At 47.0% G+C, this 243,288-nt stretch overlaps 3 protein-coding genes, 1 non-coding gene and 1 pseudogene across 8 annotated transcripts; 4 read left to right on the top strand and 1 right to left on the bottom strand.

The window, feature by feature from the left end:
- The first annotated feature begins 28,455 nt into the window (after positions 1-28,455).
- Positions 28,456-44,529, top strand: LOC123934260 (small integral membrane protein 10-like protein 2A). Of its 2 annotated transcripts, none has more exons than XM_045994342.1 (2): positions 28,456-28,873; positions 42,227-42,381. In XM_045994342.1, exons 1-2 carry the CDS (start codon positions 28,688-28,690, stop codon positions 42,245-42,247), a joined length of 207 nt encoding a protein of 68 aa, XP_045850298.1. In that variant the 5' UTR covers positions 28,456-28,687; the 3' UTR covers positions 42,248-42,381. The 2 variants fall into 2 exon arrangements, with proteins under 2 accessions (XP_045850298.1, XP_045850297.1); XM_045994341.1 differs by having other exon boundaries at positions 28,737-28,873; positions 42,227-44,529.
- An 18,862-nt stretch (positions 44,530-63,391) lies between these two features.
- Positions 63,392-64,013, top strand: LOC123934163 (annotated as a pseudogene).
- Positions 64,014-97,906: 33,893 nt separating this feature from the next.
- CYTH3 (cytohesin 3) lies at positions 97,907-186,757 on the top strand. Of its 4 annotated transcripts, XM_045993023.1 has the most exons (15): positions 97,907-98,053; positions 105,482-105,484; positions 161,030-161,112; positions 162,702-162,766; positions 163,289-163,355; positions 172,482-172,600; positions 177,383-177,463; positions 177,808-177,920; positions 178,008-178,156; positions 178,278-178,389; positions 183,199-183,275; positions 183,374-183,445; positions 183,525-183,679; positions 183,946-184,038; positions 184,951-186,757. In XM_045993023.1, exons 1-14 carry the CDS (start codon positions 98,011-98,013, stop codon positions 184,016-184,018), a joined length of 1,212 nt encoding a protein of 403 aa, XP_045848979.1. In that variant the 5' UTR covers positions 97,907-98,010; the 3' UTR covers positions 184,019-184,038; positions 184,951-186,757. The 4 variants fall into 4 exon arrangements, with proteins under 4 accessions (XP_045848979.1, XP_045848978.1, XP_045848980.1 ...); XM_045993022.1 differs by having other exon boundaries at positions 183,946-186,757; XM_045993024.1 differs by lacking the exon at positions 105,482-105,484 and having other exon boundaries at positions 183,946-186,757.
- Positions 104,596-104,759, top strand: LOC123934285. Its single transcript, XR_006816768.1, has one exon. It is a non-coding gene; the product is annotated as a U1 spliceosomal RNA (small nuclear RNA).
- Positions 186,758-186,983: 226 nt separating the features above from the next.
- USP42 (ubiquitin specific peptidase 42) lies at positions 186,984-239,881 on the bottom strand. The gene is made up of 18 exons (XM_045993838.1): positions 239,752-239,881; positions 234,950-235,199; positions 231,733-231,933; positions 207,875-207,985; positions 205,391-205,493; positions 204,443-204,510; positions 203,714-203,784; positions 202,763-202,845; positions 201,785-201,896; positions 200,916-201,056; positions 200,640-200,740; positions 199,402-199,555; positions 196,463-197,176; positions 196,229-196,323; positions 192,743-194,239; positions 191,433-191,734; positions 189,181-189,224; positions 186,984-187,987 (listed from the first exon to the last, which is right to left on the bottom strand). The coding sequence occupies exons 2-17, from the start codon at positions 235,188-235,190 to the stop codon at positions 189,217-189,219; spliced, it is 4,002 nt and encodes a 1,333-aa protein (XP_045849794.1). The 5' UTR covers positions 235,191-235,199; positions 239,752-239,881; the 3' UTR covers positions 186,984-187,987; positions 189,181-189,216.
- Positions 239,882-243,288: the final 3,407 nt, after the last annotated feature.

The following is a 243,288-nucleotide window of genomic DNA, read 5'->3' as shown; positions in this document are numbered from 1 at the left end:
TCTGTTCTTTAAGCCAAGAATGTGTTGAGATTTCTTCTCTTTCGTATGCATTTTGTTTCCAGCGCGTTGAACATTTACTAGTCCTACGCTTTGTACCAAATTCTGCAGATGATGTTCTGTTAGCAGACCATTAAGGAGCCAATATTTTGGTATACTTCCTATCTGGTTGGGTTTTTTTGTTTGTTTGTTTGTTTTTAAGTTGGCTCCATGCTCACCCTGCGGCTTGAACTCACAACCCTGAGATGGGGAGTCACATGCTCCGGGGTGGGAGCCAGCCAGATGCCCCTCTTGGTTATATATGTATGTAACGACATAGTTGGAAAAAAAAAAGAAAAAAAAAAGGAGAAATACATGAGTAGAACATTTTTTTGTTTTTTTGTTTTTCTCCCTTAAGATTTTATTTAACAGAGAGATCACAAGTAGGCAGAGAGGCAGGCAGAGAGGGGGGAAGCAGGCTCCCCGCTGAGCAGAGAGCCGGATGTGGGGCTTGATCCCAGGACCCTGGGATCTTGACCCCAGCGGAAGGCAGAGGCTTAACCCACTGAGCCACCCAGGCATCCCGTGTAGAACGTTTTTAATGGTCATTTACTATTCACTCCCCTTATGCCTGTGGCCCTTAACCAAAATTTTGTTATTGGACAGTTGAGTTGTCCCTATTTGAGAAGCAATGTTGGGCTGAGCATCTTTGTCCCAGAATCTTTACAGCTTGATTTCTTTAGACTACACGCCCCAAAATGGAGTTATGGAGGTAGCAGGGCGAGCACTTTTAAAGCTGCGGCACCTGTTGTGGCATTGCCCTCCTCCAAGGTAATAACTGATTCACATGCCCATCAGCTCCTGGAGTAGACCCACCAGAGGAATTGATTTCCAATGACATTTTCATCCTATGAGGGTTCTGTTCCTGGAATTCGCTCCGCTGCTCAGTTTGGTAACAGTGTTCTGAAATCAGACGTTCTCTACACAGGTTTGGGGTTTTTTGTTTGTTTGTTTTGTTTCTGTTTTTTTAAAAGATTTTATTTATTTATCTGACAGAGATCACAAGTGGGGGGGGGGCAGGCTCTCTGCTGAGCAGAGAGCTGGATGTGGGGCTCGATTCCAGCACCCTGGGATCATGACCTGAGCCCAAAGTAGAGGCTTTAACCCATTGAGCCGCCAGGTGCCTCTGATTTTGTTTTTAAAGCATCTTTGTCTTCCAGTTATTTTAAAATAAACATGTTCCCAGGGCAAAGGACATCTCCTTTTTGCTCTGTTCATAAAGATAAGAGGAACTGAATTTTCAAGGGTGTAGAGCAACAATGTCCTCTTGGCTGATAAAAATCATTTCCAGTGAATCAGGGCACCTGGGTGGAGAGGTGGGTTGAGTGTCAGCCTTTGGCTCAGGTCATAATCTCAAGGTTCTGGGATCTAGCCCCACATTGGGCTCTCTGCTCAGCATAGAGTCTCCTTCTCCCTCCTCCTCTCACTCTGCCCTTCACCCCCACTCGAGCTCTCTCTCAAATAAATAATAAACTCTTTCCTAAAAAGTTCCAGTGATTCTATGACAAACATAAAAGCCTCGGTATAGGGCTGCCTGGGTGGCTCAGTGGGTTAAGCCGCTGCCTTCGGCTCAGGTCATGATCTCAGGGTTCTGGGATCGAGTCCCGCGTCGGGCTCTCTGCTCGGCAGGGAGCCTGCTTCCCTCTCTCTCTCTCTGCCTGCCTCTCTGTCTACTTGTGATCTCTCTCTGTCAAATAAATAAAATCTTAAAAAAAGAAAAATCAAAAAGCAATTAAAAAAAAAAAGCCTCGGTATAATTACCTCCATGTTTCTAGACTGGGAGCAAATAAACAGGTCAGGTCAATAATTCAATTAAACAAATATTTGAGTACCGCTGTTGCATAATGGACTGATCGCCAATGAACCAGATAGGGACATAGTTGCCAGGATACTACGCCCACTGTTTTCAGTGCTGTAAGTGGGGTACAAATATAGCGCTAATCAGGGGGCTAGAACTCTACTCACACTAATTAAAAAAATCTTTTATCAAGAAGATGAGAATGGAAACATGGCTTTGGGTTAGATATTTGGGATATTTGGTGGGTCTTGACAGAATGAGAAGCAAAGAGTTTTCCACAGGGAGAACAAAGTTCTGGGAGTTAGAGGCTTGGGGCCACCCTGAGATGTGACTTGGAGGGAGTTATGTCTTAGAGCTGCTCCAGGTCTAGAATCCAGAGAAGTGATGTCAGGCTGCCTTGGGTATGGACTTTGCTCTGATAGGACATGTGTTTTTGAGCCAGCACATGACACAACCCACATTGGGATCATTATTTCTCTAGATTGGTAAGGTGAAAGTCCACTGTCCAAGAGATTTGACCAGGACTATACAGCAATAAAACATACAACTCACATACGAAAATAAACTTTGAGGGCTCCTGGGTGGCTCAGTTGCTTGGGCAATTGCTTTTAGCTCAGGTCATGATCCTGGGGTCCCAGAATCAAGTCCCGCATCAGGCTCCCTGCTCAGTGGAGAGTCTGCTTCTCCCTTTGACCTCTCCCCTCTCATATTCTCTCTTTCTCTCATTCTCTCTCTTAAATGAATAAATAAAATACTTTAAAAAAGAAAGAAAGAAAAGGAAAGAAAAGAAAAGAAACTTTGATTTGAAACTGAATTGGGGGCACCTGGCTGGCTCAGTTGGTATAGCAGGTAACTGTAGATCTCAGGGTCATGAATTCAAACCCCATGTTGGGCAAGAAGCCTATTTGAAATAAATAAATACTGAGTTAAAACTGAGTTTGTTTAACACTCAATTTAAAACTTCTCCAAGTTTGACCTGAGTGTCTATTTATAATGCACTCCACGGCAACAAATGGGCCAGAAAAGCTAAAATTAATAAGCAGATATCAACCATGTGTGTTTCTGCATGGGCTACATGGTTATTTCTCAAATGGCCAGTATGTATGCAATTATGAAAATTTATAAGGGAAATTTGACTAAAGTGGCCTCGAGATGGTAGGGGGAGCCCTATCCCTCAACATCAATAACAGGAAAAATTGGCAATTACAGACAACGAAGAATTGCAACAGAAAAGAATCAGTCATTAAGGGCCCCAACAAGGAAAGGTGTATATTGCATCTCCTACAAGAAATCAACCAGAGCTGCAACTCAGTCAATGGAAAGCCATCACCGCCCTGAACTCTGGCTTCTCTCTAATGGACTTTTATTCAAAACAACCCCTTCCAACTTCCTCCTTCTTCTCGATAAAATAGTGTTCCTCTCCTTCATTTATTGGACTTTCCTGTGGTTTTGCTGTACCCTAGGTGTCCTCAATTGCAATTCACTGCTATTCCCAAATAAATCAATTTTTACTAGTAAAATAACTGGCAGTTTTATTGTGTGTGTGTTCTAAAGATTTCGTTTTTAAGTAATCTCTGCACCCAACGTGGGGCTCGAACTCACAACCCAGAGTTCAAGAATCATATATTCTAACAGCTGAGCCAGCCAGGTACCCCCTAGCCATTTCATTTTTAAGGTTAACACAATCATATCTCCTACCGAGGTCCTTCTTTCAAGGTCAATCAGTTATTCTGTTATGAAATGAGCAAAACAGATCCCTGCCATGAGGAAACTTACCTCCTCGTTGGGGAGATGCTTATATAAGCAAATGAACATATCGTATTCATTTCCTGATTAACAGGATAGATTAATTACAAGTACCTAATTTAATTTTGACCCAAAACCCCACTAGAACTTCAGAAGAGAGATTTAAAAAAAAAAAAAAAAAGACATAATCCTAGAACAGACAGTATGGAAAAGAAAGGAGATGTGGGAAGTGCGGATGAGGGGACAGACTGGTTGTAACAGATTTGACTGGTTGAAACTGATTTAATCATTTAGACTAGCAGTGGGAAAATCGATGGACCCCAGATTAACACCAGAGGATCATCAAAGTGCTAGGAACTGGGGTGGAGGGAGAGTAGGAATGCCTGAAAGCTGAGAAGAAGCCGGGGACAGTCTCCATCAATTTTCATCTTGCATTAGGCAAGATGGCCACCTCCTCTTCCCCTATAAAAGACAGGAGGCTCCTCTCCAGAGAGTACAAACAAAGGGTTTGGTAGTCTGGGCAGAATCTTGAAACTCTGACGCCCTCCTTCATGGCTGCTGCAGGCAGTTTACTTCAGAGTCGGGGGGGGGGGGGGGGGGGGGGCGGTGGGTTGGGGGGGTGTGAGGTGGGGAGTGGAGGGCTCTTCTCTGGGCAACCTGTCCTGCTCAGGAGGATTAAAAGGTATTTGAGGAGGAGTGCCTGGGTGGCTCAGTCCCTTAAGTGTTTGCCTTCCGCTCCAGTCGTGATCCTGGGGTCCTAGGATGGAGCCCTGCTTTGGAGTTCCCTGCTGAGCGGGGAGCCTGCTTCTCCCTCTCCCTCTGCTGCACCTCCCTGCATGTGTACTCTCCCTCTGTCAAATAAATAAATAAAATATATGTTTTTTAAAAAGATATTTGTGGGGCCGCCTGGGTGGCTCAGTGGGTTAAAGCCTCTGCCTTCGGCTCAGGTCATGATCCCAGAGTCCTGGGGTTGAGCCCTGCATCGGGCTCTCTGCTTGGCGGGGATCCTGCTTCCCTTCCTCTCTCTCTGCCTGCCTCTCTGCCTACTTGTGATCTCTGTCTGTCAGATGAATAAATAAAATCTTAAAAAAAAAGATATTTGAGGAAAATTTGCAGAGTGGAAGCTAGAAATCAAAATAAACTAAATAAATGTGGGGAAAACAAAAACAGGACAGGAAAAAAGAAACTATCAGTATCTTCAGATTAAAAAAAAAAAGCCAATTCACCCATGAGTAAGAAGGAAGTGCTGTTTTAAAAAAAAAGGAACATTCAGATGACTTAAAAAAAAACCCAACTCCCCCCTACCCCCCAACCCCCCCCCCAAAAAAACAACCTAAAACTAAACTAAAAAACAAACAAGCAGGAGAAACTCAACAGAAAGTTTGGAACACCAAGTTGAGAATACCTCTCAAAGGACCCAAAAGACACAGAGAGTTAGAAAGCAGGAAACTGTGGGGACATTTGGGAACAAGCTCAAGAGGTCCAATCATCCTAATAATACCTTGCCATAGAAAACAAAGAACAAAGACAAAGCAAAGGAGGAAAATATCCATGAAAATTTTCAGGGAAATTTCCAAGACCTGAAGGACTCGAGTTTAGAAACAGAAAGTGCCAGCTCAATGAATGAAAATAGATTCACCCTTGAGTTCATCACCACGAAAACTTGAGAACAATGGGAGCAGATAAGATTCTACAAACTTCCAAAGAGAAAACACAAGTCATGAGGAAACAGGAAATAGAATGGGTCAGATTTCCCAACAGTTGCAGTGGTGAGCCATATGCCTTCCAGATGCTCAAGGAAGATGATTTTCCACTCACAGCCAAACTATTGATCAAGTGGGTGGGTGAAATGAGAACATTTTCAGACAAGTCAGTGCTCAAAAAAAATTTTATCTCCCACACACCATATCCCAGGAAGCTTCTGGAACATGTATTCCTCCACTAGGAGGAAATAAAGCAAAAGTAACTGAAAGGCAGAAACCAGAGATCAGACACAGCAGAGTGGAGAAGGGTCCTCTAACCCCCCCCACCCCCCCCCACCCCCGGGGGATGGTGACTGTTTTATGACCAGCCCACCTCAGAGCAGGGAAACTTTGCAGCCAATAAACCACACACTGTCTGTTTCCCTGCCCACTTCTCCCTACTTCCCTCCAGTGTGGACAGCCAGGGATAGTGAAAGACAAACCAGCACTGTTTTTGAGCGGCTCAGCTCTGGTAACAGAGCAAGGATGTAATAAATAGGAATCATTACACTCCTCCCTATGCTTCTCTTTTTCTCTTTGCTTTCCTCCCACATTTTATGATAAAAATTTTGGCACAGAGAAGTTGAAAGGAATATACCGTGAACATTCATATATCCATCTAAATGCTACAATTAGCATTTTCCTAGACTTGCTTCATCATGTATCTACTTATCCATTTAGCCATCAAATTTCTGGCTGCCTTTCAAAAGAGGTTGCAGAAATCAGAATAGTTACCCCCCTGAACACTTCAGCATGCATAAAACGAATTATCCTTTCTTTTTCCCTTAGGTAAAACTGCAGACAATAACATGTACGAATCTTAAGTTTACCATTTCTTGAGTTTTGACAAATATATACAGTGATGCAAAATGCCATCAAGATATAAAATCTTACACTGAAAAGAAATTTAAAAAAAAATTAAAAAATAAAAAAACTAAAGGAAGGCAAAAAAAAAAAAAAAAAGATATAAAAATCTTACATCCCCCAAAGGAATTCCTCGTGCTCCTTCCTGGTCTCCACCGTCACCCCCAAAGGCATCTCTGCTGTGATCTTTCTCACAAGTTCCTGTTGCCTCTTCTAGAACTTCATGCAAAAGGAATCATACAGTCTTGGGGCAGCTGACTGGCTCAGTCAATAGAGCATGTCACTCTCGACCTCAGGGTTGTGAGTTCAAGGCCCATGTTGGGCACAGAGCTTACTTTATTTTTTTTTTTTAAAGATTTTTATTTATTTATTTGACAGAGAGAGAGATCACAAGTAGGCAGAGAGGGAGGCAGAGAGAGATGGAGAAGCAGTCTCCCTGCTGAGCAGAGAGCCTGATGCGGGGCTCGATCCCCCTAGACCCTGGGATCATGACCTGAGCCGAAGGAAGAGGCTTTAACCCACTGAGCCACCCACGCGCCCCACAGAGCTTACTTTAAATAAACAGATAGATTGGGGTGCCTGGGTGACTCTGTGGGTTGAGCCTCTGTCTTTGGCTCAGGTCATGATCTCAGGGTCCTGGGATGGAGCCCTGCATCAGGCTCTCTGCTCAGCAGGGAGCCTGCTTCTCTCTCTCTGCCTGTCTCTCTGCCTACCTGTGATGTCTATCTGTCAAATAAATAAATAAAATCTTTTTAAAAAAATAGATAGGTAGAGCTAAGAACATTCTTATCCAGATCTTCTTTTTATTATTTATTTATTTATTACTATTCTAACTAGTCTTCTCACTGTGGGGCCCAAACTCACGACCCTGAGATTGAGACCTCAGCTGAGATCAACAATTTGACCCTTAACTGATTTGGCAACCTAGGTGCGCGCCCCCCCCCCAAATCTTCTCTTTAGACATGCATTTTCACTTACTTCAGTGTAAGTACCCAGAAGTACAATTGCTGGGTCATAGATAGGTGAGTTTCATTTTATTAGAAACTGAGACTTTGGGGCGCCTGGGTGGCTCAGTGGGTTAAGCCGCTGCCTTCGGCTCAGGTCATGATCTCAGGGTCCTGGGATCAAGTCCCGCATCGGGCTCTCTGCTCAGCAGGGAGCCTGCTTCCCTCTCTCTCTCTCTGCCTGCCTCTCTATCTACTTGTGATCTCTCTCTGTCAAATAAATAAATAAAATCTTAAAAAAATAAAAAGAAACTGAGACTTTTTTCCAAACTCATTGTCTCATTTCATGTTCCCATCACACTGTATCCCTGCGAATACTTGGCGTTGCCAGTTTTTATTTCTTTTTTTAAAAAGATTTTATTTATTTATTTGACAGAGAGAGATCACAAGTAGGCAGAGAGGCATAGAGAGAGGGGGAATCAGGCTCCCAGCTGAGCAGAAAGCCCGATGCAGGGCTTGATTCCAGGACCCTGAGATCATGACCTGATCTGAAGGGAGAGGCTTAACCCACTGAGTCACCAGGAGCTCCTCAGTTTTTATTTCTAATCAGTCTTTTTAGGGCTCCTGGGGGGCTCAGTCGGTTAGGTGTGTGCCTTCAGCTCTCGGGTCATGGTCCCAGGGTCCCAGGATCAAGCCCTGCATCGGGCTCCCGGCTCAGCAGAGAGCCTGTTTCTTCCTTTCCCTCTGCTGTTCTTCCTTCTCTCTCTTTTTTTTTTAAGATTTTATTTATTTATTTGACAGACAGAGATCACAAGTAGGCAGAGAGGCAGGCAGAGAGCCCGATGCAGGGCTCGATCCCAGGACCCTGAGATCATGACCTGAGCTGAAGGCAGAGGCTTTAACCCACTGAGCCACTCAGGAGACCCTCTGCTTCTCCTCCTTCTTGTGCTCTCTCTCTCTCTCTGTCAAAATCCTAAAAAAAAAAAAAAAAAAAAAAAAAATCAGGCTTTTAGATTTTAGTCATTCTGGTGGGTTTCTAGTGCTTTCTCTAATTTGCATTTCTCTGGTGGCTAACATGTGCGTACTTCCCCACGTGCCCTCTTTTAACTAACAATGTGGCAAGAGTCTGCTGACATTTGTGGCCTATGATGCAGAAAAAACCCACAAATATGTCCAAATAAGATGTTTATACATAAATGATTTTTATATATACATGTTTATCGAGGCATAAACTCTCTCTCTGCAAGGAGACATAAGCAGTTGGTAATGGTGCCGGCTTTGGAGAGGGCCCTGACTATGTGGGGAAAGGGGTTGGAGAGAGAGTTTTCCCTGCTCTGTAGGAAAGGAAAAATTCTCCCTCTACCCCTTGGGATCTTCCAGCTGGACTAAGACTTAAATTTACATGAGATGGGTAAACAGGAGGGGAAAAAAAACCCCCACATTTTGTTATCCATGCACAGAGGCCCAATATTGAAATGGAGACCTACAGAAATGACCAGGGAAGGCAGTTTTTGTACATTTTAGACAGAGAGACAATAAATTGTCAAGGGAGTGACAGCATGATGAAAATGGGGGTTTGGAAGCTTTAATTGGTAGGGAGTTTTTTTTAAAAGATTTTATTTATTTATGTATTTTTAAAAGATTTTATTTATTTATTTGACAGAGATCACAAGTAGGCAGAGAGGCAGGCAGAGAGAGAGAAGGAAGCAGGCTCCCTGCTGAGCAGAGAGCCGAATGCGGGGCTCGATCCCTGGACCGTAGGATCATGACCTGAGCTGAAAGCAGAGGCTTTAACCCACTGAGCCACCCAGGCGCCCCTTTATTTATTTATTTGAGAGAGAGAGAGAGAGACTGTGTGAGTTGGGGAGGGAGGAGACAAGCAGACTCCAAGCTGACCACAGAGATGTCCTGGGGGCCCCATCTCAGCACTACAAGATCACAACCCAAGCGGAAACCAAGTCAGTCGCCCAACTGACTGAGCTACCCAGGCGCCCATTAATAGGGAATTCTAAACGGAATTCTAAGCTGACGTAGTAGATTAGAAGAAAAGTAACAAGGTTTGTTTCTACAGCTCCCTCTGCTTCGAAGTCCCTCTCTCTGGTCATAGAGGACATCTTCTTACTTCTTAGTACAGGGAAGGGATTTTTCTTTTTTTCTTTTAAAGATTTTATTTATTTTTGTGATCGACAGAGATCACAAGTAGGCAGAGAGGCAGGCAGAGAGAGTGAGAAGGAAGCAGGCTCCCTGCCAAGCAGAGAGCCCGATGCGGGACTCGATCCCAGGACCCCGAGATCATGACCCGAGCTTAAACCACTGAGCCACCCAGGCGCCCCGGGAAGGGATTTTTCATACAGGAGATTTGTTTCATGATGTCGGGGTGACAGAGGAGGATCCGAGTGTCTTTGCGTCAGCTGTTTCTTGTCAAAAATATTTTATTTATTTGAGAGAGAGAGAGCACGAGTAGTGGGGAGGGACTCAGAGAGAGGGAGAAGAAGGCTCTGCATTGAGCAGAGAGCCCGATATGGGACTCAATCCCAGAACGCTGGGATCATGACCTGAGCCGAAGGCAGATGCTTAACAAACTGAGCCACCTGGGCACCCCCAGCTCTTTCTTTTTTTTTCTTTCTTTCCTTATTTTTTTGGTAAAGATTCTAATTATTTATTTGACAGAGAGAGAGCAAGTGAGGAAACAGCAGCTTCCCGCTGAGCAGGGAGCCTGACACAGGGCTCGATCCCAGGACCCTGGGACCACAACCCAAGGTGAAGGCAGAAGCTTCATGACCGAGCCACTCAGCATCCCCACCACTGAAACTTTGAATAAAATACTGTCCCTCTCTTCTCTGGTCTACCTACTACCTCTGGATCCTCCTAGGTAAGATGAAGATAACTCCAGAGGTTCAGCAGGGCCGGTAGGGGCTGGGCCTGGGCAGTCAGAGAGTGATGGGGGCTGCCCATGGCCTGTGCCTCTGACCCAGGGCAGATGTTGGCCAGGGGCTTGTACTTCATGTGGATTCACCCACTTGGTCCCTGAAGTCAGGACAGGTGGAGTCCTGAAAGTGACCATCCTGTCCAGACCTTGGATGGGAAAGATGTGAACATTATCTCACATCCCTTTAGAATCCAAGCCAGCTGGGTCTTGTTTCTTTGTCCGCTAAGTTTCCTGGGAGTGGTGCGTCATACCAGTTGATTTGCCTAGAAATGACCAACAGAAACCTAACGCAAACCACAAAAGAATGTTTTGGGGGGTGGGGAGGGGAGGGGAGACGCCTAGGTGGTTCCGTGGGTTGGGCATCTGTCTTCGGCTGAGGTCCTGAAGGTGTTGATGAAGTCTGTCCAGGCAAGACCTGCACTTTTGTGTACAAAGCAAAGAACAGCACAGTGACTCCTGGTGGCCGGCAATGCAAAACCATGGCGTGGTTTGTGCCAAATTCCAAATTCCAAAGCAACCTTCCTGCTAAAGCCATTGGCCACAGAATTGGTGCAAGGCCGTGCCCCTCAAGGATTTAAACTTACTGACCAGTAGGGGCGCCTAGGTGGCTCAGAGGGTTGAATATCTGCTTTCGGCTCCGGTCATGATCCCAGAGTCCTGGGATGGAGCCCCCACATTCGGCTCCCTGCTCGGCGGGAAATCTACTTCTCCCTCTCTCTCTCCACTGTCCCCCTGGTTTGTGCTTTCTTGCTCTTTCTGTCAAATAAATAAAATCTTAAACAACAACCACAACACACCTTGCTGAAAAGTAAATAAATAAAGGTGTAGATTTGTTCCCTTGTTTTTAAAAAAAAAGCAAAAGGAAACAAAGGTAACTCATTTTTTTTTTTTAAGATTTTATTTATTTATTCGACAGAGAGAGATCACAAGTAGGCAGAGAGGCAGGCAGAGAGAGTGAGAGGGAAGCAGGCTCCCTGCGGAGCAGAGAGCCCGATGCGGGACTCGATCCCAGGACCCTGAGATCATGACCTGAGCCGAAGGCAGCGGCTTAACCCACTGAGCCACCCAGGCGCCCCAACTCATTTTTTTTTTTAAGATTTTATTTATTTATTTGACAGAGAGAGAGACCACAAGTAGGCAGAGAGGCAGGCAGAGAGAGAGGAGGAAGCAGGCTCCCCGCGGAGCAGAGAGCCTGATACGGGCCTCGATCCCAGGACCCTGAGATCGTGACCTGAGCCGAAGGCAGCGGCTTAATCCACTGAGCCACCCAGGCGCCCCGGTAACTCATTTTTTAAACCATTTTCTGGAGGTATGATTGACATATGAAAAGCTACATATGTAATGTGTATGACTTGATAAATTTGGAATAAGGCAATTAATTTTATTTTATTTATTTTTTTAAAGATTTTATTTATTTCACAGAGACCACAAATAGGCAGAGAGGCAGGCGGAGAGAGACGGAGGGGGAAGCAGGCTCCCTGCTGAGCAGAGAGCCCGACGCGGGGCTCGATCCCAGGACCCTGAGATCATGACCTGAGCTGAAGGCAGAGGCTTCAACCCACTGAGCCACCCACGTGCCCCAAGGCAATTAATTTTAATTGCATGCTTTATTTGACTCAGTAGAGCTAAAAAATTATTTCAGCATATAATTAATATAAAAAGTACTGAGATATTTTCCATTCTTTTTTGGTACTCATTTTTGAAATCTGGTGCGTTTTACAATTATGTCACATTTAGATTTGGATGCTTAGTGTTCATCAGAAATATTTGAGGGCGCCTGGGTGGCTCAGTCGGTTAAGCGTTTGCCTTCAGCTCAGGTCATGATCCTGGGGTCCTGGGATTGAGCCCCATGTCAGGCTCCCTGCTCCCTCTGCCTGCTGCTACCCCTGCTTGTACTCTCTCTCTCTTTACGTGTCAAATGAATAAATAAAATATTTTTAAAAAAGAAATATTTGATGTGTTTAGAATCTAAAATTTACTGTTCAAAAGGTAGATTCCCACACTCAGATTGTTGAAAAGATACTTAAAAGTTTTCCAGTAGCTGAATCAGTTTTTATTTTTTTTAAGATTTATTTATTTATTTGACAGAGAGAGAGATCACAAGTGGGCATAGAGGCAGGCAGAGAGAGAGGAGGAAGCAGGCTCCCTGCCAAGCAGAGAGCCCGATGTGGGGCTCGATCCCAGGACCCTGGGATCATGACCTGAGCCGAAGGCAGAGGCTTTAACCCACTGAGCCACCCAAGCGTCCCTTTATTTTTATTTTTATTCATTTATTTTTTAAGATTTTATTTATTTATTTGACAGACAGAGATCACACGTAGGCAGAGAGAGAGGAGGGGAAGCAGGCTTCCCGCTGAGCAGAGAGCCCGACTTGGGGCTCCACGCGGGGCTCGATCCCAGGACCCTGGGATCATGACCCGAGTGGAAAGCAGAGGCTTTAACCCACTGAGCCACCCAGGCGCCCCTATTTTTATTCTTAATTAATTTATTTTATTACATATATATGTATACATATTATTTATATATTTGAGAGAGCATAGGGGGTGAGGGAGAGGGAGAAGCAAACTCCCCACTGAGCAGAAAGCCAGGCATGGGGCTTGTTCCTGGGATCCTGAGATCAGGACGGGAGCCGAAGGCAGACAATTAACTGACTTAGTCCCCCAGGCGCCCCTCCCTCTCTTTTTTTGTTAAGGCTGAATAGTATCCCACTGTATCCTATTAGGCTCATCATCTGGTAGTTCATTTGTATCCTTTATAGTAGATTGGTAACGGTAAGTATAGTGGTTTCCTGAGTTCTGTCAGTCATTTTAGTAAATGATCTAACCTCAACAGGGATTGGGAACCCCTGAATGTAGAGGCTGTCAAAATTGTGAACGGTCCCCAGGGGCTGGCGTCCAGAGAAGGGGCCATGTTGTGGGACCGAGACCTTAAACCTGTGGAGTCTGAAGTAGTTTGTGTCGGAATTGAGTGGAGTTGTTTTACGTCCAATTAGCATCCAGGAACGGCTATGTTGGAAAACCCAGGAGACCTTTAAGATGACAGCCGGCAAGCACATGCGAAACCCCAGATGAGAATCACTTAGCGGTGCCCACTCAACCCCCTTGACGACGAGAGATGATAACATAATGATTGTTGTTGTTTAAAGCAACTAAGTGTCGGGATGACTTGTTAGGGGACAATGGTGACTACGGGGTATCAGGATGGAGATACTGGCATGACCAGAGGTGGAAAAATGGGAACCAGGACCACTCCAGGGATCTTCTTTCTGGGATGCTGACATCATAATAACAGACTCACCTGCCTGCAGGTGCCACTCACTAAGGCTTCCATTCCTGGCGGGGGTGGGGGCAGGGAGTGTGGACTGTTGGGGAAAAGGGAGTCCACCCAGTGACTCACAGCCCACCACGACCACAAGGAATGGAGTAGAGGAAGTCCCCTTAAAAGAACGGGAAGTTGTGGCTGGTCAGGGAAAACGAAAAGATATGCGCTGTGCTCATTAGGTTTTGTTTCAGGGCGAATGACAGAGACCTAAAGTGACAACAGCTTCAAGGAGATCAAAGTTTATTTCACTGGTTGCAAAACTCCCGAGGTGAGTAATTCAGGCTGGTAAGTTCCCCATCTGTGACGCCTGAGGGTCCAGCTCTTTCTTCTTATACCCAGATGGAGCCCTAGCGAGTATATTACGTTCCAAGCACAGGATGGAGAAACAGGGAGGAAAGGGAGTGGAGGGCGCACACAGGGTCTCTTCAGGACGATCCTGGGGCTCTGACTTACTTCTTACACCTCTTCCCAGAATTTAATCATGTGACCACACCAAGCTGTCTTGCAGGCTGGCAGATACAGGTCCTGCTAAAAAGACCTCTAGGAGTGGATCCTAGAGGACAATAATCAGGTCGTGCCACACCCACCGCATGCCATCTGACTGCCTGACACTCACTCGCAGACAGCTTTCCATGCAAAATATTTTCAGATGCTCCCACCCACCGTCATGTAACCATCACAATCTTACACTCACCTGTCTCGGGGAGAGAACCAGAGAATAAGGTCCAGTTACTGCAAAGTCTCTGAGTCCAGGACCTCTGCAGTCCGCGGGTCAAACAGAATTATAACCAGCACCAAGTCATCTTCTATGAAGTCATGAGGAATGGGAGGAAGAAAGATGGCAAAGATTTAAAATAACAATAACTCGGTACAGCAAGCAAGAACAGGCAGGTTGACATCATCCTCAGCCCCCCATTTCCACAGCCACAAGCCCGTAGCTGACATACATCACTTCCCCTTTCACTACCCTTTCTAACATCCCCCTTGCCTTTGGCCAGCATCGAAATTAGAGTCTTTGCACAAAGCTTTGTTCCTGAAAAATCTGAGCCATTTTAGTCCAGTCCACGAAGGGATTTTTTTTTTTTAGATTTTATTTATTTATTTATTTATTTGACAGAGTAAGAGAGAGAGAGAGGTCCCAAGTAGGCAGAGAGGCAGGTGGGTGGGGGGGAAGCAGGCTCCCCACTGAGCAGAGAGCCTGATGTGGGGCTCAATCCCAGGATCCTGAGATCATGACCTGAGCTGAAGGCAGAGGCTTAACCCACTGAGCCACCCAGGCGCCCTCTAGCATCTTTTAAAACCCTGATCCTTAGCGGATCTTATCTGTTGCTAGGTATTAAATCACTCCCAAGCTTCAAGGCTTCAAACAAGAGACAGTGAGCAGGGTCACAGGGTATAACAACAGCCACTTCCACATTACCCTGCGGAGCTGGGGGAGCCCCGCAGACATATACTCCCAGGGCTACGGTGGGACAGTACTAAGCACGTGGAGAGAAACACTAATAGGCTAGTCATTGTTCACTTTTTTGTCTTCAAGCAACACTCATAAAAAAGGTATGACAGGGACACTCGTTTTCGTAAAAAATAAAAATTTGAAATGAGAATATAGAGAACTACCGTATCGATTAAAAAGTAACTTGTGGGGTGCCTGGGTGGCTCAGTGGGTTAAAGCCTCTGCCTTCAGCTCAGGTCATGATCCTAGGGTCCTGGGATCAAGCCCCGTATCGGGCTCTCTGCTCAGAGGGGAGCCTGCTTCCCCCTCTCTCACTGCCTGCCTCTCTGCCACCTTGTGATCTCTGTCTGTCAAATAAATAAATAAAATCTTTTAAAAAAATCTTTAAAAAAGTAATTTGCAATATGCATTATGCTTAGCTTTTTGTTACACTGTATACAGCTTGAAGCATTTCACAGACACTAAATACATTTGGGATTTCACTATAGTTAACATCAAGAAGAATAATCTGTTTACCTAGAGGACCCATGACTTTCTGAATGTTGCATATTTGGTCGTGAGGCATCCTTGGAGTGATTATTCACTCAAAAAATGTTTCTTATCCATTGGCTATGTGTCGTAAACATTAGTAACCTTAACAGATATTGACAACAATGAAAGCTATTGAAAACTTTTGACGTTTTGCAGCTTAACAGAAAGATTATATTTATTATCCTTAGATTTTATTTTTTTATTTTTAAATATTTTATTTATTTATTTGACAGACAGAGATCACAAGTAGGCAGAGAGGCAGGCAGAGAGAGAAGAAGGGAAGCAGGCTCCCTGCTGAGCAGAGAGCCTGATTTCGGGGCTCGATCCCAGGACCCTGGGATCATGACCTGAGCCGAAGGCAGAGGCTTTAACCCACTGAGCCACCCAGGTGCCCTTAGATTTTATTTTTAACTCTTTTTTTTAAAAGATTTTATTTACTTATTTATTTGTCAGAGAGAGAGAGAGAGAAAGCACACAAGCAGGCAGAGAGGCAGGCAGAGGCGGAGAGAGAGGCAGGCTCCCCGCTGAGCAAGTAGCCCGATGCGGGACTGGATCCCAGGACCCTGAGATCATGACTTAGGTTGAAGGCAGACATTCAACTCACTGAGCCACCCAGACAGCCCTATTTTAACTCTTTAGTGTAAAGATAACTTCAAATACACAGAAAAATAGTTGGGGCATTTGGCTGGCTCAGTTGGTGGTACATGGGACTCTTGATCTTGAGGTTGTAAGTTTGAGCCTCACATTGGGAATAGAGATTACTTGAAAATAAAAATCTAAAAAAAAAAAATAGAAGAGCATAACAAACTCTTAGGTACCCATCACCCAACGTCAACCATCAATATGTCATCCATATCCCTACTCCCCACACTGGAGTTCTTTCTTCTTCCTTCCTTCCTCCTTCCCTTCTTCCTTCCTTCCTCCTTCCCTTCTTCCTTCCTTCCTTTCTTCTCTCCTTCCTTCCCTTCTTTTCTTCTTCTTTTTTAAAAAATTTTATTTATTTATTCGACAGGGAGAGATCACAAGTAGGCAGAGAGGCAGGCAGAGAGAGAGAGAGAGGGAAGCAGGCTCCCTGCTGAGCAGAGAGCCCGATGCGGGACTTGATCCCAGGACCCTGAGATCATGACCTGAGCTGAAGGCAGCGGCTTAAACCACTGAGCCACCCAGGTGCCCCCTTCTTTTCTTCTTACTTTCATTCTTTCTTCGTGAGTGTGAGAAGGCAAGTAGTGGGGAGGGGCAGAGGGAGGAGAGAGAGAATTTCCTGCAGACTTTCCAGCAAGCACAGAATCAGAGAGAAGGCTGGATCCCATGACCCTGAGATCATGACCTGAGCTGAAACCAAGAGTTGGACACTCAACCACGTGAGCCGCCCAGATGCCCCCCACACTGGAGTACTTTATTTATTTATTTTTATTTTATTTGGGGCACCTGGGTGGCTTAGTCGTTAAGCATCTGCCTTTGGCTCTCTCACTGTGTCTCCCTCTCTGTCAAATACATAAAGAAAATCTTTAAAAAATATATTCTTTCTTTATTTGTCAGAGAGAGAGAGTACACAAGCGAGGGTAGCAGAGGGAAAGCAGGCTCCCCGCTGAGCAAGGATCCTGATGCGGACTCGATCCCAGGACCCTGAGATCACGACCTGAGCCAAAAGCAGACACTCAACCAACTGAGCCACCCAGGTGCCCCCACACTGGAGTACTTTGAAGTGAATTCCCCTCATCGTAAGATTTTGTTCATAATTACTTCAGGTTGCATCTCTGAGAGAAAGACTTAATAAAATGCCTACAAAGGCGCTTAGGATACATAACATAATCATCTTTTAATATTGGAAATACCTAATTCACAGCCAAATTTCTCTGATTGTTTCCAAAATGATTTTAAGCTTCTTTCAATGGAAAATTTCAAATGTATCCAAAAGCAGATAGAATAGTAGAGCACATCTCCTTATGTACAACATCTGATTTGGCAATGATCAATTTTGGGGTCATTTTGGGTCATCCACATCCACCCTCCCCCACCCTCATTATTCGGAAGCAAATTCCGTACATTACACGTGACATCTGTAAATATTTCAGTATGTATTTATAAAAAATAAACTTCTTATAAGTTTAACCATAATTTCATTATCAACCTTAAAAAACGATGATTTCAGGGTGCCTGGGTGGCTTAGTGGTTTAAGTCTCTGCCTTTGGCTCAGGTCATGATCTCAGGGTCCTGGGATCGAGCCCTGCATCGGGCTCTCTGCTCAGCGGGGAGCCTGCTTTCCCCCCACCTCTACCTGCCTCTCTGCCTACTTGTGATCTCTCTCTCTCTCTCTCTTTGTCAAATAAGTAAATAAAAATAAAAATCTTTAAAAAAAACTGATGATTCCTTCAGATTATCAAATTTTCCCAACGCCCTCCTCCCCCACCCTTTTTTTACAGTTGCTTTTTGGAAATAAAGACCTTACATTAGATTTGGGAGATAAATCTCTCAAGTCTTTTGAGATTTGAAAGGTTCCCTTTAATTCGTTTTAAAATACCGTTTTTTAAATGTCACAATCCTGATTTTGTTGCCTGCCTCACTGTAGACGTTTAATACGTTCCTCGGGTAATTAGATCTCCAGGATTGACAGACTCAGATTCAATTTTCTTTTCCAATGTATTTCCTTGGGAGTTACATGTTAGCTGGACCCATCTATAAAAAGAAACATACCTTTAACTATGGACCCTGAAGTACAGTTTATACAGGTGAAGTCAGATAAATGGATAAATGCTCCATTCTTTCCCTTTATTTACTAGTTTACCAAAATGAGTTTGTCTCCAAGCATTTTCCAGAGGTAACCAGCCAAATGGGTTTTCTGCTTTGTCTTGTTTCGTTATGAAGGAATGAGTTGGGTTGACTAGCATCCCAAAAGAATTCCTACCCACCGGGAACCTCAGAATGTGACCTTGTTTGGAAATAGGGTCTTTGTCTCTGTAGTTAGTTAAGATGAAGTAGGTTGGGGTAGAGTGGTCCCCGAACCAATGACTGGTGTCCTTACATGCAGAGGGCTCCCAGATGCACACACACAGAAGGTAGCCATGTGAACAAAGGGGCAGAGATTGGAGCGATACAGCCATAAATCAAGGAATGCCAAGCCTGACTGGCAATCATTGGAAGCTGGAGAAGGCAAGGAAGAATTCTTCCCCAGCACCTTCAGAAGGGACATGGCCATAGCAGCATCTTGATTTTGTCTTTTAATTATTATTATTATTTTATGATTTAACTGAACTCTTTGCCACACACGGGGCTCGAACTCACTACCCCAAGATCGAGAGTTACAAGCTCTACCCACTGAGCCAGCCAGGTGCCCTAACACCTTGACTTTGGACTTGTAGCCTCCAGAACTGTGAGAGAAGACGTCAGTTGTTTGAAACTGGTTTGTGTTAATTTCTGAGGGTAGCTCGAGGAACGAATGCGAGTACTGTGACGAACTCGGGGGCTGTCCTACTTAGTACGTTTCATAGCATTGTGGTTACTACCCTTGTTGGTGCTCCGATTGTTTCATTTTTGGCCAGGGGGAACCTCTTTAAGTTGGCTCCTGACTCTTTCCGACAGAACCCTAGTGGTCTGCCCCAGATTGGGTACCTGCCTTTCAATAGGAAAACATATTTGGAGACTCCTACCTGGGGACCAGAGGTGCTCATTGCTGCAAGGTTGGTCACTCACTATTCCTTGGCTTTTTCAGCAAGCAGAGCTAGGAAACACGCACTCACGCACTCATATTTTTTAAAAGATTTATTTTTTTCATTTTAGAGAAGGAGAGGTGGGGGAGGGGCAGAGGGACAGAGAGCCCATTGTGGGGCTCCATCTCAAGACCCTGAGATCACAACCTGAGCTGACACCAAGAGCCGGATGCTCAAACAACTGTGCCACCCAGACACCCCACGCTCATATTTTTAAGAAAAAGACATCTGAGTTCATGCCATGCCTCCAATTCAAATTCAGGGCTATAGTGTTTTAATTTAAACTCATCAAACTTATAGGGGCATCTCCTTTCTTCCATGCAAAAACTCCTCGTTTTCAATTAACACCAACATAATTACTCATTATAATACAAACACACAGCGGTCTCATATTGATTTTCTAAAAGATTTTATTTATTTATTTATTTATTTATTTGACAGAGATCACAAGCAGGCAGAGAGGCAGCCAGGGGATGGGGGTGCGGGGAGCAGGCTCCCCGCTGAGCAGAGAGCTTGATGCAGGGCTTGATCCCAGGACCCTGAGATCATGACCTGAGCCGAAGGCAGAGGCTTAACCCACTGAGCCACCCAGGCGCCCCCATATTGATTTTTTTTTATTAGATTCAAAGGTAGTATTTGGTAATTTATCAGTTGCATATAACACCCTGTACTCATTACATCTCCCTGATGTCCATCACCCAATTATCCTTTCCCCCCACCTGCCCTCCAACAATCCTGTTTGTTTCCTAGAGTTCAGTGTCTCTTATGGTCTGCCTCCCTCTCAATTTCATCTTATTTTTCCTTCCCTTCCCCTATGTTCATCTGTTTTATTTCTTAAATTACACATATCCATGAAATCATAGGGTATTTTTCTTGTTCTGATTTATTTCACTTAGCATAATACCCTCTAGTTCCATCCACATCACTGCAAATGGCAAGATTTCATTCTTTTTGATAGCCGAGTAATATTCCGTTGTATATACATGCCACATCTTCTTTACCTATTCATCTGTTGATGGGCATCTGGGCTCTGTCCATATTTTGGCTATGGTGGACATTGCTGCCAAAGACATTGAGGTGCAGGGGCTCCTGGGTGGCTCAGTGGGTTAAACCCTCTGCCTTTGGCTCAGGTCATGATCTCAGGGTCCTGGGATCAAGCCCCACATCGGGCTCTCTGCTCAGTAGGGAGCCTGCTTCCCTCCCACCCCCGCCTGCCTCTCTGCCTGCTTGTGATGTCTGTCTGTCAAATAAATAAAAATTTAAAAAATTTTTAAAGGGGCACCTGGGTGGCTCAGTGGGTTAAAGCCTCTGCGTTCGGCTCAGGTCATGATCCCAGGGTCCTGGGATCGAGCCCCACATCGGGCTCTCTGCTCCTCGGAGATCCTTCTTCCTCCTCTCTCTGCCTCCCTGCCTACCTGTGATCTGTCTCTCTCTCTGTCAAATAAATAAGTAAAATTTAAAACAAACAAACAAACAAAAAAAAATTTTTAAAAATAAAAAAAAAAGACATTGAGGTGCAGATGACTCTTTTGAATCACTGTTTGTATCCTTTGGATAAATACTGAGTAGTGCAATTGCTGGGTCCTAGGGTAACTCTTTTTAACTTTTTAAAAAAGTTTTAAATTTTTTTTATTTTTTAAGATTTTATTTATTTGACAGACAGAGATGACAAGTAGGCAGAGAGGCAGGCAGAGAAAGAGGGGGAAGCAGGCTCCCTGCTGAGCAGAGAGCCAGATGCAGGGCTCGATCCCAGGATCCTGGGGTCATAACCTGAGACAAAGGCAGAGGCTTAACCCACTGAGCCACCCAGGTACCCCACTTTTTTTTTAAAGGCTCCATATTGTTTGAATCTATTTCTTTTTTTTTTTAAAGATTTTATTTATTTATTTGACAGAGAGAGATCACAAGTAGGCAGAGAGGCAGGCAGAGAGAGAGGAGGAAACAGGCTCCCCGCTGACAGAGAGCCCGATGTGGGGCTTGATCCCAGGACCCTGAGATCATGACCTGAGCCGAAGGCAGAGGCTTAACACACTGAGCCATCCAGGAGCCCCTATTTTTAACTTTTTGACGAACCTCCATACCATTTTCCAAAGTGGCTGCACCAGTTTGCATTCCCACCAACAGCGGAAGAGGAGTGGTTTTTCTTTCTCTGAATCCTCGCCAACGTCTTGTTTTCTGAGTTGTTAATTTCAGCCACTCTGGTAACACAAAGCAGTTTCATTTTTTTTTTTTGGAAAGACTTTGTTTCTTTATTTATTTGACAGAGAGAGAGAGCTCAAGCGGTGGGGAGCAGCAGGCAGAAGGAGAGGGAGAAGCAGACTCTCCACTGAGCAGGGAGCCCGATGAGGGACTCGAACCCAGGACCCGAGGATCATGACCAGAGCTGAAGGCAGCTGATTAATCTACTGAGCCACCCAAGTGCCCTCACAAAGCAGTTTCCTAATAACAATATCAATGGCACCATCAACAATATGATAATTGAAAATGATTAAGAGTTTATAGCAGTTTCTATTTTTTTTTTTTTTTTTTTTTGTACAGCCAAATTGTAGCTGTAATGTTTCTTGGATTGGTTCCTCTCTGTGTTATGCCACCAACTGGATATATGGTTTCATCCGTTTCATTTTGCTATCAAGTTTCAGGGATTAAAAAAAATTTTTTTTAAGTTTTTATTTATTGAGAGAAACAGTATGAGCAGGGGGTAGGGTGGAGAGGGAGAGAGAGAGAGAATCTCAAGCAGACTCTGTGCTGAGCTCAACGTGGGGCTTGATCCCACAACCCTGAGACCATGACCTGAGCCAAAATCAATAGTCGAACCCTTAACCGACTGAGCCACCCAGGAACCCAAATTTTTTAAAAGCACTTTAAAACAAATAGATGGGTCCCCTGGGTGGCTCAGTGATTAGGTGTATGCCTTCGGCTCAGGTCATGATCCCAGGGTCCTGGGATCCAGCCCCATGTTTGGGCTCTTTGCTCCACGGGAAGGCTGCTTCTCCCTCCGCCCCTCCCCCTGCTTGTGTTCCTGCTCTCATTGTCTGTCTCTCTGTCAAATAAACAAGTAAAATCTTAAAAAAAAAAACAAAAAAAAACAGGGACGCCTGGGTGGCTCAGTGGGTTATAGCCTCTGCCTTCAGCTCAGGTCGTGATCCCAGGGTCCTGGGATCGAGCCCCGCATCGGGCTCTCTGCTCAGCAGGGAGCCTGCTTCCCCTTCTCTCTTTGCCTGCCTCTCTGCCTACTTGTGATCTCTGTCTGTCAAATAAATAAATAAAATCTTTTTAAAAAAACCCCCAATATATGGTTTATCCATTTATTTAGGGAACAAACAAAAGACCCCCAACCCCTCCACATACATGTATATATATGTATAAACATGTATACACACCCATATACGTATTTATATGTGTATATGCACGCAAATATGGACGTGTATGTTTATTTATATATATATGCACGCACACACACATATATCCATGCATACCTTTTTTTTTAAAGATTTTATTTATTTATTTGACAGAGAGTGAGATCACAAGTAGGCAGAGAGACAGGCAGAGAAAGGGGGAAGCAGGCTCCCTGCTGAGCAGAGAGCCCGATGTGGGACTCGATCCCAGGACCCTGAAATCATAACCTGAGCCGAAGGCAGAGGCTTAACCCATTGAGCCACCCAGGCGCCCTCTCCGTGCATACTTTTGTCCTTTTTTTTTTTTCACATGACTCTGTACTAGCCAGCACTGTGTCATTGATTCACATTCACCTTAACCTGTTGAAATAATGTGAGTGCCTGAAAAGGACCCTTCAGTGCAAGACCAGAAAGTTGAATTTTCTCACAATGGCAACTGAGCTCTCATAGTTAAATCCTCCCCACCCTTCCAAGTCTCCATGGGAAGGAACAAAGGAATAGCAAGGATTTCTGACCAACACTTTGGATCATTTGCGTCCGTCCTCTCTTCCAGCAACATAATCAAGGTGTCTCACTCTTCAGGTCGCTTGTGATCCAGAGAAAAATATTATTAATTATAATGATTTTTTTCTTGGTAACTATAGGTATATGTTTTTGGCAATCTCCTCTTTTTTTCATTTCTTTACTTTTTATTATGTTGAGAGCCTCAAAATCGGAATCTCTTTTTTTCTTTTTAAGGAAGCTCTACCCCCAAGATGGGCTTGAATGCAGGAACCCAAGGTCAAGAGTCACACGTTCTACTGATTTTAACAGCCAGGTGCCTCTAATTAAAATTATTATTAATGGAGCCACCAAACTTGCATTCTAAGGACTCCGGGGCCCTGAGCATGGAAATAACTATGATTTTCTGGGTGCCCTCTATCCGCCTAGGACAGCGTCTGAAGCTGGGCATGCTTGCTCTCATTTATTTCTCACAAATACCCTGTAGGATGGGTGTCCTTATCCTCATTTTACAGAACCAGATCATGGAGCTAAAAGTAGATGCCAAATGTGGAACTTTGTATCCCTGTGCTTTTCTCATCAGGTGAAGCGGGAAAGAAAAAAAGACAACATTTCTTTCACTTGAGTCATTGTTCTAACTGCCGGAAGGAAGATTGTAGGCAAATGACTTGGGTCCTTTTGATCGAGCCTTCAAAAAATCATTTTCCTATTTGCCTTGGCGTCTTTTCTCCTGCCTTCTCCTATAACCCTAATGGACCTCCACGAAAATACGTTCCACACTGACTTATAGTTAATTCTGCCTGGTTCTCAAATTATAATTAGCAGAATGTCTTCCCGGAGATACCAGAAAATTGGGGTTGAGTTAAATGTTAATTTACCAGTCTGCTCTAAGCCTCGGAACCAGTTAACCTTGATATATTGTAAAACTCAAATCTTGTTAGCGTTCCTTCGTGTTCTCTTTGACCTCCCATGATTGCTTATAACATGATGGCTTATAACAGAAGGCTTTTTACCTTGCTCAGTGCAGTTTTGTGGTGATGTTTGCCATTATTTATGGCAACTGAGTAGCTTGTTAGAAATGAGTCTTTGGGGGGTGCCTGGGTGGCTCAGTGGTTTAAGCCTCTGCCTTCGGCTCAGGTCATGATCTCAGGGTTCTGGGATCGAGCCCCACATCAGGCTCTCTGCTTCGTGGGGAGCCTGTTTCTCCCTCTCTCTCTGCCTGCCTCTCTGCCTACTTGTGACCTTTCTCTCTGTCAAATAAATAAAAAAAAAAAAAAAAAAAAAAGAAATGAGTCTTTGGGGGGCGCCTGGGTGGCTCAGTGGGTTAAGACTCTGCCTTTGGCTCTAGTCATGATCTCAGGATTCTGGGATTGAGCCCTGCATCAGGCTCTCTGCTCAGTGGGGAGCCTGCTTCCCTTCCTCTCTCTCTGCCTGCCTCTCTGCCTACTTGTGATCTCTGTCAAATAAATGAATAAAATCTTAAAAAAAAAAAAGGGAAATGCCTCTTTGTGGGGCGCCTGGGTGGCTCAGTCGTTAGTGACTTCAGCAGGTCATGATCTCAGAGTCTTGGGATCAAGATCCAAGTCAGACTATCTCCTCAGTGGGGAGTCTGCTTCTCTCTCTCTGCTTTTGTTCACTCTTTTCTCTCTCTCAAATAAATAAATACGATCTTTTTTAAAAAAGATTTTTTAAAATCTTTTTTTAAAAAAGATCGTATTTATTTATTTATTTGACAGAGAGAGACACAGCGAGAGAGGGAACCCAAGCAGGGGGAGCGGGAAAGGGAGAAGCAGGCTTCCTGCCGAGCAGGGAGCCGGATGCAGGGCTCGATCCCAGGACTCTGCGACCATGACCCTAGCTGAAGGCAGGCGCCTAACGACTGAGCCTTCCAGGTGCCCCAATAAATAAAATCTTACAAACAAAAATGCCCCATTGCCTCAATGGCATTTAGAGAAAAAGAAATGAGAAACCAGGAAGGACACACACACACACACACACACACACACACACACACACACATCTCACATCCTTGCGGGCCATCTGGTCTTTCAACACACTTCTAATAAACAGCATTGCCAAATCTCCACCAGTGAAAATCTTTACAGCCTAAGAATAAATTCGGCTGATCTTGAAACCTGTTCACACATTGTGTCTTTGGCAAATTTTCCACTGAAGACTCCAGCCTTTAAAAATCTTTAGGTTATTTTTCTAAATACTGTATGAAGGAGCGTTCATTTTGCTTTTGGGGAAGATAGCTTGAATGATGATGCTAATTCAGGAGCATGTGTTCTGGATCCTCAAAGATAGAATCCACTGAGCGTTGAGAGAATAAAATAGCTTACAAAAAAGGGAAGTGAGCTTTTTACAGAGGCAGTAAATGTGGCAATGTCTAATGCTGCAAAAATTAGGGGAACTAAAGATTAGTGCACATACTTTGAAAAATATTATTTTAATAACAACAAAATGAGCCAAAAGGTAAAAACCCTGAAATATTTAAAATGGCCTTGGCCTGAAAGACAATGGATAGTAAATACAGTATTATGAGCATTAAAAGGTACAATTCGGGGCGCCTGGGTGGCTCAGTGGGTTAAAGCCTCTGCCTTCGGCTCAGGTCATGATCCCAGCGTCCTGGGATCGAGCTCCACATCAGGCTCTCTGCTCAGCAGGGAGCCTGCTTCCTCCTCTCTCTCTGCCTGCCTCTCTGCCTACTTGTGATCTCTCTCTGTCAAATAAATAAATAAAATCTTAAAAAAAAATAAAAGGTACAATTCTTCCTTTTTTTTTTTTAGGACTTAAGAAAAAAAAATTTTTTTTTAATATTTAATTTATTTGACAGAGAGAAATCACAACTAGGCAGAGAAGCAGGCAGAGAGAGAGGAGGAAGCAGTCTCCCTGCAGAGCAGAGAGCCCGATGCGGGGCTCGATCCTGGGATCGTGACCCGAGCTGAAGGCAGAGGCTTTAACCCATTGAGCCACCCAGGCGCCCCAAGAAAAAAATTTTTTTAAGACTTTATTTATTTGAGAAAGGGAGAGAAAGCACAAGTAAGCAGAGTGGCAGGGAGAGGGAGAGAGAGAAGCAGGCTCTCCACTGAGCAGGGAACCCAATGTGGGGCTTGATTCCAGGACTCTGGGATCACCACCTGAGCCGAAGGCAGTCAGTTAACCAACTGAGCCACCCAGGCGCCCTTAAAAATTTTTTTTTAAAGATTTTTATTTATTTGACAGATCACGAGTAGGCAGAGAGGCAGACAGAGAGAGGGGGGGAAAGCAGGCTCCCTGCTGAGCAGAGAGCCCGATGCGGGGCTCGATCCCATGACCCTGAGATCATGACCTGAACCAAAGGCAGAGGCTTAACCCACTGAGCCACCCAGGCACCCCTAAAATTTTTTTTAAAGTAATCTTCATATCCAAGGTGAGCTTGAGCTCACAACCCTGAGATCAAGAGTCCCATATTCCACCAACTGAGCCAACCAATCGCCTCCTGCCAAAAAGTACAATTCTTATGCAGTAGATATTCAAAGAAAAATGATAATGCTAAATAATAGTCATAATGATGGGCGCCTCGGTGGCTCAGTGGGTTAAAGCCTCTGCTTTCGGCTCAGGTCATGATCCCAGGGTCCTGGGATTGAGCCCCGCATGGGGCTCTCTGCTCAGCAGGGAGCCTGCTTCCTCCTCTCTCTCTGCCTGCCTCTCTGCCTGCCTCTCTGCCTACTTGAGATCTCTGTCTGTCAAAAAAAAAAAGTCATAATGGCAATACTGGTAGTGTCCTCTGTGATTTATAATCTTTGGATTATAGATGAGTAAAGTGAAAAAAAAATTTTAATGATTTTTTAATGTGAATTTCTTTCAGGGTAGACCTTTTACTTTATTTTATTTATGTATTTTTAATTTTTTTAAATAAAGATTTTATTTTTTAATAAAGATATTCTTTATTTGTCAGAGAGAGAGCACAAGGAGGGGGAGTAGCAGTCAGAGGTATAGCAGCTCCCCACTAAGCAAGGAGCACAAGGTGGGACTCCATACCAGGACCCCAGGACCATGACCTGAGCAGAAGGCAGATGCTTAGCTGACTGAGCTACTTAGGTGCTCTTTTTTTTTCTCCCTAAAGATTTTACTTATTTATTTGACAGGATGAGAGAGATCACAAGCAGGCAGAGAGGCGCAGGCAGAGAGAGGGGGGTAAGCATGCTCTCCGCTGAGCAGAGAGCCAGATGCGGGACTTGATCCCAGGACCCTGAGATCATGACCTGAGCTGAAAGCAGAGGCTTTAACCCACTGAGCCACCCAGGCTCCCTAAATGTTTTTTTTTTTTTTTAAGTTAAAGTTCTATTTATTTATTTTAGAGAGAGAGAAAGCACGAGAGGGAGGGGAAGAGGGAGCGGTAGTGAAACCCCAGAAGACTCCTCACTCCTGGCAGTGCGCAGGACTGGATCTCACAACCTAGAGACCACAACTGGATACCAGGACTGAGGGGAACCAAGAGTCAGATGCCCAACCAACTGCACCTCGAGGCGCCCCTTAAATGACTTCTAAAAGTTATTTAATGCAATAATAATTGATTTGCAAACCCATTTTAGAGCAGAGAATTTTTACATTTAAATCAATTTTCACACTATTGTTTTCTTAAAAGACTTAAGATTTGCTTTTAATTTCATCAATGAAACTCTTTTTTTCTCACCTGTACCAAATTCCCAGACTTTCAGTGATGGGCAAAAGTAAGGACATTAAATGCTTTGTTGGAGACTAGATATAAGGTATAGACATAATGTATCTACCTTCACAAGGCAAATCTTTAATAGAAACCTATACGCTTAAGTAGGGATATAAATACTGATTGTCAAAAAGAAAAAAAAACCCAAACACAGAATATTCGAAGTTTTGGAAGTGTCAATATTTTTGCCTTTTTTTTATTAGCAACGCAATTAATACTGTAATTATTAAAGATTAAATTTTATATAAGTCAACACAGAACAACAATGGCAGGGGTCCTGAAACCATCTACATGGGGAGCATGTTTTGCCCCTCCGCCCCAGGAAGCCTCCCTTTGTTTGCTTTTTATAATTCTGGTTAGATATATATATAACATCAAACTTGCTATTTTAACTTTTTATTTTGATTGATTTTTTTTTAGGTGCAAAAAGGTAGTTTGATTAGAGCACGGGAAAGGACCCGTGGGCCAAGAAAGCTACCTATTTTAACAATTTTTAAGTGTATAGTTCCCCGTTATTAAGGACATTGACATTGTACAACATAATTCAAATTCACTGTTCGCCTTCTCATTTGTTTAATATTCCGCCTGACCATTAGGGGGCAGACCGAGACAACGCATCCGCGGCTGGCCGAAGCATCCCACCCGCGCTTCGCCCACGCATGCGCGTCTCACCTGCGGAAGGTGACAGGGGGCGGGGTAGGGGGCGGGGTAGGGGGCGGGACAGAGGTGCGCAGGCGCGGCGCGGGCATTGTGACGTCAGGCCCAGCGGCCCGGCTTGGACCAGGCTCGCGGAGGCGCTTCCCGGAGTGTGACGCGCGGACTACCCTCCCCGCCGCCCGCCCGCCCCCGACCTCGCCGCAGCCTCCCTCGCTCCCTCAGCGCGCCCAGCGCGGCCCAGCGGCCGGGGCGGAGGCCCGGGGGCGACGCGGCGCCAAGAGGGCGGGCGGGCTTCGGAGCTCCGGGCGGTCCGGGTCCGTGGCCGGTCGGTGAGCGGCGGGCGCCGGTCTATATGGCGGCGGCTCTGTCGGGCCTGGCTGTCCGCCTCTCGCGCTCGGCCGCCGCCCGCTCCTATGGGGTCTTCTGCAAGGGGCTGACCCGCACCCTGCTCATCTTTTTCGACCTGGCCTGGCGGCTGCGCATCAACTTCCCCTACCTCTACATCGTGGCTTCCATGATGCTCAACGTCCGCCTGCAGGTGAGTGAGCCGCGCCCGCCTGGCCGCTCTCCCCCGACCCTCCCCGAACGCCGGTCCGCCCCCCGCGGCCCGGCCCAGCCCGCCCGGGACGGCGAGGATGCTGACAGGAGCTGCCAAGTTGGATGCTGAGCGTATGCCAGGCACCGTGCCTTTCTCCTGCAACCCCACGGGAGGAAAACCCGCTGAGGTTATTGTTGTTCCCAGTTCTGCAAATGAGGCTGGGGGCGGGGTGGAGCGGCTTCCCGCGGCGGAGGCCCTACAGCTGGGGCGTCGGGTCCGCGGGGATGGTGGAAACTGGCACCGGTGGAAAAGTCCTGAAGAGGAAATTTTGCCCAGAAAATTATATATGGTTGGGTTTGCGAGATGGGTTTGTGGTTGACTTTGCTACTTGCCAAACTTTACGAAGCTCTTCAACAAATTATTTTTGATCCCTAAGATGAGTTAGTGTTTTGATAGCTGTATCTGATTAATCCTGGTCGGGATGGAAGTGGGGTGAGGCCGGAGATGAGGCAAAATGAGGTGGAAGGGGCAGAGACTGCGAAAGGTTTCAGAGTCCCGAAAGGTTTCAGAGTCCCGAAACTCTTCAGATGTGAGAAAGTAGACACACGCTCAGCACCTTGGAGATCGCCTTTGTTGTAAATGACGTTCCTTCATCCCGTGGTAATTACAGATGTCTTTTTCTAGTGGGATGAAAAGTCGTCGGATTGAGAATTTTCCTTTATAAGTGTGTCATAGATGGCCAGATGCCCAGCGCCTGTAGGAGTGCCTGGCACAGGGTTGGATGGAGGTGGGACAGGTTCTTGCCCTCCCCGAGCTTCCTGTCTGACAGTACTTGTGTGGCTCCCTCATGTGCAGAATGAGGAAGCCTGAGTGCTGGGACAGGGCTGTCGAGACCATGCAGGTGTTGTCCTTTTTGTCCCCTCTGGTTTGGTTGTATCAGGATGGAATTGTCTCTGTGCCTGGATGCTTGGGTTTTCGTGCTAATCACTGGTGATGGCAGGCTACTTAAAACCAGTTGTTTTTTTTTTTTTTTTTAGATTTTATTTATTTATTTGACAGAGATCACAAGTAGGCAGAGAGGCAGGCAGAGGAAGAGGAGGAAGCAGGCTCCCTGCTGAGCAGAGAGTCCGATGCAGGGCTTGATCCCAGGACCCTGAGATCATGACCTGAGCCGAAGGCAGAGACTTTAACCCACTGAGCCACCCAGGCGCCCCATATTTTTATTTATTTATTTGACTGACAGAGTTCACAAGTAGGCAGAGAGGCAGGCAGAGAGAGAAGGGAAGCAGGCTCCCCGCTGAGCAGAGAGCCTGATGCAGGGGCAGGATCCCCAAGGGGGAAAAAAAAGAAGGCCCCAAAAAGGTTAGAGAAAAGACATGGTGAAGGTGGATGATAGTTGTCACACTGAGCAACGTTCTTGTCTTCCATGATATGGGCCGCACTGCCCTGGAGTGATCTGCGCTAATCAGGCCAGTGAAGCTTCCTTTGGTTCCTCCGTGTGTGCGGGCTCTCTCCTCTGCTTCTGACCGCTCTGTCATAGTCTCCTTTCTGATAGACTTTGTAAATCCACAACTCCCTGTCTTTCCGTGTTCACCTGTCACTTAAAAATCTGTATTCCTTCATTCCAATCAAATAAAAGAGTTCAGGGGTGTAGGTGGGCTGGAAGAACTGGTTGCCTTGCTAAATAAAGCTGGTGGGCTTCATTGATTAGGTGGCATTTGAACAAAAGCTTTTTTTTTAAGATTTTAGTCATTTATTTGACACAGCAAGAGAGGGAACAGAAGCAGGGGGAGTGGGAGAAGGAGAAGCAGGCTCCCCATTGAGCAGGGACCCTGGGATCATGACCTGAGGACCATGGGATCATGACCTGAGCTGAAGGCAAAGGCTTAACGCCTGAGCCATCCAGGTGCCCCTGAACGAAAGTTTTTGAAGTCAGTGATGAGGGCTTTAAGCCTTGGGGATGGGGAGATGTCTGGGTTAGAAGTGTATCGTGTTTTGTGGAGAGTAGGCCCTACAGCGGGTGCAAGCCTGGCTTGTTCTAGAACAGGAGGAGGCTGGTCCGTGAAGAAGGAGCTTCACACTGAGAGGTGAAGGAGCATTGAAAGGACTTTGGCATTGACTCAGATTGCATGATCTTATGTCTGAACAGTTTCAAGAAGTAGTAACTATCCTGAGATCCTAGTTGTAGGCTGAAGTGCAGCTTAAAATGAGTTTTATTCTGTTGCTCGATTGGGGAAAATTAGAGATTATTAAGAAAATGTTTAAAAGCATATAAGCTTTGTGAAATCTTAATGAGTCAAGTCAAAAGCATCAGCTCAGTTAGGAATTTGTTCCAGCTTCTGAGCTGAGGAACGACTGCATACTTTGAGATGATAAGTACCGAACATGCAGAAAACAAACACACTAGGGAATCTTTCCATTCACGTGAATGCCTTCATTATGGTTTGTTTTTCATAAACTTTTGAAAAATTTTCAACCTATATAAAATTTGAAAGAATAGTACAGTGAATATCTGTATCCTTGAGTCAGGTTTTTTTGGTTTTGTTTTGTTTGGTTTTGTTTTTAAGTCTTACACAAAGTCCTATAAATGGGTCAAGCAGATACTAAAGTGTGTTAGATCTATATGTTCTGATGTTAGGAGATACCAACCAGGGACGTCTGGGTGGCTCAGTCAGTTAAGCCTCTGCCTTTGACTCAGGTCATGATCCTGGGGACCTGGGACTGAACCCCATGGTAGGCTCCTTGCTCAGCGGGGAGTCTGCTTCTCCCCCTCCCTCTGCCTACCTCTTTCTCTAAAATAAATAAAATCTAAAAAAAAAAAAAAGATACCAACCATATATAAAGTGAAGAAAAGTGGGGTTGCCTGGGTGGCTCAGGCCATTAGACATCTGCTTTCAGCTCAGGTCATGATCCTGTGTCTTGGGATCCAGCCCCATATCAGGCTCCCTGCTCGGTGGGGGTGGGGGGTCTGCTTCTCCCTCACCCTTTGCTGCTCCTCCCCTGCTTGTGCTATCTCATTCTTGTGCTCTCTCAAATAAATAAATAGAATCTTTAAAGAAAAAATGTGTTTGCCTATACCTGGGGAGAGCAGCCCTAACTCAGGGGAGAGTCTAGGCATTGCTTCTCAAATGATCTGTAGAAAAGAACCAGTGGTTCTTTACCTGCACAGACAGGGGTGGCTTATACACAACAAACATATTTCTCACAGCCTGGAATCTGGCAAGTCCAAGATCAAGGCACCCTCATGGCCAGGCCCTTGCGAGAGTCCTTTTTCCTAGCAGGTGCCTTCTTGCTTGTCGTCTCATAGTCAGAGGGGCTGGGGATCTCTGTGGGGTGGTTTTGTAAGCACGCCAATCCCGTTCGTGAAGGCTCTACTCTCGTGACCTGCACACTCCCCAGAGGCTTCCCCTCCTTAATACGATCATCTTCAGGTCGGAGTTTCAGCATATGAATTTGGGGGGACAGACATTCAGACCATAGCACCTTCTGATAGTTTTGCCAGGGCCGATAAAAATGAATTGCTTTTACATGGAAAAGGGCAGCGTCTGCTTGAGATTCTCCTCCCCTCCCCCCATTCATGGGCACATACACATTTTTTCTCTCTACAGCCTCCTTCTTCCCTCTCCCTAATAAATAAATCCTTCATTTAAAAAAAGTTACATGCTCTTCCCACTCAGCCACCTCTGAGTGTTCTTAATTCTGTTCTTACATGATCACAATAACAAACTGGGGGACGGGGGGGAGGGACATGGGATGGTGCCTCTTACCTTCGTAAGGACTTTGGCTTGTACTCTGAGTGAAGTGGGAGATGTTTCACTGAGATGGGACTTAAGGTGATTTACTTTTTAAAAGGATTATTATTTTTTTAAAGATTTTATTTATTTATTTGACAGAGAGAGACACAGTGAGAGAACACAAGCTTGGGGGTGGGAGAGGGAGAAGCAGGCCTCCTGCCGAGCAGGGAGCCCGATGCGGGGCTCGATCCCAGGACCCTGGAATTACGACCTGAGCTGAAGGCAGACACCTAACGACCGAGCCACCCAGGCGCCCCTAAAGGATTCTTTTTTTTTAAAAGATTTTATTTATTTATTTGACAGAGAGAGAGTGCGCACATGAGCAGGGCGAGAGGCAGAGGGAAAGGGAAAGGGAGAAGCAGGCTCTCTGCAGAGCTTGGGAAGCCCGATATGGGACTTGATTCCAGGACTCTGGGATCATGACCCAAGCCGAAGGCAGTGGTGAAATGTGTGTGGTAGGGGCACACACTTACCTATTTATTTATATCTCTGTCACCCCTTTTCAGTAAGGATAAACTCTTTGCTAATCTTGTTTTATCTATTTCCTGAAGCCTACACCATCTTCATCTCCTCACCCTACACTGGGGTATTTAAAAAAAAAAAAAAAATCCAAACCAGAATGAGGTTTTGGGGTTTTTTTGTTTGTTTTTTTTGTGTTTCACTTTTTTACTTTGAAATGATTTGACTTAGAGAAAAGTTGCAAAAATAGTGCAGAGAGCTCCCTTAGATGCTTTACCCATTTTCTACTGTTGGAGGCTAACTGTACCATAGCACAGTTAAAAACTCAGAGATGAGGGGTGCCTGGGTGTCTCAGTGGGTTAAGCTGCTGCCTTCGGCTCATGTCATGATCTCAGGGTCCTGGGATCGAGCCCCGCATTGGGCTCTCTGCTCAGCAGGGAGCCTGTTTCTCTCTCTCTCTCTCTCTGCCTGGCTCTCTGCCTACTTGTGATCTCTGTTAAATAAATAAATAAAATCTTTAAAAAAAAAATAAAAAGATGAACATCAGTCTGATGCACTGGGGTTTCACCAGTTTTTCCCACTGTGTCCTTTTCCTGTTCCAGGACCCCACACTGCATTTAGTTGCCATGTCTCCAATCTGTGACACTTCCGTAGCCGCCTCTTGTCTTTTATATCCATCAGTTGGACATTCAGGCTGTTGTTGGGTTTGGCTATCGTGAGTGAGTAAGGCTGCTGGGAACATTCACGAATAGGGTTAGTGTGGATGTGATTTCATTTCTCTTGGATATAGGAGTAGAGAGTCACTGGGTCATATGGTAATCCTGTGTTTAAGCATTTCAGGAGGCTCACTGTTACTGCACTTCAGAGTTGAGGGTGGAAGCAGGGAGACTCTGGGGGGAGGGATGGGAGGGACACCGTAGTGGCTTCTGATGGGGGGGCAGTAGGGGAGCTATTGGGAGTGGCTGTGTTGTGTTTGTTGTTTGAGGCAACATGCCTTTCTTACATACTTCCTTACATGGTATGTCAGCGAAAGACTCATTTACTTTTTTGGGGGGGAGTGAACTACCCATGTTTTTTGCCCATTTTCCTGTTGGTTGTTGGTGATCTTAATTTCTCAGAGCCTTGTATCTGTTAGGTAAGAGTTGAAAAGTGTTTTTTTTTTTTTTTTTTTTTTTTTAGTTACGTTTTGACTTTGCTTATGATGTATATTTGACATACCAAACTTTACTTACTTATTTTTGAAAAAGCTTCTTTGTTTCTCTCTTTTAAGTAATCTCTGCACCCAGTGTGGGTCTTGAACACTCAATCCTGAAATTAAGAGTAGCATGTTCTACTGACTGAGCCAGCCAGGCACCCCTGAGGTTTATTTTTATGTAGTCAAATTTAACAATCTTTTTTGACTTTGGGTTCGCCCTAGTTAGAAGGCCTTCCCAGGGGCACCTGAGTGGCTCATTGGTGAAGCGTCTGCCTTTGGCTCAAGGCATGATCCCAGGGTTCTGGATCAGTCTTGCATTGGGCTTCCTCCTCAATGGGGAATCTGCTTCTCCCTCTTCTTCTGCAGTTCCCCCTGCTTGTGCACGCTCTCTCTCTCAAATACAATAAATAAAATCTTAAAAAAAAAAAAAAAAAAAGACCTTCCCAACTCTTAGGCTATGAGGAATTCAACCCTCTTTTATTCTGGTTATAAAACACATATACATACATAAAATCTCCTGTGATAAGTATCCAGATTGCACTGCCGTGAAAACTGTGTGAATGACATTTTTGTCCTTGAGTGTATGTTACCTAGAAAGTGAGCTTCAAGAAGAAGAGCCCTGTTTGTCCTAACACCAGTGCCTAGAACAGTGCCTGGCCCAGGATAGGAGCTCAGTGAACACTTCCTGATTGAATTTGTAGCAGGAAATTGTAGGAGTTGAATCCTGAAGGAAAGGTTATTTGCATTTGTAAATAATTTTAAAAGTTAAAATGCTCCCTGTTGACTTGTCGGCCACTGCAGGCTGGGCCTCCGCTTCCACCCTTCCCCGGAAACACACAGTCTGTGTTGAGGCCACTTCCATGTTGCCATCCGGTGGTCACTCCTGCGTCTTCTGCTTCACAGAACCCTCCCCCACCACCACCACCCCATTTTGTTGTTCATTCCCTAAAACACTCTTGATGATGATGATAGCATGCCAGTCAGAGAAGTCGCTAGGCGCTTTCACACAGTGAGTCCTCACAGCACGCTGAGGTCAGAGGATTGCCCGAGGTCCTGGAGCTGGGACACAGCCCACGTCTGAGCATACCTTTGGCAGGCAGGTGAAAGGGGGAGGAAACAGGGTGGTGGCTTAGCGAGAGCTGCACATCTGGCTTTTTAAGGGCAGGTTTGATTTAGATGTGCTGAATGATTGGTAACAGGAACTCAGCACTCTTAGTATTTCCTGTGGTTATGATTCAGCTTAATGGGGAGACGACTGAGTTGTTCCTGCTTCTCATCCTCTGAACTGGGTAACACCTTTTTTCTTTTTTTTTTTTAAGTCTTACTATTTTTTAAATTTTATTTTGTATTGCCTTAAGTAATCTCTACACCCAACTTGGGGCTTGAACTCAAGACCCCAAGATCAGGATCTTGGCATGCTCTATGGACTGTGCCAGCCAGGGGCCCATGCTGGGTAGCAATTTCAAGAATGTTTTGGCCACCTCCTCAGTGTGATTGTTTCAGTCGTGAGCACAGTGATGTTAAGATATACTGACGTTCACATCTGGAAGCTCCGGAAGCAGGCGAGGCCAGGATGAGCCTGGAGTGTGTTTGCGAGCCATTGTGAGGCACGACCCCACTCTAAGCCCATTGTTGTCCCAACCCTGCTTGTTGAGCTGTGTCTTCTTCCCAGGCCCCTTTGGGAATAGCCTTGCCAGCTGGCTTTCAGAAGCATAGAGGCCAGGTTATTTTTAGTTCACAGAGCAGTGGTATCCAGACTGTCAGGTCCCGGAGGCCATTAATAGCTCAGGTTAGAGAAGGTAAGGTGACAGCAGTCCAAGAGGGCAGCAGCTGCCTAAGTGGGTCAGGCCTATTGTCGTGCAGCAGGTCAGCTGCCTCCAGCCAACAGGGATTTTGGTAGAGGATGATTTCTCCTGTCTGCACTGGAGATTGTGGACACACCCAGTTAATCTTGTTTCCCTGTGCACATCACCCCTCTGGTTTTGTGGCTCCATTTTAAACCTTTGTTACCTTTTTGGGGACGTGTGGAGTGAGGAAATACGTTCAGGAACTTACTGCCAGTACCACACTTCATTTTTTCTGAATCATACTGTTTTGAACTTCAAAATAGACTCCTTCCTTTACCCTGTTGGTCTCCGTGTTGGTGGATAAGTTTGTTTGCCAGGGTTTATGCTGCTTATTATTTTGTAGATTTAACATGGGGTGGGGGGAGGATGTGGAGATGAGATTTCTAGGGCTAAGGACAGTTAATTATATAATTATGTATATTGGGTACAATGTGATATATTTATATATGTAGTAGGGTGAAAATAAGTTATAAAAATATTTCACAAACACAAATACATTTTATGATTTCACTTACATGTGGAATCTAAAAAACAAAACAAATGAACAAACCAAAAAAAGAAACAGACCCATAAATACAGAGAACACACTGATGATGGGTGCCAGATGGATTGGTGGGAGGATGGGGAAAATGGGTGAAGGGCAGTGGAAGGTACAGGCTTTCAGATATGGAATGAATAAGTCCCAGGCATGGAAGGTACAGCATAGAGAATACAGTCCGTGGTACTGTAGTGGTGGTGTGTGGGGACAGATGGTAGTTGTGCTTGTGGGGAGCAGAGCACGATGTCGAAGCTTGTTGAATCACTTTATGCACGTGAAACTAATCTAGAGTGTGTGAAATACTTCACTTGTTTAGAAATTATTTGAAAATTATTTCTGGCTCTCAAAATATAAGTAACGTGTGTGTCTAGTGTCAAGTTTTTGCTGACCAAAAAAAAAAAATAATAAAGGTAGTTTTTGTTGATTAATTGAGGGATCAGAGCCAAAATGTTTTCACTGACCTGAAGTATTTTTTTTTTAAGATTTTATTTATTTATGTCACAGACAGAGATCACAAGTAGACAGAGAGACAGGCAGAGAGAGAGGGGGAAGCAGGCTCCCTGCGGAGCAGAGAGCCCGATGTAGGCTCCATCCCAGGACCCCGAGATCATGACCTGAGCCAAAGGCAGAGGCTTAACCCACTGAACCAGCCACCCAGGCGCCCCGACCTGAAGTATTTTTGTCAAGATTAAATATGTAGTTTATTACTAAATTTACTAAAGAACTAGATCTTCAGTAAACAACATATTCTAACATTACTAAATATGTGATTATATTAGTGGTACCTTAGCTGGAGTATTTTAACGCAAGTCTGGAAATACTTCATCTTTCTGAACAGTGCTAAGTCCTTATACAAGGACATGCTAAAAGCAGTTAGATAATTTTCCTGAGAGTTGGCCCCTATTAAGTGACATGTTTTTCTTAAGATTTTTAATTTTATTTTATTATTTTAAAAAATATTTTTAAAAATTTGTGTGTGAGAGGGTGTGAGCAGGGGGAGGAACAGAGGGAGAGGGAAAGCAGACTGCCTGCTGAGTCAGGTGCTTGCCTGCAGGGCTCCATCCCAGGACCCTGAGACCGTGACCTGAGCCAAAGACAGATGCTTAATGAACTGAGCCAGCCTGGTGCTTCTCAAATATATTTTTAATACATATTAAAATAAGGTATTTATAAACATTCTTTTTTTTTAAGATTTTATTCATTTATTTGACAGAGATCACAAGTAGGCAGAGAGGCAGGCAGAGAGGAGGAAGCAGGCTCCTTGCTGAGCAGAGAGCCTGATGCGGGGCTTGATTCCAGAACTCTGGGATCATGACCTGAGCCGAAGGCAGAGGCTTTAACCCACTGAGCCACCCAGGCGCCCCATTTATAAACATTCTTAAGGAGTGCCTGGATAGCTCAGTTCGTTAAATGTCTGCCTTTGGCTCAGGTCACGATCTCAGGGTCCTGGGATCGAGCTGGACTTTGGTTCCCTCTCTGCTCCTCCCCCTGCTCGTGTTTGCACGTGCTCTGTCTCTCTCATATAAATTAAATAAAATCTACTATATATATATATATATATACACACACATACATACATATAAATATGTATTTTTTTCTTAAGATTTTATTTATTTATTTGACACCGAGAGAGAGAGCACAAGTAAGGCAGAGAGGCAGGCAGAGAGAGTGGGGAAGCAGGCTCCCCACCAAGCAGGGAGCCCAATGTGGGGCTTGATCCCAGGACCCTGGGATCTTGACCTGAGCCAACCGGCAGAGGCACAACCCACTGAGCCACCTAGGCGCCCCATGGATATATATATTTGAGAGTTCTTTCATTTCAGGAAATGTTCTTAGTACATTTGAAATCAGTAATATAAATGGAGAGTTTGAACAAATACGCTTTGGAAACTTAACTTGAAAGAACTGTCCAGAGAAGTTGACTAGTTTTTGATGGGGTAAACTTTGAAAGTATGTATGACTCTGAACAATGGTGGGAGTTAGGACCCCGTGCAATTGAAAATCCATGTGTAAATTTTTACTCCCAAAAATCTAACTTAGCAATGACAGTTAACATATATTTTGTGCCATATGCTGTATTCTTAGGAAAAAGCCATCTAGAGAAAAGAAAGTGTTAACATAAGGAAGAGAAAATATTTTACAGGTACTGTATTTGGGGAAAAAGACCTGCAGAAAAGTGGACCTGTGCAGTTGAAACCTGCGTTTTTGAGGGTCAGCTGTATTGAATTATAGCCAGAATCCACACTTAGAAGATTGTACCTCTTAAAAGTTCTCATCGCAAGAAAAAATGGTAATGGGTGGTGACGGATGTCAACTCCTAGTGACCATTGTGTAATATATACGAACACCGAGCCCTCGTGTTTGACACCTGAGACTAATGTAACGTTGTGTCGCAGTTTTTTAAAAAATGGCATCTTGCATTTGTGTATTGCTTGACCCTGTTCTTATACATTTTTATCAGTTTTGTAGAGAAGTGGTCACATTTCTGTTGGTAAAAATTTTGAGCGTGTCCTCCAGATAGGTGTATTTATAAATTATATATTGTGCTCCACCAAAATATGGTATATCTTGTAAAACTTAGAAAAAGTTAAAAGGGGAATGAGATAAAATGAGCTAGGCAGAGATTTGATATTTTCTCTACTCCTTGAGGTGGGGTCACCCCATTTAGTGACCGCTAGACTAGAAGATCGTATGAAGTTTAGAGTTTATTTGGAGCCAATGAAGTTGTACAAGAAACACATCTAACTGCCTTCTTTTTTGAAGCGCTTGACACTCTTGGTGTCTATGACACAAGTTTCTCGAGATGCTTCGAATCTTCCCCCTTGGTGGCTTTGGGGTGCCTTCGCTAGATCTTGGAGAGCCTGGCCTTCTGTACCCTACCGTCTTCTCTTTTTTACCCACCTCCCCAAAGCTGGGGACTTCAGAATCTGGGTCTGAGCTCTGACATCACCCTTGAACTAACCACTTTATTAATAATTCAGATGCTTGCCCAGTTCCCACAGTCAGACTCCATGTGTCCCCACCTGAGCTGTTAGGCGTTCCTCCAGACCTGCTCCATTCGTGGTGCCTTCATTACCCAGAAGCGAAACGAGAGAAACCGGTGGGGGTCTCCCTTTCTACATCCGTCAGCCACCAAGTGGAAAAATATTTTCTCTTTCCTCTTCACCCACAGCCTCAACTCTTCCCCTGTGGAATTGGAATCGCCTTCTCATTGGTCTACTGTGATTCCTCTCCACCCGCCACAACCATCACCCTGCAGCCAAGGAGTTAGTCAGAAATGCAGATCCCGCCACCGTCTCCTGGCCGAATGTCGCTCAGTCGCTGTGCTGGTGGAGGCCACGCTCCCGCACCGCGACCGTTAGCCCTGATTGGCTTCACGCCCTCTCCCTTTGCCCTTTTTGCTTTTGCTTCAGCCTCCAACAGTTCTTGTTTATTTTCTTCCTAGTGTACTCTCTTTACATTTTTTTAAAAAGATTTTATTTATTTATTTGACAGACAGAGATCACAAGTAGGTAGAGAGGCAGGCAGAGAGAGAGGGGGAAGCAGGCTCCCTGCCCAGCAGAGAACTCCATCCCAGGACCCTGAGACCATGACCTGAGCCAGAGACAGAGGCTTAACCCACTGAGCCACCCAGGCACCCCTCTCTTTACATTTTTAAAAAATGTAACACACTTACACACTCACATAGCTTGTTCCCCTGGTTGTAGAAACTGCAGCTTCCTGCCCCCCATTTCTCTGTCCCCACAGCCAAGCCTCTCAGCTCCAGCGGGCTCTCCTTGTCCGAATTTCTCTCACTCTGAATTGCATGCTTGTTGTTTCCTGACTCTTCGCTCTCAGGCTTCATCTTTCCATGGGAAACGAGCTGCGCGCTCTCAGGCTTCTGCCTCATGTCCCACGTTTCCATCCCTCCTTTCTCCCAGCAGAGCTGTGTGTCTTCTTTACATTGTTCTTCCTTAGGCTGGCCTTCTAGAAAAATAGTAAATACAGTCGATGTATTTCTTTATTTTCCATGTATTAATGCTCTGGGGTTATGGTTTTTTAAAGGAACATGGGTCAACATTTTTTTTAACTCATCAATTAATGAGGGAACTCATTAATTAGATGCTAACTCATTAATTAGATTAATTAGATGTTCTAACCGGTTTATAGGAGAATTTAGACAGAACACGCACACACGTAATCAGGAATGCCAAAGTGCAGTACAAATGATCAGTACAAATGGTCAGTATCCACAGGGTAATAATCAATTGTATTCCTCTGAACAGGATTTTTAATTATTTGGATAAGAAATCTTTTGCCTTCCTCTCACAGTTTTTACAGCTCAGAGTCAGACAGGGGCAGGGCCCCCTAAACTCCGGTAACGCAGGGACTCAGTGGACAGTGTGCCCAGTCAGCTTGTTCTTTGCTTGTCTCAAGGCCCTTTCACAGCCTTTCCTGACACATCTTCCCCGTTGGGGGCATAATGATGTGAAAGAAAGATGATTTTTGGTCACAGAAAAAGGCTAGCCCCATTAGCGTTGCAGGTACAGCAAGAATGTTAACCTACAGGCCACCTTGAGTTTGCTCTTGAACCACTGCTAAGGTCACAAATCAATTTCTGTCCTGAAGTTTTCACGAAGAATCTTGGACTAGGCGAGTTTGAGAGTGGGGAGGTAAGCCCAAGGCACTTTCTCCACCATGTTTTTACTTGTAGTACCTATAAATTCGGGTGAATTCTTCTCTTAACAAGGCTCCAGAATTTGCTGAGGTTCCTGCCTTGACAGCCTGTGATCTTCCTTACCACCTTGAGGCTGCAACATTGTATGCCAGGACTCCTCCACGCCGGTTTTTCCTGGGAGGGCTTTGTGGACATCAGATCTGTAAATAATGTTGACCTTGATTCCTTAAAAGTGGCTTGTCATGCTTGAGTCACTGAGACTCAGTCTCAAGTAGGACATGTCAGGTAGGGCCTTGGTTTGCATAATCAAGTCATCCAGTTACATCCTGATTAAATAGAGGACAGATTTTTATAGAACCCACAGAAATAACTAAATAGCTGTGAAAACTACAAAGCCTAAGAATTTTTTTTTAAATTTTAAGTATTTTTAGGAAGCCCTGCAGTAATAAAGTACTTTTTTTTTTTTTTAAAGTATGTTCTTTTTGTTGTGATCTCTAATTGGTAGGTTGTCATCCTGTTTTCTGTCAAAATGTAGGAGTCCTTGGTACTAGAGACTGTTAAAGAGATGTTCCTGGGGCACCTGGGTGGCTCACTGGGTTGAGCCTATGCCTTTGGCTCAGGTCATGATCTCAGGGTCCTGGGATCGAGCCCCGCGTCGGGCTCTCTGCTCAGCGGGGAGCCTGTTTCCCCTCTCTCTCTGCCTGCCTCTCTACCTACGTGTGATCGCTCTCTCTGTGTCAAATAAATAAATAGAATCTTTAAAAAAAAAAAAAAAAGATCTTCCTGTTTGCTAGAAGTACCTGGTATGTGTAGGCTCTGTCAAGGCTCTGTCTTCATAATAATGCTCCGATGATCTCTTCCAGGTTCATATTGAGATCCACTGAAAGCCTTCCACTGGCTGACAGAGGCGTGTCGTCAGGCTCACCACATCAGAGAACACACAGCATGAGGGACCCCTGCCTCGGGAAGGTGCAGGGGGCGGGAGAGGACGCAGACCGGCTGCTGTATGGACTTGAAGGAGCACAGGGGGAGAGCCCTTGCCCGACCGATACGCCTTCCCCCTCCTGGATGCCTAGGCCTGCGGTTGACGGGGATGGAAATTCACAAAATGAGGAGTTATCAGTGGAAATGAAAAATGCTTCGAGTGAGGCCAGCCTCTTCCTTCACAATGGCAACAAAGCGCTTCCGTGTTTGAGAGAATCATTACGAAGAAATTCAGCTTCCACAGCGGGTCGGAGCAAGACTGTGCATGTGTTCTGTGCTCCCGCAGAAGAGTGTTCTGCTGGGGTGTCCTGCGGAGTGAGGAAAGCTCTGCCGAGGGACTGGCTGGAAGGAGGGCCCGGGGCCACCCACAGCGACGGAGGATGGGGCCGCACAGCGGAGTCCCCGGCGTCAGGACTACCGCGCCCTCAGAAGTGGTCAGAATCGGGGATTTCTGAGGAGAAACCGCCAAGTGCTCTTCTAGAGGGGCTAGGCTTTGAGTTGGAACTGTCTGGCCTGCATTTCGTCCTCTCTCCACTGCTGCACGCACACCCCGAAGTTTTCCTGAATGAGACACAAAGTGTTTTCTTTGGCCACTCAGAGCCCCTGTTTTCAGAGCCAACAGTAGCATCCAAGAAAATGCTTTCAAGCGTAAGAAGTAACTCAGACGATCTGCACATAATACCGGGGTTACTGGCTCTACCAGCTTCTGAAATAGCAAATGCGTTGCGCCATAGTTAAGGTACAAGCCGAACAATAAAAATAGTGAGATTAATTTTAAAACTTGTCTTAGAATGATTTCTTTCACATTGAGTCAGGATGCGCACGGGGCAGCCATGAAGTTCCTGCTTCAGTTTGTATGATCAGACAAACTCTGTGAGTGGAATTTCAACTCACGGGAAGTTGGTTGATGTGGCGGGAGACTTTTGAACATGTTTTAACTTGTGCCTGAGAGACATTCAGTATTGGGATGCCATTTCCAGGAGAACATTCATAGATCCTATATACATGTCAGGTTAGAACGGAAAGATGTAACATTTTTTATGTATCTTCAACGCTCATTCCAAAGGGCTACCATCCCAGATAGTCTCTCCTCTCTCTGATCCTTGGGTGGAAGTGGCCGTTTGTTCAAGTCAGCCCCTCCCTACTTGCTCTCGGCCTTATGTAGGATAATTTCGGTCTGCAGCAAAATTTGACTTCTTTTCTTACTCCCTTTCCTTCCCTTTGAAATGCAGTTTAAATGGAGGCCTACAGTGAAAGTTGCAACATTCGAAGTCCTTCTAGTATAATCCTTTCTCAAACTAGGAGCCTTAGCTGTGTCGCCTGAAATAAAAGTGACCTCGAGACCATCTGTGGTGGCTCAGTTAAGGGGAGACAGACCTCATATTGCCCCTGTAGAAAGTTGCCAGGAGCCGGGAGTATCTCTGACCCCAACATTTTCTCTGACGTAATCCCTCCGCTGTTCGGGAACTCCGGGAAAGGTCCCTTTAGAGCATGGGTCCCAAAGTAAGACTTACCCATTTTCGGGGTTGCTGGTTGCTTCTCTCTGTCTGTGTGCTAACTTACTATGCCGCCTGCTATTTTAGTGTTTGGGGGAAATGGAAAAGAAAATCTGTTATTTAGCATAATAAATGTCTTCTTTTACACGTGTGGTCTCGGGTCACCTTGTCTTTATCAGTGGCGTCTTCCTTGTACTGAGAAGTTCTTTCAGCAGCGGTCCAAGTAGGCTGCGGACTTAGAAGACCAGAAGGAGAGCTTGAAAGACAACCTAGGAAGCCAGGTCGGCATTCTGCTCTCACTTTCCTTCCAGGACATAGAACGTGTTGTGATCGCAGCCAGTGTGAAGGACGCTGTCCTGGTTGGGCAGTGAGAGCGCTGCTTAGTGGACCCTCTGGGGTCACCAAGGGATAGTGAGTCACCAAGGGATGGTCAAGTGAGAACACAGAATTGTTTTAAAATGGGAGCTGTGTTCTTGTCAAACCCCTACCCCCCTGCCTTTTGTTTTGTTTTGTTTTAAATCAAGTCTATTCCTTTGGGGTAGAGCTTTCCATGACCCATCGAATGTTCTATTTCCTTTGTCTTGTAAATTGCAAGAATAAAAATTTTCAGCCAGTTGCAAAGAACAAATAATGGAATCCTCTATTGAATATCCGTTGTTAAATAAATTTCGAATGTCTTCATGTGATTATATTAGAATAAGTTGTGTTTTTTTCTGAAAGCCACTTTGGGGAAATGTTCACAATAACAGCTTTTTTCTTTAAATTTTTAATACATGGGGCGCCTTCGTGGCTCAGTCACTTAAGCTTCTGCCTTCTGCTCAGCTCATGAACCCAGGGTGCTGGGATTGAGTCCTGCATCAGGCTCCTTGCTCAGCGGGGAGTCTGCTTCCTCTCCTCCCTCTGCTTGTGTTCTCTCTGTCAAATAAAATCTTAAGGGGCGCCTGGGTGGCTCAGTGGGTTAAAGCCTCTGCCTTCGGCTCAGGTCATGATCCTAGGGTCCTGGGATCGAGCCCCGCGTCGGGTTCTCTGCTCGGCGGGGAGCCTGCTTCCTCCTCTCTCTGCCTGCTTCTCTGCCTACTTGAAGTCTCCGTCTGTCAAATAAATAAATAAAAAATCTTTGGGGTGCCTGGGTGGCTCAGTGGGTTAAAGCCTCTGCCTTTATCTCAGGTCATGACCCCAGGGCCCTGGGATCGAGTTCCGCATCGGGCTCTCTGCTCAGCAAGGAGCCTGCTTCCTCCTCTCTCTCTGACTGCTTCTCTGCCTACTTGTGATCTCTGTCAAATAAATAAATCTTTAAAAAAAAATAATAAAATAAAATCTTAAAAAAAACATAAATTGTTTTCATGATTGAGTTATAAAAGGGATGTCTTTAAAGTTTTTTTTTTTTTAAGATTTTATTTATTTGACAGAGAGTGAGATCACAGTAGGCAGAGGCAGGGAGAGAGAGGGGGAAGCAGGCTCCCTGCTGAGCAGAGAGCCCGATGCGGGGCTCCATCCCAGGACCCTGAGATCATGACCTGAGCCAAAGGCAGAGGCTTTAACCCACTGAGCCACCCAGGCACCCCTAAAGTTTTCTTTTTAATTCCAGTTAACATACAGTGTAATAATATCAGGTGTACAATCTAGCGATTCAGCACTCCGTGGGTCACCTGGTGCAGGCCTTCATCCCCATCCCCATCACCTATTTAACCCCCAACCACCTCACTACTGGTAACCATCAGTTCTCTATAATTAAGAACCATTTCTTAATTTGTCTTTTTCCCCCTTTGCTTGTTTCTTAAATTCCACAAACTAGTGAAATCATGTCGTCTTTCTCTGACTTAAATTTCGCTTAGCATAATACTCTAGCTCCATCCATGTCATTGCAAATGGTAAGATTTCATTCTTTTTTATGACTAGTATTCCATCACACACATGTACACATACCACATCTTTATCCATCCGTCAATCGATGGACACTTGGACTTCTTCCCTCTCTTGGCTATTGTAAATAATACTGCTATAATCGTAGGGGTGCCTGTATCCTAAAAGGGAGAAGTATTTGAAATTGTTTAGGTTGTATCATTTTGTCAGTGAAAACAGGGAAGTTTGCTTTAGAAGTAAAGTTTATATAATTTTGTTTTTTTGCCTTTATGGATGGATTCTGCTTTTAAGGATTGAACACATCATTATAAATTTACAAGCACTTCTCATAGAACAAAATCTTGGACTTGGTTAGTCACATTTGGAAATCATAATTTTTAACATTGGAATGAACAGTGAGGTGTTGAAAATGGTTATGAAAATGCAAACCAATGATGAATAAGAAATTAAGAAACTTGCATTTAAATGGATCCTTACTGTAAGACTACTGGTTTTGTAAATAAGAAGCCTTGTTTATTTGGAGCTTGCTGAAATTCACTGTGGATTCAAACATAGGACTATTTACTATAGTTTTCCAAGGGAAAAAAAATGTACTATAGAATTCTCCCTATAGGGGCACCTCGGTGGCTCAGAGGGTTAAGCATCTGCCTTCGGCTCAGGTCATGATCCCAGGGCCCTGGGATCGAGCCCCGCATCAGGCTCTCTGCTCAGCAGGGAGCCTCCTTCCCCCTCTCTCTCTACCTGCCTCTCTGCCTACTAGTGATCTCTGTCAAATAAATAAATAAATAAATAATCTTAAAAAAAATTCTCCCATAGATAATTTTTTTTTTAAAGATTTTATTTATTTATTTGACAGACAGAGATCACAAGTAGGCAGAGAGGCAGGCAGAGAGAGAGAGGAGGAAGCAGGCTGTCCGCAGAGCAGAGAGCCCGATGCGGGGCTCGATCCCAGAACCCTGGGATCATGACCTGAGCCGAAGGCAGAGGCTTTAACCCACTGAGCCACCCAGGCGCCCCTCCCATAGATAATTTTAAAAATTCTCCCTTTTAAGCCTTCCAAAGAGGGGCGCCTGGTGGGCTCAGTCGGTTAAGCATCTGATCCCAGGGTTCTGGGATCGAGACCCACATCCGGCTCCCTGTTCATCAGGGAGCCTGCTTCTCGCTCTCCCTCTGCTGCTCCCCCTGCTTGTGTGCGGCCTCTCTCTCTGTGAGAGAGGATTTAATAGGATGGTTGTTTCTATTTGTCTCCTCTTTGCTTCTAAAATGTTAGCTCTTTTTTCTTATTTTTATCAAAACTTAACCAGGTCAATGAAAAAGACATTTGTTCTTCCAACTCTGCAGACTTCCTTGAGCTCTACATCGGACTGACCGAAATTTGCCTAGAAAAGACTGTAAAGGGGCTTGCTGCTTGGGAATAGGTCATCTTCACAGGATACACGTTCCCTCTTCTTGGAACAAATGATCTTGCTTTATTGTGGCATATGTTTTAAAGGGAGTGTCTGGGTTGCGTTGGGAGGGCGCGTGCTGGCCCCGCTGCTTCCCACGCCCACGTTGCCATCTTTACAGCAGGCGCCTGTTGGGTCCGAGGAGTCCCTGAGCACTGGGTGTTCTGCTGGTAAGCAGATGCGATATTTACAGGAGCAGCAGCAGGCTGAGCTGCAGTTTACCTCTGCGGGTGTCTTGAGTAGCTCTCTACCAGCAATTTTTCAAAGTGTTTCTTTACATAACAATATAAGGAGTTTTTCTAGGGCAGCTGTGCCTTACCACGGTATTGATGGGAATTCTCCAGTTAACCGATTCACGCTTACAGGTGTTTTTGTTTGTTTGTTTGTTTTTAAAGATTTTATTTATTTATTTGACAGAGATCACAAGTAGGCAAAGAGGCAGGCAGAGAGAGAGGGGGAAGCAGGCTCCCCGCTGAGCAGAGAGCCCGATATGGGGCTCGATCCCAGGACCCTGGGATCATGACCTGAGCCGAAAGCAGAGGCCTTAATCCACTGAGCCACCCAGGCACCCCTGTTTGTTTGTTTTTAAAGGCAGTGGTTTTATTCTGTTTTCCCATCTCCTATCTATTATTTCTGCTCTCAGAAAGTGAGTGATTTGTTTGAAGATTGGGGAATAGGTTCTGATTTCTTTCTTTCCTTTTTTCTTTTTTCTTAAAGATTCACTGATTTATTTTAGAGAGAGTTGGGGAGGAGGAGAGGGAGAAGTAGACTCCCTGCTGGGCACAGAGCTGGATGCGGAGCCCTGATCCCAGGACCCTAAGGTCATGCATGACCAGAGCAAAAATCAAGCGGACGCTTAACCAACTGTGCCAGCCAGGCGCCCTTAGGCTCTCTTTTCTTTTTCTTTTCTTTAAGATTTTGTTAGAGAGAGAGTGAGACAGAGATCACAAACGGGGAGCAGCAGGCAGAAGGAGAAGGAGGCTCCCCTCTGTAAGGAGCAAGCAAGGAGCCCGAGGCGGGACTCGATCCTAGGACCTTGGGATCATGACCTGAACCTAAGGCAGATGCTTAACGGCCTGAGCTGCCCAGGCGTCCTGCTGCCCACCACCCACCTCTGCCGGCTTTTTTTTTTTTTTTTAAGATTTTTATTAGGCTCTGTTTTCTAACTCCGGAGGCTTATCTCCTGCTATACTGAAATCTGCCAGCCCTCTACCGCTGCTGATTAGTAAGAAGACTTGGCGGAAGCATGTTTCTGCTCCTTTGACATGAGCTGTTGTTAGAGACGCTGGATCAATAGCACGTAGAGATACAGACGGACAAGGATGGTCCTTAGGGGAGTTGGCTCCCGCGATAGTGGAGGCCGAGAGGTCCCACCAGCGCTGTCTGCACGCTGGAGAACCCGCAAAGTCAGCGGGAAGGTCCTGACAACTCGGGAGCTGACAGGGCTCCTGGTTCGAATCTAAAGGCCCAAGAACCAGGAGTCCAGTATCTGAGGGCAGAAGGTGGAGGTCTGCGCTCAAACTGCCCCTTCTCTGCCTCCTTCCATTCTGGCCCCACGCCAGTTGGTGAAGCCCACCCGGGTTTGCAAGGGCACTGTTCACTCCACCCATTCGCTTCTGGAAACGTTCCTAGAGAGACACCCAGAGGGAACACCTTCCCAGCAGCGAGGCGTCCCTCAGCCCCGTCAAGTAGATGTAAAATGAACCATCACAGTCGTGCCGCTGCCTCTTGTCGGCTGAGTCCTCAGATGCCCTGAAAAGGCTGCTTTTTGTGGGAGTGGAAGGGTGCTGTCTTATCTCCACTACAGGTAGTTTGTTCTGTATGGGGCAAGGGCCCCCAGACACGTGTCTGGATTCATCCAGAAACTGAGAACGCAGCAGCGAGAGGCACACCCCCCTTCCCCAGCCTTGTTCCCTGGTGCCTGGGGGTGCCTGAGCGGGTGGGCTCCGTGTCCCTGCACCCAGCTGGGGGTCTGCTGGGGCTCACTGGTAGATCTGTGTTCACATTGTCCACTCCACCGTGTAAAGCCAAGGTTTGGCAGATACGTGATTTACTTCTGGAATTTCTGTTAAAATCCAGGTCTCCTCTCTTTCCTGTGTGAGGGATTCTCTAACAGGAGCATTGTGAACCAAACGCTGCCTTTGAGTTCCAGGTGACCGTGGTGTACGGGGCTTAAACATGCTGTGTACTCTGGGAATCCGTTCCCTGAATTTTTCACACCGTCTCTAAAAAGAGTCCTGGGAAACTGGAACCAACATTTTTATTTTAACACATCATTTAATATGGTAAATATTATGGCAAAAAAAGCAATTTTGTTTTTCCATCGGCTTCTTGTAGGTTCGCTATGAGTTTGTGCTTTCAGAACGGAAGTGGCAAAATACTAGCCCTTCCCTCTCAGATTTGACCTTGACCGTTTTACTACTCCGATTTGTAACAGATGGCGCCTTGGGGTTCGGTGTGTTGGGCGGAGGAAGGGTGATCTAGAAAAAGGGATGAGAATGCCCAGGGGGTGCCTGAGTGGCTCAGTGGGTTAAAGCCTCTGCCTTAGGCTCATGATCTCGGGGTCATGATCTCGGGGTCCTGGGATCGAGCTCCACATCGGGCTCTCTGCTGGGCGAGAAGCCTGCTTTACCCTCTCTCTCAGCCTGACTCTCTGCCTACTTGTGATCTCTGTCTGTGTCAAATAATTGAATAAAATATTAAAAAAAAAAAAGAAAGAAAATGCCCAGTTCATTCCAGATGAGACTCGTTCAGGCTGAGGAACCTTCCCCCGGGAAGTAAGACACCCCAGGGCTTAAATACTGTGGAGGCCTCTTCCTTTCTCAGTGGGAAAAATGGGTCATTTTTTTCACAGTTTAAGTATTTTTGTTATGGCTATTAGCATGATCAAAAAGTCCTGGAATTTCTTTTAAAACCCATTCATTGGGACAGGGATGTTTTTTGAAGGTATGCCTTATTTCTGAAGCTGTGGGGGAGGAGTGTGTGTTGCACTTGGAGTTGGCCAATGAGGTCAAATGTGGGAAGAGATCAAGCTGTTCCTTTATTTATTTTAAAATATTTTATTATTATCATTTTTAAAATTATTTATTTATTTGAAAGAGAGAGAGAGGGAGAAGCAGACTCCCCACTGAGCAGGGAGCCCAATGCGGGACTCAATCCCAAGACACCAGGATCATGACCTGAGCCAAAGGCAGACACTTAACTGACTGAGCCACCCAGGCATCCCAGGTGGTTCCTTTACTAAGTGGCCTTTATGAATCTGGGCACATTTCAGTGGCACATTCTCACCTCCCTCTGACGGTGAATGAGTGAAGTGAGCCCCAGTGGATGGGATGTTCCTGCCCTAACAGTGTGTACTTAGTGACCCTCAGGGTCATTTTAATGGAGTTGCCTAATCTGGGGGGAATGAAGGGGGTGTGAAGCAAAGTCCCCCTGGTGGTCTGTCATGTGAGGCTCGCTTTTGCCACAAGATGGAGCCACATGTCCATTTAGGGAGTGTTCCTTTGGGGAAGACCTTGGTTTTCTTTCTGTTTATTTTGTTTTTCCAAATTCAAACTCAAAAACTAACATAAAAATGCTGGACTTAATCCAGTTCGGTGTGGTTTGTTAAGCTCAGCGAGCAGGATTTATCAACCTTTACAACAAGATTTAATTCTTGAACTCAACACCTGTAGGTGATGCTTTAAAGCAAGATAAACGTGTTGGAAAATTAATTTGGTGGGCTTATTTATTTTTTTTATTTTGGAAAGTGACTTTTAGTATGAAACCACATTTTCTCTTCTTTCTTTCTTTCTTTTTAAATTTTTTTTTAAAGATTTTATTTATTTATTTGACAGAGACAGAGGGATCACAAGTAGGCAGAGAAGCAGGCAGAGAGAGAGGAGGAAGCAGGCTCCCTGCTGAGCAGAGAGCCCGACGCGGGGCTCCATCCCAGGACCCTGAGATCATGACCTGAGCTGAAGGCAGAGGCTTTAACCCACTGAGCCACCCGGGTGCCCCTCTTTTTTTTTTTTTTTTTTAAATGGAGCCAAATGCCGGGCTTGAGCTATTGACCCTGAGGTCAAGACCTGAGCTGAGACCAAGAGTCAGACACTTAACCCGCCAAGCCACCCATGTATCCCTGACACCACATTTTCGCACAGTATCGGTAAGAGCAGTGGTTTTGTTCTGAGAGGGCTTGTCAGAGAATTAAATTATGCCTAGGGATGCAAGCAGCTTCCTGGGGCTGCTCAGCCCCAGTGGGTCCCTTTGGATCGGTCGGGTCATAGGACTGTGGTGACTCTTCTTGGACCACAGTGGGTTCGTCCTGAGCCTGACCCATGTGTGAGAGCCTCTTGGAGACCCTGACGGGGAAATTTGCCACAGGAACGAGCCAAGTTTTCACTATAGAACTCGCAACTTTAGATTTCTTTCTGTAGCTCGTAGTGAAATGCTTTTAAAATGTCGGCATTCGTTAAAATATTGGGACATACTGTTGTTCTGCATCCTCAGTGAATTACTGCTCCTTGCAGTGCCTTTTTGTAAAAGATCTGTCAGGGAATTTTCTTAAATGATAAATTGTGATAATAGAGCGCATATAAATAGCAGATAAGCTATTTAATTTCTTGGAAATGTTCTGAGTACCACTTAGGACTTATTAAAATAAAGCAGCTTGTTTGAATAAACTCCAGGCTTCCTTTGTTAGATGTTTCCGTTTTATTCTCTTGGGGAAGAATTGCTAGGATGTTGCTCCCTTTCTCCGGCTTGATTCGAAATACAGTTACTCAGAGCTGCTCACATAAATTTTGCAAGGTCACAAAACCTGGCATGACTTTCTTTATAATAAAACTCATCTTCAGGGATGCCTGGGTGGCTCAGTGGGTTAAGCCGCTGTCTTTGGCTCAGGTCATGATCCCCGGGTCCTTGGATTGAGTCCTGTATCAGGCTCCTTGCTCGGCGGGGAGCCTGCTTCTCTCTCTCTCTGCCTGTCATTCTGCCTGCTTGTGCTCTCTCTCTCCTTCTCTCTCTCTGACAAATAAATAAAAAATCTTAAAAAAAAAAAAAAAACAAAAAACTCATCTTCATGTTACCAGGCTCCTATTTTTATGCATGTAGTTCGCCAGATTGGCTGTTCTTTTAAGATGCTTCAGAATGAGATGTTTTATTAAAAGAGAAACTAACAGTTCTGTCCTCTAACTCCAAAGAACTTTTCAGCTGCCATCTGACTATTTCGATAGCAAATAGCCATTTCGTTGAGCTCCTACCCCTGCCCAGCGGTGAGGCAGGGACTGCCAGTGGACCGCTCTCTACAATCCTCAGAACGATCCTGAAACACGGGGGTTCTCATTTATGGCTGAAGACACGAAGCTGAGTTCGCAGAGCTCATAAGTGGCAGAATTACGATTTAAACCATTTGCTGGGCGCTTTTTTTTTTTTCCTGGTCACTTCCTTTCAAGATAGTCATTCAACATCCAGGAAATAGTCATTGGGCACCTACTGTGTAAGTCATCCTTTTAGGTGTTGGAGACAGAGCAGAAAGTAAAACCCAGCCCTGGGGGGCAGCTGGCTGACTCAGTGGTAGAGCACGGGACGCTTGATCTCGGAGTCATGAGTTCCAGCTCCATGTTGGGTGTAGAGATTACTTTACTTAAAACAAATAGGGGCACCTGGGTGGCTCAGTGGGTTAAAGCCTCTGCCTTTGGCTTGGGTCGTGATCCCAGGGTCCTGGGATGGAGCCCCGCATCGGGCTCTCTGCTTGGCAGGGAGCCTGCTTCCCTTCCTCTCTCTCTGCCTACTTGTGATGTCTGTCTTGCAAGTAAATAAATAAAATCTTAAAAAATAAAATCAAATAAAACCAAGCCTGCTGTCCTCTCAGAGCCAAGCAGCTCATATTTGTTCCTCATTAAATAATGAGTGAAAGAAACAAGGTCTAAGCAGTTGTTAATGGAGGAGTAAGAAGGTCTTTGCTGTTATAAAGCTACTGACATTTGCTATTTGATTTTCTTTTTTTTTTAAGACTTTATTTATTTATTTGACACACACACAGAGCATGAGCAGGGAGAGAGGGGGAGAGGTGGGCAGAGGGAGGAGGAAGAAGCAGGCTCCCGGCTGAGCAGGGAGCTCGATCCCAAGACCATGGCATCATGATCTGAGCCAAAGGCAGATGCTAAATGACTGAGCCACCCAGGCGCCCCTGCTATTTAATTATCTGATTGTGAACATGAGAAAGGTCACATCAATGAACCCAGATTCTGTCTAGAGAGGGCAACACTGTTTCGTATTGGCAAGGTCTCCAAGGATGAAAGCCAGATCCCCCCCCTTTGTCTTGAATCTTTTCCTTTTTTTTTTTTTTTAAGATTTTATTTATTTATTTGACAGAGAGAGATCACAAGTAGATAGAGAGGCAGGCAGAGAGAGAGGGAAGCAGGCTCCCCGCTGAGCAGAGAGCCCGATGCGGGGCTCGATCCCAGGACCCTGAGATCATGACCTGAGCCGAAGGCAGCGGCTTAACCCACTGAGCCACCCAGGCGCCCTTGTCTTGAATCTTTTCTAACCTCAGGCTCTATCAGCCATGTTAGCCTCAGACTTTCTCCTGGCTGTCCAAGATTTACAAACGAGAACAACACAAAACAACTTGAATGAACCTAAAGTCATGAAAATTACTGATACTACCCAAAACAGTAGCTCCTACTGCATATTTAAATTAAAATAAACTTTAAAAATATCCAGTTCCTCAGTCATACCAGCCACCTTTCTAATGCTTCGTATCTCTACATGCAGCTAACGGCCACAGCCGTGAAAATGCAGAGAAAGAACATTTCTATCGTGGGAAGTTCGATTGGGCAGAAGGCATGCCACAGACATACATGTGACAATTTTGCTTCTTTGGGTTATGAAGATCTTGACTATATTAGAGGGTGTGACTTTAATTTTAACCTCCCCTGCCCATCCTCCCCCACCATCAAACTAAGACAAAAGCACTATTCTCTCGAAGTGGGAGGAAAGGGTATCACAAGTTTGCACATGATTTTCTGTAAGCTTTTGCTCTTCAAGCACGGATTGTCTTAGCCTCTCGCTTTGTATTGTATTCATGAGTGTATTAGGGTTCTGGAGAGAAACGGAATTGATAGTGTACAGAAGGCATAAAAGAGGAGATTGACGACAGGCATTGGCTTCCGCCATTTTGGAGGCTGAGATGGGCCTCGATAGGCTCTCTGCAAGCTAGAGAACTGGAAAAGCCGGGGACAGAACACCCCAAGACCAGAACAAGAACTCTGGGGTCTGAAGACGAGAGAAGATGCCCGTCCCTGCTCCAGAAGAGAGAATCTGCCCTTCTTCTGCCTTTTTGTTCTATTTAGGCCCATGCTGCCTGCCCCCATGGGTATGGGCAGATCTCTGTGGGTCCACCGATTCAAACGCTAATCTGTCAGGAAACAGCCTCGCTGGACACACCAGATACAACGTCCTACCAGGTCTCTGGTCCTGGTCCCAGAAGAGTCGACCCGTAAAATTAACCATCCCGGGAAAACCCTTCACGACCCCGGGATCAAGAGTTGCATGCTCTACTGACTGAGCCAGCCAGGTGTCCTTCTCTCTCTGGAAGGAGGATGTGGAAGTTGAGCACAGGGCCAGGTACACGGAAGGTCTGCAAGAGTGGCGTCCTCTCTTTGTCTTTACAGGATTCTGTAGACTTAAAAAATATATTTTAGGGGCACCTGGGTGGCTCAGTGGGTTAAGCCTCTGCCTTTCGCTCGCGTCATGATCTCAGGGTCCTGGGATCAAGCCTCACATCGGATTCTGCTCAGTGGGGAGCTGTTTCCCGCCTCTCTCTCTGCCTGCCTCTCTGCCTACTTGTGATCTCTCTCTTTGTCAAATAAATAAATAAAATCTTAAATATATATATGTGTGTGTGTGTGTGTATATATATACATATATATATTTCTTTTTTTTTTTTTTAGTTTTATTTATTTATTTGACAGAGAGAGGTCACAAGTAGGCAGAGAGGCAGGCAGAGAGAGTGAGAGGGAAGCAGGCTCCCTACAGAGCAGAGAGCCCGACGTGGGACTTGATCCCAGGACCCTGAGATCATGACCTGAGCCGAAGGCAGTGGCTTAAACCACTGAGCCACCCAGGCGCCCCTATATTTCTTTTTTTAATGTAGAACTGCTGGGCCTTCTCAGCTCTAAGCATTTTATTGTCCAGCGGCAATTGGTTTTAAAGTTTCTTTCAACCCTGCCCCTTTTGAAAACTCTCAGCTTCCCTGAGACTTGTCGTCGCAGCCGGTGGTGTAGGGAGAGGAGGGCGCACCCTGGTTTAGCACATTCCAAAGGAAAAACACGCGCAGGTTGAAAGTCTGACCTTGGCTCTGGCGATGGGACTTGAAGGTTCATGAGAACATCCTGTAATGCCGCCCTCTAGAGCCACTTGGGGACTCAAACTGTGAGAGAGGACAGCCTGAAGAATCCAGGCAGGTCTTGGGAGCTGTTGTCCCCCTAGACCTGTGGGTTTTACCAAGCAATCCTTGAGCTCCTTCCGGCTTCCAGCTTGGCCTCCCGCTTGTCGCCTCCAAAAATAGGATTTGGAACTTATTCCTCATGTGACCTAATGCGTGTCACATTCATGGGCAGGAAGTGAATGCTTTCCTGCCTGGCCTGAGCCGTCTCCGGGAGATGGTCTGGGAAGGAATGCCTTCTCTATCCTACCTCATGACAGAGTGTCAGCATGCTTAGGATAAGGCAACTTTTTCAGTCTGAAAACACAGCACGCTCTTCAAAACGGCAGCAGAAAAGGTTAGGTTGGCTAGGTTTGGATGATCCTGGATGTTTATGTCTCATAAAGTACGGTCAGCTATTAGTAATCGTGCCCTCCATCCCCTTGACCCCTGTTCTGGGCTCTGTGGGGCTCATAAAAGTGGTGAGGTCGGCTCATTAGGGAAACACTCACATCCTTGAAACAATTAGAGCAGATGACAGAATTTGGCTCGTTGACCCAACGTACGACAGACTAAAAGCAGACGGGCCATGGCTCAAAATGTTTGGCAGTAGTAATCTGAGGTTTCCGGGATTTGCAGTAAGAATCAGACGTCCTCATTTCATCACTTCATTGTGACCGTCTAGGGATACATGGCGAGCAGGGCCCGAGATTGTCTGGGGCATCCACGGCTCCGGGGGGAAATTGACACCCAAGCCCACCCTTAACTGCCTTTGCGTGTTGAGGTCTCTTTCAATGTCATGGACTTAATGTTCCTGATGTGAGGTGTATTTTAATGCATAACAAACAAACAAAACTTAAAAAAAAGGGGGGGCAACTTTTAAGGAGAAATGACCACGGCTGTGGAGTCAAGAGACCCAGCTAGATGAAGTGCCCCATGGCCCCAGACTGTCTTTCTTCCTTGGTTACGGAAAGACCTCCCCACCCTCTCTGTCTCTGGCTCTCTTATTCCTGAGGGTGGAGTGCCTACCCTGTCTCCCCAGCTACAGAACTTAACCCTCTGTACGGACTGAATTGCGTGCCCCGCTGCCCTCCCCCCATTCATAGGTTGAAGCCCGAACTTCCATTGTGAAGCTGTTTGGAGATAGGGCCTTTAGGAGGTGGTTATTTTTAAGTGAGGTCATGAGGCGTGGGGCCACCAGGATGGGATTAGTGTCTTTTATTTATTTGTTTAAATTTAATTAATTAACATATAGCGTATTATTGGTCTCAGAGGTAGAGCTCAGTGATTCATCAGTCTTATATAACACCCAGTGCTCATGACATCAAGTGTCCTCCTTAATGCCCATCACCCCCGCTTACCCCGTCCTCCCCCCCACTTCCCCTCCAGCAGCCTTCAGTGTGTCTCCTATGATTAAGAGTCTCTTAGAATTTGTTTCCCTCTCTGATTTTGTCTTATTTTATTTTTCCCTCCTTTCCCCTGTGATCCTCTGTTCTGTTTCTAAGATTCCACATATGAGTGAGATTATATGATAATTGTCTTTCTTTGACTGACTTCTTTAATAATACCCTCTAATTCTATCCATGTCATTGCAAATGGCAAGATTTAATTCTTTTTGATAGCTGAGTAATATTCCATTGTATATACATGCCACATCTTCTTTATCCATTCATCTGTTGATGGATATCTGGGCTCTTTCCATAGTTTGGCTATTGTGGCATTGCTGCTATAAACATTGGGGTGCAGGTGCCCCTTTGGATCAGTACATTTGTATCTTTGGGGTAAATACCCAGCAGTGCAATTACAGGGTGGTAGGGTAGGTCTATTTTCAACTTTTTTAAGAACCTGTTTTCCAGAGTGACTGCACCAGCTTGCATTCCCACCAACAGTAAAGAGGGTTCCTTTTTCTCTGCATCCTCACCAGCGTCTCTCATTTCCTGACTTGTTACTTTTAACAGTTCTGACTGGTGTGAGGTGTTATCTCCTTGTGGTTTTGATTTGTATTTCCCCGATGCTAAGTGATGTTGAACATTTTTTCATGTGTCTGTTGGCTATTTGTAAGTCTTCTTTGGAGAAATGTCTGTTCATGTCTTCTGCCCATTTCTTGATTGGATTGTTTATTTTTTGGGTATTGCGTTGGAGAAGTTCTTTATAAATTTTTGGGTGCTAGCTCTTTATCTGATAAGACATTTGTAAATATCTCCTCCCATTCTGTCAGTTGTCCTTTGGTCTTGTGGACTGTTTCCTTTGCTGTACAGAGGTTTTGTGTCTTGGTGAAGTCCCAAATAGTTCATTTTGGCCTTTGTTTCTCTTGCCTTCGGAGACGTGCCTAGCAAGAAATTGTGCAACCGAGGTCAAAGGGCTTGCTGCCTGTGCTCTCCTCAAGGATTTTGATGGATTCCTATCTCACATTTAGGTCTTTCATCCATTTTGAGTCCATTTTTTGTGTATGGTGTAAGGAAACAGCCCAGTTTCATTCCTCTGCATGTGGCTGTGCAATTTTCCCAATACGCTTTTTTGAAGAGACTGTCTTTTTTCTCACTGGATATTCTTTCCTGCTTTGTCAAAGATCAGTTGACCATAGAGTTGAGACCCAGCTTCTGGGCTCTCTATTCCATTCCATTGATCTATGGGTTTGTTTTTGTGCCAGCACCATACTGCCTTGTTGATTACAACTTTGTAATAGAGCTTGAAGTCTGGAATTGTGATGCCACCAGCTTTGGTTTTCTTTTTCAACATTCCTTTGGCTATTTGGGGTCTTTTCTTGTTCCATACAAATTTTAGGACTATTTGTTCCAGCTCTGTGAAAAAAGTTGATGGTATTTTGATAGGGATTGCATTAAATATATAGATTGTTCTAGGTAGCATAGACATTTTAACAATATTTGTTCTTCCAGTCCATGAGCATGGAACATTTTTCCATTTCTTTGTGTCTTCCTCAGTTTCTTTCATGAGTGTTCTGTAGTTTTCTGAGTATAGATCCTTTGTCTCTTTGGTTAGGTTTATTCCTAGGTATTTTATGGGTATTGGTACAATTGTAAATGGGACCGACTCCTTAATTTCTCTTTCTCTGTCTCATTGTTTGTGTATAGAAATGCAACTGATTTCTGTGCATTGATTTTATATCCTGGCACTTTGCTGAATTCCTGTATGAGTTCTAGAAATTTGGGGGTGGAGTCTTTTGGGTTTGCCACATAGAGTATCATGTCATCTGTGAAGAATAAGAATTTGACTTCTTTTTTACCAATTTGGATGCCCTTTATTTCTTTTTGTTGTCAACAAGAAAGGTCTCAAATATAGAACTTAACTTTACACCTAAAGGAGCTGCAGAAAGAACAGTAAATAAGGCCTAAACCCAGTGGCAGAAGAGAATGAATAAAGATTAGAGTAGAAATCAATGAAATAGAAGCCAAAAGAACAATAGAACAGATGAACTGAACTAGGAGCTGATTCTTTGAAAGAATTGATAAGATAGACCCCTGGCCAGACTTATCCAAAAGAAAAGAGAAAGAACTAAATAAATAAAAACATGAATGAAAGAAGAGAGATCACAACCAACACTGAAGATAAACAAACACTCATAAGTTATGAGGAACTATATGCCAACAAATTAGGCAATCTGGGAGAAATGGATGCATTCCTAGAGAAGTATAAACTGCGAAAACTGAAACAGGAGAAATAGGAAACCTGAACAGACCCATAATCAGCAAGGAAATTGAAGCAGTGTTAAAAAAATCTCCCCAAACACAGGAGTCCAGGCCTGGATGGCTTCCCAGGGGGAATTCTATCACACATTTAAAGAAGAATTAATACCTATCCTTCTAAAGCTGTTTCAAAAAATAGAAATGGAAGGAAAACTTCCAAACTTGTTCTATGAAGCCAACATAATCTTGATCCCAAAACCAGACAAAGAACCCACCAAAAAGGAGAATTACAGACCAATATCCCCGATAAACATGGTTGCCAAAATTCTCACCAAGAGGCTAGCCAGTGGGATCCAACAGTACATTAATACTATTCCTTACCACGACCAAGTGGGATTTATTCTTGGCTGCAAGGGTGGTTCAACATCCACAAATCAATCAATGTGATATACTACATTAATAAAATAAAGAACAAGAACCATATGATCCTCTTAATAGATGTGGAAAAAGCCTTTGAGAAAGTATGGCATCCTTTCTTGATTAAAGCTCTTTACAGTGTAGGGATAGAGAGAACATACCTCAATATCGTAGAAGCCATCTACAAAAAGCCCACAGCGAATATCATTCTCAATGGGGAAAACTGAGTGCTTTTCCCCCAAGGTCAGGAACACAGCAGGGATGTCCACTCTTACCACTGTTGTGCACCATAGTCCTAGAAGTCCTAGCCTCAGCAATCAGACAAGAAAAAGGGATTGTTGTCTTTATAAGAAGAGGAAGAGACCAAAGTGCACTCTGTTTCTCTGCCATGTGAGGACACAGCAAGTAGGTGGCCATCTACAAGCCAGCAAGATGGCCCTCACGAAGGACGGAACCTCCCAGCACCTTGATCTTGGATTTGGAGCCTCTAGAATAGTGAAAAAGAAATGTCTGTTGTTCAAGCTGCCTGGTCTGTGGTGTTTCATTATAACAGCCCAGGATGACACACCCTTAGTGTACAATGGGTGTTTTGCTGGTAGGGATGTCTGCAGACCTGGGGCCCCCATTTCTGACCCACTGCTTCTCAGAGGGAAGCATGCCTGGAGCACAGGTTGGTACTTCCTAGAGAGTATGTCCCCAAAGTGCCAAGATAATCACCTCCTACCTTGCTGCTACAGAGGCCCATTGTGGGGATCAGAGAGCAAACATAACCACACACACAGACCTGACTACCTTTTCTCTCCGATGAACTTTACCATGTTGTGTTGGCCCGCAAGCTTAGAGAAGGGAAGCAGACTAACTTGGCGTGGTGTCCATATGTGGATGTTGCTCTCTTTTTGGAGTAATGAAAATGCTCTAAATTTGATTATGGTGATGGTTGCACAACTCTGAATATACCAAAGCCATTGAATTGTACACTTTATTTTAGATTTTATTAAATTTTTTTTAGTAATCACTATGCTCATTGTGGGGCTTGAACTCACAACGTTGAGATCAAGAGTGATGTGCTCTTCCAACGGAGCCAGCCAGGGGCCCCGAATTGTATACTTTAAATGGATGGATATTATGGTATATAAGTTGTATCTCAATAAAGTGCTTAATGAAGCCATTTAATTCTATGCTAGAGCCAGTTAAAGGGGAGAAATGGAGTAACAGGATGGGAGCTAGGGAAGCCTAAGTTACGGACAGACATGCCACACTCAGTGGTTCTTAGCACAGGGTAGTGGGTAGCTGGACTCACCCTTAGGGGTCATTTGGAAATGTAGGTGTTTGTTGGTTGATTCTGTGACTTGGGAAGTGCCTTTGACATTGAGAGGGAAAGAGCCAGAGAAGCTAAACATCCTACAATGCCTACATCAGTCCTGCACACTAAGAATTGTCCCACCTACTAGCACCCCATTTCCTAACCCCTCCCACCAACCAAAAAACTCTGCTCAAGGGAGATTTCTTGACGTTAACATTTATGTATTTTGGTACCTTTCTGCACAAGGCTTTGAAAAGCTCTGTTGCATTTTTGCAACCACAGGAATAAATTTCACATCAGTTTCCATGCCTGCAGCTTTGTGAGGTATAACTGACAAATAAAGTTGTAAGATATTTAAAGTATAGGGACAAAAAAATAAAAATAAAAAAATAAAGTATAGGGGCATCTGCCTTTGGCTCAGGTCATGATCTCTGAGTCCTGGGATCAAGCCCTGAGTCGGGCTTCCTACTCAGTAGGAAGTTTGTTTCTCCCTCTCCCCACTGCTCGTGCTTTCTGTGTCTCTATCTCTCTCTCAAATGAATAAAATCTTAAAAAATAAAGTATACATCATGATAAAGGATTTCCTCCCATCTAGTTCATTAGGACATCCATCACCGTGTGTGTGTGTGTGTGTGTGTGTGTGTGTGTGTGTGTGTGTGTATTTGGTGAGAACACTGAAGTTCTACTTTCTTAGCAGATTTCAATTATACAATACAGTGCTTTCAACTACAGTCACTATGTATACATTAGAATCCCAGACCTTATTTATCTTAGGGCTGAAAGTTTGTACCCTTTTACAAACATCTCAGTATTCCCAGCCCCGACCACTTTTCTGCTTTTCCGTTTCTATGAGTTCGACTTTTTTTTTTTTTTTAAGATTCCACATATAAGTGATGTCACGTAGTATTTGTCTTCTGTCTTTCTCTGTCTGACTTATTTCACTCCACGTAACGCCTTCAAGTGCCATCCGTGTTGCCACAAATGACAGGATTTCCTTCTTTCTCCTGGCTGAATACCCTTCCATTGCATGGATGTGTATGTACTTCTCATCTTCTTTATTCACGCGACCGCTGATGGACATTTAGGGTGCTTTCACATCTCGGCAATTGTGGATAATGCTGCAGTGAGCACGGGAGTGTAGATGTATCTTCAATATCCTGTTTTCATTTCCTTTGGATGTAGACCCAGTAGTGGGAGTGCTGGATCATATGGTGGTTCTATTTTAGTCTTTTGAGGAATTTCCATACTGTTTTTCTTAGTGGCTGCAGCAATTTACATTCCCACAAATGGAGCAGGAAGGTTCCCTTTTACCCGCTTCCTTGCTAAGGTTTCTTGTTGTTATCTCTTGTCTTTTGGATGACAGCCATTCTAATAAATGTGAGGTGAGATCTCATTGTGGTTGTGCTTTGCATTTCCTTTTTTTTTTTTTAACTTTATTTTATTTGTCATCGCTACACCCCACATGGGGCTTGAACTCATGACCTTGAGATCAAGAGTCGGATGGTTTGCATTTCCCTGATGATGAGCGATGTTGAGCACCTTTTCACATCTATGTTGACCACCTACTGGTCTGTCTGCTTTGGAAAAATGTCTCTGTGGTTTCTTCTGCCCAGGTCTAAACTGGATTTGTTTGTTTGCCCATGGAGTTGTGTGAGTTCTTTGTAGCTTTTGGACTTGAACCGCTTCTTATCAGAGGGATGCAAATAGTTTTTCCCCCATATTCCATAGGTGGCCTTTTCATTTTGCTGGTCGTTTTCTTTGCTGTATGGAACATTTTTAGTGTGATGTAGTCTATTTTTGCTTTCGTTGCTTAGCTTTTGGTATCCTGCCTCTGCTTTTGATTCTTGAACCAGATCAAACTAAGCCAAGAGCTGGTCTGTCCTTCAGCCCAGAGGTCCTCACTTCTGCGGGATCTGCTGGCTCTGGTTTCTTCTGTGGGGTCTCGCCCAGGTTTTGTTATTTGTTTAGAGGTTATTTTTAGCTGGCCGGACCAGTTTTGTGGTAAATCTTTTGGGTACTTGCATGGCATTATTTTTTTTTAACTGATCATGACTATTTTAAACGGAGTGAGTATAAGTTCTAGGGCAGAAACATTTCCTTTTTAAGGCGCCGTTCCTCTGGCAGTTAGAAAAACTAATCCAAAAGATTAGCAAAAATAGCCTCTCGTTAAATAGCTTGAATCTGGTGAAATGCAGGCATTTCTTCTGTTCAAAGAACCTCTCCCGGGTGAGAGGAAGAAAGAAGAAAAGCTGAGGGTTGCTGTAGAAGTCTGCGGATAGTGAAATCCTTAGGAACCAAAATTTCTTTTGTCTAAAACCAGGAAGCTTACCTTCGTCAGTGATAAACACTGTATACCTGGCCCAAAAACACATCACCAAAAATTTAAGTCAAAGCAGGGGTTCTGCTGGGAAGAAAAGCTCTTTCCTTTGAATCTGGGGGCAGCCATCAGCGAAAAGTTAAGCCAAGATGGGTGGTTCCAAGTAGGTCCAGGAGCTACGGAGGAAGACGCAGTTGGTGTAATGTACTTTCTTCTTGGGGTACAATGCTGGGAGGACCACCAGCTCTCTGCCCTTCACAGCACCTCCCCTCAACCCCGCACACAACCCAGCCTGATCAAGCATGCAGACTGGGATACAAGGGCAAGCAATGTTATATCCTACATAAGACCTCTGCGAGACATGGTGGCCACCCAGTGCCCAAGGGCGAGAGCTGCAGCAAGCCTGTCCATCCTGGTGTTAACCAGCTCAAATGCCTGAAGCCTTCAGTCTGTTGCAGAGGAGCAAGCTGGACACCACAATGGGGCTCAGACAGTCTTCAGATCTTACTGGGTTGGCAAAGAGTTCACATACAAATTCTTTGAGGTTATCCTCATCGATGCATTCCATAAAGCTATTGGGAGGAATTCTGACACCCAGGGGATCACCAAACCAGTCCACGAGCACAGGGAGATGCGGGGGCTGACATCTGCAGGCCCAGAGAACGTGACCTTGGGAAGGGTCCCAAGTTCAAGCAGACCACTAGTGGTTCTCGGGGTGGGGTGGGGGGGGCATACAGAAGAGGCAGTTCTCTCCAGCTCTCCCAAAAGTAATGTTTGTGAAAACATTAAAAAAAGTAATGTTTGTGAAATTCTTACCTAAGAAAGGACTTGGGACAGTCGTGTCTGCTTCGAAGTGTTCTTTAATTTATCCATTAAAATGAATTGTCTGGAGGCGCCTCGGGGGACTCAGTGGGTTGAGTGTCTGCCTCCGGCTCAGGTCATGATCTCAGGGTCCTGGGATCGAGTCCCATGTTGGGCTCCCAGTTCAGTGGGGAGCCTGTTTCTGTTGCTCCCCCACGTTCAAGTGCTCTCTCTCTCTCTGTCTTAAATAAATAAAATCTTTTAAAAAAGAAAAATAAATGACAGAATTTAAACTGCTATAATGTTTGAAAACTGTATCTTGTTTGTAATGACGAATGCATTTGTCTTTGCTTTATCTTATTAGAGAGTTTATACATTCATGTTAAATATGTTGTTTGCAGGGTGTGCGGGTGAGTACCTAGCTGGCTCAGTCGATAGAGCATGGGACTCTTTTTTTTTTTTTAAGTTTTTATTTATTTATTTGACAGAGAGAGAGAAAGAGAGAGAGAGAGATCATAAGTAGGCAGAGAGGCAGGCAGAGAGAGAGGGGGAAGCAGGCCCCCCGCCGAGCAGAGAGCCCGATGTGGGACTCGATCCCAGGACCCTGAGACCATGACCTGGGCCGAAGACAGAGGCTTAACCCACTGAGCCACCCAGGTGCCCCAAGCATGGGACTCTTGATCTTGGGGTTGTAAGTTTGAGCCCCATGTTAGGAGTAAAGATTACTTAAAAAAAAAAAATCTTAAAAAAAAAAAAAAACCAACAGGGACGCCTGGGTGGCTCAGTGGGTTAAAGCCTCTGCCTTCAGCTCAGGTCGAGATCTCAGGGTCCTGGGTTCGAGCCCTGCATCTGTCTCTCTGCTCGGCGGGAAGCCTGCTTCCCCTCCCCCACACCTCTCTGCCTGACTCTCTGCCTACTTGTGATCGCTCTCTCTGTCATAAATAAATAAAATATTTTTTTTCCTTCTTTTAAAGATTTTATTTATTTATTGACAGACAGAGACCACAAGTAGGCAGAGAGGCAGGCAGAGAGAGAGGAGGAAGCAGGCTCCCTGTAGAGCAGAGAGCCCGATGCGGGGCTCGATCCCAGGACCCTGAGATCATGACCTGAGCTGAAGGCAGAGGCTTTAACCCACTGAGCCACCCAAACGCCCCAATAAAATCTTTTTTTTAAAGATTTCTATTCATTTGTTTGACAGAGAGATCACAAGTAGACAGAGAGGCAGGCAGAGAGAGGGGGAGAGAGAGGGGGAAGCAGGCTCCCTGCTAAACAGAGAGCTCGATGTGGGGCTCGATCTCAGGACCCCGAGATCACGACCTGAGCCGAAGGCAGAGGCTTAATCCACTGAGCCACCCAGGCATCCCAATAAATAAAATCTTAAAAAAAACCAAAATGCTGTTTGGCTCATTAGGTGTGAAATAAATTCTGTAAAAGTGGAATGCAGAGGTTGGCCATGTAGAATTGTTGGTGCGTGTGTTGAAACTTACAGCTTCATTGGGGTGAGGTCACGCTCTGCTGGTTTACTGTCCGATGGGTGCTTTTAGGGGTTTGGTAAGAACAAGCATATTGCACTGGCTTTTGCTTGGAAATGTGAAGAATAAGCTCATCTTTCTCATGGTCGTATGCAGAATAATAAAGTTAACGAGGTAGGGCCCACATTTTTAGGTTGAATCCAATATTCCATTTATGAAACTGCTATTTCTAAAAGAATAGTTTAGGGGCGCCTGGGTGGCTCAGTGGGTTAAGCCTCTGCCTTCGGCTCAGGTCATGATCCCAGGGTCCTGGGATCGAGCCCTGCATGGCGCTCTCTGCTCAGCAGAGAGCCTGCTTCCTCCTCTCTGCCTGCCTCTCTGCCTACTTGTGATCTCTCTCTCTGTCAAATAAATAAATAAATAATCTTAAAAAAAAAAAAAGGAATAGTTTAAAAGAACGCTACCATTTTTAGGAGAATTGAATAAACCTGTTGAGAGAGGGTTCTCATACGAATGAAAATAAATCCTGTTTAGCCTAAGCAGAAGGAAAGAAAGGAAGGAAGGGAGGAAGGAAGGAAGGAAGCAAGCAAGAAAAAGAAAGAAGGAAAGAAAGAGTGTGCTAACTTCATTCGGGTCAGCCCTGGGCATCCCTGGTTTATCTCAGTGCATTTAACTGGTTTCTGAGTGTTTGGAAATCAGTAGGTTCTGAAGCTTTCTTTACAGCTGTGTGTGTGTGGTGGGGGGTGTACAAGTCTCAGCCCCCCTCAACCCTGGCAGCCACAGGCCCAGAAGCAGGCTTTGCCTTCCAAAGTTGTAGGTACACAGAATATTTCCATTTGGGAAGTTTTTGAGGTTGCTTTTAAACTTAAAACAGCTTTGGGGGAAGAAAAATGCTATGTGAAATAAGCCAGGCACAAAAGGACCAATATCGTATGATTCTATTTTGGTAAGAGACCTAGAGTAGTCAAAGTCCTAGAGACTAAGTAGAAGGTGGGCGCCAGGCGTTGGGGGAAGGGATGGGAGTGAGTGTTTAATGGGGACAGAGTTGCAGTTCAAGAAGATGAGAAAGTTCTAGGGTGCCTGGGTGGCTCAGTGGGTTAAGCCTCTGCCTTCAGCTCAGGTCATGATCTCAGGGTCCTGGAATCGAGTCCCGCATCGGGCTCTCTGCTGGGCAGGGAGCCTGCTTCCTCCTCTCTTTCTCTCTCTGCCTGCCTCTCTGCCTACTTGTGATCTCTGTCAAATAAATAAATAAAATTAAAAAAAAAAAAAGATGAGAAAGTTTTGGAAAAGGGGGGTGGTGATGGTTGCCGACCTGTGTGAATGTGCTTAAAGTCCCTGAACTGGAAACTTAAAACTCGTTAAAATGATAAATTGTATGTTTTGTGTTTTTTTACACCCCCGCCCCCGCCCCACAACCACCACCATTAGCTGCCAGTGAGCTCCCTAGCTCCGTAGTAAGAGTTGGGGGTCAGACATTCGGACCAGGTTTGAATCCCACTTCTACCACCTCGCCGTGTGACCTCGGCGAGGCATGAAACCTCGGACCCTCAGTTCCCTTCTTCCTCTTCCTCTTCTTTTTTTTTTTTCTTTTAAGATTTTATTTATTTATTTTAGGCACAGAAAGGGGGAGAGAGCGTGCTTGAGTGGGGAGAAGGGCAGAGGGAGAGGGAGAGAATCCCAAGCAGACTCTGGGCTGAGCATGGAGCCTGACGTGGGTCTCAGATCTCATGACCCCGAGATCGTGACCTGAGCCAAAAAACCTAGAGTTGGATGCTCCAGCAACTGAGCCCCCAGGAGCCCCACCTTCTTTATAAAAGGTGTTAATGTCTACGTTGTGAGGGGTGTTAGGGAGAATCTTGTGCATAAAGCATGCCAAGTGCTTTGTCCTGTGTTTGCACAAGGTAGACACCCAACAAATGGCAGATGGAATTGGGAGTAGAGTCATTGTCTCCTTGAGGGCTTAAATTCATTTATATACTACTTAATAATAGTTTAAAAGAATAGCTAGGTCTAATCATGTTAAGATTACTTTTTTAAAAAAACTTTCTAGCTAATAATATGGTTTAAATTAAAATTAAAAACTGGGGCACCTGGCCGGCTCAGTCAGTGGAGCATGTATGTGACTCTTGGTCTTCAGGTCTTGGGTTCAAGCCGCAGGTTGGGTATGGAGCTTACTCTAAAAACAACAACAACAACAGCAACAACAACAACAACTAATTTTTGGCTTTGTAGTTGCTAATTTTAAGTGCAGACGTGTCCTAAATATTGTATATGTGCAATGGGGGCACCGGGAGGGATTGTTATGGCCAAAGTTCAGGTCTGGTTATTGGTATGGTCACCAGCGTTGGTGGTGAAAGAGAAAAGTCCACGGGAGGAAGTATATGCAATATGTATGTTCTGTCTAGAAAGATTTAAAAGCTGAAAATAAAAAGCTTATGTAGCTGGTCGACTAAGAACATCTGAGTGCCTACTGGCCTCAGTGTGTGGGTTCTCCCACCAGGCAGCCTGGGTGGGTGGCCCAGCCTCATCCCTTCTGAACCATGGCCAACAGTGGTGTTGAAGATTAGAGACAACTCGCAAATGGGTTTAAGGAAGGTCTACTGAATTCATTGGAACAGTAACTTGGAGGTGTGCTGGGAGACCTGAAAACTACTTCACATGGCACTTGTGTTCCCCCACCCCCCCCCTTTTTTTTAAAGATTTTATTTATTTATTTGACAGACAGAGATCACAGGTAGGCAGAGAGGCAGGCAGAGAGAGGAAGGGAAGCAGGCTCCCTGCTGACCAGGACCCTGAGATCACGACCTGAGCCCAAGGCAGAGGCTTTAACCCACTGAGCCACCCAGGTGCCCCTCCCCCCCTTTTAAAAGATCTTTTATTTATTCATTTGAGAGAGAGCATGAGAGTGCACAAATGGGGGAAGGGGTGGGGTAAAGGGAAAGGAGAAGCAGACTCCCTGCTGAGCTGGGAGCCCAGCCTGGGGCTTCATCTCAGGACCCTAAGATCATGGCCTGAGCTGAAGTTAGACGCTTGACCCACCGAGCCACCCAGGCGTCCCCTTTGGCCAAGTTACAAATATCCATGCTTCCCACTTGCGAGAGTTTGGGTCCCTCCGCTTTCCTGATTTGACCAGCCACCTTAGCAAACAGACTCAACTTTTAATAACCTATTAGTTCGATCAATTTGTTACTGTGTCCGTTTTGCACGTCAAATAAAACTAGAAGTTGGAAGACATTAATTTAAACTGAGCCTTGGTGTCTGATGGAATTGTTTAGGGCTAAAGGCATGTGTTTAATGTCAGTAGAAGAGGATCAAGACACAAGCATATGCCTTCCTTAAACAAATTTTTTTTTCCTCCTGCTCACAAAGCATCTTTTCAACTGATCACGACACTCAGATTAATTTGCTTACCAAATTATATTTCCATATGTTGTTAGTAAAAATTTCTTATCGAGGTGAAATTTGCACAACACAAATTAACTATTTTATTTATTTATTTGACGGAGAGATTGAGATCACAAGTAGGCAGAGAGAGAGAGGGGGAAGCAGGCTCCCCACCAAGCAGAGAGCCCGATGCAGGACTTGATCCCAGGACCCTGAGATCGTGACCTGAGCCAAAGGCAAGGCTTAACCCACTGAGCCACCCAGGCGCCCCAAATTGACTATTTTAAAGTGAACAATTCAGTTGTAATTTAGAACATCCACTGTGTTGTGCAAACACGACCTCTATTTCCAAAACATTTTCATCACCCCAGAAGGAAATTTGGACCCATTAAGCAGTTGCCTTCCATTCCTTACTCCCCATGAGGTTGCTTATTCTGGATATTTTGTATACACAGAATCATAGACCATGTGACCTTTTATGATTGGCATCTTTCATTTGTCATGTTTTCAAGGTCCATCTACATTGTAATATGTATCGATACTCCATTCTTTTTTATTACTGAATAATATTCCTTGGACATATTAGTGGACACATGGCAATTTGTTTTACCCATTTAGTCGATGGACATGTGGCCTCTTTCCGGCCAGCCTGATGGGCCCACGTGGCTCTTGGGACCATCCTGTGATGGCAGACACCAGCCAGAATCCACAGTTTTACAATGTGGTCTTATTTATGGGGCAGAACGGTTGTCAGACATGACATTCAATGAATGCACATGAATTTCACCGAAGTTCCTAGATCTGGAGTTAATCAACTAATATCCTTCAGGGATTTTTATTCCCCTAGGATTCATTTTTAAATCTGACATTTGGAAAACATTGTTCTCTCTCTCTTTTTTTTTTTTTAAAGATTATTTATTTATTTATTTGACACAGAGAGAGATCACAAGTAGGCGGAGAAGCAGGCAGAGAGAGAGAGGGGGAAGCAGGCTCCCTGCTGAGCAGAAAGCCTGATTCGAGGCTCCATCCCAGGACCCTGAGACCATGACCTGAGCCGAAGGCAGAGGCTTAATCCACTGAGCCACCCAGGTGCCCCGTTGTGCTCTTTTTTAATATCAGAGAATAAGATCATTGTTACTCAATCAACTCCCTAGTATTTTATTCTCAGCCATGCAGAATATTTGTTTTTTTGGAACTTTCTCTGATTTCTGTTGCATAAACTGTGTGTACAAGTGGTTCTCGAGCGAGACTGGTCATAAGAGTCCCTGGAAATATGTAATAGCCACACAGATGGCCAAGATAGCCCGATTTAGAAAGGCTGGGTAGAATCTGCATCTTTTCGTGCCCTAAGGTGGTTTGTAGATAAAACTTTGTGAAATAGTGGTATATACAGATATCCTGAGTTAGCCAGTAAAAATCTATCAGATTGGATGATGGAACTTTTTTCAATACACCAAGTTGAAAGATATGTTTAAAATAAACCATTAGGGGGTTGCCTGGGTGGCTCAGTGGGTTAAAGCCTCTGCCTTCGGCTCAGGTCATGATCCCAGGGTCGTGGGATCAAGCCCCACATCTGTTTCTCTGCTCAGCAGGGAGCCTGCTTCCTCCTCTCTCTCCCTGCCTGCCTCTCTGACTAGTTGCAATCTCTGTCTATCAAATAAATAAATAAAATCTTTTAAAAAAGTAAAAAATAGGGCGCCTGGGTGGCTCAGTGGGTTAAGCCACTGCCTTCGGCTCAGGTCATGATCTCGGGGTCCTGGGATCGAGTCCCGCATAGGGCTCTCTGCTCAGCAGGGAGTCTGCTTCCCTCTCTCTCTCTCTGCCTGCCTCTCTATCTACTTGTGATCTCTCTCTGTCAAATAAATAAATAAATAATAAAAAAATAAAATAAAAAATAAACCATTAGGGGTGCCTGGGTGGCTCAGTCAGAGAAGCATCTGCCTTCAGCTCGGGTCATGATCCCAGGGTCCTGGGATCGAACTCCATGTTGGCCTCCCTGCTCAGTGGAGAGCCTGCTTCTGCCTCTCCCTCTGCCTGACACTCTGCCTACTTGTGCTCTTTCTTTATCTCTCTGCCAAATAAATAAATAAAATTTAAAAAAAATTAAAAAATAAAATAATTCATTAAAGTCCCAAAGAACCCATCACCACAAAATATATGTTAAATGAAAATGGAAGAATTATTTTAAAAATTTTTAATGAGGGTGCTTTGGTGGCTCAGTGCGTTAAGCCTCTGCCTTGGGCTCAGGTCATGATCTCAGGGTCCTGGGATCGAGATCGAGCCCCATGTCAGGCTCTCTACTCGGCGGGGAGCCTGCTTCCCCCCTCTCTGTCTAGACCTCTGCCTACTTGTGATCTCTCTCTCTCTCTCTGTCAAATAAATAAATAAAATCTTAAAATTTTTTTGTTGTTGAAAGGAAGTTTTGTTAATCAAGACAGACTTTATAGCTGCTCCTATGTGATTTTTTTTTTGAACTGAAAAAAGTAATTATAGATTATAACAGGAAGTTATAACAAAATGTATAGGGAGGTCCCCTATGCCCTTCATTCAGCTGGGGCCAAGGGAAGCATCTTGCATTATTGTTGGTACCTTATATATTATTATATATAATATATATTACATGTGTATCTATAATATATAATGTATATTACATGTATGTATATTATTATTAGGATAATTGGAATTATTCTCGAAATAATTGGAATCGACATTGACATAATTTAGAGCTGATCTAGATTTCACCAGTTTTACTCATTCGTGTGTGTGTGTGCATGTATGTGTGTAGGTCAATGTAGTTTTATCACACATGTAGATTTATGTACACACCATTACAATTAAGACATAGAATTGTTCCCTCACTGCAAGGGTCCCTCGTGTTGTCTTTTTCTTTTCTTTCCTTTTTTTTTTTTTTTAAGATTTTTATTTATTATTTGGGAGAGAGAGCAAGAGAGAGTGAGAGAAAGAGAGGGGACAAGCAGAGTGAAGGGCAGAGGGAGAAGCAGGCTTCCCGCTTAGCAGGGACCCCCCCCCCCCCACCGGCCATGTAAGGCTCAATCCTGGGACCCTGAGATCATGACCTGAGCCAAAGGCAGAGGCTTAGCTGACTGAGCCATCCAGGTGCCCCTAGATTGCTCTTTTACTGTTGAATTTGGAGAGATAGTTATGTGTTCTAGATATTCCACTAAAATTATCTTTATTGCTTTTTCTGATGACAAAGGTAATACATGCTCATTATTTTAAAATCCCAGCATCTCGGAAATATATAATACAGAGCATGAAAGTTCTCTCTCATCCTAGTACAGGTCTCATTGTATTAACTGATCATCAGAGGGTTTTTTTCTTATGCATACACTATAGACATACTTGTATCGATACTTTTTATTTTAGCCAAAGGGGATGGCATGTGAACTGTTTAAAACTTGCTTTTGTTTCTTTTTTTTAAAAAAATATTTTGTTTATTTATTTGCAAGAGAAAGAGACAGCAAGAGAGCACAAGCAGAGGGAGCAGCAGGCAGTGGGAGAGGGAGAAGCAGGCTCCCTGCTGAGCAGGGAGCCTGATGCGGGGCTCGATCCCAGGACCCTGGAATCATGACCTGAGCCAAAGGCAGATGTTTAGCCAACTGAGCTCCCCAAGTGCCCCTAAAACTTGCTTTGGCTTCATTTCACGGTAAATGGTGGACATCTTTACCCATCACCTGGTGGAGACCTGCTTTGGGCTTTCAAACATCTGCACAATTGTCCAATTATACACACAGGACTTTAGAACCACAAAGAAAAGGGCACCTGGGTGGCTCAGTGGGTTGGGGCCTCTGTCTTCGGCTCGGGTCATGATCCCGGGGTCCTGGGATCGAGCCCTGCATCGGGCTCTCTGCTCGGCGGGGAGCCTGCTTCCTCCTCTCTCTCTCTCTGCCTGCCTCTCTGCCTACTTGTAATCTCTGTCTGTCAAATAAATAAATAAAATCTTTAAAAAAATAAAAATAAAAAATAGAACCACAAAGAAAGCACTCACTCAAAGGGCAGGAAAGTTCCCATTGTATTCTACATTTCATTTATGTTTGGCATTTATCATCCTGAAGCATGTGGTTTTTCAGAATCTTGAGGCCAAGGCAGCTGTCAATTTTAACTAAGTTCCTGCTTTTGAGTGAGACATCAGTAATGTGGACATTGGCCTCTTAAGTTTTTACGTACGAAGTTTCCTTAGCCTCTCCCCCAGATTTTGCCTTCAGTACCTCCTACCCTGGTGTAAATTAAGCTTTGGATAAAAAAACAACTCCAGGTATCAAACTACAATCAGCCCTGGGAACAGAACTTTGAGACCTTTGCTCTGCTGCTTTGTGGCTTTGTGGAAATGGATCTGACGATTTGAACAAAAGTTCCTGCCTCTTCTTGGGACCGGATTAAAAGTCCAAGTCCCAGCAGTGCCTCCCAGGTGCTATGTCAACTGTACTGTGTTCTTTGCTGACCTCCTCTCCTGTCCCTGGCTTGCTGACTGCCATCCCACTAGCTTTCATGTCCTTCTAGAAGTGGGCACTTCCACGTCCTTCTAGAAGTGAGCACATAGCGACCTAAGAGCCTTTGCCCTGGGCTCCTTCTTTGAGAACTCCTCTCCCATGCCCCAGCCCAGCCCACACGGCTCACTCCTTCCCTCCCTCTTTGCTCCTAGTCACCTTCTTTAATTAAAAACAAATTAGAAAAATAGGGGCACCCGGGTGGCTCAGTGGGTTAAGCCTCTGCCTTCGGCTCAAGTAATGATCTCAGGGTCCTGGGATCGAACCCTACCTACATCGGGCTCTCTGCTCAGCAGGGAGACTGCTTCCCCCTCTCTCTACCTGCCTCTATGCCTACGTGTGATCTCTCTCTCTCTGTCAAATAAATAAATTAATTAATAAAAAAAAAACAAATTAGAAAAATAAAAAAGAAAAAATTTTGAGAAAGATTAGGTACTTTAAGTATAGCATATTTGTCAAGGTAGGTCAATGGTATAATTTCTCAGTTTACACAATTTTTTTAAAAAAATTATTTATTTATTTATTTGAGAGAGAGAAAGAGGGCAGGGGGGAGGGGCAGAGGGAGAGGGAGAAAGGGTCTTTTTTTGGTGGGGGGGGGAGAAAGGGTCTTAAGCAGGCTCTGTGCTGAGTGTGGAGCCTAATGTGGGGTTTGATCTCACTATCCTGAGATCAGACCTGAGCCGAAATGAAGAGGCCAAGGCTTAACCAACTGAGCCACCCAGGTGCCCCAGTTAGTACATATTTCATTTATTTATTTATTTATCTATCCAAGAGAGAGAAAGAGAGAGAGAGAGAGAGTGAGTACGAGCAGGGGGAGCAGCAGGCTCCCGTCTGAGCCGGGAGCTCAACGTGGGACTCAGTCCTGGGATCCTGGCATCATGACCTGAGCCGAAGGCAGACGCTTCACTGACTGAGCCACCCAGGCGTACCTACACACATTTCTAATAGGAAAATCGGGGAAAATGTATCAGCAATGTAAGGCCTAGCTCTTGAATATCTAGAATACTCATCTTCCTTTATTCTGGGTAACAAAAGGATATAAACTTAAAAACTTAAAATAACTTGATAAAAACGTGACTTAAAAATATTTTCTTTCACAGCTTCCATCCCCCGGCAGTAATACCATTTCATTTCCAAAGAGGAGTTAAAAATCCTCTTATCAATCCTCTTATCAATGGAGAACAAGAGAAGTATGAACAGGGGGCCCTGGCTGTCCCCATTAAATGGTCATCTTGCTCCCAAGATTCCTTTTCCCACAGCCTTTGTTGATTTTATTTTATAAAAAGATTTTATTTATTTATTTGACAGACAGAGATCACAAGTAGGCAGAGAGGCAGGCAGAGAGAGAGAGAGGGGAGGAAGCAGGCTCCCTGCTGAGCAGAGAGCCTGATGCTGGGCTCGATCCCAAGACCCTGAGATCATGACCTGAGCCGAAGGCAGGGGCTTAACCCACTGAGGCACCCAGGCACCCCTGTTGGTTTTGTTTTAAACTGTGGTGAAATATCCCTAACATAAAAATGACCATTTTAGCCATTTTGAAAAGTAGCATTCAGGGGTCATGTACACACAACTATGCTATGCAACCATCACCACTATCCGTCTCCAGAACTTTCCATCCTGTAAACAAAACGGAGACTCTGTCCCCTTCAGAAACCCACTTCCCCTCCCCCTGCCCCATCCCCAGGCACCCCCCCCCCTCCTTCCTGTCTCTTCCTGTCTCTGCCACTCCAGAGACCTCCTAGAGGTGGAATGGCCAATGTATTTGTCTTTTTGTGACTGGCTTATTTTGCTCAGCATCATGTCCTCAAGGTTCACCCATGTTGTAGCGGAGGCCAGAATTGCCTTTAGCTTTTAAGCGTGAATAATATTCTATTATGGGGATGGACCACCTTTTGGTCTATCCGTTCTTCCATGATGGCCGTGTGGGTTTCTTCCAGTATTGGGGTTCCTGTGAATAATGCCGACTGCCTTCACATCGTGCAACCTGTTCCTTGAAGACAGGGATGGTTGCCTGCTTTTCTAGGCTCTACTCTGGGACACACAAAAACATCGGGTAACCACGCAGACTTCTTGCAAAAGATCCACAGACAGGCTTGTTTCCTCTACTCTCTCCCACTGGAAGGAAGTGACCGGCTGGGGTTTCACTGTTGCGTTTTTCCAACTTCGTGCTCTAGATAGGAGTCCTCTGTTGGCTCTGGGACTGGCAAATGACTTCTCTGTCGGCGATTTGTCTTTTCATCCTGTTATCAGGGTCTTCTGCAGAGCAGATGTTTTAAATTTTAATTAGGTCCAATTTGTCAATTTCCCCTTTTATGGATATAGGACGATAGGGGTTTTCTCGGTAGTAAAATACACACGATATAAAATTTACCATCCGTGGCATCTGGCACATTCCCAGTGCTCGGCAACCATCAGTGTGTCTAGTTCCAGAATATTTTTATCACCCGAAAAGGAACCCCTGTACCCATTCCTTCCCCACCCTCTCCCAACAGACCCTGCTTTTTATCTCTATGGGTTTGCCAACTCTGCACATTTCGAAGATAAGCGGAATCCTACACTATGTGGCCTTTTGTGTCTGGCTTCTTTCGCTTAGCATGAGGCTTTCAGATGACATGTTTTGGTCAGACTCGTGGCTCTGCAGGGAAGGTCTGCACTTCCCAGCTCAGCCTCTCCTCCCCCTCGTCCCGCACACCCTCTCCCCTGCCGCCAGCTCCCATTCTGGCTCTCAGGACCCAGCCGCTCCAGACACGTGACTCTGTCCTGGCAGCTTCCCAGGGTTCCAGCCCTAGCCTGTCGCCACCACCAAAGCCTGCTCTTCCCCCATTCCCCCCTAACCCTCCAACGTGAGAGCCTCCACTTGTCCTGGCCCAAAGCCCACCCCCAGAAATCACTTACAGACAGAGAAAATGGGCTTCAGAATCAGACCACCTGATGCACCTGGGCAAGAAACGCAACCTCACTAAGTCCTAGTCTCCTCCTCTGTCAAATGAGAAGAAGACACCGGTCCCACGGTCACCGTGAGGAGGAAATGAGGCAGGTAGGGGCGCTTAGCCCATGAGGCACTCGGCACAGAAGGAAATGGCTGATGTTTGTGGCCAATTGTATTTGGCGAAGATGGTCACAATGGTATCTCCTGTCCTACATGCTTTTCTAGAACCTCGTCACGCCATCAGGAGATGAACTGTAAACCCATCCCCTTGGACCTGGATGTGAGCAAACTTGACCATTTGCTACTCATGTGACATAAATGATACTCCATGACTTGCAAGTCTGGGTCATAAAAGGCTATCCAGCTCCTGCCTTGTCGGCCAAACGGAGGTGCCTGGAGCCTGGCGTGGTTGTCCCAGAGACCATACAGGAGGCCGACATGCTGTAGGGAAGCCCAGACCACATAGGGAGGCCACACATGGGTGTTCCGGCTGACCACCCCAGCTGAGGTCCCAGCTGGAAAGCGGCATCAGTTGCCAAACATGTGAGTGAAGGTGCCTCTCCATGATTCTAGCCTCCAGCATCCAGTTCCCACACCCCTCCCAGCCTTTGGGTCTTCCCAGCTAAAGTGTCAGACCTCATGGGTCTGGGTCAAGTCAAGGGTCAAGTCATCCCGCAAATGCTCAATGGTCATGCCTCACCCACAGAATCCATCAACATAATAAAATGGTGGTTTTAGGGGCACCTGGGTGGCTCAGTCATTAGGCACCTGCCTTCAGCTCGGGTCATGGTCCCAGAGTCGTGGGATCAAGCCCCGCATCCAGCTCCCTGCTCGGCAGGGCGCCTGCTTCTCCCTCTCCCACTCCCCCTGCTTGTGTTCCCTCTCTCACTGTGTCTCTCTCTGTCAAATAAATAAATAAAACCTTTTAAAAAATAAAATAAATAAATTAATTAATAAAATGGTGGTTTTATACCTGTAGGCTTGGGCTGTTTGTTACGCAGCCGTAGTAACTAGAACAATGCTAACGACGCTGTCTTGCCAGTTTGACCTGCTTAGTGTATCTGAATCTGGCTGCTTCTCCCTGCCTGTCTCCACTTCTCCCGCCTTAGCTGCTGGGACCCTTATGTTTTACCTGCATCAGATTCCAAGCATGTCTTTCTGCCTCCCATCTTGACCCTCCAAGCCTTCCTTCCCCCACACCGATCTTTCTAAACATAACCGCAGCCCAATAGCCTCACCCAGTCCTTACCCAAGTAATGACTCCTCGTCATCTATAATGAAAGTCTGCGGAGATTAATCACAACACTGGAAGACCCATAATTAAGGGAAACACGACTCACTAAGAAGGAGGTATTTTACCTCACTTTATTCTAGTCTGCTCCAACACTGCCTGGAGGGAAAAAAAAAAAAAGATAAAGAATGTGATAATGCTCACAAGAGTTTGATATTTTTGGAAACAGAAAGTAGGTTCTCGACTTGGGAAACATGCAAGTACTGAGTCTAGCCAGCCACAAAAAGTTTACCTTAAAACCCTTTCAGGCCCTGAGGATTCCAGATATAAAGGTAAAAAGTGATATATTCTTGAGTTAGGAACTTAATCACCTACAGGAGAATTAAATGTCATTTAGTCCTGCGTGCTTTTCAAGCACATGGCTGTTCTTAGCTGTTCCACAACCCAGAACAAGGCCTTGGCCTGGGATGCTGGGTGAGTGAGGTCTGGGTAAACAGACCCAGGAATTCAAGGTCCTTATGGAGAAATGTTGGCAACCCAACATTTCCTCGAAATTCACCCTTCCCCCTTTAAGCGTCAGCAATGGGGTGCTTGCCTTTTGGCAGATTCATTTCCTTCCTTCCCTCCTTCCTACCTTTCTTTCTCTTTAGGCTCTCTGCCCCCAATGGGGGGCTCGAACTTATGACCCTGAGATCAAGAGTTGCATGCACTTCTGACTGAGCCCGCCAGAAACCACCATCTTATTATTATTTTTTAAATTTCATTTATTTATTTATTTATTTTTTAAAGATTTTATTTATTTATTGGACAGACAGAGATCACAAGTACGCAGAGAGGCAGGCAGAGAGGCAGGCAGAGAAAGAGGAGGAAGCAGGCTCCCTGCTGAGCAGAAAGCCCGACTCGGGGCTCGATCCCAGGACCCTGGGATCATGACCCGAGCCGAAGGCAGAGGCTTTAACCCACTGAGCCACCCAGGTGCCCCCAAATTTTATTTATTTATTTGACAGAGAGAGTGCACAAGCAGGTGGAGTAGCAGGCAGAGGAAGAGAGAGAAGCAGGCTCCCTGCTGAGTAAGGAGCCGGACATGTGGCTCTATCCCAGGACCCCGGGACCATGACCCGAGCCGAAGGCAGTTGCCCAACCAACTGAGCCACCCAGGTGCCCTCCCCATCTTATTTTTAAATTTTCTTTTTCTTTCTTTTCTTTTTTTTAAGATTTTATTTATTTATTTGACAGACAGAGATCACAAGTAGGCAGAGAGGCAGGCAGAGAGAGAGGAGGAAGCAGGCTCCCTGCTGAGCGGAGAGCCTGATGCGGGGCTCGATCCCAGGACCCTGGGACCATGACCCGAGCCAAAGGCAGAGGCTTTAATCCACTGAGCCACCCAGGCGCCCTGGCAAATACATTTTAGAGGGTGTTACTCATCAGAGGTCGTTTTAACTGATCCTTGAAAACGAGACTCCATTCGGGGCCACCTCTAGTAGTAGCTGTTTTTGGGACTTTAGATCAGGAAGACTTTGTTCTGCGTTACTTACTCAGTATGTAGCCAAGATTACTTTGGAACATGTAGTAAAATTTTGAAGTAAACTGCAATGAAAAGGCCTTTTCAAAGTGGGGAAAATGGAAATAACTTTTAAAAATGTCTTTTGTCTTTGAACCCTGAAGCCGTGCTTTGAATGTGGCTCCTTGCCACTGTCATTTTTTAAAGCTAAGGTCTCTTGTATAAAGCCTAAAATTCTTATGTTGAAAGGCACTTCCTTCTGTTATTTTATCACCTTCCTGGTTTTGTCTAATCTCGCTCAGATTACAGTCGTATTTCTTGGTCTTTTTAATGTGCATATTAAAATTTCAAACACAGAGTCTTTGTTCTGCTGTCTTGACTTTTCATGCACTCTTAGACATATTTTGGGACATGTACAAAGAAGAATGTTTGGCTCTAAATATTCTCATGTTTTTAAACCCACTTTGTCAAGTTTGACTTCTAAAATTTTCATGAGTTCTGGTGAGGTATTCTATTTAGAGAGTATTTTGTTTTAATTAAGCCTGTCTTAAGAGGCATTTGGTTTTTGCCAAGAATGTGCTTTCTCCCTTAAAAATCGGTTATATTTATAACATTCATAAACTAAGTCATTAGCAAAGGCAAAATTTTAGCTGCACCGTGTCTGTGTCTTCTCATTTCATGAGAATAAAAAGAGAGTAGGAACAAGCTAAAGCCAAAACATAATCATGACAAATCAAGGTACTACGAACACACATGGACTTTATTTTCAATAATTTGTCTCTTAAATGTTGGATTTTAAAATTGTTTTGTACAATAATTTTTCATCTCTGAAAAGAATGCAGTGGTAGGCTGCGATATTTGAGTGCTGGGTGTGTTTTATTTGTTACCGTGTTTCTGCTCAAACTACAGAGAAAAGCAGGGCACCTGGGTGGCTCAGTCGGTTAAGCACCTGCCTTTGGCTTGAATCATGATCCTGGTGTCCTGGGATCGAGCCCTGCATCGGGCTCCCTGCCTGCTTCTCCCTCTCCCTCTGCTGTTCCCTCTGCTTCTGCTCTATCAAATAAAATTTTTTAAAAATCTTAAAAAAAAAATAACTGTAGAGAAAAACTAGAGTGGAAACTTCAATTTTTCCTTAATTCGATTAAGCTACATTTAAAAATTGAATGATTTTTTTTCCTGGATATTATAATACATGTCCATATAATAGGATATATAGAAAATACAGAAAAACAGGTCCAGGAAAATTAAAGTCATCCACGGACCTCTTAGCAAAGGACAACTAATGTGAGTATTTTGGTGTTTTGTCAGTAATACTTTATATATGAGTTTTTTCTTCTGATGTGGTTAGAATCGTATCGTATCATGTACATGTATATGTACATATACATAAAAATATATACATATGTACATATACATTAAAATATGTATATATATTTTTAAACCCTGCCCTTTTACTGTGTTAAAATCCACATAACATAAGGTTTATCATTTTAGCCATTTTTTAAAAGATTTTATTTATTTATTTGACAGACAGAGATCACAAGTAGGCAGAGAGGCAGGGAGAGAGAGGGGGAAGCAGGCTCCCCGCTGAGCAGAGAGCCCGATGCGGGGCTCGATCCCAGGACCCTGGGATCATGACCTGAGCCGAAGGCAGAGGTGCCAGAACTTTTTCATCTTCCCAAACTGAATCTCTGTCCCCATTAAACAATGACTCCCCAGTCCCTGGCAACCCCTATCCTACTTTCTATCTGTATGAATTTGTTATCCTGCTTTTATTATTATTTTTTTGAGGTATAATTGACCTATAACCTTATATCAGTTTTGGGGAGCCTGGCTGGCTTCATTGGTTAAGTGTCCAACTCTTGATTTTGGCTCAAATCATGATCTCAGGGTCGTGAGATTGAGCCCCTCCCCCGTCAGGTCCTGCGCTGAGTGTGGAACCTGCTTAAAATTCTCTCCCTCTGCCGCACCCCACCCAACCCCCCACTCACGCATGTGTGCTCTCTCTCTCTCTCAGAAAAAGCAATACAACCCCCCCTAAAATTGTATCAATTTCAAGGATACAACAAACAATTCAATTTCTTTTTTTTTTTTTAAAGATTTTATTTATTTATTTAACAGAGAGAGATCACAAGTAGGCAGAGAGGCAGGCGGAGAGAAAGGGGGGAAGCAGGCTCCCTGCTGAGCAGAGAGCCTGATGTAGGGCTCGATCCCAGGTCCCTGAGATCATGACATGAGCTGAAGGCAGAGGCTCAACCCCTGAGCCACCCAGGCACCCCAACAATTCAATTTCTATATACACTGTGAAGTGATCGTCTCAAGTGTACTTAATATCCTTCACCATAAGTAGTTACAAAATCTTTGTCTTGTGATAAGAACTTTTAAGATGTACTCTCTTGTTAATATTTATTTATTTAAAAGATTTTATTTATTTATTTGACAGAGAGAGAGATCACAAGCAGGCAGAGAGGCAGACAGAGACAGAGAGGGAAGCAGGCTCCCTGCTGAACAGAGAGCCCGATGCGGGGCTCGATCCCAGGACCCTGAGATCATGACCTGAGCCGAAGGCAGAGGCTTAACCCACTGTGCCACCCAGGCACGCCTCTTGTTAATTTTTAAACATGCAATGCTGTTAACTAGTTACCATGCTCTACGTTCCATTCCCATAACTTATTTATTTTAGTGCTGAACATCTGTACCTTTTAACCCCCTTCATCTGTTTGCGGCCCCCCCCCAACTCCACCTCTGGTAACGACCAGTCTTTTCTCTGAATCTATGAGCTCATTTGTTTTGCTTTGTTTATTTGTGTTTTCCGGATTCCACGTGTAAGTGAGATCAAAACCATTTTTGTCTTTGTCGACTTATACTTCACTTAGCACAATGCCCTCAAAGTCCACACATTTTGTGGCAAATGGCAAGATTTCATTCTTTTTTATGGCTGAATAATTAACACTCCATTGTGTGTGTGTTATTTATATATATATATGTATAATTTTGCTTATCCATTCATTCAATGAACAGGGGTTGCAGATATCTTTTCAAATTAGTGTTTTTGGGGCAGCTGGGTGGCTCATTCAGCTCGGCATCTGATTCTGGATTTTGACCTAGGTTGTGATCTCAGGGTCATTAGATGGAGCCCCAAGTTGCACTTAGCACGGAATCTGCCTGTCCCGTTCCCTCTGTACCTCCCCCTCCTTCCTCTCTCTCAAATAAATAAATACAAAATCTTTTTAAAAAATTAGTGCCTTAGTTGTCTTTGAATAAATACGTAGAAGTGGGATTGCTGAATCATAGTTTTAATATTTTGCAGAAACTCCATAGCGGTTTGCACCAATTTGTGTGATCCCACACAGAGCACGAGGGCTCCCTTTTCCTTTTATCTTCATCAACACTTGCTATTGCTTGTTTTTTTGTTTTTTTTTTTTTGATGCCTCAAAACTTAAATTTTGAGATTCAAAGTTCTAGTTCCCAAACAATTTCATTCCCCCAAAAGAAAACCCTGTCCACTCTAGTGGCCACTCCCCATCCCTCCAGAATCTGTCAACCAGCAAGCCATGCCTGTCTCTGGGGACTTGCCTATTCTAGCTGTTTCGTATAAATGGATAACCATACAGCATGTGATCCTTTGTGTCTGGCTTTTTTCATTCATATTTTTTTATTCATATTTTCATTTTCATTCATATTTTCAAGGCTTATCCATGTAACACATATCAGTGCTTCATTCCTTTTTATGGCTGAGAAATGTTCCATTATATGTTACTATGTAGTAACACATATAATAGAAATATTATACAATATGTTGCCAATATTATGACATATCAATACATATATAATAACATATAATATGTTACATATAATTGTGTATATGATAATATATAACAAGTTAACATACATATATTTTACATATATCATAATTTATTTATCCATTGATAGGCATTTGGGCAGTTTCCATCATTTTGCAGTTATGAATAATGCTATTATGAATATGTATGTACAAGTATTTGTTTCAATACCTGTTTTCAATTCTTTTTTTTTTAAAAGATTTTATTTATCTATTTGAGAGAGAGAGAGAGTGAGAGAGAGAGCATGAGAGGGGAGAGGGTCAGAGGGAGAAGCAGACTTCCTGCTGAGCAGGGAGCCCAATGTGGGATTTGATTCTGGGACTCCAGGATCATGACCTGAGCCGAAGGCAGTTGCTTAACTGACTGAGCCACCTAGGCGCCCCCCGCCGCCCCACCATTTTCTGTTCTTTTGGGCAGACCATATACCTAGGCATGGAATTGGATCATAGGGCAATTTTGAGGAACTATCAGACTCTTTTCCATGATGGCTACACCATTTTACATTCCCAGCAGCAAGGCATGAGGGTATCGGTTTCCCCCATCTTCACGTGGAGACCATATCTTGAAGTTGGGTGGGGGGCTCTCTGATCCTTGGTCACAGCCGTTCGTCCATGATTAGTTTTGATAACCTTCAGCACCATTTCCCTGCACAATTCCCAGAATGGAATGTTGGCCGAAGAGCAGCCATTGTGATCTGGTAATGACCTTCAATTCTGTTAGCTTGAAAGTTCACACAAAAGCTGGAAGGGGCTTTGGGAGAAACATAGTTCAGACATATCTTCCCTTGTTTCTGCTTGAATGGTTCCTGGATGGGTGCTCATGGCACCACAGGCTGGACAATCCCATTGTTGGACAACGACCTCCTTTCCCTGGGCAGATATCCATTTCTTTAGAGGTGGGGGTTCAGAGAAGGCTCCCTGGGGGAGGGGAGGTCAGAACTGCACTTTGAGGGTGTTGAGTTGACCAGGGAAGGAAATGGGGGCGGTATGTTCCCAGCAGAGGAAAAGCTGTGTATCACAGCGGTCACCACACCAGGCGCCTTGCTGGGCAGGTTCTTCGGTGAATAATTCTGAGAGAGTTTCACTCACCCCACACAGCCCCTCCCTGCTTCATCATCTGTCCATCTCTCCAACATCCGGGGGCTTGGCTGCCCGAGCCCCGTCATTACTCCTTGTCTTGGGTTTCCGAGGAGAAATTTTGTTTTCAATCCTCCCGGACAGGTGAATGCAACATCTATAATTAAAAGTGTCTGTTATTAAACTCTATACCTTAATAAATAACTCTGGCTGAGGCGCATGGATTGTGAGTAAGGAAGTAAAACCCTCCAGAATTCACAAGAGCTCAGAGCCACCAGAAGGGTGGCGGGGGGTTGGAAGTGACCAAACCCTCCCATAACTGAGCTACAGATTGTCCTCATCAACAAACTCTCCATTGCGTGTGTTTTTTTTTTTAAATATTTTATTTACTTATTTCACATAGAGATCACAAGTAGGCAGAGAGGCAGGCAGAGAGAGAGGAGGAAACAGGCTCCCTGCTGAACAGAGAGCCTGATGCGGGGCTTGATCCCAGGACCCTGAGATCATGACCTGAGCTGAGGGCAGAGGCTTTAACCCACTGAGCCACCCAGACGCCCCTCTTCATTGGGTTCTAATAAGCTGCTTCTTGTCTCTAAGGAAGAATCCCTGGGAGTTAAGCAGATAAAGAAGTCAGCTCATAGCTGCCATCAATGGCCGGGGACAAGGGTGATAGATAAATAAACAGGTAAAATATAAATTGTATTGTAGCGAATATGACTGTAACTCCTTTCCCTACGAAATCTCCTGTAAAGAGCGGAACAGGATTACTTGAAAGCTGGTTCCTTTTTCCTTTCTATGTATTTTTTCTTCCATCTTGACCTTGTGGGGTGCGAAGGATCCAAGGGCTGGGTATTTGTTGCCCAAGGAAGAATCAACTGTGAGAACATCGAAAGATGTGCTTCTAGGAGAAAAAGGGACTCGGAAAATAGAACGTGGCCTATGTACCATCTTCCAGGGAGCCAAACTTCTACTGGATCTCATGGCCAAGCCCCCGCTACCCTAGAACCCTTCTCTGGTTCTAGGCTTCCCTCCCAGAAGGCAGCTCACGCTGTTTTCATCTTCAGATCCAACAAGGCACCTCGGCGTCTAGTGGAGGACTCAGTGGGCAGCTGCCCTTGACTTCTGGTTGTGGGAGATTCAGGGGAGGGCCGGGCATCGGCAGGACTCTCAAGGGAGACCATCTTTCCTCTGTCTTTTCCCCCTTTCCATATTCTGGTTATTAAGAATTTATTTTTCCCTTTTCATTCTCCGCGCTGCACTGGCTGTTCTGTTGGGCCTGGCCAATGCACGCCTCACTTTCTTAGATTTCCTCTCATCTTCATCACAAAATCCCTCCAGGCTGGAGCTCCTTCTCAGAAACCTGGCAATTAGGAGAGGAAGTCAGTCTCTTGCTAACACTTCATTTGGAGCCCCGTCATAAATAATTAACCTGAAGTTACACTCAGAAAACAAATGTATGGGGTGCAATTAGCAAGGCTGTGTGGGAGCTTTCTCTCCCGGGGTTTTACCCCCATTCACAAAATCCAGGAAGCAGATACTGGCCTCTCCATTAGCAGGAATGAGCTGTCCGCTTTCCAGCGCTTAGGGAGGAAACCACAGTGAGCCACTTTTCTCAGGCGCTTGAAGTTGAGATTTGTTTGCGAAGCCGGCGTCTGAGACCCAGGACAGCATTTCCTCCCACCAGCACCTCACGGTCCCTGAAGGCTGCAGCTGTGCCCGCTACTCGCCCCCCCTGCCCCTCCCCCGCCTCCCGCCAAATGATGGGGGTTCTGGAGGATGGTGGTGATGTTTGCACGACACTGTGAATGGTTAAGATAGTCATTATCATAATATGCATATTTTAGCGTGCACACACACACACACACACACACACACACACACACACAAATACATATATGGGGCGACTGGGTGGCTCTGTTGGTTAAGTGGCCGACTCTTGATTTTGGCTCAGGTCATGATCTCAGGGTCCTGGGAGGGAGCCCCATGTTGGGCTGCCCACTCTGGGGCGTGTGCTTGAGGATTCTCTCCCTCCCTCTGCTCACATGCTCTCTCTTTCTCTCTCTAAAATAAATAAATAGGAGTGCTGGGTGGGCTCAGTGGTTAAGCATCTGCCTTCAGCTCAGGTCATGATCCTGGGGTCCTGGATCAAGCCCCATGTCGAGCTCCCTGCTCAGTGGAGAGTCTGCTTCTCCCATTCTCTCTCCCTCTACCACTCCCCCGGTCGTCCTCTCTTTCTCTCTCTCTCAAACAAATAAAGAAAATCTTAAAAAAATAAATCTTTAAAAATATATATAATTTTTCAATTAACCATTTTGAAGCATTTAGCACATTTGCAATGTTGTAAACCCATCTCCTCTAACTAGTTCCAGAACATTTTCATCACCCTCAGGCGAACCCCATACCCATTAAGCAGTCATGCCTTGTTCCCTCACACCCCTCTTCCCCATCCGTGGCAACCACCAATGTGCTTTCTCTCTCTACGAATTTACCTATTCTAGATAGTTCTCTAGTAGGAATCATGCAGTATGGGGTCTTTTGTGTCAGGCTTCTTTAACAGGGCGTAATTTTGGGGGGGGGGTCACCCATGTCATAGCAGTGATCAACGTTTCATTAATTTTCGTGGCTGAGTAATATTTCACGGTATGGACTGCCACTGTTTATCCACTCATCTGTCTGTGGATGGCCACTGGGGACGTGTCTACTTCTGGTTATCGTGTGCTGCTATGAATGTTTGTGTTCAAGGATTTGTCTGGGCACCTCTGCTCGAAACGTTCAGCAGCTTTTTGCTCCTGGTTTCTTTCTCTCCTTATTAAGAAGGTTCACAGCTGAGTCAAGAAATGAAAGAGGAAATAAGAAAATACATAGAGACAAATGGAGATCAAAACACCATGGTCCAAAGTCTTTGGGATGCAGTATGAGCTGTTCTAAGAGAGAAGACTGTAGAAATACAGGCTTCCTGCAAGAAGGAAGAAAAATCTTAAATAAACCACTTGACTTTATACCTAAAGGACTTAGAAAGAGAAGAACAAAGCCCAAAGCCAGTAGAAGAAAGGAACTAATAAGGATTAGAACAGAAATAAATGAAATAGAGACTATAAAAAAAAACCCAGTCAAACAGATCAATGGATCCAGGAGCTGGGTTCATTGAAGGAAAAAAAGAAAAAAAAAGAAAAGGTTCGCAGTTGCTCCTTCTCATCTGGCTGGGCTGGTCTTGCTGTGGCCTCTTGCAGCTTGTGGGACACGCAGCACCTCTTAGAGAACCTACCAGGTGACATGTCTCAGAGGGTCACAGATTTCAGAGGCCACCCAGCAATTAGGAGGCTGCCTCATTGTGCTCGCTGGGGAGGGTTCTCCTCCAGGATGTGGGCGAGCTGTTCTGTCATTGGTTTTCTAGAAGTGTCACAAGAAGTCATAGCCTCAGAGGGGCAGGTGCACTGAGAATCCATTTCACTGAGTCACCCTTCTGTGAGCCTTACCTACAAGTCTCTGGGTATCCTGTCTTGCCTCACCTTTAGTACGAACAGGATGTACAACCACGAGGACGCTGAGATGGGAGGGAGGACGGTGTGAGCGAAACTGTCCCAGCGTGGTTCACTGAATGACCCGCTGACACACATAAGGGTCTCAGGGACTTGTTTCCTGCTGCCCAAAACATCTGATGAAGGGTTGCTTCCAGCAAGGAAGGAGGCATGATATACTTTCAGGCTGCACCAGTATTAAGCATAATCAGCTATAGAGTTTCTTTGTTGGGCACTTCCCAGACCTTTTTAATTTTTTTAAAGATTTATTTTAGAGAGAGAGAGAGAGAGAGAGAGATCACGGTGGAGAGGGGCAGAGGGAGGGAGAGAGACTGTCCAGCAGGTTCCTTGCTGAACATGGAGCCTGACCTGGGGCTTGATCTCATAACCCTGAGATCATGCCCTGAGCCCAAATCAAGAGTTACACGTTTAACCAACTGAGCCCCCCAGGCGCCCCGGAAACCTTTTCAATTTATTGAGGTAGAATTCACATCCTGTAAAACGACTCGTTTCAAAGTGAACAGTTTGATGGCATTCGGCCCATTCCCAGTGTGGGAAAGTGCGTCCCCCCACCTCAGAAGGAATCCTGGACCCATTCAACGGCCACCCCCCACCCAGATCCTTGCAGCGGAGTCTTTGGAAAATGCCATCCTTAGTGTGAAGTCAGGTGTCTCAGTGGACACCTGTGCCACATGATAGGGGCTGAACAAAGATGTAGCAGCAGACAGGGAAAGAAGGAGTCGTGGGGGTGGGGGCAGGTGGCTAGGTAGGGACATCGGGTCATGTGTGGGTAACAGGCTGCGGACTCCCTGTGTGTGCGAGTCTAGGAGTAACTGGAATTGTTCCCTTTTCTTTTGCATCCCAGAGGCCCTATGGTGTCTCGAGGGAACAGGGGAAGCAGAAGTAGGACCACTTCTGGCTCCTCCGTGCTCTTCTTGTGTGGTCTCGGACACATACTCTGTGCTTCTGAGACTCAGCTCCCTTGTCTCCAAGGAGGGTCGGCCGTATCCACCTGGTCAGGCCCCTGGGAGGGCTGCAGGGCAGCTAGGAGGGCCCTTGGTGCTGAGGTCGCCCCCAGCAGGTGTCTACCAGTAGTCCCCCTTACACTGTTGTCCTTGTTCAGGGATGCAGATGGGGGCGATGATGGTGGTCAGGAGGAGGCTGGTGCTGTCGATGGAGGCTCCGGAGAGAAAAGGATGTGGAGAAGTAAAGGATGAGGGAGACGATGGGGTGGGGGCGGCTTGTTTCTTTTGAACTTGGAGGCAGTGGCAGAGGGTTGGGGAGGCTGTGACTCAGCTCTCAGCCAGCTGTCCCGCAGCTTTCTGCTGAGCAAGCCGGCGCCAGAGGAAAGGCGCCTGGGGCAGTGCATTCTGCAGCAGGACAGGAATGTGATTCTTGTGTGCTGGCTTTCCAGACCCTCTTCCACACACACGCACTGCACGCCTGAGGGTGTGTCCCTCTTTCCTTGGGTAGAAGATGAGGTTCTTCAGTTCCTAAATGGATTCTGGAATTCATTCGGAGGCACGCGGACTGCCTGAGATCAGGGGAGCCTGCCCTTCTCTGGGTGTCCGGGGAAGACTCCACCTTCTTAGGACCCTGAAAAGGCAAATCCAGACGGTACGAGTTTCCTGGGGTTGCAATCCCAAATTATCGCAAACTGGGTGGCTTCTGGGGCCAGAAGTCTGAGATCAAGGGGTTGGTTGGCAGGGCCACACGGTGCCTCTGTCCTAGCTTTTGGTGGCTCCCAGCAGCCTTTGGGCTTCCTTAGCTGGTTGCTGCCCCCTACCCCATCTCTGCCTCCGTGGCCGCCATGGGTCATCTTCCCCGTGTGCATGCCCTCACTTTCTTATAAGGACACCAGTCCCTGGATTGAGGGCCTGCCCACTCTAGTATGACCTCATCTGAACAAATTACATCTGCAAAGGCCCTACTTTCAGCTTCGCTCACATTCTGAGATTCTACATGGACATGACTTTTGCGGGGTCGGGGGGATGCTGTTCACCTCAGTACACAAACAGAAACTCCAGACGGCGGCAATGATCCAAAATTCCAAACACACGAACCTGATACGGAGAAACACAGATTCAAAGCCAGACCACCTCCAACCGCTCCCCTCTTGCTCCTCTTCCAAGCTGCTTTTTGTAGGAATTTTTAAGGTTAAAACTTCCACGGCTCCCTTGTGCCCCTTCCCAGGCAACACCACCCTGCCCCCAGGTAACCACTGTTCATTTGGGGTCCTCCGGGGAGCAGTGACAGGTGCAGGGATCATTGTGGGCACTGTAGTGAGGGCGCTTCGATGCGTTCATTGCCAGTTTATAGAAATAGAGTTGGTTTTTACATTGATTCTGTGACCTTGCTGAATTCACTCATAAGTTCTAGGAGATTTTTTTTTTTTTATATAAATTTCTTGGAATTTTCTATTTGGACAATCTGTCACCTTTACACAGAAACACTTTAATGTTTTTTCCCTTTGTCATCTCGAAGTCTTTTATTTCTTTTCTTGCTTTATTGTGTGGGCTAGAACTCCCGGTGTTCCCGGGATATCCTGGCTTGGCTCCCAATCTTCGGGGAAAAGCACCAGTCTTTCAAATCTCAGTGTGCTGTCAGCTGTAGCTTTCTGTAGGGTTTTATTTTTTAAGATTTTTATTTATTTGAGAAGGAGAGAGAGAGCGAGAGAGAGCACACAGGAGCAGAGCACAGAAGGGAGAAGCAGACTCCCCGCTGAGCAGGGAGCCCGATGCGGGGCTGGATCCCAGCACCCTGGGATCATGACCTGAGCTGAAGGAAGATGCTCAACTGACTGAGCCACCCAGGCGCCCCAGTACACTTAAAAAAAAAAAAAATCAAGTCAAAGGATTCCCTTTATGTGCTTGGTGTCTGGAACATTTTTGATCATGAATGGGTGTTTAATTTTGTCAAATACTTTTTCTGCATCCATTGATGTGATCATGTGATTTTTCTTCTTAGCCTGTAGATTACACTGAATGATTTGGGACTGTTGAGCCAGCCTTGCATCCCCAGATTAGATCCCACTCAATCCTCACATAAAATTCTTCCATTCTACTGCAAGCCCACCGACTTAAAAACTCTTATTGGATGGGGTGCCTGGGTGGCTCAGTGGGTTAAAGCCTCTGCCTTCGGCTCAGGTCATGATCTCAGGGTCCTGGGAGCCTGCTCCCTCCTCTCTCTCTCTGCCTGCCTCTCCACCTACTTGTGATCTTGTGTCAAAATAAATAAATAAAATCTTTTAAAAAAAACCCTTTTATTGGTTATTTCTTTTCGATCCTAAAATTTCCGTTTGTTTGGTTCTTCTTTGTACCTTGTATTCCTTTGTATATTCTCTTCTGTTTTTGCATTTGTTTCAAGTGTGTTCATAATTGCTCGTTGAACATCTTTCACTGGCTGCTTCAGAATCTTACTCGGGTAACTCTAACATCGCTGCCGTCTTGGTATGGTCATCCATCAGATGTCTTTTTTCATGCCGCCTGGGGTGTTCTGGTTCTTGGTGTGATGAGTGATTTCCGAGTATATCCTGGACTTTTTGGTATTCCTCTACTGTCTTAGATAAACATTCTACTTGTGCCTGCTTCTTCTGATACCTCCGGCAAAGGGAGTAGGGGAATGCCTCCTCTTTACTACCAGGTGGGGGTGAAAATCCAGGTTCTCCACTTGGTTTCTGTGGATATTCTGCATTGGGGGAAACACCTTATTCCTGCTGTGGGGAGATGGAATTTCAGGCTCCCCCAGGCCTCCACTGATACCACCTTGGCTGGGGGGGAGGGGCTGGGTGCTTCATTACCGCTCCCCACATGGCCTCCCCTGATACTCAAGGACCGGGTGGCCTTGTCACTGCTGATGGTCAAAGTTCTGACTCTTCCCTCGACTTTCTCAGACATCATCCTAGTGGGGAGAGGTGGGGGCCTCATTTCTGTCCAGCTGGAATGAAAGTACAGGTTTCCTACTTGGCCTTCTCTGATGCCATTCTGGGAGAGGGCATTGTCTTGGGACACCTCCTTTCAGGGGGAGGAGGGTGGAGGTCTAGGCTCCCTGCTCAGCCTTTTGCTGACATTGGTGGGGGTGGGGCTGGCTGGAGTGCAGCCTTAGTGTCTAAGTTTTCTGCCTTGCTAGGCTGTACTTCTCCTGATCATTCGGCTAGAGAGAGCAGGCTTTTATTATGATCTTCCTCCGTTCCTTCCTTCCTTCTTTCCTTTCTCTTCCTTTTTTCCTTTCCCTCTCTCTCTCTCTCTCTGTCTTTCTTTTCTTTTCCTTCCTTCCTTCTTCTCTTTCTCTCTTTCTTACTTTCTGTCTGTCTGTCTGTCTTTCTGTCTTACAGCAGTTAGGGTTTCTGGCTTCTCCAACACCAAGTCTGGGATCTCTGAGGCAAAAAGAAAACCCAAGGAACTCACCATCATGTCGTTCCTTAGGTCTCAAGGTGCCGGATAGTCCCTCTGTCTACTTCTCCTTTCACTGTCTTCTTTGCATTTAGTTCATATACAGTGGCCATGGACTTGAACTTAGCAGGAGGAACAGGGAAAGGGAGTTCTATTCCACTTTTCTGAAATCAGAAGTCTGTCTAAACTACTTTATTTTTAACAAGGAGAATCTGCCCCTTATGTTGTTAAAGGAGGAGAGAGAGATTGAACTTTGTACCGTTGGGTGACACGATGGGAAGATGTACAACCATTTCATGGTTTTATTCCAATGAATTAGGGGCCCTCAAGAGTGTGTTTGCATATATGAAACCTTAATAACACTTAATAAATGCTAAAGCTGTATTGATCAAGGAACAGATCTCTAAAAATTAAACTTATATAAGTTTTAAAAAAGATTTTATGTATTTATTTGACAGACAGAGATCACAAGTAGGCAGAGAGGTAGGCAGAGAGGCAGGCAGAGAGAGAGGAAAGGAACCAGGCTCCCCACTGAGCAGAGAGCCCGATGCGGGGCTTGATCCCAGGACCCCGGGATCATGACCCAAGCTGAAGGCAGAGGCTTTAACTCGCTGAGCCGCCCAGGCGCCCCTAAACTTTTGTGATTTTTTAAAAAGATTTATTTGAGAGAAGGAGACAGCGAGAGAGGGAACATAAGCAGGGGGAGTGGGAGAAGGAGAGGAGAAGGAGAAGGAGAAGCAGGCTTTCCGTTGAGCAGGGAGCCCAATGCAGGACTCCATCCCAGGACCCTGGGAGCATGACCTGAGCCGAAGGCAAACACTTAATGACTGAGCCATCCAGGCACCCTAAACTTATATGATTAATTTGTTACTGAGGGAGAATATTTGAATGGGGTGTGCACACCAGACCCACACCCTGCCCTGCCTTTTTTCCTGAGAGATGGAGCCTTGCCAGCTGCCAGGGGGTATAGCGAAGGTTTCAGAGGCTGTTATAGTCACCCCGGCTGTTGGAGTCTGACATGTCCATCATCAAAAGTGGTTGACTGCTGGCTCCTGTCTCATCCCCAGGGCCTGCTTGGTGGGGGTGCCAAGAAACAGGCTGTTCAATGAATGAAGTGACATCAGAAGGGGCCACAGGGTCCCCAGATTCCTCTGTGCAACTGCACATATGGGACTGTGGCCATAAGAACCGAGTCCTTTAGAGGACTGATTAGGTATGAAGCATGGGACAGTTTACAAGCAGAGGGCATCGAGTGTGGCAAGGAACATTCCAGAAGGCAGATGTGGAGGAAAGGGCAAGAGGCTAGAAGGTCGCAGTGACAGTGGGAGTCCTTTCTGAGATTCAGATTGGCCTCCCCTCCTGTCACATGGATTCTGCCTGGCTTGTGCAGGAGTGAGTGGGGGAAACTCAATCAATCTGCCATTTCAGATGCAGAAACTAGGGCACAGAGAGGTGAAGCAACTTGTTCAAGGTCACACAGACAAGAGATGGAGGTGCCTGGGCTGTCTGACTGTAGAGATGGCATTACCAGACTTACCAGAGGTGGTGTGCTGGGATGCATCATGGCTGGGACCTAATGACCTTACTGGGTTTATGTGGCTTCTTTTTTTTTTAAAGATTTTATTTATTTATTTGACAGAGAGAGATCATAAGTAGGCAGAGAGGAAGGCAGAGAGAGGAGGAAGCAGGCTCCCTGCTGAGCAGAGAGCCTGATGTGGGGCTCGATCCCAGGACCCTGGGATCATGATCTGAGCTGAAGGCAGAGGCTTTAACCCACTGAGCCACCCAGGCACCCTATGTGGCTTCTTCACAAAGACCACAGATGACCCGTTTTCATGGCCCTATAAGTCAAGGTGCAGAATCCCATTTGCTCGGTCACAGTTATGCCCTCTGGGTCACACAGCACTCAGCGATGTCACTTGGCTGCAGGATAAGAGCTCACTTTCTATTCAGAGCACCATGTTCAAGGACAGCTGTTCTCTGTCCTTACGTTTGTCATTTTTACCCTTTTCCTTTTAATTGCTTGTCCGTTACTACACTCTGCACCCCAGGATGGATTTCCCTGATGAGTTTAGCTGCACACTACAGTCCAACTTCTGAAGGGGGCCTTTTTCAATAACAACAACAAAAAAGTTTTTGTTTTTGATTTTGTTTTCTGTAGGTCAGGGATGCACTATAAAAATGATGAGCTAGATAAAAATAATCCAGTTTTTTTTATTACTATTGAAGACACCTTGTGTGTATAATAACTCTTCATCTTGATGTCACCTTGAATGGGTAGAATGCCTTTCTTCCCAAAGACAAATAGCTTGAAGCAATGGCCAAATCATTTTTTTTCTCAGTTTACCACGAACACAAAACCCGACTGCCTTTGCAAGCAGAAGTACAAGTTGCTAATCAGTCTGAAAGGAATGAAGCTGCCTTCGGTATGGTGAGGCCAAAAAGCTCTGTCCATTGTGTGGATTCCAGGGGAGAGGACAAGACCAGGGTCGACCGCTTTAAAACCCGGGAAGAGAGGCGGAGGCTGTGGAGGCCGCCGCGATGTCTGGGCTTTTGAAAATTTAATGAGGATGTGACTTGACATTCAGACCCCTGTTGTTTGCCTGCGCAGAATGCAGAATGCGAATCTGCACGAGATTATCTCTATTCCAACGAGATGTTTTCTTTTCGAGATGAAATTAGATTTCGGAAGACATTATTTTCCTTTCGTGACCATGAGCTGACAGGGAGCTGGCCTCTGTGTGCACCGTGCCTTCCCCAGACTGGACCAGACCCCTGAGCAGATGTCAAGGATGAGTGAGGTTCCCATCTGCTGACGGTCACTGCCGTCTCTGCTTTTTTTTTTTTTTTTTTAAAGATTTTATTTATTTATTTGACAGACAGAGATCACAAGTAGGCAGAGAGGCAGGCAGAGAGAGAGGAGGAAGCAGGCCCCCCACAGAGCAGAGAGCCCGATGTGGGGCTTTAACCCACTGAGTCACCCAGGTGCTCCTGTCTCTGCTTTTGTTGCCTGCTATCAGAGGAGATGGGAAAGGCTTGGGAAGCCGCAGCCATAGCTCAGGCGGCTTGGGAGGACACAGGCCTTGGCAGGGTTTTGGCTCCTGCGATCTTAGTGCCAGGAGAGGACATTTCTTTCTTTCTTTCTTTTTTTTTTTTTGGTAAAGATTATTTATTTATTTATTTGACAGAGAGAGAGAGATAGAGAGAGAGAGAGATCACAAGAAGGCAGAGAGGCAGGCAGAGGGAGAGGGGGAAGCAGGCTCCCCACTGAGCAGAGAGGCCAATGCGGGGCTCAATCCCAGAACCCTGAGATCATGACCTGAGCTGAAGGCAAAGGCTTAACCCACTGAGCCACCGAGGTGCCCCCAGAAGAGGACATTTCTGTCCAGTTTCACAGACTTCCACTTGGAGGGTGGAGATGAATGTACAAAGGAGAAGTCCTCTGACCTTTCCGGAATGTGCACATTCTTGATTTCTTAAAGTATTTCTGCAATTGTCTGAGGGCTGATAAATGGGTTTCAACATGTTTTCAAGATGTCTCCTGCTTTTGATGGTCCTGTTCATTCAGCAGCAGTAACAAATGCTGTTGCTTTCTATCTTTCTCTGACACGGCCAGGCCCTACAGTGGATCGTGGAGACAGAATAAATACAGACTACAGTCTCAGACCGAGGGAGTTTCAAGGCTCCAAAGCCCATCCACAGGAAATAGCAAACGCCGTGAGAAAGTCTGGAAATAGGGTAGGACATCAAAATCCAATTACAAAATTACTTGTGCAATTTTTTGCTTAATGGCTATAATCCTTTTAGGCTTTAAGTCCCCTGAGGACAGGGACTGACTTGATCTTTTTCATCATCATATTTCCAGCACCTGGGGCAGTGCCTGGAATACAGCAGGTACCTAAATATTTATTGTCTGAGTGATTGCAATGGGGTTTTGGGTTTAACACTTGTTATCTTGGAGCGATGTCTGCTGCATGAATGGTCTCTGTTACGAATTCATTTATAAAGCTTTCAACTTCTGAGTAAACCACACACATGCTGGACCTAAAGTGAATGCCTATCGTAATGGGTAACTAGGATACTGAATGTTCCTATATGTAGGGGCAACCTGCATGTGAGCAGATTCGATAAATGCTATCGTGGTGGGATTAAAACATACTGGAGAACAGCTCCGCCCACCCATCAAATTTTCCCATTAGATAGTAATTTCTTTGAGTAGTGAAGTTTGCTATTTTTTTTTTTTTTTATTTGACAGAGATCAAAAGTAGGCAGAGAGGCAGGCAGAGAGAGGGGGGGAAAGCAGGCTCCCTGCTGAGCAGATAGCCCGAGCAGAGTTCGATCCCAGGACCCTGAGATCATGACCTGAGCTAAAGGCAGAGGCTTTAACCCACTGAGCCACCCAGGCGCCCCCCCCCTTTTATTAAAAAAAGATTTTATTTATTTAGGGTAGTGAAGGTTTTGAAGTCTTCTAAGTTCTCCCTTCAAGAACAAAATGACACCGTAAGCCTGTATTCCCCCAAAGTTTTTGCAGGCTTTGTCAAAGTGGAGGTCCAGGCTCAGGTGTGGGGATAATATAACATTCTGCTTACAGATAACTGGGTCATGCTTTATTCTGATGGGCATCAGAGAGCAATTTTCAGATTCAAACTTTGAGAGAAGCCCCTTGGATCCCACGTTGAGAAACCTAAAGAATGAGGAATTTGACATTTAAAGGCCTTTTATAATTGATAGTATCTCTGAGTTCAAAGCTCCACATATCAAATCATCAAGTTCAACATGTGCTGTCATTTTTTCTCAATAGCCATGCAGTTATCTTCAAGATAACCAAGCCGACAGGGACAAGATCAGGAAGCCACATCTGTGGGTAGGGACTCAAACCTCTATCGCCTGACACCCAGACCCCTTTTCTGTTGCCTATTTGTTCCATAAGCTGCCAAATACCTTCTCTGCTCCCAGAAGTGTGCCTTGTTAATTGAGAAGCGCGGGAATTCTGGGTGTTTTAATTCTTGAGGTTATCAGGAGACTGAAGCCTGAAGTCATCCTACAACCTTGGACGATAAGGTGAAAACTGTCCGCTTGGATAAATGACAGCGGAAGGATCCTTCCACTAAACAGGCCCTTTGTAAATATAAAACAGTTGCTGGAAAATTATATTAGACATGAATTATCTCCTCCATTACAGTGTTTCCTTTTCTTTAATGCAATTTAGTTCAAGCTAGAGGAACAGAAAGTCTGGGGAGCTGCATGTCAGGGCTTCGGGGGAGTTACTGGAAGCGAAGATGCCCAGCGAGGAAGGAGATTCAGAGATCTGGAGCAGGACGAGCCGAGGCCTTGTGCCCACGAGGCCTGCGCTTAGGACCCTGGCTGTGCCCACGGGAAATTGAATTCTGAGCTCCTTCTGCATCATAAATCCAGGGCAGCTGGCAGCTCTCCAAAGGAGGCTGGAGAGACACTGCGAGAGCATCTGAGGCCAGCCGGCCCAGCCAGCCCCTGCAGAGCCCGCTGAGGGTGGGCCCCAGGTGTGCGGGTTTGGGGTTCGGGTCCAGCCTGTCACTTTGTTAATTGTAAAGTGCGCTCATCGCCAGCAAAGGAGCGCCTCCATTATCCACCAGAAAGCTGAAAGGCTGGAATTGCTCGGAAATGCCTTGGGGCCGACCGGGGACGGGCCGACTTTTGAAGGCGTGCGTCTCCTGAGCACGTGCGAGGAGGACCCTCGGCGCCGGGGGTCTGTAGAAGTGGCATCCGGCGCCCGGGACCCCGCCAGCGTCTCCAGGCCCCGCGAGGGCGGGGGGGCCGAGCAGGGGTCGCCTCGCCGCGGGACCCCAAGGGTCGCATCTCAGTCGCACCGGGCCCGCCCAGCGCGGTCCGGGTGGGGCCGGGCGCGTTCCCGCGGGCGGGGCCGCGCGATGCCAGGCCCCGCCCACCGCACCTAAGGGCGGGGCCTGTGCGTCACGTGACGGCGCGCCGAGCGCCGAGCGCCCCGCCCGGCCGGAGGAGGCCCGGGCCGCGACCCGGCGCGCGCGCTGCTGGAGCCGCCCGGCCGCCCGCGCGCTCCGCACCCGCGGCGCCCACCGCCCGCGGCCCCGGGCTCGCCGGCAGCGGGAGCGGCCTCAACATGGACGAGGACGGCGGCGGCGGTGGCAGCGAGGGCGGCGGCGGTGAGTGTCGGAGGTGTGGCCGGCCGGGCTGGCGGCCTGGGGCGGGGGTCGCGGGCGCGCCGGACTGGAGCGGGGCGGCCGGACCGGGGCCGGGGCTCGGAGGTCCGGGCGGCGCCGATGCCTGCTGGCGGCTGAGGCCGGCGGCGCGCCGGTCCGGGGCCCCGGGGAGGGGGCCGACGGGGTTGCCGCTGAACCGGAGCGGGGGTCGGGGGCGAGGCCGGGGTCGCCTGCGGCCGGGGCGGCTTGGGGACTCGGAGCAGGGCTCGGGGGTCGTCCTGGCGGGGCTTGGGGGCGACCTTCCCCGTCTCTCCTCGCCAAGGGCGTTCACGCCCTCCGGAGCCCGACCGCAGGAGGCTGACCCCCTTGGCGTCTTAGGTGGTCGCAAGGGGGGTATCCCCGGGAAATGGGGTGAGGAAAGTTTCCAATTGGGGATTCTGCGGGTCCAAGAGGGGATAGTGGGGGCGACAGGGTGGAAAACCGTACCAGTGTTTCGGTCTTTAGGTCAGAAGTGGTCAGTCAGTGGGGCGGCTTCAACGAGGAGGGGGCAGCCAGAGAACACGCATTTTATGAAATAGGGAACGTTACAGGGTAAGCCAAAAACGTAAGTCAGAGCAGCCCAGGGTCGGAGTCGGGAGGGGCAGCCGGCACGGAGGTGAGACCAGAAAACCCGGCTGCCTGCCTGACGTTTAGTTACCCCTGGCAGGAAGATTTGCATTTATTGTGGATTACTTAGTGGCATGCAAATTACTGTTGTGTCATGCTGCGAATTGTGTCCGTATGGCAGCATTACGCGTGCGGATGCAGGGGGTCGTTGCTTTGGAAAGCAGAGGGTTAATACCCCTATCTCACAAGGACACCCGAAGTTGAGGATTTCTCTACTTTTGCTGCGGATCTCCTTTATGCTGACAGACCGAATCTTCAGAACCCTTGGTATAATGAGGGAGTGTTTTGGAAAAAAAAAAAAAATCTTAATTACAGGCTGTTGGAGCAGCTGCCTGTAAGAATCAGCAGTATCCAGTGCTTTCAGGTTGAAGTGGTTAATCAAGGTACCTTCTATCTAGACTGTTAAGTGCTGCCCAGGGGGAAATGTTTGTGCCCCAAGAAGCGATGCGGCTTCGATGGTGGGAAGTTGGCATGCACAGTGGAATTTGGCAAATTCAGTTCTCACAGTTAAAGCTAGGGGTAGCACTGTGGCACCGAGTGGGTGTGTTGTTTATGAAAGAAAGTGCTGTGGAGAGAAGGAGCCCAGTTGCAAGCCCTCCTACAGCCAGGCTGGCTGTCTGAAGATTCTAATCAGTGGGTTCTCCGTAGATACCCTGCTCCCTGCCTGTCACGACTAGGGTAACAACAGGCACGTAGCAGTTTTCCCTTCTTAGAAAATAAACAACCATAATATTTAAACATTTGACATTGCTGGGCTGGCGATTTTGTCTGGACAGTGTGTCCGACTCTGAATACAGAAATGTGGCGGGCTTGAAGGTAAAAGCAGATGTAAAGATTAGAAAAGGAAGTCAGTGTGGCCCAGCAGTTTATAGATCTTGGTACTGTAACAAAGGATGTTATTAAGTATCAAAAGTCTTCAAACGTTCTTTGGGCTCTTAATTTCAAGATTGCATTCCCATGAGAGATATTTAGAAAAAAAAAAAATCTCATGCCCAGAGATGTCGATTACGCTCTTTGTAATAGTAGAAAATTGGAAATAGCAATGCCTAATAGGAGAAAGGTGAGCTGGATAGTGGGAAGTTTATTGATAAAAAGTTACAACCATTGAAAGCAAGCAGTTGCTTTATATATCGTGGCCGAAACAATGTAAGAACTGGTGATATCATGGATATTTTGTTTTCTTTGTATATTTTCCAAGTTTCTGGAATGATGTGTGTTACTTTCAAATTTGAATTAAAAAAAAAACTTACATAAAAAAAGGTACCCTGCATTGGGAAACGGGTGTGATTGTTTTTAATCTCCCTGACTAGAACAATCAACAATGAGCAGTTATTTGTCTACTAAAATGCCCAGCAGCATGGTAGGTGCTGGAAAACAACTTTTAACATCCATCGATAAGGTTTATTATCTTCCTTGTATTGTAGAACACTTCAAAATAAATTCGGCGATCTTAGAATAAGTGTATTTTTGGATAAGTGAGAGCCTTAGAGCTTTGGAATTAGAGTCATTATACATTTGATGTGCTTATAGTTAACTGTTTTGGGGAGGTTTTGAAGTTAACATACCCCTTTAAAGTTCTTTATAGTTATTACTGCCATTTAGATTTTAAAAACTTTGCGTTAAAGTTCAAACTTTAAAAATGTTCAGCCCTTGAAACAGAATAACTTCAGTTGCCAGTTATTTGCCGGCCAACAGTAAAAAACTTCTTTGTGTAGATTTTTAGAGTATAGAACTTTGAACTGTACATTGGGAAGTCAGCCACAGCTTGTTTACAAGGTAGGGTAAATAATCAAGTCAGAGGAGAGACAGGCACGGGAGATCACTTAAGAGCTCTTTTTTGCTCATGTGTGAGTGGGGTTAAAAGACTTCAAAAATGATTCTGACTTGCTATTTTTATAATTTGAATTTTTGTCCAGGGTATTATTTGTTGTTTCAGTGCAAGATAAGGGGAGAGGATGGTGATGTGAATGGTAGGAAGGCAGTTCTAAGGAGGAACAAGGTGGGGGAGGGGGTGGTACAAGATTACAAGAACACATTGTTACTTATAATGTGTGCAGAGTGTAGTTAAGGTATTTTTAATTCCTTCAGGGCTTTGTTGCTGCTCAGTTTTTCTAGAACAGTTCTTGAGATTTGTCTCTACTTGGCAGGTGACTGGCTAGTTTGGCTCATTGCCACCATCTTAATGCTCAGTTTGGGAATCTGCCTGCTTGATGTTCCCGAATGGACCATCTGTGGCCGATGAAGTGAATAACTGTACTGGTTTCCCCCTCCCCAATCGGTGTAGATGAGGATCAAGTGTGTGCTTCGCAGGAAAAGGTGCTCCGCTTCACTCCTAATGAAATGATACAAATTAAGACCCGGTTGAGAGCCCACCTCTCACCTGCGGGGCAAGCAGGGACCACCCCCTCCCGCGTTTGAAACCATCTGTTGGCAGTAGGAGGGTAAATTACTTACAGCGCCAGCCTGTATCCTGTTGGCTCAGCTCCACGGCTTGCCCTCCCCTGGCCTGCCGGCCAAGGGACTCACCCCTGCAGGCAACATTTTCCAGACCTTTGGGTCAGCTGGCCTGGGGCTAGGTTTGACCGATGGTAGTCGCCGGTGGGGGTGGGGGAGATTGGTGACTGCAGGAAGGGGGCAGTGGGGTTCTCTCTCCTCTTGTTCTGCCTCAGACCATCTCTGGCCACAACCGCTCTTTCTCCTTGCGGCTCCAGCTCCTGCCCCCTGACTGAGGCCCCGGAGCCTTGGGAATACGGCCTCTGTTTGGGCCTGCAGCTTGGAGCCGGTAGCAGCGTCTCGCTCTTGCGGGGCTCCGGGTTGTCTTACCATTTCCTGTGTGACTTCTCAGCTTTTCCATCAGGCGTGCAACCAACTCCTTGTATGAAATTTCCTCCCTTTCAGCTTCTTAGGGGGCTTTCCGTTTCTCTGGGTGGGTCCCGATGGATACAGCGGTGCTGGGCAGCTGGCGCTTCGTAAACAGCTGCGAGCGTGTAAACCGTTTGAGCGATCAGAGCTCTAGGGGTCTGATCTGCTGGTGTACTTGTGCGTGTTGGAGGTACTGTAGGTCCACGATCATTCACTGCATTGCTTGTGACAGTAAAGAATGAGAAATAACCCAGATGTCCACCCGCAGGAGCCTCATCAGATGAATCTTAGACCCAGATGGTGAAGGAATTTGTAGAAAGGAAGGAACAAGCACTTTATGATTTTTTAAAAAAGATTTCATTTATTTGACAGACAGAGATCACAGTAGGCAGAGAGGCAGGCGGGGGTGGGGGGTGGGGGGGAAGCAGGCTCCCCGCCGAGTAGAGAGCCCGACGCGGGGCTCGATCCCAGGACCCTGAGATTATGACTTGAGCCGAAGGCAGAGGCTTTAACTGACTGAGCCACCCAGGCGCCCCACACTTTATGATTAAAAAAAAAAAAATTTAGAGAGATGGGGATGGGGAGAGAGTGTGTGTATGTATGCGCGCGCACACGGGCACTAGAGAGAGCCTGCAGGGGGAGGGGTGGGACGGCAGAGGGAGTGAGAGAATCTTCAGCAGGCTCCATGCCCAGTGCAGAGCTTGATCTCAGGGCCCTCAAGAGTCAGGCGCTTACCTGACTGAGCCACCCAGGCACCCCTGCACTTTATGAATTGATGTGGAAAGAGCTCCAAAATATCTTACTAAGTTACAGAGGCAAAGTGTAGGAAAATGTGCATTGTATGCTACCATGTTTCTTCTCTTTTCTCTTCTTTGCTTTCTTTCAAGTGCCTCTATGTGTGAAAGTTCTCGGGAAGGCTAAATAAGGAACCAAGAATTATGTTCGCCCGTTTGCAGAGGGCAGTGGGAACTGAGCAGGTGGGGGATGTAAGTGCAAAGAAGCTGTGGCTCTGTACCTTTTTATTTTTGCGATTCGAAAGGTTTATTTCCACTTCTTCCCGAACTGGAAAATAGTTTGATAGTTTGACAGGAAAATAGTATGCTGGTAAGAAAACACCTTTTTTGAGAGTTGCTTGTGTTGTTGTTGTTGGTGGTGTTTTTTTTGGAGGGGGGGGTGTGGGGGAGAGGGAGAAAGAATCTTAAGCAGGCTCCACGCCCAGCACAGCGCCAGACTGGGAGTTGATCTCACAAACCTGAGGTCATGACCTGAGCCGAAATCAAGAATCAGATGCCTTTTTTTTTTTTTTTAAAGATTTTATTTATTTATTTGACACAGAGAGAGCACAGGTAGGCAGAGAGGCAGGCAGAGAGAGAAGAAGCAGGCTCCTTGCTGAGCAGACAGCCCGATGCGGGACTCAATCCCAGGACCCTGAGATCATGACCTGAGCCAGTAGCAGAGGCTTAATCCGCTGTGCCACCCAGACGCCCCAAGAGTCAGATGCTTAACCAGCTGAGCTACCCAGGCATCCTGAGAATGTTTTTAAATATTAAAAAATGACATTTTCAGTGTAGAAACCTATAAAATAGGTTACCTATATTTTCAGTCCGTGCACAGGAAATTACCGTTCCTTTGACTGTTCAGGGACATCTGCGTGGCTTGGTCATTTGGTCGGCCGTCTCTGGATTTCTGCTCTGGTCATGATCTTAGGGTCCTGGGATCCAGCCCCACCTGGGGCTCTGGAGGGAGTCTGCTTCAGGATTCCCTCTGCCTCCCCCGCCCCACCCCCACCATTCTCATAGATAAATCAATCTTTTTAAAAAAGTGACATGGTAGGTGTTTTCAGAGTATTAGTAGAGCGTTCTCTTCTGGAACATTGATGCAGCAGGTATGGATAAGGCCCTGACCAATGCCAGGTCCTGTACTTAGTGCAAGGGTGAGTAGGAGTGAGTAAGGCCAGTGAATTGCCTGAATTCCCAGGACTTTTGTTTAAATGGGAGACAGACAGGAAAGGTAAACAGACACAGAAAATGATTGCAGATTATGCTGCGTTAAAGGAAATCATCAGGGGTTGAGGGGGAGTGGGAGCGAGGCAGGGAAAGCCTACAGCCCGCGGAAGCCTTTGGGGAGGAAGTGCTGTCAGGTGCAACCTGAAGGGAGAGTGGGACAGGCAGCGGCCCGGAAGGAGCAGCTTCAGTAGGTAGGGAGTTCACATTTTGTTCCAAGCACGTGCAGCCAGTGAAGGATTTGATTTGATTTGATCATTTTTTAAAAAGATTTTATTTATTTGACAGAGACACAGTGAGAGAGGGAACACAAGCAGGGCGAGCAGGAGAGGGAGAAGCAGGCTTCCTGCTGAGCAGGGAGCCCAATGCCGGGCTTGATCCCAGGACTCTGGGATCACGACCTGAGCTGAAGGCAGACACTTAACCATCTGAGCCACCCAGGTGCCCCACTGAAGGATTTTAAACAGGGCTATGACGTTTGATTTCTGTTTCAATAATTTTAGGTAGTTACCTAGTGCCATCTGTGTTCGGGGTCCTGGCCTGTGTACTTTATGTATCTTACTGTTGGCAGTTACCTGGTCAGACGTGTAACGTTGTCACCATTTGCAGATGGAACTGGAAATTGGAGGCGCACTAAGTGACTTGTGTCACATGTCACAGCTGGTGAGTGGCAGGGCAGGGATCCAGTCCAGGTGTTCTGGCTCCAGGGGCCACCTTCTCCAGCACTGCCCCCTCTGCCCTTCTAAGAAGAGCATCCCTGGCCACTGAGTGGAGGATGGACCACAGGAGGGGAGGGAGGACCTGGGGGTAACATGGCAGCTGTTCGGGTGAGAGTCACATGGGCATGGGGGATTGGGCAGCAGTGACGGCAAAGAGACGTAGATGACAGATCTGTTTCAGGGCACAGAAAAGTACAGAAAACAGTCATTTTCCCATTACTCAGATTTAATAGAATAGCTGCTCATGTTTTGTGACATTGTTTTAGGTCTTTCATTAAAAAACAGCAACGACAACATACTTACCTGGCAGGGGAGATACCACAATCACGAAGGTGGTTTTCCCAGGGCGAGGCTTATCCATTGCACTCCGGATGTGCTGACCCCTGCGATTTCCCCAAATGTGGGAAACTCGACTGCATAATTTGTGGTAGTGGGGGACTGCGTTCGCGCTTTCCCCTTAAAAAAAAAAAAAAACCCCAACAACAAACCCTTCAAGCATTACAGGTGCGTCTCCGTCTCTGTACGGCAGTGTTGCTGCTCTGGAGAAAATTTTGGTGCTGCCTTTTGCTTCCTTTGCCTTAGCCTTCTGGTGTTTTCCCCGCTGTCATCCTTGGCTGCATAGCAGCCAGGGTGATCCCTTTAGACCAGATCATGTCTCCCCTGTCTGAGTCTGCACTGTTCTCCACCTGGAACCCTCTCTGCAGACTGTACCATGGCCCCAGGAGCTGTCAGCGCAGGTTCCGTGCGCTCTAGGCCGGGGGGCTGTGAGCTTTCTCTGCAAGCCGGCAGGGTAGGAAGTAGTTTTGGCTTTGTATGCCACATCCCATTACAATTTTTTTTTTTTTAAATAACCCTTTAAAAACATAAAAATCATTCTCCCCTTGGGACTGTCCTTGGCCCCTGTTCTCATCCCTTGCTGTCTCTGTGACGTTTCCTTCCACCTTCGCTACCACGCTGGTCTCCTTGCTCTTCTGTGAACGTGCCCGGCACACACCCCCCGCCTTGGTGCCTTTGGGGTGCTGTTCCCCAGCGGCCCTGGAGTATTTGCTGTGCTCTTGCTGGTCGCGTGTCTGCTTCCCTCACCAGCCGGGCTAACACAGCCCCCTAGTGTCACCCTGTTCCCGCTCCCTAACACCGCCGCGTACGTATTGCGTACCTGTACGTTGTCTCTTCTCTCTGAGGCGGTCGGTTCCATGAAAGCAGGAACGTTGTCTGCCTTTACCCATGACCGTGCTCCAAGACCTGGAACACGGCTCCTGGCGGACCTCCAGGGAATATTTGTGAACAGACGTCAAAGTTGAGGTGACTTGTTGAGTGATTCCTGGTCCTACTCCCCTCTCCCTTGTGTATTTCCTAAGGGCACACATGAATTTGCTTGGGTCCGTTGTATGGTTTTTATACTTCAATATCGATGTATGCACCTACAGACAAGGTGGAGAGCTCTTCTTGGTTTGTTTAAAATTATAAAAATGGCACCACAGTGTCCGGCATTTTCTGCAAGCTGCCGGGAGCTTATCTGTGTTACCATGTAGATCCTATTTATTTCACAGAACGGTCACATTTTATGATTTCTTTTGTCCGGGGTTGGACTGTGAAGTAGACTTCCTGTTGTTCCATACCCAGGTGACCTCCCTGGGCTTGTCAGCTTTTGCAGACGTGGGGAAGTAGTTCTGGAGGGTAACCCTGGGATTGCACGTGCGGGTGTGGGCAGGCTTTCGGTTTCCTTACCTGCTGCCCGATGGCTTTCTCACTGGGGACGTGCTCCTCATCTCTGGGTGGTCATCAGACTCCCAAATGTTGGCCTGTCTCCCGAGTAAGAGATGACGCGTTGCTTCGCTGGTGATGAGGTGTATTCTGGAGAGTCAGATGGACGTGTCGACAGCTGGGAGGCCAGAGGTGCAGGAAGTGCGGGAATCAGGACTTCCAGGTTCGGCTCGGGTGACAAGACGCTGATGCTGGTGCGGCTGCCTGAGAATGGGAAGTCTGGGGAGGTGGGGCTGGCAGAAAGCCATTTGGAGGAAACTTTTTTTGGGGGGGTTAAAAATGTCATTATTTTCCAGTTACTTTTGAAGGATAGTTTCACCGGGTCTGCAGTTGCAGGTTATTAAGTCATTTCATTGTCGTTTCATTGCCTCTGGCTTCCATTGATGCCGTTGAGAAGTCTGCTGTTTGTCTTCTGCGTTGGAAGGTGACGTCGTCTCCCCCACCTTCCCCACCTTTGGCTGCTTTTAGGATTCTTCTCTTTGCCTTTCATTTTCAGCTGTTCCTGTGGTGTGTCCAGATGTGGTTTTCGGGATTGGCGGCGGTGGTTCTGCCTTTTTGGCGGTGCTGTGACAAGACTTAATCTTACGTTGGGTTTGGAGAATTGTTGCTCATTATCTCTTGATCGGCTCCTTTGGCTGCACTCCCTGGCTGTCCTTCTGGGACTCCACCTTGTCATCGTGTCCTGTGTATCTCTCAGACTCTTCCCTGCATTCTCCCTCCTTGTTATCTGTCCACACTTCCCTCTGAATATTTCCTTCTGACCCGTGTTGCAGCGAACTCCTCCTTCCTTCGTCTCTGGCCTGCGACGAGAGCCATGTTCTGAGTTCTGAATGTCAGTTACTGCCACCTGCAGCTTTGATTTTTTTTAGATTCCAAAATCTAAAAAGTTTCTGCTGAAACTTTGAATCTTGTAAATTAATTTCCTTGTTCTATTAATCATGGTTATTCTAAAGTCCGTGCCTGATCATGTCGATATTCGGAGAGCTTGTGAGTGGATTCTGCTGTCTGTCCTACCCTTGGTTTTCAGTCGTGGGGGCCTGACTCTGGACAGACCTGTTAATTAGCCTGTAGACAACGAGTATGGAAAATTGTAGAGATAAGTTGAGGCTCGGGTGATTCTCCCCAGGGGAGACTTCTGGCAGGCAGCAAAGCTGGGGGAGACCCTACTTCAGAGTTGTGAGCAGCGGTCTGCTTTTGGTCTGACCCCTCCTGGAGTAGCTCTCTGGGGGTCCCAGCTGAAAGCCTGGGGTGTCTGCTAGGCTCCTTCTATCTGGTAGCCCACAAGCTTACCCCAGTCCCTGAAGACTGCTGGAGGCTCTGCCGGTCTGCTCAGATTCAACACCACTTGCATCTGCTTCGCTTTTTGGCCTCTCGGCCTCTGCAGTGAGTTGGCAAACGTCTCAAGGAGAAAAGTGGCTTTGCTTGTGGGCTCACCTCTCTGCACTTGCGTCTGGGATCCCAGCCTCCCAAGTCTGCCCTGCATCGGTAGCTCCCCAATACCTTCACACAGTTGTTTCTTGTAATTTGTTCAGCTCTTTTCGTTGTTCTTGGCAGATGGGTCGGTCGGTCACAAACTAGTCAGCTTTTACTGGAAGCAGCGTCTAAGGAGTTCAGTTTTGATATTTAACTTTGGACTGGTTAGTGAGACATCGGGGTGGGGATGGTAGGAAGGCAGGCGGCTGTGGGAGTCGGCAGCTTAGAAGGCCTGACCGGGTGAGCAGATGAGCATTGGGAAGTTCATGGGGCTGGGTGAATGAGATCAATTAGGGGAGAGAGTCGAGAGAAAGGGGAAAGCCCCAGGCCTGGGGACAGCCCAGTAAAGGAGACCGGGAAAGGGTAGCCCATGATGTCCGGGGCCCCTCAGAGGTTGTGGTTGGTGCAGAAATTAAGGGAGGAGCTGTGTTTCCAGAAGAGAGCATGGTTAGCAGTCCTGGGTTCTCTGGAGAGGTGCGCTGACGCGAGGCTAGAGAAGGGTCTTCTGGATCAGGGGAAAGGTTGGGAGCGGGCTGAGGAGGAACCTGGAAAGATGTTTGCTTGCTTTAGGAAGAGCCTGGCCCACGCCCGCGAGTGGACGTTTGCCTCCATGATGAGAATGGCAGGAAGGCCACAGGGGCGGGACTCTGAGAGGCAAAGTCTTGTATGTTTTGCCTTGAAATGTTTCTTCAGTAGATCATTTTGATGGAGGACCAAAAGTAATTCATATCAGGTGAGTTAGCACGGTGTTGCTGTTGGCACGGTCACGCTCTTAGAGTGAACAACTTTGGGAGAGACTGATTAGGTTTAAAAAGTTACTGGCAGATAGATCCTCTAGGAAGCAGGTGTATCAGTTTGCGGCGAGGTGGGACCATTGAAGCGTGTCACGTGGAAAGATCGGTTTTGCCAAAGTAGCCCAAAAGCAGCTTAAAATAGAATCACTTTTGGAGCTGTGGGAGAAGAGTAAATCATTTAAATGAGAATAGAAGATACATGGGCCCCCATCCTTATTTTTGAAGTTAATCGAACTTACCAACATCTTGTAGTCAGCCCCCCCCCCCCCCCATTGACATGATAGATCAGACACCGGATTCTGCAGGGTTCTATAATGTGGCTGGGGACAATTCTGCAAGCATTTATGGATAAATAGACTATTAAGTAAATATTAGACTCACCTAAGTCAGTTTAGTTGTCGAAGAAGATTTGGTAATTTGCTTTCACAGAGCAAATTTACTCTTTGAGCTGACTTAGTTTTCAGTAAGTCAGTGGGAGCACCGTTCAAATAGTAGAAAATCAGTTCCGTCTCAAACTCTCAACAGGGTTATTTTTAATTACTGTACTCTCCTTTTTGAAAACTTATTTCTGTAATTAATATGTAAAAGGAGCGATTGGCTATAAAACTAGACCGTTTGGATGATGATTGAGAAACATTTCCCAATATCTAGGTAATTAGTGATTTTTTTTTTTTTTTTCAGTTTTCATCCAGATGTTTGGCAGCATGTAAACCCAGCCTTACTGCAGTTTTCTAATTCACTTTCATGGGAACATATAATATTCTCCGTTTATTTTGGACAGCAGAGTTTCCTTTTTCTGTGGACAGATACATATGAAACACATGGTCTTTGAGTGGAGTTTGTGGTCCTCTGAGAATTCTCTGAAGGAGGAAATGGGTTGACCTACTGGTTGCTATGAAGTAAAAACAATCTTGTTTTCATTTTTCAGTGAACATCTGGGTTGCATTTATTATTTTACATTCTCGAGGTTCCTTGAAACCGCAATTTGATAATAGGGGGGTTCATTAAAACAGTAACTATTTAGCTATTTTTATCATTGATTTAAGTGTTAGGATGGTTGATAGATTTAAAAAAAATTAATAAGTATTTCTTTCCTTTTCATAAAATGTAACTTTTAAAGTAACAGCCCTTGATTTTAAACCATAAAATAGGGTCTAGACATTTTTGAGGAGCAGGGGAAGGAACAGTCAAGCGGCTCATTTCTCTGTTGCTTATTGCTATTCAGCTGGTGTTGGTGGGCACGGGCATACTTGGCCCTGGGGCACTGCTGGTCCCCTACCTCCGATCCATCCTCCCTTTCCTCCTCGTAAAGGACCCTGATTTGTTCAGCGATCTACTCCTAGGGAATGGAGTAGAGCTTACCACCACTACAAAACCACACCACTAGAAAACGAATCTTAAAAGGTACAAAGCAGGGAAGGAAATCCCTTTTCCTTTATCACTGATTGATTGGAGAAGGGGAGCGTCACCCTAGTCTGGCCAAGGAGCTGTGAAGGGTGGTTTGCAGGGCGATCTTCTTGGGAAGGTTTCTTCGTTCTTAGAAAAATAAGAAACCGTTCCCTGTCTTTGGATGGACTTTGTTGGCTTGCTCGGGTGGCCAGCTTACTTATATTCGTGACGTCCCTCACGGCGATCCGGACGCGCAAGACAACCAGCTGGATCCCCGAGGACATGGTTGAGTTGCTGAATGTCACCCACCCGGAGCCTCCCTGTGTCCACACTTCCTGTCACGCGGGACGATAAATGCCCTTCTTGTTTACATGGTCGAGAGGCGTTCTGTAGGGAACGCAGGCATCTCGCCAGACCCTGGCTGTCACAGAGGCAGGCCCGGCGTGTCCTCCACTCAGCCGGGACCTTGTCCCCTCTTTTCTAACATGTGTACTCATCAATCAGATGTATTTACCACTTTAAGGACCGAGCAAGGTTATATTTTCTCTTTGAGATGAATGCTTTTAATAAAACAAAATATATTTTCATACGCTTACCCACCGGTTCATAGTTTCATTTGGCAATTCCTTACGATTCCATTTATTTTAACATGAACATTTTGAAACATGCAGCAGTCAAAAGTGGCAGGCGTTGGCCGTTGACTGTTCCATCAGAAGACAGGACTTCCTTTTAGTTCTTAGCAGAGAGGAAATCAAATGATCGAGAATGTCCTTTTCCAAGTTTCAGTAATTAAATTAAATTTTTTTTCAATTGAGACAGACAAATGAATTCATTTCTGTTTGTGTTAGAGTATGGGAAAATTGGAGGATTTCAGGGACTTTGAAGCATTTGGCCTGTTCACATGGTGAGGCTGTATTTCCCAAGTGTGGGAGGGACAAGTGGTTGCAGACTTTCTCAGTCTATGACCGCACTTCTGAGAGCGCAGAGTGTCCTGAGAATAAAATGGTGTCTTTCATTGCCCACGCAGAAGGAATCTTCACATTGGATAAGTGTTCTTCCAAAATGTGACATGTTCTCGGGACTCGCAGAGCTTCTGTTGTGGATCCCCAAAGTAACATGTTTCTAAATTCACTTTCTCATTTAAAATAGTGGCCAAGCTGTATACTGGTTGAATGGTTACCGTGGCATTTTAATTTTTCCAAAAGAAAGTCTGATGCCTCCTGCTGTCCTTCCTGTGGTCGCCTTGGTCTCCAAGTGCCAACCCCCGGGGGCTTGTGGACAGAGGCAGCGTGGACGGGTGTCTCCCACGCTTGCTCTGCACCCCCATGGCGGTTCTGCCTCCCAGATGCCCAGTAATTTGGCTGGACATTCAGAACATGACTAACTTTTTTTTTTTTTTTTTAATCTGGAAAGAACATAAGCTGAGATACTCCCCTGGGTTCTGCTGCTCGTCGTGCTTAGACATGAGGTTTCAGGATTCAAGTGTTTCCTGCCTCCCACCCTGCCTCCATCCTTTTTGTGCCACGGAAGAGGAGCCTGGGGCCTTCCCTTTTTGTCTTTCCTATCAAGTATTAAGATCCTGGCGAAGAACGGACTATCTTGCGTGTCAAGATAATGAAGGCTGTCTATTTCGGAGGCATCCAGGCCGCTTCTGTGTTAGAAACTATCTCCCTCTTCCATTTTATCTGTGAAGGTTTGGGGTAGGGTGAAAACCAGTTTCACTCTTGACATTGAAGCCTGTTATGCTAGTCCTTCCAGCCTGCCGGGGAGTTCCGAGTCCTGGAGCCGTGGCCGAGCCCGTGGACCAGTGTGTCCCCTTGGGGAGACCATCTTAGGAGTTCCCTAATCACAGTAGCTTGGCCTCCGTGTTTTTATCTTCACAGTCCCAGCAGTCAAGGAACACCAATTGTTGACTAGGAATTTGAGGGACAGATGTGACAGGAGAGCCATTTTCCTTAAAGAGTTGTTAAGTTAGGGGCGCCTGGGTGGCTCAGTGTGTTAAAGCCTCTGCCTTCGGCTCGGGTCATGATCCCAGGATCCTGGGATTGAGCCCCGCATCGGGCTCTCTGCTCAGTGGAGAGCCTGCTTTCCCCTGTCTCTCTCTCTGCCTGCCTCTCTGCCTACTTGTGATTTCTGTCTGTCAAATAAATAAATAAAATCTTTAAAAAAAAAAAAAAAAGATTAATGGCCCAGCCTGGGCAGTAATACTAACCTGAACCTCTTCCCCAAATGCTTGAGAGGGGAGCCTGGCTTTTAGCATAAACCCTTAATTTTATAAGACTGTTTCTGCATGTTTTACCGAAGCTTTTTTCTTTTCTTTTCTTCCTTTTTTTTTTTTTTTTTTTTTTTTTTTTTTGCTAATATCCGTCCCTCTCTCCCTCCATCCAGACACGATTACTTTCCGTTTATCAGAATCTGGAACCGTAGGATCTTGGCTGTGCTGGGCAGCTCCCCTGTTCTCGGCTGTACTTCTCTGTGGCTGACTCCGTTGGGATGAATCATGGAGCCATCCCTTCCCGGATAATCTCAGTCCTGTGGGACTGGAGGGCCCCCTTCCCCCTGTGGTCTCATTAATTAAGGGAATTAAGCTTGCAGAATTTCTGTCCCTTTGCTCTGTCAGCTCTGCCGCTGGAGGATATTTCAGGGCAGAAAACAGGCAGCTGTGATGTTAATGCTTGATTCTGAGAATTTGTGTCTCTGCTCTGTGTACGCTTGCAGAAGTTTGTTTAACTGGTAGAACTGATTGTTGTTGACATTTTTCTTAAGTAAATATACGCAGCTCCAGTACTTCCAGCTTGGGCCTGTGTGGATAATCTCCTTAGGTTCAGTCTTCCGGTATGTGACACGGCCAGGGAAGAAGAATCCCCGAGCGAAGAATCTGTCAGAAATCCCAGACCGTGTGTAGGCATTTACAATGCCCACCTTTACGTGCCGAGCAGGCGGAACTGGAGGGGCTGCTCTATTCGGATTTAGGGATAACTGATCATTGCCAGTACGGTGATGCTGTCTTTCCTCCCCCAGCTTTGTCTTTTGAAAATTTTCAAATCTACAGTAAAGTTGGAAGAATACCTGTCTGTTTGTCCCCTTAGTTCACCAGGTGCTAAAATGTTGCCATATTTGCTTTATCTCTACATGTATATAAACTGTAGTTTGTTTGGGCGGGTGGGGTGTGGATCATTTGAAAGTAAGTTACAGACGCCATAACGACTTTATCCTTAAACCCTTCAGCATTGGTCGGCTAAAGACAATCGGCTCCTGACCCCGGCCCTGCCAGACTGAAGACGGCGGCCTAGTTCTGTACTCTCCTTCCCCGTGCAGTCCCAATTCTGCTTTCCCCCAAATGCCTTTTCTATTTTTCTCACCTAGGCTCAAATCAGGTTTACACCTCGTATTCAGTTACGTCTCTCCTTTAAAACAGTTGTCTGCTGGGGGCTGATGGTGACTTTTTCCAAGTGTCCAGGCCGGTTGCCTCCTATCATTTATTTGCACCCTGTAATCTAGGTTACATGTGTAAACAGAAGAGAGGAGTGCTTTGGTTTCTTTAATGTCATTTCTTGAAATTATGGATATGTGAAAGTCGTCTCCTCGATTCAAGGTCAAAGTCACATTCATTTTTCTTGTTCCTTGGTAAGTGCGGATTAGACCCGTAACAAAAAGGAGTTACTCAGTGGTTCAGATATCAATGGAATATATGCGTGGGTGAACTTGGAATAAACATACACAGTGGTTTGTTAGACCTACCCTCATATGGAGGTGATTAAGAATTTTATTTTAATATGTGGCCACGGCTTTATAAAGAAACGAGCTTCAGAATTGGAAAATTTAGTAAGTCAGACTTTCTTTACATAATACAAAAGAGCAGCTTCTGCTGCCAGGTCCTTGGATGAAGAGCAAACCTGAAATCTCTTAGGAATGAGTCTCCCCTCCTTCCTCCCCTCCCTCCACACCCCCCACTTTTCTTCCCTCCCCCTTCATCCTCCTTTCCCCTCTCCCCTCCTCTTCCCCCTCCCTCCCCCCTTTCCTATAGGCCTTCCTTAAACATTTTTAACTTTAGCTGCAGCCGAGACCAATACAGGAACCAGCTGTAACTTTTTTGGTTGTTGTTAGTATATCCGGTGATGGCCACAGCAAACTCATTGTATGAAAATTCAGTAAAGGAAAAGGGCAGGGTGGGAAAGAAAGTGACACTCTATAGAAGTATTCAAGAAGCAGCGACAGGATCTGGGAGTCTCCTTTTCAGACGGCTGGTTTGGATTCCACCCGAAGTACTCATTTGTTTGTGACTTGCCCAGTAGGCATTTTAATTCTTCCCTCTTCATCGTGTTACGCATACAGCCGTGGAACCAGAGCACATACATGCGAGGCCGAGTCCTGTTTTCAGTGGGAGGCAGAAAGCAGGAGCTGTGAGAACCCTCAGGCCGAAACCCCCTCGTGTCACATGGGGCAGGGACTCGTCACAACACCGTTCTGACTGGTGGAGAGGTAGCAGCAGTCCCGAGAAGGGAGCCCAGCTCTCCTTCCTCACGTCCCTTCCACAGTCGCCTGCGTGGGCATTCACCAGAGAGCAGAGAGGTGTGAATCAGCAGTTTGGTCAAATTAAATTTCAAACTTGCAGGCCCGCTTCGATGCCTTTACTCTAAAAGCTCTGCAGTTTTGACCAGCTCTGTCCTGTGAGGACCAAGTAGGGATCGTCACCCTGTTGCTGAAGGTGGATGGTATGCTTCAGAACAGCTTTCGCGATCAATATAATTATCATAAGACCAGTGATTTTCACATACTTGTGCGTCTCCCAACATTTTGTTTTCCTTTTTTTTATGCGAAGGAGGTCAGATTTCTCAGATTGCTTCTAATTGTAGCCAGACATCCTGTTTGGGGGCTATTTGAGACCAGGGCTGCCTGTGAAGAAATTGGGCAGCCCTGTGGCAGTCTTCCCGACTTGGTCTTTGGAGATTCGGTTTTGTGAACAGGTTTCCTTGAAATGCCATGCTCTATTTTTAGACTGTTTCTTTGCATTTCTGTGGTTCTGGGCATCCACAATAAAACTGATTTATTATTCAGCACAAAAATATTGTTCGGGGTCCTAAGGCTGCTGAAACTTTGTAGGAAAAAAAATAAGCCAATGCCACTTGAGTGGAGGGAATCAGGGAGGACTAGTGTTCTCTCTCTCAGGTCGTTACTGTGTCAGTACCAGCATGAGCCACATTTGGAGGAATCCTCGCCCGTTTTATACTAGGTGGGCTCAGTCTCCTGGGTTCTCACAAATTACTCTTCTCTGCCTCCCACTGAAAGACACATTTTTGTAACCATTCAAGAAGCTTTCTGTACTGCTCTTTCTCTCCTGCCTCATTTTTACTCGAAGCCTTTTTTTTTTTTTTAAACTTGAGAATAGCCTGGTTTCTTAGATTTAGAAATGTTTTCGCTTGCTGCTCTATATAGTATCAGAGGCCCTTACGTTCTCGAAGTAATGTTTGATCCAACAAAGGTATTACAAGAGTCAGGGATCATGACCCGTGGGACTGATTTGGTGATAAAGTACTTAATCTTTGGTTAAAAATTGGACTGTAATTCACATAATCTAGTAGTCACCCTTTTAAAGTGGTGGGGTTTAGTACATTCACAACGCCGCATAGCCATCACCACTACCTAATTTTAGAACTTTTTAGACAAGATTTTATTGACTGGAGAGAGCATGTGCACACCCACCCACCCACCCACCCAAGGAAGGGGGGAGGAGCAGAGGGGGAGGGAGAGGGGCAAACTGACTCTGCGTCAACGTGGGACTTGATCCCAGGACCCTGAGATTGTGACCTGAGCTGAAACCAAGAGTCGGATGCTTAACCATCTGAGCCGCCCACGCGCCCCAGAATTCTTTTAAGATTTTACCTTTTTTTAAAAAAGAAAATAAGTCAATTTCTTTTTGTTTTAAGATTTAATTAATTAATTATTTGACAGAGAGCTCACAAGTAGGCAGAGAGGCAGGCAGAGAGAGAGAGAGAGAAGAGAAAGCAGGCTCCCCACTGAGCAGAGAGCCCAATGCAGGGCTCGCCTCGATCCCAGGACACTGAGATCATGACCTGAGCTGAAGGCAGAGGCTTTAACCGACTGAGCCACCCAGGCGCCCCTTAAGATTTTACTTTTAAGTAATCTCCAATCCAACATGGGGCCCGAACTAAAAGCCCCAAGATCAAGAGTCACGTGCTCTACTGACTGAGTCAGCCAGGCATCCCAGAACATTTTTATTACCTCGGAAGGAAACCCTGTCCCCGACTTGCAGTCATTCTCCCTGGCCCCTGGCCACCACGAATCCATTGTGTGTGTGCGCGCGTGTGTGTGCATGTGTGTGGGTGTGCCTGCTCTGACAGTCCCATGTAAATGGAATCGTACAGTATGTGACCTTTTGTGTCTGGCTTCTTTTGCTTAGTAGGCTCATCCCTGTTGTAGCCTGATTCCGTTTTCCAGGTTTGCCCGTGTTTTAACACGTTGCAGGATAAAGTGCCTGTAACTGTCTTGGGAGTGGCCCTGAGACGTGGGTCCGTTTTCCTGTTGGCCGTGGTCAGAGATACGGCGCTTCCCTGTCACGTGGTCAAATCTGTGGCTTGAATGCCACCGTGAGGGTTTTCAGGTGTGCACGTGTTCTCTTCCCACTGAGAAAGTCCAAGTGGATTTTCAGCCGTATTACTTGCAGAAGGGCCGAGCTGCGTCTTGGTGTGCTGAGCACTGAGTTTATCGTCGTGTGTGGTTGCTTCCAAAGCAGAACCATGTTGTCTGCAGTTTCTACCCTCGGAAGACCCGTCTTGTAGGTTCAAGAAACTGAGTTTCACAGGGAGCTGTGCCAAAATCTGTTAACGAAGCCTGAAGGATCTACTTCTCGGGTTTGGTGAGGCTTTGCCAGGAGTGACCCCAGGAGTGGGTGTAGGAGAGCACGCTCTCCTCGGTCCCCCAGGCCTCCCGAAAGCCCAGCAGATGATAGGACAGGAAGTCATGGGACATGCCAGAGCACCCTGGTTGGTGAATGTCGGTAGAGCAGAGTTGTGTAGACGTGGAGAAGAAACAAGGCATTGGAAGCCTGTCGGCAGAGAGCAGAATGTGGTGTGGAGTCAGCGGGGTGGGCTCTGCTCAGGGCGGTGGCTCCGAGGGTGGGCAAGTATGGACGGTGCTGCAGACACGGAGAATTTGCACTCATGGGGCCCCCGCTGTGCCCCAGGGTTCTCTCCATGTGGCCTCCTCTCCCTTTTTTGGATGCAAGCAGTTGATAGCATTCTACCCTCAGGGGAATATTTCTCTCCAGAGATCGTGTTTTCTGCCTGGGGAGAATTGGGGCTCCCTGGGCGAGTGCCTTCACCCCAAGTAAAGCTTTTTCCCTTTGTGTCTCCTGGAGGCTTTTCAGCCTGCAGGCAATTTTGCTGACTTTTCATTCTGGAGTGAAGCCTGCCAGTGGCCAGGCTTCGTTCGCTCTTGGGGCAGAGAACTTAGTGTCCCTTCCGGTTCAGGACGGAGTTGCATGAGAGAAGGAACCTTCTGTGGCAGTGGAGGAAGCCACGTGACCCGCTGCGTCTCATTTTTAAACATGCACAGACCACAAGAAGCTCCAGACAGAAGGGAAGAAACTCAGCAACATGAGGGAGAAAACTGAACGCAACACTTTTTATAGAAGGAACGGCTGATCCCCGAAGAGTGGGGCTTCTGAAATAGAACAGTAAAATGTGCTGGTCGGGACCTGCAGGGCGGGTGCGGTGGAGCCTGGGGGCTCCTCCCTCTACTCCTCCCTCCAGCTGGGGGTCCCCACGCAGGTGAAAGAAATCCAGGAACACTGAATGGGGCTGAGTCATCACCATCTCCTGAGGGCAGCGTTGCGAGCAGTGTGAAGGAGGGGTACCTGCTGTGGGCTCTACAGATCTGGGGGAACAGAGGGTGGGTGCGGCCTGCTGGGGCCACAGGCTGCCGTTGCAGCAACAGTGTCTGGACACAGCTGGACCAGCAGCCGGAGGACACGTGTGGCCTCCACGTGCTCGGGCTCGGCAGGGCTTCTCCCTGGCTCTGCAGCCGTCCTCCCTGGCACAGTGGGCAGCACCCCATCTGTCTGGAGCAGAAGTCTTGCCAGACGGAGAATCTCACACAGACACGAGATCCCAGAACCAACCCAGTTGCCTCACGGAGAAGCAGACTTGCAGGGACAAAGTTCCCACCGCAAATGGGGATGCCTTTGTAATGTCTCAGCCCTCTCCTCGCAGGCTTAGAATGGGACAAACCACCAGACCCAACGGCATCCTACAGAGAACCAGCTGTCCTGTTCTGGAGGGCGGTTGGGCCTGGGTATCGTTGTTTAAATTAAAAAAACCCAGAACGGGAGCGCCTGGGTGGCTCAGTGGGTTAAAGCCTCTGCCTTTCGCTCAGGTCATGATCCCAGGGTCCTGGGATCGAGCCCTGCATCGGGCTCTCTGCTTGGCGGGGAGCCTGCTTCCTCCTCTCTCTCTCTGCCTGCCTCTCTGCCTACGTGTGATCTCTGCCTGTCAAATAAATAAATAAAATCTTTAAAAAAAAAAAACAAAAAACCCAGAACGACCCAAACAACCTGTCGCCAAAATAAAATGAGTGGTGTGGTATTGGGGGGAGGGGAGCGGCAGGAATATATTTTTTGAGGTAGAGGAAAATATAATTTTGAGAAAGGTTAATTACAGAAACTAGAATTAAATTTCAGGTCGAATCTGCTTTGTGCTGTTTTTGATAAAACTCAAGGCAGACTCTAATATGAGTGAGTGACACAGGAGATGAGGCAGTCGGCCAAACCGAAAACTAGCTGGTTGGGGAGGCAGATGAAGCAAGATCCTTGAGCGGAGAGGAAGAAACTCTGATGGTACTAAATGCTGCACCCACAAGAGGTTCCCTTTCCTTTATTTTACTGTATTTTAAGTGTAGGGAAAGGGCTTTATTTTAATTTTTCAAACAAACTTTATAAGGGATAGACTGTTGGGCAAGGGAGAGACAGAATCTCAACCAGACTCCACACTCTGGGTGGAACCTGATGCGGGGCTCCATCCCATGATCCTGAGATCAGGACGTGAGCTGCTATCAGGAGTCAGATGCTTAACTCACTGAGCCACGCAGGTACCCCCATCTGCAGAATCATAAGACTCCCGTTAGCATCCACAAAGAGCAACGTTTACAACATAGAAGGTTAAATGAGTGCTGTGATCTCAGGAAGCATTGCTTTTGAAGAAAACACAGAAAACAAATTGCGGAAAAACATCTCTCTGAGCTGGGGGAGGACACCATCTGCAACCACAGGGCGGAAAGGCTCATCATTTTGTATTAGGTGGAAAGAGGGGTAAAGGGCAAGGGTTTGCTGGCGCCATTTTTAACGTCGAGAATATAGTGACCTGTAAACAGAAGGGGGTTGGGGGGAAGCATACTGCAAAGAAGGAAACTTCAGGATGGTTTCAGGCTCTCCTGTAACATTGCTGGAAGACAGTGGAGCGAAGACGCAGAGTTCAGGGGTAAATGGTTGTAACCAGAAATGAAACCATCACGCTTCATGGTGTTACAGTGTGAAGGTAACAGAAAGAGCTTCTCTGACGGTACAGAGTTGGATCCGCACGTTGCCTTCGAAGGGAGCTCACTCTGCCTTTGGACTTCGTTGAGCCATGACGTTTCTTTACTGCTGGAGGCCATTTGAGCCCCCCCCCCCCCGCCCCCGCTACCTGTAAGTTGAAATCTTCCTGATAGAACATCAGTGAATTTTTCTTGAATTAAACTTTTTCAAAGATATATTCTGAGCCACTGAAAGATTACTGGGAATAACTCAGGAAGGGAAAGGTTTGATACAAAATAACCAGTGCCGCCCTGAAATCATTCAAATAAAAGTCTAAATAGTTATAAATTTGGTTGCAGATAAAAACTCCAATATTTCTCAAAAGGGAACATCTGTAGTGAAAATTAAAAAAAAAACACCCAGTTATTCAGTAACACTGCCACGAATAATAAGTCTGAGCTCAGGTTCTGCAGATGAAGCTGAGAAGTGGGTGGTGGGAGAGGCGGCGGTGGGGGGGGAGAGTAAAAGCCGTACCTTTCCTTCTTACAATGCAGGGCTATCATATCCTGTTTTATTGTTGACATTGGCAATAAGAATAATGCAGGTAGCAGTGTGTTTTTGGAAAAAAAATAGGAGGAGGGGTGGGTGGCTGGGTGGCTCAGTCAGTTATGCGTCTACCTTCAGCTCAGGTCATGATCCTAGGGTTTCTGGGATCGAGCCCCATGTCAGGCTCCCCACTTGGCAGGAGTCTGCTTCTCCCTCCCCCTCTTTGTGCACACTTACTCTCTCTGTCTCTCTCAATAAAATTTTAAAATAAATAAAAATAAAGGTAACTGCTAAAAAACTTTAAAGTAGAATGTTGACATTCCACATCATGAGAAGGAGAAAAACCTATAAATTTGATCATGGGATAAGGTCATGTCAGATAAAAGTACCTCAGCCTGGTTATGTGTTCTTTATTTTTAAAAAATCTTTATTTATTTATTTGACAGATGGAAAGAGAGAGAGAGAGAGAGAGCACAAGTAGGCAGAGTGGCCTGCAAAAGGAGAAGGAGAAGCAGGTTTCCTGCTGACAGGGAGCCCGATGGGGGCTTCATCCCAGGACCCTGGGATCCTGACCTGAGCCAAAAGGCAGCTGCTTAACCGACTGAGCCACCCAGGCGCCCCTTCATTGGGTTTTAAACTTTGTTTAGAGTACAGTCAGCTACTTAAAATCTTGGATCCACATTTTGGAAAATCTTTAAGAAACAAGTGCCTTTTGGGGGGATGCGCGCGTGGGAAAGGGTCCATTTTGCAAAGTGTATTTGTTCAGAAATTTGGGTTCTCTGTGACTCATCCCCGTATTGAAGTATTTTTGGGGAGACCTTCAGGAAGGTCTTTGAGGTAGAAAGGCTTGGGATGGGTGGCGGTGTGTCAGGAGATAAGGTAAGGGGGACTCTGGCATGGCGGCCACTCCCCCTGTCCCATTTCTCCCATCCAAGTACTAACCAGGCCCGACCCTGCTTAGCTTCCGAGATCAGACGAGATCGGGCGCGTTCAGGGTGGTATGGCCGTAGACTCCCTGTCCCATTTCTCAAAGGTGAACCTTCCAAGGGGAAGGCAGGCTGAAGAGAAGGAGGTGGAGAAAGCCCTTGACTGCCCGGTGGGACACCTCTGGTCAACCCGGTGGAGTCTGCTTTCCTGGACCCTGAAACTCTTAAACTTTGGAACGTTCTCTTTAAGAAAAATAATACGAAATTGGCTATCGAAGTGAAAATTTACTTAGGAAGGAAAAGTCCCAATAGCTTATAAGTTTTAAAAACCTCATAAAAAAAAAAACCTCATAAAACCACAAAGAAGTCAAAACCCAGAAAAATCCTACAATCCCTTTCTATTCTTGGCACAACTTTATAGTTCTTTCCCCCTATGTTTAGGGTTGTCCACTCTGGCTAATTGATCGTCTCTTCCCATAACAGTACTCTTGGAACATACTTTGTTGTAAAGGGAATAGAAAGATCATCCTGTCTTTCCTCTAGGATGATTGAATGAAAAAAATTTTTTTTAAATTATTGGTAATTTAGGAAGGTTTCTTTAAGATTTCAGTCATCAAGGGCACCTGGGTGGCTCAGTGGGTTAAGGCCGGCTCTTGGTTTCAGCTCAGGTCTTGACCTCAGGGTCCTGGCATTGAGCCCGAGTTGGGATCTGCACTCAGCTGAGGAGCCTGGTTCAGGATTCTCTCTCCGCCTGCCTTTCCCTCCCCCGCACCCTCACACGGGTGCTCTCTCTCTCAAATGAATAGATCTTTAAAAAAATTTGTCATCAGTTTTTAAGTTTCCATTGTAATAAAAACTTTTTTTTTTAATATTTTGAAGATTTCCACTGTCTTTCTTTTTCTTGTTTTGGATTTTACCAGTTTTCTGACTTCCTGGACCCAATTATAACATGGGATGGGCATCCCTCACACACCAAGCAATTTTCAGACACCAGTGGGGTGTTTGGGAATTCAGCTCAGTTCTGACACTGTCCACCAGGAGACAGCATGGCATCCCACAGGTTAAGGGTTTGCTCCTCACCCTCCCCTTCAGAGACCACTGGAAGGCGCTGGGCTGTCACCTGTGCTTCTCACCTGCCCACTACAGCTTGGAGTTTCCCACCACCCCCTCCTTAGGTCCCACTGATTTGCTAGTGGCTCACAGAACTCAGGAGACGCTTACTTCAGGTTCACCAGCTTGTTAAAGGACGTGTAAATGATAGGACTCAACAGCCAGACGAAGGGTGATGGCCCCAGCCACGGAGCTTCTGTGCTTGTGGAGGGTGGGTGTGGCTTGGACACGCGTGGAAGCGTTCTGAGTCCCCAAGCATGGAAGCTCTCCGAAGAGGACCAAGTAGCTGTCCTCTTGGTTTTTATGGAGGCTCCATTACATGATCATCATTGACTAAGTCATTGGCCATTGGCTGTGTCAACCTTCACCCCTCTCCCTGGAGGTAATAAGGAGTGGGGACCGGAAAATTCCATCCCTCTGATCACACGGTCTCCTGGCAACCAGCCTGTGGGCTTGGTGAGGTCTAAGAGTCACCTTCGTTAATAACAAGACACTCATTTCACCTTACGGCTCTGATGCGTTTTTAGGAACCATGGATGAAGACCAGGACTATCAGAGAGCGAGATTTTAGTCAGCTAAGTGACCAAATAATGCATTACTTATAAATCATGATATTTTAGCTTGGATTCTTCCTTCGCATCACGTTTGAATTTTTTTTTTTAGGTTTTATTTACTTATTTTACAGAGAAATCACAAGTAAGCAGAGAGGCAGGCAGAGAAAAAGGGGGGGAAGCAGGCTCCCTGCTGAGCAGAGAGCCCGATGCGGGGCTCGATCCCAGGATCCTGAGATCATGACCTGAGCCGAAGGCAGAGGCTTAACCCACTGAGCCACCCAGGTGCCCCCATGTTTGAATTTTTGAATGATAAAACATTCTGAAAAATAGAATTACCCGGAAATTATACAGATAAAAATTGTCATTGGCATGCATTTAAAAATTGCCTCTATGTTGCATTTGGGTTACACATTTAAAAACTTTTAAAGATTTTACTTATTTGAGAAAGCACGAGCTGAGGGAGAGGCAGAAGCAGACTCCCCACCAAGCAGGGAGCCTGATGCGGGGCTTGACCCCAGGACCCCGGGATCAGGACCCGCGCCAGAGGCAGACGCTTAAGTGACCGAGCCACCCCAGGTACCCCTGGGTTACACATTTTCAATCACGACTTGTAGATGAGTCAGTTTGGGAATTCTGTCACCTGAAAATGGGTTTTTTCAGGCTGTCCTGTTGCTCTGATGGCAGTTTTGTGTGTCCTTTCATCTGTAGAGTCTGGGACTGCCAGATGTCGTCAGGATGAGATGCTCTGATTTATTGGGCCGATTGAGTGTGCAGCTGCAGACAGGCTTGCTAGTTTGGGACTGAGGCTTTAAAACCTACAAGTGCGGGAATTCTCCTAAATCTGTCACAATTAACGTTGAAGGAGAAAAAAATACGGTGTGTTCCGTTACTTGTTACATCATCAGGTAGTAGGTTTCTGACCGAGAATTTGCATTTTGAGAAGACTTTGGTAAGAATCCCATATTCTGGGGGCGCCTGGGTGGCTCAGTGGATTAAGCCGCTGCCTTCGGCTCGGGTCATGATCTCAGGGTCCTGGGATCGAGCCCCGCATCGGGCTCTCTGCTCTGCAGGGAGCCTGCTTCCTCCTCTCTCTCTGCCTGCCTCTCTGCCTACTTGTGATCTCTCTCTCTGTCAAATAAATAAATAAAATCTTTAAAAAAAAAAAAAAGAATCCCATATTCTGTTTCGAAAATTTACCTGATGATGGGAAAAATTTGCCATGACCTTGTGACTCTGTCTGGTTCAAACCTGATTTGTCCTCCAGCACCTTCCTTTCTGGTGCTGGGGGCTGGAAGACCCGGTCATATGGGACCACGGCCCCTGACCACCTCCTGCTGCCTCACATCGTCAGGTAAGTAGGTACTGGGGGCCGAGGGAGATTTCCCGGAGGTCATCCGTCTCTGTGGGTTGGCTGCCTGTAATTGTACTCAGAAGTGGCTGGAAAACACATAAATATATCCCGAGGATCCTAAACTAAATGTATTCCCAGATCGGCCTCCCCCTGGATCTTGAGAATGCCCTCCCCTGCCAGGGGGAGAGGAGAAGGCAGAGTGGGAAGAGTGGTCCTAACCCAGTCTGGCTTGCTGGAGGTTCAAGTGCACAGACTGGGGAGGAGGGGACGCGCCTCTGGGGCCTGGCCAGTGCGCGGGATGCTGGAGCCTGTTCCTCCCTCAGCTCCGTGGTCACTGATGGCTGCGGGTGGCCAGACCGCAGAGCCAGCCCAGGCTCGGCCAGGTGCTGCCCTCTCAGAGCTGGCTCCTCGCAGCGACGCGGGTCCAGTCCCACCTCAAGACCAGCTTGCGTTCTCCCGTCCGGAGGTGTTAACCCTATTCTCTGCCCTAGTTCCATTAGCTTCTCCGTCCAGACCAGTGGCAGAGAGGGGGGTGGGCGAGGCTTGCATCTCTGCAGACTGTCTGCCTTGGGAGGGCTCCGGGATGGGAGGAGTGGAGCCTGCGTGAGCGCAGGTCTCCCTCACAGGAACCCAGTGGTCTCGGCAGCTTGGAGGCTGGGTTGGCGCCCGGGGTCCCGTCTGGAATCACAGCGTGGTAGCCGGAATCAGAGCCTCTTGGAGCAGTGGAGTCGGGAAGGAGTTGGGAGGCAGTGGGCACTGTGGCGATGTGGCATGACCGAGAGTTTCTGTTAATCAGAGCTCCTTGCCCTGTTCTTGAGCTCACCCACTCTGGGCTACGTTTATTGGACGCCCACAAACGTGGGCTCTGGGTGCTTTATGCATGTGTAGGAAAATGGTCGTGCTGCGTTCCTTCCTTCCTTTGAAGAAGGCTCGTTTATTGCACTTGAGTGAACAAACACGACCCTGTTTTCTCCCCCATCCTGCTTCTTAGAGGTTCGTTCGTTTGTCCATCCAACCTTTATTTATGCAATTTTTTTTTAAAGATTATATTTATTTATTTGTCAGAGAGAGAGAACACAAGCAGGCAGAGAGGCAGGCAGAGGCAGAGAGAGAAGCAGGCTCCCCACCGAGCAAGTAGCCCGATGTGGGACTTGATCCCAGGACTCCGGGATCACGACCCGAGCTGAAGGCAGCGGCTTAACCGACTGAGCTACCCAGGCATCCCTATTTATGCAATTTAATAAAAATCATAGGGGCTCCTGGCTGGCTCTCTTGGTAGAGCGCGTGAGTCTGGGCCTCAGGGTCATGAGTTCAAGCCCACGTTACTTAAAATATATGTAAGTTCTTACTGATGCTTTCTCTTTACCTTGCGTTTTTCATTTAATTTCCTGAAAGTCCTTCATTACTGTTACCTGGAGATCTCTCTCATTTCTTAAATTTTTTTTTTTTCTTTTTCCCTGTCCCTTGTAATCATGGCCTTAATCCCAATTTTTTTTTCCTTTTTCCTCTCACTTTTGAAAAAAAACAGCTACAGAATATTCTGTTGTGCGGATGGGCCAGTTTGTCTAACCAGCACCTTATTGATGGATGGACATTTGGTTTGTTCTAAAGATTTTTTTTTTTTTTTTTGACAGAGACCACAAGTAGGCAGAGAGGCAGGTAGAGAGAGAGGGGAGGGAGCAGGCTCCCAGCTGAGCAGAGAGCCTGATGTGGGGCTCGATCCCAGGACCCTGGGATCATGACCTGAGCTGAAGGCAGAGGCTTTAACCCACTGAGCCACCCAGGCGCCCCTGGTTTGTTCTGATCTTTGGATATTAAATTTTAGTGAATAGCCTTGTGGATATGCCACTTTTTTTTGCAAATTTATCTGAGAGAGGAGTTTCCAGTGGTGGGATTCCTAAGCCAAAAGGAAAATGGATTTGCAGTGTTGGTAGACACTACCAGACTTGGCTCCACACCCCTTTATTACTATTTTTACCTCACACCGCAAATCCGGGAGACTACTGGTCGCCCACAGCCTTATGGCCACGGGATGCGGGCCAGCTTCTGGACTTACAACTCGATGGCTTAGAACTAGCCTCTCAGGCTCTCGTTGGCTTTTCTCATCATCTGACCATTTATCTAGCGGGCTACTGGTCTTTCTAGCTTCTAGAAAGTCTGTGTTAGAGTAATTAGTTCCCTTGGTTTGCAAATGTTATTTCCTGATGTGCCATTTCTCTTGTGACTTTGCTTAATGCCTTTTCCTTGGCTTCATTGTTTTTGTTTTGTTTTGCCATGAAGACCACCTTGCTTTTCTATGCAGTCAAATATACTCAGTTTTTTCTTTGGTGGTGTCTGCATCTGGAGTCATACTTAGGAAGGACTGCTCCACTCCAAGATGATAAAGGAATTTGCCCATGTTGTCTGTTTGATTTTATAGTTAATCTCTGGAGATTTGGAGTTTATCCTGGCGTGGGGTGTAAAGTATAGATACAACTTCATCTTTTTTCCTCAACACCACTTATGAAAAAGTCTGTCTTTACTTCACTGCCTTTATCATATACTGAATTTCCAGCCGCTTTGAGCCTTTCTGGACTTACTCTTCTGCTCCCTTCGTCTGTCCTTTGACCAGTGACTGTCTCTTTTCCTTATGAGGGAGATGATATTTTTATTTTTAAAAAATATTTAAAAACTTTTTGGTGGGCAGGGGAAGGGGCAGAGGGAGCAGGGGAGAGAGAATCTTAAGCAGGCCCCATGCCCGGTGGAGGATATCAGGGCTCGATCTCAGGACCCTGAGATCATGAGCTGAGCCGAAACCCAGAGTAGGACACTTAACCGTTTGAGCCACCCAGGTGCCCTGGCAGATGGTATTTTGATAACCCTTAGGATTAGTCTTTTACCCCTCGTTTTTCTTCCTTTTCAGAATTTTCCTGGCTATTCTTATGTGCTTGTTTTACTTTATGACCCTTAGAGTCTGCTAGTCTACCAACAGAATTTAAAACAGGTGCTGCGCTGAGATTGCATTAAATTTATAGATGACCTTGGGGAGAAGGACCTCTTTCTGATAGTGCATCATTTTATCCAAGAACATGGTATGCCTTTTCATTTGTTCAAACCTGTTATGTCCTTCAAGAGCACGTTTGCATCTTCTTTCCACTTCCATACATTTTGTGCACTTACTTTAAATCTGTTTCTGGGGGTGTCTGGGGTCTCAGTTAAGCATCTGCCTTCAGCTCAGGTCATGTCCTGGGATCGAGCTCTGCATCAGGGGGCCTACTTCTCCCCTTGCTGTTCCTTCTGCTTGTGCACGCACTCTCTCCCTCTCTCTCTGTCAAATAAATAAATAAAATAGTAAAAAAAAAAATCTTTCTGGATATCTGATGCCTTATTGCTGTTGTCGTGAAGGTACTCTTTCCTGTTGATTAACTGGTTATTTGAATTTATGAAAGGTTTTGGTTTTTGTACATTAATTGTATATCTCACTAGCTTATCGAATTGTTTTGTTGTTCGTAGGAACATAGATTTTCAGTTGGTTCTCTTGGATTTTCCACCGATATGGTCATTTCCTTGGCAAGTGATAACTTTATCTCCTCCTTTCCAGGTTTTGTTTTCACGATTTTAGTCTCTTGTCTCAATTGCGCTGGCCGGTGAGTTCTGTTTTGAAAATGTTCATTTTGCGATTTTAGTGAGCCCTTCATACGGAGATGTAGGCTGGGCTCTTGGGAGAGAGATAATAGGGCAAAATCAGATTTGGAAGCCATTGACTATAAAGATGGTGCTTAAACTGGGAGCATACATGTTTATTAAAGGAGAAAGGGCAGCAGGGAAAGGGGACGGAGCTGAAGAGGGCACCATGGTGATGTGTGGTTGACGACAGGCAGAGCCCCAGAGGAGAATGGAAGAAGGGCTGCCCCACCCCGCCTTTAAAACAGACCTTCTGTCTTAGCTTCACAGCAAGATTGAGCAGAAAGTGCACAGATCTTCCCGTCTACCCACTTCCTCCTCTTGTCCCCGCGCTGTGGGCCTCCCTCGTGGGAGTGGTACCCTTGTAGATTCCTTCCATGAGCTTCCAGTGATGTGTCCCGATGACCCAAAGCCCACAGGTTACATTTAGGCTTCGCTCTTGGTGTCGTACATTCAGTGGCTTTGGACAGATGTAAGGTAACGCATGTCCATCGTTAGAGTGTCCGACAGGATAGTTTCTCCGGGAGGCTTTCTTCTTGAAGCCCTCCTGCCAGCTCAGCCTGCTTACCCGCGGTCAGTGTTTCCGTCTCCTCGCTCCTGTTTCCTTGCTGAGCGCGCCACTTTGCTTAGTCTTTACTGAACCTCATCTTGTTGGTCAGCAGTCATTTCCTTAATCTTTCCATGTTCCCCTCCTCGGTCCTCCGTTCTTTTTGAAAGAGAAGAATTTCTTCAGTGGAAATCGTTGGAACAATCTCCTCCAGGGAGAAGACACGTTTGAATGGGAGTCTGAGGGTGGTTCTTTTGGTTACAAATGAAGCAGTTAAACAGATAGGAAGATTCATAACGTTTTTCCGGATTTTTACGGACCTGAACTTAAAAAGCAGTTCATTTAAAAAGGATACAACCAAGTCTTAAAATATGAATAGCTCATTCTTACTCCATTAGAGTGTTGGAATGAGTGAAAAACCGGTGTCTTTGCCTCCCAGGGGACCCTGTACTCATGGCCTAGCAGTGCAGGTAAACTGATTTGCAGGCTCATGTTTTAGCAACGTGACACACGCTCTCCAGAGTGGAGGTCAGTCTCCGCTTCTCTCTCGGGTTCGCTGTTCTTGCCATCCCTGGCAGTCGGCAGAGTTAGGAGACTACAGGAAGAAAGTAACTAGTCCAGTCATTGCACCAGCGTGTAAGTGGACCTTTCTAATCAGCAGGAGCTCTTGTGAGAATAAAATCTGTGTTTTTGGTGGAAACCAGAGAACAAGATGGACGAGAGGTGGGTGCTGCTTCTCAGTAGTGAATTGCATCAGCGAGGCCATTGGTTTGCAGAGCCTCGTTAGTGGGGCCATGAGCTGTCTGAGCACGGGCTAGAGCTCAGACGGCACCAGGAAGCCATGCCCTGCAGAGTCTGGCTGCGCCCGTGTCTCCAGTCCCTAGTGGGCCGCACAGTTCCAGCCTCCGCTCCTGTGGGCCATGGAGGCAGCCCTCTCCGTACTGCGCCCGCGGGTGCTGGCGGTTCGGCTCCTGCACGACATGTGGCTCCTGGGATCAGGACTTTGCTGAGCTGCTTCTCACCCGGCCTTCGTCTGCTTGGACACAAGCCTTCTCCGAGCTGTTGAGTGAAGAAACATGCCATTCCCGCTGCCCCCACCCAGCTAGAAGCTGGTCTAGGCTTATTGACGGCTGACCTTGAGGCGACTGTTCTGACGAAGTTGGCTTTCATAGGAAGCTTTATTTGTTTGTGTTAAAGAGAAGAAAGACTTCTTTTTTAGGACAGTAGTTGGGAAATTCAGAAGTTTCAATAATCTCTTTGAAATCGTGCCCAGCGGCAGGTGGATGTAAGTAAGCTCTCAGAAGAATGGGGGCTGCCAAGTTAATCATACGAAATGGTTATTTGCGATTCATATAATCTCCAGAATTTCTAAATCCCTGTCTGTGTCTGCATGGCATGGTTGGTTAAGATTTCAAAGCTTAGGATTCATGCTTGGGATGTAATCCTAGAGTAGTAAGTTGAAAAAAGACCGTTAAAGTGGCCTGCTGGTCTATACCCTCCTCCCCCGCCGCCCCCCAAAGTACCAGGAAGTCAGGTTTGTTGAAGCTCTTAGTCGCTGGAGGGATATTCGCTTGTGAGGTCCTCAGCTGGCTGGGCAGGTTTGATTTCTAAGCAACAGCTAATCCCATCTATACAAACGCTTGAGAATTCCTTTAAACAGTGGTATATTTGTAAATCCCGACCTCGACTGGCTTCCGTAACGGGAGGCTTTATCATTGGTGGTATAGAGTGGTAAAGAGAACACACAGGAAACTTTGTGCCTGAATGGGGCTGTTCTCCCAGACTGCTCTGCCGGATTTCCAGAGAAGCAGCAGCTACGAAAGTTAGCTCTCAGCTGTGGGGTTACTTGACTGTCTCGTGGCATTTTGTTTTGCGTCTGGGAGTGCTCTGCAGCGGCCACCACAGATGAGAAGGCTCCTGGGGTAGGTGTCTGAGAACCACGGACGACACCGATGTGAGGCTCTCCAGCGGCTCCTTGCGGGGGGTGCACGGAGACGACTAGCGAGATGCAAGCGCAGGGCAGCAGGTGCCGAGCGGACGGTATGCAGATGTGCGGGCGACACTGGATGTGGAGCCCCGAAGGGTGAAGGTTGCTCACAGGGCAGGGACATGAGCGGCAGAGAAGCAAGACGTACTCAGGGAGCGAGCACTCGGTGTGGCTGCTGTTTGGTGGGAGCAGAGACTGGAAACCTCTGGGCCTGGATGAGAGATGCTAGAATGAAGCACCCGAGGCTCTCGATCTTTCACTGAGTCAGTGAAAGATCACCACTGACGACAGGGTGATCTTCCTCATCAGCTTGGGCCATGTTCCTTATTTATTTATATTTTATTTTTTCAACAATCACAGAAGCTCTCTCATTACTGATAATTAGGAAGTCCACTGCCTGTTTCAGGATGACTCTTCTCGACCTAGGAATTGTCCCGTAGAGCTCCATGGATCCCTTAAATCACAAGTGTCAGTTCAGCCACGTGCGGTGAGAGCGGAGGACCCTAGAGTTACAGCTTCGTTAGTCAGTGCTCACGTTCTCCGCTCTCTTTCCCAAGCACAGCTGCCTGGCAGGCTCCCTGGGTCCCCAGGGGCTTCTGGTTGTGGGCACGAGTTGTACTGAAACCTGGCCCTTGGTGTGAGCATTGAGGCCTCGACACTGAGCCCGAGTTCCCTGTGGTGACATCCTCTTGAGGGTTCTGGTGTCCTTGCTTGCTAGCAGACCTCAGTTGGGGACATACATTGTGTCAGGTTTCCTTTGAACTTGTATGGGGAAAGAATGGGGGGTCTCTCTCCTTTTCGTCCTAGGGATTCCTCAGCCCGGAGGCACATTTGACAGATAGGTTTTGAGTTATTGGGAGGGCAGCCCTTGGCCAGAACCTGGCACGTACTTGAGCTCTTTTTCCAGAGCTGTGGGTTCCTACTGGCCCGATAGTTGCTGGCTAGTAGAGGGCCGACTTGCAGGGCCTCCTTGTTAACAGGGATCTCTGGCGACTTCTAGAACATGGCAGCACTGTCTCACCGGGCTCCTGCTCCGGCTGGCAGAGGTCGCTGCCTGGGACTCTGTGCACTGGGAGGTTGGGAGGTGGCTCTATCAGCCCTGTGCGGAGAAAGCTGGCTGTATCCTAACGGCTGGGTTAGTGGTAAGGTCTTGACCGAGGATAGAAGCCAGGACTACAAATGAAGACACAGATACACTGTGTCAGACAAAACAGACTTCTTATTGAGGCAGAATGGGGAGATTTGGTCACCTCTTGGATGTAGGACCGAGCAGACCTGACGCTTGTCCAGTGTGGTTTCTAGTAAAGGCTTGGGTCAAGGCGTGCAATAGAACAAACAATGTGTGGGGGATAAGCTGATGGGTTAGTTTGGGGCACGTTGATGCATGCGTGGGATCACCTGGGCGAGGAGTCCGGCAGGCAGAACACGCTGGAGGGATCAGCGGCTCGGTGATGAGGCCATCACAGCATGGAGATAACCCCTCGCAGTGTGGGGGGGAGGGGGGACGACCGAGCAGTGGGTTTCAGGGAGCAGCAGTATTTACGGTAGTTGGGAAGCAGGCGGACTCCTGGGTACCAGGAGACTGAGACAGAATGGGTTAGGGAAGTGAGGAACATGGGGCAGCGGTTTCACAGAACCAGAGAAGTGGAGTGTGGCAGGGAGGTGGGCAGAGTGTAGGGAATGCCAGGCACGACCGTAAACGCGCGCCGCCCAAAAGTGGACGTAGCACCTGCGGGTTTTGATTGCAAATCACAGAAAGTGACTCGCTTATTTCAGTATATAAGGAAATCATGGGAAGTATACAGGGGAAGTTACAGAACCTATGGGAAGTCTGGGGAGCCAGGAAACTGACCACAGCCAAAGGAAGCTGGGCAGTGGGAACCACAGGCACAGCCGGGCCACGTGAATGGTGTGGTCTAGGTTGCCCACGGCTGCTGCTTAGCTGCCGTCTGTGCAGATGGGGGATCAGGCCAGGGTCCTGATGCCCTTAAACTGTCGTTCGAGCTCTTCCCTCTGGGTTTAATTCCACGGCAATTTTCCAGTTATAAATGGCCTTCCCGCTTGGGAGCTAGTGAGAGGGTCATGTGAATTTCTAGTCTTCTGTTACCCATGACAGGTTTATATTTATCTCTGTGAACTGGTCCGTTAGCACTGAGAGAATGTGGTGAGCGGATGCTCCGGGACTTGCGTTTGCTTCGCAGTTGTGTTTCTTACTGTAAATTGATAAACGAGCATGCTGATCTGCAACAGAAATTTCTCGAGCGTGATTAATGTGTATGAGGACCTGAGAGATGGATCTGCTCCGGGCATGTGAGCGTCTAAGTCCAGCTTCTGGGCTTGCAGAAGCCCGCAGGCAGCGAGGCTCCTCGGGAGACTGTTGGTCATGTTGGCACATGGGGTGCGAGTGGGTTTCTGACCTCCTGCAGACCCCCATGTCTTTGCACTCACGCGGTTCCCCTTGCCCGGGATCCCCTTCATTCGCTCTGATCCTGCTCGTGGTCTGCTCACTCCCTCTCAGCCTCGGGTCTCCATGTGAATGCGGTCTCCTTAGCCTTCCCAGACCCCCAATCAGAGTTTTCTGTTATCCTCTCTTTCCCCTCTAGAACTTCTGGGCATTTTGTAAGAATGTATGCATGCATGTATGTGGGAATGTGGCCTTTCCATTTCACTGGACAGAAAGCCTCCTGGTTTTGCTCCCCCTGCATCGCAGGGTACAGAGCCTGTCACTGAGCAGGGGTTCAGCAGTGTTTGGTAAATGAAAGAAAGTCCAGGGTGTGGTTGGCCCTGGAGGGAGGGGGAAAGGACGAGAGGACCCCAGGGTGGCCCTGGTCACCTGAAGGGAAATGTGGAGACCCTCACAGGAAGCTTGCAAGAGAAGCTGTTGGCCGTGTGCTCACTTCCTTGGCCACACGGTGCTTAGTTCCGGATGGAAATAGCATTATTGATTTTTTTTTTTTTTTTTTGGTCTGATTGTTAAGAGCACAAGCTTCTAAAATTTTTCAGAAAATAGCAAATAGTAAAAATCACCTATAATGCTACTGTTTCCACATTTTGGTTCGTGAAACTCCTCTTTTCTGCAAGTGAATGAGTATATTTTTCGAAACACAGACAGGATCCCGTGTGCTTATGACCTGGTCCCCGGCCCTCTTCGCTCGTGTCGGTGGGCGCTGAGTGGCTGTGCGGTGCTGCGTGGCCCGATCTCGCGCCCCGTGTCCTGAGAAGACTTGGGCTTGGACCCGCCTCGTGCTGAGCGGGTAGTGTGGCGAGGAGCCGACTTCTGTCCTAACATCTGTCCTCCAAGACACGGGGCTTTCCTTCAGTCTGGCGCCTCCTAGAGGAGGCTGGGAATTGTGGTTCCAAGCTTTTGTGACCAGTTCTGTCACTCTGGGGGTTTGCATTTGTTGTTGGATGTTCTCCACGGAGCCAAAAAGACCCCCCAAAAGTTCCTTCTTCTGCCCCCCGCCTCAGTGAGGAGGATGGGTATTTTTAGCTTTTAGGGCCTGAAGCTCCACCTTAAGAAGGAGAAACTGCTTTTAAGCTTCTGGGTGAGGATGTTGGGAGTGATAACTTACCCTGACGGCAACGGCAGTCCAGGACCCGTGGTTACACTTACTCAGCCTCTGCCAGGTGCCGGGGCCGCGCGGGGCGCTTCGCGTCTGGAGCATTAGCTCACTCGTCCTTCTTGCGGGAGTCCTTGAGGTGGCTGTCCCGAGCCCCGCCGCACAGATGAGAAACTGAGGCTTACCGAGATAAAATAACTTGCTCGAGGTTTGCAAGGGTGGGGTTCCCTTGGCAACATTATATTTTAAAAGGAGAAGCAGAAATGTTTTATCCTTTTTTAGAATGTGTTTAAAACGAAGATGTAACGGATTTTATTTATTTGGCTGTTGGCGGCAGTGCCTGGAAGAAGTGAGCCCGGCAGGGTAGGCTGGGGCCCTGGCTCACTGGCATGCCTGTGTGTTCTCTCCCTGGGTTTCCCTCCCCGTGCCCTGGCGGATCCCGGCTTCACCTTCTGTTCCTCTGTCCCGCCCTGTTGCTGGGCAGCATCTATTCCCGTCCGCTCTGAGGACGTGCGGTTGCTGTGGGCGCGGACGGCGGCCCTCCGTATCCTGCTTGTGTGTGCTCAGGAGCCTTCAGAACCGAGGGGCTCCCTCGGCACTGCCCTGTGGTCTCCTGACACCGTGTCCCCAGCAAGTCACCCGCTACCAAGGGAGACGTCTAACAAGATCAGGTACTTTGCCCCCCACAGGAATGAAGGCAAAGACGAGAAGACAGAGCACAAGGAGGACATCGATAGAGAAACGGGTGGGTTTGACGTTCTCAGAAAGTGTGTTCTCAAGTATGAGGGAACCTTGTTGTGATCTGGATGGCGGGAGGGCACTTCTCAAAGGGGAGCAGCCCGGATTTCCAGAAGCTAAATGTTAAAGTTGAGCATGGTTTGGATGCAGATAAGAACTTCTCCCGCCTCCTCTACTGGCCTTAAAACTCCCCCTTTTTTTTTTTTTAAGGTCATCTCGGGGGAGCCTCTTTGCTACCAGCTTTGCTCTTTGAGTGTGGCCTGACCCCTGAATCTTACCCTCCCACACGAACTGGAGAACTTGATTCTTTTCTTACAAAGACTTCTTTCCAACCCCTGCCCTCCCTCCAAAATACTCCATATTTGGGACTAAGTATTTTGAGCAGAGCCTGGCTCGAGAACTTAAGAATGTTCCTCTGCCCCATGGATATGGCAAAGTACAACTTAAAGCAAATGTATATAAAACAGGAAATGTCCCTCTACGCCGGGGACACGCTCTTTCCCCTTACGAATGTGCTGCACGGTGGGGTCTGTCCTCTTCGACATGCCTGTGTGCCGCTGGAGAGAAGGTGATCAGCCGTGGCTGCGATCACGAGAAGGACTAGAGAGCGGAGAAAATCCGGTTTCTTAGACCGTTCTTCTTGTGAGCCTCGGGTTAGCAGAGTGAAGCACTTTACATTGGGATATCAAGTGAGGGAAAGCTTCACACTCTCACGTTCCTTATTACCAAAGTTTTCCTGTAGGAGAACCTGACTCAGAACGCTCCTGAGCAGTTGTGGCCTGCTGGTGGTGGGAATCTCGTCCACCTACCACACGCTCGTGATGAAAGAAACAGACCCAGACGGAAGATCAGGGGCTGTTAATGCATTCTCCAGAAAGTTAGGGTTTGTGCTTTGTCTGAGGTCCGGTACGGTTGTTCGTTTTCATTCACAGTAGAATATTCTGCTGGAGAGAGAAGTCGTCAGGACATTTTCTGAGTATTTTCAATGGAGTTTCCTGAGGTCTTATTGATTTGGAAGATAGACGAAGAACTTGACAGCCCATTTGGGCTGAGAAATGCAGATATGCAAATTATTACCAGTCTAGCTGATGTAAATGCTTCCCTTTGGTTTCCTAACCAGAGCCCCGACCCAGATTTGGAGCACGTGCCAAGCCGCCTGCACAGAACAGCGCCCGGGATAGGGGCATCTGCCTTTCGGTCCCATCTTGAGTGGGAATGCTTCCAAGTCTGAAGCTTGTTGGCGGTTTCTGCAAGAGATCCTTCACTGAGGTTAAGAAAGCTTCCATTCTTAGTTTACTGGGGTTTTTTTTTTTAATCAGGAAAGGCTGCTGAATTTTATCAAATGCTATCTTCCCATCTATTGAGATGGTCATACGTTTTTCATTATGAGCCTTTATGTCCCATTTGACTTTTTATTTTTAAACCATTTGCACACAGCATGCCCACCTACTCCAGGCTTTAGGACCCTTTCGAGTCACCAACTTTGCAGTAGTAATTCTGCATGTGTTTTTCCCTGATTTGATTTCTCCTTCACTCTGTTCCTTTCTGCTCTCTTTTTGGTAACGATTTCCGCTTTTCTAGGCAGTTAATGATTTATTGATTGACTGATGTGAAAGCCTCTCCTGCCAGTCCCAGGGTTATGGGGCGAGTGAGAGCACACCCACGTGCCGGATCGGCCAGGCTCAGGGACGCTCCAACGCCCAGCCTCCCTTGTGCAGCTTCTGCCCAGGAACTGACATGATCTTGTGACCTTCTAGGTATCCTTTTGCTTTACCTGGAGATCCTGACTGCGATTCCGAGCTTGGAGTTGGATTACAGAGCCTGACCACTCCGCCTGAAATTTCAGGAGAAAACTAGAAGTTTCCTAGGACCTCAGCCATGGAGTAACTACAGGCCTCCCCGGTGGGGTTTCCAGCCCCAACCGCTGACCGCACCGTCCTTCCTGGACTGTGAGATAGAAACCACATGGATTCCACCCTGCTTTGCCCTAAAATAGCATTCCCCACTTCCACACCCCCATTCACCGTGAAATTCCTCAAGCATTCCACCTTCCAGATGTTTGTGAATGGGAAGCCAAATGCCAGCTGCTGTACCACTGTATCCAGTCTGCTCAAGACCGAGCTGTGGTTCACACTTCCTGCAAGGAGTCAGGACGTTTCTGCCTTGCTTTGCAAGCGAAGGCATTGGGGAATGTTGTCTGTGGGTGTGGGTGTATGGTAGGTGCGGGAGGAGCTCTGGGTCTTTAGACGGAGACCTGTCCCATTCTTCCAGCTTGAAGCAGAAGCCAAGCACAGATGCATCGCCTTATTTCTTTTTTTTAAAGATTTTTATTTATTTGACCGAAAGACACAGCAAGAGAGGGAACACAAGCAGGAGGAGTAGGAGAGGGAGAAGCAGGCTTCCCGCTGAGCAGGGAGCCCAATGTAGGACTCAGTCCCCGTACCCTGGGGACATGACCTGAGCTGAAGGCAGGTGCTTAACTGACTGAGCCCCCCAGGCACCCCGATACATCGCCTGTTGAAAGTATGCCCTCTTTGCCTGGGGTGGGGTTTTCCAGGCTAGTGACGCAGGTTGATGTTTTTCTGGGCCACCCGTAATGAACATTTCAAATTGGGTTTTCTTTGTTTAGAGTCAAAATGACCTTCCTTCTCCCCCTGATTTATTTTACAAAGATTTATTTGGGAAAGAGAGCGAGTGAGCGATTGTGTGCATGAGCGGGAAGGGCAGAGGGAGAGGGAGGGAGAATCAGAAATAGACTCTGCGTTGTGTGTGAAGCCTGTCTCGGGGTTTGACCTCACCATCCTGAGATCACGACCCGAGCTGGAACCAAGAGTCAGATGCTTCACCAACTGAGCCACCCAAGTGCCCACCCCCCCCCTTCTTCAAAAAAAAAAAAAATTTTTTTTTTTCCAGCATAAACTTTCTCCACCTTTAATTTTTGCAAGCTTCATGGTAACATAGGCCGTATTTGGACAATGTTTATCCCATAGCTTGACCTTTGTACCTAGAGCAATCTCTGTGAACACCTCATTGGATATGTGCCAGAGAATATATACACATCTCGCTGGACAGTATGACCTAAGTAATACCATATTGTCTGGATTTAGCTTATAATTCAGGCTTTACTAACATTAGGCATTTAATTCAACATACAACAGGCTAACCATTGGTTTAGAATTTGTTTTGAGGCCCGCCATTGTGGGCCGCGTGTTCTAGACTTTCTCCTTCCATTGGGCTGCATCAAAAGTGCGGATGACGAACAGGCAGAGTAGGGAACCAAGGAGCCCGGATCCCGACAGGATCCCACCACAGGAAGACTCACCAAAAACATTGTGTTTTCCCTAATAGCTTTATTGAGACACGGTTTATATCCCTATAAAATTCATGGATTTATAATTTTTTAACTTTAAGTAATCTCTACCCTCCATATGGGGCTCCAACTCACAACCCTGAGATCAAGAATCGCATGTTCCTCCAACTGAGCCAGCCAGGCACCCAAAAGCTCACCCATTTAAAATGTATAGTTCAGGGGCGCCTGAGTGGCTCAGTGGGTTAAGCCTCTGCCTTCGGCTCAGGTCATGGTCTCAGGGTCCTGGGATGGAGCCCCGCATCGGGCTCTCTGCTTCTCGGGGAGCCTGCTTCCCTTCCTCTCTCTCTCCTGCCTCTCTGTCTACTTGTAATCTCTGTCTATCAAATAAATAAATAAAATCTTTTTTTGAACTATGCTTTTTTAAAAAAAAGAATAAAGTGTATAGTTCAGTGACTTCGGTTAAATTTACAGAGTTGTGCAATCATCACCCAATTTTAGAATCTTTCCACCACATCAGGGAGATCCCCTGTTACTGGTGGTAGTCCGTCCTTGCACCAGCCCCAACCAACACTACTCTGCTTTCTGCCTAGACATTTGCCTTTTCTGGACATTTAGCATCCGTGGGAACATATAATACGTGGTCTTTTCCATCTGGCTTCTTTGACTTAGCATCATATTTTCAAGGTTTGCATATGTGGTAGTAGGTATTAGTAGTTTTTTTTTTTTCCCTAAATAATACTCCATTTTGGGCACACACCACACCCTGCTCATCCATTGATGGAATCTGTAGTCCACCCCGTCTGTTGTAAATCAGTGCTCCTGCGAACATTTGTGGACAAGTATTTGTTTGAATACCTGTTTTCAGTTCTTTGGGCTACATACCTATGAGACTTCCTGGGTCCTTTGGTAATTCTGTGTTTAACTTTTTGAGATTGCTAAACCGTTTTCCAGGCCAGCGGAACCATTTCACTTTCCTACCCGCAGTGAATGAAGCTTCTAGTTTCTCCACACCCTCACCAACGCTTGTCAATATCTTTCATTAAGAAATTACTGTAGCCAGCCTGGTTGGTATGAAGTACAATCTCATTGTGGTTTTGATTGGCATTTCCTAATGACTAATGATGTTGAGATCTATTCATGTGTTGTTGGGGGTTTGCGTATCTTTGGGAAGATGTTGAGGTGCTTTAAATTTTTTAATTGGGTTGTCTGCTATTGAGTTGTAAGAGTTCTTTCTGTATTCTGGATACTAGACCCTTATCAGATCCATGATTTGCAAGCATTTTCTCTCCTTCTGTAGATCATCTTTTCACTTTCTTGATAATGTTGTTTTTTGCAAAAGTTTTTAATTTTGATGAAGTCCAGTTTACTTTTTTCTTTTGTTGTTTGTGCTTTGGGTGTCCTATTTTGGAATGCATTGCCAAATCCAAGGTCATAGAGATGAACCCCTGTGTTTTCTTCTAGACTTTTATAGCTTTAGCTCTCACATTTTAGCTCATTGATCCATTTGGAGTTAATTTTTTAAAAAAGGTTTATTTACTTATTAGAGCACGTGCAAGAACTCATGCAGGAGCAGGGAGGCAGAGGGAGATGAAGAGAGAATCCTAAGCAGACTCCACGCTGAGCTCAGAGCCCAATGCAGGGCTCAGTCTCATGACCTTGAGATCACGACCTAAGCTGGAACCAGGAGTTGGATGCTCAACTGACTGTGCCACCCAGCACCCCAGGGTTAATTTTTCTATATGGTGTGAGGTAGGAGTTCAACTTCATTCTTCTGTGTGAGGATATCCAGTTGTCCAGCACTCTTTGTTGAAGAGGCTGTTCTTTTAAATATTTCTTTGTATGTGGTTCTGTTTTTAGGCTCTATATTCTTTTTTTTTTTTTTTAAAGATTTTATTTATTTATTTGACAGAGATCACAAGTAGACAGAGAGGCAGGCAGAGAGAGGGGGGGAGGCAGGCTCCCTGCTGAGCAGAGTAGGCTCTATATTCTATTCCACTGATCTTTTAACCTATTTTTGTACCAGTACATACCACACTTTTGTTTTTAGCGCTTTAATACACTTTAGTCTATACTTGAGTAAGTATAGACTTAAGCTTATTAATGTGTCCGGAACATCTCTATATTTAAGAAACAGAGTACAAGTACAGACTACTCTTTCTAGTAATTTATATGGAAAAAAAAAAGAGACTGCACCCATATTCCTTCCAAATGGTCACACAGAGTAGATGGGAAGGGACAGATTTGAACATGTTTACAGATTGCTGGAAAGAAGCTGGTGGGAAAGAGAAAAGTTGAGATCACAGAGAGAGGCTGTGGCTTGGGGGCAAGGTTTTGGAAGAGGAATGAAAGGTAAGGACGCAGGCTTGTATGTGGTGAAAGTTGCCCACCTTTACCTGACGCCGTACAGACGGTCACTCACAGTTAAGGCTAAAACTACAGTTCTGCAAAACAACATGAACACACTTTGGTCTTTGTAAACCAAGTATGGCTTGGAAATTGGCATTTAAAATAAGTAGATGCATGAAAGCTTGTCATTCTTTCTCTGTTCGATCTTGCTGTTGAGGTTAATTTTTGCTTTAATGAGTGCATTCTTTTCCCTTTGGAAGGGAGTTTTGATTTGAAATAAACTAAGAAGGACTGAGATTAAATTTTGACCTACCGGACTGAGTTTTGAAATAAAAGCCATGTCTCGGTCCTGTGATATTTGAGACTTATATTTTGTTTTTATTCATTACATATCTCTACAGAGTTGTGTGGGGTTTCTTTCTTTCTTTTTTTTTTTTTTTTTTAAGGGTAGAATGGTGTTTTATGAAGTCCTAGTTTGTGTGGTCAAGAGAAGAGTGAGCTGCTAATGATAAGAAAACAAGGGGCACTAAATGGGACCCCGGCACACCGGTACAACCCGGCCCCCCCTTGCCTGAGGCATCAGAAGCCATCAGCCATCCACCCCATCCAACACATGTTCTGCGCTCTTTCTCTTTCTCGTCTGATTTTGCGCATGTGAACTTCACTGACCGAGCCACCCAGATGTACCCTGGGGAACTTTTAAAAAATGTTCTTTTGTCGTATTAGCTGTGTTGTCCGGTCAAAAAGAACCATTACTGGAAATGTGGAACATTCCCTTACTATAATGAGCAGTGTAACCTATAACGAATTGGCTCGGGTAGGCCGTTCATTTAAAAAAAGGAGGGGTGCACCTGGGTGGCTCAGTCGTTAAGCATCTGCCTTTGGCTCAGGTCATGATCCCAGGGTCCTGGGTTTGAGCCCCGCATCTGGCTTCCTGCCTGGCGGGAAATCTGCTTCTCCCTCTCCCACTCCCCCTGCTTGTGTTCCTTCTTTCAGGATCTTCTCTCTCTCTCAAATAAAATCTAAAAAAAAAAAAAAAGAAAGAAAGAAAGAAAAAGTAGGTACTTCATAATACTGTTGCCCGGGCTGCTGTCTCCCTAGATGTTAAAACGTCACGTGAATCCTCCAGGTCTGTGGATGACAGGGATGTCGCTGAGGAGAGTGAGGCACTTGGCGTGTTCAGCACAGAGACAGTGGTTGGGTATTGTCTCCCTGTTCCCCTTTGGTGCTACGTCTCTAGAATGAGTCAGCCCTGTTATTCACTGGTGTAGATGGACCTTGACATTTCTCGACCCTGAAAGTCTAGGTGGTGTTTCATTCACCCACTCTGTCTGGTCCCATCCCCTGCCTCCCGCCCCCAGGCTGTGATGTGCCCCCTGGCAGGAGGGACCACAGCTCTCTGCTCCTGAGTGACAACTTCTCCCTCCCCCCATGCCCCCATGCTCCCTCTCCTTGGGGTGGCTCCCAGGGCCTGTGTAACTGCAGATCTGAGCATCCCAGTTCATTCTTTCTGGTCATCACAGTGTAGAAGACACCTAGTTTTTTCCTTAGGTGATATGACTGCTTTTCAGAAATGGCGAATTGTGAATGACAGGTTCACAGAAGGTTGTTGCAAAGAACGTTGTGCAGAAAGGCCTTACTTGCCCCTCAGTCACCCATCTCCTCTCGTTGGTTGCGTCTTGTGTAATTGTAATACAGTATCAAAATCGGGACATTGACGATGCCATGTGTGTGTGTGTAGTTGAGTAGTTGTGTAGCATCTTACCATTCCCGTAGACTCATGTAACCAGGACCGCCGTCAAGACCCGGCACTGTTTCGTCACCACGAAGATCTCCATCTCTGTCCTGCTAACCCACTTACCGTCGCCCCTGCCGTCCTTCCTCCCAGACCGTCCTGAAAGCCAGGCAGCGACTAATCTGTCTGCCGTCTCTGTCGTGCTGTCATTTCAGGAGTGCCATGTCAGTGGAATCATACAGTCTGTAACCTTTTGAGGTCGGGCTTTTTTTTTCCCCTGCACCCAACATAATGCCCTTAAGACCCACCCAGTTGTTGCCTGTGTCACTTCTAGTGCAAAGTCCTAGCCCGAGGTGTGGGGCCGCGGTGTGTTCATTCCCTCACCTGCTGCACGATGCCTGGGTTGTTTCCCCTTTGGGGATATTGTAAGTAAAACTGTGAGGAGCATTTGCATGTAGGTTTTCGTGGGGACAACATTTTTTTTTTTAAAGTTTCCCTGGGGTTAATGACCAGGAGTGGTCTTGCTGGGTCATTGGTAGGTGTGTGGTTGCATCTGTAAGAAACTGCCCCAGTTTTCCAGAGAGTTGTTGCCGTTCTGCAGCCCCATTAGCAATTTGTGTGAGATCCCCGTTGTCGCAGCTGTGTAATAATAGCTCATTGTGCTCCCGATTTGCATTTTTCTAATGGCTGGTGATGCTGAACGTCTTTTCAGGTGTTTATTTGCCGCCTGTAGATCATCTTCAAGGAAATGTTTCTTCTTCTGCTCTGCCCATTTTCTAACTGGCTTGTTTGCCTTTGACCGATGAGTTTTGAGAGTCCTACTGCATCCTGGATGTGAGTCTTTCATGGGGTGTGTGGCTTACAGACACTTCTCCCGCTTTGTCTCCCGCCTCGTCTTCCTCTTCACAGCGGCTCCTGCAGAGCGAAGGTTCTTTTTAGTTGTGATGAGGTTTGGTTTACTGACTCTCTTGTATGGTTAGAACTCCTGGTCATGTCTACGAACTCTTCACTGAGCTCTAGCTCCTCAAAGATTTTCTTAGATCTCCTTCAGAAAGGTATACACTTTTATATTTGCCAGTTAAGTCTGGGATCCGTGGCGCCTGGGTGGCTCAGTGGGTTAAAGCCTCTGCCTTCGGTTCAGATCATGATCTCAGGGTCCTGGGATCGAGCCCCACATCCGGCTCTCTGCTCAGCAGGGAGCCTGCTTCCTCCTCTCTCTCTGCCTGCCTCTCTGCCTACTTGTGCTGTCAAATAAATAAATAAAATCTTTAAAAAAATCTGTGATCCGTTTTGAGCTAATTTTTATATAAAGTGTGAAGGTTAGGTCGCGGTTCATTGTTTTGCCCTTGAAGATGCCCTTGAAGATGCAGTTACTGCAGCCCCATTTGTCGCAAAGCCCATCATCCTCTGTGGAACTGCTGTGGTACTTTTGTCAGAAATCAGCGGGCTGCACGTGTGGCTCCTCGGAGGGTTCACTGAGTGTTACTCCAGTTTAATCTTTTTCAAAATTGTTCTGCCTAGTCTGATTTCTTCAACTTGGCATGTAAGTTTTAGAATAATTTTCACTATATGTGTCTATGGAAAATCTTGCTGGGATTTTTTTTTTTTTTAAGATTACTTATTATTAGAGAGCACGAGTAAGGGGAGCAGGAGGGAGAAGCTGGCTCCTCACTGAGCCTGGAGCCCAACTCGGGGCTCGATGCCAGGACCCCCAGATCATGACCTGAGCCAAAGGGAGACACTTAACGACGGAGCCACCCAGGCGCCCCATCTAGCTGGAATTTTGACAGGAATTACATTAAACCTGTTATTTTCTGTTTTCAAGTTCATTGACTTCCGTTGTTTATTATTTTTCTCTTTCTGCTTGATTTTGGTGTGTTTTGCTTTCCCTTTTTTGGTTTTTGAGATGGGAACTTAGATTATCCATTTGATCCCTTTTCTCTTTCCTAGTGTAAAAATTTTATTGCTATAAATTTCCCTCTCAACGCTGCTTTAGTGATGCCCACAACCTCTTGTGTGTTAGATTTTCATCTTCACTCAGCTCAGTGTATTATTTTTTTTAATTTCCCTTGGGACTTCCTGTTTATCCCATGGATTAATTAGAAGTGTATTTAGTTTCCTGGTATTGGGAGACCTTCCTGTTATCTTTCTGTTACTGATTTCTGATTTGATTCCATTGTCATTAGAGAATACTGTGATTTCAGTTCTGTTAAGTCTAAGGTTTGTTTTATGCACCGGCATATGGTCTATCTTACTATGTGTGTCTGTTTAATTTATAGTAGATTAGGTTCTGGATGTGGGAGAGGGGACGTTATTCATCCTACCAAAGATCTGTCCCACATGCAAAATACATTCATCCCACATCCAGCATCGCCTGAAGTCTCAGCCTATTACAGCATCAAATCAAAGTTGAAAGTCTCTTCTAAATATCATCAGCTCAAAAGTCCTAAATCTCGGGGCACCTGGATAGCTCAGTGGGTTAAAGCCTCTGCCTTCGGCTCAGGTCGTGATCTTGGGGTCCTGGGATCGAGCCCCACATCTGGCTCTCTGCTCAGCAGGGAGCCTGCTTCCCCCCAACACTCTGCCTTCCTTTCTGCCTACTTGTGATCTCTGTCAAATAAATAAACAAAATCTTTATTTTATTTTTATTTTTTAAAAGATTTTATTTATTTATTTGATAGATAGAGATCACAAGTAGGCAGAGAGGCAGGCAGAGAGAGGGGAGAAAGGCTCCCCGCTGAGCAGAGAGCCTGATGCCGGACTCGATCCCAGGACCCCGGGATCATGACCTGAGCCAAAGGCAGAGACCTTAACCCACTGAGCCACCCAGGTGCCCCATAAATAAAATCTTTAAAACAAAAAAGCAGAGTCCTGAACTCTGCTCAAAAAAAAAAAAAAAAAAGAAAGTCCCAAATCTCATCATCTCAGCCATGTGTGGGTAAGACTCTGGGTATGATCTATCCTGAGGCAAATTTCTTCTCTATCTGTGGGTCTGGAACGTTAAAAACCAACTTATCTGTTCCCCAAATAGAGTTCTGGACAGGTATAGGATAGCACTTACACACAAACCCATTCCAAAAAGGAGAAGAATGATTGAGGAGAGAAGGAGGGGAAGAAGGTAGAAAGGAGGAGGCAAAGTCACTGGTTTCCAGCAGTTTCAAAATCCACCGGCAAGCTCTGTGAGGTTTCCCGGCCCAGGAGTCATCCTCTGTGGCTTGAGGTCCCGCCCTGCAGCCCCAAGGCTTTGTGCTCCGGGTCCTCTTTCCCTTGAAGGCAGCGTGTGTTAGCGTGGAGTGGTTGGAGCAGCCTGGCTTCTGTCTGCAGAAATGGGGAGCCTGATAGCTTTCTCCCATTCTCTCTCTCCTTTTTCATTACAAATTGGCAGTTTTTCTGCTGGTATAACATTCTCAGAAACTGGGGCGCCTGGGTGGCTCAGTGGGTTAAGCCTCTGCCTTCGGCTCAGGTCATGATCCCAGGGTCCTGGGATCGAGCCCTGCATCGGGCTCTCTGCTCAGTGGGGACCCTGGTTCCTTTCCTCTCTCTCTGCCTGCCTCTCTGCCTACTTGTGATCTGTCAAATAAATAAATCTTAAAAAAAAAAAAAAAAAAATTCTCAGAAACCTGTGGGTCTCCTGTCGCGTGTCACAGGGACTGACTCCAGTAGACGCCAGGGCCCTCCGTGGATCATTCCTGTATGATCCCGTCTCTGTTCCTGGCCTCTGCTGAGTTGGGCAAAAGGATCTATGAGTGATAGGCTTACTCTCGCCCAAGAGCCTCCTTCTGTCCTTTGATTTCTTCTGAGAGCCCTAGCGAGACATGAGCTGGCTACATCCTTGGCTTTCCTTTCAGAGCACATTCCCCAAACCATCACGTCCTGGTTCCTTTTTGCCTCCTAGTGTTTTCCTCAATTTCTCTCTCCCCTCTTGCATTTTACTGTAAGCAGCAGGAAGAAACCGGGCCATGCCTCTGACAGTTTACTTGGAATCACCTCAGTTAAACATCCAAGTTCACTGCTCACGGGCTCTGCTTCCCATGCAGTCACAGGTGCCGATTCGCTGGGCTTTGCTCCCGTCTGTAACAGATTCCAGACACTGGTACCTGTTCCTCGCCGGGCCCTCACTAGTGTAGTGCGGTTCCTGTCCTCTTTCTCCCAACGGTGTTCGATGATGGAGGCGTCCTCCTGGTCTGCTTCTCACTTCCTCCTCAGTCCTCCGTGGCTGAGTCTGTAACGCCCGCATTTCTGCCAGCCTGTTTCAGGCAGTCCAGGCCTTTTCGATGATTCGGGTCAGAAGTTCCTCCTACACTGTGAGGCTCCTGGTGCAGCAGTGCCCTACTTGCAGGCACTGAAATCTGTATTTCTTTCCTACAGCTGATCTAACAGACCCGGTGGCCCAAAGCAACAGACCTTTGTTCTTGTGTGCTTCTGGCGGTCTGTAGTCTGAAACCCGTGTCACTGAGCTGAATAAAGGTGTCAGCAGGGCTAGGCCCCCTTTGGAAACATGCGTTTTCTTTCTTTCTTCCAACTCGGGTTCATGCCCTTTCTCCATCTGTGAAGCCGGCAGCCTGGCTGGCATCTTGCTTCTGTCATCCCATCGCCTTCTCTGGGTTAGATCTCCCCTGGTTCCCTTATGGAAGGACACTCGTGGTGGCATTTAGTGCCCCTTCCCCACAAACCAAACTAACCTTGGATTGACCCTTTTATCGTTATATGACGTCTCTGTCTCTGGACATTGTCTTTGGTCTCAAGTCCATGATGTCTGATACTGACGCCGACAGCGGTCAGACGTGTTTTCTTAGTTTGTGATAATGTGAAAGTGATACACGTTCAGGAGAAAGCGTACTTCAAAATTTTGAAATTTGACCTTTTCCCAGGCTAGTAATAGGTGGTATGATATTCTGTTACCGTGCTGGGCAGTGGTGGCCATGCGATCCCAAGGGTAAACCACCAGAATAGTGAAAATCCTTCTGTACGCTCGTAACCATCCTGTTTTTCCACTCTCGGTGCAGTGTTCTCTACATTACCTGTGGTAGTCAACACTTCAGTATAAGATAGGTGTCGTGTTAGATGATTTTGCCCAACTGTAGGCTGACGTAAGTGTTCTGAGCATGTTGAAGGTAAGTTAGGTGTATCAAATGTGTTTTCGACTTAGGATATTTGCAGCTTACTGTCGGTGTACTGGGATGTAAACACATCGTAAGTCAAGGTGGATGTGTATAGCCACTTCTGTTTTCTTTTGAGTAAGATTTGCACAATCTTTTTTCATCCTTTTGCTTTCAACCAACATATATTGTCATATTTGAAGTGGGTTTCTTGTAACCAGCATATAGTTTGGCCATTTTTTAAAAAATCTGCCCATCTGTGTCTTTTAACTGATATATTTAGACCTTTTATATTTAAGGTAATTATTGATGTATCAGGGCTTATGTTGTCATGTCTCTTTTTTCATGTTCTCCTTTTTTCATTTCCCTGAATTTTTTCCTGTGAGTTACTTGGACCTTTTCTTTAGAATTCCAGTTCAGCATAGACATACTGTCTTATAGTGTATCTCTTCATACAGCGTTTTCTGTGGACGCTCAAGGTGTGTGTGTATGCATGTATGTGTATAAGCTAGATATATGAAATACCTAATTATATAGTTTTTTAAAAACATTTTGCTTATTTATTTATTTGAGACAGAGTGAGCGCATGGGATCCAGGGGAGAGACAGAAAGAGAGGGAAAAGCAGGCTCCCCACTGAGCAGGGAGCCCTGATGCAGGACTCGATCCAAGGACCCTGGGATCATGACCTGAGCCGAAGGCAGACACTTAACTGACTAAGCCACCCAGGCACCCCTGTAATTACATATTTATATAATTATAGTGTACTGGTGTCATTTTTTCCAGTTCAAATGAACTAAAGAAACCTTACCTCCCTTTATATCGCTTAACTATTTTTTCTACATACTACATCAGAGTTCTAATTTTTGTCTCAACCATAATTTAGGAAACCCGAGAAGGAAAGTTGATTGTACTTGCCCACATTTTTGCTCTTCCTGCTGGTCTCCCTTCTTTCCTGTATTCCAGGATTCCTTCCTTCGTCATCTCCTTTCTGTGTAGAGAACTTTAGCCATTCTTTTAGGACAGGTTTGCTGGTGATGGATTCAGTTTTCCTTCCTTTAGAATGTTCCCTTAGAATGTACCTTCAGCTACAGAATCGAGAGTTGACGGTTCTTTTCTTTCTTCACTTTAAAATTGTTGCAGTATCTCCACTTGTCATCATGGCTTCTGATGAGAAATACGGTTATTCCAATTGTTCTTGTCCTGTAGGAAAGGTGTCATTTTCTCTGGCTGATTTCAGACTTTTTTCTCTTTCAAAAGCATGCGGAAAGGGGCCCCAGGGTGGCTCAGTTGTTAAGCGTCTGCCTTCAGCTCAGGTCATGATCCCAGGGTCCTGGCTGGGATCGAGCCCCGCATAGGGCTTCCTGCACGGTGGGAAGCCTGCTTCTCCCTCTCTGACTCCCCCTGCTTGTGTTCCCTCTCTTGCTCTGTCTCTCTCTGTCAAATAAATAAATAAAATCTTAAAAAAAAAAGCACCTGGATGATATGACTTGGCATAGGTCTCTGGGTTTATGTCATTTGGAGTTTGCTCACCTTCTGGAATTTGGGGGGTCTGTGTGTAGTTTTGTTTTTGTTTTGGCAAATTTGGGATGTTGTCAGTCACTTAAAAAAAGACTTTTTCCAGCATGTCCTCTTTGTCCTCATTTGTTTCAGGGAAATTCTTTGTTGCCTTCTCAACTGTTGAGTGTCCCTTCGAGTGTGGAGCGTCTTTTGCTCTTGGCTCATTAGAGTTCACGGAGAACTTTCTGGTCATGTTCATCCCTCTGGGATTTTCTTTGATGACTCAGGTGCCCCACATTGGAATTGATGTCCTCTAAAACCCTATCATTACTCTTTCCAAAACACTTGGGAAGTAACAGATATACTTCCCCTCAAAGGAAGAGGGGCATCCTATCCCACTTTCTTTACAGGCAGAATGACTCTAGTTTTGTATAGGATGGGTTTTGTTTAAATATTTTCTTCTGGCTTTTCAAAATTACTTTCCTGAAAGAAATTCACTCTTTGGTCCAAAGCTGATCAAAATAAAGACAAAGGGGGCACCTGGCTGGCTCAGTCCATGGAGCATGTGACTCTTGATCTTGGGGTTGTGAGTTTGAGCCCCACGTTCAGTGTAGAGATTACTAAAAAAATTTTTTTTAAAAAATCAAGATAAGGCACACCTGGATGGCTCAGTTGGTTAAGCGGCTGCCTTCGGCTCGGGTCATGATCTCAGTGTCTTGGGATGGAGCCCCACATCGGGCTCCTTGCTCTGCAGGGAGCCCGCTTCTCTCTCTGCCTACTTGTGATATCTCTCTCTGTCAAATAAATAAATAAAATCTTTAAAAAATAAAAAAATTTAAAAAATCAAGCTAAAATACTGTTTTCTCTGTACTAATGGTATGAGTGGGCAGCTCTTGCCTGCAGTGTCTAGAAAGCACAGAGCTTCCCAGAGCAAAGGTTAGCAGTAGCCTACGTGGGGATTGAATCTGTTTTTATTAGCGGTAATTGGATATGACTGTGGGAAGTCTTATCAACCTTTTGCATACTTCAGGTTAGATAAGAGAAAGCAGTACATCTAAGCTCCCCTCCGTATCAGGTTTCCCTACTGTTAACATCACACGTTGGTTACATTTGTAACATTTGTAACGATTGATTACCTAAAGCCCGTAGTTTACAGTAGGGCTCTGCTCTCGTCCTGTGTAGTTCTGTGGGTTTTGCCGAATGTGTAATGACATGTATGCACCGTGACAGTGTCATGCACGATACAGTCACCACCCTAAAATCCCTGTGCTCACCTGCTCATCCCTTCCCTTGTCTCCCTAGCCTTGGCCACCGTCGCTCCTTTTCTGGGCTCCATGGTTTTGCCTTTCCTAGAACATCATGTAGTTGGAATCGTAGGTGATGCAGCCTTTCCAGACCGGCTTCTTTCCGTACTAACATGCACTCAGACTCCTCCGCGTCTTTTCTTGGCTCGGTGTTCTCCATAGTGCCAAGGAGTATTCTCCTGTCTGTCGTACCACAGCTTACCTCGTCACCTGCTGAAGGACCTCTCGTTTGCGTCTCGGTTTTGGCAGCTGTGAATAAAACTGCTGTGAACACGGGTGTGCAGGGTTTGGGTGAATCCCTGGGATTGCGATGGCAGGGTTGTGTTATGAGACTGTGTTTAGCTCTGCAGGACTACCAAGCTGTCCTTACGTAATTTTTATTGATGCTTCTTTGTGAAGCTGCCCCGCCTCCCCGACCTCCTACCCTGCACTGCACCTTCTGGCTGCTGGGGAAAAAATCAAAAACAATTAAACAGGCTTGATGTCCCAATGTGTATTTTGCTCTATCGTTCAGTTATGCAGGAGAGAAAATCTCATTGTTCATTATTAATCTTTCATGATCGAGGAAAAATGTGTATGTTTTAAGATCTCTAAATGCTTGTTTAAGATTCAATATTTATTTGCAAATTTCACATAACATTCAAGAAGAGAATTTGATTTTGATTAGCTTTTTTACATAGTGATAAATATGATCCTATTTATAGGCAGGAAGATGAAGCACAGAGAGGCGAGGTGCGTTGTCTGTAGTGGTCGCAGCTGGTGAGAGACAGGGACCAGCTTCGAGACGGGTGGTCAGGCTCCGGAGGACTCTGTCAGGTTGCTTCTGTACTGTGCTGTGTTCGTGACCTGACATGTCTGTAGCCGTCTTTGTAGCAGGGCTTCTCAAATTCCAGTGTCCAACAGAGTCATTCGCGAAGCTTATTAAAAACGGGGAGCCCTAGGCCTCATACCCAGAGGTTCTGATCTGATAGGCATGTGATCGGAACCCTAACTTAGACCCCTCCAGGACCTGCTGACGGGCGAGACGGGCAGACCACGTGTGGGGAGCTGCGCTGGAGGACGAGCTGGAGTCCCTGGTTTCAGATAAGGAACCCCGAGAGCTGGCCTAGTCGCCCGCTCTTCTGTGTGGTCTTGCTGGTGGGCTCAGGCAATGAACTGTCCCTAACCACTGCCCTCCGTCCTTGGGGGTCAGCAAACAGTGACAGCTGTGGTTGGCGTGGTGGTCGCCAGAGGGGGTTTCTATATGAGGACAGAGGCATGGGTGGGGAGGGCTGACCTGTGTGATGCAAGACAAAGCAGTTCACCTTAGGAACTTGCCTGGAGCGCCCTGGTCTCAGCGCGTGGCTGATTTTATCTGTTACCTTTGTATTGTGCAGACATCGTGCCCTGCCTTGTCCAGTGATGGACGTGCAGATCCAAGGTGGCCGGGGATTTGGGAAGAACAGCCGCAGGACAGGAGGCAGGCGTGGCAGTGAGCCCCTCTGGGGCCTGTGTGGCCCTCAGGCCACATTGTCCTCAGGTCATCCTAGGTGCGCGGGCATCAGTTCGGGGAGCCAGTGGCAGCTTCCTAGAAAGTCGTTTTTGTGTCCTTTGCAGGAAATGTATTCTTCCTTCTCCTTATTGAGGATTAAAAGGGACTACTTGGGGCGCCTGAGTGGCTGAGTGGTTAAGTGTCTGACTCTTGATTTCATCTCAGGTGATCTCAGGGTCCAGGGATGGAGCCCCACATCACGTTGGGCTCCATGCTCCGTGGGGAGTCTGCTTGAGACATGTTCTCTCCCTCTCCCTCTGCTTCTCCCTCTGCTCTCATTCACCCACACTCTCTCTGAAATAAAATCTTTTCAAAATTAAAAAAAATAAAAGGGATTACTTATCCATAAGTAGATTTCCAGGGGCAATAAATACAGTGCTCACATGTGACGTGTGCGTAGAAGTCAAGGTGTTGTACACGTACATGTGTGCAGACACTTGTGTAACTCCGCCCGGATCAAAATCTAGAACGTTTGCAGTGACACCCACGGCTCTTGTGGGCCCTTCCCCATTCAGTACCTTCCTCTGCTTTCCAGAGTAGCCGTTCTCCTGATTTCTGTCACCGCAGATGGATTTGTCTGTTCTCGGCCTGTTCTCGACACATCAGTGGAGTCATACGAAGTATAGTCGCTTGTGGCTGGCTGCTTTTACTCGGCGTAATGTTTTCAAGCATGCACCAAGCATGCTCGGTTCCTTTTTGTGGCTGAATACTACTCCGTGTGTCGGTGGTCCACCCTGGGTCGGTCCATTCATCTCGAGAGGGACATCTGGGTTGTTGCTGCTCTGGCTGCTGTGCCCCGTGCTGCTGTGAATATCCACGTGCCACTGTGTGTGCACCTGTGACCCGGTTCTCTTGGTAAAACCCAGGGGAGGGCTGTAGGGTTGTGTGCGGACTTCCCGCGGGTTTCTTTGTTTTGTTTTGTTTTTGAAGAGTTGCTGAAGTGGCTTCATGGCATTTTTTAAATGAGTTTCTTCTCTGTATTATTTTCTCCTTTGGGTTTAAACACTTGTGATTTTTCCAATCTCTGGGGGTGAATGCTTAGCTTATTTTCACCTTAACTTTTTTTCTAAAATGAATGTTTTCAGTTGTGACTCCGTGGTTTCCTAGCACACAGGCACTGATATTTTCTTCATTATTCTCACCTCAGAATTTTGTCACTTTCTATCTTCTTGGACCAATGTGTTCTTTAGAATGGCGCTTCTCAGTTTCCAAACAAAAAAAATTTTTTCTAGTCACTGATTACGCTTTCTAAATACTTTTTTTTTTATTTTTAAAGATTTTATTTGTTTATTTGACAGACAGAGATCACAAGTAGCAGAGAGGCAGGCAGAGAGAGAGAGAGGGAGAAGCAAGCTCCCTGCTGAGCAGAGAGCCCGATGTGGGGCTCGATCCCAGGACCCTGGGATCATGACCTGAGCCGACGGCAGAGGCTTTAACCCACTGAGCCACCCAGGTGCCCCTGATTACTCTTTCTATCGGAATTATTCTGTGGTCAGAGAATGTGCTCTTCACGATACCAATTTTTTCCAGTAAGAGTTCCGTGCAGGGAGCCTAAAGCATGTGGAGTATTTGGAGCAGGAGGGGAAAGCATAATCCAGAGAACTGGGTGCTTGCCATAGCCCTGGGTTCTGGCCTGGGTCTGGCCTTGGTCTCCAGAATGCAGTCACCAAAGGAATGCCTCCCTGGTGACCCCTGGAACCACTGGTTCTGGGTATGTCCTCAACTGCGATGGTCCCCCAGAGGCTGAATCAGGAAGCCCGCTGCTCCCGCAGCCATTGCAGTTCCCAGGATGCTGGAGCCTGAGCATGAGAGTGCTGTTCCAGAAAACCCTCAGTGTTCACGTCCTTGCTGGCCAGCCAGGAATAAGGTGGGAGGAGGAGCTCCTGAGAATCTGGGTTCAGCCCCATTCATCTTAGCAGCCTAAATGTAAAGGAGTCAGGGAATGTAATATCCAGTTTTCAGAGAAAGGCACGTGCAGAGGTTGGACCCACCCTACCAGTGCTGGGAGGTGTTCTGTCTTGTTCTGGTGCAGTGTGCAGTCGCTTGGCTTGAATGTGCCACGTGCCCTTGAAAAGCGTGTGCATCCCCCAGCCGTCAGGTTGGGGATCTGATTGAATCTCCGTCTCCATCACTTGTGAAGTGCATCGTTATTTTCTGTACCACGAAGAATAAAAAAGCTGCCAATTTGGGGCGCCTGGGTGGCTCAGTGGATTAAGCTGCTGCCTTCGGCTCAGGTCATGATCTCAGGGTCCTGGGATCGAGCCCCGCATCGGGCTCTCTGCTCCGCAGGGAGCCTGCTTCCTCCTCTCTCTCTGCCTGCCTCTCTGCCTACTTCTGATCTCTCTCTCTGTCAAATAAATAAATAAAATCTTAAAAAAAAAAAGCTGCCAATTTAACCAAACTTCATGATTTCTTATCACTTAGAATTTTTCATTTATACTGATTGCGTGCTTTAAACTTATTTCAACTTTTTAAAATAAACTTTTCCATTGTGCATTCATACAAAAAGTAAAATATGACCAAAATAAGTTGGTCAGGGTATTTCCAAAACTTCTTCACAGAGTCCCACTCTTCAGAATTACTCTACGGAGAGTATTTATGCTTTTCTGCAAAGCCTTGTCCTCCGTGCCACTGAAGGCACGGGTGACGCAGCGCTTCTCAGAAGAGTGCTTCTTTGTCGTCTTTGGGATTTTTCAAATTCTGGAAGTTTTTATGCTGTGACTTTGGTGATTCTACCAGAAGTTATCAATGAAAGGTTTGAAGCAATAACCAAGCAATAACCTTTCATCAGATGGTTCTTAAATTGTGCGTGTGACAGAAACGTCAAGTTCAATTATGCTTCTAGCAATAAGAAGCACATTCACAGATAAGAAGGCGGTGACCTATATAAGTCATAGCTGATTTCGAAGATGTTAAAATATGAAAAAGTGCATCTTAAAATTGTTGAAATACATTATGTTCACTAGTGCAAGCCTGTGAACTGTGTTAGTCAAATCTGTATATTCCCTTTTTTTATTTTCTGGGAGAAATGTGATTTTTACATATATGTCAATATCTACTTGATGTATTTTGAGCCTATTTTGTTAGTGGCATACAAATTCAGTCTTGTTAGTCATGTAATTAAATGAACCATAGGTCATTATCTAGTGACTGTCTTCAATTTCCTGTGTTACTGTAGTGGGAGCGGCTTAACTTTGGTTAGGGTTTGATGGCTGCCCTGTCCTCGCACCTTCGGTCATTACAGATTCTATTCTGCGTGTGCCCCTTGTAGAGAACATTTAGTTGGGTTTTTTTTGAGGCTGTGTTTTTAAACTTGGTCCTTTTTTCCATTTATGTATATTGTAAATGTATCAGTTATTTATTACTATATAACAACAAAGTATTCCAAAGTAAACGGCTTAAAACGAATACTGGTCTGTTTTGTGCTCCCATTCTGTGAGTTGGCTGGCGGTTGACGGGGACCTCTAGTCTGGGTCCATGCGTGTGGTGGTGTTTCTGCTGGGAGCCTACAGTCCTCGTTTCTGTTCTCTGTGTGATCTCAACACTTCAGTAGTAGCTAGGCACTCAAGCTAATTTAACCTGTTCTTTTAGTGTTACAAGGTAGGTATTATTTCTATGTGGGTTAAACCACAGCTTGTACAGAATTCCTGTGGAATGAGTCAACAGGATCAGTTGCCAAGCCCAGGCTCTGCCAATGTCCTGTGTGCTCCGTGGTCCATCTCTGAGCGGACCAAAACTCAGAAACACAAAAGCAAAACCAAAACAACGAAAAACCCAAATGAGGAAAAGAAAAAAAAAAAAAGTATTGATTAGTAATCACAGTAAAATTTAAGGGTAAGTGACATCACTTTCAATGAGGCCTGGGTAGCTGAAAATATGTGATCATTTGAATTCCATTTTATCAACTTTTTTTTTTTTAAAGATTTTATTTATTTATTTGAGAGAGAGAGAGCATGAGAGGGGAGAAGGTCAGAGGGAGAAGCGGATTCCCCATGGAGCTGGGAGCCCAATGTGGGACTCAATCCCGGGACTCGGGGATCATGACCTGAGCCGAAGGCAGTGGCTTAACCAACTGAGCCACCCAGGCACCCCCATTTTATCAACTTTTTATCAAACTTTGGTGCAATGGGTAATTTATTAGATACCACATTGGACTTATTGTGACTAAAACATAGTGAGTGTTTCTGGCTGTGGTTCATACTTGGGGACCGTTCTTGTTGCCTGGAAGAAGTTGGAGAGCTACTGACGGAATTCATGGAAGATATTTATGTGTGTGGGTGTGTGTGTGTGTGTGTGAAGTTTGCAAGAGTCCTTAGATATGGGGCACCTGGGTAGTTCAGTAGGTTAAGCCTCTGCCTTCAGCTCATGTCATGGTCTTAGGGCCCTGTGTCAGGCTCTCTGCTTGGCGGGGATCCTGCTTCCCCCCTCTCTCTCTGCTTGCCTCTCTGCCTACTTGTGATCTCTCTTGCTCTGTTAAATAAATAAAATCTTTAAAAAAAAAAAAAAAGTCCTTAGATATTTATAGCAGTAAACCAAATTTCAGCTTCTTAGTAGATTGGAATCTGTTAGATAAGTGGATTATTAATATAATTTGAAAATTAGAGAATACTTAAGTTTGGAATACCATCTCCTTATATTTTAATGTGATAATCTTCCATTTCTCTTTGATTCTGATTTGTAAATTTTCCACATTTTAACATCTCTGAAATGGAGGATTCATCTTACACTCGAGATCTTTGATGTTATTAAATTTGGTAAAGTAATGATTCTGAATTTCTTGATGTAATACTGCTTACTCTATTTCAGTGGATTATTTTCATAGTTTTTAAATAGTGGTGGTTTTAAGATATCTTATAGCTTTAATTTATCAGTCTACCATCAAATGGTATTATGACACTTTACAGCTATGATGAGGACCTTAAATCACTGTACTTTGATTTCTCCCCTCCCAGGGAGAAATTAACCTAACACACTTGTCATTATTTTTGCTTTTAACAGTAACAGCAAATCTTTTAAAGAGACTCACTCACATCATGAGGAACAGTGTTTACTCACATAGTTACCATTAATAGTACTCTGTTCTTTTATGGAGAGACAGATTTTCATCTGCTATAGTTTTATTTTGTTTTTTCCCCTGCCTGAAGGACTTTCACATTTCTTGAATTCTTTCAAGTTTTTATGTCTGAAAATGTGTTTGTTCCTCCCCCCCTTTTTTTTAATAGTGAGGGAAGCAGGAAGGGGAGAGGGAGAGAGAGAATCCTTTTTCAAAAATTTACTTATTTAAAAAAAAAATTGGAGGTGGAGGCGAAACATAAGAGACTATGGACTCTGAAAAACAACCTGAGGGTTTTGAAGGGTCAGGGGTGGGAGGTTGGGGGAACAGGTGGTGGGTAATAGGGAGGGCACGTTTTGCATGGAGCACTGGGGTGTTGTGCAAAAACAATGAATACTGTTACGCTGAAAAAATAAATTAAAAAAAGAAAAAGAAGCACAGAAAAATTTACTTATTTTTAGGCGCCTGGGTGGCTCAGTGGGTTAAAGCCTCTGCCTTCGGCTCAGGTCATGATCCCGGGGTCCTGGGATCGAGCCCCGCATCGGGCTCTCTGCTCAGCAGAGAGCCTGCTTCCCTTCCTCTCTCTCTGCCTCTCTGCCTACTGTGATCTCTGTCTGTGAAATAAATAAATAAAATCTTTAGAGAAAAAATTTACTTATTTTTAGAAAGAGCGCATAAGTGAGGGGAGGGGTCAGAGGGAGAGAGAGAATCCTAAGCAGACTCCCCATTGAGTGTGGAGCCTGACAGCGGGCTCAATCCCAGAATCCTGAGATCATGACCCAAACTGAAGTCAAGAGTGGGAGCCGGCTGCCTAACTGGCCCACCCAGGTGTCCCAGAGAGAGAATCTTAGTCAGGCTCCATACCCAGTGCAGAGTCCAATCGGGGCTTGATCTCACAGCCACGAGATCATCACCGGAGCTGAAATCAAGAGCCAGACATTTAACCGTCTGAGCCACCCAGGGACCCCTCCCCGTCATTTCTGAAAGATATTTTCCAGGGTGTAGGATTGGGTCTGGGTTCTTTGCAGAGCCATTTTAGGCAGGAGATAAATCTAATCCCTGTTACTCCATCTTGGCTAGAAGCAGAAGATCCCACTTTCCTACTTCAATTAAATTCAGACCGTCCTGAGCCCAGAACCATCTCACCACCTGCGGCTTTGCTGATCTCCGTCTGTGTAGACTAGAACAGGAGAAAGGCCAGAACGTAGCCTGAATTCCCTGAATTTGCCCCTGATGCTCCCGAGGAAATGTCACTGGAGCGTTTTTGTACTAAGGTGGGGAATTTTTGCCTTCCTTTCCCATAGCTTTTCCTTTGTGAAAATACTTACGTTTGCTGAAACCACACCTGCTCCTCCGTGGCTAAAAGACTCATTCTGCTTCGGAGCTTGCAGTGATGATCCAGTACTAGAGTCCTGCCTGCCTCCCCGGCATTCTGCGGGCGGGGAACTGAGGCCCCAGGCGGTGAGGGGCCTTGCTCTGTCTCCGGGAAGTCGGAATTCCATTTGGAAGCTCATGATAGGCGCATTCAACTGTAAAGTGACTTCACTGAATTTTGCAAGTAATTTCCAGTAATTTGCCTTTTTAAAAAAATTTTATTTATTTGACAGAGAGAGAGAGAGACACAGCGAGAGAGGAAACACAAGCAGGGGGAGTGGGAGAGGGAGAAGCAGGCTTTCCAAGTAGCAGAGAGCCCGATGCGGGGCTCGATCCCAGGACAGTGGGATCATGACCTGAGCCGAAGGTAGACACCTAACGACTGAGCCACCCAGGTGCCCCAGTTTGCCTTTTTTTTTTTTTTTTTTTTGAAGACTTTGTCAGAAAGAGAGTACAAACAGGGGGAACAGCAGGCAGAGGGAGAAGGAGAAGCAGGCTCCCCCCCCCCCAGCAGGGAGCCCAGTGCAGGTCTCAGTCCCAGAACCCTATGCCTAACGAACCGAAGGCACCCCTAATTTGCTTATTTTTTATCTTTTTTTTTTTTTTAAAGAGACGGGTTTTATTGAGGCTGGGAGGGAAAATGTTTTATCATATGTCCGTGTGTATGTGTGTGACTATACACGTATTAGGTTTTCAATTCAATAGGACCAGCTTTCTGAGGAGGGGAAAAAAATAAAAACCATGAGACTTTTCTGTTTGATCCTACCTAACGGTGTCTGCGGGACAAAACGATGATGCTGTCAGGCAGCGGCTGCAAACTCTTCCGCCGCCCCGGGCGCGGCGATAACCAAGGACGCCTGCTCTGCGCACCGCCCGCCCGCGGGAGAGCACCTGCCTGTCAGTATATTCTGCGGCTGCGGAGTTATTTTGGATGCAGAAAAATGCTGCTGGAACAACCCCCCGGCAGCCGGAGCCAGAGCCGAATGTCGGTTTTCACTGCACATCTTGGGTGTCAGGAGAAGGCGTAGGATAGTGAGGTACCTAAGTGACAGGACCTGGGCAGAGATCGGTCTAGAATTTTATCACGTATTTCTGTTCCTCTTACTTCTTGATTCTTGGTAATGCACGAGGGAGCATCCCACGCTTTCCTGTTCATACTTCAGCCGAATGCCCCAGTAGCCAGGGACTGTAGGAGATGCTACTGGCCAGTGAATACCAGAACTTTCTTTTTTACTCTCTGCTGTGATGGACCTCAAACCCTTAGAAGATGAACCGGACGATGGATACCCGTCCGTCCCTCTAACAGGCTTAACGATTGTTGTCATTTGCTCAATTCTTTTCTTTTTGGCGGAAGTATTTAAAGTGCATAGTATCATTACAGCCCTTAAGTGGAACAGCGGGAAGCTTGAGGATAAGAACCTTATTCTACATCTCATCCCACCTTACAAAACGTTTCTTTCTTTTAAGACCAGCAAAATCTGGTCGGAAGTGCTGGTAGAGTACATGGGCAGTACTTGATCTCTTTAACCCCTTGGGGCCTTACCGGGACAAGAGAAGGTGCGCGTCAGTGGAGAGTTGAAGGATGTGGGTACGAGCTTGAGGGTCGTGTCAGGTCATCCTGGTGTGCTCTCAGCCAGCCCTCCTCGTCCTCGGGCCGGTGGTGGTGTCTCTGGAAAGAAAGGAAAATGCCTGTTGAGGATGGCATGACCGCCCTCGCCTTGCAGTCTTATTTTCCTCTCCCTGCGTGGAGAGCTGAGCAGAAGAAAACCGAAAATAAGAACTCTCTGTGGCTTATTGAGGGAGGGGGATCTGGCCAGCGGTTTTGCTTCTTTGCCCTTGACCGATGGTTTTAATGACTAAACAGCTTTGCATTTTCTGGGCTGAAATACGCTAGGTGTCATCCTGCATACGAAAAGATCTTTCTCGGGGAACTCGGTGGCTCAGTGGGTTAAGCCTCTGCCTTCGGCTCAGGTCATGATCCCAGGGTCCTGGGATCGAGCCCCATATCGGGCTCCCTGCTCGGTGGGAAGCCTGCATCTCCCTCTCCCACTCCCCCTGCTTGTGTTCGCTCTCTCGCTGTGTCTCTCTCTGTCAAATAAATAAATGAAATCTTAAAAAAAAGAAAAAGAAAAAGATCTTTCTCTGCTTGAATTCTCAGGGTTGTCGTAACTATTCCATGGAAGAACGTTATCTGGATGGCCACTCAAGGAGCTCTGCCTGGCTGCTTTTTACAAAATGTTTTCATTAAAGATTTAAAAATTAAATTTTTATTTGAGAGTAAGATGAGTATTTGTTCTCAAAAGAGCATTCCTTTGGAGCACATACTGCTCCTTTCGAAGTGTCCCGTGTATCTCTTTCTTGCCTCCTAAGAAGTCCTACTGCTCTGAATTCCGTATTTATTTTTCCAGCGATTGTCTTTAGTGCGTCACTGTGTATGTATTTGTATTCCCAAACAACATATTGTTTAATTTTTTTTTTTGTTTCTGAAATTGATAGCATTGCCGAGGAGTCAGGTGATGCCTTGGTCGGCCTCCGACTCCACCCCCGGCTTCAGATTCTTCTTGCTCACCTGGGTTAAGGACGTCACTGCGGGTCACTAGCTTCAAAACGTGTTGTTTCGTTTTCCCCATTATCTTTGTCCTTACGGGTTTTGAGTTTTAAGAAATCACCTTCCTATGGTTCCAGGGAGCTCTGCCGCCATAGGAGAGCTCTTAATAGAGGTCTCTCCCTGAGATTTGAATTTGCATTCCCCAAGGATTAAGAGAGCTGATATCTTTTCACATGTCTGTTGATGCCTTTGGATTTTGTGGCTGTTCAAGTCTTTTGCCCATTTACAGCTCTTGGTTTTAAATTCTCTGCCCCTTCTTTGTCAGAGTTCTGTATTCTGGATACCAACCCTTTGATGGTGTTTGGCTTAGCTCTTTACTTCATGGTGTGGAATTTTGGTGACCAAAGGGTTTTAGTTTTAACAGTGAATTTGATATCTTTGTGATTTACATTTTTTCTATATTATTTAAGAAATCCTTTCCTACTCTGAAGCTGGATACACGTTTGCCCCTATTCTAAAAAATTGTGTTGCCTTTGCATTTAAGCCTTTGTTCCACTTGAAGCTGGTTGAAAGCACGTGTGATGATAAAGGGGGATTTGGCTTCAGTTTTGCCCAAGGATAGCGGACGTGTGTCGTGCAGCCCGCGTCAGCCCGTGTGTGTGGGCCGTGCTGTCCTCTGCGCTACCCGTCCCCGTCCTGGGCGGCTCCCCTGTGCGGATAGACGGAGTTCAGCCATTTTTTATTATTGCGTGGGATTCTGTTTAGAAGTATCCCGCAATTCATTATTTGTGGATACTTGGGTGGTTGGTTGATACTTGGTTACGAACAAGGCTGCTACGAGCATGTCACACAGGGTCTACGTGCTGGGGCTCCCTCCCGTGGGGCTCGATGGCTCCAGACCTGCTGGCCTGGTGTATGCCCGTCTCCATCCTCACTCGCTGTTGGCCAGCCTGGGCTCCAGACCAGGACTTGTCTGATTTTGATTTTTTTTTTCTTCCAGTGCCCGAAGACCTCTCCTTAGAAGAGAGAGAAGAACTCTTAGACATTCGTCGAAGAAAAAAGGAACTTATTGATGACATTGAGGTAAACAAACAAACCGAAAACTCCCCTTAGTTTTAGGTTTTAGGTAAAATAATTGGGTAGCTTCATGAAAAGGAGAAGACTAGGTATCTCCTATGTCTGTGCGCTAACGCGTGAAGGGAGCGAGAGGGGTCCCCACGTTGGTAGAGCAGATGGGCCTCGCCGGGAAGCGTGGCCTTGGATGCACGTCGAGAGGCCACGGAGCTGGAGTCTCTGCGTGACTCCAGGATCACAAAGGGCACGTGTAGACAACGGCTGCCGTCCCCAAAGGTGTACTCTCTCGGGTTGAATCAGTCCCCATTTGTTTGCCAAAATCCCAGCACTAGAGCCCGCCATCGCTCTTCTGGCACGCAGATAGGCTCTGAATGAACTTACAGACTCGTCTCAGGGTCTGGCCGGGCCGCCACGCGCCCACGGGCTGGTGGGAGCAGGATGACGGGACGCGGGCAAACGCCATGCTTGCCAGGGTCTGTGTCCTCAGAGCCCGTGGTGGCAGGGCCTCCCCAGAGAAGCAGTGGTGCCACACCACCCCTCCAGATCACAGTGTCTTCGACTGTGGCAGGAGGGACTCAGGATACCAGCCCTGCTTGCACGCGGGGCTTCTGTGGGCATGTGAGTCGGGTGCGTGGCTCCCCCTCGGGGAGCGCCCTCAGCTTCATCAGGCCAGAGGGAATGCGGCCCCGCAGCCACGTGCCGCTGGAGCAAGCCTCGTCCCTCCTCAGCCCGCATCTGGGTCTCAGCTTCCTTGGCGAACCAAATAAGTGTCCCAAGTACACATTTCCTTGTGTTTGAAAGATAATTTGGGGGACTTTTTCTTGTAAGGTTCCCCTTCATTTGTGTAAAAATCACTGTCCCCAGGTGGGCGTTCTGCTTGAAGAGGAAGGGTCCTCATTGGACATTAGCAAGAAGAGCGCCTGTGGAGGCCCAGGTCGCCCTAGTGACCGCATCTTTGAGTTGAGAACACTGAGGCCCAGAGGGGTTAAGAGGGTTGCCGAAGGTCTCTCAGGTAGTGAGTGGTGGAGCCACGTAAGGGGACACGGGAGCCTGTCCCTTCTGGTGTCCTTGGCAGGTCCAAGCACCCCCAGTGAGTTTGGGGCATTCTGCTGGGGGGGGGGTCTCCTGGGCTCTGTCCGTGGTGCTCAGTCTCAGGCACAGACTGGTGGCTTGGGACCTGACACTGGTCTCAGTACCTTGGCCCTGGTCTTTCCCCAGAGCAGAGGGAGACCGTGGCCGTGAAGAAGGCGGGGGTGGGGGGGTGGCCGGGGCTGGGGGAGGAGCGGCTGAACAGCCGCAGTGAGCTAGCTGAGGGCTCCCTGCTTCCCTTTGCGGTTGTGTTTTACACAGTCTAGAACCTGCCCCGGTGACTCGTCCGAGCTTGTTCTGGTGACAGGCGGACAGATGAGAATTGTGCTTTCTCCTGACTTGGGGCCCCTCCGACTGGATGGAAAGTTCTGGTGTTTCTGTCCCCGGGACGTCCACGTGAGGCATCAGGGAAAACTCGCGTCTGGGAGGCTGAACTTTGAACTTTCTCTGAGTCTCGGAGGGTGGCGGTAGAGAGCCCCCCCACAAATGTCGGTCTGCTTTTTTGGCAGAGGCTGAAATATGAAATTGCTGAAGTGATGACTGAGATTGACAATCTGACTTCAGTGGAAGAGAGGTAAATAGTCGGCGCCACACCGCTGAGCTACTAACCTCTTCTCTCCCCGCCTCAGCTGCCGGGTGACCACAGCCGGGGCAGGACGGTCGGGATCGCGAAGTGGGGTGGCTGCCGGGGGCCTGTTGGTGCCTCTGCTCTCCACCCCTCACCCCGTCCTGCTCTCTGCGGAGGAGTCGGGTGCTTCCCTGGCGGCCACGGGTCTCCTCTCCCTTCCCTGGAAGCACAGGCCCCTCTGAGTTAACCTGGGCAGAAGCCGCCTCTCTGTACAGCAGGGGACGGTGCTTTCCTTAAATCGCTCTTTGTCAGCTTTTTCTGAAGCAGGAATCGAGCGTAGGGAAGAGCCCGGCAGCCACGCGTGCCGCCTCTGCAGTGTGGGGTGGAGGGGCGGGGATGGGGGCAGCGGGGTGGGGGAGCCCGGGTGGTCTTCTGCACGGAGGGGCTGGCCAGGGAGGCTGCGTGCCCTCCTGCCCTCAGTGCAAACGTTCATTTGCTAACGATTTCTTAACTGTTTGAAATGTGTAGCAAAACTACCCAGAGGAACAAGCAGATAGCTATGGGGAGGAAGAAATTCAACATGGATCCCAAAAAGGTAAGTGGACCTGCCGGTGTTCTGGCCTGCGAGAGGTTGCGTGAGTCACCGGTTCGAGGGGTGGTCGCGCCCCCTCATAGATACTGAGAGTGGGAGCTAAATTGGCGTCGTGTAGGGGCTGCCGGCAAGTGGGGTGAAGCACAGGCATCCAGCGCCCTCGTCCCTGGACCCGAAGACCATTCTTTGGGGTGAAGCCAGGCCCCGGCAGCAGCAAGCATGGGGAGGCCCTTGGTGCGGCCAGGCTGAGCCGCGTGTCCTCCCGCTGCAGTGCGGCCCAGGGGACCAGCGGACAGGGCTGCACCCTGTGTGTCTGCTCAGGGGTTAAGTGGTCCAAGTCCGGGGACTTTGCTGCTTCCGCTCACCTTCGAGAGCAGATGTCCGCGTGAAGGGCCGGGGAGCTCTCCTGATTGAAGCCAGCACCAGGTCTTCCCTTGAGTTGGATTTTCTAGCAAAATGCCCGAAAATAATGAAACCTGCAACACGTAGCTGCTTGTCTTTGAGGTTGAAGCAGAAGACTCAGCAGAGCCTGTAAACGCTTTGTGGAACGCCGGGCTTGGCCATGGGACCATTTGGTTCTGAGACAGAAGAGTGGAGCCAGGCCAGCCACCAGGGCTCGTGGTCCTGGAGAGGAGCACCATGTCCCCGCGCGGCTGACTTCATTCTGCCATGATCCTGAGGTGGCAGTCACATCACACACCTTCCTTGGCATTTTACTTATTTATTTTTGGCATTGAGCCTCTGTGCTCATTAAGAGTTGTTCGTTCAGCAAATGTCGATTGCAAGGACCGCACTGTGCAAGGTGTGAGGGGTCTGCACACTCGCATTTCTAGGCGCAAGCGCGGTTGCAAATGGCATGTAAGGAAATGGCTTGCCAGCGTGGCTGCTCCTAGGCCTCTGCGCCGGAGGCCGGGCTTTGTTCCGCTGGTGTCCTCCCAGCTCATCGCAGTTTCCCGTCGCTTCCTGACTCTCTGCGTAGGGGGCATCCGCAGCCCCAGATTGGAATGTAGCGCGCTCTAGAAGGATCTGTGAATTTGGTAATGACGAGGTTTGGAGTGAGAAGCGTTTTGTTGTTGTGTTTCCTTTCTGGAGGAGCTGAGTCGACGGAGTTGGCCTCATCAGCAGATCGGATAGGCACTGGCGGCATCTTGAGAGGCGCTTTGCGGGGTGGGGGTGGCGGGGGGGACGACTGTTTTGAAAACCGGACCTTCGGTTTTACAGTGCAGTGCGGGATAGCATGCCCCCAAGTCCGTGGGAGCATCCACGGCCTCCCCATGCGGCGTGCAGACACACTGGTGTTTCAGGGATGCCCCCCTCTGCCCGGTGCCAGCCTGTCCTCTGGTTCTGCGCACACTGGTGTCCACCGTGCAGTGCAGTCGGCAGGGCCGGCTCACGCTTCCTGAGAACTTGCCACGTGTCAGCAACCGCGGACGAAGGCCTGGAATCGGTATACCTAACCTCACTGGGTGGGCTCCGTTTTCATGCCTGGGGCACAGGTGGGGAAAATGAGGCACAGAGCCTCTAAGACGTGCCCAGTGTCCTGAGTGAGGAATCCGTCTCAGACTCGGGCCTGTGACCACTGCACTTTGCTGGGCTCCTGTGGGACCCTGGGCGTGATTTGGCGGCACCCCCGGGAGTCCAGCCCTGTGGGATCTCTCCAGCATGTCCGTCTCGGGCTGCAGCCAAGTTATCTGCCTTGCCTGGGCTGTAGCCGGCTGCTCCACAGGCTTTGTTCTGCCTGTATACCCCTCCACCTGAGAGGGTTTTTTTTTTTTTTTTCATTTTATTTATTTTTTTCAGCGTAACAGTATTCATTCTTTTTGCACAACACCCAGTGCTCCATGCAAAACGTGCCCTCCCTATTACCCACCACCTGTTCCCCCAACCTCCCACCCCTGACCCTTCAAAACCCTCAGGTTGCCCCAACCTCCCACCCCTGACCCTTCAAAACCCTCAGGTTGTTTTTCAGAGTCCATAGTCTCTTATGGTTCACGTCCCCTCCCCAGTGTCCATAGCCCGCTCCCCCTCTCCCAATCCCACTTCCCTCCAGCAACCCCCAGTTTGTTTTGTGAGATTAAGAGTCATTTATGGTTTGTCTCCCTCCCAATCCCATCTTGTTTCATTTATTCTTCTCCTATCCCCCTACCCCCCCATGTTGCTTCTCCATGTCCTCATATCAGGGAGATCATATGATAGTTGTCTTTCTCCGATTGACTTATTTCACTAAGCATGATACGCTCTAGTTCCATCCACGTCGTCGCAAATGGCAAGATTTCATTTCTTTTGATGGCTGCATAGTATTCCATTGTGTATATATACCACATCTTCTTTATCCATTCACCTGAGAGGTTTTTAAGATATTGATTATTGGTTCTACCCAACAACTTATTGGTAATTATTTACAAATTTAGTCTGCACATGGCCCTTTGCTGGGGAAAAATAATGAGAATTCTCTTCCAGATGATGATGACACTTGGGCCGCTGTAACAAAATACTATAGACTGGTGGCTTAGGCACTAGACATTGACTTTTCGATCATTCTGGAGGCTGGAAGTCTGAGCTCAGGCTGCCAGCCTGGCTGGGTTCTGGGGAGCGCTCTCTTTCCAACTTAGACGGCCTCTTCCTCAGAGTCCCCAGCTTGCAGAGACGAGGCAGGAGAGCGCCCCCTGGTGTCTCTTTTTCAAAGGGCCCTGTTCCATCAGATCCCGGCCCCGCCCAAATGGCCCCGTTTGACCCTAACTGCCTCCCAGGGCCCAGCTTCTAACACCGTCATGCTGGGGGTTAGAGCTTCAAGATAGAGATCTTTGGGAGACACATTCAGTCCAAAACAGCACGGGGCGATCTCACGTGTGGCGTGAAACGGGCTCGCATCAGAGACTTTCAGGCCAGCAGGAAATATTTGAATTCACAGAGTGGTAACATTCTGAACGGGAGCTTCTGTTTCTGTAGGTACATGAGATACACAGGCAGCACTTGGGGTTATAAATGAGGAAGAGGAAAGGTTGCTTCAAGGAAGCTGGAAACATCCTACAGCTTCTCTCTTTCATTCCCAGTTTCCTAGAAATGCCTTCAAAAATATGACGTATGAATCTGTAACAAGCAGGAGTTCACCCAGTCAACTAGAAATTGAGGGAACCCTGGAAGATAAAAGATGAATGGTGGCCCAAAGGACACTCAGGAAAGATTTACTCTGGGAAGGGACAGCCACGTCAGGGGCTCCACTTCCTCGGGCAGCATGTGTGGGGCGTGGGACCGCAGAGGGGAGGGACATCCAGACTGTTTACCCTTGGCTGAGCTTGTGCCGAGCAGCTGTGTGTGCCCCCAGGTGGGAGACACAGGTGTCTCTTCTCTGCTGGCCTCACTGAGGAGGAGGAGGAGGAAGAGAAACACCAGCTCCCAGAGACGAGCTTCTGAGCACCCCAGCTGGCCACATCACCTGCTCCAGAAGCAAACAGGCTTCAGTTGGGCTACCAGAGAATCGGAAATACAAAGGTAATCACCCAACCAGGAATCACCAAATGTATGAGCTGCTTGACCCTGTGAAAGAGACATGAAATGCCACAAACAGAGCTAACACAGGAGGAAACGTTGAAATTAGGATGTTTTGTATATTGTAAATCTCATCAGAGATGATGGGGTGGAGGCTTATCCTTGGTGCGGGGAAGGGGAGTTGTGGAAAAGACCCTCGGAAGTGAAGAGCCAGCTCCCTGTGAAAACCCACAGCGCCGGTCTGGGATGGGCACGTGGGCAGGGCGGATCGAGGCGCTCCTGTTCTCTGTTGCTCTACGGAGAACCGTGAGATGCGGGAGGCAGGTCTGGCGGCTCAGAGTTCATCAAATAAAAGTCCCAGGAAGAGAGGATAGAAGACGGAGTGGAGGGTGAGATCCTGGAGTATTTCAGAGCTAGATGAAGATAAAATCCTCAAAATCAAAGGGCTCACCGAATGCCAACCAGGATAAAATTTTCACTGATCCATAGAAATATCCAGTAAAATACCAGAAAACTTACCGTTAAAGAGAAACTCACTGACTTTCCAGGGAGGAAAGACCAGATTACCTAAGGCGAACCCAGGATCACAACAGGAACACTGGATCAAAGACAGAGGGAAACCGTTTCCCAAGGTCTAAGGAAACGTGATTTAAAACCTAGAGTTCTGGAGAGGCTGGTGTAGACGTGCAAAAAACCAAATAAAATAATAAATGCCGGCATTCCGAATCACGGCTGTCACCCGTGTGGGGAGGCAAGTGAAGACATGGCAGATGTGCACGGACTCGCGGAAGGAGCTGCTGACAGCTGCCCTGAGCTCTAGAGATCGTGGTCGGAGCCGGGCGTCCGTAACAGGACAGGAATCCAGGATGCGGGATGAAACCAGCGGAACGTGCGGTCAAGTCTGAAGGAGAGCTTGATTGTCCAAAGAATGTTTTCAGAATTAAAAGTCCCGGTGGCGCCTGGGTGGCTCAGTCCGTTAAGCGTCTGCCTTCGGCTCCTGTCATGATCCTGAAGTGGCAGGATCAAGTCCCGCATCAGGCTCCCTGCGGAGCGTCTCCCTCTGGCCCTCCGCCTTCTTGTGTTGTCATTCTCTCTCTCAAATAAGATCTTTAAAAAAAATTAAAGTCCCAGATTACCTCAGGACAGTTGACTCTGGAGCAGCTCTGGGTTTGAGCTGGAAGGGTCCGCTTACCCGTGGAATTTTTTTTTTTTTTCAGTACATACAGTACAGTACTGGAAATGTATTTTCTCTTCCTTAAATTTTCTTAGTAATGTTTTCTTTTCTCCAGCTGACTGTTGTAAGAATGTTACTGTAATATTGTGGTACTATTATAAGAATATAGTGTGTAACATATAAAATGTGTTAATTGACTGCTCACGTAATGGGTCAGGCTTCCGGTCAATAGTGGGCTGTTAGTTAGGTTTTGGGGCAGTCAAAAGTTAAATGCAGATTTTCGATGGGGGGCAGGTATGGGGACCCGTACCCCCACACCCCGTGCATTGTTCAGGATCAGTGTTTGTAAGTAGCAAGGGAGAAGGGAAGCAGGTAAAGGTCGGCTAAGGTTTTGTAGATGCTCTTGGATGAGTGTAACTTTAAATATTAAAATTTTATTTATTTTTTTTAAGACTTACTTATTTGTCAGAGAGGAAGTGAGCAAAAGCAGGAGGAGAAGCAGGCTCCTGGCTGAGCAGGGAACCCGATGCAGGGCTCGATCCCAGGACTCCGGGATCATGACCTGAGCCGAAAGCAGATGCTTAACTGACCGAGCCGCCCAGGCACCCCTAAGTATTAAAATTTCAAGAGCAATCACTAAAAATAGGGATAAGATAGGATTTCTAAATTACTAGGAAAAATTGCATAAAGAAAACGTAATTCAACAGAAGGCAGAAAAGACGAGAAGTACCTAGCGTATGTGAAGGCTCAGAAAAGGAGTGGAATCGCCGTCAACTTGACTGGGCTCAGTTACCTCTTCAGAGCACCTTCACGTTAGGTTGAGGGAGCAGCAGTGAAATGCAGTTGTGTTCTCACTGAGACACACATACGAACAGACACGGAGCTTGAGAACGAGGAAGTAGGAAAAGATATACGAGGCATAATGGGTTGAATGGTGCCCCCCTCCAGTAGATTCTGCGTTTGCTTTTCTAAATGATATATATATATATATATATTTTTTTTTAAAGATTTTATTTATTTATTTGACAGAGAGAGATCACAAGTAGGCAGAGAGGCAGGCAGAGAGAGAGGAGAAAGCAGGCTCCCTGCAGAGCAGAGAGCCCGATGCGGGGCTTGATCCCAGGACCCTGAGATCATGACCCGAGCCGAAGGCAGCGGCCCAATCCACTGAGCCACCCAGGCGCCCCACTAAATGATATATTTTTAAAGACTTTATTTATTTGAGAGAGCGAGCACAAGCAGGGGCAGCGGCAGAGGGAGAGGCCGAGGCCGACTCCTCCGAGCAGGGAGCCCGACGCGGGACTCGATCCAGGAGCTCGAGATCATGATCTGAGCCAAAGGCAGATGCTTAACTGACTGAGCCACCTAGGCGCCCCCTCCACGCGATATTTTAAAACACGAGCATTGTCTAATGATACTGGAACATTTCCTTTGTTTTATTAGCATTTAGCTAGCGTACTCGGGTCCTGGGGCCGCTGTCGTAGATGACCATGCTCAGTGGCCTGACACCACAGAGGTGTGTTGTCTCACAGGCCCTGGGGCCAGAAGCTCTGGCGGAGTGTGCTCCGGGCCTCCCTCCCAGCCGGCCACAGCCACTGACCATCCCTGGTGTCCCCGGTCTGTGGACCCACTGTTCTGCTCACAGCCCGTGTGTCACACGGACGGACGGGGACGCACATCAGCGGCTTCCGTGTCCTTCTCTGCTTCTGCCTCTTTGTCTTTCCTTCCCGACACAGCCCCGTTCTCCCTCGTAATGCGCTCTTTGACTCTGGCTTCTGGCTCCGTGTTCTCTTCTGGTCCCTGGCCTGGGCTCCCCCTGTGTTTTCTGGTACCTGTTGGAAAGGGAGCTGGAGCTTGACTTGACTTGGGGCTCTTCTGGCTGCATTCTGTAACCTTGAAGCACGGAAGAGGTGACCTTGGGCTGGGTTGGGCCTACTTGTTCTTCTCAAATCCTGGTTTTTCAGGTTGCATAGCCTCCCCAAGGAGCTCCCAAGTGTTTGAATTTTAGAGCCGGTCGTGAGCATCCAGAGCTTGGGAGAGCCTCATCCCCAGGCTCGTTCAGTTCCGGGCTGGACCTAGGCTGTTGGAGTGCCTGGGACCTTGTGACTGTGGAAATTGCCAAGCCTCGAGACTCTGGGGACCGTTGGGAGGCTGGAAAGAGCACAGGGCAGGATGGATGCAAGCCTCTGTCAAAACCCCCCACCCTGCCCCCCCGACAGTACACAGCAGAGTCCCGTCAGCAGGCAGGAGGGGGCACGGGGACCTGACCGCACGACAGCCTGCTGCTGGGGTTCTCCACTGCTCGGCGTCCCCCCACCCCCGGCCGGCCAGTATGAGCCGAGGTGGGCATGAAGGACCAGGCCGGGGAGGTCACCCCAATTGCCAGCCAGGCACCCATCCCCCAGGGAGCACCTGCTTCCGCTGGGCCCTTGGCCCCAGGACCTTGGGCTCCTTTGGATGCTCTCTCTCCTGTCCCTTGCAGTTTGGTGGGGAGGGGCGGACAGCAGGGTCTACCGATTCCTTGGGACTCGGAGTCGAGAGAGGCAGACCGGGGCTGCATTGGCCTCTGACCTCTTGGCCAGGGATGTTAGGTGAGACTGTAACCATCTTCCCCCTGCCCAGAGCTCCCCTCCCGCACAGAGCCCTGCCTCGCTCACCCTGGGAGCTGGCTGCCCACAGCGCCTTGTTTCTGGGGCCTTGCTGGACAGGTGTGTCCTTGGGGTCCTCTCATGAACAAGACGATCCCCGGGAGGCCTGGACTCACGTGCGCTCCCACCAGAAATAGAGAGTTAATTTAGGATCGTCAGACATACTGATTTTTTGGTAAACTTACTTTTTGAAGAACAGCATATGGTGCGCAAACTTTGAATGCACAGCCTGACGAATTTTTACACATTAAAATCCTTGCGTAACCCAGAGCAAGATGCGGTATCGGCGTCAGGAGTGTCTTTCTGGTGTCTCCGCCTGGCGAACAGGTTCCACGCTGTCAGCGTAGAGCAGTGGGGAATTGAGGTGCATTCCGTCCTGTCCTTCACCCGTGTCACGCCTGTCGGACGCGTCGATGTTCTGGTGCGTTCATCCTCTCTCGTTGCCGCGCCGTGTTGCCTCGTGTGGAATCTGCTGGAATAGAATTCTCTCTTCTCTTGTTGGTCAGACGTTGTTGGGTTGTTTTCCCATTTGGGGGAATTCTAAATAAGGCTGCTGTGGACATTCACGTGTTTGGAAAAAAATAGCAAGGACTCTTGGAGGGACCCTGTGGTGTGAGGGAGCCAGGTCCTGGGCACAGAGGGTGGTGGCTGGACAGTCTTCTCCGCATTTGTAGAAACGGGCAGATGGAGGATGGAACCCTCTTCCGGCTTTGCAGCCGCTGTTCGGAAGCCAGCTCACAGGCTGGGTCGGAGGTCCACGGTCGCCCTTCTAAGGGCTTCTCCAGAGAGGAGCACAGCTGATTTGGGCCAGGGAGGCGCCTCTGCAGCCTTTCGTTTTGAAGTTGTCACCTGAGCCCTTGAGGGCCTTCGTGGGTGTGGATTTGCGCGCCTTCAGCTCTGTGGCACAGACCGGTTACCGGGCCCAGCCACAGCCCACAGATCTCGTCAGTGTTGCTTCACAACCGACTATCTTCTCACACAGCAGAGGTGGCCACAGGGTTCCCGTGGCTCCCACGTGACGGGACCCTCCTCCCCCGCCCCCCCCAGGCCTGTGTTCATCCGGGCCTTTCCCTCATCCACTGGCCCTGAGGGTTCCAGTTGTCATATCTGCATTCCAGGCAGGAAGGAGGGAGAGGGAGCTGCTCATGAGTCCCTTTTGATCAAGAAAGCAATAGTTTCCCCGGGTCCTCTGTCTGGACTTCTTTCTGACCAGGAACATGATTATTTAGCAAGGAATGGCAAGGAAAAAGGGGAGCTTGGGAAGGGCATGGTTGGCCAACCATATACAACATGTTCCTCTCACACACAAAGCAGATCATTCTCCCGAACTTGGGAAATCCGGTATCATTAGTACCTCTGCCTTTATAATCTCCACTACCTTCTTTGCGATTTTTTTTTTAAGATTTTATTTATTTGACAGACACAGTGAGAGAGGGAATGCAAGCAGGGGAAGGGGCAGAGGGAGAAGCAGGCTTCCCACCAAGTAGAGAGCCCAGTGAGGGGCTCAATCCCAGGACCCTGGGATCATTCCCTGAACTGAAGGCAGATGCTTCACAACTGAGCCACCCAGGCAACCCCTTTTGATGCTTTGTTCAGTAACCCCTTTATTTGTCTTTTAGTCCGTTAAATTGCCAGGAGGAGTGAATGTGCTTTTCTCTGATGGACAAGATGTAGTCTGGGGTGTGAGAATGAGATTGTCCTGGTATTTTTGCCGTGTCCCAGCCAGTGAGATCATTACTCTAGAGGTACTTGTGTCTTTGAAAAATGAGTCTGGGCGACCCTCCTAACCAGAGCTTCCTTTCTTATGTCCCTCTTCAGGGAATTCAGTTTCTAATAGAAAATGACCTGCTGCAGAACTCCCCAGAAGACGTAGCCCAGTTCCTGTATAAAGGAGAAGGCCTAAATAAGACCGTCATTGGGGACTATCTGGGAGAAAGGTAAGTTGAAGGAGAACCAGCAGCCCAACCTGCACCCGCCCTCCACGTCAGGGTCTGTCAGTTACCTGTGGGCATAGGGGCGCAGTGCTGCTCCCCCCACCGTGCTGGCCCAGTGCCGTCACAGCCTCTCCTTGCCCTTATAGGGAGAGAGGTGCGGGTGCTCTGGGGCCAGGAGGGGGCTGTGATCTCTGGAAGCCCTTACTCAGGGAACCATGGCAGGACTGAAACTGGGCTGCCCCTTCTCCATACCTCAGAAAGCATCTTTTTTTTTTTTTTTTTTTTAAGATTATTTGAGAGAGAGCATGCACATGTGTGTGAGAACACGTGTGGGGGGCTGGGGGGGTGGGCAGAGGGAGTCAGACTCCCAAGCAGACGCTCCACCGAGCACAGAGCCTGACATGGGGCTCGATCGCATGACTCAGAGATCATGACCTAAGCTGAAATTGAGTTGGATGCTCAATTAACTGAGCCCTCCAGACACAGATCAGTAGACTAAAGAGCAAACCCACATGACCATTGCAATAGATGCTGGAGAGGCTTTTGGCAACATTCACTGCTTTAAGACAAAAGCATTCAACAAACCAGGAAAAGAAGGGAACTTCCCCAGTATGATGCAGGCACCTGTGAAACACACAGGCTGACTTCATGCTTTCTCCTAAGAGTGAGAACAAGATACGGTTGACTGCCCTTGCCACTTCTCTTCAACGTGGTACTGGAAGTTCTAGTTAAGCAAGAAAATGAAATTAAAAGCATCCGGTTTGGAAAGGAAGAAATAAAACTTTGTTTACAGAAGACAGAACTGTGTCTATAGAAAATCCTGAGGAATCATTAAAAGCATGAGAACTAAGAAACAAGTTCGGTGAGGCTGCAGGATACAAGATTAATATGTAAAATCCAGGTATAGTTCTAAATGGTAGCAATGAGCAAGCTTGGAAAAGATATTAAGAAAAACAGCCCCATTTTATAATAGCATTAAAAGAAATAAAGTACTTGGGAATAAATTTAACAAAAGAGGTACAAAATATTTAGTCTTAACTAGAAAACTTTGGAAAAAAAAGGAAAAGACCTACGTAAATGGAAAGATATCCCATGTTCATGGATTGGAAATTTGAGCTAGAGATTTTACTCATTCACTATTAAAATCCCAGCTAACTTCTTTGTAGAAGTTGACCTACTCATCCTAAAATTAATGTGGAATATCATGGGACCCAAAATTGCCACAATCTTGGAAAAGAAGAACAAAGTTGCTGAACTCACGTTTTCTGATTATAAGACAGACTAAAGCTACGGTAAATAAGATGGTGTAGTACTGGTGTAAGGATAGACTTCTAGGTCATGGAATAGAATTGGGAATCTAGAAATAAATCCTTAGATTTTTTTTGTCATGTGATTTTTGACAAGGGTGTCAGGACAGTGTCAGTTGTGGAAAGAATAGTCATTCAACGAGTGGTCTGGGACACCTGAATATCCACCTGCAAAAGAGCACCATTGGAACACTCAGGTTCCACAAAAATTAAACTGAATCAAAGAACTACATGTGAGAAGAAAAACTATAAAACACTTAGAAGAAAACATAGAGGTAGGTCTTTGTGACCTTGGATTAGGCACAAGTTTCTTAGATGTGACACCAAAAACATAAACAGCAAAAGAAAAATGTAGGTAAACGGGACATCACCAAAACTGAAAATTTTTGTGTTGAAAAGGACATCATCGAGAAGGTGGAGAGGCAATCCACAGAATAGGAGAAATTTCTATAAGCCACGTATAAATCTGATAAGGACTTTTTTTAAAAAAAGATTTTATTTATTTATTTATTTGAGAGAGAGCACGAGAGGAGAGAGGTCAGAGGGAGAAGCAGACTCCCCACTGAGCAGGGAGCCAGAGGTGGGACTGGATCCCAGGACTTCAGGATCATGACCTGGGCCAAAGGCAGTTGCTTAACCAGCTGAGCCACCCAGGCGCCCCCGATAAGGACTTCTATCTAGAATACATGAAGAACTCTTACGACTCAATAATATGACTGCTTAATTATAAAATGAGCAAAGCATCTAAATGGACATGTCTCCAAAGAAGATATGTGACTACGTGATAAGGCCAGTCAGCACATGGCGGGATGTTCAGCATCCTCAGCCCCTGTCAGGGAGCTACCACTTCCCACCCACGAGGATGTCTGTAATAATAAAACACACACCGCCCAGGATGTGGGAAAACCCGAGCCCTCACACGCTGCTGGTTGGCTAGGAAGTGCCAGGGCCATGGGAAGCAGTTGGCAGTTCTTCAAAATACTCCCGTCACCCTGCGACCTGCTCGTTCTACTCTCAGGTGTTCACCCAAGAGAAGCAGAAACGTCCGTCTGCACGAACACGCACGAGTGCTTGTGGCCGCGTGGCTCTCGGTCGGCAGAAGCGGGAAGCGGTTCCGATGTCCATGAGCTTGAGTGTCCCTCGGCTGGCGGGTGGACGAGATGCGGCTCATCCGGGCATTGGGCTGCTACTGGGCGGCAGGGAGAGGAGCAGAGTGCGGGTGCTCAGTGCCGCGGACCGTGCGATCCCCTTTATGCAGAGCGTCCGGAGCACACGAACTTAGGGAGGGACTCATGGTCGCCTTGGCCTGGCAGATGGGGCCGTGGACTTTCTTTTGGGGGCAACGAAAGTGTTCAGAGATCGGTTGTGGTGACTGTTGCACAGATCTGTAAGTACGTTAAGCCACTGAGTGGTACACTTGAAATAGGACAGTTGTACGGAACGTAAATTATGTTTGAACGAAGCTAAAAAAAAAAACAAACCCACAAGAAACCCCGAGCAGCAGCCCAGGGCTGCAGCACCTACCCGTCTGTGCCACGAGGGCCGGCGTCTGAGGTCGCCATCACTGTGGCAGGTGCCCGAGACGAACGAGGAGTGTGCCTGTAGGTTTTGAGTTCCAGAAAATGCCACATTCTGAATCTGTGCCAGGCTCTATTTTAGGCACATGGGTTGTGTTGTTTAAAGAAAAAAAAAAAGACGGACTCATCTTCTCATGAGGGATCTTCTACTGGGACGAAACAGGTGAAAACCACTTCTCCCGTCTGCTAGAAGGTGGTGGGCCGAGGAGGAGCAGAAGCACGTAAGGGCATTGGATGGGCTGCGGTTGGCAGTTAGGCCGGCTGGTCAGGCTTGTCCTGTTGAGACGGTGACGTTTGTGCCAGGCCGTGAAGGGGGCGGGGGTGTACTGCAGGCAGGTGTTGGGGGAGAGCAGGACAGGCAGAGGGTCAGCGTTCGGGGCCGTGGGGCTAGAGTGGAGGGAGAGGAAGGATGGCAGAGGGTCTCGGGGTGATGACGGTCCCCTCTGCCCCTTGCTGGGGGGCGGGGGGAGGTTCCCGTCCAGGAAGGACGTGGTCTGAGTCACAACTCAAAGCCGTGGGGAGTTAGGGGGTGCATCCAAGTGTGTAGGTTCAGAGAGGGGCCCGGCAGGCAGGAACCCCAGAGCGGGAGGCTCGCAGGTACCGTTCGCATCGCGGGGAGTGTGGCGATAAAGGACCCATGGACTGAGGACCGAGCCTCAGGGGCCACCCTCAAGGGAGGACCGGCTACAGCGGGAGTGGGGGTGCAGCCACCCCTCAGATCACTTGGCCTCTCTGATCCCGCCTTGGGGTCTTCACACCAGCCTGTGCACCCGAGCCCAAGAGGGGGCCAGCTCCTCCCCCAGGGACATGCGGTCCCCCAGCTCTGCACCCCGCACTCGGTAGCGCTGGAGCTGGGACGGGGGGCTCTCGCCTTTGATGCCGACCCCCATGGCTCTGACTTGGTGGCCACTGCCCTGCGTGGGCGCTCAGCCCGGTTGTGGGGCCTGCTCCCCGGTCTTCGCTGCTGCCTGCCTACGATGGGCGGGTGCTTGCCGCCTCCAGGGCCGGTCCCCCCAGCAACCCCAGGGCCTCAGACAGCCGCTTGCCCCAGAGAAAGGAAGGGAACATTGCAGCATGTGTTGTGCCCGTGCCCCTTCCTGAGGCCGTGGTCCTCCTTGCAGCCACGCAGGCAGCTGGTGGGGGTCCCTTTGCAGATACCCCTGGGCCATGACCATTCCTCACGGTTGACGGTGGTGGGCATGTGCCTGTGGGGCAGCGACACACACCCTTGTCTTCAGCAAGGTCTGGTCTGCTCCGTGGTCCAGGGAAGACCCAGGGACCACCGTCGCCTAGGGGAAGGGGAACTTGTGCGTCCTGGCCCACACCTGTGGTGACAGCAGCGTTTTGCTGGCTCGGGCTGTCCTTACTGTCCCTTGTGGCCAGGACCTGGGGAAAGAGCATGGAGTGAAACCCCAGTGAAGCATGTTGTCCTCTTTCACGTGATGTAGAAGTTGAGGCCTTTGATGGTCTTCTCGTGTGTAGTTTGGTTTTAAAACTCCTGTGCACTGCCGGGTTTCTGCCCCGGCACCGGGCTCCTGAGTCCTGCCTGTGAGGGGGGAGCGCTGTCGGCGGCCGCTGGTTGGGAGAGCGGAGGGAGAGCGTGCGCCTGGCACTCAGGACCCCGTGGGATCGCGTGGCTCGTGCCCAGCAGTGGCGGCCATCTAGAAGCTTCCGACGGCTCCTGTACCCTTATCGGCACCAACTGTGAAGTAAATTCCTAACGTCCTACTGAGTCTCCTTTGTCCTAAGCCTGAAAACGGGCATGCAGTGCAGTAGATCTTAAATTCTAGTGGTGCAAGACGAGAAACCACAGACACTTGGTCTACGTAGTAAAGGTCTTTCTTTTGAAATGACGGACGTTCTGCGCAGTGGCCTTGGACCGCACTTGCTTTCTTTCCCAGGGATGACTTTAATATTAAAGTTCTTCAAGCATTTGTCGAACTCCATGAGTTTGCTGATCTGAACCTCGTGCAAGCCTTAAGGTAAGTGTTGGAGCCCTGGCTGGCAAGTGTGGGAGCAGGAGACAGGCCCTCACCCCCATGGGGTCCCCACGCCGCGGTCCCCCGGAGCTGCAGACAGGCCCGGAGAGGCGTTCGTGGACTGTGGGGCGTGCGTTGTTTCCCACCCAGGACTTGGCCCTTGGGTCTGGGCTTTCCTCCCGCTTCCGAGACTGAGCCCCTCTCCCCCGCCTCTGGCCTCAGACGCCCCGGCATGAGCCAGGGGACACAGGCACGGCCCGCCGGCAGAGTCCCTGCCTTGTCCGGGGAAAGCCCCACGCCCTGGACCCCAGGGCCGCCCTCGTCCCCCGGTGCTCGTTTCTCCACAGGCAGTTCTTGTGGAGCTTCCGACTCCCGGGGGAGGCGCAGAAGATCGACCGCATGATGGAGGCGTTCGCGTCCCGCTACTGCCTGTGCAACCCCGGAGTCTTCCAGTCCACAGGTGGGTGAGGGCGGGGCGCCGAGAGCCTCTGCGCGGGCGGGTGGGCGGGCCGGCGGCTGACGGCCCGCACCCGCTGGCCTCCCGCAGACACCTGCTACGTGCTGTCCTTCGCCATCATCATGCTCAACACCAGCCTCCACAACCACAATGTGCGGGACAAGCCCACGGCCGAGCGCTTCGTCACCATGAACCGCGGCATCAACGAGGGGGGCGACCTCCCGGAAGAGCTGCTGCGGGTGAGCTCCCGGCCTGCGGGGCCCGCCAGGCACCTGCGGGGGCCCTCGGGGACGTGGAGCGGACGGGTCCTGCGGCCCCCGGCTGTGTCCCTGAGCGCCCCGTCGCCTGTGCTGCCCGCAGAACCTGTACGAGAGCATCAAGAACGAGCCGTTCAAGATCCCCGAGGACGACGGCAACGACCTGACGCACACGTTCTTCAACCCCGACCGCGAGGGCTGGCTCCTGAAGCTGGGTGAGTGGCGGCCGGCGGGCGGGCCCCGCGCTCGGAGCCCCCAGCCCTCGGCAGCCAAGGCCCCCGACCAGAGGCAGAACCGCTAGAAGCGAAGGCCGTTGGGCCGAGTCTGCCCGCGGTAGCCGGCCGCACGCCCCCGACTCGATGGCTGCTGCTTTGAGCCTTGCCCTGTGCGAGTGAGGCCGTCCCGTCCGTGTCCACGGCAGAGAATGACGCCCGGGCTGCACGAGTGTCCCAGAAAACTGCTCAGCTAGCGTCCTGATAGACCCAAGGCAGTTTTCTGTTCAGAGGCAGGGGCATTTACTGCGAGAACCTGCGTGCCTTTCTCTTGGTTTGGTGTGGCTGATTTTTGATGAGTGGTTTAAATGTGCCTTCTTGTTGTTTTCCTTCTGCCTGTGGCTCCCACCTTTCTGTTCTGTGACGGGCTGTCCCTGCTTGTTCTGCGTTAGGAGGTACGTACCCAGTGGCTTCCTGCCTCTCCCCCAGCTGCTCGTTCCTCTCACGGTTTCTCTCCCCCGTTGGTCTGTGTGAAGCTCTGATTTGTGGCTGCCATTCATCCGACCCATGTGGCTTTGGACTTGCTGGGTTAGCTTCATGTAGAGCGCAGTGAATGGGACACCCGCTCCTGTGGGGCTGGGCGAGGCGTGGCCGGGACGCCAGCCTCTCTGCGCCCAGAGCGCATGGGAATGCCGTGTGGGAACGAGCCTGCCCTCCGTGTCCTCCGGGCCCGAGCAGCCTCGGGACTGCTGGTCGCCTGCTCCATCCCCGTACATCACCGGTTGCCTCTCATACTAACCCAACAGCGCATGTCTGCTCCCCCGGACGGAGCGCGGGAATGTTCAGGCTTCCTAACCACTGACAAGTGGAGTAGCGTTGGTATTTTTTGGGCAATTACAAGAATTGATAGAGTGGTTTTTTGTTTTCCTTTTTTTTTTTTTGGTCTTGTTTTGATCTGGGGGGAGGGGATTTCTGCATTCGTGGGACATGAGAGCCTGTGAGATGGGACCATGTGTTCCAACCAGGTGTGGTCACCGTAGAACACGCTGTCAGACACCGGGCCTGAGTGAGTCCCTACGGCTGTGTTCTTAATCAGGGGAGGGTAAGAGGCAGGTGTGAAGGCGTGTGCCAGGGCTCGGCCATTCTGATTTGGGGTCTTCCTCTGGTTTTTTTTTTCTGGCTTAGCTGGGGTTTGGGCATGTTCTAGATCTTTGTCTAGAAACCCAGAGCCATAGCCGTGGACTTGGAGATGCATCTCAGACCTGTGGCCCTGGGGTCCGGGCAAAGGGTGAACGTGTCTGACAGGCCAGCAGCTGCACCTGGGCCCTCCCGTCCTTGCATTGCCAAGGACGGCCCCTCGCACGACAATGGCTGCGGAGGCCTGCCTGGCAGCGGCAGCGGGAGACACACCTGCTTCTAAAGCTGGCATGAGATGAGGGAGACAGAGGCCGAGTGGGGCTTGTGTTCCCCCACGTGTAAGCCGTGCCCAGAGCACCCCGAGGAGCTATAGAGCTGGTGGGGTGCTGAGCGGGTGTCCGAGGGCCCCCAGCAGTCAGTCATGGCCTCGGCACAGTGGGCGGCCCGGGGTCGGCTCCTTCCATGCTCCGCCACCACACGTATGGGTGTGAGAGGGCAAGTCGCCGTGCTGGCGTTCCTGGTAGCTGTCACAAAGCTATAGGGGTGATGGTGCCACTCAGACCTCGGGCCCACCAGCCAGCCAGGTGACTGCCCAGGCCCTGTGGCCATCCAGAGAGAGGGTTTCCCAGCAGGCAGGTCCGCTCTCCACAGCTGCTGGGCCTGGACACAGTCCTGCCCACAAGCCGCCTCCCAGGAGTCTTGACACTGGCCTGGCCCCTAGGGACCGCTGGTTGGAGTCGGGCTCTGAGGGCCAAGAAGGCGGGATCTACTGGAAGCCGATGCCAGAGATGTGTTAGCTTGGCCTGGGTTAGCTCCGGGCCCTTCTCCCGCACAAGGCAGACACAGGCCTGCACACGGAGGTGCTTGGCCAGGGGCCTCCAACACAAGCGTAGGAGACAACGTGTGTTCTGTGCATGCACTCAAACAACGGAGGTCACCATGTGACCTTGCTTCCTTGTGTTTCATCATAAACTTAGTCTCGGGCCAAGCGGTGCTTCCTGAAGGCCTGGGTGCTTTGCGAGAGCACAGGAGTGTTGTGTTGCTTCGGGAACATCAAGGAGAAGTGCCTTACAGCCGCCGAGCTTTGAGAGTGGGTCAGTTGTGCTAAGAACAGGCAGGCCCGTGGGTCAGAGTTGAGCTGCCCCGCAGGAGGAGGAGGTGTCGCGGGCCGTGCGGGCCAGTGCGCGGGCCGGGTGCGCGGGCCGGGTGCGCGGGCCGGGTGCGCGGGCCAGTGCGCGGGCCGGGTGCGCGGGCCGGGTGCGCGGGCCGGGTGCGCGGGCACGGGTGCCTGGGAGCAGCCGTGGAACTAGCAGCAGGTTCAGAGCGGAGAAGCCAGGCTGCTTTCCACAGGCGTGAGTGCTCTGTGTGTGTGTGTGTGTGTCCGTCCGTATCTGTGCGTGTGTCCGTCCCTGGCTCCTGAAGCTCAGCCGGGAACACGTGTAGGCAGAGCCTGTCTGTTCCCCTATAGCGAGACCTGTGGTGGCTCCAACACCAAAGGTGGGACCCCTGCTCCCCCTTTCACCCCTGCTGGGCCTGGTTCCCAAGCCGGAAGGGTACGTGGGGCTGGGCCGGGAGGCCTTTGGCCATGACCATCGGCCCGAGGATTAGGCTCCCCAAGATGCGCCGCTAAACTCAGGAGCCCCCAGGGGCTAAACGCTGAGATGCCTTCCTGGCTAACCCGCTTCTGGTGTGGGGCGGGGCAGGTCGGCGATGGGACTTCGGGTGAGCAGAGCCTAGACTGCCGCCTCGCGGCCCCGCGCGGGCTGCAGCCCGAGTGCGTGTGGGCTCCTGGGACGATTCTCTGAGAACCCGCTTGCGGGACTGAGGGGAGGGAAGGTGCTGGCAGGAGGGTCAACACTCAGGCAGCGTGGTGGCAAGAAGGAAGGGCCGGGGCCACGAGGGGAGCCCTGGGGAGGCCCTGGAGGCCACTGAGGGGTTGGGGTCCTCGGCTGACCGTGTGAGCCTTTGCGAGCTTCGGGCACGGAGAGCCGGGATGAACTTACCTCTTCGAGGCTTGCCTTTGGCTGCTGTTTGGAGGAGAGTCAGGGGCAGGGAGGCTGGTATGGGTGGGGGCGGCTGGCGGCCCCCCCAGCACCAGTGCAGCCTGAGACAGAGCTGGTGGGAGGGCGGTAGAGTGAACTGGCCGTGGGGATGCACCTGGAGGGAATCTGCTGTCCCATCACTGGAGGACTTGGGGACAAGGGTGTCCTGGGTCCCCTCCCCGTGAACATGGGCTTCCCCAGGACACCGCAGTGGAGGTCCCAGCATGAGCCGGGCTCCTGGTGCTCGGCCCTGTGCCGGGTCTTGGAAGGAACCAGTGAGGCCCCGTGGAGAGGGAGCGGACAGTTCCAGGGCAGCGCGTGCGCGGGGGAGGCTGCGTGGGGGTGGGGAGCAATGGGGGAGGGGGGGATGTGGCTCTAGGGCCCAAAGACTCCCGGGGACGGATGTGGAGTCTGCGGGCCGCGGAGAGGGCAGCAGGAATCGGGAGGCACACGGTCAGACCCCTCAGACGGGGACCAGAAGTGAAGTACGTGGAGCTGGGAGTGTGTGTCAGGGAGGAGGGAGACGTAGCTGGACTTTCCTTCTCCGCACAGCCGAGGCCCCCTTCTCAGTGCCCGGCCTGCCCGCACACCAGCCTCTCCAGTTGGGTTTGGACCGGCCCAAGGCCACCCAAAGGAGGCCTAAAGTCTGATCAGTGAGGCGGGGGTGAGGGGTCCCAGCGGGGTCTCCCGAGGACCTGGCCGGTGGCTCCGAATCCCAGTGGTCTTAATTCCCCCCGAAATGGGAGGTCTTCCTTGCCTGGATTTCTGCAGACTCCCTGCCCGGTGGCCCTCTTGCCTCAGCCCCAGGGGGACATGGGACGCCGGTGAGCGTGCCTCCCTGTCCCTCCGTGTCCCCCAGGACCTTCCCTCCCACACTGCGGTCCCTCCGTGTCTCAGAGCCAGGCGGGTGAGCTCCGCCCCAAATGTCATGTCAGGGAGTGACAGCAGGGCCAGCTGCTGCTTGCGGCCACAGATTGCTTGATTCTGTTTTTTTTAAACTTCATGTCAGAAGCGAAGGCGGGAAGTTGAAGCCCATTTGTGCTGAATAGTTAAGGGTAAAAGATTTCCTTTTCTGTAGTGAAAGGAGACGCAGATGAGCTGTGTGTGTGCATGTGTGTGTTTACATGTGTGTCCCTGATCTTATTAAGAGATTAATTCAATCGAGTAATTCCCGGGCCCAGGAGTGATTGATGGTGACGGATCCCAGGGCCAGGCGGAGCCCTGCGGTGACAGGATTAGGTGGTGGACCAGCCGGGGGATCGGCACTGACTTCATCCTGTGGTCATTTCCATGGGGGGGAATTAAGCCCATTCATCACGACTAACATTTCCAGAAAGGTGGAATTCAGTAGGTGGCCCAGGCGGGGGCGCCGGTGCCGGCCCGGGTGGGGGTGCATGGGGGGCCCCCGGCAGCACCCTGCGCCCGTTCGGGGCCAGGCCCCAGAGCTCAGCCGGGACTTGGCTCAGTGTGGGCAGAATGTCCCACGTTTCCACGAGGAAGGGAGCTTAAGACCGAGCTTGGCTCCCAGTGGCATTTCTGAAAATAGTCATTTCTGTCGGTCCCGGGCCCCCCCTTCCGGGCCGCGGGTTCCCAGCGCGTGTGGGCGCGGACTCATGAGCTCTTCTGCTTCCAGGAGGGCGGGTGAAGACCTGGAAGCGCCGCTGGTTCATCCTCACCGACAACTGCCTCTACTACTTTGAGTACACGACAGTAAGGGCTGCGGGGGGGCCCCTGGGGGCTGGGGGGGGGGGGCGCGGGCCGGGGACTGCGGGCCCCAGCCAGGCTGGCCGTGCCCTCCTCTCTCGCAGGACAAGGAGCCCAGGGGGATCATCCCCTTGGAGAACCTCAGCATCAGGGAGGTGGAGGACCCGCGCAAACCGGTAAGCTGGCCGCCTCTCGCCGCCCCCGCCCTCCAGAGGCCGCCGCGCCCAGTGACCGCCGTCTGTCTGTCTCCGCCAGAACTGTTTTGAGCTTTATAACCCGAGCCACAAGGGCCAGGTCATCAAGGCCTGCAAAACGGAGGCGGACGGCCGGGTGGTGGAGGGGAACCACGTGGTGTACCGCATCTCCGCCCCGAGCCCCGAGGAGAAGGAGGAGTGGATGAAGTCCATCAGGTGCGCCCCAGCCCAGGCTCGGAGCCCTGAGGGCCCCGGGGCCTCCCTGTGCGCGCGCAGGGGAGTGCGTGCCCCTGCGGGAGTGCGCAGGCATGCCAGCGTGCGGGCCTGCGTGTGGGGGAATGCGTGCACCCGGCTGCAGCTGAGCGCAGGCGCACTTCTGCGTGCGGGACCGGCCCCTGGCTGCGGAGACCGGCAGGCCCTGAGCTCTCGGCTCAGGGGCAATGCAGGTGCCGCCGGACCTCAGCCTTCTCCTCTCTCCGCAGAGCGAGCATCAGCAGGGATCCTTTCTATGACATGCTGGCCACGAGGAAGAGGAGGATTGCCAATAAGAAATAGATCTCTCCCGGCCTCAACAGGTGAAAGTAGAAACCAAAACCCCACAGCAGAAAGTGACTGGGAGCCTCCCCGACACCCTGGGCCCCGCCTCGCTCTCCCGCCGCCTCCCCGGAGGAGGCAGTGCCTGCCCCGCCCTGGCCGCTTGGCGCCTTTGAGGGGAGGGTCGCCGAGGCCCCGCCGCTGGTGTCCCGATGCCCTCTTCCTGGCTCTGGCCCCGCCACACCTGCTGCCGTGGCCAAGGGGACCTCGGGCCCATCGTGCCACACGTGTTCACCCAGGGCTGGGTTCACCATCCTAGAAGCCGCTGTTTTCTATCAGAACGAGGAAGGAAAAGCTACCACTTTTTTATTCAGAGTTTTTTCTCAGATATATAGGATTATAGCTTTTATATGCCTTTTTATATTCTGAAATTATAATGAAAGATACTTTCTAACAGTAGTATTTTTAGAATGGCAGCTATAAATAACTCCCGGACACAAATCTCTACTGTGCACTGAAGGAAAATTCTGTCTACAAGACGTGTAGCACCGATTGGGGGCGGTGGGCGGCGCAGGTGTGCGGCAGAGTCCCCGCTTCCCTGGGCAGGGCCGGGCTCCAGGTGGCCAGGTCCCCCGGGGTCCTCTTCAGCTCAGATAACTTTCTAAAAAGGCAGATCGTTAAAATACAAGCAACGGTTCTGGGTGTTTCTCTTGTACCTGCGGTCCCAGCACCGTCTGGGTGTGGAGCCCCATGAAACGGCTGCTGTTGGCCTGCGTGGACCCCGAGCAGCAGTTCCATGTGGTTCAGCGGAACCAGGCTTCCGACCAGTCCTCGCTCTTTCAAACCTGTTGGAAAACCAGTGTTTCTTTTACTGACCTGATGGTAGTTGGACCCGATCTCTTGATGTAACGCATAGACCAGTAACTAGAACAAATCTCATTCCGTGTTTTCAGAGACTTACTCTCTCGCCGTGAGCAGGGAGAGCGCGCGCTGTGGGATGGAGGCGCCCGGCACTTAGGGTTTCCTGTAAATAGTGTAAAGCCCCGGATACGTGCAGGTGGTGGACCTGGGACGATCCCCCACCGGGCGGCTGTCAGGTTGCCGTTGATCTAATAGTAGGTGCTCAGGACGTCGGCCGGAGGGAGGATGGCGCTCAGGGCAGCACGGGGCTGCCGCGGGCCGAGGCTGGGGTGCTGTGTGTTGGGTCGCTGCCGCTGGTTCTTCAGGACGGGCCCCCTCTCCCACACTGCGTGGGCACGCCATGCCTCTGAGGCCTTTGGAGGTCACGGACTGTCCCCTGCAAGAGGAAAGTCCCAGAAAGCAGGCTTCAGAGCGTCGGCACCTGTGTGAAGATTTTAAGTACACGTGACTGTTCCTGTGAGTTGCCTTGGTGCTGGAACTGACCGGCTGCGGGCCCCTGGCCTCGGCACCGCTGACCTTGACGTAGCTTTAAGCCACGCTAGATGCAAAGGGATCTGAGCCCAGGGCTCTCCACCCTGCATCAAACTGAGTTTTTGTTTCATTCCCAAGCTTTTAGGCTTTGTTACTGTACTGATACCTCAAAATCGAAACTTCTAGTTTTTGAGAAAGGCAAGCCGGCATTCGCCAAATGCCCGGCTGGTATATATGCAACTCTGGCCTCCAGTCTTCCACGAGCAGAGCGCGCCCGGAGCCCGCAGCCCAGCTCTGCGCCCGAGCACCCCCGCGGCGCCCGCCACGTCCGTGTCGCACATGGGGGGACCTTCCCTCTCTCCTTTGTCTGCCCCAGGTAGGCCCCTGGGGAGATGGGCTTTTGGGGTTTGGCCTCAGTGGGGTTGGGAGAAGCGAGCTTGGGGCAGGCCCCGTGGGAGTGGTTTCTGTAGGCGAAGGCGCCTCCCGTGCTGGCTGTTTCCCCGGAGCGAGGCGGAGGCCGCGGTGCTTCGACTCTGTAACCTGCTGTTCGTGTTCCGTGAGATCCTCTAATTCCAGGTTTTGTTGTGACAGTATTAACATGACGGGCGCACGCGCCGTCACCCCCGCTCCACCTCAGGCCGGCCTGTCCGGGAGGCCCAGCAGGGCAGGGCCTGTGAGGCCTGGACCCTGCCCGGACCTCAACACGGCCGTGTTCCTCCTCCCCTGACCCCCCACCGCCCCCACGTCTGCGCTCAGTGCTTGAATTTAGTCCCAACTCTGGCCAAAGACAAGCTTTCCTCCGGAGGCCAAGGGCAGGAGGCAACGGGAGGGCCGCATTGGGCGGGCGGCCGCTGGCCCTGCCAGCCTCACTTAACACTTGAGGCTGAATTGGACGACCCTGGACCCAGGCAGGCAACAGTGTCTTCAGGATCACGGAGCAACTTTCAACAGTTTAATGTGGTACCAAACTGAATCAAGATAGGAGCTATTTATAGATGAAGCAGCATTTAATGCTTCATATAAAGCAATGCATATTTTTAAAAGTTAAAATGCATATTATCTACATAGATGTGCTTTGCTGAGAAGTTAGGTCTGTTGTAGACCCGAAACCACATGTTGTGATTTCACATTTTCTTATTTTTTTCTTAGACATTTGTATTTACAGCAAATATAGTTAATATGTAAATAATGTACAAAGAGATTTCTGGAGTGTTTGTTATTCAGTGTATATACTCCCACGAGCTGCATGAAGAAATACCCTATTATCTATTGATATTTTGTTGTTAAAATGAATAGCAAAATTGGAAGGTGTATGGCCATCAAATTGCAAATAACTGTGTTCACAAAATAAAAAAATGCATTGTTCAACAAGATTGTCTAGGACTTGGTTCTTTAAAACAGATTGTCGTGTCCAGGAACTTGTTCCCTGTCCCTCCCCGGTCCCAGGCTCAACCTCCAGGCCGAAGGGGAGCCTGCGGCTTGGGCTTCCGCGGATTCTAAGACGGTGAAGGCAGCACGAAGAAGCTGGTGAGAAAGGTCTGGTAAGCAAAGGGGGGGAAACCAGCAGTAAAGAATAAGACACAAAACATTTAATTTGCTGCCATTTATATACTATATAAATTTTACATGCTGTATATTTACAGTGGGGCAAGTGCTTTTTTAATCTTTAAAAAAACAAAGATCAAACTTTAGACATCTCTGAACAACACAAACTGTATAAACCATACAGATTATTCAGATACAAACTGTATTAAATACAGTTTTCCCCACTCCATCTCCTGATGCAGGACCAGTGAATTATAAGTGTATCACAGTTTGATAGCATATCCATATTAAAAATAAAATCACAGTATGATTTTGTCTGTAACTAGAAACTTTAAGGGACCAAGCTGACAACTCAGACTCCAACATCATAGTCAAGACAAGAGACACTGTATAAAAAAGTGTTAAGTAATAAAAACATACTGTAGGCTTTACAAATAATGTTTGGATTATACATTCATAATGTAAATACTCATCATAACTGGTAAATTGATTGGAATAGTTCCACAAAGTTCAAAAACAGAACTTGTCTATAAAATACATTTTCAAATCTTGAATACAACTAAAATATGAAGCAAATTAGTTTCTAGTACCAGACATTACAGAAAACAGACTGTCTCAAGTCTAGTTGAGAGCTCGTGAATCTTTAAATAAGTCTTTAAATTAAATATACATACTGTCAGTTTGTTTGTACTTTTAATAATTCCATGGTTTCCCGGCGGGTCTTGCACCGGATGTCTGCCGTGGAGGAGCTTTCCATGGAATGCGAGCGGTCCACCTGAGTCTGATTAAGCAGCATTTGAGATGTTCCAGTCCAGGGCGTCACGGTGCGGGGGATTTCTATACACGGTGTTTTACAACGGTCAGCAGTTGTAGAAAGTGTTCGTCCATTTGGAAGAAGGGTAATTAAGAAAAGGTAAAAACTAAAAAAAAGTTCTCCATGGTAAAATCTGTACAGTATTTACTAAAGAAGCACCACGCAGATTTGAACAAAGTTATTTTCTATATTTATAATTTAAGCTGGGTTGGGGATGGCTTCTGTTGAACACGTTGAATCTGAAAGACAAGAGGCAGCAGGCAGCAGGCATTAGTACCTCCCGAGGCAGGCAAGTGGGCTCCGCTGGGCTGGGGGGCCCCAGGCGGGGCCTGGCCATCCCTAACACCGACAACTCAGCCGTGGGCTTCCTTTCGGCACTGTTCCACCCGATCTCTGGGGGAAGCTCTTCTTCCTTACAAAGGTCCCTTTGCGATCACTGCCTTCCGGAAGGGCAGGAAAGGGGGCTGCTTGCTCCGCCAGGCAGGCCGTGTGCGGAGGGAGCCACCTGCTGGGCGCGGGCCGTCGGCTCAGCCCGCCGCTGCTAATCGGCTCAATCCTTTAATTCCCTTTCGCTAGAGAATCTAAGTCCTTACTTAGGCTTAGGAGTTTTCCTTAAGACACACCGAGAAAGGTTAGTTAGCTGCACGTTAGTCTTCCGTAGACAATTCGGGGAATTCCATTTCAAATCCCCCCGGCTGCCTGCAAGTCACACACTGGACACAAGCCCCTTCAAGAGCACGACGGCACGCTCTCCTGTCTACCTCTGCAAACGCGGATCCCAAACGTGAGGCGCTAGCTCCAGGGCCACGGGAGCAAATGCCGGCAGTAAGCCACCAGACTCCGGCAAGGTCGGGATCTGTCCTAAGGCACCCACACCTCATTCCAGTAAGGCCAAGTCCTTTCTGTCGGAAGTAGAAGTTGATGTGTTCTCTAGGGCTGCATGGGGACCCGGGGCTCCCGGGCTGGCCCCCAGGCCTGCAGCTGAGCCAGTCAGGCCTGGGGCATGCGAACCCCTTGTTCTTCCAGCGTGGGGACCCGTGGCTGTGTGGGGGGAATGGGGCTGCCGGGGGCTCCCCTCCTAGGCCAATTGGGTAGGTCTGGGTGGAGGAAAGGGGCTTTTCCTTCTGTGTTAGTTCCCGGCCGTCTGGGGCCTGCAGCTTTCCCTCCCCTTCTTATAAGGGGAGGAGGGAGCAGCATGGCGGCGCCTGAAGGAAGGGCCACCATGTACCGGAGCCAGACCGGGGAGGAGGGGTCCGAGCACAGCTCCAGCAGTGGGCCTGGGGGGTCAGAGGAGTCTGCTACCCTTGCCAGGGAGCCTCCCGCACCTACTCCCCGCAGCACCACCTGTCTCCCCGAGGCCCCAAACTCCATCTAAGTCCCCTCGGTGCCTCTCTGGACAAGTATGAAACATACAGATAGGAAAACTGCTTACCATAACTAGTGAATTTTTTGTTTTGAGGCCAAGTTTTCAATCACCTAGAAAGCAAAGAATCAGGAAAGAAATTTTAATGATAGTTTTGCAGCATTTTTCATGCCTGTGCTGTGCATGGGCATCGCGTGATTACACTTAGGACCCGTTCTTGGCTGGATGCTCACGGCCTGAAACCCGTCCCGCACAGGCTGGGCACGTGTACCCTGTCGCACGGCGATCGCTCCCAGCGTCTGACTGAAAACAAGACTTGATGTGATGCCTGCGACACAGCGAAAAGCCATAGCCTGTGGGAACCGTTCGCTCCCAGCCCATCAAGCCGGTCAGCATTTTGACAGCAGGACAGAGAACTCGAGCCAAAGACACTGACATGAGGGTTTCATGCAGCCGGAGGACAGGAGTCTGAGGTGAGTGGTCAAGGTACCAGAAACAGGGGACATGTGGCAGGCAGGCAAAGGGGCGGTGGCATCCTTGGCCAGAAGACAGGTGCTTAGCATGGAAGCCCAAGCAGGCGGCCCCTTGTCCTTGAGGACAGGAGGGTACAGACACATGGGTTCTTCAACCTGCTCCCCTCAGCAACGCCGGCTGCACGCTGCCCATCGAGCGCAATCAGGACAGACACGGCCACCGCTCGACCCAAAGCCTGACAGCGGCCCTTAGAGACGCGTGCCTGAGCCCCCACTGGCCAACCACCAAGGTTCACGGCCGCCTGCTTTCCCTCCAGAGCCATGTTTGTGGGGGAGCTGCCCTCCACTGTGCTCTGGCGGCCTCCGAGTGTGCTCCTTGCGAGACTGCAGCCGGGCGGGGAACATTCTGGCAACAGAGCAGAATCCCCTCAGACGCCGCCCGCTGCTTCCTCCCAAGCACCAAGCAGAGGTAGAAGGGACTCTGCCCGCACCAAGCCAAGCCCTTCCCTAAATCACCAAAATGCTCATGGGAAACCAACAGACCAAAGATTCACATGATTAATCTAAAAAACCCAGAGCAGACAACTGCCAATGTCACTTTCCAGCCAGCCACAGCCACCCTCGTTCTCTACCCTGTGTCACCCGGGCTCCCCACAGCACGTCAGCTGCACAGCCCCACCCGCTGGGACACGCCTCCCTCACGGCCTTTGCTCCTCTAATGCCAACGCCCCGGCCGGTCTGGCCCTCCTCTGTCCGCAGCTGCACTGACAGCGGGCCACGGGGCAGACTGGCCTGCCCCCAAACGTGTGTCTCCCCCAAGTTCACGACACAAAGGGCCTGTGGGCAACCAAGATGCCCTATCAAAGTCATGAAAGCGCCCCTCGGGCATCTAGGGCAGGGCTCAGCGAGCTCCTCATATGAAAGGCCAGAGGACCACCCCGTCCCGCTTTGGGGCCACCAAGGCTCTTGGAAGCGACTCGCCAGGGCAGCGCGGCGTCATGCAAGCGGGAAGGCTGGGCTCGCCCCATGCACGGCTCCGGACACAGGTGTGTCTCATGGGCCACGACATCTCCTTCTGGCTCCGCCAGCCATATCAAACCCACGACGGCCTTGGCCTTCTTCACCGGCAGGCCCCGTGGAAATGGGTGGCACCCACGGGCTGCAGCAGGCTGACCCGACGGGGCCCAGAGGCCGTCGAGCCCGCCACCCCGCTCCAGGCCTGCACCCTGCGGCCTGGGTGAAGAGCAGAAGGCGCCAAGTGGCTGCTTCAGGTGCAGTCAGAGCAGAAAGGGCTAAGAGGTGACATCGGAAAACAGCGGCGCCAAGGGGGTAAGAATCCAAGCCCCCCACGCCCCCAGCCTGGAGGGGTTCGCTCAGCGGGACCCAAGGCCCCACATCACAGGTGCCCGCAAGGCCTCGGCCTGGCCAGGGGCCGAAAGGGGACATCCCTCCCGTGGAGCTTCAGCTTCCACTCAGAATGCCAGAGGTTTAACGACTCCAAAGGGAAAGCGCACGCTGTGTAAGTACTTCGATCAGAAATGGCTTCAGAATGAACGCCCTGGTCCTTCAGGAGACACACAGCCAGGGCCCCAGACCAGAGGTCTCGCCACGGAGGCTCCGCCAAGCCCAGGTCCAAGTCCCTGCGGTTTCACACACGTGCTACGGGGTCGCCCTGCAGCGCCCCACCGGGCAGCTGAAGCCCGTGCCATGCCTGGGAGCCAAGGCTGGAGCTGACGGGGCGCACGGGCTCCCGCGAACGCGCACCCCCTTCGAAGCCAAGTGAGGGTTTCTTCCCCGGTGTTAACAAGAATCATTTCTATAGTCTTAATTCCAAGTGTCTCCTCTTACCCTGGCCACACTCAGACAGAGGACCCCTGTCATCCCTGCTTCCCATCCTTAAGTGTTTTCTCTTCTCACGGAAAGGCCCAGCACCTTCCAGAGGCAGGCCGTCGGTGAGGGGGAAAGCGCCGTCCGTTCTCCGGAAACGGTCAACAGTCTCATGGCTGACGGCCTTGGGCAGGTGCGGCTCTGAGTCTTTAACAAAGTCCTCGGACTTCCTGGAGTGCCTCTTCTTTTTCTTCTTCTTTTTTTTGTGTCTGTGGAGATCGGCATCAGAGCATGCTACTGAAAGATCGGAGTCCTGCTGATGCCTGCGGAGAAGAAGCCAGAACTCAAACCACCAACAAACCAAACTCGCCTCCGAGCAGCCTGGTCCTCGGCTTCCACCCCCCCTGGCAGACACTCAGCTCACACGTGCCGGGGAAGGCCCCCCCTGGGCGCCAGTGCGCGTGCTCGCCGGATGAGGTGCCTGGGTCCAGGGGTCCAGGGTGTGAGGTCACCTGCCTGGACCCTCCACCCCACTCCAGAGCTCGGGAGCAAAGATTGCTGGCCCCAAGTCCAGAAGAAGGAAAACAAGGGGCTGAGGGACAGAATGCTTTCGCCAGGAGACTCAGGCACACGGGCGGGAAGGAGGTTTCCCCTCGGGTAACCGCGTCTGTGACCCTTCGGCTTTTGTAACCGTTCCCCAGGGCTTCCATCTCAAGACATGTCAGATGTCAGGCACCTCATTGTGTCATTTTCAAGACAATCAATTTCCGCCCAATTTAGCTTTTTAGAAATACAAAAACAAACTTCCCCACTAGATCTCAAGCTGGGAAATGGAGCCAGAGGAACAGACAAGGCTGAGGCAACCCGTGGCTGTCCCGGACCCGCGCCGCCGGCGGGCCAGCCAGCAGCACGGGGACGGCGGCCTCCCCGTGCCCGCCCGCCAGCAGGCCCCGAGGTGCAAGAAAACACGAACAGGCGTGAAAACATAACCGCATCTGACGAGGGAGAGTAAGAACACCAGTTACACAGTCCAGAACTCAAGTTCTCAGTACAGGCCGTGGCACACACACTCCCAGAGATCCCGCAGCACCGGCCGCAGCGGCACACCGTCCGGCAGCGCGGGGGCCGGCGGCGGCACTCACCGCTCTGCGGCACCGTGAAGCGCGCCGGAGTGGCGGCTCGGAACTGCGGTTTGGAAATCGACCTCGGCGGCAGCTCACGCCCCGCACAGCGGGCCGCAGGAATCCAGCCGTCACCGCCGCGGCCAGCCCCGCGCGGGGGGGCCAGGCCCGGCTCCCAGGCACAGAACCGGAACTGGGCCTCACCCTCACCTGGAATCTCGGCCTCGGTGTTTGTCTTTGGATTTCTTTTTCTTCTTTGATTTTTTGTGCTTCTTCACTTTAGGCTCTTCCAAGGGATCCTTCTGGAAGCCCCTCCAGGCCTTTTTCTCGACGTGACCGGCGCTGTTCTCCGTGCTATCGTACCTCCGTTTCCGGGACTTGGCGTTCTCGCGGTCGTGGAAGCGATCGGCGAGGCTACAACTGGTGTCTTCGGCCACAAGTGCAATTTTCTCGTGGGGGTCCTTGTCGGGGTACGGGAGGAGGCCGTGCGGCGGGCCTGCCCGGGGGCTGCCGAAGCGGTGCCGGTCCTTCCCCTTGGCGAGCAGCTCGTGGCCCTTGCGCCCTCTGTAGTAGTCCTTGTAGGGCCGGCCGCCGGACGGGCCCGCCTTGGCGTACTCGCGGGCGCCGGGGAAGGGCCTCCACTCGCGCACCTCCCGGGCCGCGTACAGGGCGTACCTGTCGTGGTAATGCCTGCACTTGTCCCACCGCAGTCTGTCGGGGTAGTACTTCTCGCGGGCCCAGGAGTGCTCGCTTTCGGGGTGGTGGTACCTGCTCCACTCCTGGTCCGAGCCGCCTCTGCCGCGGGAGTGGTGGTGGCCGTACCTGCCCAGGGAGCGGTGCTCGCCGGGGCTGAGCCTCTCGCCGTGACAAGGGTGGTGCTGGCCCCCGCCGCTGTGCTCCGTCCGGTAGCGGTCCTGTTTGGGGCCCCGCTCCCGCACAGACGAGTGCCGCTTTTTGTGGTAGTGCTCCTCGGTTTTGCTCCTGCTCTCCCGCGCACGCTCTCCGCTGGAGGAACGATCTCTTCGGTTGCGATAATGTCCTCGGTCAACTTTTCTGAGGATACTGATTTTTTCCTTAACTGGAGAATGATCTGGAACTTTTTGTCCAACCATGTTTTCTTCACATTTCTCCCCGCTGCTTTGTTCGGGGCCCCCTTCTGAATGATTTTCTGTGATCTTGTCTGCTTGAGGAGAGGGCAAGCCCTCGGCCGCTGCGCCTGCGCTCTGAGGAGGGTCCTCCAAGTCCGAGCACGTGTCTCGACTGATGTAGACTAAGAGTTCGTGCTCACAGGCACCCTCGGAGTGTACCGGGGCACTCGGGCTGGAACTGCCCGCAGCCTCCACTGCGGCCAAGGCCCGGGGGCTCTCTAGTAACGCCCCCGATACGGCCTGGGGTGGTCTGCTCTGGTCATCTGTTAAGTCCCCGGGGCTGCACAGTCTAGGGAGTGGATCGTCAACCACGGTATTCTTAGTGCTGCTGCAAAGGGTGTTGGCACTGGGCAAAGACTCCTCGGGTTTTGCTAAAATGTTTTCGGAGAGTTCTTCTTTGGTAGATTTGACGCTGGGGTCTGAGGGTGGCAAAGCCTTCTTTAACTTGCTGCTAAGGCTCGTGAGGGTCTCCGGTTTCTCACGGGACTCGGGAGAGGGACTGCCGGCCTCCAGCTCCGCACCAGGATCCTCTGCAGGACCTTCCTCTGTTCCAGGAGCACTGCAGCCCCATCAAAACAAAGAAATCAATAAATCAGTCAGTGGCTTGATTGCATTATGGGTCACAAAGACAAAAACTTCAAAACATTCCTTTAAATAATCTGTGCCTTTAACATATCTGGCTGGAGCTGCATACTGGGTTTATCATTTTTGGAAACTCTAACATTCTCTTTCCCTCATTAAACAAAAACATGAAATTCTCTATCAGGCTTATCTACTATCCCATTTTTCAGCTGCAATAATCCTGCAGTCGTAGGCTCTTTCTGTTTTCAGATATACTTCTAATTCCTTTTTTTTTATATATATATTTTTATTTATTTGACAGAGAGAAATCACAACTAGGCAGAGAGGCAGGCAGAGAGAGAGGGGAGGGAGCAGGCTCCCCGCGGAACAGAGAGCCCGATGCGGGGCTCAATCCCAGGACCCTGGGATCATGACCTGAGCCGAAGGCAGAGGCTTTAACCCACTGAGCCACCCAGGTGCCCCTATACTTCTAATTCTTAATAACTGTGAATGATCAGAATAGTCAGATTGGCGACTGGGGGCTCTAACTTTTCCTCCGCGTTTCTCCCGAGCCTCCGATAGAGTCACTGCCTCCAAACCCAGCCAACGGCCCCTCGGAATGTAGGAACCGGGAGGCTGTAGTGGGTACAGTGAGGCTTTAGAAAACCTTCCTGGAGGACATGAACTCTGTCTGCCCTTGACTGCTACAGGGTCCCCGAGGTCTGCTCCAGGTTAATGAAAACTGCCAGCCAACATTAACAACCCTCCAGGGGCCCCACTTTGTAGTGGGAAAATCCCTGGGGGAGAGAGCACAGATGAGATCAGTACTGACAAGTCCCCTCGGGCACGGCCGTGAGTCTCGTGCCAGTACGTGACAGCAACACCCACTGGGTCACAACACATGCGCGGTTCTGTCTACACAACCGTCCACGGTCATCCTCATGCACATGACATTTGAGGAGAAACTAAGCTAGACTGGGGAAGGGATGAAAAGAAAACCATTACAAAGTGACTGGGGAGTCACGCCGTCCCCTCTTGAAGGTAATCTGAAGATTGGCTCCACTCCGTTTTAATAACTAAACCTTCCTGACCACTGTTCAGTAAGGGCAGACCCCCTGTCGGGGGCCACTCTGAAATGTGGGGTGCATTCTGTTTGTCACAGAGATGGGGGAGCCCAGGGACAAGGCAGGCAGTGACATGCAGGGAGTAAGGAAGGGTCCCACGTCCCACAAGCTGACGTCCATGTGGACGAACACCCCAGCTATGAGATTATTGGCAGTCTTCATGGATGTGACATTTTCCAGGGACACAACTACTGTGTAAATCCGGGGACAACCAGAATGTCACCAAAAGTTGTCCCTTATGAGAACATCACACCCCTGATGGTGAAGTGTGTGCGTGGGACTGCGCTCGGGACACCAGGCCACGTCCCACATGGCAAGGCTCACAGCAAACACGCTTGGGGCGTCGTGCACTCGTGGGCAAACCAAAACGCCACCGGCTGGTATATTCCTCCTGTCTTTCACTCCTGTTACATGACACTCAGGAATTGTGCCGATTTAAAAAAGCAAACAAAGCATTCAATGTGGAGATGCACTGATCTATGAATGAAATTTCAGGATTCTAGAAGGAGCAGCGTATCTGAACTTGATGGGAGGTGAGAAGCCCTGCCCTACAGCCTTAGCGAGTCTTCACGTTTGTCGCTGGCAGGCCAGGTGTCCGACCTGGAAGCAGGCCGTAGGGTCCCTAAGCCAGAGAGACAGGGCTAGGATGAACAAAGCGTTAGCTCAAGGACATCGTTTTCACAGAAAAATGGCAATTTGTCCAGTAAGTTTTTCCTTTCCTTTTCTAGAGGCACTTAACAACTTCTCTAGCTCATGCATATATTCAAGGGATTCAAAAGGGTCACGATGAGACGTGTGCAGTTAAGACAGCGGCGCACAGCGCGTGGGCGCCGTCACAGTCTCCTTGCCCGTCATCATCTTACCTGCTTTCTTCTGTCGAACCTTTCACCTTGTTGCTGAGTTTGAAGTTCTCTAAGATTTTGTCTTCTGGGAGAGGCGGCAGAGGAGCAGGCATCAACTACGATAAAAAACAAAACTCTTTCAACCCTCACTGCCGCCGGGCGCCTCCCGATCTCTGATCTGCAACCAGTGAGCGGCTGGATGTGAGAATCAAAGCCCCCCTCCCAGCACCCGCCGGGCCACCCCAAGACACTCACCTTTCCCGGCAGACCGTTCGCCTTAGAAAAGGGATTTTCTGAGTGTAGAGGAGGCGGGACTTGGCAACTGGCACCATCACAAGGCAGACCGTTTTCCTTCAGGTCGCTGTCTGTACTGTCAGCACCATTTAGAGCAAGGGGCTCTCGAAGCTCGAGCGGAGAGGCCTCGTCATCTTCCACATCCTGCACAGAAGAGTTCGAGCTCTCGATCGTACCGAGACCGTTCTCCTTGCCTAGGCCCTTGGCCTCCTCGTCAGACTCTTCGGACGACTCGGCGCCATAGGGCACCAGGACGCTGGAGCTCAGCTTGGACTTGCCGTTCATCACGGGCTGAGAACAGGACTCGCTCGGGGTCATCTGCTTTGTGACTTTACTAGAAACCGCCGCCGCAGGCGCGCTCGAGGTAGGCTGTGCTGCAGAACTGGTAACGGTAGAAGAGGGAACAGGCTTGGTGGGGGTCTCCAAAGGCCCGCTGTGAAGGTTAGGCTGAGACTGGCCTTGGCGAACAGGTAACTTGTTGTGAATACTGATCGTGATTTTTTGTTTCTTGGGGTGTTCTGGAATCACTGATGGCCTGTTAACAGACCAGTTTTGAACAGAAGTCGAAGCATTGACAGAGGCAGCCCGGCTGACACTGGGGTTCCCACTGGGACTTGAAATGGAACTGCTTGGTGCTTCCTTCAGTGGCCCGGTCCCATTTAAGTGAGGTGGATTCTGGAAGAAAGAAGACCCAAGGAGATGAGAGCCCAGGTACAGTCACAAAGAATCCAGTCTGGCTAGGGGCCCTTCCCTTTCTGCTCATCATCTTCTTTATTAGAATATCAAGTTTCGGGGCGCCTGGGTGGCTCAGTGGGTTAAGCCTCTGCCTTCAGCTCAGGTCGTGATCCCAGGGTCCTGGGATCGAGCCCCGCATCGGGCTCTCTGCTCAGCAGGGAGCCTGCTTCCTCCTCTCCCTCTCTCTGCCTGCCTCTCTGCCTACTTGTGATCTCTGTCAAATAAATAAATAAAATCTTTAAAAAAAAAAAAACATCAAGTTTCCCACACCTAGAAACACCTCCTCCTCCTGTCCGCTTTGGCCATAAACCTTCCATGGGTCCCTGTTTTCTGGTAAGTAATCAACAACTATTCTGTCCAGAACAAACCCCAGCCCCAATTCTTTCTGCTCCATTCTGACAGAAATGAAGAAGCCCCCTTGGGCACAGAGTCACGCATGCTTCCCTTGGCTGGGTTTCCTGGAAGCCCGCTGCCATACAGGCAGAAGGAAGTGCCAGCTAGCAGGGAGATGGGTGGCATGGGCAGACACAGAGCGGCCTGGGGCACCGTCCCCTCCCTCCACGCCCCCGAGTCCTACTCCTGAGCTGTCCTGCTCCTCACTCCACCTATGCTGCTCTATCCTAAGCGGCAAACTGGTGGCCGTGGGAGAGACCGCAATTCACGGAGGTGTTCTGCGTGGCCTTCGCAGAGTTTTGTCAAATACCTGAATACATCTGAAGGTTGCACATGAAGGAAAACAAAAAACCTTGAAAAAAATCAGTATTCGCCACCCTTCCACCCAGCGCACGTGCTTCCAGCTGACCAGGGTGCTGGCATCGCTATTAAGCAGAGCCAAGGCAGGCACCCGTTACCTGCCCGGCTCCCAGGGGCACTGGCTTTGTGACTCCGGCCACAATCCCAACACTAGCCGATGTCCATAAAATACAGCACACAGCTAGACCATCTGCTGATTCAAAACAAATCCGCTCAAATGGAAAGGCTGTTACTGCACTACGGTACAGGGTGGGGGTGGGGGGCCGCGTTGCTTCCACCCTCGGATGCTGCCCATAATCACTGCATCAGGCCAGCAAACGTCTGGCCTTCCCTCCTGAAGGTCTGTCACGTGACAAGGGCATCGGCCACCAGGGGGTGCGTCTGAGCCGCTGGACGGCGGACAGGACACACCACACTCCTGAAAGGGCCATATGAATACAGTGAAAATAAACTTTTTGTGAGTCGCTCTCCTGTTTCTAGCATTCATCAAGAATCCCCAAATATTGGGACACCTGGATGGCTCAGTCATTAAGCCTCTGCCTTCAGCTCAGGTCATGATCCCAGGGTCCTGGGATTGAGCCTGCATCAGGCTCCCTGCTCAGCGGGAAGCCTCCCGCTCCCGCTCCCACTCCCGCTGCTTGTGTTCCCTCTCTCACTCTGTCTCTCTGTCAAATAAATAAATAAAATCTTAAGAAAAAAAAGAAAAAAGAAAAAAAAACAGAATCCCCAAATATTAAGTACACTCTGAATAAAAGTCCAAAGTGAGAGCTAAAATCTCTAGTGTTGGGGCGCCGGGGTGGCTCAGTGGGTTAAGGCCTCTGTCTTCAGCGTTCAGGTCATGGTCCCAGGGTGGGATCAAGCCCCGCATCCAGCTCTCTGCTTTGCAGGGAACCTGCCTCCCCCTCTCTCTGCCTACTTGTGATCTCTAATAAATAAATAAGTTCTTTTAAAAATAAATAAATAAATAAATAAATAAATAAATAAATAAATAAATATAAAAATTAAAAAAATAAAAAATAATAAAATCTCTAGTGTTCAGGGGAGCCTAGGGGCTCTGTCAGTTAAGCAGCTGCCTTCAGCTCACGTCATGGTCCTGGGGTCCTCAGATCAAGGCCCGCGTCAGGCTCCCGGCTCAGCAGGGAATCTGCTTCTCCCTCTGCCTGGGCTCTTGTGCTCTCTCTCACTTATGCTCTAGTGTTTTATACCCATGACCAGACCTTTCTCTTGTTCGTTACATTCATACCCTGAGATATTCTGTGTATATGAAATATTTTATAATTAACGGCTTGTATAAACTTTTTTGACAAGGCATTCAGGTGCACGAGGACACGGCGGCTCCTGCAGTGCTAACCAGAGGCTCTGAACAATACCCAAGTTACCACAGAGATTACATCCCACCTCTGGAATGTTACCTTCATCATGTGAGAGGGGAGCTGTGGTCCGATAAACCCTGATGCAGCCTGCTTGTTGTTGACAACGCGCTGGCTGATCACAGGTCGGGGCGAGGACTGGCCGGGGCTGTGAGTGGAATGAGTGAGTTCACCTCCATTTTTCACATCGTGGGACCTGGGGACAGAGAGTGACAGCAGTTAAGGCTTCATAGGGCACGTCCTTAGGAGAGATTCATCTGTAGCCCCCGCAGGGACCAGACCGAGAAGCTTCAGTGCACGGAGCTTCGCACAGGATCCCCTCTGGGTCAAGGTTAGTGGCAGGTGGGCCCCACGGGGAGGCACAAAGGTAACCGTGCAAGTGGTATTTTTGATTGTGTGTTCCAGAGATGCCACTACCTGAAAGCATTTCTTCTTTTCTGTTTACTTATATTTTTCTAATTATAAGTACATGCTCGTATAGGAAGTCTGTATCCAGAAGTTAAACACACAAACACTATGCCTCATCTCACCCATGAGAGGCTTCTACTGTTCAGATTTACTGGAATATCCTCCAGGCTTTAGCCTGTACTGTTTTTTTCTATTCCACTGTGAAAGATTTCAAACTGCTTTTTCTCCATATATACAGAGCACTCTCTTGTATCATTTAGGGGAAAAAAGGGTCATCATAAAAACCATTTTTAACAGCTGCATAATAGTCCAACACATAGACATGCTACAATGTACACACTCATTCTCCTAATATTGGAAACTTTAGGATGTTCTTAATTTTCAGCTACTATAAATGAATACCTTAGAGCACACATCAGAGTTTTTCTAAGACCACACATTTCCAGAAATGGAGTTAGCGAGTCAGAGCGTGCAGCAGCAATGGGGAACGGTGAGCCGGTGCCCAGCCAGGCCCAGCCCAGGAACGTGACTAGCTGTCGACGCTCAGTGGTTGAGAGGAGACCACACCCAGGTCCTCAGAGGCCCCTTTCTGAGGCCTCCACACGCTGCCTCCCCAGCCCCAGGCCCCTCCCATGTGCTGCCAGCAGCAGCCCACCCTCCTCCACCATCACTGGGCGCCTTCTCTGCGTGCTTCACCGTCAGCTCGTCACGGCCAAATCCGACTCCTAATCCACACCCAAAAACGACCTCCCTTACTCTGCTGGCCCCAGTAAGTTGATGTTTCAATAACCGAATACGGAATTTAAATATGCTGCTGAGATGAAGAGAAAGGACACAAGAGAAAATGTGAAAATCCGTTTTCCTGATGGTACCTGATATAAAAGAGAACGTAAGCTTGCTGACTGAGGACCGATCTAATATCACTGGTAGATACGATGGAGTCATTCATTTGGTACCAGAGGCCATTGCTCGCCTGCAAGATAGGCAACAAAAGTGGAATTAGATACGATCGGACGAAGACGGAACACCACACAGGAACGTAAGAAAAATGGGCCTTCGTATTTTCACTGGCAAAGCCCCACCTTGCCCCCCAAGAGCCAGCGCTACCTCAGAGGTTCTTTTAAGACGGCAAAGCCTACACCGCTTACTTTGATGTAGCAGAAGTAGTGGCCGGCGTGGCAGTTAAAGCCCGTGTGCACCAGCACCGCGTACAGGACATAGATAATCGGCTCTCCATTCGGCTGAGACATGTACGGTCGGATATCAAGATATTCAGGATATTTCACATCCTACACAGAAACGGGGAGAGGATCAGGAATGTCGCTTCTGAAGGCCCAGATCCTTCCGCATATCCCCACGGAGAGCCGCGCGCCGTCGGGCTCTGTGCCCTCAGATGTTCCAGCAGAAACCTAACACGCTGAACCACACTTCAAAAGGCACCACCAGCCTGGAGCCACCCTGAGCCCGCACGTCCTTCGTGCGCTCCCACCCTTCCTGATTTCCCTGAAGCAGACAAGGCTCTGCATTAAGCAAACCCTCTGAATCGGCCACGGGACGCGATGGAACACTAATTCTGGAAGTCGGTCGCACGTGGCTTTACTACTTTGGGAAGGGACTGTTTAGATCTCTTGCATACTACTGATTTCTGATACATCCAGTCTTCACGAAAATTCAGTGTGCTGCCCTGAGAAAATCTCGACAAAGAAAGCCGACTCTTGGATCGTGAATGACACCGGCTCTCCCTGTGTCCCCACTTTCCCTGACCGCGACGCCCAAGTGCAGACCACAGTTACCAGTTTTGTTGTCAGAAAGTCCAACCAGCTAAAGGACAGAGAAACTGCACTCAGGAACGCACACGGCACACTACACCAGCTCAAAGCTCGGGCACGTTTCTCCCCACTAAGCACCAGAACAACCCAGGAAATCAAGGTAACAAACTGTTCAGTTAGGTCGTGTATAACACTTGATAGTTACTGACACATAAGCACATAAAAGGTTATTAATATTATCTTCCTACCTTAGCAATTTTTCCACCAGTAAAATTTGCAAACCGTTTCAGAGAAAGTGTAAGAACATTAGAGGATCTGTGTATAGTGAATCTCTTTGAAGCTGGAACCATCTTTTTACACCTTGAAATAAACAGAAACAAAGGATTAAGAAGATATGTGTATGTATATACGTATTTTTTAAGTCTTTCCCTTGTTATTTTTCTGAAACACTTCCCGCCAAACCAAAAGAAAGCTGCTAGATAAAACACACCACTCCTCCTCTCAACCAACAGTGAAAACACTAAAATTTACGACAGAGGGAGATTGCTCAATAGCATAAAAGAAAAAAGGAAGCTAGGACAGATTCTGAGAAGCCCCATAGTCACTGATAATTTTTCAATTAGGTTAAATACAGAATTCTCTCAACTCAAAACCAACTGAACATCCGTGGAACTTAGAATAGGAGAGGTACTTGTGGCTGTGGGGAGCTTTCCCCCCAAGACATGAGTATTTGGTAACGATCACCCATAGTACCAGCTTCTAAAAAAATGAAAATCCACTGAAACATGTGAAACTGGACTTTCTTCAAACAGAGGCTCTCTTGACTTCACAGGGAAACACAGCAGTGAATCATCAACACTGGATGTTTCCAGCAGTTACCACCCTGAATCCTGGGTGAGAAGCAGCGGAGAGAGCAAGAGCCTTAACTGCTCTCAGAGAAGGCGAGCCCCACTCCACCGGCGCCTCTAACAAGGAGTCCACGAAAACGCTGCTCACCACAGACGCGTCAGCCGGGCCGCGCAAGGCCGAGCAGCTACCGTGGACCGCCCCCCCCGCAAACCCGCCCAGTCATGGGGCACGGAACCTCCCTGGGGCAAGAGGTGCAGGCAGACTCCGAGCGCTCCGGCCCTGGGAGCACGGAGACCCAACGCCCTCCCAGACGGCACAGATGCGAACAGGGCTCTCCCAGCCCCACCGCAAGCCGCCCCGCCGCCACACCCGCGTACTTGCTGCACTTGTAAGAGTTTTCCCCGTCCAGCTGCTCCGGCTTCACAAACTGCTCCAGCGCCTTGTTCACACTCTGAGCGGCCTGGAAAGAGAAGACAGCATCAGCACGCGGGACCTCTCACCGCCACTCGACGGAAGAAAGAGAAAACACGACTCAAAAGTCTAAAAGCCAATGTGAATTTTTATGTAGAAATTTCTCTTTTGACTTTTATACGGGTACCCATCCCATGCCTTTCCCTTCGTTAAACGCCAGGCACATCCAAGTGAATGACGTGTAAAGAAGCTGCTTGCTGCAGTGTTATTCCAAAGAGCATAAAATGGGGAAAAAAAAAAACCCAACAAGCACCAGCAAGGAAGAGGGCCTGTGCCTGGTGGTGCCCACGCTCAGCGGGCCGCCGCACCCCCGAGGCGCATGCCCCCAGAGAGGCTGCCAAGTGGAAGTACGTGAAGGTGGCCACTGGCCAAACAGGCCCAAGGTGTAATCGCGTTGTTAGAGGCAGTAAATAATAGGTTCTGGGACAGTTTATATCAGATTGTTAAGGCTTCACCCTGAGGGATGGGACCCTCTACACATCTGCAACGTTCCTCATTTTCATCCTAAGCATGTATTACATTTGTAATCATAAAGTAAGAGCTTAACAGAAAATAGGAGCTTAGAGAATGCAAGAAACAAAAGAGCTTCTAAACAGTGACAATCATCTAAATTAAGCTAATGCAGGCAACAGATTTTGATTTTATCACAATCAAGTGAAAAGTCAAAGGGCAAGAAAAGTCCCTAAGCTCCCTGCTACAAATCTTACATTATTTCCTCTAAATACAGTCTCAGCATTTGAACATTTTCAATCCGTATTCTCTAGCAAGTGTAGTGAAGTTATAAATGAACCACAGACAAGATCACACAGAGTCTGGCTGTCTTTTTCTGACCTCGCCGCCACAACTAGCACACGTACCTTTATCTCCAACGTAATATCGAGATATGGGTCGAACGTATCTGAGACACCTTTGCAATTTAAACACTTGACTGAAATGAAAATAAAATGCAAAGAATAAGCAAAGTGTAACCCTTATGGCGATACCAACTACTGACACAAAAGAACACAAAAATATTATTTTCAAATAAAAAATTTAAAGTACATTTTTCAGATTGCACAAGAGTGTTAATATGACCCACAGTGTGAGCCAAGGTGTCGTGAGTGCAGCCCACGGGTGCTGCTGGCTGGAATGTGAACGGGGATAACCTCTTGGAAGAATGATCTGGAGTATCAGAATTTAAAACACACACACCACCCTTCAATGCAGAAATTCTGATAACTTAGAACTCATCCTACTTAGACACTTCTCCGTGAACAGAAAGGCACTGTAGAAGGACGTCCCATGAATGACTAATGGTAGTAACACCGAAGAATTACAGCTTCAATATCCATTGTTAGGGGACTTAAACAAATGGAATTCTACTTCAGCCGTGAGAGACCATGTTACCTGCATGTACCAAGATGTTAAGGGAAAAAGGGAAGAGATCCATCCAACACACTCTCAGTCCGCTCGTGCCTAGGAAAGTCCTGGCAGGCTATACTCTGAACTGGGGGGAGGGAGACACACTGTCCATCGCTAACCCTTTCCTACTGCACTTCTTTAACCACATGCATGTACCTCTTTATCAACCTGAAATAAAACTTTACCTCTCGATCTTAGGTATCCTCCAAATATCTGACAAACGAGGGTGGTAGCCTGGGTGTGTCTGTCTAATCTGAAAAATAAACGGTGACATGAGACAAGAGTTCTACAGTAATTACAGATGCTGTGACCCCTCTAAAAGAACAAGAATTCAAACAGGAAGCCACGAAATAAAAAGACACCAGTATGCACGGCAGCCAGCGAGTCGTCTCATCTGGACCAAAGCACAGTGAGGGTGTGGGGAGAGGCAGAAAGAGACAGGAGAGTACTGAGAAGGGGGCGGACACGAGGCAGGAGTGTGGCCGGGAAGCGAGCAGCAAGGCTGCGACACTGGGCGTGTGGACCAGCTGCTGAAGGCAGGGAGCGCAGGGCGTTCTCCTCTGCCCTGGGGTCCATCATCCAAGTGAGCAGAGCCCAGCCAAGGCAGCGATAGCGACGGTGGGAGCGGAACAGGAGATCTACCAGGTGTGTTCGGGAAATGCAAGTGGGTTAGGATTTGGTATCTAGTTGTACTCGCAATCTTCCTCTTGAGTCTACATTTAGATTTTAAGGAAGAAAACGCAAGAATTGGTAACTGACCAGAGTAAGAAAGAAGCAGGGAACACACAAAGATTTCAGAGGCTGGAGAGGAGCAGAAAACATGCTGGGCACAACCAGAAAGGAAAAGTGGATAGTTTTAGATCTGCAAAGGGATGCTGATGCTGAGAAACTGAGTAATGGCAAAATCGACCCCCAATTCCTGACTTCCGTAATTAAATCCACATTGTTATAGTAAGCATACCCTTAAAATTTTTCCATCATTTTAAAATGATGGCAATCGCTTGAGGAAGAGGCAGTGCAAAGTCAAAGGGACGCAAACACAGAGCTCGGGACATTCATGTAAAAGGCACGACTGAACTTCAGTAAGCCAGTGATGCCAAGGGAAGAAGTGACCGACGCTTTGCTGTACTCACTTATTGCTGCCATTCAAGCACGCTTTTTGCATAGCATCAACAGTGTACTGAAGGAATTCGTGGGCATCTTCTTGGTTTCCAAAGCGGAAGTGCCTAGCTATACCTGTGAAGTTTCAGTAAAGACAAAGTTTTATCTTCACATAGGATACGCCCCAGCTGTACCCCCCAGACATTCCACCCAGGGCCATCTGTCAGCTAGGAAGCAGCTAACTATTTTATGAGGACGCAGCACTCACACACACTACCCTGAGGACAGCAAGGCCCACGCCCTGCAGACTATTACAAGTACACACTGGCTAGAGCTGCTGAGAGCCCAGAGGCTCCAGGTCTGCAGCTAACAAAACTATCCTTGAATAAATTCAACTTCAGCTGCACTGTCTCAGAACTTTGTTCAAAATGTTACATTTGGTTGAAACGAGATGTTAGTGCCTACAACCTTAAATTCAGGTCTCCCTAAGAGACTCCACAGCGAACATAAATGTCTGAGTGCATCTTGGTTCTGTCTCAACAACCCACAGAACACACTGTGTCCTCAGAATCTCTGCAGCCTTCTTTCTTTCTTTTTTTTTTTTAAGAGATTTTATTTACTTGAGACAGAGACAGAAAGAAAGCATAAAAGGGGAGAAAGTCAGAGGGAGAAGCAGACTCCCCATGACACTGGGAGCCCAACGCAGGACTTGATCCCAGGACTCTGGGATCATGACCTGAGCCCAAGGCAGTCACTTAACCAGCTGAGCCACCCAGGTGCCCAGCAGCCTTGTTTCTAATGGACTAAATGGCTACAAGACAAAATGACAATAAAAAACAAGTGCCTAGACAATGTCACACTAAAACATGAACAGACCAATTTCTATAAATGAATATACAGAAACATATATTAGCTTGAGCCATATGAAACTGCCAGTATTCTGCCAGTTCTGCCTACAAAAATGACAATCTCGTGCTCCCGCCATGTGTGTGGGGGTTATGTGAGCTCGTGAATATACATGCACACAAACAGCAATGACCTTTCCTTAAAGTCTAGGTTTAAAAACAATCAAATCATTTTTTATATACACAAAATTAAACAAACAAAATTTCCCCTGGCTGTAATTCTGCCAGGATCCAAAACTGTTTAAAAAAATGTTTTGTGTTGGGATGCCTGGGTGGCTCAGTCGGTTAAGAGTCCGCCTTCTGTTCAGATCATGCTCCCAGGGTCCTGGGATGAGTTCCGCATCAGGCTCCCTGCTCAGCGGGGAGCCTGCTTCTCTCTCTGCCTGCTGCTCCCCCTGCTTGTGCTTGTTCTCTCTCTCTGACAAATAAATAAATAAAATCTCTTAAAAAAAAAAAAGTGTGTGTTGTCTCCTCCGACCTGTTAATACTGCCGGGGGCCAATAGAACACCTCTTAATCTTCGGCAGCTTTTTAGGCAAAAGGTTTATAGATTGTCGCTGTATAATTATCCAGCCCTGTAATTACCCCACTAGATTCCAGATTAACAGTTAGGGTGTCTTTTTTATTTGCACACATTTTTCCTTCTAACTCAATTAAGATGGTGTAAAAGTTTATTACAAAAATACAGAGAGTGCATTAAAGCAGTTCACATACCCTATCGGGGTCATTATAATGCAAAAGAAAATTTTCAAGTCATTTAAAAATGAAATAGAAAAAGTGAAATTTATCCACAAATTTGCTGTTACGAGTTTAAGTGTTGCTTTAAGAGTATAATTAATTTTAGTTTGATAATACCTGATGCTATACATAGTATAATACTCATTCACTGAATTAAAACCAACTCAAAACTATTTAAAGAAACCTGTGGGACACAGGGCGCCTGGTGGCTCAGTGGGTTAAGCCTCTGCCTTCAGCCCATGTCATGATATTGGGGTCCTGGGATCAAGCCCCACATCAGGCTCTCTGCTCAGCAAGGAGCCTGCTTCTCCCTTCGTCTCTCACTGCCTGCCTCTCTGCCTACTTGTGATCTCTGTCAAATAAATAAAATCTTTAAAAAAAAAAAAAAAGAAATGAAACAAAACCTGTGGGACAATATTATAACTCAGCGTAGTAATCCAAATATCTTGTGGGGGGAATCACTGTAAAACTTATCAACAAAGTGAGTTTTTAAAATTTTTAAATTTGCAGGGCACCTGGGTGCTCTGTCAGTTGAATGTCTGACTCCTGATCTTGGCTCAGGTCTTGCTCTCACAGTCGTGAGTTTGAGCCCCATGAGCCCACGCCCAGCGTGGAGCCTATTTAAAAAAAAAAAAAAAATTAATTTGCTTATATTAAACTGAATACCTTATTACACTGTCATCCTTTGTGGTTTCAAAGTGTGTTTCTATCCTAAATGTTTTACTAAAGACTTGTTACTAATTAAACCTATACCCACGTATGATAAAACATATTTGTTTTCCATAATACACCAGGAGCTCATCTTTTACCAGTTAGGCCATTAAGACTAATTACCTAATAAATACTAACATAAACTACTACAGATGATACTTACGCCGCATCTCATTAATGACGAACATCGGCTTAATAACATCCCCAGGATTACTGAGTGCCTGGGTGATATGTGCTTGCATTGTACACATCATACAAAATCCTTCTGCATGACCTGAAAGACAAGGCCACAATCCACCAAATTAGCAAAATAGGACTCCATACAGACATCACAGAATATCTTAAATATGGGCCCCACACCTGAAGTGAAGTAATAACAGCTACTGCAGGTCACGTCTTGAGCTACATACTTTCATTCATTCTCATTTAATTCTCCAACAAACCCAAGTGGTAAGTATGTACTGGTTCAATTTTATAAGAGAATACACTGAGGCTCAGAGAGTGAAAATTCTGCCCAATGTCAAATAGTATTAAGTGGAAGACACATCCTGGACTCAAATATTTCCTTCATATTCAAAGCCTGTGCTCTTAACTACTCTTTGTACTGGAAAAAGAAGTTTTCTCTTATACTAGCATTTGTCTCAAATAGCTAAAAAAAAAAAAAAAAAAAAGTCACTCTACAAGAGTCTGAAAGCCTCTCCATATATATTCTGGTCTTGTGGCCACATATGGGGTCTCTGCTGCATATTCTTCTTTTCTTCTTCCCTTTCACGACTTTAGAAAAATGTGAAAACCATTCTTAGCTCATGACTAACTGGTTCTACTGGTATCCTGTGAGCAGAGGCCACAAATGCCGCTAAACATCCTACAAGAAGCCCAGGCCGGCCCCCACAACAAAGCATTATCTGGCTCTAAACATCAATAGTGCCGAGATTGAGAAACTCTGCCTTAAACGAAAGGCCGCTCGGAACCTGCCTAACAAAGCTTTAAAAGCACTGAAAGGCTCAAACCATTTCCAAATGATATAACTGTGTTCCAGAATAAAGCTCAAAAATATTTATAGGGATTAAAAAAAAACCCTCCAGCACCCCAAAACATAAAGTTCTAATCAAAGACCACAAGGCATACAAAGATGCAGTAACGACCAACAACAAGGAGAAAATAAATAGAAACAGACCCCGAAATGGCACAAATAATAGAATCAAAAGACAATGACATTAAAAAAAAGACATTGTACATTATAATCAATCCCATGTTTAAGGAGGTAGAAGAGAACAAGAGCATGTTAGGGAGAGTCATGGAAACAGAGTCAAACGTATTTTACAGGTGAAAAGTAGAACCTCTGAGATGAAAAACACACCAGGCAAGATTAACAATAGATTAGACAGAAGGGGAGAAAAGATCAGTGAACTTGAAGACTCTGCAACAGAAATGTTCCATAATGAATCATACACAAACTCAAAACAACAACAACAACAACAGATATGCTTATCAGTGAGCAGCAGGACTCCAAGTTAGTCCCTAAACACACACGTAACTGGAGTCTGAGGGGACAGAACAAATATCTCAGGAAATAATGACTGTGTACAGAGCACGCAAGGGAGACTTTTAGAGTGATTCTACAGTTTTGTGTCCTGAGGAGGTGGTGGTGTGCATGAATCTAGACCTGTGCTAAAATTCATAGAACTACACACCAGAAAAGGTTAATGGTGCTCCAGTTACAAACATAAAAGTTTTTTTAATGACTAGAAGCCACACAAATTTGAAACAGTATATTTATAGACCTAAGAACCTCAACAAATCCCAAACAGAAGACAAGTGACAACTACACAAACAGTCACTCAGTCAGACTGCTGAGAACAGTGATAAAGAGAGCATCATAAAACCAGTAAGTAAGGGCGCCTGGGTGGCTCAGTGGGTTAAGCCTCTGCCTTCGGCTCAGGTCATGATCTCGGGGTCCTGGGGTCGAGTCCCACACTGCGCTCTCTGCTCGGCAGGGAGCCTGCTTCCTCCTTTCTCTCTCTCTCTCTCTGCCTGCCTGCCTCTCTGCCTGCTTGTGATCTCTGTCAAATAAATAAATAAAATCTTAAAAAAAAAAAGCAGTTCGTAATAAAAACATATACATAGAAACAAAGGTAAAACTGACAACAGACTTCTTGTCAGAAACACAAGACAATGCAGTCCCATCTTTGGGATGTTAGAATAAAAATGTCAACACAGAGTTCCATACCCCATAAAAACATCTTTTGAAAACAAAGACAAGACTTTCACTTCCTTCCATTAAGAAAAAAAGCCCTGGACACCATATATAAAGCAAACATAAGAAAGCTGTGCAAGATAGAGTAAAAGACAACCCAACATCTCTGGAACCCAAGGGAAGATACTGTGTTGAGTTCCCTGGGTTTTCTTTGTGCCTCATATAGTCCAGAGCCAAAGAAGCCAGGAACCTGGAAACACCAAACAGAACAAAGCCCCAGTGAAAGCCTGCTCTCGCTAGCCAAAAGACCAAGAAAAGGGAACATGGCAAGACAGAAAACTTTTTAGATAGCAATTCTCTATACCACTGGCCACAAGCTTCAGAAGAACTATGACCCACCCCCATCGACCCCTAGGTCAGCAAAGGCCAACCAGGCAGCCTAAACTTCCACTTGCCAGGCTGTAATGAGGCATACCAAACCACCCGCTAGAGCAGTGTTGAAGAAGATGGATTAGGAGGTGGGACTTTCATCCATGCTGGGTGGTAACACACCACACACCCCATCCCACAGTCAAGATCAAGTCACAAGCTTGGACTTCCACCCCACCACCTGGTAGTAAGGGTGACTCACCCCAATTCTCCACTGGGGTAATTTCAGAATCAGGACTTTCACCATCACCCTGTAGTACAAAGCCACTGCGGTGTCAGTGGAGACCAGATGGAGAGCAGGAATGAGGAGCCCCAATCCCCGGCCCCATCCATGAGTGTCAATGGAGACTGAGGAGGGAAGCTGGACTTCTACCTCAATCTAATACAATTTCCTCTGCCAGAGCGGTATCGCAGAAAGCCAGCTGAAACAATCATTAGATAATATCCACATAAAATTTTTAACACTAAAATATCCAGGTTTCAACTGAAAATCACTCATCACACCAAGAATTTCTCAACTGGGTGAAAAAAGACAATAAATAAAGGCCAACAAAAGGGGCGCCTGGGTGGTTCAGTGGGTTAAGCCTCTGCCGTCGGCTCAGGTCATGATCTCGGGGTCCTGGGATCGAGCCCCACATCAGCCTCTCTGCTCAGCGGGGAGCCTGCTTCCCCCCTCTCTCTCTCTCTGCCTGCCTCTCTACTTGTGATCTCTGTCTGTTAAATAAATAAATACAATCTTTAAAAAAAATAGAGAGAGACCAACACTAAGATGACAGAAAGAGATGTTAGAATTATCTAACAAAGAATTTTTAAAAGCCGTGATAAAAATGGCTCAACAGATAGTTATGAACACACTAGAAACAAATGAAAAACATAGAGAGACTCAACAAAGAAACAGGAGATAAAAAGAACCAAATGGGAACACTAGAAATAAAGAGTACAATAATCAAAATAAGCTCAGTGCATAAGCTAGACCGAAGAACAGAGATTACAGAAGAAAGGTGCAGTGAACGTGAAGACAACAACAGAAATTACGTACTCTGAACAACAGAGGGAAAACGGAGGGAAAATGAACAGGGCACCAGGGACCTGTGGGACTCTAACAAAACATCTAGCACACCTGTCAGCAGAGTCCCAGAAGGAAAGGAGAGACTAAGCTGGGCTGAAAAAGTATTAGAAGAAATGAAGAAAGTGTATGAAATAAAGAAAAGAAAAAACGAGAGAAGATTTCAGATCAAAAACCATGGAGGCCAGAGGAAGTGGCAAAACAATTTTCAAGGTCTGAAAGAAAAAGACTGTCAAGCCAGAATCCTATGCACAGTGGAAATACTCTTCAGGAATGAAGGCAAAATCGAGACCTCCTCAGATGAAGCAGAACTAGGAAAATTTGTCACCAGTAGACATACCCTAAAAGAATGACTAAGGGAAGTTCTCTCAACAAGAAGGAAATGATTTGTTTTAAAAAGAAACCCTAAGGGCACCTGGGTGGCTCAGTCAGTTATGCATCTGTCTTCAGCTCACGGCATGATCCCGGGGTCCTGGAATTGAACCCTACATCAGGCTCCCTGCTCGGCAGGAAGCCTGCTTCTCCCTCTCACACCCCCCTTGCTTGTGTTCCCTCTCTCACTGTCTCTCTCTTTTTTTTTTTTTTTTTTAAGATTTTACTTATTTATTTGAAAGAAAGAAACCCTAGAACACTGAAAAGGAAGAAAAGGGGCGCCTGAGTGGCTCAGTCAGTTGAGCATCACTCTTACTTTCAGCTCAGGTTGTGATCTTGGGGTCATGGGATTGAGCCCCACATCAGGCTCCACACTAGTGTGGAGTCTGCTCATTCCTCTCCCTCTCCCCACTTGTACTCTCTATAAAGTAAGTAAATAAAATCTTAAAAAAAAAAAAAAAAAGAGGGACGCCTGGGTGGCTCAGTTGGTTAAGCGACTGCCTTTGGCTCAGGTCATGATCCCAGCGTCCTGGGATCGAGTCCCACATTGGGCTCCTTATTCAGCGGGGAGCCTGCTTCTCCCTCTGCCTCTGCTGCCACTCTGCCTCCCTGTGCTGGCTCTCGCTCGCTCTCTCTGGCAAATAAATAAATAAAATCTTTAAAAAAATAAGATAAAAAAAGTAAATTAAAAAAAGAAAGAAAAGAAAAGAAACCAGACTTAAGTCCTGATCTGCTGAATCTTCTAATACACCAATTAAAAACCCATATTAACAATGTAGATTGAAAACATGACTCAACCATATGATATCTACAAGAAACTCATTGCAAACGTTAACAGTATAGGCAGGCTGAAAGAAGGATGAGAAAAGATATGTCATGCAAACATTAATTCAAAGAAAGTAAAAACAGCTCCACTAATAGCAGATAAAGCACACGTCAGAAGAAAGAAAGCTACAAGACATAGGGACATTATCAAAAATCCATATATAGATATTGATAGTTACCTTGCTGTACTCAAGGAATGAGGCAAGCCTAGGCCCCTCCTACTTGGCCGCCATCTTTTCTTCTCTCCTCTGATGTGTAATTATTTTTGTATTTTGTTGAGTTTTACTTGTAATATTTAGTAAGGGTTTTTACATATCCATAATGTACGTGTGTGTGTGTGTGTGTGTGTGTGTGTGTAGCAATACTAAATGTACGTGTGTGTGTGTGTGTGTGTGTGTGTGTGTGTGTAGCAATACTAAATGTGTTTGTACCAAACAACAAAGCTGCAATATATATAAACCAAATTCTAACAGAACTAAAAACAGAGAGAAATCCACAATTACAGCTGGGAACCTCAACATCCTTCTGTCAATAAATGAAGAACTAGAAAATCAACAAGGGTACAATATCAAACTGAGCAATATCATCAGTCCATGGGATATGGGCAGTTTATAGAACACTTCACACAACAGTGGAATACAAATTCATTTCAAACATTTGTGGAACATACACTAAGATAGACCATATCCTGGCCCACAAAACAAACGTCAAAAAATTTAAGAGAATTGAAATAATAAAAGGTGTGTTTTCTACCACACTGGAATCATACTAGAGACTAGAGAGAGATAACAAGAAAAACAATAAACACCTGGAAACTAAGTAACATGCTTCTATATCATCCACGGATCAAAGAATAAGTCTCAAGGGAAATTAAAAAATGCACTGAACTGAATGAAAATGAAAAGATAACATATTAAAAATGTGAAGACACAGCCAAAGAAGTGCTGAAAGAGAAATTTACGGCAATTACCAATATCAGAAACAAAACCAAGGATAACAATACAGACCCTGCAGATACCAAAAATTGAATTTGTAATTTAAAAACTCACACAAAAAAAGAAATCTCCAGGCCAATATAGTTTCACTGATAAATTCTACCAAATGTTTAAATAAGAATTTGCATCAATACTATACAATCTCTTCAAAAACACAGAAAAGGAATTAATATATCCCAAATTCATTTTGTAAAACTAGTATTATCCTGCTACCAAACAAAAATGGTATAAAACCAGAAAATTATAGACAAACATCTCTCATGGATATGCAAAAACCTTTAATAAATATTCAAATAAAACTCAACAAAATACAAAAATAATTACACATTAGAGGAGAGAAGAAAAGATGGTGGCCAAGCAGGAGGGGCCTAGGCTCACCTCGTTCCTTGAATACAAGTAGATAACTATCAAATCACCCTAAATATCCTAGAATCGATCTGAGGACTGGCAGAACAAACTCCACAACGGAAGGTACAGAAGAGGCCAAATGAAGGCGACAGGAAGTGCAGAGATACAGACTGGAAGAGAAAATGTGGCAACTGCAGTGGGGAGGGAGCTGCAGTCACAGAGAAGGGTGCAAGACAAACCAGCACACGGGTTTGGGGAAGATGAATCCCCATAGCAACTGGCTTGGAAAGTGAAAGGGTCCAAGTGTCATGAGTTCTTACAATCAGGAGTACTTAAAGCCTGAAGTTTGGGTTTTTTTTTAAAGATTTTATTGATTTATTTGACAGACAGAGGTCACAAGTAGGCAGAGAGGCAGACAGAGAGAGAGAGAGGAGGAAGCAGGCTCCCCGCGGAACAGAGAGCCCAATGCGGGGCTCGATCCCAGGACCCTGGGATCACGACCTGAGCTAAAGGCAGAAAGCCTGAAGTTTTAAAGGTCGGAGTGTTTGGCACTGGTAGAGCTCAGAAGACACTGGTGTTGCTCTTGGAAAAACGGCAGGGCAAACAGCCTCCAGACACACAGCATGGAAACAGCCATCTGAAGAGGAGCTAGGGCACACAGTGGGGAGGTTAGCTGCTCATCTCGAAGAGTGTTCCAGAGAAACAGCATTTACAGAGAGACACCCCCGAGAAACAAAGAAACTGGCTGGTGCCATTTCCCTCTCCCAACCTCAGCATAAACAGAGCTAGCTGCGGGAACCAGTGCAGCACCAACAACACCAAGCTCCCCTGTGCTCTGGAACCACCATTCCCAGTCACACTTGCCTCAGTCCCGCTACAGCAGGTCCTTCCCCAAGAAGACTGGCCCCAAACCCCTGCCAACACCTGTCTCCCCACAGGACGTTCTCCGAGGCCTTGGTTCCACGCAGCAGCAGTAACAGGTCTCATTTTACTAGCAGACCAGAGCACAGCTAGTTAAAAGTCGCCACAGTCAAGCCAGGACCAAACACTGCTCAACGCAGGCAAAGAGAGCCTCTGCAGACAATTGGATGAAAAATAGACTATAGTACAACGGGAGAGTGCATGTACCACACACTGGATACATCCCAGAAGCACCGGGTCTTGGGGACCAGAAGACACTACACTACAGGGCACAGCACTACAAGACCTCTTCTTCATAAAGCTTACCCTCTAGAACCGGGAGCCGTAAGTGACTTTCCTAACAAACAGAAACAGGCACAGAGACTTAGACAAAATGAGAAGACAGAGGAATTTATATCATATGAAAGAAGAGGAAGGCCATAGGCCAGAGATCTGGGCAAAACAGTTCTAAGTAACATAGCTGAATGAGAATTTAAGGCAATGATCTTAAGGATACTCACTGGATTTGAGAAAAGAGTGGAGGACATCAGTGAGACCATTAATATAGAGATAAGGAATAAAAGAGATAAAGGACTCAATAAATGAAATGAGAAACACACTCAATGGAATGAACAGCAGGCTAGAAGAAGCAGGCGAACAAAGTAATGGCCTAGAAGACAGAGTAATGGAAAGTAATCAAGCTGAACAAAAGAGAGAAAAAAGAATTATCCAAAAACAATAGAGTTGGAGAACTCAGTGACTCCATCAAACATAGTAACATTCATATTATAGGGATCCCAGAAGAAGGAGAGAGGGAAAAGGGGGCAGAGAATTTATATGAAGAAATAATAGCTGAACACTTCCCTAATCTGGGGAAGTAAACAGATAGAGAGATCTAGGAGGCACATAGAGCCCCAACAAAATCCACAAAAGCAGATACACACCAAAACATATTATAATTAAAATGGCAAAATATAGTCATAAAGAAAAAACATTACAAGCAGCAAGACAAAAGGAGACAGTTACATACAAAGGAAACCCCTTAAGGTTATCAGCAGATTTTTCAGCATAAATTCTTCAAGCCGGAAAAGGGTGGCATAATATATTCAAAGCGTTGAATGGGAAAAACCTGCAGCCGAGAATACTCTATCCAGCAAGGGTATCATTCAGAATAGGAGAAACAAAGAGTTTCCCCAACAAAAACTAAAGGAGTTTGTGGCCACTAAACCAGTCCTGCAAGAAATATTGAAAGGGGACTTTTTGAGTGGAAAAGAAGGACCAAAAATGACAATATGAAGTTAGGAAACATAAAAGCAGTAAAAATGAATATTTGTATAAAAAATCAGTCAAAGATCTAACAAAACAAAAGGATGTAAAATATGACACCATACACCTAAAACATGGGGAGGGGTAAGAATAGGTTCAAACTTAAACAATCACCCACTTAATATAGAATGCTATATGTAGAATACATTATATACAAACCTAAATGTAATCATAAATCAAAAACCACTAATAATTATGCAAAGAATAAAGAAAAAAATCCAAATATATCACTAAAGAAAACCAGAAAACTATGAAAGAGAGAAAGACTAGAAAGAATCAGGTAAAGTCTTCAGAAACAACAAGCAATAAAATTGACACACACCTATCAATAATTACTTTGAATGTAAAGGGACTAAACACTTGAATCAAAAAACAGAGGGTGACAAAATGGATAAAAAAAGAAGATTCATCTTATGCTGCCTACAAAAGACTCACTTTAGACCTAAAGACACGTAAAGATTGAAAATGGGGGGGTGGAGAAATATTTATCATGCAAATGGATGTCAAAAGAAAGCCAGGGGCACCTGGGTGGCTCAGTGGGTTAAGCCTCTGCCTTCGGCCCAGGTCATGATCTCAGGGTCCTGGGATCGAGCCCCACATCGGGCTCTCTGCTCAGCAGGGAGCCTGCTTCCCCCTCTCCCTCTGCCTGCTGCTCTGCTTGTGATCTCTCTCCCTCTGTCATATAAATAAATAAAATATAAAAAAAAAAAAAGCCAGAGTAGCAATATTTATATCAGACAAAATGGATCTTAAAACAAGGACTGTAAAAAGAGATAAAGAAGCTATATATAAACTACATAATAATAAAGGGAACAATCCAACAAGAAGATATAGTAATTGTAAATATTTACACACCCAACATGGGAGCACCCAAATATATAAAACAGTAAATAATGAACACCCCACTTACATCAATGAACAGATCATTTAAACAGAACATCAACAAGGAAACAATGTCTTTGAATGACACACTGGAACAAATGGATTTAATAGATATATTCAGAACATTCCATCCTAAAACAAAATACACATGGAACACTCTCCAGAACAGATCACATATTAGCTCACAAAATAAGCCTCAGCAAACTTAAACAGACCAAAGTTACACCATGCATCTTTTCTGACCACAACACTGTAAAACTAAAGTCAACCACAAGAAAAAATCTGAAAAGCCCACAAATACATGGAGGGTAAATGATACGCTACTAAAAATGAATGGGTCATCAAGGAAATAAGAAAAAGTTTAAAAATACCAGAAATGAATGAAAATGAAAAAAGATGGTTCAAGACCTCTGGGATACAACAAAAGCAGTTCTAAGAGGGAAAATTCTAGCAATAAAGACCTACTTCAAGCAAGCAAAATCTCAAATAAACAACCTATCCTTGTACCTACAGGAATTAGAAAAAGAACCACCACCAAAACCTAAAACCAGCAGAAGGAAGGAAAATAAAGATTAGAGCAGAAGTATATTATATAAAAACTAAAAGTAAACAAACAAACAAAACCTAAAACTAATAATAAAACAGATCAATGAAACCAGAAGCTGTTTCTTTGAAAAAAAAAAAAAAATCAATAAAACTGATAAACCTCTAATCCAGACTTATCAAGAAGAAAAAAAGACCCAAATCAATAAAATCACAAATGACAGAGGAAAAAAAATAAACAACACAGAAATATAAACAATCATAAGAGAACATTATGAAAAACTATTTGCCAATAAATTGGACAACGTAGAAGAACTGGATGTGCTCCTAGAAATAATAACCTCCTAAAACTGAATCAAGAAGAAACAGAAACCGTGAACAGACTTACTACCAGCAAAGAAATTGAATCTGCAATCAAAAAACTCCCAAACAAAAGTCCAGGGCCAGATGGCTCCACAGGCAAATTCTACCAAACATTTAAAGAGTTAGTACCTATTCTTTTCAAATTATTCCAAAAACATAGGAAAAGAATGAAGTTGGAAGTTTTCCTTCCATGAAGCCAGCATTACCCTGATACCAAAGTCAGATAAAGACACCACTAAAAGAGAGAATGGCAGGCTAGTATCTCTGATGAACACAGATGCAAAAATCCTCAAAAAAATACTAGCAAACCAAATCCAACAATACATCAAAAGATTCATTCACCACAGTCAGGTGGGATATATTCCTGGGTTGTAAGAGTGGCTCAATATTTGCAAATCAGTGTGATCTATCACATCAATAAGAGAAAGGATGAGAACCACATGATCATTTCAATAGATGTAGGAAAAGCATTTGACAAAGTACAACATCCATTCGTGATAAGCACTCTGACAAAGTAGCTTTAAAGGGAACATAACTCAACATAATAAAGGCCACATATGAAAAACCCACAGCTAATATCATCCTTAATGGGGAAAAACAGAGTTTTTCCTCTACGGTCAGGAATAAGCCAGGGATGTCCACTCTCAACACTGTCATTCAACACAGTACTAGAAGTGCTAGCCACAGCGATCAGACAACAAAAAGAATTTATAAAAGGCATCCAAGTCAGTAAGCAAAAAGTAAAACATTCTCTATTTGGAGATGACATGATACTATATATATATATAGGAAACCCAAAAGACTCCACCAAAAAACTGCTAGGACTGATACATGAATTCAGTAGAGCTGTAGGACATAAAATCAATCTATGGGAACATGCTGCATTTCTACACACCAATAATGAAGCAGCAGAAAGAGAAATTAAGAAAACAAACCCATTTACAACTGCACCAAAAATCATAAGATGCCTAGGGAAAAGACCTAACCAAAGAGGTGAAAGACCTGTACTCTGGGGTGCCTCTGTGGCTCAGTCGGTCAAGCATCTGTCTTCAGCTCAGGTCATGATCTCAGGGTCCTGGGACCAAGCCCTGCATCGGGCTCCCTGCTCAACAGGGAGCCTGCTTCTTCCTTTCCTGCTCCCCCTGCTTGTGCACTCTGTCAAATTAATAAATAAAATCTTTAAAAAAAAAAAAAAAAGTATGGTCCCAGCACAAAAACAGACATATAGATCAATGGAATAGGAGAACCCGGAAATGGACCCTCAACTATATGGTCAATTAATCTTTGACAAAGCAGGAAAGAATGGAAAAAGAATTGGGAAAACATGACTGCAACATGCAAAAGAATGAAACTGGACCACTTCCTTATACCATATGTGACAATAAATTCAGAATGTATAAAGGACCTAAATATGAGTCCTGAAACCATAAAAATCCTAGAAGAGGACACAGGTAGTAATTTCTCTGATACTGGCTATAGCAACTTTTTTTCTAGACAGGTACTCTGAGGCAAGGGAAACAAAAGCGCCACTGGGATTACATCAAAATAAAAAGCTTCTGTACAGTGAAGGAAACAATCAACAAAACTAAGAGCCAACCTACAGAATGAGAGAAGATATTTGCAAATGACATATCCAATAAGGGGCTAGAATCCAAAATCTATAAAGAACTAATAAAATTTGGGATGCTTGGGTGGCTCAGTCGGTTAAGCGTCTACCTTTGGCTCAGGTCATGATCCCAGGGTCCTGGAATCGGGTTTCACATCGGGCTCCTTGCTTAGAGGGGAGCCTGCTTCTCTCTCTGCCTGCCTCTCCCCCTGCTTGTTCTTACTCTCTCTCTCTCTGACAAATAAATAAAATCTTAAAGAAAAAAAAAAAAAGAACTAAAACTCAACACCCAAGAAACAAATAATCCAATTAAAAGATGGGCAGACGACATGAACAGACACTTCTCTGAAGAAGACATACAGATGGCCAACAGACTCGTGAAAAGAGGCTCATCATCAGGGAAATGCAAATCAAAACTACAATGAGATACCACCTCACACAGAATGGCTAAAATCAACACAACAAACAACAACCGCTGGCAAGGATGTGGAGAAAAAAGAACCCTCTTGCACTATTCATAGGAATGCAAACTAGCACAGCCACTCTGGAAGACAGTAAGAAGGTTCTTCAGAAAGTTAATAATAGAACTATCCTACAATCTCACAATTGCACTACTGAGTATTCACCCAAAGAATACAAAAACACTAATTTAAAGGGATACATGCACCCCTATGTTTGTAGCAGCATTATTTATTATACCCAGGATATGGAAGCAGTCCAAGTGTCCACTGGTTGATGAAGGGATAAACAAGATGTGGTATATATACTATATTATATATATATATATATATATATATATATACACACACACACACACGATATACTATATTAATATATATACTATACTATATATACTATACTACAATATACTATTACATATACTATATATAATATATACTATATTATTCAGCCATAAAAAAGGATGAAATCTTGCCATTTGCAATGACATGGATGGCCCTAGAGAGCATAATGCTAAGTGTAAAAAGTCAGATAAAGACAAACACCATATGATTTCACTCACATGTGTAATCTGAGCAACCAAAGGGAAAAGAGAGACACAAACCAAGAAATACTGCTCAGCTACAAACAATGAACTGATGGTTACCTGAGGGGAGCTGAGTGGGGCAATGGTGAAATAGGTGATGGGGATTAAGGAACGCACCTGTTAGACGAGCACAAGGAGATTAAAATAAAAACTTAAAATAACAATTACACATTATGGCCAAATGGAATTTCTTCCAGGGATACAAAGATGACTTGATACTGGAAACTATCGGTATAATCCACCATATTGACAGACTAAAGAAATATCACATGATCCTATCAATTTGATATCGAAAAAGCATTTAACAAAAATCAACATTCATTCACAACAGAAAGCAAAAATCAGAAAAAAAGAAATAGAGGAAACTCTTTTAACTTAAGAAATAGAGGAAACTCAATTTTAACTCTTAACTTAATAAGAGCATATACCGAAAAACCTACCACTAATATCAAACGAATGCTCATCTCCCTAATACAAGAAATGAGGCAAAAAATCCACTCTCCTTAAAGTTCTAGCCAGTGAAATAATAGGAAATAAGCATACCAATCAGTAAGGAATAAGTAAAACTGTCCAAACTTGCATATAACATGACTGTCTACTAGAAAAATCTAAACGATTCTACCAAAAAAAACCAAAAAAAAAAACCAAAAAAAGCCTTCAACTAATAAGTGAGTTTGGCAAGGTTACAGGATATAATATCAACATATGAAAATAAAATGTATCTTTACAACCAGCAACAAACATATGGACAGCAAAATCAAAAATATAATGCCACTTAAATTCCTCAAAAAACAAAACTACGTGTAAACCTAACAAAACAAGACAAAGCGTCATGATATTACACAACAGGGATAAAAATAACAAAGATGTAAATAAATGGAGAGACATACCATGTTCACAGGTTGAAAATGTCAACTTCAGTAAAAGCATTGATTCTCCCTCTCCAAACTGAAATTCAGGTTTCATATAACACAAAATCCCAGGAAGACTTTTTGTAAGTATTGATACTATTATTCTATAGTTTATATGGAAAGACAGACAAACAATAGCTCAAATAATTTTGAAAGACAGTAAGTGGCTGGAATCATTCTATCTGAAATCAAGACTTACTACATAACTATCAACAGCAAGACTGTGTGGAGGGACAAACGCATACCTCAATGGAATAGAACAGGAAACCCAGAAAGAGATGCGCACAAGAATGCCCAAGTGATTTTTTTTTTTTTACAAAAGTGTAAAAGCAATTCAATACAGGAAAGATAGCCTTCCCTTTTTCCTTTGTTTTTTTAAGATTTTATTTATTTATTTGACAGAGAGATCACAAGTAGGCAGAGAGGCAGGCAGAAGGGGAGGGGAAGCAGGCCTCCCACTGAGCAGAGAGCCTGATGTGGGGCTCGATCCCAGGACCCTGGGATCATGACCTGAGCCAAAGGCAGAGGCTTAACCCACTAAGCCACCCGGGCGCCCCAGGAAAAGATAACCTTTTCAACAAATGGTGCTGGAGCAAAAGGCATTTATAGACAAAAAACCTGACTTCACCCAAATCTCAAACTATACAAAAATTAAAATGGATCACAGACCTAAGTGTAAACTGTAAAACTATAAAACTTTTAGAAAACAATAGGAGAGAATCTCCAAGATCAAGAGCTAGGCAAAGATCTTAAAGTTGACACCAAAAGGGGCGCCTGGGTGGCTCAGTGGGTTAAGCCCTGCCTTCGGCTCAGGTCATGATCTCAGGGTCTTGGGATCGAGTCCCGCATGGGGCTCTCTGCTCAGCAGGGAGCCTGCTTCCCTCTCTCTCTCTCTCTGCCTGCCTATCTACTTGTGATCTCTCTCTGTCAAATAAATAAATAAAATCTAAAAAAAAAAAAAAAAAAAAAAAAAAAAAAAAAAAAAAAAAAGTTGACACCAAAAGCACAATCCATAAAAGGAAAAGTCAGACTTCACCAAAATTAAAAACTTTGTTCTGTGAAAGACCTTGCTAAGGGAATGGAAAGACAAACCCCAGGGCACCTGGGTGGCTCAGTTGGTTAAGCGTCTGCCTTCAGCTCAGGTCATCATCCCAGGGTCCTGGGATCAGCCCCACGTAAGGCTCCCTGCTCAGCGGGGAGTCTGCTTCTACCTCTGCCTTTACCGCTCCCCCTGCTTGTGTTCTCTCTCACGCACACTCTCTAACAAAAATCTTAAAAAACAATAATAATCATAATCATAATCATAATAGACAGCCTCAGGGTGAGAGAAATTCTTCCGAACCTACATATCCAACAAAGACCTTATCTAACTATATAAAGAACTCTCAAAACTCAACTGTATAAAACATAAAAACAAAGAATGCAATAGAGAATGAGCAAAAGATAGCAAAGAGGTATTTCACCAAACACGATATACAGATGGCAAATAAGCACATGGAAAGATGTTCTAGACCTTTAGGCATTAGGGAAATGCAAATTAAAATCACAACAAGGTACCATTATATACCCATCAGTATGGTTAAAATGAAAAACAGTGACAACACCAAATGGTGGCAAACATGCAGAAAAACCAGAACTCTCATACCCTGATGGTAAGATTGTAAAATGGTCAGCCACACTGGAAAACTGACAATTTCTTATAAAATCAACATGCAACTACCATATGACCCAGGATGGCAATCCTGGGCATTTACTTCAGAGAAATAAAGATATGTTCACACACATGTTGTACACACTAATGCTTACAGTAGCTCCGATCAGAATATCCCCAAAGTGGACCCAACCCAGATGTCCTTCTGTGGATGACTGGTTAAAAAAAGTCATGGCACATCCCATCCATACCGTGGAATACTACTCAACAATTTAAAAAAAAAAAAAAGGGTGGCTCAGTGGATTAAGCCTCTGCCTTCGGCTCAGGTCATGATCTCAGGGTCCTGGGATCGAGCCCCACATCGGGCTCTCTGCTCCGCAGGGAGCCTGCTTCCTCCTCTCTCTCTGCCTGCCTCTCTGCCTACTTGTGATCTCTCTCTCTGTCAAATAAATAAAATCTTTTAAAATAAAACAGCCCACTCATTGTTAGTACACACAACCTAAACGAATCTTCAGAGAATTAATGCTCAGAGAATTATGCTGAATGAAAAAGCTAATCCCAAAACATTACACATTGCACCACTTAATATATATAAATAACATTCCTGAAATGACAAAATTATAGAAATGAAAAACAGATTAGTGGTTGCCAGGGGTTAAAGGAGGACATCAGGGCACAAACAAAGTAGGCATGGCTATAAAAGGGGAACATGAGGGATTCTGTAATGATAGGAAAGTTCTGGATCGGACTGTATTCATGTTAACAACCAGTCTTACACTGGGGAAACTGGGTAAGGAACACGGGAGGTCTGTGTGTCACTCTTTTTTTTTTTTTTTTAAGATTTTATTTATTTATTTGACAGACAGAGATCAGAAGTAGGCAGAGAGAGAGGGAGGAGGAAGCAGGCTCCCCGCTGAGCAGAGAGCCCGATGTGGGGCTCGATCCCAGGACCCTGAGATCATGACCTGAGCCGAAGGCAGAGGCTTTAACCCACTGAGCCACCCAGGTGCCCCTCTGTGTGTCACTCTTACAACTGCATATGAATCTACAATTACCTCAAAACAAAAATGTTAACTTTTCTTTTTATTTATTTTTTTAGAAGATTTTATTTATTTGACAGACAGGGATCACAAGTAGGCAGAGAGGCAGGCAGAGAGAGAGAGAGGGAAGCAGGCTCCCCGCGGAGCAGAGAGCCCGATGTGGGGCTTGATCCCAGAACCAGAGCTGAAGGCAGAGGCTTTAACCCACTGAGCCACCCAGGCGCCCCAAAAATGTTAACTTTTAAAAAGGCAAAACAAGGACATCTCAGACTGAGAATAAAACCAAACAAAAAGCAGAGTTCATCCCTAGCAAGCAAAGTTAAGGGAAGTCCTTTAGCCATCATGAAAAAGAGCACATGGAAATCTAAATCCACTAAAGGAATTGAAAGCAGTGGAAATGATAACTCAACAGGTAAATAAAGAAGATTTTTGGGGGCGCCTGGGTGGTTCAGTGGGTTAAGCCGCTGCCTTCGGCTCAGGTCATGATCTCAGGGTCCTGGGATCGAGTCCCGCATCGGGCTCTCTGCTCAGCAGGGAGCCTGCTTCCCTCTCTCTCTCTCTCTCTGCCTGCCTCTCTGCCTACTTGTGATCTCTCTCTGTCAAATAAATAAATAAAATCTAAAAAAAAAAAGTTTAAAAAAAAAAGATTTTTAAACATACTGTAACTATTGAAAGCAAAACCTTTACAATTTGTTCAAGGCAAAAATAACACAATATATTGTGTGATTATAACACAGGTAGATGATGACAATGACACAAATAAATGCCATGAGAGAGGAGATGAAAGTACACTGTCACCAAGTCCTTACAATACAATACGCAAGTGGAATATTACTTGAAGGCAAACTGATCATTTAAAGATGTATGCCAGGGGCGCCGGGTGGCTTAGACGTTAAGCATCTGCCTTCGGCTCAGGTCATGATCCCACGGTCCTGTGATTGAGCCCCAGAATGGGCTCTCTGCTACGCGGGAAGCCTGCTTCTCCCTCTCCCACTCCCCCTGCTTGTGTTCCCTCTCTCACCGTATCTTTGCTGAATAAATAAAATCTTTAAAAAAAAAAAAAAAAGTATGCCAAACCCTAAAGTCACCATTAGAAAAGAGAAAACAAAGTTCCAGAAAATATGCCAATAAGGATTAACTATCATAAAATTATTCATTCAAAAGAAGGCAGAAGGGCGCTGGGTGGCTCAGTGGGTTAAGTCTCTGCCTTCAGCGCAGGTCATGATCTCAGGGTCCTGGGATCGAGTCCTATATTGGGCTCTCTGCTGGGCAGGGAGCCTACTTCCTCTTCTCTCTCTCTGCCTGCCTTTCTGCTTACTTGTAATCTCTTGTCAAATAAATAAAATCTTTAAAAAAAAAAAAGGCAGAAAAAGATGAAAAAGGAAGTAAGGAATAAATGGGACAAAGAGAAAACAAACAGCAAGATGGTAAGTTTAAACCCAACCATATCAATTAATCAATCTCTTAAGTACAAATGGGCTTACATCCTAAAATTAAAAAGAAGAAAGAAAATTACATTATGGGGCCATATACAAGAAATCCACTTTAAGTACAGACACAAATAGGTTAAAAGTAAAAAAATGGAAAAAGATATACCATGCTAACATTAATCATAAGAAAATTGGGGAAAAAAATCATAAGAAAATTGGAGGGACTCTATTTATATCAAAGTAGATTTCAGAACAAAGCATATTTGGGATAAAGAGCGTAATCTCATCAATTATGAATAGGTCATTTCATAAGGTCATCACAATAGTCTTACTAGACAGAGCTTCAAAACACAAGGCAAAACTGATAAAGAAAAAACAAATTACAAATATATCTCAACAGATCACTCTCAAAATCTGATAGGACAAGTGGACAGAAAAGCAGTAAGGACACAGAAGACAGCCTCAATAAAACGACCACTACCTGGGTAGTTAGTTACAGAATTAACTATGAAGAACCTAACTATAATCGGCATTTACAGAAACTCCAAACAACAGAGTAGACCACACATCCTTATGAAGTACACATGGGACATTTACCAAACCAGCCCATGTTCTGGTGCATAACACAAGTCTCAAGTTTAAAAGGATTCAAACAGGGGCACCTGGGTGGCTCAGTGGGTTAAGCCTCTGCCTTCGGCTCGGGTCATGATCCCAGGGTCCTGGGATCGAGTCCCGCATCAGGCTCTCTGCTTGGCAGGGAACCTGCTTCCTCCTCCTCCTCCTCTCTCTGCCTCCCTCTATGCTTACTTGTGATCTCTCTCTGTCAAATAAGTAAATAAAATCTTTAAAAAAAAATAAAAATAAAAGGATTCAAACAATAAAAAATAGACTCTGACCACAAGAGAAATTAGAAATCAGTAATAGGACAATTTCTGGAAAACCGTCAAAACATATGGCAACTAAACAACACACCTCTGAATAATCACAAGGGCAATTAGAAAGTATTTGGACCTGAATAAAAATGAGTATGTGAAATACTGAAATGTCTGGAACACAAGTAAAGCAGCATTCCAAGGGAAATTTATGGCATTAAACAAAATGGAAAAGAAGATCCCAAATTAAATGACCTACACTTCCCATTTAAGAAACTAGAATAGGGCATGTTAAATCCAAAGTAGGCAGAAGAAAAAGAGTGGTAAAAAGAAGAAGAAACATCAGTAAAACAGAAAACAAAATAACAATGACACCAAGAGCTGACTTTCTGAGAAGATCAATGATAAGATGAATAAAAAGGGATAACAGAACATTATGAACAACTTTATGCTGGTACATTCAACATGGAAGACAAATTCCTTGAGAGACACAAACTACCAAAGTGCTCTGATGAAAAAATGGAAAACCTGAAGAAGCCTAGATCTATTAAAGAAATTAAATATGTAGTTAAAAACCTACCCATGAGAAAACTTCAAGGGCCAGATGGCTTCACTGAAATCTACCAAACATTTAAGTAAGATATAACACCAATTCTACAAAAAGTCTTCCAGGAAATAGAAGAAAATAATCCCAACATAGTTCCCACCATAGTTCATGATGACACCATGAATCCTGATGCCAAAATCAGAAAAAGGCGTAAGGAACTATAAACTAATATTTGATATCAACATAAATTTTTTCAAATTCTTAGCAAATCCAATGATACATGGAAATCATAACGCATCATAACCAGGCTGGGCTCATCTCTGGAATGCAAATTTGGCTTAGCATTCAAGTAAACATTCGGCAGGGTGAAAGGCACCTAAGAAAACTCTCCAGCTAACAATGTACGTAAAAGTGAAAGACTAAAATGCCTTCCCCCTCAGGTGAAGGAGACACAGCTGTCCTACTTCCACCGCATCCATACAACACAGAATGGAGGTCCTGGCCAGTGTGTCACAGCAAGAAATAGCATGCAGACTGAAAATGAAGAATTAAAAATGTCCTTATGTACAGATCACATGACTGACTCCATATAAAATCTTAAGAAATCTTCAAAAAAAAAAAAAAACAAAACTACCAGAATTAATAAATTTACTAAGATTGCAGGATACAAGATCAATATCCAAAAAATCAGTTGCATTTTTATAGCCCAGCAATAAACAATTAGAAATTCAAATTCAAAAATATTACCATTTATGATAGCTTCCAAAGACAGGAAATACTCAGAGGTAAGTCTGATAAAAAATGTGCACAATATATTTGTACTTTGAGAATTAAACAATACTACAAAGAAAAACTAAAGAGAACCTAAATAAATGGAGATGTGTACCTTGTTTGGGGGATAGAAAACAACACTTTAGATGTCAATCATCCCAAATTAATTCATAGATTCAACACTATACCAATTAAAATTCTAGCAAGCTTTTTTTGTAGACTTTGACAAACTGAGTCCAACACTCACTTGGAAATGCAAAGGACCAAGAATGGCCAAAACAACTTTGCAAAAGGACAGGAACACTGGAGGACTTTCTGATTTTAAAAACTTTTTAATATATAGTAATCAAGACGCTGTGTTATGGTGTCAAGATAGACCGTGGGTCAGTGCAACAGAACAGAGTCCAGAAACAGATCCATATGATATGGTCAATTGATTTTTGACAAAGAAACAAAGTCAATTCAGTGGAGAAAGGACTATCTTTGAACAAACGGAACGGGAACAACTGGATATCCATACTGAAAAACCTGACCTTCAATTCACTCTTCATGACCACCACACATAAAAATTAACTCAACATGGATCACGGACCAATATAAAAGCTACAACTATAAAACTTCTAAAAGAATATAGAGAAAATCTTCATGACTTCTGGTGAAGCAAAGATTTTTTTTTCTTTTTTTTTTTTTTGAAAGATTTTACCCATTCTTGGGGCGCCTGGGTGGCTCAGTGGGTTAAGCCTCTGCCTTCAGCTCAGGTCATGATCTCAGGGTCCTGGGATCAAGCCCCACATCAGGCTCTCTGCTTAGCAGGGAGCCTGCTTCCCCCTCTTTCTCCCTGCCTGCCTCTTTGGCTACTTGTGATCTCTGTCTGTCAAATCAATAAATAAAATCTTTAGAGATTTTACCCATTCATTTGAGAGAGAGAGATCAGAGAGTACAAGTGGGGAGGTGGGGGAGAGGCAGAGGGAGAAGGAGAAGCAGACTCCCCGCTGAGCAGGGAGCCCAATATGGGACTCAATCCCAGGACCCCAAGACCACGATCTGAGCCAAAGGCAGACACTCAACCAAATGAGCCACCCAGGAGCCCCAAGGCAAAGGTTTCTTAATACACTTAAAACATAACTGATAAAAAGAAAAAGCAATGGAGCTCCCAGATAGCTCAGTGTGTTAAGCATCTGCCTTTGGCTCAGGTCATGATTCCAGGGTCCTGGCTTAGAGCTGCGCTTTCAGGCTCTCTGCTCAGCGGAGAGCCTGATTCTTCCTCTTCTCTGCCTACTGCTCCCCCTGCTTGTGCTCTCTCCTCCCTCTTTCTGACAAATAAATAAAAGCTTTTAAAAAAAAGTAATAACATGGAATTCTTCAAAACTAAAAACATGCTCTTCAAAAAACAGTGTGAAAAGAATATTCTTCTCCAGACTGGAAGATAATATTTGCAAATTACATATCCAATAAAGGTCTTGTACCCAGAATATATAAAAACTCTCAAAACTAAACAACAAGAACACTACCCAATTTTAAATCAAGCAAAAGCTTTAAACGGGCACTTTAGCCAAGGGAGTATACAGATGGCAATTAACCACATGGAAAAATGTTCAACATCATTACTCATTAGGGAACTGCAAATTAAATCCACAGTAGGGTAGTACTTGCTATACCACACACCTACTAGAATGGCTAAGGTGGAAAGACTGACCACACCAAACATTATGGTGAGATACGGAACAAATGGAACTTTCAGTCACTTCTGCTGGGAATGTAAAATACCAGAATCCCTCTGGGAAACAGATTGGAAGTTTACCCTAAACTTTACACACGTGTATTACAGGACAATGCCATTCCACTCTTAAATATTTACCCAAAAGAATACATGTCCTTACAAAGACCTGTTTATGAACACGTATATAAAAATGTTCATAGTAGCTTAATCTGTGATGGCCCCAAATGAGAAAAACCCAAATGTCCATCCATAGGTGAGTGAATGGAGAAACAAAATGTGGTCTAGTCATACAATGGAATACTACTTAACAGTAAAAACTAACTATTGAGGGACACCTGGGTGGCTCAGTTGGTTAAGGTGCTGCCTTCAACTCAGGTCATGATCCCAGAGTCCTGGGATCGAATCCCGCATTGGGCTCCTTACTCGGCAGGGAGCCTGCTTCTCTCTCGCCTCTGCCTGCTTGTGCGTGCTTGCGTGCTCTCTCTCGCTCTCTGACAAATAAATAAAATCTTAAAAAACAAAAACAAAAAACTAACTACTGATACATGCAACACGAAATAATGTTAAAATAAATGCACTAAGTCAAAGAAGCCAGGCAATATAAGAACATATGCCTGTATAATCCCACTATATGACATTCTAAAAAACACAAACTAATCTATAGTAGACAGAAAGCACACCAGTTGTTGTCTGGGGTGGAGGAGATGAAGGGCAGGAAGGGTAGAAGGAAGTGATTTCAAAGGACCACTGGAAAACTTTGGGGGGGATGAATATATTCATTACCTTAATTGTGGTAGTAGTTTCATGGGAGTACACAAATGTCAAAATGCGTCAAACATACATTTTAAGTATAGGCAACTTATTATGTATCAATTATACCTCAATAAAGCTAAGAGAAATATACCTAAGTTATGTACATATACAAAATCACACGTATAATAAAGAGATGTACCTAACTTATATATAAATGATTATGCCTTGATATAGCTAAATGAAGGAAAAATAGGAAGTACAAAAGCTACAGACAGCATAGAAGATAGATATCTAATTCTGGGAACCTGGAGCTTCTGAATTTTTGTGTTGGTCCCTTCTCTCACGGCCCAGGTGCCAGGACTGGGTTTTCACCCACACCCTACTAACATTGAGCACAAAAGTGATAGGAAGGCTTTCTGTGGGGAATGAATTATGAACTTAGGGGGGAAATGAAGGCAAACAAACGTTCATTCTGTAATGTAAAAGCCCTTGGCACACCAAACACCTCTGGACAGTGAGATTCTAGGTGATTTTCCTTCGGTTTCTTTAAATTTTTCTGTACTTTCCAAATTCTTTACAAGCATTATTTTGCTCTTTGGTGGGCAAGGGGGTACGGGACCTTTTTAAAAGATCCAGTTTAATTTCTCCATTAAGTAAAGAACTATTCAAGAAGAAGCCTAAGGAGTTTTCACCCTGATAATTAATGAAAAGCACCCAAACACACACACACACACACACACACACACACACACACACACACACACACCCTCAGTGTTACTGTAGATCAAAGAACAGGGAGATTTCATTTATAAGGATGAAGGATGCTTACAATATATTTAGAAGCTCAAACTTCAAAAATTGGATGCATTCTGAATTTCACTAGTCAACCACTGAGCTAGCTGTCACCTATGAAAAACATATTTTAACTGATTTCCTGGCCTTTAGGTTGAAAAGGGAGCTCACACACACTCAAAAGAAAGTCCTCTATGAATTTTCAGGAGGTTGGAGGCCGTAACAAGAGGTTCCTCTCCACTAAGACTTATAAGCCTGCAAATGAATCAAGAGATGGAAGCAGGAGAGACAGGATTTCTTAACTCGGCTTGTCCCAAGCTGTTGGCGGCAGACACTTATGCCACATTTTTTTAGCAAGTGTATAGAAAGCCAGCAGGGGGTTCAGAAATGCCAAATGCTGATAAAATGTGTTTCTTTTTCAATAACTTCACAGGTCAAATGAGGTGCAAAATGATTTTTCTGCAGCCCAAATACAAATCTTTAAGAGTCTTCCTCCATGGTTTCTAAAAGAATAAAGCAATTTCCTAGTGATCATAGAATTCTTGGCTTCATTCTTCACCTTCATTGCAGAGAAAGAAAATGAGAGTAGGTTAGCATAGAGCACACTACAGAAATTAACATAACGCAGAACACTTACATGTCTTGGAGTGTTCATGAGATAGCATGTAATTGGCAAGAGGCGGCGTGTAAGTCAAACACTGCAGTGCTGCGTTAGCAAAACACGTATTGCCCAAATTCTGGAGCCCAGCTCCAACTCTATGAGTCTGCTGCCACTTAAGACAAATCTTCTCAGATGGGAAAAGAACTTTTTGTGGAGGAGCAATGCCATCACCTAGGGCTAGAAAAATAAACAAGAAATATTTAAAAACAAAGCTTTGCATGCTTCTCAAGCTCAATAAACAGCAACACATCAAACTGAATCTGGTCAAAATTAGGTTTTTAGCAGCTAATCAGAAATACAGGGAAGAGGGGTGCCTGGGTGGCTCAGTGAGTTAAGCCTCTGCCTTCGGTCACGATCTCAGGGTCCTGAGACGGAGCCCTGCATCGGGCTCTCTGCTCAGAAGGGAGCCTGCTTCCCCCTCTCTCTCTGCCTGCCTCTTTGCCTGCTTGTGATCTCTGTCAAATAAGTAAAATCTTTAAAAAGAAAGAAAGAGGGACGCCTGGTTGGCTCAGTTGGTTAAGCCGCTGCCTTCGGCTCAGGTCATGATCTCAGGGTCCTGGGATGGAGTCCCGCGTCGGGCTCCTTGGTCGGCAGGGAGCCTGCTTCCTCCTCTCTCTGCCTGCCTCTCTGCCTGCTTGTGTGTACTCTCTCCCTCTCTGGCAAATAAATAAAATCTTTTGAAAAAAGAAAGAAAGAAAGAACTACAGGGAAGAAAGGGAAATTTTAAAGGACAGATCCTAGAATGCGGGAAATCGAAAAGATTTGGTTTCTTCGGTAAGTAAACTGCAATGACCAAAGGGGGTGTTCAAAGAAACTTAGAGACATCCACCAAATGCAAAGTATAAGACATTGTTTGGATGTTGACTTCAACAAACCAACTGTTAAAAAAATTTTTTGACAAGTGGACAAATTTTAACATTGACTAGAATTTTAATATAAAGATGCTTAAATTTTTAGAAAAGAGTTTTTTAGGTATAAAAACTAAAATATGTATAGAAGAAATAAAAAATCTTGGATTTACTTTACAATGATGGACAGGGGAGTCCCGGGTGAGGACATAATCAGCTTTGAGTTGATAAAGCTGACTGATGACTACATGTGATTCTAACATTCTACCTACTCTTATACCTACTTAAAACTTTTTCAACACAATCTACAGAAAATGCAGGCTGAGCCCACTCTTTACAACATGTGGAAGCTTCTACTCAGGACCACCACGATCACCATCCTCTTCACTGGCACTGCACGTCGAGAGTCCTTATTAGCGGCCAGACAGTCTCAGTCTAAGAGTTGGCAGAGACATCATCCCCATTTTATCAGAAAGGAACCGGCTCTGAACTCAGGCTGTTGGGCACCACTATCCAAGTTTATAAGTATATTTCTATGTTGCCTAAAAAGATGTCTATTTTTAACACTTATAAACAGATTATTAATGATAACTATGCTAACAGAATTCAGGTAAAGCTCAAAAACAACTTAGATAGGAAAGTTCAATCATCCATATGAAGACTACCTTTTCAAAAGTTTGCCAGCTCCTTGGTGCTGCTGGAGATGGAAACGCCTTAATGGATGGTTCTCTATTTTAACAGAGAAATTAATGGGTTTAAGTATGCAAAGGTAGGCTTCAGCTCAGTGGGAGCAGAAAGAAAAATTAGGAAAAAAGAAATGAGTGCGCAGAGAATGGGACAAGGGCACCAAAAAGGGCACGGCAGGGTGATGTGAGTTAAGGCCTGAGAGAGAGAAAGGAACCCCAGCAAGTAACAGGAAGTTGGAGTCAGTGAAAAGAAGTCCTGTGGGAAAGTCTTGGTGGTGAAGGTCTTTAAACTCTATGTGTAACATTCAATTAAATTGTTTGTTTTGTGATATAACTTTCCTCCTACCCAAAACACCTATAGCGAATCACACCACCTGCCACCACATCACAATATCACATTCACTGTGAGGATGCAAAACAATATGAGGGCCAAACTATTCTAAGCCAAATGACGTTTTGAGTAGGAACTAGTCTATTTTCTTTGCAGTTCAAAGCTTTCAAACCCAAAAATCTCAGAAGTACCAACTGAAGTGTCAATGTTTCATTTAACCGGATGAGTTAACAAAATGTAACCACATTTACACAGCTTTAACAAATGTAACATTTACATTATCTACTGTCTTTCAAAGACCTTTATTACCACAGATGATTTTAACTGGCCAAAAACCCAAAACCTAAAAAAACAACCCATAGTTGGATAGAACCATTTGTCAAAAGACCATCATTTTTGTTTTTTAATATATATATTTTATTTATTTGAGAGAGAAAATGAGAGACAGAGAACATGAGATGGAGGGTCAGAGGGAGAAGCAGACTCTCTGCCAAGTAGGGAGCCTGATGTGGGACTTGATCCCTGGTCTCCAGGATTATGACCTCAGCCGAAGACAGTTGCTTAACCAACTGAGCCACCCAGGTGCCCGGTAGGCAATCGTTTTTTAAAAACATCTTCCCTCTACCTTCTGCTCAGGTCATGATCCCGGGGTTCCGGGATCCAGCCCCACATTGGGCTCTCTGCTCAGCGGGGAGCCTGCTTCCTCCTCTCTCTCTGCCTGCCTCTCTGCCTACTTGTCATCTGTCAAATAAATAAATAAAATCTTAAAAAAAAAATAAAATAAAAATAAAAACATCTTCAAGGGGCGCCTGGGTGGCTCAGTGGGTTAAAGCATCTGCCTTCAGCTCAGGTCATGATCTTGGGGTCCTGGGATCGAGCCCCACGTCAGGCTTTCTGCTCGGCGGGGAGCCTGCTTCCTGCCTGCCTCTCTGACTACTTGTGATCTCTCTGTCAAATAAATACATAAAATATTTTTTTAAAAATCTTCAAAATTTTCAAAGACAGACATCTACTTAGGGAACTACAGTTAATTGACAAGTTAACAAAATGCCCATCTCAAATCTCACGGAGATGAAGTTCATCACTCAAAAAATTAAGAATAAAAGAAACTACAAATATTTTAATAACGAAAAGTAATCCACCCTGTTATAACACATGTTAATCATGACCAAGCAGCACAGGAAAATGAAGCCTGTAGGGCAACGTCACTGCTGGTCACTCGGGTGTCAACAGATCTCGCAAAAGACGACACCCTCCCCAAACTGTCAACCACTGACAGCATTAACACAAGAGTTTCTTGGAGTGGTTCTGTCTTTAAAAGGTATTACCTTGGTCCTTTTGTGGTGATGGTTTTGATTTATCAGGTACAGATGAACTTGAATAAACTACAGCACCAGGTACTGGTCCTAAAGAAAGTGTGTGATTTGCAACATCATTTAGCGAAGACACAGCTCCCCAGCTGGCAGAACCTGCATCCATGTCTCCAGGTGAGACCGCCTCGGAGCTGCCAGGCTGATTCTGATAGGCTGATGGGTCTGAAGATTCAGAAGCTTTGTCAACTATGGTCATTGTTCAACTCTGCAAAAGACAAAACACATGCAGTTGTTTTATAAATTCAGAAAAGTAATCTATTTAATCTACCATTAGATCTTGGAAAATTATCCTACCCATATTTAATTACTGTCAAAAAAGTTGCTGTAAAATAGAAACAGCCGTATTTTTAAACTTTGAAATCATTTCCTTGGAACATTTAGCACTGTGCTCACCTGACATGTCAACAATATTTAATTATAAAACTTTCAATTATAAAAATTTTTGACTGGATGCTGTCATTCTATTCCAAGCCCCCTAAAAGTCTCATATTTCAGTTTATAATCAGGGACCCCAGTTTCCAATTCTATAACATTTACGAAGAACCCATATATTTTCTTCTCCCTATCACTTAAAATTAGAATGTGAAACGCACTAATACATCTGACTCAATTTTCAATTCACACAGAAGTCATCAGGGAAGTCTCAACTACACGAAGAGAAATATCTAGCTTTAATTTTGAGCTTAAAGTCCAAAATGACTTGTTTGAAATAGATTTTTTTTTTAAATAGGAAGTCGCACATTTGAAAAAGTTTTTCTGAAGAGGCTCATTTATTTGGTATCTATGATTTTTAAAATGAAGCCCATAAGACATTACTGATATCAAACTTGAACATAAATACACGTTAAAAAAGTAATTATAATTTTCTCTCGGAATCCTATTTTTAAATCTTGGGGCTACCACTTTCTCTCAATGCTTAATTATGAAAATTAAGCATTTTCTATATGCTGGGTACTGTGTTAATCACTGAACATAATTAATTTACTTAATTTTCATAATAGACCTATCAGAAATTGCATAGAACCCCACAGGGTCTATAAAATGGAGCAATTATAACCCAAACTAGTCAGCAACTGGAACCAGTCACCGGGCCCAACATTCCCAGCAAGGGTTCCTTCTGGCTGCTGACCTAGTCACTGGGGTTTCTTTAGGAATGTAAACTGCCCAGTGAAAACCAAATCGAATGTGCCAGTACTCTGTAGATAACCTTTCTCTCAGGCATGCCCTGGCTGCCCCCGGGACAACTTCTCAACACCCAGACTTGGCAGGGCCTGGCCCAGGAGCCACTCCACACGCTCCCTAGCTTCCGTTCCTACCTGTGCTCTCTGGGCTCTTCACATGCTGTTCTTTTTCACCTCACACTCTTCCAGCCTTCCACCTCCAGCCAGTGACAATTATCACTTCTCAGTTTAGAATTCATTTCCTCTGGGATGCTTTCCTTGGCAACAATCCTCCCCCAAGACCCGGTCAGAACCCATCCGCAGGCTCCCACAGCGCCCTGCCACCGATTTCTATGGTAGCGCTCCGGCACCTACTCCACGGCTGGTTTCACTTGTTGCTCTCCAGCACACTTGTATTTCTACGCCCAGACCTGGCACACAGAAGGCTGGCCACACATGTGCTGAACAAATGAATGAATCCTGAAGGCAGGAAGTAACCAGGGTTTGCTTTTAACACTGGCTTGTGCTGAGTGATTTATATACAGTATCTCATTTGTATACAGTATCTCATTCCTACTTTGAAGTAGGAACAGCCTTTAAAACTTGCTTTAAAAAATATTGGATACATTGGGGCGCCTGGGTGGCTCAGTGGATTAAGCCGCTGCCTTCGGCTCGGGTCATGATCTCAGGGTCCTGGGATCGAGCCCCGCATCGGGCTCTCTGCTCCGCAGGGAGCCTGCTTCCCTTCCTCTCTCTCTGCCTGCCTCTCTGCCTACTTGTGATCTCTCTCTCTGTCAAATGAATAAATAAAATCTTAAAAAAAAAAAAAAATATTGGATACAGGGGGGCCTGAGTGGCTCAGTGTTAAGCAACTGCCTTTGGCTCAGATCACGATAGCAGGGTCCTGGGATGGAGCCCCACATAGGGCTCCCTGCTCAGCAGGAGGCCTGCTTCTCCCTCTCCCACTGCCCCTGCTTGTATTTCCTCTCTTGCTCTCTCTCTCTCTGTCAAATAAATAAATAAAATCTTAGAAAAACAAAAATAAAAAATATTCAATACAGACAAGTCAGAGAATAAATACCAACATTCGTGTCACCTCAAAAATGTTGTGATAAAGTCTGCTCACAGTAAGGTCCTTTTAAAAGCCCCAATTTTGTTGTAATTTTAAATTACAGCATGATTATAGTCCCTCTGCCCTGAAAACACAACGTTAAGAATTTTGGGGGATCTTATGAAGAAATAAAAAAAGTTGACATTAGATCTTAATAAAATAGAAAAACTAAACTATTTTAAGTCAATCTAAGATACAGGATCTTCATTCAAGAAGAAAGCTTGAGCTGTATTATCCAAATAAAGTCTGCACCATGAAACACAGGGGAGGTAAGCAAGAGTAAGAAAACAAAAGAGAAGGAGGGAGAGAAGAAGGAGCAAAAGGAAGAAGCAAGCCAAAACAGAGACATTGGGAAAAATTAATTTGGCCTCATCTACAATAACATTTAACAGCAAAAACCTCAATTTTCCTAGGATAAACATCTCTTCAGGACAATCATTAACAACCAACCAAATAAAACCACTTTACTTGTTCCATTTGTCTTTGGGGGAGGGGGGGGACTTTTAAATAAAAAAAAAAATTAAGGAAAGCATACAACTCAATCATCAATAGCCATATAACATTATAATTCTGGGAAAACAAACCAAAACCATCCACTCGCCTTCGTTTGTATTATTTGGCCAATGACTACTTATCCTAAAACCATCGAGGATCAAACTAAATTTCATTGGCTGCAGATATACCCTTTCTACAAGCCAAACATTATATAGGACCTAAGATTCTTAAGTTACATGTTCTTTACTGTTAGTAAAGCTTCTAAACATCACAGTTACGATTATATTTGGCTTTTAATCAACTACTTCAATGAAAAGTTAAAATTTCTCTCAGCATCTTCTAATGATACACAAAAAATTACAAAAACATGTTTGAAAAAAATGAGTACATGTATCAAGGCTGGAGGTGTGTGGAGGAATGAGACTAATGGACTTCACAAATGTTTGCTTTAACTGCAATCTTTCATTCAGAAGTCTTACAATTTTTAGTCCCTTATAGTTCTATCAAATACCAGAATGCATTATTCTTTCTCATTTTAAAAATAAGCATATAGCTGTTTTAAACATTGTGGCACTGCACATAAAAGTAGTAATATCAGTGCCTGTAGAAAAGAAACTGATACACTCTGCTTCTTCATAAACAATGTAATCCATGTTCTTGCAACATTTGTTTAAGTGGAAAACACAGGAGCGTTAAAAAGATACAGCCTTGATTCCAATTATTTTTAAGTAAATAAAACGACTAGCCTTAAACCTTTACAAACCAAACAGTGCGGACTTGATTCAATGATACGAAAAGAAAGTGAAACTTAGATAAAAACAAATAAGTAAAACTGATTATCCATATCCCCTATGCACTTTGAATGAGCCAAGAGTGAAATTATCTTTAAAATTTAGCACTCTTAAAAAATTTTGAGACGCCACAAAAACATGAGAACCTTTAATACTGTTGCTACCTTGAAAAAGACGTGTTAACTGAACAGTTTCTCAACACGTTTTACTGTTATCTGAGTATATTTACTTTAAATAACTAACATGTTTTCCCATAAACAAGTAAACGCTAAGGCCTCCCTGAATATAAAAGCGCTATTCAACAAAAGTAATCTCAACTGCATTCATTATAACAAGGTTAAAGTCCTAGATTGTAAAACTTCTGTCCCGTCAAATTTTCATTTCAAACATCTGAAACTGATCACCCTCTCCCCCGACCCCCTCCAGGTAAGTTGGCTCTTCCTGCCCCGAAGATAAAGAACTGGACTGAGGCGCACACGCTTTTGGGGACGCGCCGCCGGGGCCGGCTGGCCCCTCCTCTCCCCCCCGAGGGTGCCCGCTCCGCCCCAGCGGCCGGCGTGGGGAACCCGGACACTCGGCGGAGGAGCCAGGTGGACGGCCCCGCGAGGGGGACCGGCTTGCCGCGGAGGGGCGGCGGGGTGGGAAAGTTTGTCTCTCTGGGGGGTGCGGTGGGGGTGGGGAGGCGAGCCCCGGGCTCCGAGGGCCGCTCGGGGGCGGGAGGTGGCAGCCACGCGGGGGGCGGCGGGCGGGCCAGAGACGCCGGACTCCGCGGCCGGCGGCCGGCACACGCCCACCGCGGGCAGACCCGGTGCGGGCCAGGCCGCCCCGGAGCCGCCCGCCCGGCCCGGCCCACGGGCCGAGGGGGCGGGCTGGGGCCGGGTGGGGGTGGGAGGGCAGTGTCCATGGCAACCAGGGGGGTCTGGCCTCCCCGCGCAGCCCGGCTCTCCCGGCGCCCGACCGCCCCGGCCGCCGCCCCCTCCCCAGCGGCCTGGCCCGGCCGGCGGTAGCGGCGCTGCCACCGGCGCCGCGGGGTCTTGGGCGGCCCGCGGCTGCGGAGGGGGCGGCGGGCGAGGGGCCGCGCCAGTCCCCCGCGGGCCGCGCCGGCTCAGGGGCGGCCCGGCCAGCTGCGGTCGAGGCGAGCGGGGCGCTCCGCGGGCCCCACGCCGGCCAGCGGCGGGCGGGAAGGAGGCGGGAGCTTACCTGACCCGGCTCGGCGCTCGCTCCATCCCCCTCGGCCGCCGCCGCCGCCGCCGCCGCACACAGCCCAGCCGCCCGGCGGGGGACAATGACGTGCCTCCATCCGGGCACCGCCGCCGCCGCCTCCGGGTCAGCGCCGCGCCCGCAGCGCCCCGCCGGGCCGCCAGGGGGCGCGCCAGGGCCGCGCCCGCACGCGCCGCCGCCCAGGGGCCGTCGCACAAGAGGCGCGGCACGCAGCTAACGGGCCGGGCGAGCGCGGGAGGGGCCGTCGTCAAAGCGCCGCGGGCGCAAGCTGGCGCGCGCGTCACTGGAGCGCCGGGGCGCCGCGGAAAGGCCGCGCTGATTGGCGGAGCCGAGCCGCGCGGCGCGGGCCGGGGCGGTCTTTCCTCCAGGCGGTCGGCGGGAGCGGACCGTACGGTGCGCGGCGGCCGCGGGGCGCCGAACCCAGCCCTCGCCGCCCTTTCCGCGCCCGACCGGCCTGCACCGGGACGCGGCGGAACGGGGTCCCCCAAACGGACACGACTCCGGGAAGAGCCTCCCTCGCGCGCTGCGGTGCTGTGACTGCGGCGTTCGTCCCTTGGCCTAGCGACCCAGCCTTTAAGGACGCCGGAGCCATGGAGCGCCAACTCGCGCTCAGACTTAACAGACTGCGCGACGGGGAGGGGAGAATTTGAAACCTGGCTCCGGAGGAGGGCAGGGCCCTGCCCAGCTCGTCATGATTGCACCTGAGATCCAAGCCTTCCACGGTCTTTGGGGGCAACTACACCAGCTCTGGCTCCCCAGTGCCAGATCCACACGCCCAACCACTTACTGGACGTCTCCGCAGCGAGACTGAGCCGACAGCTAATTAATTCATCGCTGCATTTCCCCTCCTCGCGACCCTGCTCCTCTCTGATGGGTTCTCTGCTTTAAGGACAAGGCACTCTCCCGCACTAACCTGAGCCCTTCCGGCGGTCTAATCCCTAACACCAAGTCACGCCCTACCCTTCCCGAGGCAATCTCCTCGCCACATCCATTCCCTCAGTCTCCGTTCTGAGGCTCTCCTAATCTCAACTTCCGTTCCACCCTTACTTTTCTGTGAACTCCCTGGTCTTCTTGATCTTTCAGTAACACAGGTCAAGCGCTGCTCCCCTCGGAGCCTTCAGCCCCTTAGTGGACCACAGAATAAACTCCTTCACCTGACATTGAAGCCTCAGTTCCCTTTCTTCTTGTTTGTATCCCCAGCCTTTTCGTACAAACACCCCCAAAACATCTGCTTATAGAAGCCCTGCCGGTGCCTTTTCTTCATGGATGACTGCTTGAATCTCCTATCAGAATCCTACTACTCCCCCTACAAGACCGCATATCTTTGTGGTGGCACTCGTTTCACTATTGTTATGGAAAAAAAATCACCTGTGTGATTACAGTATCAGTTGTGGGTTTGGAGGACAACGTTGAAGTACTCTGAGAAAACAAAGGGAAAAGGTGAATTCAAAACCTCCAAAATTCAGTGCTCACTTTTGGGATTAACACAACTCACTTCCTGATGAAGAATGGTTATGGAATGTCACCTTTGTGGCCCTTAGAACACTAGTAAGAGATCTGCAAGATGAGAAGGGCTATAGGGATGGACTCAGTAATTTACTTGCCTTTCCCCCAAATGACTTTGAGATGATTAGAAAATGAGAAGGAACTGAAGAGCCAGATTCTTAATAGTCACCCGAGTCTTGTGGTTTTTCAAAATGCTTCCCTTGGAAGTCGCACTAGATGTTTGCCTTCTAATTTCATTTTCCATTCAGTATTCTATTAACAAAGTCCCCCCTAGTCCGCCTCTTAATACAGCACCTGAGCAACTTACGTAGGAAGAGGGTTTGGGAGTTGTTCTGCTTTGTTTTGTTTTGTTCTCTTAGAGTTCTCCATCAGAACAGGCTCTTGGCAGGATTACTCACCCCCTCCATTGCTCTCTGTGCCTTGAAAGCAAACAGAGGGGCTTTTCCTCTAAAGAATCTCAGTGTTGTTTATTATAACAAACTGACAATTACGTGGAGAAATTACAAAGGATGTTAGGAAGTCCCCGACTTCAAACAGCTTGGGCTTTAGCTGAAGGGGTATGCCAACTTGCCCCAGAAACTTGTTTTCTTCCAGACTGGCACTTAATCCAAAGGGAATGCTGTTTGGAGATTTTACTTTGCTTCTGTTCTTACACACTTTGTGACCTCTACAGATTACTTAGCCCATTGCCTTTATGCTGAAGGCAAACTCGCCCCAGGGGCCCTACCTCCCAATACAGATAAAGAACAAAAAGTGTTAAGAGTGATGTTAGATTTTCTGAGAACCTCCAGACACTTACAGAGCCCCTAAAGGATGCTGTAAATGCCCTACCAGATCCCCTTTACTGGCTTGTACCCTCATTCCCTTCCCAGCTGCTATGAGTGTTAGCTGCTAATAACTCACAGCTGCCCCCTTCTCCTGACAGCTGTTCTTGGCTGAAGGAAGGCTCAAGCTGCTTCACAGGGAGGTTAACCATGCCTACCACCTCCTTACAGCCTACACCAGTGACCCACTGACAAAAGGTTCAGAAAGGCCTTGCCTCAACTTGTGACCAGTCTTGTGGAGCAGCGAGGGCGCCAAAGTTCCAGTGGGATCAGAGAGAAGTTCGTCTTCCACGATATCCTGGCTTGACGCCTTTCCCTGCCCTCTTCCTCCCTTCCCTTTCTCCCCAGAGCACAGTGCATATATAGCATGGCATCTGAATTCTGTTTCAAGCCCTGCTTCCAGGTAGCCTGGCTTAAGACAGTGGGTAGCAGAAAAGGTCATAGGAAGCAGTCTCTAATGCTAAGAACCCAGGTGATGTGGGAAGCACTGGTCTCCATGCCATTTTATAAGACTCCCATGGGGTGCCTGGGTGGCTCAGTGGGTTAAGCCTCTGCCTTCAGCTCAGGTCATGATCTCAGGGTTCTGGGATTGAGCCCTGCATCTGGCTCTCTGCTCCGCAGGGGAGCCTGCTTCCTTCTCTCTCTCTGCCTGCCTCTCTGCCTGGTTGTGATTTCTCTCTGTCAAATAAATAAACTATTTAAAAAAAAAAAAAAAAGACTCCCACCCAGGGGAAAGTGGGAGGGGAAATGAGTAGAAGTGCATCCATTGGCTTATTCAACCTCTCTGGTGTTTGTGAACATTGGGGAAAAGAGCCAAAAGAGTCACTCTTAGACAGAATGGCTGAGGATATTAGTGTTGTACCTTACGCTTATAAAAGGTGCAAGGCTATTGGTCTCCATCGCATGCCAATTTAATTCACCAGTTCTGGCCCCTGAAAACACTGGATGGGTCAGGGAGGGTGACGATCAGCCACTGTGAGCTTAACCATCAAGGACTTCTCTAGCACCAGCTTAATTCCACCACTGTCTGCCCTGCCCCTGAGAGTTCCGCAGCCACAACGGAGTAGTACTTAGAATCCCTCAGTCAATCCTTGCTCTAAGTAAGTCCCTCAGAACAAACAAAACCAGACCCTTTACCACTTACAGCTTTTACTCAGAATCACTGTGAACAAAGAAGAAATCACAG

This window comes from Meles meles, chromosome 21, assembly GCF_922984935.1.
Source record: "Meles meles chromosome 21, mMelMel3.1 paternal haplotype, whole genome shotgun sequence".
NCBI classification, from domain to species: domain Eukaryota; kingdom Metazoa; phylum Chordata; class Mammalia; order Carnivora; family Mustelidae; genus Meles; species Meles meles.
Note: the sequence above shows the minus strand (reverse complement) of the source record. Positions and strands in the feature narration are given on the sequence as shown.

Bases quoted from the DNA above. Each gene is read 5' to 3' on its own strand.
- LOC123934260 (XM_045994341.1), top strand. From the start codon at position 42,309: ATGAGGGACCCCTGCCTCGGGAAGGTGCAGGGGGCGGGAGAGGACGCA.
- CYTH3 (XM_045993023.1), top strand. From the start codon at position 98,011: ATGGACGAGGACGGCGGCGGCGGTGGCAGCGAGGGCGGCGGCG. The intron at 161,113-162,701 runs GTAAACAAACAA...CTTTTTTGGCAG, and splicing joins AACTTATTGATGACATTGAG to AGGCTGAAATATGAAATTGC. The intron at 172,601-177,382 runs GTAAGTTGAAGG...TTTCTTTCCCAG, and splicing joins GGGGACTATCTGGGAGAAAG to GGATGACTTTAATATTAAAG.
- USP42 (XM_045993838.1), bottom strand. From the start codon at position 235,190: ATGACCATAGTTGACAAAGCTTCTGAATCTTCAGACCCATCAGCCTAT. The intron at 203,785-204,442 runs GTAAAGTTTTAT...TTTTCATTTCAG, and splicing joins AGGATACCTAAGATCGAGAG to TCAAGTGTTTAAATTGCAAA. The intron at 202,846-203,713 runs GTACGTGTGCTA...TTCTCTTTCCAG, and splicing joins ATATTACGTTGGAGATAAAG to GCCGCTCAGAGTGTGAACAA.